The 288,358-nt window shown below is 32.9% G+C and overlaps 1 pseudogene; it reads right to left on the bottom strand.

Annotated features, from left to right (window-relative positions):
- Nucleotides 1-77,473: 77,473 nt before the first annotated feature.
- Nucleotides 77,474-227,685, bottom strand: LOC116420541 (annotated as a pseudogene).
- Between the last annotated feature and the right edge of the window lie 60,673 nt (nt 227,686-288,358).

The raw sequence follows: 288,358 nt of genomic DNA, 5'->3' as shown, positions 1-288,358 counted from the left end.
CAATGTAAGAAGGAAATTATATTATGATTAAAGAGTTGTGGATACTTAAGACAGATAAGTGGCACAGTAGATAGAATGCTGGGCTTGGAGTCAGAAATTCTGTCTGAATTCAAATATGGCTTTAGCTACATATCAGCTCTGTGACCTTGGGCAATTCATTTAACTCTTTTTGCCTCAGTTTCTTCATCTTTAAAATTAGTTGGAGAAGGAAATGGCAAATCACTACAGTATATTTGCGGAGAAAACCCTAAATGCAGTCAAGAATTGTATATAGAACAGAAAATAACTGAACTATACAAGCGTAGATACTATATAGTACTATATATACTTCTATTCATGATTAAACAATATTATTATTAGCATATACAAAATGAATTTAGATGTTTTATCAAATTTTCAAAAATAATTATTTCTAATATTATATAAACTCTGCAACATTAAGAAAAGAAGACAACCTTCCCAGATCTTTCTATTATACAAATATTTTCTTCTTATCAAAACAGGAAAAACAAAGCAAAGGAAAGGTTTGTTGGAGACCATATGTGGCCTTCAGATCATGTGTTATGACATATCTGAGTCTGGGAAACTCTTTAACACTACATATTCCAGAAAAGGTGTCCTATTTCATTGATAGAGGTAATTCCCCCTATTATAAGTATAGTTCTTATCACTATTGATACATGGAGGAATTTCCTAAAGATCAAAATTATAGATAGAATGTGGCATGGTAGGTAACATTAGATCTCTTGACATTGAAGTGAGCTGTGAGTGTTGGAAATTGGGATAAGTGAGAGTAAATTAAACATGGGGGCAAGATTATGGAATAGGGAAGAGAAAGCATGTAAAAGTCAAATTTCCCTTATTTAAACATTTTGCTGATATCCAACTTTATTGTTTCTATAATTTGTCTATTCTGTCAGCCAAGTGAAGTTTCTTGACTTACCAGAAATTGTGGCACATCACACATGACTTGTATTTTTAAAAAGGGTGAAAAATGTAACTCTCACCTGAATTTTTGTCCATGCAAGTTATTTTCTGACAGCTCACAATTTAGAATCATTAACCCATTGGTCAAAAGTGTAACCAATTTTCAATACTCCAGATTTTAATTAGACATTGCTGATCCATTGTTCTTCTTTTTTCTTCTTTTTTTATTTACAGTAAAGTTAGCATTTCCATTCTCCTTACTGACATCAGCATGGCTCACCCAGAGTACTGCTGGGAAATCCCAGATGCTTCCTGGAGCTTCACCCTTTTACCATGCATTATGAATAATTGAATTAATTATTCAAGACAAGATTGATATTTTCACCATGGCAAATGCACTGGAAATTTTGCTAATAGCCAGGACATTGTTGTGAAAGCATCAGATGCTGATCCAGCCAAATGATAAGCTTGGAGAGCTTTTGTGACTTTTCTGTGCCAAGGCAACTTTAGCATGATGAAATAAAAATTGAGTGGAACTTATGTACTTGCTGGAAGGCCTTTGAACTCCCCAAAATTTTATGAGAGGGAATTATTTTAGGCAAACTTGTGATGGGGGACACTGGGCATTGGTTTAGTGGTGTGTATGTGTGTGTTTGTGTGTGTGTGTGTGTGTGTGTGTGTGTTTGTGCATAGATGTGTTTGAGATAAGACTGAGAATGGGAGAGGCCTATTTGCTGCGGAATGCATGTGTAAATATGGGGAAAGGAAGGAAAGGAAATATGGGATGAGTTCATGATAGAAGAGGAAAAGGTAGGACAAAGCTGTTTCTTTATTCTTTGGGTTGTTAAAGTGAGCTTTTTTTTTTTTCTGCTGAATGATTTATCACAATCTCAATTCAATCAAATTCAATCAAATAAGCAATTGGAAATTTTCATTTTATTTATAGGCAAAGCATAATAAATATCTATTTGTATGTGTGTACATGTATTTCAGATATACATTTATATTTATGTAATATGCATACCCCCCCACTTACCCCTCTACACACATGTGTACACACACACACACATGCACACATACACACAGATCACCCTTATATGTATAGATACATATATATTTATATAATGTCTTTAGATATAATATTCATACAGTGTAGCTAGATATATGACATACATAATGAGTAAATGAAAATTATATTTATCTCTAAAATTTCTATGAAATATGCAAAAAATAGTAAATGCAAAATATATCTATGTCTATGGACAGCACACACAAAAATTCAACTATTTTTACTTCAAATATTTTTGAGACTAGGAACTGACAATTAAGGGAATCAGGAAAGAGGAGAGAAGCCATGACTGAACATTTTGGGCAAAGATATAGAGGAAGGAAATAGATTGTTCTATTTGGGAAATAGGACATAGAAGAATTGACTTATACCATGAATTACATGGAGTGTAGTAATATTAAATATCCAGAAAGAGAGGCAGGAGACAGGCTATGAATATTTATATTAAATAATTATATATTTTTCTAATGAAAACAATGTTTTCACTAGTATAATCTAAATCCTCGTTTTTATTCAAGATGATTTGTTGATCTGTTAATTGATTAAAAACATGCAAATCAAAAAAAAAAAAGACAGATATGTTGTATGCCTTATGGATTATCAGCAAGTCTAAAGAGAACTAGCCAATCCGTGGACTAACCTATTTATTCAAAAAACACTGTTCTGTTGAGGAAAATTCTAATCTTTTGAACAAGTCTCTTTTTATTCATAATGGGATCAATGATTTAACCTTGGAAATCAGGTTATATACTAATAACATACATTAAAATATTGAACAAGACTACTAAATATAAATAAGTGATAAAGATTGTGTCTAGATGTCTGGGAAACAGAAAGTGCTGTATCAATTATAAGGGTCTACAGACAGGGAGGGCTACCTTGATCTTTATTGTAGCTGGCAATGCACATGGTGTGTTGGAATGGGAAATCAGAAAGGAATCCTGGCTCCCACATATTAACACACCTATAAGCAATTATTAAAACTAATTAAGAACTTCATTTTTTTTTTATCTTGCATTAAACTATAAACTGAAAGTATTCTGGATACCTATAATTTCTTGAACCTGTAAGTTTACTTGTCAATATCTTCTCATCTTCTCAAATATTACTGGGGAAAGTCTGTAGAATGGGGGTCAGGAGAGAGAGAGAGAGAGAAAAAGAGAGAGAGAGAGACAGAGACAGAGAGAGAGAGAGAGACAGAGGGACACACAGAGAGAAACAAAGACAGAGAGACAGAGAGGGAGAGATTTGTTATAAAATGTGGTCAAGTTCCTCTCCTTAATGATTACCTAAAGAATCTGGAAGGGTAGTGAAGAGGGAGGAAAACTGTTAAGTTGCGTTCCCCTTAAGATTATCACTCTGAGATTGTGTCCCCTTTTCTGATCTTGGAGTTCAGGATCTCCCAGGCACCAAGGAGTGGAGAAAGAGCCCAAACTTTTCAGAATAAGAGAAGCAATACTATTCAGGGGCAAATCCACTCCCATAGAAATTCTAAATTCTCATTCAATTGAGGAATCCTGGTCTGATCAGCTCAGGCTGTCCAAGCCCCCTTCAAGATACCTGATATAACAGCTTCCCCCAAGTAAGGTCTGTGCAGATGCCCCAAAATAGTTTGCTCAGCTGCCAGGACCCTTCTACCCACTGACATTCTCAGTGTCAAAATTCCATTTCCAAATAGAACTCTGCCACTATAGAAGTCAGTCCCTCAGCAAACTGATTTCTATCCAACAATAAACTTTCATTTTTCAACTAATAATTCAGGAATAAGTGAATTCTTTCACTCTAAACCTGTAGCTCTCTTTTGCCACTAATCTCTTGACCACCAGGAATTGAAAGCATTCAAGCCACATCAGTAGGTTATTAGGGAAGAAGGAATAGTGCAAAAATATATTTTCTCTTCACACATTTGAGCTCAATTCTAGGGCATGATATCCAAGATGATCATTTTTGCTCAATAATGTAATCGATTCCATTCAACAAACTACTAGTAAAGGTTTCATTTCAAGGCATGGTGCAAGGAAGTGAATATATAAGCCAAAACCAGTGTTTGCCCTTAAGGAGTTTACATTTAATGGAGAAGAGGGGAAAATGAGGGAGTGGGAGGGAAAGTGGGTGGGGAAAGCTTACTTACACAAGTAATTCAATACAAAGCAATACCAAGGGATAGAAAGCACTAGGTATTGTGCTGCCTTAGATACTTTAGGAAAACATTTTTGGGGTCATTTTCAGTTCTGTTGATTTGTTTTAATTTTAAATTACATACACAAATTACTCTTACTGACTTAGATATTTATTTTCTGAGTTACACTCTGTATGTCCCTTAACTTCTTTAATGACCCTCTACTTTTAGTTTCCTCATTTGTAAAATGGGCAGTATAGTAGCATTTAGTTTAAAGTGCTATGGAGATAAAAATAGGTAACATCAAACTTTGAACATCTCAAAGTTCTTAGAAAATGTTATTATTATATGTTATTATAATTCTATAGTAACTATTGCTATTTTAGTAGACAAAGAAGATCAGAAAAGGCCTCACAGACAGTAATTTCTAGTTTGGGTTTTGAATGAAGCTTAAACTTCCATAAGAACATAAAAACAAAACAAATTCATCTGTAAAAATATAAGAGAAAGATCATAATGTAAGATGAAATATTGTGTACAAGAATAAGTTGATAGGCCATTTTGAGCCAAGCTTAGAATACATGAAAAAATAACGTGAGATAAGACTACACAGATAAAGGGGGGGGGGGGGAGGAGGTTATTGTGAAAACCTTTTAATTCCAGGAAGGCTATATTCTACTTTATCTGAGAGGAAATAGGTAGCCTTTGCAGTTTATTGAGTTAAGGAGCTTAAACTTTTAGAATTGTTTTCATTCTACCAACTATCCATTACATTTTCAATTATACCCTGATTACTGTACTTCTGCTTCAACCCTTTAAATTGCTCAATGACTTAATAACAAGAAACTGTTTACAATAAAATATGAAATGGGTGTGCCTAACTATATACTGTACCTCAAAGAGGAGATATAGTATCCACATATTACTTATGTCCCATTCATTTTCAAAATATCAGTAATAATGATAATGATGAGGACAATACAGCCTCTCCCATACATTATGCACCTTCCCTAGGAAAGACTCTCTTCCTACACATTATGCACCTTTTGGTTGCAAAATCTACATATTCCCTGGGAAAGACTCTTTTCCCACACCCTATCTCAAGTATGTCCTTTCGGATGCAAAACTCAAATTGTTTTTCTGTATATAAGTAAGCTCTGAGAAAATGTCTCTTTGCAATTCTTTGACATTGCCTACTAAGAGAACATCTTAGTTAGAGTCTTTCTCTCTTTAATAAAGTGCCTTTTCTTATCACAGCCTTTTATGTAGCGTTTCTCCCTGAGAACCCACCCTAACTTGGTGTTTTGGAGAACTAGGAGACCAACCCATATTCCTGCCATGATCCATACCTCATCAATAATAATTGTAATTATAAACATTTATATTTTATAGCTTCAGAGTTGTTATGAACTTTGCTGCCATTTGCTTCTAACAATTCATGGAATTGATATTATTATCCATACTTTATGGATAAGGCAACTGAAAGTTAGATATATACTATGATTTACAGAATGTCGGACAGTAAATAAGTGTCACAGCCATATTTAACTGTATTCTTTAGACTTCTACTTCAATACTTTGTCACTAGGGATTTTGTCTCTTGATGTTGTCCTTGATATTTCAGTTCTATAAAAGTGACCTGAAATTGGTAATAGAGTACAAAAATAATAATATTTGGAAACAGATCGATTATATTCAAGTCTTGACTATATTACTTACCTATATGATTGATACAGTGATTGAATCTCTCTATGTTTCAGTTTCCTTGTTTACAAGATGGTGACCTGGATTTATCTGTCCTCTAAGGCATTTCCCAAATTTCATTTGCAATTCCATAAATGGATTAAAGTTAGTATGTAGAATAATTTGGGTTCATAGCTGCTAGGAAATTTATGGACATATTTATTTAGGATAAATAGGATTTAATCAAGATTGGATTTATTTAGGATCTTTTGTAGGATTTATTTATCCTATATAAAATGTTGAGAATGAGAATTCTGAAGGCCCTCTAACATATTACTTGGTGAACCCATTCCTTTTGATAACCCTTTTTTTATCAATTTTGGAGGATATGATCAAATTCATTTTATTTGTTATTTTACATTTTCTTTTTTATTAAAGCTTTTTAATTTTCAAAACATATTCATGGATAATTTTTCAACATTAACTCTTGTAAAAGCTTGTGTTCCAATCTTTCTTCACCTTCTACCACCCTTGCCTCTAGACAGCAATCAATCCAAGATATGTCAAACATGGTAAACTAGATATGTTAAATCCAATATATCCATAAATGTTTATACAATTATCTTGCTGCACAAGCAAAATCAATTCAAAAAGGAAAAAAAAAAAACTGAGAAAGGAAACAAAATGCAAGCAAACAACAAAAAGAGTAAAATGCTATATTGTAATCTATACTCAGATCTTACAGTTTTCTCTCTGGGTGGAGATGGTTCTCTTCATCACAAGAACATTGGTACTGCTCTGAATTGTCTCATTAGTAAAAGGAGCCACATCCATCAGAACTGATCATCATATAATCTTGTGGTTGCCGTGAACAATGATCTTCTGGTTCTGTTCATTTCCATCAACATCAGTTCATATAAGTCTCTCCAGGCCACTCTGAAATCATACTGCTGATTGTTTCTTACAGAACAAGACATTCTATAACACCCTTATACCATAATTTATTCAGCCATTCTCCAACTGATGGGCATCCTCTCAGTTTCCAGTTGTTTTTTTTTTTTTTTTTTTTTTTTTGTCACTACAAAAAGGGTGCCACAAACCTCTTTGCACATGTAGTGCCTCGGCCCGCGAAGCAGAGTGTGTGGGCCCTTGAAGAAAAGAGATAAGGAGCTTGGGACAGAGGACGGCGGAAGAATGGAGGCAAGACAAATACATCTGATCAAGCCTCCTTTTAATGGGTGCAATAGTACAGATATATATATATATAGCAGTAGAAAAGAAGGCAGGGTTGTTCAAACAGTACAGGATGGGGGTCCTAGACAAAGGGTTGGTATCCCGCCCAAGGATGAGTTGCTCAGATGTTTCTGGTGGCAGGAAGCTCTATGATGTGATTAGGGGATGCCTAGATATCTTCCTATTCAAAGTTAGGATGTGATTAGGAGATTCCTATTCAGGAAGTCTTTGGTATAATGTGATTAGGAGATTCAACCTATTCAAGGTTGGCCTTATGTGGCTGTAGATTAGTGCGGGCTCCCCACAATATGGGTCCCTTTTCTTCCTTTAAATTTCTCCAGGATATAAGCCCAGTAAAAACTGCTGGATCAAAGGGTACACACCTTTGATCAAATTGATCAAATTCTTTTTACCATGTGTGATACATGCTTGTCCAGATTATTATGAGGTATAAATGAAAAATATACAAGAATAAACACATTGCAAACTTTAATAAGGTACATAAATATTAGCTATTGTTATTGCAAGCAGGATTAGTATAGTGAAATAAGTTCTGACCTAGCAGTTATAAGATCTGGGTTCTAGGTTTATCATTAACTCATGACATTGAGTAAAATTACTTAGTGACTCAGGTTCTAAGTTCCCTTGACTGTGTAATAGGCACTTTTAATTAAAAAAAAAAAAGTCCTTATGATTTAAACACAAAGGGTGAAATCATGACAAAATTAGAGAAGTGTATCATTGTTTACCTTTCAGTTCTGTAGATGAGGAAAATGTATGATCAAGCGAGAGATAGAAAACTTTATGTGATATAAAATGGATAATTTTGATTGTATTAAATTTTAAAAAATGCATAAGTAGAACAAAGTAACCAATAGGAGAAGAAAAACAGAAATCTGGGTGGGAGGGAGGGAAATTACAAGTATCTCATGGTCTCACTTCTCAAATAGATAGACATCTTTTAAAATTTGAGAAAAATTCACATCATTGCCCAATTGATAGACAAATGGTATGATTAGGAAGTTCTAAGACAAAGAAAGTTAGCTCTCATCATGTAAAAATGTTCTAATTCACTATTGATTACAGATATGAAAATTAAACCATCTATGAGGGAGTACCTTACATCAGTCAGACTGTTTATTTGACAAAAAAAAGAAAAACAATAAATGTTCAAGATTATGCCAAAATATTGAGATCACTAATGAACTGTTATTGGATTTGTGAACTGATCCAACTGTTCTGAAGAGCATTTGGAACTATGCCTAAAGGACTATAAATATCACTACTAGTTGTGTAATGAAAAAAAAAAAAGATTTAAAAACAAAGAAAAGGAAATGTTTCTTTTTTTATTATATTATAGCTTTATACATGGGTATTTTTCAGCACTGACAATTGCAAAACCTTTTGTTCCAACTTTTCCCCTCCTTCCCACCTCCCCTTCCCCCAGATGGCAAGTTGACCAATACATGTTAAATATGTTGAAGTATAAGTTAAATACAATATATGTATACATGTCCAAACAGTTATTTTGCTGTACAAAAAGAATCAGACTTTGAAATAGTGTACAATTAGCCTGTGAAGGAAATCAAAAATGCAGGTGGACAAAAATAGAGGGACTGGGAATTCTATGTAGGGGTTCACAGTCATCTCCCAGAGTTCTTTCCCTCAATGTAACTGGTTCAGTTAATTACTGCTCTGTTGGAACTGATTTGGTTCATCTCATTATTGAAGAGGGCCACGTCCATCAGAATTGATAATCATATAATATTGTTGTTGAAGTATATAATGATCTCCTGGTCCCGCTCATTTCACTCAGCATCAGTTCATGTAATTCTCTCCAGGCCTTTCGGAAATCATCCTGCTGGTCATTTCTTATAGAACAATAGTATTCCAAAATATTCATATACCACAATTTATTCAGCCATTCTCCAATTGATGGGCATACCCTCAGTTTCCAGTTTCTGGCCACTACAAAGAGGGCTGCCACAAACATTCTTGCAAATACAGGTCCCTTTTCAAAATGAAATATTTCTATACAATATTTGTAGCAGCTCTGTTTGTTGTGGCATTACTATAAGAAATGATGAGAAGGAATATTTAAGAAAAAACACTGGAAATTATATAAAATCATGCAATGTGGAGTGAGTAGAAATAGTCAAATACTGCACACAGTAATAGCAATATTGTAAGATTATCAACTGTATGTCAAAGGTTCTGATAAAGGCCTCATTTCCAAAATATGTAGAGAATTAACTCTAATTTATAAAAAATCAAGCCATTCTCCAATTGAAAAATGGTCAAAGGATATGAACAGACAATTCTCAGATGAAGAAATTGAAACTATTTCTAGTCATATGAAAAGATGCTCCAAGTCATTATTAATCAGAGAAATGCAAATTAAGACAACTCTAAGATACCACTACACACCTGTCAGATTGGCTAAGATGACAGGAAAAAATAATGATGATTGTTGGAGGGGATGTGGGAAAACTGGGACATTGATTCATTGTTGGTGGAGTTGTGAACGAATCCAACCATTTTGGAGAGTAGTTTGGAACTATGCTCAAAAAGTTATCAAACTGTGCATACCCTTTGATCCAGCAGTGTTACTACTGGGATTATATCCCAAAGAGATTATAAAGAAGGGAAAGGGACCTGTATGTGCACGAATGTTTGTGGCAGCCCTTTTTGTAGTGGCTAGAAACTGGAAACTGAATGGATGTCCATCAGTTGGAGAATGGCTGAATAAATTGTGGTATATGAATATTATGGAATATTACTGTTCTGTAAGAAATGACCAACAGGATGATTTCAGAAAGGCCTGGAGAGACTTACACGAACTGATGCTGAGTGAAATGAGCAGGACCAGGAGATCATTATATACTTCAACAACAATACTATATGATGACCAGTTCTGATGGACCAGGCCATCCTCAGCAACGAGATCAACCAAATCATTTCTAATGGAGCAGTAATGAACTGAACCAGCTATGCCCAGAAAAAGAACTCTGGGAGATGACTAAAAACCATTACATTGAATTCCCAATCCCTATATTTATGCACACCTGCATTTTTGATTTCCTTCACAAGCTAATTGTACAATATTTCAGAGTCTGATTCTTTTTGTACAGCAAAATAACGTTTTGGTTATGTATACTTATTGTGTATCTAATTTATATTTTAATATATTTAACATCTATGGTCATCCTGCCATCTAGGGGAGGGGGTGGGGGGGTAAGAGGTGAAAAATTGGAACAAGAGGTTTGGCAATTGTTAATGCTGTAAAGTTACCCATGCATATATCCTGTAAATAAAAGGCTATTAAAAAAAATTATCAACTGTATGAATTAGCTTTTTTCAGCAATACAAAGCAATAAAAAAGATGCAAGATAATTCCAATGAGCTCATAGTGAAAAATGCTATCCAATTCTAGAGTCAAAACTGATAGTATCTAAATGCAGATCAAAGCATACTTTTCTTCACTTTATTTTCTTTTTTTGGTTTTTTCTGTTTTGTTTTCTTTTATAATATCAATATGACTAATATGGAAATATTTTTATTATTTAACATATCTAATCTATATAGAATTACTTACAATTTTAGGGAGGGAAAAGAAGAAAGAGAAAGAGAAAAATTTGAAATTCAAATTAAAAAAAAGAATACTAAAATTGCTTTACATCCAACTGGGAAAATTAAAATATTATTAAAAGACAAAAATTGCCTTTTTTTGGGAATCACTTTAATGTCTTATCTATGTTCATTATTTCCTATTTCTCCTGTATATAACTTGCTTTGTAAGTTTTCATGTTTTCCTACCCATTTCAGTGTGCACTTTTTGGGGGCAAGGGTTATCTTTTTCCTCTCTTTGTAGTGTCTGACATATAGTCGTGCTTAAATAATTTTTGCTGATTAATTGCAAAAATAACATTTATCTCAGAATCCTAGTACTTAAGATATTGTCAATCATTGGAAAGGCTCCTCAGTTTCCATTTGTGATTCTGGGCAACTTCATCAAAAGAAGCTAATGGATGGAGAAAGAGAAAGCAAGAAGAATCCTTGAATGGTGGGTGAACAATAAGAGCAAAAATAGAGAGATATGAACCAAATCAGTACAAAGATTTCCACAGTCAAGGTACCAGTGACCCAATTGCTTGGAATAACTGAGACCTGAATGGAGATGTGGGATGAGAGAGTAGGCAGCAGATAAAAGTGTTTTAGCAATAATGGTAAGATAAATTTTACTCTTTTATTCACTGTTTTCATTAGTAGAAATTTTCAGGAATACTAACTATAAATAATATAAGTAACAGAAGTAGCAGCAGCAGTAGCATTAGTAACAGCATTTTTATAGTGCATTAATGTTTACAAAATGTTTAACAAATAGTACTTAATTGTAGCCTCACAACAGACTTGGTAGGTAGGCACTATAATTATTTGGATTTTCAAATTAGGAAAGTGAAGGCAACAGATTTTAATTTGTCATACATTTCATGACACAGGTGAGATTTTTATTCAAGTCTTCTGAATTTCATCTATAGCACTTTCATAAGATCTTGTTTTATATACTTCTGGAGGAAAGGAAAGAAGAGATTATGCTTTCTTGGGAAAGTTGTAACATCTTTTATATATTGCTTTATTATTTTTTTGACTTCCAGTTAAATGTTTTATTGATTCAATGATTTCTTTGTCTGGACATTTCATGTATTGATAATCAAATGGTGTATTGAATTTAAAATTTTCCACTTTTAAATTGTATGAAAAAACAACAAATAATACAAATTAGGCAAATTACCTTTGAAAATATTTCCTTGCTCTGAAGTATAATCCATGCAAATGCAAATATCATATGGATTATAAGTCACAGTTATAAGGGCTGGTAATAAACATTTTTTCAACTATTTCCCACAGTGCTCATATATCTCTCACTCTCTTTATCTCTACTTCTATCTCTATCTCTACATATAAGCATATATGTGTATACATAAACACAAAGACTTGAAAACTGTAAAGCATATGTCTAGAAAGATTTGTCCATATTGTTATTATTTATTATAATTGCTTCATGTATATTTCTTGATCACTCTAGCTAGAATGGAAACTTCAAAATCAGTGACTCTTTTTTTTCCCCTACATATCAATATTGAGCTGATTAATTGGAATATAATAAAGTAAATCATTTAAAAGGCCTGGGAAATATAATAACATACATTCAGAAGAGGGTACAAAATGCAATTTTCTTAAAGTGATGATTTATTTGGAACTAAGTCCTAAGAGATTTGCTACAGTTTGCACACTAATACCTGCAAGTAGATGATCAAAATGAACAAATAAAAATGAAAAAAATTCTGACAACAGTCAATTCAACAAATATTTATTTTGAACTTTCTATGTACCTGTCCCCAAGATAGAATCTAGTTGTGCAAAATTTATGACCCAGATAACAACTTACACTTTAATTAATCTATCTATGATTACCTTACCTATTACCTTCTAAGTATATATATATATATATATATATATATATATATACTGTTCTGTATATATATATATACACATACATGTGATCCAGAATGTCATAAGAGCAATAAGTTGAAATAAATTTTATTTTCACTAATGTTTACTAAATTTCTACTATATTCACAGCTTTTACCAATAATTTTAGCTAAGAAAGAATCCTTTCCTGAGTAGGATTTAGAGAAAAATTGGGATAAATGATATGGAAAACATATATTATAAATATTATAATTTACTCATAGTAATCATTTAAATATCTGTGGGGTTTTGATGAGGGTAACTTTTCAGCTATTTACATATACATAAATAATTTTCAAATTCTGTATGAATAAAAATGTTATTGTTATGTGATTAATCTAGAAATGAGCATCTCTAAAATAGGGGTGGGCCACAGTGTAAGATGTATAGTACAATGGTAGCTCTATAAGTAAAACTTTTCAATGTTAATAGGCTTCAGCAAAGTTTGTCCTTTTTTTTTTTTTTTTTTTTTTTTTTTTTTTTTTTTTTTTTTTTTTTAGTATATATGTTATAAAACAGAATTCTTACTATCTTCCATTATGGAATCAGATTTGGACATCAATGACCAATATAATTAGTACATGAAAATATACATTACAACAAAAAGAGAAATGGAATACGTGATATTTAAAATAAGTTTTAAAGAATGCGTATGAATTGAAGAGAAAAAGAGAGAAGAGGATTATATTCTAAATGGTGGGAATAGTAAGGGCAAAAGCAAAGAGTTGGAAAGATTGGGGATATATGCCAGGTAAAGAGCATAGGTTATAAATAGAAGAGCAGTGTTGAGTTGAGATTACTGGATTACCTATCTCTATCTATCTATCTATTATCTGTCAGTCCATGTATATCTATACTCACATATATCTGATACAAAGTATCTAAGCATTTTATATTAGATGATAAACATATAAGTCTAATTTAAAATATCTAATATAAAATCAGATGTTAGACAGACATGCAAAGACACACTATCTGATTACTAGGAGTTGACTCATACTACTCTTCTCCTTATGCTTTAATAATATTTTACTACAAATAAGCACACACACACACACACACACCTATACACACACACACACACACACACACACACACACACACATTAAAAAATAAAGAGAAAGCAAGATTTTTTAATGAGATGGAGAGTTGACCATCTATAAATATAAGATAAATTAGCCTGAAAATAGTATGAAGAGTTATTATTAGAAAGATTATTAGAAAGATTAGAGTCAGTAGAGCTTTTAGGAGTCTATTATAAATGTCCTTTTCAGTTATGAGGGAATATACGAGGTTAGTGACAATAGTATTTGAAAAGAAAAAAATGCATAGAAAAAATAGCAGACCTGATATACGATAATAAAGGAAGAAAGACTTTGATCTATGAATGAATAATTGAAGATAACTCTTATTATCTCCAGATTCTTTTTTATATTTTTCATCCCTACAAGTAGTTCTGAAACGAGTTTTGGGCAGATAAAAAATGACTGACTAGAATTAAGCCTTCTTTTCTGATTAGATAAATCTTTGCACACCCCGTGGACATTTGAGATATGTTTTGGTGAATTCCCTGATGCTAATGCATACCAACCATGAGGTCCTTACTTATAGAAGAAATTTTCTTACAAGACAGTCTCACAATACTAGAGTAATTATTCCATTTTTATATACCACTTTTCATCTTTTGTTCCCTCCTGATGACCCAATCCTCCAATTTCTCATGTAGAACAAATGGTAGAATAAATTATTTTGATACATTGGTTTTATAGAACTCAGATCATATAGTGAGCCTAATTTATTGACTGCCAGAATGTTTAATCTTCTGTTATAATTTATATGTTCAGTGTACACTGTGATCTCTTTTTTAAATTTTTTTTAATTTTTTTTTTATTTTTTAATAACTTTTTTTGACAGAACCCATGCCAGGGTAATTTTTTTTTTACAACATTATTCCTTGCACTCACTTCTGTTCCGATTTTTCCCTCCCACCCTCCACCCCCTCTCCTAGATGGCAAGCAGTCCTGTATATGTTGAATATGTCGTAGTATATCCTAGATACAATGTATGTGTGCCGAACCAAACAGTTTTCTTGTTGCACAGGGAGAATTGGTTTCAGAAGGTAAAAATTACCCGGGAAGAAAAACAAGAATACAAACAGTTTACATTCATTTCCCAGTGTTTTTTTCTTTGGGTGTAGCTGCTTCTGTCCATCATTGATCAATTGAAGCTGAATTAGGTCTCTTTGTCAAAGAAATCCACTTCCATCAGATTACATCTTCATACAGTATCATTGTTGATGTATATAATGATCTCCTGGTTCTGCTCATTTCACTTAGCATCAGTTCATGTAAGTCTTTCCAAGCCTCTCTGTATTTATCCTGCTGGTCATTTCTTACAGAACAATAATATTCCATAACATTCATATACCACAATTTACCCAACCATTCTCCAATTGATCGGCATCCATTCATTTTCCATTTTCTAGCCACTACAAACAGGGCTGCCACAAACATTTTGACACATACACACTGTGATCTCTTAATGAAACTTTATTCTTTTGTTGAAGTTCTTGAAAACACATATAAACTTCACACTCTTGCTTTGCCAATTGTGTCATTGCCTTCTAAGCTGAGTTATGGTCAACAATACTTTTTAAGCAAATCTTTTAAATGAAAAAATTCTTTGCTTATAAATTCCTTCATCTTTTTTATGTTCTGAGATTTCAAATTTCAATTTGGTTAAAATGTTATTTTTGAAAAGTTCTTTCTAATGAGTCCACTGAGTCATCAAAATGTTCACAAGTATGTTACTTTTCAGCTATGAATGTCTCAGAGGCTAAAAAGATATTGTTATGAATCCTTTAATCTTTGATTAAAGAATTCATACCATCCTTCAATGTTGATAAAATGTTATCAACATTAATGATGTTATAATTAATCATAATTATACCATAATTATATTTTATATAATACAACATATTATATTATAAATATAATGTATTGATAAAAATGGCATTTCCTTAAATAATTTACTTTCAAATTCTCTACACTGATCAGAGAGGATTTGCCTATGAAGCCCGAGGTAAAAAAAAAAATAATATTTCTTCTATTAAACCTTATTAACAGTGTAAGTTTTCTGATTCCTGGGTAGGTATACTTGTGTATATATAATGAAACACTTAATCATCACTATGATACTGTTCATAATTTTCTACTTTCATCAAGAAATTAAAAAAAATTAAAACATCAGCTTCAAGAGTTCACTGGACATTCTGTTTTTTAAATGTGCAAAAAATAATTGATAGGACTTTGCTCTGAATATGTTGAGAGGAAGTCTAAATCATTTTTTTTTAAAAAATCAATCAACAAAATTTTATTGAGATCTTCACTTCACAAAAATCTTTATTTTTAAAGAAATATTTCATTTTCCCAATTACATGTAAAAAACAATTTAAAAATTTCTCTCCCCAAATACTGAGTTTCAACTTCTCTCCCTTCCAACCTTTCAATTGAGAAGGCAAGAAGTAGGTTATACTTGTGTAATCATGCAATTTGCCTGTCCACATGAGTTATGTGGTCAAAGAAAATACAGACAAAAACATAAACAACCAAGAACAAGAACAATAAAGAAAAAGTATCTTGATACTTCATTCATGCTTTCCCATTCTTTCTTTGAAGATAATAAACAACATTTTTCACCATAAATCCTTCAGAATTGTCTTGAATCATTGTATTGCTAAGACTAGTTAAATTATTTACAGGAGGTCATCATACAGTATTGCTGTTATCTCTGTCTCTAATATTTTTCTGGTTCAGCTCATTTCACTTTTCATCAGGTCATGTAATGCTTCTAATTTTTTTTTTCTGAAATCATTCTGCTCTCATTTCTTACAATACAATAATAGTCCAATCCAAATGTATGCCACAATTTGTTTAGACATCCCAAAACTGATATGTATGCCTCAGATTCCAATTCCTTGACACCACAAACTACCTGCTATAAACTTTTCTGTATATATAATTAATTTTATATATGTACATATATAAATATATACATATATATATATATATATATATATATAAATTAGATAGATAGATAAATAGATAGATATTCCCTATCTTTTTCTCTGTCATGAGTGTGGATAATGTATGTTTCTTACTTATCTTGTGACAATGCCATCAAAACATCTCCCTCAGGGGCATCTGAAATTTTCAATTTCTGAGAAAACACTCTTTGTAGATTGCCCTTGGATTAGTTTGAAATCACTGGGTCAATTATACATATAACTCTTTATTCACCCTGCATATCCCAATTGTAATCCCATTTTTTTTCTACTATGACCTTTTTATACAAATAATCCTTCATTTTTCCAAGCACTTGAAGGTCACCAATTCCAACTTCTCTGAATCCATTTTTTCTTAAATATGTGTTGCTTTTATCATGGTCTATGCTATTACAAGTTTGCTTTAAGTTTCTATCTTGGAATCATGAATTGTCTAGTCATACATATTTCAAGTCCCTATTTTCTTCCTGTACTATCCTGATAATTTCCCGTATTCTGCTAATATTTGTGATTGTTATCTAACCAACCCTAATCAATAATGACAGGCTGAGGTTTTTTCCCCTAGGTCTTGACAAATTGGAGGCAGCATACCAGATTTGTTTTGATACGATGATTTCCATCAGATACATAAAGCTCAGGGAGATTCTATCTCTAAATTTTGTTCTTTAATTTCAAACTGAATGTGAAACCAAAGAGTGGTCCCATATGACTTTCAGTCACATTACACTATTTTTCCATAATTCTGCATAATAGTTTAACTATTAAATTATTCTCTGGAATGTCTTTTCCAGAATTTAAGTTCTGAGCAATTGGGTAATGGGCAGCCTTCAGCTTCAAGAACTGCCACAGGCTTCAGGATGCTTAAAAATAGCTCAGGGCAAACAGGCAATCTCCAGCAATCTTCAAGCAATTTATTTGCTTCAGACCAGCCTGGGGAAAAATAGAAAGCCTACAGCAGTCATATCTCTGGGTGCTTTATCACAAGCCTGAGCAAATAGGCAACCACCATTGGTCAGACAGCCATGTTCTTCAATGTAGCTGCAATCACAGCAATACTAGACAGCCTTACTTGGGCACTATCTCAGCACTAGTTAACTCACCAAGCTTCCAAGGTCTTCATTAGCAGAAGTAATTTCCATCCCTTACCATAAGCCAAGAGTAAAGCATCAGATATTAATGTCCCCTGTGAGTCTTAGGACATCATAAGTATAGTAACATGAGTACCCCAGAACAAGAAGTCTGAGCCAATGTCTGTTCTACCCATGGAGCAGAACTCAAATGTATAAGAAAGGGGATCAAAATATTGATAGAGACAATAAAGAATGTAATTAGTTTTCTATACAGTGATAAGAAAGATTAATATACAAAATCAGAAGAGAATGACAATGTCAAATTACCTTTGGATTAAAGCCCCCCCAAAAAATGGAAAGTGGTCTCAAGCCCATAAAGAACTCATGGAAGAGCTCAAAAAGAGCTTAAAAAGATATGAGAGGTAGAATAAAAATTGGGGACACAATACAAGAAAATTTTAAAAGATCAAAAGCTTGGAAAAAAGATAACAACTGCTTAAAAATTAGAATTGGCCAAATGGGGAAAGCAGATACAACAATCAATAGACTGAACAACACCTTAAACTATGATTGGTTGAATGAAAAGTGAAGTGAAAATCTAATTGAGTCAAACAACTACTTAAATGGAAAAATTGGGATAGTGGAAGCTAATAACTGTAAGACCTCAAGAATCCATCAAGTAAATTGAAAAAAAAAAAAGGATAAAAAATAGAAGAAAATGTAAAATACCCTTTAGAAACACAACTGACCTGGAAAATAGCTCCAGAGCAGATTATGTCAAAATCATTGTACTATCTTAAACCATAATTTTGAAACACCTTTCAAGAAGTTTTTAATGAAAATTACCCTTTTATCCTGGAACTAGAGAAAAATAGTCATAGCAAGAATCCACCTATCACCTCAGGAAAAATATCCCCAAATAAAAACTGAAATGATAATTATAGTCAAATTATAAACTATCAGGTCTAAGGAAAACATATTTCAAGTAGCCAGAAAGAAATAATTCTATAAATCAGGACTACACAGAACTTAGTAGCTGAAACAGGAAAGGACAAAGATATCATGAAAATGGAATTCTGTAAGGCAAAGAAGGACTATAAAAATTAACTACCCAATGAAATTAAGCATAATACCTTGAGGAAAAAAATCATGATTTAATGAACACATTACAAGTTACATATTAAAAAAAATACAGACATACTCCTCAAAATGGAACAACCCCTCAAGGAAAATGAAGTCTAGAATTGAAGAAATAATTTGATTTGCAATATTAAGACCCCAGAAAAGACTAAAAAAATAATAAATAGAACCAAATAGTTTAAATTCCTACAAGGAAAGCTGATATTTGTAATTTTAAAAATTATATTAGTAATAATACCACAAGAAGATACATAAATAAATAGAGAGATACAAAAAGAGCATAAGGGTATAAGGTGACTTTGAAGGAATGATATTAAAAAATAACCAAAGGATGAGAAAGAGGAGTATACTGAATGTAGAAAGAAGGAGAAAGTAGAATCAGGTAAATTATTTCACATGGAGAGAAAGAAAAATTCTATTGTTGGAAGGGAAATGGATGGGTAGACAATGGACATCACTTAAACCTGAAATTCTTCAGTATTGGGTCAAAGATGTAATCATATAATAATCAGTTAAATATAGAAATCTTTCTTACCTCAACGGGAAGTTAGAGGGAGAAGACTAAGCATAGTGGGAAGGGACTGATGGAAACAAAACATTGGGGAAAAGAGAAAGTGTAAAAGGAGCTAGAAGACAGAAAATAGGAAAAATAAGACTGAGGGACAGTTACTAATCTTAACTATGAATGTTATTGGAATGAACTCTCTAATAACATATAACCAGATAACAGAGTGAATGAAAAATCATCATACTGCAATATAGTGTTTACAAGAAATACACATTATTTCTCAAAACTTTTTATTTTCCAAACATAAGGATGAATAACTCTCAAAGTTATGAGCCAAACAACAACAAAAAAAGAAAAAAATATTATGGTGTGATCTGCATTCAGTATCCACTGGGTACAGATTACTTTCTTCATCACAGGACCATTGGAATTGATATAATTCATCTCATTGTTGAAGAGAGCCACAATCACCAGAAATGATCATCATATAATCTTGCTATTCTCATGTACAATGATCTCTTATTTCTGGTCATTTCACTTAGCATCAATTCATGAAAGTTTCTCCAGGCCTCTCTGAAATCATCCTGCAGATTATTGATTCCATAAAAATACACTTCCATCATATTCATACACCATAACTTCTTCAGCCATTCTCCAGGTGATAGGCATCTACTCTTTTCAGTTTCTTGGCACTACAAAAAGGGCTGTCACAAATACTTATCTACACATAGATCTTTTCCTTTTTATGATATCTTTGGGATGCAAGCCCATTAGAAACACTGATGGATAAAAAGATATATAAAAAAGTTTGGTAGTCTTTTTGACATAGTTCTAAAATGCTCTCAAGAATGGTTGAATCAGTTCACAACATTACCAATAATGTGTTAGTATCCCAGTTTTCCCAAATCCCTTCCAATATTTCTTCCTGTTACTTTACTCAATCTGAGAGGGAGGTAATTAAACTTCAGAGTTGCCTTAATTTGCATTTCTCTGATCAATAGTGGTTTAAAGCACCTTTTCATGACTAGAAATGGTTTCAATTTCTTCATCTGAAAATTGTCTGTTCATATCCTTTGACCATTTATCAATTGGAGATTGGATTGATTTTTTGATAAATTTGAGTCAATTGTCTATATATTTTAAAAATGATGCCTTCAAACCTTTGAATGTAAAAATTTCCCTTCCAATTTTATTGTATCCTTTCTAATCTTGTTCTGTTTGTATAGAATTTTTTTTAACTTAATATAAACAAATTATCTATTTTGTGTTAAAGAGTTGTCTCTAGTTATGCTTTGGCCGCAAATTCCTTCCTTTCCACAGATCAGAGAGGTAAACAATCCTTTGTTCTTCTAATTTGCTTATAATATCACACTTTATGTCTAAATTATGAATCCATTTCAATCTTATCTTGATATATTGTGTTAGCTGTAAGTCACTGCCTAGTTTCTACCATACTAACTTCCAATGATCCCAGCAGTTTTTGTCAAATTGTGAATATATGCACTAGCATAAATATTTATGTACAGAATCCAAATTCCTACAGAAGTTGAGAGATGCAAGAAGAATTAGAGAGCAAAATGACACTAGTGAGAGAACTCAATCTTCCTCTCGAAGAACTACATGAATCAAATAATGAAATAAATAAGAGAAGTTAAACAAAGTTTGAAAAGTTATGTATGATAGACTTTTGGAGAAAACTGAATGGAGACAGAAAGCAATTTTTTTTTTTCTCAGCAGTTCATTGAACCAATACAAAAACTTACCCTGTTTTAGGGCATAAAACCTCAAAATCAAATGTAGACAGGCAGAAATATTAAATGCATTTTTATCAGATTGTGATGCAATAAAAATCACATATAACAAAAGGTCAGGAGAAAATAGACCAAAAATTAATTGGAAATTAAATAATCTAACCTTTAAAAATGAATGCATGAAACAACAAATCATAGATGCAATCAATAACTTCATTGCAGAGAAATACCATGATGAGGCAACAAACCAAAATCTGTGGGATACAGCCAAAGTGGATTTAGGGCATATTATTTTATATATAATTATAACTTTTTATTGACAGAACCCTTGCCAAGGTAATTTTTTACAACATTATCCCTTGCACTCAATTCTGTTCCAATTTTTCACCTCCCTCCCTCCACCCACTCCCCCAGATGACAAACAGTGCTATACATGTTAAATAGGTAACAGTATATCCTAGATACACTATATGTGTGTAGAGCCGAACAGTCTCTTGTTGCACAGGAAGAATTGGATTCAGAAGGTAAAAATAACCCAGGAAGAAAAACAAAAATGCAAACAGTTTACATTCATTTCCCAGTGTTTTTCTCTGGATGTAGCTACTTCTATCCATCATTGATCAACTGAACTTGAGTTAGATCTTCTCATTGTCAAAGAAATCCACTTCCATCAGAATACATCCTTATACAGTATCGTTGTTGAAGTATATAATGATCTCTTGGTTCTGCTCATTTCACTTAGCATAAGTTCAGGTAAGTCTCTCCAAGCCTCTCTGTATTCATCCTGCTGCTTACTTCTTACAGAACAATAATATTCCATGACATTCATGTACCACAATTCACCCAACCATTCTCCAATTGATGGGTATCCATTCATTTTCCAGTTTCTAGCCACTACAAACAGGTCTGCCACAAACATTTTGGCACATACTGGTCCCTTTCCCTTCTTTAGTATCTCTTTGGGGTATAAGCACAGTAGTAGCACTGCTGGCTCAAAGGGTATGCACGGTTTGATAACTTTTTGGGCATTATTCCATATTGCTCTCCAAAATGGTTGGATTGTTCACAACTCCACCAACAATGCATCAATGTCCTAGTTTTCACATATCCCCTCCAACATTCATAATTATTTTTTCCTGTCATCTTAGCTAATCTGTCAGGTGTGTAGTGGTATCTAAGAGTTGTCTTAATTTGCATTTCTCTGATCAACAGTGATTTAAAACACATTCATATGAGTGGAATAGTTTCAATTTTATCATCTGAAAATTGTCTGTTCACATGCTTTGACCATTTATCAACTGGAGAAAAGCTTGATTTCTTATAAATTAGAGTCAATTCTCTATATATTTTGAAAATGAGGCCTTTACCAGAACCTTTAACTGTGAAGATGTTTTCCCAGTTTGTTGCTTCCCTTCTAATCTTGTTTGCATTAGTTTTGTTTCTACAAAAGCTTTTTAATTTGATGTAATTAAAATTTTCTATTTTGTGATCAATAATGGTCTCTGGTTCATCATTGGTCACAGATTTCTTTCTCCTCCACAAATCAGAGAGATAAACTATCCTATATTCCTCTAATTTATTTATAATCTCGTTCTTTATGACTAATCATTAACCTATTTTGAACTTATCTTGATATATGGTGTTAAGTGTGGGTCCATGACTAATTTGTGCCATACTAATTTCCAGTTATCCCAGCAGTTTTTGTCAAATGATGAATTCTTATCCCAAAAGTTAGAATCTTTGGGTTTGTCAAGCACTAGACTGCTATGGTTGACTATTTTGTGTTGTGAACCTAACCTATTCCTCGGATCAACTAATGTATTTCTTAGCCAGTACCAAATGTTTTTGGTGACTGCGGCTTTATAATACAGTTTTATATCAGGTACAGATAGGCCACCTTCATTTGATATTTTTTCATTAATTCCCTTGGGATTCTCAAACTTTTGTTCTTCCATACGAATTTTGTTGTTATTTTTTCTAGATAATTAAAATGTTTTCTTGGAGTCTGATTGGTATAGCACTAAATATAGCTTAGTTTAGGGAGTATTGTCATCTTTATTATATTCGCTTGGCCTATCCAAGAGCACTTAATATTTTCCCAGTTATTTAAATCTTTATTTGTGTGGAAAATGTTTTGTAATTTTGCTCATATAATTCCTGACTTTCCTTTGGTAGATAGATTCCCAAATATGTTATGCTGTCGACAGTTATTTTGAATGAAATTTCTCTTTGTATCTCTTACTGTTGGATTTTGTTGGTGATGTATAAAAATGCTGAGAATTTATGGGGATTTATTTTGTATCCTTCAACTTTGCTAAAGTTATGAATTATTTCTAATAGCTTTTTAGTAGAATATCTGGTGTTCTCTAAGTATACCATCATGTCATCTGCAAAGAATAATACTTTGGTTTCCTCATTACCTACTCTAATCCCTTTAATCTCTTTCTGGATTCTTATTGTTGAGGCTAGCGTTTCTAATACAATACTGAATAATAATGGTGATAGTGGGCAACCTTGCTTTACTCCAGATCCTACTGGGAAAGGTTCCAGTTTTTCCCCATTACATATGATGCTTACTGATGGTTTTAAATAAATGCTCCTGACTATTTTAAAGAAATGTCCATTTATTCCTATCCTCTCAAGTGTTTTTATTAGGAATAGATGTTGGATTTTCTCAAATGCTTTTTCTGTATCTATTGAGATGATCATATGTTTTTTGTTTAGTTTGGTTATTGATATAAACAATTATGCTAATATTTTTCCTAATATTTAACCAGCACTGCATTCCGGTATAAATCCTTCTTGGTCATAGTGTATTATCCCGGGGATGATTTTCTGTAATGTTTTTGCTAATATTTTATTGAATATTTTAGCAGCAATATTCATTAGTAAGATTGGTCTACAATTTTCTTTCTCTATTTTCAACCTACCTGGTTTAGGTATCAGTACCATGTCTGTGTCGTAAAAGGAATTTGGTAGGACTCCTTCAATCCCTATTTTTTCAAATAGTTTATGTAGCATTGGAGTTAATTGTTCTTTAAATGTTTGGTAGAATTCACATGTAATTCCATCTGGTCCTGGGGATTTTTTCTTGGGGAGTTGGCTAATAGCTTGTTCTATTTTGTTTTCTAAAATGGGACTGTGTAGTCTATTTACTTCTGTATCTGTTAATCTGGGCAAGCTATATTTTTGAAAGTATTCATCCATTGTATTTCAATTGTCGAATTTATTGACATAAAGTTGGGCAAAGTAACTCCTAATTATTGCTCTAATTTCTTCTGAGTTAGTAGCGAGTTCTCCCTTTTCATTTTTAAGACTAACAATTAGATTTTCTTCTCCTTTTTAAAATCAGATTTACTAAGGATTTGTCTATTTTGTTGGTTTTTTCATAGAACCAACTCTTAGGTTTATTAATTAATTCAATAGATTTTTTTTCTTTCAATTTTATTGATCTCTGGTTTTTAATTTGTTCCTTTTCTAACATTTTTAGTTGCAAGCCCAATTCATTGCCCTTCTCTTTCTCTATTTTATAAATAGGCCTCTAGGCCTAAGAGGCAAGTAGGCTTCTAAAGATATGAAATTTCCCCTTATTACTGCTTTGGCTACATCCCACACATTTTGGTATGACATCATATTATTGTCATTTTCTTGGGTGGAGTTATTAATTATATCTATGATTTGCTGTTTCACACAATCATTCTTTAGTATGACATTGTTTAGTTTTCCAATTATTTTTGGTCTATTTTCCCCTGGCTTTTTGTTGAATGTAATTTTCAATGCATTATGGTCTGAAAAGGATGCATTTATTATTTCTGCCTTACTGCATTTGAGTTTGAGGTTTTTATGTCCTAATATATGGTCAGTTTTTGAATAGGTTCCATGAACTGCTGAGAAGAAAGTGTAGTCCTTTCTGTCTCCATTTAGTTTTCTCCAGAGATCCATCATATCTAACTTTTCTAGTATTCTATTTACCTTTTTGACTTCTTTCTTATTTATTTTGTGGTTTGATTTATCTCATTCTGAGAGTACAAGTTTGAGATTGCCCACTACAACAGTTTTGCTGTCTATTTCTTCTTGCTGCTTTCTTAATTCCACTTTTAAGAATTTAGATGCTACACCACTTGGTGCATATATGTTTAATATTGATTATTATTATTTCATTAATATTACTTCATTATCTATGCTACCCTTTAGCAAAATATAACGCCCTTCCTTTTTTTCTTTTAATTAGATCAATTTTTGCTTTTGCTTGATCTGAGATCAGGATAGCTACCCCTGCTTTTTTTACTTCACCTGAAGCATAGTAGATTCTGCTCCAACCTTTTACCTTTACTCTGTATGTATCTCCCTGCTTCAGGTGTATTTCCTGTAAACAATATATTGTAGAATTCTGGCTTTTAATCCATTCTGCTAACCGCTTCCTCTTTATGGGGGAGTTTACTTCATTCACATTTGTGATTAAAATGACCAATTCTTTATTACTCGCCATCTTGTTAACCCCTGTTTATGCTTTTCTCCCTTGTTTCCTCCTTACTCCCCTCCCCAGTATTAAACTTGTGAGGACCACTTGCTTCTCACAGCCCTCCCTTTTTAAGATACCCCCGCCCCTGCCTTACCGTTCCTTTCCCTATCTTACTCCTTTTCCTCACAGATTCTGTATTCCCTTCTGCTTAGCTTATTCCTTCCTTTTTCACTTTGCCCTTCTCACTTTTCTTTTCTTTCTTTTTTCTGTTTTTTTTTTATTTTTATTTTTATTTAATAGCCTTTTATTTACAGGTTATATGCATGGGTAACTTTACAGCATTAACAATTGCCAAACCTCTTGTTCCAATTTTTCCCCTCCTCCCCACCCCCTCCTCCAGATGGCAGGATGACCAGTAGATGTTAAATATATTAAAATATAAATTAGATACACAATAAGTATACATGACCAAACCATTGTTTTGCTGTACAAAAAGAATCAGGCTCTGAAATATTGTACAATTAGCTTGTGAAGGAAATGAAAAATGCAGGTGGGCATAAATATAGGGATTGGGAATTCAATGTAATGGTTTTTAGTACTCACCCAGAGTTCTTTCTCTGGGAGTAGCTGGTTCAGTTCATTACTGCTCCACTGGAAATGATTTAGTTGATTTCCTTGCTGAGGATTGCCAGGCCCATCAGAACTGGTCATCATATAGTATTGTTGTTGAAGTATATAATGATCTCCTGGTCCTGCTCATTTCACTCAGCATCAGTTCGTGTAAGTCTCTCCAGGCCTTTCTGAAATCATCCTGTTGGTCATTTCTTACAGAACAATAATATTCCATAATATTCATATACCACAATTTATTCAGCCATTCTCCAACTGATGGGCATCCATTCAGTTTCCAGTTTCTATCCACTACAAAAAGGGCTGCCACAAACATTCGTGCACATACAGGTCCCTTTCCCTTCTTTATAATCTCTTTGGAATATAAGCCCAGTAGTAACAATCCTGGATAAAAGGGTATGCACAGTTTGATCACTTTTTGAGCATAGTTCCAAACTACTCTCCAGAATGGTTGGATTCGTTCACAACTCCACCAACAATGCATCAATGTCCCAGTTTTCCCGCATCCCCTCCAACAATCATCATTATTTTTTCCTGTCATCTTAGCCAATCTGACAGGTGTGTAGTGGTATCTTAGAGTTGTGTTAATTTGCATTTCTTTGATTAATAATGACTTGGAGCATCTTTTCATATGACTAGAAATAGTTTCAATTTCTTCATCTGAGAATTGTCTGTTCATATCCTTTGACCATTTGTCAATTGGAGAATGGCTTGATTTTTTATAAATTAGAGTTAATTCTCTATATATGTTGGAAATGAGGCCTTTATCAGAACCTTTGACTGTAAAAATATTTTCCCAGTTCATTGCTTCCCTTCTAATCTTGTCTGCATTAGTTTTGTTTGTACAAAAACTTTTCAGTTTGGTATAGTCGAAATTTTATATTTTGTGATCAGTAATTATCTCTAGTTCTTCTTTGGTCATAAATTCCTTCCCCTTCCACAGGTCTGAGAGGTAAACTATCCTGTGTTTCTCTAATTTATTAATAATTTCATTCTTTATGCCTAGGTCTGCCCTTCTCGCTTTTCAATGAGATTGGAGAAGTTTCACCATATGTCAAATCTCTAAAATTTTTCTTTTTAAGCCAATTCTGATGATAATAAGATGCCCACTATATTCATCCTCCTCCATTCTTTTTCTCAAATGTAATAGGTTTCCTTTGCCTCTTCAGGAGATGTAGTACACCCATTTTACCCTCTTTCTGGTACAATGTCCTGTGCACCTCTAGTTTCTAGAACAAGGTATACATGTATTCTTTATACATCTTTATAGCAGAAAGATAGTTCCCAAGATTTTTTTTTCCTTTTTAGCTTTCTCTTGAGTTGTATATCTGTAGATCAAATTTTTTGTTAAGTTCTGGTTTTTTCATCAAAAATAGGTGAAATTCGCTTATTTTGTTGAATGTCCATCTTCTTCCCTGGAAAATTATCCTCATTCTGACTGGGTAAGTTATTTTTCATTGCATACCAAGTTCCTTAGTCTTTTAGAATATTATATTCCAGGCCCTTCGATCCTTTAATGTGGGCGCTGCTAGATCCTGAGTAGTCCTTATTAGGTCTCCTCTATATTTGAATTGGTTGTTTCTAACCGCTTGCAGTATTTTTTCCTTTGTTTGATATTTCTGGCATTTGGCCACTACATTTCTTGGTGTTTTGGTTTTAGGATCCCTTTCAGTAGGTGATCGATGAATTTTTTCAATGTCTATTTTATCTTCTGTTTCCATGATTTCTGGAGAGTTCACTTTGATAATTTCCTGGAAAATAGTTTTCAGGCTCTTTTTTTCATCATATTTTTTTCTGGGAGTCCAATAATTCTCAGATTGTCTCTCCTAGATCTATTTTCCAGGTCTGTTGTTTTCCCAAGAAGTTATTTGACATTTTTTCCATTGTTTCTTTTTTTTGGGTTTTGCTTGACTGATTCTTGTTGTCTCCTCGAGTCATTCAATTCCATTTGTTCAATTCTGATTTTCAATGAAATATTTTGTTCACTCACTTTTTAAATATCTTTTTCTAATCATCCAATTGCATTTTTAAGTGGGTCATTTTGTTCTATGGAATTTTTTTCCATTTCACCAATTTTATTTTTTTAAAGCTATTTTCTGTTTCCAATTCAGTAATTCTATTTTTCAACAATTTGATTTCTTTATCCACTCTGTCTTTAAATGAGTGGGATGACTTCTCCAGACTCTTTTGCCAAGCTGCCCTTTCCTTTTCCCATTTTTCTTCTAGCTCTCTTGTGAGAGCCTTTTTAATTTCTTTAATGAGATTCATCTGTGCTGAGGACCAGATGTTATCCTCCTTTGGGTATTCCCTTGGACAGTCTGTTTTTAGTCTTCTCAGGGTTTAGATCCTGCTCTCTCCCTGTATAGAAGCTATCAATGGTTAAGGTCTGTTTAAATTTTTTGCTCATTTTGTCAGAGAAGAATTAAAGACAAACTACCAAATTAAAAAAAGAAAAAAAAAAAACCAAAAGGAATCTGTTTTCTTTTTTGGTCTCAGTGGTGTTACCGAGCTTGCTGTACCGACTGTGGCAGTGGGGGTGGGGGGGGTAGTGGCGTGGCACTAGCAAGATAGCAATGACTGTGCTGTGCCTGTTCTCTGAGACTCTGAGAGCTTGCTGAGATAATGTGAGGGAGGGATGGCCAGGTCCCCAGAGACTCTAGCTGTTTGGGGTTGTATTCTTCACTTCCTGTGTTTTTAGCTTCTTTGCTTGTCTGCTGGCTTGTTGCCAGGGCAAAGTATCTAATACTGTAGCAAAGTTCTCCCTGCAGCGATGGCTGAGATTACACCCCACCCCCTCCACTCTGCTCAGCTGTGATCTACCTGAAATGCCCTTGCTGTCCTCAGCCTGCACCAGATCTAAAACCATCCCTGCTCTGGAGCAAAAACAGACCTTTCCTGGTGAATTTCAAAGATGTCTTCTCTTGCTAACTATTTGTGGATTTTTTTTTCAGTCAAGCATTAATTCAGAGGCTTGTCATGAAATGAATTCTGAGAGAAAACGCAGAGCTTATGCAGCTGTGTGCCTCCACTCTCCCATCTTGGTGGGAAGTATTTAGGGGACATTTTATATCTCTAGATGCTTCCTTGAAAAAGAGAGAGAAATTAAAGCTGAATAAATGACAACAATGCCTTACAACTAAAACAGCTAGAAAAAGGACAAATTAAATATCAATTAAATATCAAATTTGAAATTCTGAACAGAAAACGGGAGATTAATGAAATTGAAAATAAGAAAAGTATTGAATTAATAAATAAAACTAAAAGTTGGTTTTATGCAAACAGAAACAAATTGATAAATCTTTAGTTAATTTGATTAGATAAAGGAGAGAGGAAAATCAAATCGTTAATCTCAAAAATAAAAGGGACAACTGTCCACTAATGAAAAGGAAATTAGAACAATAAATATGAGTTATTTTATGCAACAATGTGACAATAAATTTGATAATCTAAGTGAAATGGTGAAAATCTTTACAAAACATATAGATTTCCTAAGTTAACAAAAGAGGAAATAAATTATTTAAACAGTCCTATTTTAGAAAAAGAAATAGAAAAAGCTATTGATCAAGTTCCTAACAACAACAACAAAAAATTCCACGGCCAGATGAATTTACATACATACAGAGAGGATTGGTGAGACTTACATGAACTGATGCTGAGTGAAATGAGCAGAACCAGGAGATCATTATATACCTCAACAACGACACTGAATGAGGATGTATTCTGATGGAAGTGCATTTCTCTGACAAAGAGAAGATCTAACTCAGTTTCAATTGATCAAGGATGGATGGAAGCAGCTACACCCAAATTAAGAACACTAGGAAATGATTGTATACTACTTGCATTATTGTTCTTCTTCCTGGGTTATTTATACCTTCTAAATCCTATTCTTCCTGTGCATCAAGAGATCTCTTCAGTTCTCCACAAATATATTGTATCTAGGATATACTGTTATTTATTTAACATGTGTAGGACTGCTTGCCATATGGGGGAGTAGGTAGAGGGAGGGAGGGGAAAAATCGGAACAGAAGTGAGTGCAAGGGATAATGTTGTAAAAAATTACCCAGGCATGTGTTTCATCAATAAAAAGTTATAATTATTTAAAAAAAAGAAAAAAGAAAGAGAGGAGATTTTCAGCCCCAAAGAGACTAATAGCAGACAGTCTCAAGATAATTTTTGGTCCCCAACACAAATGGCTCTCCTAGAAGAGACTATTAAAAAGCTTAAAAGAGAACTCAAAGAAAAATGGGGAACGTAATGAGAAGCTATGCAAAAGAGAAACAACTTCCTGAAATGTGAATGGGAAAACGTAAAAAATTCCCACGAAGTGCAAGGAAACAGAATTTATAAATTGGAAAAGATAAAGAATTCCCAAGAAAGTCAGATTTGTGAATTGGAAAAAGAAAATAACTCACTAAAAAAAATAGTGAAATGGAAATAAATTCCATAGAGCAAAACAACTCATTTAAGAGCTCAAGTGGACATATTGACAAAGCATTAAAAAAAGGCTAATGAAGAAAATAACTCATTACAAATCAGAACTGAACAAATAGAAATGGCTGATTCATTGAGACATCAAGACAAAGCAAAAACAAACAAAAAAAAAATGAAAGATTAGAAAAAAATGTCAAATATTTACTTGGAAAACAACAGACCTGGAAAATAGATCTAGGGGAGATAACCTGAAGATCATTGGACTACCTGAAAATTTTGATGAAAAAAAAAAAAAAAAAGCCTAGATACTATTTTACAAGAAATCACCAAAAAGAACTTCCCAGAAGTAATAGAACTGGAAGATAAAATAGGCACTGAAAGAATTCATTGAACACCTTCTGAAAAAAACCCTAAAATAAAAACTCTGAGGAATATTGTAGCCAAGTTTCAGAACTATCAGACTAATGAAAAAATAATGCAAGCAGTCAGGAAAAGACAATTTAAATACTGAGGTGCCACAATAAGGGTCACTTAAGATCTGGCTGCCGCAACATTAAAGGATCAAAGAGCCTAGAATCTGATATTTTGAAAGGCAAAAGAACTTGGATTGCAGCCAAGAATAAACTACCCAGCTAAGCTGAGCATTTTTTTTCCATGAAAGAAGATGGACATTTTGTCTCCAACACCATTTTATCTCCAAAACATTTTGTCTCCAGACATAAAACTGAAGAGAAGCAGTAGAAGGTAAAAGGAACTCTTGAGAATTGTATTTCTGTTGTGGATATACATAAAAATCACATGTATAATTTTATTTTACTGATGTAACATTAAAAGGGAAGTAAAAATGGAAAGGGGATAGTGTCAGAAAAAGGTTGGAAAACAGAGATAAAAAGAAGGAAACTATATCCAACAGTGAGACAAAGGAAACATATCATATCTGAGGGAACTTACAGATGGGGAGGATTCACATATTGTCAATCTTACTCTCATCAGAGTTGGCTCAAAGAGAAAATAATTGACATTTATTTTACAGAAAATCTTATCTCACCTCATTAAAAAGTAGGAGAGGAAAAAGGAAAAGGAAAAAGAGTAATAAGGGAAGAGTACAAGAAAGGCGAAGGGATTCAAAGGGAGGAGGGAGGCATCGTAAAGAGGGATAACTGCGTGACACAAGTGGGGCCCGTACCTTTAATACTGGGGAAGGGGGGAAGGGGGGCAAGAAAAGAAAAGTACAATTTTGGGATATTATGATGGTAGAAAATACAGAATTAGTAATTTTAACTGTGAATGTGAATAGGATGAACTTTCCCATAAAGCAGAGGTAGATAGCAGACTAGATCAAAAGTAAGAACTCAACAATCTGTTGTTTACAGGAAACACATTTTAAAAAGTGAGATACATACAGAGTAAAGGTAAAAGGCTGGAGTAGATGCTATTATGCTTTAGTTGAAGTCAAAAAAGCAGGGGTAGCCATCCTTATCTCTGATCAAGCAAAAGCAAAAATTGATCTAATTAAAAGAAATAAGGAAGGAAACTATATCTTGCTAAAGGGTACTATAGACAATGAAGCAATATCAATAGTAAACGTATAGGCACCAAGTGGTATAGCATCTAACTTCGTAAAGGAGAAGCTAAGAGAGTTGGAAGAAGAAATAGACAGCAAAAGTATAATAGCAGGAGATCTCAATCTTGAACTCTCAGAATTAAATAAATCAAAGTACAAAACAAATAAAGAAATTAAAGAGGTAAATAGAATATTAGACAAATGAGGTATGATGGATCTTTGAAGAAAACTGAATGGTGACAGAAAGGAGTATACTTTGTTCTCAGCAGTTCATGAAACCTACACAAAAATTGACCATATATTAGTACACAAAACCTCAAAATTAAATGCAGGAAGGCAGAAATAGTAAATGCTTTGTTTTAAGATCATGATGCAATAGAACCTATATTCAACAAAAAGTTGGGGGTAAATAAATGAAAAATAATTGGAAACCAAATGATCTCATCTTAAAGAATGATTGTGTGAAATAGCAAATTATAGACTCAATTAATGATTTAACTCAAGATAATGAAAATGATGAGACGTCATACCAACATTTGTGGAATGCAGCCAAAGTGGTAATAAGGGGAAATTTTATGTCCTTAGAGGCTTACTTGAATAAAATAGAGAAAGAGAAGATCAATGAATTGGGTTTTCAACTTAAAAAGTTAGAAAAAGACCAAATTAAAACCCCCAATCAATTACTAAACTTGAAATTCTAAAATTAAAAGGAGAAGTTAATAATATTGAAAGTAAAAAAAAAAAAAAAAAAACTATTGCACTAGTAAATAAAACTAGGAGTTGGTTTTATAAAAAACCTTTGGTAAATCTGCTTACAACAAGGAGAGAGGAAAATCAAATTAGTAGTCTTGAAAATGTAAAGAGAGAACTTTTCACCAATAAAGAGGAAATTAAAGAAATAATGAGTTACTTGCCCAACTTTATGCCAATAAATTTAATAATCTAAGTGAAATGGATGACTACCTCTAAAAATATAGGCTCCTGAGATTAACAGAGAGGAAGTAAATTGCTTAAATAGTCCCATTTCAGAAAAATAAATAGAACAAGCTATTAATCAACTCTCCCCCCAAAAAAATAAAAATTCCTAGGATCAGATGGATTTACATGTGAATTTTACCAAACATTCAAATAACAATTAGCCCCAATGCTACATAAACTATTTGAAAAAAAAAATAGAGAATGAAGGAGTCCTATCACATTCCTTTTATGAAACAGACATGGTACTGATACCTAAACCAGGCAGGTTGAAAACAGAGAAAGAAAATTATAGACCAATCTCTCTAATGAATATTGATGCTATAATCTTAAAAAATATATTAGCAAAAAGATTACAGAAAACCATCCCCAGAATAATACACCATGATCAAGTAGAATTTATACCAGCAATGCAGGGCTGGTTCAATGTCAGGAAAACTATCAGTATATTTGGCTGCATTAATAACCAAATTAACAAAAATTATATGATCTTCTCAATAGGTGGAGAAAAAGCATTTGATAAAACCCAGCATCCATTCCTATTAAAAAACACTTGAGAGTATAGGAATAAATAGACTTTTCCTTAAAATAATCAGTAGTATCTATTTAAAACCATCAGTAAGCATCATATGTAATGGGAACAAACTGCACCTATTCCCAATAACATCAGAAGTGAAACAAGGTTGCCCCCATCACCATTACTATTTCATATTGTATTAGAAATGCTATCTTTGGCAATAAGAGATAAGAAAGAGATTAAAGGAAGTAGAGTATGAAATGAGGAAACCAAATTATCACTCTTTGCTGATGATATGATGGTATACTTAGAGAACCCCAGCGATTCTACTAAAACATTATTGGAAAATAATCCAATCCTTTAGCAAAGTTACAGGATACAAAATAAATCCACAAAGTCATCAGCATTCTCATATATCACTAAGAAAATCCAACAGTTAGAGTTATAAAGAGAAATTCCATTTAAAATAACTACTGATAATATAAAAGATTTAGGATTCTATCTGCCAAGGGAAAATCAGAAACTATATAAGCAAAACTACAAAAGTCTTTCCACATAAATAAAGTCAGATCTAACCAATTGGAAAAATATTAAATGCTCTTGGATTGGGCAAGCAAATATAATAAAGATGACAATACTACCTCAACTAATCTATTTATTTAGTGCTATAACAATCAGACTCCCAAAAAACTATTTTAATGACCTAGAAAAAAATAACAACAAAGTTCATATGGACAAAGAAAAGGTCAAGAATTTCAAAGTAATTAATGAAAAAAAAAATCAAATGAAGATGGCCTAGCTGTACAAGATCTAAAATTATATTATAAAGCAGCAGTTACCAAAACCATTAGGTATGGGTAAGAAATTGACTCTTTGTTCAATGGAATAGATTAGGTTCAAAGGACAAAACATTCAATAACTTTAGTAATCTAGTGTTTGACAAACCCAAAGACCCCAGCTTTTGGGAGAAGAATTCACTATTTGCCAAAAATTCCTGGGAAAATTCGAAATTAATATGGCAGAAGCTAGACATTGATCCACAATTAGCACCATACACCAAAATAAAGTTGAAATGCATTCATGACCTAGGCATAAAGAATGAGATTATAAATAAATTGGAAGAGCCTAGGATAGTTTGCCTCTGAGACCTGTGGAAGAGGAAGGAAGTTATGACCAAAGAAGAACTATAGATCCTTATTGATCACAAAATATAAAAATTTGATTATATCAAATTGAAAAAAATTTTGTACAAACAAAACTAATGCAGACAAGATTAGAAGGAACGCAATAAACTGGGAAAACAGTTTTTACAGTCAAAGGTCCTGATAAAGGCCTCATCTCCAAAATATATAGGGAATTGACTCTATAAGAAATCAAGCCATTCTCCAATTGATAAATGGTCAAAGGATATGAACAGCCAGTTCTCAGATGAAAAAATTGAAACTAATTCTAGCCATATGAAAAGATGATCCAAGTAATTATTAATCAGAGAAATGAAAATTAAGACAATTCTGAGATACCACTCCACACTTATCAGATTGGCTAGAGTGATAGGGAAAGATAATGTACAATGTTGGAAGGGATGTGAGAAAACAGGGACACTGATACATTATTGGTGGAATTGTGAATACATCCAACCATTCTGGAGAGCAATTTGGAACTATGTTCAAAAAGTTATCAAACTCTGCATATGCTTTGATCCAGCAATCTTTCTACTGGGCTTATATCCTAAAGAAATCTTAAAGAAGGGAAAGAGACCTGTATGTGCAAGAATGTTTGTGGCAGGTTTTATTGTAGTGGCCAGAAACTGGAAACTGAGTGGTTATTGAATATTATTGTTCAGTAAGAAATGACCAACAGAATTATTTCAGAAAGGCCTGGAGAGACTTACATGAACTCATGCTGAGTGAAATGAGCAGGACCAAAAGATCATTATATAGTTCAACAACAATACCCTATGATGATCTATTCTGATGGACGAGGCCCTCTTCCAAAATGAGATGAACCAAATCAGTTCCAATAGAGTAGTAATGAATTGAAACAGCTAACCCCAGTAAAAGAACTTTGGGAGAAGACTATTAACCATTAATTAGAATTCCCAATACCTCTATTTTTGTCCACTTGAATTTTTGATTTCCTTCACAGACTAATCATACACTCTTTCAAAGTCCGATTCTTTTTGTACAGCAAAATAAGTGTTAGGATATGTATCCTTATATTGTATTTAATTTATACTTTAACATATTTAACATGTATTGGTCAACCTGCCATCTGGGGGAGAGAATGGGGGAAGGAGGGGAAAAATTGCAACAAAAGGTTTGGCAATTGTCAATGCTGTAAAATTACCCTGCATATAACTTGTAAATAAAAGGCTATTAAAAAAAGAAAGAAAGAAATGATCAGCAGAATGATTTCAGAAAGGCCTGAAGAGAATTATATAAACTGATGCTGATTGAAATGAGCAGAACCAAGATATCCTTTTATGTAATGTTCTTTGGTTCAGTTTTTTTTTTGGAGTCTCTGGTGGCAGCCTTCTTTTCAGTCAGAGTAATCACCACAAGAGTAGCCTGGGGTTAAAGTCAAAATCCTTTATTATCTCTTTCAAAGTCTTGTTTCCTTTCCTGGGGCTGCACAGCTTTCTGGAGAGCCTTTCAGATTGATTCTTGGTCTCAGTGGAGAAATGCAGGAGAAGAGCCTGCCATCAGGAGCCTGACTGAAGATGGAATTGAATCTCTCTTTTTCTCTGAGAGCTTAAGATCCTGCCTCCAATTCTCTTATCTTCTCTGCCTCTGAATCTGGATGAGTTTGTCTGAGCTTATATGCTCTCTTATCATAGATGTGAATCTTGTTGAACTATATTAAGTACTAAGTACATGTGCTGAACTAGAGAACTATTAAGAACCATGCTAAACTAGATAACCATTGTCTTTATCAATTCCACTGAGAACACCTTGTCAGAATCCTTGTTTTAGAGTTCTGGCACATAACAATTTTACATGCCAACAACAAGATTAGATGATGATCAATTCTGATGATATGACTTTTTTCAACAGTGAAATGATTCAGGTCACTTTTAGTTGACTTGTGATGAAGAGAGACATTTATACCCAGAGAGAGGACTGTGGGAGTGAATTGTGGATCACAACAAAAAATTTTCACTCTTTTTCTTGTTGTTTGCTTGCATTTTGTTTTCTTTCTCATTTTTTTTTCTTTTTGATCTGATTTTTATTTTGTAGCAAGATAATTGTATAAATATGTATACATATATTGGATTTAGTTTATATATTTTAACATGTTTAGCATATATTGTATTACTTGCCATCTAGGAAAGGAAGTGGGAAAAAGGGGGGAAACTATGTAACTAACACAAGATATTTCAAGGATCATGGCTTAAAAATTATCCATGCATATGTTTTGAAAATAAAAATCTTTAATAAAAGTAAAATATTTGAACTTGTGTTAATATGTGAATGTAAAGAATTACTATTGTTCAATAAGAAATAAACAGTCAGATTTTAGGGAAAAGGCCTGTTATGAATGTACAAAATGATAAAAAGAAATTAACAGAAAAATGTGAATATTGTACATTGTATTAGCAACTTTGTATGATGATCCACTATGAATAACTCACTTCTTTCATAAACATAATAATGCAGGAAAAGTTCAAAGAACTCATAAAGTAAAATGTTGACCACATCCAATGAAAGAAGTATGGAATCTTATTGAAGATAAACACATTTTTTTAACCTATTTTATTATTTTTACTCCTTTTGATTTATTTCTTCTTTCACCTCTGTGATTAATATAAAAATAAGTGGTACATGATAGCACTTGTATAATTTATATAAAATTGCCTACATTTTTTGCAGGTGGGAGGCAGGGAGCTCAAAATCTTGTAAAACTGAATACTAAAAATAGCTTGACCTGCAAAATATTCTTACAAAAATAGCTCTAGAAATTAGACAGGCTTCAAGATGTTTTCTAGGATTTAGTAATTACTCCATTGTATTTCATTATATATGGCATCATATAAGATGCTTTCAATGCCCTTGTCTCTGTTATATCACACTTCTTTAATTAATAAACTTGTAGCTTACTGAAGGTACACTTCTCTGCACTAGTGTATAAAGGACTTATCATTCTTTTTCATTTGTTTGTTTTCTTTCCATTATCATGATGGAAATAAAAAATGCAAATAATTAATGGCATGTGGTCTTATGATAAGACAGAATTATTTTAAAACAGTTGCTCTGACCTATAACCATATAATTTATTGGCAAAGTCAATTATGTGTTCACATTCCAAAAATAAAGAAACAATTGCTGAATGTCTATGTAATAATATGATATCCAAAAAAGAAATCATAGTGCTATAATGCAGCACCCATTCAATTTGGGGGTCCCCATAAAACTACTTTAGTTGTTAGACACTTTTGAGATCAGTTCTAAATCACAATTCATGAAAACCCAATTTATTTATTATTCAAGAAGAGAGCACACACTGCAAAATAGCATTTTGCAAAATAGCATAATAACAAACAATGAAAACTTATTTTCATGAAGACTAAGCTTATTTTCCCCAAAACACCCCCCTTCTACCATGTAAGAAGAATAAAGGTAAATAGAGGTCATGCAAAGGAAACATTTGTGGACCCTGTATAAAGAAGTACACACAAATATGAGAAGAGCCTCTGAAATAAATGTTACCAGCTTTACTACAGTTCTATCACCTTATCCAACTTCATCTCCTAAGCATGAATAACAAAGTTTCTGGAGATTACCACAAAAATAGATGTGATTTGTGTAAGGGAAAAAGAGAATCAGTATAAATGTTATTAAGATTATATTTTATAGCTTGGTATTTGGCACATAGTAAGTGCTTGATCAATACTGATTTCATGCATCCTTCTATCTATCCATCTCTCCATTACCAATCCACTTTTTATCTCTCTATGAGTGCATTTTCCCATCTGTCCATCCATCTCACCTAGAAGGGGGGAGATGTAGCAGAAAATTGCATAGTAGTAAAAAAAAAAATTGTGGACCCTTCAGTACCAAGGAAATGAGTTCCTCATTGCATATGTGTTCCCTACAGTGGGATGAATGTAATGGTAACCTACATTAATCTGTTATTCCACCAAGTGCATTTGCTATTTCCATAGTATTATTCATTTACTGGTATAAAAAGTAAATACATCACAAGTTCAATTGCCAAACTATATTTTAGAGACTGTATCTTATCTCCAAAAATATAACATTTGAAGCAATTTTCTGAAGGCATGATTTAGGGCAATGTAGGATGGGGCAGACAATAAAAGTAAATGTTTAAATGTAGGAGACTGGATCAGTATGAATATTATCAATATAACAATTACAATCACACCTAGGCACAAGTTTAGAGGAAATAATTATAATGTCAAGTCTAGATAGAAATTGAGTTTGAGGAAATGGTAATACATTCAAGAGTAAATGTGTTGTAGATAGTTATAAATAAAGGTATAAAGATCAGAAAAGACATAAAATCTCAAGACATAAATTTGAAAATTTGAGTGCAGTTCTAGAAGAGAATGATGATTTAGATCAGCAAACATATTTTGATACAGGTAACAAGTTAATAGGGGTTTTAAGAATTTGTAGTATATTTAGGAATATACACCGACTGTCTTAAAACAATTTCCATGAGCACTGAGATCTCAAGGTACAATATAAAGAATAGAAAATCTCAAAACACAATGAAGTCAGCAGGAAGCAAGTAAAACATGATAGCTATATGAAGGGGAATGCAAAACTCAGAATAAGATGGAAGTAGTTAAGGACAAGGGACTTAGTTATGTTCAGGGCCCTAAGTAGAACTGGATACTTAAAACCAATAAACATGATGGTATTTTACAGGATTCTTATCTGGGTGAAGTCCAGGGACTGAGGAAAGGCAGTTGGTACTCTAGAACTACTGAATAGATCAAAGATTGAGACCTTTGCTAATTAATTTGGCATTAGAGAAACTTTTATATTGGTCATTAGTTAAGATTCATTCTCCTCACCAGTGGAAAAAGGGCAATTTATCATTAGCAAAAGCCTTACTTTTGTTAAAGAGAGCAGGGAGACCATTGTGATCTTTAAACTAAAATGCTATGTTTGTTTAAATAAGAACTTTAATCATTTTGTTCATGAACCTTCAAAATTTTTGCTTTACAAGACTAAAGAGTTATTTTGCTTTTGGTTGTTCATCACTATTCATAGCTAAGTATGAGTTTTTCCCCTTATTTTTTTCTTTCAGTATTCTCCTTACTCTTTTATAAACTTTCTTCATTTCCATTATTTTATCTTTCTTTGTGTATTCAGCACAACAAGGTAATGTAGCTGTAGAGTCAACAATGTCAGTAGATAGATAGGTAGATAGGTAGATAGATAGATAGATTATAGATAGTCATAAGCACAAACACATATATGTATTTATGCATGTATATGTATGCATACATATTTATAGAAAAAGAAATATTTGATCATAAATAATAAGAAGATGTCCTTGAACTGATTGAAAGCATTTCTGTTCTTAAAGACAGATCAAATGTATTTTATGTGTTGTAGAACTGATATCCATCTGAATAGTCCTTGGCAACCTGAAAGTGAAGATTTTACTTGATTGCCATGCTCTGACTAAAGTACCAGGAAGAAGAGACCCAACAGAGTTCTGCCCACCCTCTCCCAGGTGCCACAAGTCACATGCTGACATCTTCTCAGATCCGGTTAAGCAGAAATGCACACAGGAAGGAAAAAATGTCATTTGAGTTTCTATGTTTAGCAGCTTTTGTTCCTCCACATTATTATTCAAAAAAATGAAGAAAAAATCTCTTTCCTAAATGGGGAATTAATAACAAAATAATACATTACATTCCTCCTGTCAGGAAGATGAGCAAAGGGGCTGGCTGAACACCTTCACAGTTTGTCTGAAAACCTTGTTATTTCAGTGATTTTTTTGCACCAATTCTCTTAAGAAATGTTCTCAGCAATTAATTCATGCTTTCTAAATTTAAAGCATACTAATTAGGCATCCGTCAGTGCGAGAAGGAAAAAAAATCCTTCTAAGAAACTAGTCCTTTTAAATATAGTTCACATAATTTAATTTTAAGAATTTAAATAGAAATATTTTGTAAAAAAGAATATTCATATGTTTACATGCTTGTGTGTGTGTGTGTGTTGTGAATGTGTAATTATCTTGATCACAAATATGCAGTGGAATGCTGTCAGGACAAATGAAAGAATATAAACTCAATGTTTGAAGAAATCTAAAGGATCAATTAGTTCATCCTGTCCTTAAAATCAATATATATATATCCCATGCAAAAAAAAAAATAGAAAATTCATTACTTATTCTTTATTTTAAAACTTCCAAGCAGGGGACACAAATTATCTACAAGACAGACCATTCTACTTTATAATCATATTATTTTTCAGGAATTTTTCCTCTTTCTATTGATTTGATATTAAACTTTTTTTATAATTTTTTCCTCACTTCTAACTCTGCTCTCTGGAAGTTAAGAAACACAACTCTATGTATACATATATTGTATTTAACTTATGCTTTAACATGTTTAACATGTATTTAACATGTTTAATATGTCTACCTACCATCTGAGGGAGGGGGTGGGGGAAAGGAAGGGAAAAATTGGAAGAAAGGGTTTTGCGATTGCCAATGCTGAAAAATTACCCATGCATATATCTTGTAAATAAAAAGCTATTAAAAAAAAAAGAAAAGAAATACAACTCTAATGAGGCATTCAGTTGGCATAATGACATGATTGTGGGATTTATAATAAAAATGCCTGAGTTCAAATATGACTTTAGATAGTTGACAGATATGCGCCTTTAAGAATATCGCAACCTCTGCTTATTTTGGGTTGATAATTTATAAAATAAAAATAATATTAGCTTTTACATCTCAGTGTTTTTGTAAAATGAATCTAAAGCACTTTGAAAAATCAAAATGCTTTCTGTATGTGGGCTATTATGTATAGTGATATATCTTCTACATAATAGTTTTTTAATTACTTGAAGAAAGTTATCACACTCCCTTTCTCCCACTCAAGTCTTATTTTCCCAAATTGAAGAATGCCTATTTTCTTCAACTATTTCTTGCTTGAAATTTCTTCATCATCTTGATCATTGTTTAAAGAAGAGGGCAGCAGCAATGACAATGAAAACATTACAAAGAAAAAGAAGAGCAAGAAAAAATGTCTTTATGAAGATATTTTTAAAATAACTGAGGATTATGAGGGATTCATTATGGTCAAACTTTTTATTCTTATATATGAAAATGTGAACGAATTCTTAAAATTGTCATTATCAAGATAGTTTTTTTAAAAAAAATGTTTGGTATTGAATTGTTTACAAAAAATCAAAATTGTCTAGGAAAAGACAAAGGGAGCTTTATAATTATCTCAGGAAAATGGGATGTGAAAGGAAAATTGATAGAGAGGAAATAGATCAGATGGGATGGCTAGAAACATTGAAACCTTGCTTTCATTGAATCCATATTTAAGAGGAAGCAATTTATATATTTGGAAGAGTGTAGAAATCTTCTGGACTTCCTGAGAGGTGAAAGAATTGGGGAACAGGTTAGAAAAGGGATTTTTGATGACTGTTTATATATTTTTTTTAATAGCCTTTTATTTACAGGATATATACATAGGTAACTTTACAGCATTAACAATTGCCAAACCTCTTGTTCCAATTTTTCACCTCTTACCCCCCCACACCCTCCCCTAAATGTCAGGATGACCAGTAGATGTTAAAATATATTAAAATATAACTTAGATACACAATAAGTATACATGACCAAAACATTATTTTGCTGTACCAAAAGAAACAGACTCTGAATTATTGTACAATTAGCTTGTGAAGGAAATCAAAAATGCAGGTGTGCATAACTATAGGGATTGGGAATTCAATGTAATGGTTTTAAGTCATCTCCCAGAGTTCTTTTTCTGGGTATAGCTAGTTCAGTTCATTACTGCTCCATTAGAAATGATTTGGTTGATCTCGTTGCTGAGGATGGCCTGATCCATCAGAACTGGTCATGATCTAGTATTGTTGTAGAAGTATATAATGATCTCCTGGTCCTGCTCATTTCACTCAGCATCAGTTCGTGTAAGTCTCTCCAGGCCTTTCTGAAATCATCCTGTTGGTCATTTCTTACAGAACAGTAATATTCCATAATTTTCATATACCACAGTTTATTCAGCCATTCTCCAACTGATGGACATCCATTCAGTTTCCAGTTTCTAGCCACTACAAAAAGGGCTGCCACAAACATTCGTGCACATACAGGTCCCTTTCCCTTCTTTATAATCTCTTTGGGATATAATCCCAGTAGTAACACTGCTGGATCAAAGGGTATGCACAGTTTGATAACTTTTTGAGCATAGATCCAAACTACTCTCCAAAATGGTTGGATTCGTTCACAACTCCACCAACAATGAATCAATGTCCAAGTTTTCCCACATCCCCTCCAACAATCATCATTATTTTTTCCTTTCATCTTAGCCAATCTGACAGGTGTGTAGTGGTATCTTAGAGTTGTCGTAATTTGCATTTCTCTGATTAATAATGACTTGGAGCATCTTTTCATATGACTAGAAATAGTTTCAATTTCTTCATCTGAGAATTGTCTGTTCATATCCTTTGACCATTTTTCAATTGGAGAATGGCTTGATTTTTATAAATTAGAGTTAATTCTCTATATATTTTGGAAATGAGGCCTTTATCAGAACCTTTGACTGTAAAAATATTTTCCCAGTTTATTGCTTCCCTTCTAATCTTGTCTGCATTAGTTTTGTTTGTACAAAAACTTTTCAGTTTGGTATAATCGAAATTTTCTATTTTGTGATCAGTAATGATCTCTAGTTCTGCTTTGGTCATAAAGACCTTCCCCTTCCACAGGTCTGAGAGGTAAACTATCCTATGTTCCTCTAATTTATTAATAATTTCATTCTTTATGCCTAGGTCATGAACCCATTTTGACCTTATCTTGGTGTACGGTGTTAAGTATGGATCAATGCCTAGTTTCTGCCATATTAGTTTCCAATTTTCCCAGCAATTTTTATCAAAAAGTAAGTTCTTATCCCAAAAGCTGGGATCTTTGGGTTTGTCAAAGACTAGGTTGCTATATTTGTTGACTGTTTTATCCCTTGAACCTAATCTATTCCACTGATCAACTAATCTATTCCTTAGCCAATACCAAATAGTTTTGGTAACTGCTGCTCTATAATATAATTTTAGATCTGGTACAGCTAAGCCACCATCATTTGATTTTTTTTTCATTAATTCCCTTGAAATTCTTGACCTTTTGTTTTCCATATGAACTTTGTTGTTATTTTTTCTAGGTCATTAAAATAGTTTTTTGGGAGTCTGATTGGTATAGCGCTAAATAAATAGATTAGTTTAGGTAATATTGTCATCTTTATTATATTTGCTCACCCTATCCAAGAGCATTTAATATTTTTCCAATTGGTTAGATCAGACTTAATTTGTGAGAAAAGTGGTCTGTAATTTTGCTCATAAAGTTTCTGAATTTCCCTTGGCAGATAGATTCCTAAATATTTTATATTATCAGTAGTTACTTTAAATGGAATTTCTCTTTGTAACTCTGACTGTTGGATTTTGTTAGTGATATATAAGAATGCTGATGACTTATGTGGGTTTATTTTATAACCAGCAACTTTGCTAAAGTTGTGGATTATTTCTAATAACTTTTTAGCAGAATCTCTGGGGTTCTCTAAGTATACCATCATGTCATCGGCAAAAAGTGATAATTTGGCTTCCTCATTGCCTATTCTTATTCCTTTAATCTCTTTCTCAGCTCTTATTGCTATAGCTAGCGTTTCTAATACAATATTAAATAGTAACGGTGATAGTGGGCAACCTTGTTTCACTCCAGATCTTATTGGGAATGGTTGCAGTTTGTCTCCATTACATATGAGGCTTACTGATGGTTTAAAATAGATGCTGCTGATTATTTTAAGGAAAAGTCCATTTATTCCTATACTCTCAAGTGTTTTTAATAGGAATGGATGTTGGATTTTATCAAATGCTTTTTCTGCATCTATTGAGATGATCATATGGTTTTTGTTAATTTGGTTATTAACATGGCCAATTATATTGATAGTTTTCCTAATATTGAACCAACCCTGCATTCCTGGTATAAATCCTAGTTGATCATAGTGTATTATCTTGGAGATGATTTTCTGTAGTCTTTTTGCTAATATCTTATTTAAGATTTTAGCATCAATATTCATTAGGGAGATTGGTCTATAATTTTCTTTCTCTGTTTTCAGCCTACCTGGTTTAGGTATCAGTACCATGTCTGTGTCATAGAAGGAATTTGGTAGGACTCCTTCATTCCCTATTTTATCAAATAATTTATATAGCATTGGGGCAATTGTTCTTTAAATGTTTGGTAAAATTCACATGTAAATCCATCTGGTCCTGGGGATTTTTTCTTAGGGAGTTGTTTAATTGCCTGTTCTATTTCTTTTTCTGAAATGGGACTATTCAAACAATTTACTTCTTCCTCTGTTAGTCTGGGAAGTCTGTATTTTTGGAGGTAGTCATCCATTTCACTTAGGTTATCAAATTTATTGGCATAAAGTTGAGCAAAATAATTCTTATTATTTCTCAATTTCCTCTTCATTGGTGGAAAGTTCTCCTTTTCATTTTTAAGACTAGTAATTTCATTTTCCTCCCTCCTTTTTCTAATCAGATTTACCAAAGGCTTATCTATTTTATTGGCTTTTCATAGAACCAACTCTTAATTTTATTAATTAGTTCAATAGTTTTTTTACTTTCAATATTTTTAATTTCTCCTTTTAATTTTAGAATTTCCAATTTAGTATTTGATTGGGGTTTTTAATTTGGTCTTTTTTAGTTTTTTTAGTTGCAAGCCCAATTCATTAATCTTTTCTTTCTCTGTTTTATTCAAGTAACCCTCTAAGGATATAAAATTCCCTCTTATTACCGCTTTGGCTGCATCCCACAAATTTTGGTATGATGTCTCATCATTGTCATTATCTTGAGTGAAATTATTAATTGTATCTATAATTTGCTGCTTCACCAATCATTTTTAAGATGAGATTGTTTAGTTTCCAATTACTTTTTGGTCTATTTCCCTAACTTTTTGTTGAATGTAGTTTTATTGCATCATGATCTGAAAAGAAAGCATTTACTATTTCTGCTTTCTTGCATTTAATTTTGAGGTCTTTATGTCCTAATATATGGTCAATTTTTGAATAGGTTCCCTGAACTGCTGAGAAGAAAGTATATTCCCTTCTATCTCCATTCAATTTTCTCCAAAGATCCAATATACCTAAATTTTCTAATATTCTTTTTACTTCTTTAATTTCTTTCTTATTTGTTTTCTGGTTTGATTTGTCTAATTCTGCGAGTGCAAGGTTGAGATCTCCTACTATTACAGTTTTGTTGTCTATTTCTTCTTGCAACTCTCTTAACTTCTCCTTTAGGAAGTTGAGTGCCATACCACTTGGTGCATATATGTTTAATATTGATATTGCTTCGTTGTTTATGCTACCCTTTAGCAGGATGTAGTTACCTTCCTTATCTCTTTTAATTAGATCAATTTTACTTTTGCTTGATCTGAGATAAGGATGGCTACCCTGCTTTTGACTTCACCTGAAGCATAATAGATTTTGCTCCAGCCTTTTACCTTTACTCTATATGTATCCCCCTGCTTTAGATGTGTTTCTTGTAAACAACATATTGTAGGGTTCTGACTTTTGATCCAGTCTGCTATCTGCCTCCTCTTTATGGGGGAGTTCATCCCATTTACGTTTATGGTTAGAATTACTAAATCTGTATTTCCTGCCATCCTAATAACCCCAGATTGTGCTTTACTTATTCTTGCCTCCCCAACCCTCTTTCCCCTTTTAAACTTATGTACCCCTCTTGTATCCACGATACTTATCCTCTTTATAATCCCTCCCTCCCCCTTTGACTCTTTCCCCTTCCTTCCCTTATTACTCTTTTCTTTTTCCCTTTTCCTCTCCCCATTTTAATGAGGCGAGAGAGAATTTTCTCTAAAACAAATGTCAATTATTTTTTCTTTGAGCCAACTCTGATGAGAGTAAGATTCACACAATGTTCCTCCCCCTCTCTAAATTCCCTCAGATATGATAAGTTTCCTTAGCCTCTTTGTGGGATGTGGTTTCCCTCTTTTATCCCTCCTTCCCACCTTATTCTGCCATCATCCCTTTTCCATATCTACTTCCCTTTTTTATGTTATATCAGTACAATCAAATTATACATGTATTCTTTTTGTATATCCACAACAGAAATACAATTCTCAAGAGTTATTTTTACCTTTTCTGCATCTCTTGAGTTCTATTCTTGGAGATCAAATTTTTTGTTTAGTTCTGGTTTTTCTTCAGAAACAAATGGAATTCATTTGTTTCATTAAATGTCCATCTTCTTCCCTGGAAGAAAATGCTCAGCTTAGCTGGGTAGTTTATTCTTGGCTGCATCTCAAGTTCTTGTGCCTTTCGGAATATCATATTCCAGGCCCTTCTTTCTTTTAATGTAGAGGCAGCCAGATCTTGGGTGATCCTTATTGTGGCACCTCGGTATTTAAATGGTTTTTTTTTGGCTGCTTGTAAAATTTTTTCCTTAATCTTATAGTTCTGAAATTTTGCCACAATATTCCTTGGGGTTTTATTTTAGGGTTTCGTTCAGAAGGTGTTCGATGAATTCTTTCAATGCCTATTTTACCTTCTGATTCTATTACATCTGGGCAGTTCTCTTTGATGATTTCTTGTAAAATAGTATCTAGGCTCTTTTTTCATCATAGTTTTCAGAAAGTCCAATAATCCTCAGATTATCTCTCCTAGATCTATTTTCCAAGTCTGTCGTTTTGTGAGTAGATAATTTGTGGTTTTTCAGTTTGTCACTTTTTCTTTTGTTGACTGATTCTTGCTGTCTCAATGAATCATTAGTTTCTATTTGTTCAGTTCTAATTTTTAAAGAATTATTTTCTTCAATAGATTTTTTACTTCTTTCTGTATATGTCCAATTGAGTTTTTGAATGTATTGTTTTGGTCTGTGGAATTTTTTCCATTTCACTAATTTTTTTTTAGTGAATTATTTTCTTTTTCCAATTCACAGATCCTACTTTCTTGCGTGTTCTTTGTCTTTTCCAATTCACGGATCCTACTTTCTTGCGAGTTCTTTGTCTTTTCCAATTCACAAATCCTACTTTCTAGTGAATTCTTTATTTTTTCCAATTCACAATTCTTACTTTCCTGAGATTTTTACTTTTTCCAATTCGTATTTCAGGAAGTTGTTGCTCTCTTGTAAGGCTTCTCTTTCCTTTCCCCATTTATCTTCTAACTCTCTTTTGAGACTTTTAATGGTCTCTTCTATGAGAACATTATGTAAAGGAGGACAGTCTGATGCATTTTTGCTGTTTGAGGTCTCTTCAGGTTTGCTGACCTGCTCTTTTTCTGCATAGAAGCTGTCAATTGTTCTTTTCATCTTTTTATTCATGTTTTAAAGCCTTTAGGGTAGGTCTCCTAGGCAAGGGGGTTACCAGCTTCCTCTGCAGAGCAGGGAAAGATGTAAACCGCTTTCTGGCTCGAGGTATGGGAGTGCTCTGGGTGAGAGTTTTCCCTTCCCCCAACAGGAAGTGGATTCAGCACTGGCTGAGCTATTAAACTGCTTAGTAGGGCTGAGTGGATTATCAATTGCCCTAGGCTAGAGACTAAGTGGTGAAAGTGTCACCGCCCCAGGCCCGGAGCCTCTTTTGGGACTGTGAGTATTAGCAGCTGACTGCAGACCGCCACAAACTCTGCCTAGTGTCTCTGCCTGATGCAAATCGGCCCTGGAAAAGCTCTATGGGCCCAAGCCGAGCTCCCACTGCAGCAGATTGAGGCTAACCCGGCTGCGTCGTCCTGCCGTGCAGGATCACAACTGCCCAAGGAGAAGCCCTTACTGCGGGTTGGGGCTGCGCGCTTGTGCTGAGATCTGTGCCTTCACCCTCGGTTTGAGACTCTCCTCGGAACCTAATTTCTCTCCCCGTCTGCGCCGATCTCCCCCCTGGCCCCGGAACCAACCTTTTTTGGTGAGACTGCAGATTTTCTTCGGCCGGTGAGTTGTTCTACTTCTTATCTTTACGAACTGTAGCAGTCAAGACTATTTTTGAGGCTCGATATAATATTGATAAAGAGGGTAAGAGAAGAGCTTAGAAAGTCTCGTGTGACTTCTCCGCCATCTTGGCTCCGCCCCCAATGACTGTTTATATTAAGATATTGGAGGTTGGGAGAGAGGACAAAGGAGGGAGTTTCAGAAGAGTAGGTAAATTAAGAAATAGGAAAGTAATGGGAGAAGACAAGATAATAGGGACAGAGTTACAAAATAGGATACTCAGAAGGAAAATAGTAAGTAAAAACAATATGAAGAGATATTCAAAAATGATTATAATTTTGAATGGAAACGAGATGAACATACCTATAAAACAAAAACTGATAGAAGAATAAATTGAAAAGTATATGTAACATTATGTTGGAAGAAACTATTTAAAAATGAAAGATATGCAAAGAATCAGAGAATTGGGAGAGAAATTACTTTAGTTTCATCTCATGCAAAAAAAAAAAAAAATGTACCAAATACTGGAGCATCTAAAATTTTAAAATAAATAAATAAATAAATTGTAGGTGTAGCTAATGGTACATTCATAATCAAGGATTTTTAATCTTCTCTCAGAACTAGATAAATCTGACTAAAATATAAATACTAAATAAGTCAAGGAAGTAAATATAATTTTAGATAAGATAGATGAGATTAATATCTGGAGAGAACTGAATAAAAATAGTAACAGTCTTTTTCTCAGTTGTTCATGGTACCATTACAAAGACTGACCTTTTTTATTAGGAAACAAAAATTTTAGTGGTAATAGCAGAAAAATTAAAAGTATCCTTTTCAAATCCCAATAAAACTAAATTGTGTTTAATAATGGATTACAGAAACAAAAAATAAAAATTAATAAGAAAATTAAACAATTTGATTTTAAAGAATGAATAGGCTAAAGAAGGAATCATAGAAACAATCAATAATTTTATTAAAAAGAATCACATTAAAGACAGAACATATCAAAACCTATTGGACGCACCAATAGCATAGATGAGAGGAAAATGTATGTCCCTAAATGCTGACATCAGTGAAATAGGAAAAAAAAAAAATAACACCAATGAATTGGTATGTAATTTTAAACACTAGAAAAAGAAACATGCTAATTTGGAAATCCTAAAAATAAGCAAAGGTAAGATTAATAAAATTTAGTATAAAAACTAACAATATTGAATTAATAAATAAAACCAGGAGTTAATTTTGTGATTAAAAAAATAATAACAAAAATAAGTCTTTGATTTGCTTTTAAAAAAAAAAAAAACAGGCAATAAAACCAAATCACTGTTACTGAAAATTAAAATGATGACTATCTAAAGATGTAATGAATGCAATTTTAAGGAGTTATCATTACCTAATTATATTTCAATAAATTTTTACCATTTAAATGATATTAAGGCATATTTATAAGCAATACAAATTACCTAGTTTAGCAGAAAATGAAACAGAATTCAAATAAAATTATTTAGGGAAAAAATGAGCAAGCTATAAATGAGCTTCCAACAGTAAATGCCCATGGAACAGATAGATTTAAGCACTCTAAGACACTTTTGCTAAGGTTGAGACCTGATATGAACATAGTCTGTGACATTAAGTACGTGTTTCCATATCTGCCTTAAAAAATTCCTTCCAGGCGGAGCCAAGATGGCGGAGAAGACATACGCGACTTTCTAAGCTCTTCTCTTACCCTCTTTATCAATATTATATCGAGCCTCAAAAATAGTCTTGACTGCTACAATTCGTAAAGATAAGAAGTAGAACAACTCACCGGCCGAAGAAAATCTGCAGTCTCGCCAAAAAAAGGTGGGTTCCGGGGCCAGGGGGGAGATCAGCGCAGACGGGGAGAGAAATTAGGTTCTGAGGAGAGCCTCAAACCGAAAGTGAAAGCACAGATCTCAGCACAAGAGCGCAGCCCCAACCTGCAGTACAGGGCTTTTCCTTGGGGCAGTTGTGATCCTGCACCGCAGGAGGACGCAGCCCGGGTTAGCCTCCAATCTGCGCAGTGGGGCGCTCGGCTTGGGGCCATAGAGCTTTTCCAGGGCTGATTTACATTGGGTAGAGACACTGGGGCAGAGTTCAGGCGGTCTGCGGTCTGTGGTCTGCGGTCTGTGGTCTGCGGTCTTTGGTCAGCTGCTAATACTCACAGTCCCACAAGAGGCTCCGGGCTGGGGCAGTGACACTTTCACCCCTTAGTCTCTAGCCAAGGGCAATCGCTAACCCACTCAGCCCAACTCAGCACTTTGATAGCTCAGCCAGTGCTGAATCCACTTCCTGTTGGGGGAAGGGAAAACTCTCACTCAGAGCACTCCCATACCTCGGAGCCGGAAATCGGTTTACATCTCTCCCTGCTCTGCAGAGGAAGCTGCTAACCCCCTTGACTAGGAGACCTACACTAGAGGCTTTAAAACATGAATAAAAAAGATGAAAAGAACGATCGAAAGCTTCTATGCAGAAAAAGAACAGGTCAGCAAACCTGAAGAGACCTCAAACAGCAAAAATGCATCAGTCTGTCCTCCTTTACATGATGCTCTCATAGAAGAGACCATTAAAAGTCTCAAAAGAGAATTAGAAGATAAATGGGGAAAGGAAAGAGAAACCTTACAAGAGAGCAACAACTTCCTGAAATACGAATTGGAAAAAGTAAAAAAATCTCAGGAAAGTAAGAATTGTGAATTGGAAAAAATAAAGAATTCGCTAGAAAGTAGGATTTGTGAATTGGAAAAGACAAAGAACACACAAGAAAGTAGGATCTGTGAATTGGAAAAGACAAAGAACACGCAAGAAAGTAGGATCTGTGAATTGGAAAAAGAAAATAATTCACTAAAAAAATTAGTGAAATGGAAAAAAATTCCACAGACCAAAACAATACATTCAAAAACTCAATTGGACATATACAGAAAGAAGTAAAAAAAGCTAATGAAGAAAATAAATCTTTAAAAATTAGAACTGAACAAATAGAAACTAATGATTCATTGAGACAGCAAGAATCAGTCAAGCAAAAAGAAAAAAATGACAAACTGGAAAAACCATGAATTATCTACTTGCAAAACGACAGACTTGGAAAATAGATCTAGGAGAGATAATCTGAGGATTATTGGACTTTCCAAAAACTATGATGAAAAAAAAAGCCTAGATACTATTTTACAAGCAATCATCAAAGAGAACTGCCCATATGTAATAGAATCAGAAGGTAAAATAGGCATTGAAAATTCATGAACATTCAGAAGAAAAAAAAAAACCCAAGGAATATTGTGAAAATTAGAACTACAGATTAAGGAAAAATTTTAAAGCAGAAAAAAAAAAATTAAAAAAATTGTAAATGAAAGATCCACCCAAAATCTCAGCCTTTACATTAAGGAAAGAAGGCCTGGAAATATGATTTCAAAAGGCAACAAAGAACTTGGATGAAGTCAAAGAAAAAACTACCCAGCTAAAGCTGAATTTCTTACGGGAAAAAGACACTTTAAAAGAAACAAATGAATTATTTGTTCGAAAACTCAGAACTAAAAAAAAAAATTTTACAAGCTCCAAAAGAACTCAAAATAGAAAAAGGTAAAAAAATCCCGAGAATTGCATTCTTTGGAAACAAAGAAACATATAATTTGGAAATTATAAATAAAAAGATTAAGGAAAGGATTGGCAAATAAATAAGAAAAAAAAACCAATCCACAAAAGACAAAGAAACTTATCATTAGGAATTAGAAGGGAGGAAATTGTGTAAAACTCTCAAGAGTTGGTCAAAAGAAAAATAATTGACATTTTTTTAGAAGAAAAATTTTGCCTCATTAAATGGGGAGGAAAAGGAAAAAAAAAAGAATAAGGAACTAAGGGGAAAAGTAAAGGGGAAGGAGGGATTGAAAAAAGGATAAGTATTGATGATTTTATAATTAAAAAAGGGGAAGAGGAGTTGGGGGAGGAAGAATAATAAATCTAGGATTGTTAAAAGGAGGGAAATACATTTAGAATTTAACCATAACTAAATGGGTGAACTCCCATAAGAGGAGGAATAGCAGACTGATCAAAGTCAGAACCTACAATATTTGTTTAAAGAAACACATCTAAAGAGGGGAATATAGAGTAAAGGTAAAAGGTTGAGCAAAAATTATATGCTTCAGGTGAAGTCGAGGTATCATCCTTATCTAATCAAGCAAAGTAAAATTAGTCAATAAGAGATAAGGAAGGTAACTACATCCTGTAAATTAACATAAACAACAAGCAATATCAATATTAAACATATAACCAATGGTATGGTCAACTTCTAAAGGAGAAGTTAAAGATTCAAGAAGAAATAGAACAACAAAACTCTAATAGTAGGAGATCTCAACCTTGCACTCTCAGAATTAGACAAGTCAAACACAAAACAAATAAGAAGAAATTAAAAAGTAAATAGAATATTAGAAAAATTAGGTATTTGGATCTTTGGAGAAAATTGAACGGAATATAAAGGAATATATTTTCTCAGCAGTTCATAGGAACTATTCAAAAATTGACCATATATTAAACAAAAGACCTCAAAAATTAAATGCAAAAGAAAACAAGAAATAGTAAAATCTTTCTTTCACATCATGATGCAATAAAACCATTCAACAAAAAGTTAGGAAATAGACCAAAAGTAATTGAAACTAAACAATCTCATCTTAAAGAATGATTGGGTGAAACAGCAAATTATAGATACAATAATAATTTTAAGATAATGACAATGATGAGACATCATACAAAATTTTGGGATAGACAAAGCGGTAATAGAGGGAATTTTATATCCTTAGAAACACTTGAATAAAAGAAAAGAAAAGATTAATGAATTGGGCTTGCAACTAAAAACTAAAAAGACCAAATTAAAACCCCAATCAAATATAAATTGGAAATTTAAATTAAAAGGAGAAATTAAAAATATTGGAAAGTAAAAAAACTATTGAACTAATTAATAAAACTAAGAGTTGGTTCTATGAAAAGCCAATAAAATAGATAAGCCTTTGGTAAATCTGATTAGAAAAAGGAGGGAGGAAAATGAAATTAGTAGTCTTAAAAATGAAAGGGAACTTACCAATGAAGAGAAATTAGAGAAATAATAAGGAGTTATTTGGCCTCAACTTTATGCCAATAAATTGATAACCTAATGAAATAGACTACCTCCAAAAATATAGGCTTCCCAAACTAACAGAGGAGGAAGTCAATTGCTTGAATAGTCCCATTTCAGAAAAAGAAAAGAACAGGCAATTAAACAATTCCCTAAGAAAAAAATCCCAGGACCAGATTGGATTTAATGTAATTTTAGCAACATTTAAGAACATTGGCCCCAATGCTATATAAATTATTTGATAAAATAGGGAATGAAGGAGTCCTACCAAATTCCTTCTATGACACAGACATGGTATTGATACTAAACAGGTAGGCTGAAAACAGAGAAAATTATAGAGCAATCTCCTAATGAATATTGATGCTTCTTAAATAAGAATTGCAAAAGACTACAAAATCATCTCAAGATAATACACTATGATCAAGTAGGATTTACCAGGAATGCAGGGCTGGTTCAATATTAGGAAAACTATCAATATAATTGGCCATGTAATAATAAATTAACAAAAACCATATGATCATCCAATAGATGCAGAAAAAAGCATTTGATAAAATAACATCCATTCCTATAAAACACTTGAATATAGGAATAAATGGACTTTTCCTTAAAATAATCAGCAGCATCTATTTAAAACCATCAGTAAGCATCATATTAATGGGAGACAAACTGCAACCATTCCAAATAAGATCTGAGGAAACAAGGTTGCCACTATCCCATTACTATTTAATATTGTATTAGAAAACGCATTATAGCAATAAGAGCTGAGAAGAGATTAAAGGAATAAGAATAGGCAATGAAAGCCAAATTATGACTCTTTGCCGATGACATGATGGTATACTTAGAGAACCCCAAGATTCTGCTAAAAGTTATTGAAATAATCCACAACTTTAGCAAGTTGCTGGTTATAAAAAACCCATAAGTCTTCAGCATTCTTATATATCACTAACAAAATCCAACAGTCAGAGTTACAAAGAAATTCCATTTAAAGTAACTACTGATAATATAAAATATTTAGGAATCTTCACAAGGGAAAATCAGAAACTTTATGAGCAAAATTACAGACCACTTTTACACAAATTAAGTCTGATCTAACCAATTGGAAAATATTAAATGCTCTTGGATAGGGCGAGCAAAATAATAAAGATGACAATATTACCTAAACTAATCTATTTTTTAGCGCTATACCAATCAGACTCCCAAAAACTATTTTAATGACCTAGAAAAATAAACAACAAAGTTCATATGGCAAAACAAAAAGGTCAAGAATTTCAAGGAAATTAATGAAAAAAATCAAATGAAGGTGGCTTAGCTGTACCAGATCTAAATTATATTATAGAGCAGCAGTTACCAAAACTATTTGGTATTGGCTAGGAATAGATTAGTTGATCAGTGGAATAGATTAGGTTCAAGGGATAAAACAGTCAACAAATATAGCAACCTAGTCTTTGACAAACCCAAAGATCCCAGCTTTTGGGATAAGACCTTACTGTTTGATAAAAATTGCTGGGAAAATTAATTGGAAACTAATATGGCAGAAACTAGTCATTGATCCATACTTGACACCGTACACCAAGATAAGGTCAAAATGGGTTCATGACCTAGGCATTAAGAATGAAATTATTAATAATTTAGAGGAACACAGGGTAGTTTACCTCTCAGACCTGTGGAAGGGAAGGTCTTTATGACAAAGCAAGAATGAGATCATTACTGATCACAAAATAGAAAATTTCCGATTATACCAAATTGAAAAGTTTTTGTACAACAAAACTAATGCAGACAAGATTAGAAGGGAAGCAATAAACTGGGAAAATATTTTACAATCAAGGTTCTGATAAAGGCCTCATTTCCAAAATATATGAGAATTAACCTAATTTATAAAAATCAAGCCATTCTCCAATTGAAAAATGGTCAAAGGATTGAACAGACAATTTAGATGAAGAAATTGAAACTATTTTAGTCATATGAAAAGATGCTCCAAGTCATTATTAATCAGAGAAATGCAAATTAAGACAACTCTAAGATATCACTCACACCTGTCAGATTGGCTAAGATGACAGGAAAAAATAATGATGATTGTTGGAGGGGATGGAAAACTGGGACATTGATGCATTGTTGGTGGAGTTGTGAACGAATCCAACCATTTTGGAGTAGTTTGGAACTATGCTCAAAGTTATCCAAACCTGTGCATACCCTTGATCCAGCAGTGTTACTACTGGGATTATATCCCAAAGAGATTATAAAAGAAGGAAAGGGACCTGTATGTGCACGAATGTTTGTGGCAGCCCTTTTGTAGTGGCTAAACCTGGAAACGAATGGTTGTCCATCAGTTGGAGAATGGCTGAATAAATTGTGATATAGAATATTATGGAATATTACTGTTCTGTAAGAAATGACCAACAGGATAATTTCAGAAAGGCCTGAGAGGCTTACATGAACTGATGCTGAGTGAAATGACGGACCAGGAGATCATTATATCTTCAACAACAATACTGTATGATGACCAGTTCTGATGGACCAGGCCATCCTCAGCAACGGATCAACCAAATCATTTCCAAATGGAGCAGTAATGAACTGAACCAGCTATGCCCAGAAAAGAACTCGGGAGATGACTAAAACCATTACATTGAATTCCCAATCCCTTTTATACACCATTTTGATTTCCTTCATAAGCTAATTATACAATATTTCAGAATCTGATTCTTTTTGTACAGCAAAATAACGTTTTGGTCATATATACTTATTGTGTATCTAATTTATATTTTAATATATTTAACATCTACTGGTCATCCTACCATCTAGGGGAGGGGATGGGGGGGTAAGAGGTAATTGGAACAAGATGTTTGGCAATTGTTAATGCTGTAAAGTTACCCATGTATATATCCTGTAAATAAAAGGCTATTAAATTAAAAAAAAATTAAAAAAATAAAAAAAGAAATTCCTTCCATACATGAATATTACTTTCTATTTTCATTCTTGTCAATTAGTTTGCAAGTTAACGAAATCTCAGAGATTCTTTTGCTTATGTATTTTATTATTGATAATTTATAGTAAGCTCATATAATTTCTAACCATTCATAATTCTTGTTCTGAGTACCAATTGTATCCTTTGACCACTGATATATTAAAGAATAGATTTTCATTAATGACCTATATAAATTAGATATCAAATCCTTAATGGATTTTTGATGCAAATTTTTTCCATGTAATTCTTTCTTTTCTTACCCTATTTTTAATTTTGTTGATGTAAAAACCATTTATGTTTATCTCATCTCTGCCTCCTGTCTTCTGCATTTCTCTTTTTCTTTCCCTTTTCCCCCCTTCTCTGTCACTGTCACTGTGGTGTATGTGTATCGTGGAAGTTTTAATATGCAGATATAGTATTCTTTTAGCCTTTCTTGCAAGGTAGTGTAGGATTTTGAAAATGATACACTATAGTTTAATATACAGAAAACTTCTCCCCGAGTTTAAGATATCTAAGTTCGTCAAAATTGTGATGTATATTAGTTGATTCTCTTGACAAGACAAGGTTAAAAGATTTTCAGTGCTCCAAACAAAACTCTAAAGCTTCAGTTTGCCAAATATGAAATTATATATCAGGAACAGAAAAAAAAAGTATGTAAAATTTTGTTCTGTTTTTCCCAAATATATTTAAATATTTTTTTTTCTAATAGTTCCTATGTAAATAAGGATTGCCAAAATAAATATAAAATTTCCTGAAAGCACTTCAAATAATATCCAATTCTATTTCCATCAAATTCAACTATTCTTATATGAGCAGCACATTCAGTTGTGAACCCAACTCATTGTTGAACCTATAGTGCCTATTCCAAAGAGGTCAATATTATATTAATTTGTTATGTTAAATATTTAATGGCATAGCATATTGGACCAGAGGGGACCCATATAGTTTTCACATTATTGTTTGTCAGGCTAATGTCTTCAGATTTGTCATACATTACAATGTGGTGATCCTTTATTTTCTTTGGCTTGACATGATTATCCATGTTATCCATGAAAATTAGCGGGCAGAAGTCTTCAACACCAAAAAGAAAACTTCCTTTCATTTGGACTTTAGGGAAAAACATCATTAATGCATCTTTTTGTTTTGTGGTTAATTTTATGTACATATCCAGAAGGCAATTAATCAAATTATCTTGTGGATGCAATGGTTTACTAGTATTTTATTTTCCCACATACATGTATAGATAATATTCAACATTCATTTTTGTAACATTTTGAGTTCCAATATTATTTTTTCTTTCTCTCTCATGTACCACCCACTCCCTAAGAAAGCAAGCAATCTGATTACACATATATGATCCTTTTAAACATATTTCTATATTAGTCATTTTGTGAAAGAAAAATCAGGAAAAAAAGGGAAAATCATGAAAAAATAAAAAGTAAGCAAAAAGGGCAAAAATAGCATACTTTGACATTTTCCATTTCCATTTCCATTGTTAGAATTGACTTGGATCAATATATTACTGGAAAGAGCTAGGTCTATTATACTTGATCATCACATAATTTTGCCATTACTATGTATAATGTTCTCCTGGTTATGCTTACTTCATTCAGCATCAATTCATAGTAGTGTTTCCAGGCATTTTTAAAATCAGCCAATGAAAACTTTTTATAGGAAAATAATATTCTATTGCATTTATATACCATAATTTATTCATCCATTCCCTAATTGAATAGCATTCACACCATTTTCAGTACTTTGTCGCAACAAAAATACCTGCTACAAAAACTTTTGCACAGGTAAGGTCCTTTCCCCACTTTTATGATTTCTTTGGGATATAGACCCAGTACTAAATTAAGGGTCATTCAGCCTCCTTAGTTCTTTTTGTGGACACAGGTGGCATTTTCTGTCCAAAGTCTGTTGGGATTGCGTTGGGTCACTTAATTAGTGAGAAGAACCAAGCCTTTCATAGTTGATTATCACAAATACTTGCTGTTATTATATACAATATATTCCTCGCTCTGCTTGTTTTGTTTAGCATCAGTTCATGTAAACATTTACAGGACTTTCTATAATAAGTTTTTTTCATCATTTTTTAATGAACAATAATATTCTAATGCCTTTACAACTTGTTCAGGCATTCCCCAATTGATGGGCATCCACTCCTTCTCCAATTCTTTGCTACCACAAAAAGAGCTACTATAAATAATTTTGCACCTAAGGGTCCTTTCCCCTCCTTTTGATATGCACAGTTTATACCTTTTGGGTGTAGTTTCAAATTGACTTCCAGAATGGCGGTGTCAGTTCACAAGTCCACTTACAATGCATTAGTGTGCCAATTTCCTTACATCCACCATTCATCATCTTCAATTCATTTCATCTTAATCTAATAGGTGTCAGGTGGTATCTCAGAGTTGTTTTAATTTGCATTTCTATAGTGATTTAGAGCTGTGAATGCACTGATTAATGAATATTATATAATCTTATTATATGCAAGAGGATCCCTTTGTTATAGGTAATCTTGTAGGATGGCATTCTTTCTAAGATGTTTTTATTTGTGTAAGCAAAAAAACATAAACAAAGTGGGATGTCTGCTTTTGAGTCAATGTAAGACACTAAAAATGTTGCTATATGAGATCATCCACAAAATTCTACTTTTTCCCCTTATTTTATGCATGATATATAGGTAGATCATTTTCAAAAAAATGATTTTATCATGGTAATTATATACATAAGATAGTGATTATTAGTATTGTATGGGTTTATACTTTCTCCCTGATATCTTGTTAAACATTTCTTCAATCCTGTGAAAATTGTGTTGCCTCTAGCAAAGTTTTCCTCTATGTGTATATATGGATATATATACACATAGAGGAAAACTTATATATAACATATATATATATATATATATATATATAACATATATATGTAAGTTTTCCTCTATGTGTGTATGTATATATATATATATATATATATATATATATATATACACATACATAAGCATATCTTGTCTTACTTTAATTATACAAATTATAATTAACTTTGTTTGATATTTTATAGATATTTTAGAATGTTCAATAGTTTTGATTGGGAAAAAAGAGGAGTCATCTACCTAAAAAACATATGATAGTAGCAAATGAGGAATTTTTTATTATATTTTATAAACATATATATATATACATATATATATATACATATATATATATGTGTATATATATATATATGTATATATATTGCTGAGGCAATTGGGGTTAAGTGATTTTCCTAGGCTGATACAGATAGGAAGTGTTAAGTATCTGAGGTCAGATTTGAACTTCATGTCTTCCTGATTTCAGGGCTGGTGCTCCATCTATTGTGCCACCTAGCTGCCCCAAACACATCATATCTATATCTGTATCTATATATCTATCTATCCATCTATCTATATATCTATCTATATATATTTCTCTGTTTCAGGGGCACTGATGGTTTTTAAAAATAAATATTTATGTATTTTATAATAGTGAAGTCTCAAGTTATCTAATGGGCACATTGAGGATAGAACTTTTAAACCATGCCCAGGGTATGTGAGGATATAACATTTGAAGACATTGGTTATATTTTGTAGTATTATTTAAACAAGTATGAAGATCCTTATTTACTATTGCCAGATATAGTTGTAATATCTTGTGTTAAATCCAGTAATACCAGTGACATTGACAAGTCTATTTGATTTCTCAAAAAACTAATTTTTTAAGACTGTGATGATGTAACATCTAATTTCTAAAGAGGCAAAAAAAAAATCAGAATGATCATCCAACTGCTTATAATACAAGTTATCATTAAGTTGAATTTTAGGAATATAAAGGTAGAAAGGATTTTAGTCATCCAAAATGATCTCATTTTGCATATGGAAAAATTGAGAGCTATCCAGAATGTTCTTGGTGAGGAAGAAATTTAGTGAGTATCAAATTTTATAAAAACAACAAAAAAAAAAAAAAAGAAAGAAAAAAAAATCACTTGTAAAATGTCCTTTTTGCCATTATGTTTAGATTGACTATAAAAGCTTTTCATATGATAAGCAGGCAATCCATCCAATTTATCATTGGGCAGCTAATTCCCACAATCTCATGCAGTTTTGCTGAAGTACAAGTGATCGTTTTGTCACACTCATTTTACTCTGTCTGATTTTTCCTTACTGTATACACTCACATTATTCTCCAGATAGCTTTAATGGAGATTAGATAGATTGTGCCAGTACCAAAATTTTCCATTTGGAAATAATTGTTCTCTTCTTGCTAAGGTTCAGTGAAGAGTTAGTGTTGTGTCAATTAATTTAAAGGGGAAAAAAAAGTTTAAAGAAAGTTGATGAAAATCACTTTAAATAGTAAAATGGGTAGATACTGCTATTGAAAGGCAGACAAGCTTATAGTTTTTCACTGATACTTAGACCTCATAAGCTACCTACTTTAGGAATTATGCATAAAGAAAAAGCAGTTCCAACCTTCTAACCTATTAATATGAATTATTGGTACTTAAGAATAAAATAAGCATTTTTTCTTTTAATTTTCCTACATATGCATTTGAATTTATTTTTACAAGTATATTTTTCAAGTATTTCAAGTATATTATTTTTTTAAAATATACATTGCGTAATGAATCATTTTGGGATAGAAAAATTAAAACAAAAAAGAAAAAGCATGACAAAATTTTAATAACCGGAAAAATAAGTGAACATATCAAATGCTGATTTTCATTAAATCTCTATAATACTTTTTCTGGAAGCAGATGGCATTTTCTATGCAAAAAAAATATTTTTAAATTGCTTTGGATCACTGAACTGCTGAGAAGAACCAAATTACTTAGTTAATCATCAATCAATCTTGCTATTACTGTTCTGGCACTGCTTGTTAAACTCAGCATCAGTTCACATACACATTTCCAGGCCTTTCTAAAATCAGTTTGTTCATCATTTTTTATAGAACAATAAAATTCTATAACTTTCAGATACCAAAACTTATTCAGCCATCCCCCAAGCAATGGGCATCTACTAATTTTCTTATTCTTTGCCAACACACACACACACACACACACACACACACACACACACACACAAAGATATTAAAAACATTTTTGCACTTATGGGTTCTTTTCTCTCCTTTATGATTTTCTTGGGATACAGACACAGTAGGATCATTCATGGGTCAAAAGGTATGCATGGTTTTTATAGCCCCTTGAGCATAGTTCTAAACTGCTCTCCAGAATGATTGGATTATTTTATCCCTCTAGTGGAGTTTTTGGGTTTATCAAATGCTATATTATTACAGTCATTGACTATTGTGTCTTGTGAAACTAACTTATTCAGCTGACTGACTATTTTTATGTCTTAGCCAGCTCCAAATGGTTTTGATGACTGATGCTTTATGATATAGTTTTAGGTATGATACATTTCGGCCACCTTCATTTGCATTGTTTTTCATTAATTCTCTTGAAATTCTTGACATTTTTTCTTCAATATGAACTTTATTATTTTTTCTAGCTCTGTAAAATAATTTCTTTGATTATTATGCCACTGAATAAGTAGATTAATTTCATTGGTATTCTCATTTTTATTATATTATTGCAGCCTACCTATGAGCACTTGATATTTTCCCAATTGATAAGATTTTTTCTTAAGCATTTGATTAATAGCTTGTTCAATTTCTTTCCCTAAAATGAGACCATTTAAGTAATTTATTTCCTCCTCTGTTAATCTTGGTAATCTTTATTTTTGTAAGCATTTATATCACTTAGATTATCAAAAGTATTGGCACATAGCTGGGCATAATAGCTCCAAATTATTGGTCTAATTTCATCTTCATTGATGGAAAGTTCAGCCTTTCCATTTTTGATATTAACAATTATATTTTCTTCTTTCCTTTTTCTAATCAAGTTAATTAAAGGTTTATCTATTTTGTTTTTTTTTCATAAAACCAATTTATAGTTTTGTTTATAAGATCAATATTTTTCTTAGCTTCAGTTTTATTAATCTTCACTTTTATTTTCTCCCCTGTAATTAATTTTGTTCTCTTTCTACCCTGTCTCTCCTTAGTAATGTTCTATTGTTAACCTCATCCTAAACATGCCCTATCTTCTATCACCCCTCCTCCCTTCTCTTATCTCTATTTCTTAGGGTTTTTGTCTTCCCTTTTATCTAGCACCTTCCTTTTCTCTCTCCTTTATCCTCATACTTCTTTATATGGTAAGATAAATTTCTACACCTAACTAAATAATTGAAGTCATTCCATCTTTGAGACAAAATTGATGATATTAAGCTTTAGACAATGCTCACCCTGCTTACATCTTTCCTTCTAGGATAATAAGCATTTTAGATGGTGTAATTTGTCCCATTTCCTCTTTCTTGTCATTTTTTTTACCCCTTAATATACTTTTCTTTGATAACATCATATCAGAGTCCATTCACAACCATACCTGGCATCTATATGTTGCCTTGTCTTACTGACCCGGTAACAAATACCGTTCTCAAAAGTAACAGATATAATTTCCCCATGCAGGGATATAAATAGTCTAACCTTAAATAGCATGTGTTTCTCTCTGTTTATCTTTCTATACTTCTCTTGAACCCTGAGCTTGAAGATCACATTTTCACTTTACTTCTGTTTTTCTTTTCTTTTCAATAAAAGTTGTTTATTTTCAAAAATATACATAAATATTTTTTAACAGTCACCTTTGCAAAACTTTGTTTCCATTTTTTTTCCTTCTTTTCCCCTCCAACTCCTTCCCTGATTAATATGCTATTCAATATTTTAAACATCGGTAATTATTCTATGCCTATTTCTACATTCAGGGTGCACAAAAAAAGCTTTTTTCATCACAAGACCATTGGAACTGTCCTGAAACATCTTGCTGTTGAAAAGAGCAATATCCATCAGAAGTGAATATTGAAATCATTCTGTTAGCTGTTTCTTATGGAAAAATAATATTCCATAACATTGATATACCATAACTTATTCTCCAACAGATAAGAAGCCACTTAGTTTCCACTTTCCTGCCATAAAAAAGGGGCTGCTATAAAAGGGGCTGCGTGCCCTTAAGTCCTTTGCGTAAGTCCTATTCATGTTAAAGAGGTTACAGTATATCTTAGATACAATACATGTGTGCAGAACCAAACAGTTCTCTTCTTGCTCAGGGAGAATTGGATTCAGAAGGTATAAATAACCCAGGAAGAAAAACAAAAATGCAAACAGTTTAGATTCATTTCCTAGTGTTCTTTCTTTGGGTGTAGCTGCTTCTGTCTATCCTTGATCAATTGAAACTGAGTTAGATCTTCTTTTTGTCGAAGAAATCCACTTCCATCAGAATACATCCTCATACAGTATCATAGTTGAGGTATATAATGATCTCCTGGTTCTGCTCATTTCACTTAGCATCAGTTCATGTAAGTCTCGTCAATCCTCCCTGTATTCATCCTGCTGGTCATTTCTTATAGAACAATAATATTCTATAACATTCACATGCCACAATTTACTCAACCATTCTCCAATTGATGGGCATTCATTCATTTTCCAGTTTCTAGCCATTACACAAAGGGCTGCCACAAATATTTTGGCACATGCAGGTCCCTTTCCCTTCTTTAGTATCTACTTGGGGTATAAGCCCAGTAATAGCACTGCTGGGTTTAAGGGTATGCACAGTTTGATAACTCTTTGGGCATAATTCCAGATTGCTCTCCAGAATGGTTGGATTCATTCACAACTCCACCAACAATGTATCAATGTCCCAGTTTTCCCACATGCTCTCCAACAATCATCATTATTTTTTCCTGTCATCTTAGCCAATCTGACAGGTGTGTAGTGGTATCGCAGAATTGTCTTAATTTGCATTTCTCTGATTAATAATGATTTGGAGCATATTTTCATATGGCTAGAAACAGTTTTAATCTTTTCATCTGAGAATTGTCTGTTCACATCTTTTGACCATTTATCAATTGGAGAATGGCTTGATTTCTTATAAATTAGAGTCAATTCTCTATATATGTTGGAAATGAGGCCTTTATCAGAACTTTTCACTGTAAAAATGTTTTCCCAGTTTATTGTTTCCCTTCTAACCTTGCCTGCATTAGTTTTTTTTTTAATAATAACTTTTTATTGACAGAACCCATACCAAGCTAGTTTTTTACAACATTATCCCTTGCACTCACTTCTGTTCTGATTTTTCCCCTCCTCCCTCCACCCACTCCCCTAGATGGCAAGCAGTCCTATATATGTTGAATATGTCCTAGATACAATATATGTGTGCAGAACCAAACAGTTCTCTTATTTCACAGGGAGAATTGGATTCAGAAGGTAAAAATAACCTGGGACAAAAAACAAAAATGCAAACAGTTTACATTCATTTTGTAGCTGCTTCTGTCCATCATTGATCAATTGGAACTGAATTAGGTCTCTTTGTCAAAGAAATCCACTTCCATCAGAATACATCCTCATACAGTATTGTTGTTGAAGTATATAATGATCTGGTTCTGCTCATTTCACTTAGCATCAGTTCATGTAAGTCTTTCCAGGATTCTCTGTATTCATCCTGCTAGTCATTTCTTACAGAACAATAATATTCCATAACATTCATATATCTCAATTTACCCAACCATTCTCCAATTGAAGGGCATCCATTCATTTTCCAGTTTCTGGCCACTACAAACAGGGCTGGCACAAACATTTTGGCACATACAGGTCCATTTCCCTTCTTTAGTATCTACTTGGGGTATAAACCCAGTAATAGCAGTGCTGGGTCAAAGGGTATGCACAGTTTGATAACTTTTTGGGTATAATTCCAGATTGCTCTCTAGAATGGTTGGATTAGTTCACAAACTCCACCAACAATGCATCAGTGTCCCAGTTTTCCTGCATCCCCTCCAACCTTTGTCATTATTTTTTCCTGTCACCTTAGCCAATTTGATAGGTGTGTAGTGGTATCTCAGTGTTGTCTTAATTTGCATTTCTCTGATCAGTCATGATTTGGAACACTTTCATATGAGTGGTAATAGTTTCAATTTCATCATCTGAAAATTGTCTGTTCATATCCTTTGACCATTTATCAATTGGAGAAATGCTTGGTTTCTTATAAACTAGAGTCAGTGCTCTATATATTTTTGAAATGAGGCCTTTATCAGAACCTTTAACTGTGAAGATGTTTTCCCACTTTGTTGCTTCCCTTCTAATCTTGTTTGCATTAGTTTTGTTTGTACAAAAGATTTTTAATTTGATGTAATCAAAATTTTCTATTTTGTTATCAATAATGGTCTCTACTTCATCTTTGGTCACATATTTCTTCCTCCTCCACAGGTCTGAGAGATAAACTATCCTATGTTCCTTTAATTTATTTATAATCTCATTCTGTAAGCCTAAATCATGCACCCATTTTTATCTTGTTTTGGCATACGGTGTTAAGTGTGGGTTCATGCCTAATTTCTGCCATACTAGTTTCTAATTATCATTCTTGGGTAATCTTGATTGGGACTCCTAAATATTTGAATTGTTTCTTTCTGGCTATTTATAATAATTTCCCCTTGATCTGATAATTCTGAAATATAGCTACACGTTTCTTTTAAGTTTTCATTTTGGGATTTCTTTCAGAATTTGATTGGTGAATTCTTTCAATATCTATTTTACCCTCTAGTTCCAAGACATCCGAGCAGTTTTCCTTGATGATTCCCTAAAAGATGTTGCTAGGCTTTTTTTTCCATTATAATTTTCAAGATGTCCAATAATTCTAAGATTGTTCTAGAACTATTTTCCAGGTCAGTTGTTTTTCCAGTGACTAATTTTACATTTTCTTCTTTTTTTTTCAATGATTTAGTTTTTTTTGACTAATTCTTGGTGTGTCATTAAGTCATTCACATCCATTTGTACAATTTAAATTTTTAGTGAATTATTTTCATCAGTTAGTTTTTTTTTTATCTTTTTGTGCATCTGTCCAATTGGACTTATAAATGAGTTATGTTGTTTATTGCTCTTTTCCACAAATTGTCTTTTTCAATGAGTCCATTTATTTTACCATTTTGTCATATCTCTATTGTAAAAAATTATATGCTTTTTCCATTTCATAAAATCAATTTTTCAAAGAGTTATATGCTTTTTTCATTTCTCTATAGCTATTTTTAAGGAAGGGTTTTTCAAACAACTTATTTCTTTCCTTTTTTATACTGTCCTGGACAGTTCTCATTTTCTTTCCCCCTTTTTTTCTAACACTTTTAAAATTCCTTTTCAAATTCTTCCAAGAGAGCCTTGTGAAATGGAGACCAATTCATATCACCCTTTGAGGCTTCACTTGGAGACAGTGTGTCTTCAGGATTTGAGACATGTTCCTCTCTGTCTCCATAAAAGCTATCTATGGTTCTTTTTGCTTTTTTACTCATTTTTAAAGGTTGAAGTCAGCCCTTAGGGCAAAGGGAATATTGACCCAAGCTTCCTCTATAGGAAACAGAACCTTCATATTGCCTTGGGGCTGGTGGGCTGGTGTTGCTGATTTCCTTCCAGTGCTGGGTGGGCATAGCCAATTCCTGCATTATTCTGAGGTTCAGGAACTCATTTGCCATTTGTAGTTGACTTGGATGTCTCACAGCTAGTCTGTGGATCCACATGTGAATATGTGAACAAGGACAAAGTAACCAATGTTGCTGTATTTTGGCTAAGAGCCACCAGTTAGATTCCCCTGGTGTGCTTTACACCACATTGGGTCCCTAAACTGTGACTGTGCTTAGCTGTTTCCCCTCTTGTGCCATTGAAACAGAACTTTTCTGAAGTTCTTCCAAAATATCTTCTGCTGAAAATTTGTTACACTACAAATATTTGTGAGTTTGCTTATTCCAAAGGCAGTTCAGAGGTTTGATCTGATGTTGATCTGAGGAAAGGTTGGAAGAATTCACACAATGAACTTTTTACTCTTCCCTGTCTGGGATCTGCCCATTTTTTTTCCCAATAGAAATGATTGAAAGCCTCTTACTTTTTTGAAGATCCAACTCTTCCTCTGAAAGACAATGCTCAATCTAGTTGGGTAGTTCACTTATGGTTGTAATCCCAGGTATTTTGTCTTTCAGAATATTTTATTCAAGACCTTCTGATCATTTATTGTTGATGGTACAGATCTTGGATAATCCTTATTGTTTCTCCACATGATGCTTAAATTATTTTTGTCTGGCAACTTGCAGTATTTTTCATTGGGATTATAGTTCTGGAGTTTTGCAACAATGTTCCTTGATGTTTTCCTTGTGGGATCTCTTCTCAGGTATATTCAATGGAGTCTTTCAAAGGCTTATTTTCCATTGTGTTTCTAGTATATCAGGGTAATTTTCCTCGATGACCTCTTGAAGAATACTATCCAGCTTCTGTTTTTGGTCATAAACTTCAGTTAGACCAACAACTTTTAATTCAATCTTGTGGGTCTATTTTCCAGGACAACTGTATATCCAATGAGATATTTTGCACTATCTTCCTTTTTTCATTCATATTAGATTGTTTTTCTTATACTTATGTCTCATAGATATTAGTTTCCATTTTGTCCTGTTGCAGTTTTTAATATGTGTTTCTTTTTCAGTTAACCTTTGTATCTCTTTTTTTCCTATGATTAATTATACTTTTCTTTTCCCAAAAAATATGCTTATGTATTTACACAATTATCTTGTTGCATAAGAAAATCAGATCAAAAGGGAAAAATGAGAAAGAAAATAAAATTCAAGGAAGCAACAACAAAAGAAATGAAAATACTATAATGTAATCCACATTCAGTTCCCACAATCCTCTCTCTGGGAAGAAATGACTCATCATCACAAGATCATTGGAATCAGGCTGATTCATCTCATTTTGGAAAAGATCTATATCCTTTGGAATTGATCATCATATAATGTTATTGTTGCCATGTACAATGATCTCCTGGTTCTGCTAATTTCATTGGGCAGAACAAGATAGCAAAGAGGAGACACGTCCTTTTCTGAGCTCTCCCAGGTATCCCTCAAATTAGCAGCAAAACAAGTTTCTGAACTTGTTTTGTAATGAAAGAACACAAATATTTGGAGTGTAATAAATTTCCAGCAGAAGATAATTTAGAAGATCTTCAGAAAAGGTCTGTTTCAATCACATAAGGAGGGAGGCTGGCTGAGTGCAGACAGCCAAGTGGAAAGCCAAGGACAGACACCCAAAAGCAGGCACTCTAGAAACCCAAGGCAGTGTGATATTCTGTGAGCTGAGGATTCTACTAGAAGGAATCTATAATAATGTTGGCTATTCTATCTTGGTTGCAAGCCAGTAAATCAGTAGATTAGCTGTAAGGTAGCCAACACAAATATAAACGTTAAATAGTAAGCCCCTAAACCCTAGAATATCATGCAAAACAACACCACTGACCCATCCCAGACATTGTCACCTTTAAATGAAGCTTGGACAATCTCTCCTTTGTCCTAAAAGCAGATCTTAACTTTAAAAAATAGGTAAAAAAGCAAAAAGAACTCTGACTGTAAAAAGAGAGTAGGTTTCAAATCCTGAGGACACTGAAAATATCATTTCCAGATGAAGCAACAAACAGTGGACTTTTTAAGAGAGTTTGGAAAAGAAAACACAGAAATTATCTGAAGAAAATTACACACAAAGTAGATTAAGTAAAATGGAAAAAGCATATAACTCCTTACAAAATAGACTTAATAAAATAGAAAAATAAAACAATTCCTTAAAAACAGAATTTGTGAAATGGAAAAAGAAAATATTTCTGAAAAGTAGAATTTGTGAAATGAAAAAAAAATCCATAGAACAAAAAAATTAATTTAAAACTTCATTAGCCAAATACAAAAGGAGATCAAAAAGGTCACTAAAGAAAATAATTCACTAAAAATTAGAACTGAAAAAAATGTAAATGAATAACTCAGTGAGATATCAAAATTAACCAAAAAAGCCAAAAATGAAAAAAAATAGAAGTATAAAATATCTCATTGGAAAAACAATTGACCTGGAAAATAGATCTAGGAAAGACAATCTAAGGATTGTAGAATTTCTTGAAAACCATGATGAAAAAAGAAAGAGCTCAGACCTTATCTTTCAAGAAATAATCAAGGAAAATTGTCCTGATGTTCTCGAATCAGAATGTAAAATAGCCATTGAAAGAATTCACAGATAACCTCCTGAAAGAGATCCCAAAATGAAAATTCCAAGGAATATTGTACATAAATTTCAGAATTATCAGACCAAGGAAAAATATTGCAATCAGCCAGAAGGAAATAATTCAAATATCGAGGAGCCATAGTCAGGATTACCCAGTACCAAATAACTTCCACCTTAAAGATCAAAGAGCCTTGAATCCGATAGCCTAAAAGTCAAAAGAACTTCGATTGTAGCAAAGAATCAACTACCCAGCTAAATTAAGCATTATATTTCAGGGAAGAAGATGTGCATTCAAATGATATAGATGTATTTCATTTAATTCTGATGAAAAGACCAAATCTGAACAAAAAACAAATTGACCAAATACAGAACTCAAGAAAAGCAGTAAAAAGATAAAAAAGAAAAAAAAAACTTTTGAGAACTATTTTCTCTGCTATGAGTACACGTAAAGAATGCAGATATAATTTAATTTTACTGTAATAATATAAAAATGAAACTAGAGAAAAGGGGGTTATACTGGAAAAAGGAGGAAATGTAGATATAATGAAAGAAATTGCATCACTTGAAGAGGCAAAGAAAAAAACTAGTGTAATTGAGAGAAAAAATGGATGGGGATGAACATTGTGCTAATCTTACTCATAGATTTGGCTCGAAGGGAGAATATTAGACATATTTTGCTTCACACAAAACCTTCTTTCACCTTATAGGGAAATGGAAGAGGAAAGGGGAAAGGAAAGAGGGTGACTAAGAAAAGGGAAAATAGAAGTAGTAGTGGAAAAGTATAAGAAAGGGAGAGGGGCTTTAAAGGAGAAGGACTGTTTGAGGAGACAGCAGTCAGAAGTAAAATACTGGGGAGGGGAAAAGGGGGGAAAGAAAAAAGAAAAGCCTAACTTGGGGTAAATAAGTTTGCGGGAAATACAGAATTAGTCATTTTAACTGTGAATGTGAATAGGATGGATTCATCCATAAAATGGGAGTGAATTGCAGACTGGATTAAAATCTAGAATTCTACAATACATTGTTGATAAGAAATATATTTAAAGCAGAATGACACATTTAGAATTAAGGTAAAAAGCTGGAGCAGAATCTATTATGCTTTAGGTGAAGTTAAAAAAAAAAAAAAAAGCAGGGGTAGCAATCCTGATCTCACATCAAGCAAAAGTAAAAATAAATCTAATTAAAACAGATAAAGGACAGAACGAAATCTTGCTAAAGGGTACCATAGATAATAGAATAATATCAATACTAAATATATATGTACCAAATGGTATAGCATCCAAATTCCTAGAGGAAAAGTTAAGGGAGCAGCAAGAAGAAATAGCAAAATTTACTGATAGGGGAGCTCAATCTTGTTCTCTCAGAACTAGATAAACTGAACCACAAAAAAAAATGAGAAAGAAGTTAAGGAGGTAAATTGAATATTAGAAAAGTTAGATATATTAGATCTTTGGAGAAAATTGAATGGAGACAGAAAGTAGCATACTTTTTTTTTTTTCTCAGTGCTTCATGGAACCTATGCAAAAATTAATCTATTAGGGCTTAAAGACTTCAAAATCAAATGTGGAAATAGTAAATGCATTTCCCCAATCATGATGCAATACAAATTACATGCAACAAAAAGCCAGAGGAAAATAGACAAAAAAAAATTGGAAACTAAATAATCTATTTCTACTTTTTAATGTGTTGTTTCCTTCAGTGGATTTTTTTGCATTTGGCCTATTGAGTTTTTTAGGGAACTAATTTTTTCCTTGGATTTTTTTTTTTTTTTTTTGCATTTGGCTAATAGTTTTTTTTTTGTTTGTTTTTTTTAAAAGAAATTGCCTACCTTTTTTCCAAGCTGTTGCTGTTTCTTACACAACTATCATTTCTAGTCTCAATTGTTTTCTTCCACCTTTCTTATTTGCTATTTACATTCTTTTATAAGCACTTCTAAGAATTGTATTTGTGCTTGAAAGCAATTCATTTCACCCTTTGAGTCTTCTACCATGGAGCCAAGGAGGTGGAGAGTAGATAGGTTTTTTATCTAAGCAACCCTGACATCTCTCAGATCAATACCAGATCAAGCCTCTGAACTGCTTTTGGAGGGACAGAACCCACAAATATTTGGAGTGTAACAAATTTCCAGCAGAAGATATATTGGAAGTATGTCAGAAAATTCTTCCAATCAGGAATGAGGGAAGGCGGTCAAACAAAAGCACAGTGCAGGGACCCAGGTGTGGCATCCATGAACTGGGGAATCTACCTGGAGGCTCTTAGCCAAAATACAGCAGCATTAGCCACTCTGTCCTGTTTACAAGCCAGTGGATCAGTATACTAGCTGTGCAGCATCCAATGCAAATTTAAAATGAACCTCTGAAGACCAGAATAATTCAGGACTGGGCCATGCCCACCCCACACAAGAAGAAAGTCAGCAACACAGGCCCTGACAACCTCAAACCACTATTATCTGTAGAGGAAGTTATTTATGATAGAACTTTGGAGAAAATTATATGAAGATAGAAAGGAATATACATTTTTCTGCATGCTACATGGAACTTATACAAAAATTGACCATGTATAAGGGCATAAAAACCTCAAATAAAATGCAGAAAGGCAGAAATTGTAAATTATTTTTTTCAGGTCACAATACAATAAAATTTCACGATAGAAAAGAACAAGATAAAATAGACAAAAAAATTGGAAACCAAATAGTCAAATCCTAAGCAAGGAGTGGGTGATACATCGAATAATATACACCATTGACAATGTCATCCAAAAAACAAACAAACAACAAAAAAAAAAAAAACACTGATGAACATACTGAAAAATTTTAACATCCAACCAAAGCAATTCATACTGGAATTTTACTATTTCAAAAAATAAATAAATAAAGGAAAAAGGAGCCTACCAAATTCCTTTTATGACACATTTAAAAAAAGGAATTTGATAGGACTCCTTCAATCCCTATTTTTTTCAAATAGTTTATATAGCATTGGAGTTAATTGTTCTTTGAATGTTTGTAGAATTCACATGTAAATCCATCTGGTCCTGGGGATTTTTTCTTAGAGAGTTGGTTAATAGCTTGTTCTATTTTTTTTTCTAAAATGGGACTGTTTAGTCTATTTACTTCTTCCTCAGTTAATCTGGGCAAGCTATATTTTTGAAGGTATTCTTCCATTTCATATAAGTTGTCAAATTTATTGACATAAAGTTGGTTAAAGTAATTCCTAATTATTGCTCTAATTTTCTCTTCATTAGTGTAGAGTTCTTCCTTTTCATTTTTAAGACTAACAATTTGATTTTTCTCTTTCCTTTTTTAAATCAGATTTATTAAGGGTTTGTCTATTTTGTTGGTTTTTTCATAGAATCAATTCAGTTTCATTAATTAATTCAATAGTTTTTTTTTTTAACTTTCAATTTTATTGATCTCTCCTTTTATTTTTAGAATTTCAAGTTTAGTATTTGACTGGAGGGTTTTAATTTGTTCTTTTTCTAGCATTTAGTTGCAAGCCCAATTCATTGAACTTCTCTTTCTCTATTTTATGCAAGTAGACCTCTAGATATATGAAATTTCCCCTTATTACCACTTTGGCTGCATCCCACACATTTTGATATGATGTCTCATTATTGTAGTTTTCTTGGGTGAAGTTATTAATTATGTCTATGATTTGCTGTTTCACCCAATCATTCTTGAGTATGAGATTATTTAGTTTCCAATTATTTGGAAGTAAATTGCTGAAATAGTCCCATTTCATAAAAAGAAATAGAAAAAAACTATTAATCAACTCCCTAAAAAGAATCGTTTTTTGCTACACAAGAGGCATTCACAGTAGTCCTTCATCAAGAGACAGCGTGATAGAGTGGGTGAACCTCCCAGCACAACCAGAACAAAGCCTTACTCCTTACCCAGTGCTTGTGGCTAGAATTTTATTAAAGGCCATTAAGTGAGCAGTACAATTATCTGGGACAAGACCTGACAAGATATACACCTTTTATACTAATACACAAATTAATATGTTTTGTGGAATTGTCCCAGTGAGGCAAATTTTATTAGCCATGGCTCCAAATTTTACACACAGGTCTCCATTAAAGATAAGCAGGCTATTACATAATTGGCAATGGATTCTTGAAGAAAAGGTTTCTAAAGTTCCTCTTAAAGTACCAACGATTTTTACAGATGCATCCAAAGATAATATTTGCGCTGTATAATCTTGTGACTTAACTATAAAGAGAGTAGTCAGAACTCCTTTTCAGTTCACTCAGCAGAATGAATTGTATGCAATCATTCTAGCTCTTACTTATTATCCAGGAGATATAAATATAATATCTGATTCGACCTATATATTAGGTGTGGTACAAAGAATTGCCACAGCCCAAATAAAATTCGTAGCCTTTAATATATATCAGCTCTTTAAGAAATTTCAAGAGCAAGTGAGAAAGCATCCAGGTGAGATTTATATTTTGCATGTCCACTCTCATAGTGGACTTCCAGGTACTATTTTAATGGTAATTCAAAGGAAGATAGCCTTTTCACTATATTGGTCAATACTCCTTTATTTCAAGAAGCCCAGGAATCTCATTCTAAATCTCATCAGGCTGCTCAAGCTTTATGTTTATAGTTTGGAAAAACAAGAGAGGAAGCTAAGAGCATAGTAAAAGCCTGGACAGCTTGCCTTCTTTTCCACGCTCCTACACTGCCTCCAGAGAAGAACCCTCGTGGTTTGAGACCCAATGAAATTTGGCAAATGGATGTAACCCATTATAAATCTTTTGGTTGCTTGTCTTTTATCCACGTTGTGGTAGATATACTTTTCAGGATTCACTTTTGCAATACCAGCAGCAAAAGAGACAGCTCTAGTGGTCACTGAGTTCCTTATCCAAGCATTTGCAATTATGGATATACCACAAGCCATAAAAACAGATAATGGACTTGTATATACTTCTAAACATTTTGCACACTTTTGTGTACAGTATAAGATTTTACACACCACTGCATACCTTTTAATCCTGAAGGACAGGCAATAGTAGAGAGAAGAAACAGAGACATTAAGATGCTTCTCCAAAAACAAAAGAAAGGGGGAGCCACAGGTAACCCTAGAGAACTTCTAAATCTAACCCTTTATACTATTAACTTCTTAATTTTTGACAAAGATGCACTGGCTCCGGCAGACAGATTTTATAAACCACCAGAAGGGCAGTGTCCAGTGTGAGCAGCTCCACTATCTTTGATAATTATCTGGTGATATGGAGAGACCCAGAAAGTGGTGAATGGAAGGGACCAAATAGGTTAACTGCTTGGGGGAGAGGGTTTGCTTGTATCTCTACAGGTGGAGAAAGAATCAGATGGGTGCCAATGAGCCGTATTTGACTTGTCCATTGGAGAGAGTTGGAGCAGACCCTTGAAACGAAGGAGAAGACCCATGAAACATTGGGTGGTTCTATTGCTGATTGTGCCCACCACTGAAAGAGAATGGCAGTTACGGTGTTTGACTCATGGACATCAAAAATTGTTGGACATCAAAACCTTCAGGAATAATTGGATTCTCTGAGACATGATAAGACTGTTGTGGGACTTGAAAGCCCTCAGGAATCATTGGATTTTCTGAGAAATGATAAGACTGTTGTGAGATTTCAAAATCTGTTGGAATCATTGGATTCCCTTACACATAAAAAGACTGTTGCAGTACTTCAAAAATTTGGGGGGATCATTGGATTCCCTGACACGTGAAACAATGGACAATAGATTGGTTTTGGGCTATCTCTTGGCTGCTGAAAAAGGCGTATGTATGACTGCTGTTTATATACCCTCCTTCTAGGACTTCTGGAAATCTTTTACAACACCATGTTGATTTATATTGTTTGTTATACCACTACTTGCATATACAATTCATGTTTGTTACACCACATCAGGTCTGCACTGACTGTGGGGAGAGTCATCACTAATAGCCTCTGCATTATTGCTATGCGCTTGTGTAATACCTCCCATGCTGATGAATTTGTGCATACTTGTTTCTAATAAGACCCTTCAGCCCAGAAACCCTCTAGCAATACCCACTTCCCTTTGGTGCTTTTCATCTCCCTTCCTGAGATGTCAGGGAGGGTGTGGTTAGGTGGGGGGGGGGGGAGTTTGATCACCTCCTTTTGGGTGTTTTCACCTCCTTTCCTGAGAAGTCAGGGAGGGTGTGATCACCTCCCCTTAGGGCTCTCACCTCCCTGAGAGGTCAAGGATGGGGTGACCACTTTGTGTTCTAAAACAAAAGAAAGTGGGAGATGTAATGGGTTCAAGCTGAGCAGATGCACTGATGTCCAGTCCAAGCCCTTAAGATTAATTAGCAATTGGACAATACTCTGTTAATATATGCTTGGAGAAAGAATGGTCCCACCCACTCTGTGTGCAAGTTTAATGTATTGTATAAGCAATAGAGGATGAGATGGGTGGAAGGTGAGAGCCAGAGGCACTGCTGGCTGGATTCATGTTGCAATAGCTCTCACTTCCTATTGCCATTCCCATTCACCTCCACAAAGAGTAAAGATCAAGGAATTTTGCTAATCCTGACTCCAGCTGATTTTAAAATACCCTGGGTGCTAAATGCAGTCATCACAATTTTTACTAGGCCTTTTAGTGGAATCTTTATTTCTGTCATATACAAGTTATATAATGTTATACAAGTAAATTAACTTTTCATGGCTCTGGTAAACTGAATTTATAATTTGTAAAAACAGACAAACAAGAAAAACAACAATGACAAAACCTCTATTATCTGCTTTTAAGGAGCTTAGTCAAATATATGAAAACTAATAATCTAAGCAGATGATTCTGTATGAGTGTATAAGATACTTGGGGAAATTCATTGACATTTTTGGAAAACCTTTTTGGTCTATGTTATTTACTTTCTTGTTAATATTTATGGAATTCTGTTAAGTTTTTAATAAGATCCTCATCATTTGTTTTAAATTCATACTTCTCTGTTTTAGAAAAGGATTCTAGTAAGATCCAGATTATGTATATGAAAATGTATTTCATAGCTATTGCACAGATCCTTATCTTAGATTCAGTAAACTTAATATTTAAAATGTATCACAAACAAGCTTAAAAGGGAAGTACAAATGTGAGGGGAAATTGCATAACCAGTATTTCTGATAAAGGTCTCATTTCTAAAATATATTAAAAAACTGTCAAATTTATAAGAAACAAGTCATTCCCCAAATGATAAATGGCAAAAATATGTGAACAATTTTCAGATGATGAAATTAAAGCCATTTATATTCAAATGAAAAAGATTCTCTGAATCACTATTGATTAGAGGAATGCAAATTAAAACAACTCTGAGGCATCATCTTTCACCTCCATGATTGGCTAAGATGACAGGAAAATATAATGATAAATGTTGGAGGCGATGTGAGAAAACTGGGAACCTAATGAGCTATTGCTGGAGTAAAATGATCCAACCATTCTGGAGAGCAATTTGAAACTATGTCCAAAAGAATATTAAACTGTGCACAGAAATTAATTCTGCAATGCTACTATTGGATCTGAATCCCAAGAAAGTCATACAGGAGGGAAAGTGGCCCACATATGCAGAAATGTGTTTAGCAAATAGGAAATATCACTCTGGTTTGATGTGGGGTGGTGTGTTTAAAGGGTTGGCAGGTGAAAAGTTATCTGGATCTCCTAATAAGTCTGATGAAAAAAGGGCTAGAAGGAGTAGTATAAGGAGAAGGAGTATGAGGCCTAGAGCGTCTTTAATAGTATAGTAGGGGTGAAATGGGATTTTGTCCAAATCTGGGTTGATTCCTGAGGGGTTGTTAGAGCCTGTTTCATGGAGGAATAGTAGGTGAACAACAGCTAATGCTATGATGATGAAGGGTAGGATGAAGTGAAAGGCAAAGAACTGTGTGAGTGTTGCTTTATCTACTGCGAAACCCCTCAAATTCATTCTGCTAGAGTGGTGCCAATGTAAGGGATAGCAGATAATAGGTTAGTAATTACGGTAGCACCTCAGAATGACATTTGACCTCAAGGAAGAACATACCCAACAAATGCTGTTGCTATCACGGTAAGTAGAAGAATCAAGCCAATGTTTCATGTTTTTTGTAGAGGTAAACTTTTTATGGTGTCAAAGAATTATAAAACAAGTAGATCCTAATCAATTGGGAAATGGCTGAAAAAGCTATAGTATTTGAAAGTCATGAAATATTATTGAAAAAAAAAAGATAAACAGGTTGATTTTAGAAAGACATGGAAAGATTTACATGAACTGATGCTGAGCAAAACAAATAGAACCAGGAATAACATATACATAGCAACAGCAAGGTTATCCAATGATCACCTATGAAAGATTTGATTCTTAGTGATTCAGCAATCCAAGGCAGATCCAATAAACTTTGGATAGAAAATACCATAAGCATCCAGAGAGAGAAATATAGAGAATGAATGTAAGTCAATACATTCCATGTTAACTTTTCTCCTTCATATTTTCCCCTTTTGTTCTGAGTTTTTTCTCCTAATATGATCCATAAGGCATGTTATTTAAAATCATTTAATGTACATATGTAACCAGAAAAAGAAAACAATAAAAAAGAGAAAAATAAAAATAAAATATAACACACATATATACACACATGTTTGTATATATGAATTTATATACACATGTGTATAGATAGATAAATGCATTACAATAAGACTGATGTCTTTTGTAAAGCTCTTTCATTTACTGTATCCATTTTATGATTGTTTTGAAAAAGTTTCATTAGTTTTCCCTAGACTGTTAAAGAGGTCTATGGAACACAAAACATATTAGAATCTTTGCCATAAGGGATGTCATATTATAATGACAATTATTGTTTCAAAAATGAAAGTCACTCAACAAGATGTCTATTGACACAATGTTTCGTATTTTGCACTACATTAAATTTTTTTTCACTGTGAGAAGAACTGTTCAAAACTGATGTCCTTAGAGATAGTGAACCAGTATTTCCTTCTTTATAAATCAAGGATAGTGCATCCATAATAAACTTTATGTTGCACCCAGCTAATTTAAGGTTATATCTACCTGGATTGTATCCACCAAGTTTTTATCCAGACTTGCTAAACATGACTCAAAGGAAACACATTGTGGAGGAACATCTAGACTGACAAATAATCTTGTAACTGATAAAATATCAGCATTAGAGACATGAGGACAGGACATTATAGGATCTAACATGTAATCACATGCATCAGGGTTCCACCAGTGTGAACATATCTATGTCTTGACTTTGACCTCTAGGAAGTATGATAACTTAAACAATGTCAAATCCCATCAATAAGAGAATGCAATAGTATTTTATGTAACTTTGTCATTAGGATTTTTTTTTTTTAGAAGCAAACCTCATACCTATATGACAAAGGAACAATATTAAGTAAACAAAGATTTCTTTAACACACTTATTTTCCCTAGCTCTATATCAACTTTCTTGACAATAACTTTCTATCTTCTCAGGTTTCCATCTCTATTTTACCAGTTTTATTTCACTTTCCAAGGGAATATAAGTTTAACCTGATTCAGTTTCTTTATCCCTAGATCAAACTTATTTTACTTAGCATAGCTTCACTAATAGAACCAACTATCACATAATATACACCATTCTGATACAACATATTTATATATGCATATATAAACACACATACACACATGTATATATATATATATATATATATGTGTGTGTGTGTGTGTGTGTGTGTGTGAATACATAGGCACAAATTTACTTTTAGATACAAATATATTTAGCAAACACACTAATAATTATTTTCTAATAGCAGAGAAGCAAATCATTTAATAAATTGGAACCCCAAATAATCTTTCAGAAGGAAACCTTAGAATTGTTATTTTCCTTAATCTCTTCCTTTTCTTATCATCTAGATACTGACCTTCTCATGTAGGCTTCTAGGAAAAATAGGCTCTTTATGTTTGCTTCTCTAACAATACATCTTTTGCCTTCTAGGTTGATGTGTTCCCTACTTGACCAGCTGTAATGGATTTTTATTCACCTGAAACCAATGACCTATTGAGCTAAGCACACATTACTGTTCACCACAGGGCGCCCCTCCATTGGTAAGAAGACTAATAAGGAAGCAATTCAGTTCTCCTCTACTAATGCTGTCATTGAGATTTTTTTTTTTTTGAAGCAAACCTCAGTCAATAATGTTGAGGCCTTATTGCTACTCATTTTGAACTTTTTGCCTGCTGAGATAATCTAATCTCACTGCAGGACTTCCTGGAAGAGACTAAATGTGACTGATATGATCCAGAAATGTAGGTATGGAGTGTGACTCTTACATGAACCTTTGAGTCATAACTATCTTGAAGGGCACCATTTCCCCTGGCCTAGTTACATAAAGAGACAGGCTTTTAGGGTCTTCTTTTGCTCTGCTCCCTCCCACTCTGCAGCCTGTTTTCTTTTCTTTTTCTTTTTTATTAAAGCTGTGAACAACAATGAAGGATGATTGAAGAGCAAAGACCCCAAGACTCTTCAATTTTCCAAATTGCTTTAATTTGATGAAGAAGGAATGCTACATTTTGTTAAATTATATTATGATAAAGAGGAGCTGGTTGCTTCCCAGCATGAATCTGAAAGCAAATTATTTCCATAGAAAAGGACGATGTATTTAACCAGACAAGTAATTATGTTGTGGTGCTACTATCTCCCCTGCTTCAGATTATAAAAAAGAATTCAATGATCACTCCATTAGATCAAAAAATAATTTTAGTGATACATTCAAATTGGATTCATTTATTACTAAGCATGTTCTAATGCATTTTTGGATTAGCCTTCATGCATTTTGCTGATTACAATCTTTAGTCTATGCTTTTACTTAAAAATCTACTTTAAATTGTCATACTTTTTTCAGTTAACATATTAAACAATATTATTTTTCTTGTTTTATATTATAAATCATTTTTAATTTTATGTTTTTATGTTATTAGATAAATTTTTTTTCTCCTATAATTTAACTCAATTATTTTCTGTCAAAAATCAAACATGACTTATTTCAAGACAATATAGTTGCGTAATATTAATTTTCATATAATTTTTGTTAATTAATAAATATGTCATAGATATTCATATAAATATTCATATATAATTCATATAATTTATATAGCATACATATAATACTATATATGTATATGTATGGTGCTACATTATATATTATAATAATAAGAAATATAATGTATTTATGGGTCTGTATAGATACATGCACACACATATATGGATGTACATATGTACATAGATACATATATGCACACATATATATGCCCCAAACTTCTTAAACAATAATCTAAATATGTTAAAGCATTATGGTGTTATATTTATGGAATAACATGCTATGAAGGATGATTTCCTGAACTTTATCCATTCTGATTATTATTTTCTTAATGAACTTTTCAAATATACTTACTGAAACATCAGTCCTTGATGTGTTTACAATAGTCCAGGGACAAAGAAGAACAGGGTAAGTTCAAAATAATACCATCCCTCAACCACACAAAGCAGTTCAAACAATATTATTTATATGCAGTAAATGTGTTTGCACATGCATCATACATATATATGTTTTAATAAGAGTAGATATGTGTTATACATATGCAATATATGCACAGATGTATTATATATTTTAATACATTTGAGTATTCAGATATATAGTGGATATACATATTTGCATGCATATGTACATGTATATACACATAACCTAAGCTAATGTGTGTATTGTATATATCTGTTTGTGTACCTATGGAAGATATGCAATGCAGATATTTTTATATATGCATGTGTGCATACATAAAATAAAATAAAATAATATATGTATGCATGCAGGCACCTATATATAGTATGTAAACAACATATTATATGTACATATTTTTCTATTTTGGTGGACTAACTTATTTAAGTGTCCATCAGATGATTTCCTGTAACTATGGAAAAATATAATTTTCATTCCATTGATTTGAGGACATGGATTGTTATAAGATGTTGTGTTTCTGGACTCAATATAATTACTGAAATATAGCTATTTTGAATAGAAGTAATTTGACAAATTCACAGTGGATCTTTGTTAACACATCTTTGTCATATTTATTCAATCCCATTAAAATGATGATGGAGCAGAAAGGATGTGACTTATGACAAGAGAAACATGAAATAAATATGACAAATAATCATTTTGCTGATCTCTTTCACCCTGCTTTTAAGTGGATAAAGTCAGTTCAGATTCAATACTGACCCCCTGGCACTAGAAACACCATCATAATCTATGCACTGATAATTTGGCTTGACACCTGGAACATTTTCATGATTTTGACCATATCCTCTTTCCCTTCAAAACTTCTTTCTTTGTCCATTATTAATTTGCATAATCATGAGCACATAGTGCCTGCTCCAGTATGGTGTAGTTTAATGATAAAATTGGATATTGTTTCTTTTAAAATTATTTAATATTTTATTACTTCCCCAGTTACATGTAAAAATAACATTAAAAAAAACTTTGTATTCTCTTCCTTCTTATCAGCAATCCCCCAATGATGACAAGGCAAGAAATTTGAAGAAATTTGATATAGGTTATATATGTATAGTCATACAAACAAACTGCATAAGACATGTTGTTTAGAGAAAAAATGTAAACATTCAAAAATAAAGAAATTTATTTTAAAAATAAAGAAATTAAATTTAAAATTTAGTTGATAAAAATAATGCTTTAATGTGCATTCATACACTATCAGTATTTTCTCTGGAGGTGGATAGCATTTTTTTATTATACTACTATCAGAGTTATCATGCATTGTATTATTGAGCACAGCCAAATGATTCACCAAAAGAACTCCTACAAACATTTTAGCAAATGTGGGTTCTTTCCCCTTTTGAATTCTTATGGATATAGACCCACTTTTATACCCCTTACATATAGTTCCAAATTGTCCTCCAGAATGGTTGGATCAATGTCCAACTCCAGGAACAATGCATTAGCGTACCAGTTTTCTGACAACTATTTTCTTCCATCATCTTAGCCAATCTACTAGGTGTGAGAACGTACCTCAGAGTTGTATTAATCTGCCTTTTTCTAATCAATGTTGATTTAGAGCATTTTTCTTCATATGACTGTAGAAGGCTTTAATTTCCTCATTTGAAAATTACCTGTTAATATGTTTTGATAATTTATCAATCAGTGAATAATTAATTGTTTATAAATTTATAAATTAGAGTCATTTATAATGATTGATAGTTTTATAAATTTGACTCAGTTATCTATATATTTTAGAAATGAAGCCCTTAGAGGGAAAAAGACCCAGATGTGCAAAAATGTTTGTGGCAGTCCTTTTTGTAATGGCAAGAAACTGGAAACTGAGTGGATGCCCATCAATTGGAGACTGGCTGAATAAATTATGGTACATGAATATTATGGAATATTATTGTTCTATAAGAAACAACTCCCAGGATGATTTCAGAGAGGCCCAGAGAGACTTACATGAACTGATGCTGAGTGAAATGAGCAGGACCAGATCATTATACATGGCAACAACAAGATTATACAATGATTAATTCTGATGTGCGTGGCTCTCTTCAACAATGAGATGATTCAAACCAATTCCAATTATTCAGTGATGAAGAGAGCCATTTACAACAGTGACAGGACTATGAAAACTGAGTGTGGACCAAAACATAGCATTCTCACTCTCTCTGTTATTTTTTCATGCATTTTGTTTTCTTTCTCCATTTTTTTTCTTCCTTCTTGATCTGATTGTTCTTGTACAGCAAGATAATTGTATAAATATGTATACATATATTGGCTATTTAACATGTATTGGACTACCTGTCAGATATGGGAGGGGGTGAGGGGAAGGATGGGAAAATTTGGAACAAAGGTATTCAATGTTGAAAAATTATCCGTACATATGTTTTGTAAATAAAAAGATTTAATTAAAAAAAATGAAATGATGCCTTTATCACAAACACTGGCTCTAAAATTATTTCCCATCTTTCTCTCTTCCTTCTAATCTTGGCTTCATTGGTTTTGTTTATGCAAAAACTTTTTAATTTAATGTACTCAAAAATTTCATTTTGCATGTCATACTGTTGTCTATTCCTTCAAAGATGTAACAAATAAACTTTCTATTGCTCTCCTAATTTGTTTATGTTATCTTTTTTTAGTTTCAAAATCATAATTGCATTTTAACTTTTTCTTGTTATAGTATATGAGATGCTGGTCTATGCCTAGGACCTGCCATGCTATCTTCCACTTATTTTCCAGCAATTTTTGTCAACTACGGAGTTATTATCACAAAATCTGGAGCCTTTGGGTTTATCAAGAGATTATTAAAGTCAATGATTACTGTTTGTATACCTAACTTATTCACTAATTACTTAGCATTAACCATGCTAATAAAAGCCAGTACCAAATAGTTTTGATGACTGCATGATCTGAAATGGTTAGACTATCTTCCACTGAATTTTGTTTTATTAATTTTCATTGATTCCTTGGGTAATGTTGAATATTTTTAATGAATTATTTTGATATTATTGACTTATTTTTCTTCCAGATGAAGTTAATTGTTACTCTTTCTAATTCTATGAAATATTTTTGGGAGAGTTTAACTAATATGGCACTGAATAAGTAGATTAGTTTGGGGAGAATTATAATTTTTACTATTTTAGTTTGACATTCATTAGTAATGGATATTGTTCTAATTATTTAGATATGACTTTATTTGTGTGAAAAGCATTTGGTGACTATGTACATTTAGTTACTGGATTTGTCTTGGAAAGTGGATTGCCAAATGTATTATATCATATAATTTAATATGCTATATCATCTATATTATGTTATGATATAGTATAATATAATCCATTATATTGTATTTCCACATATATCATATTGTATAATATAATGTTATATTATATTATATTATACAATTATTTAAAATTGAATTTCTCTTGCTGATGGGCTTTTTTTGATACATATATTATATTATATATACATATATATATTATGTATAATATATTATTTAAAATTATATATAATAGATAATAGATATATGTAATTATTATGTATTATATTATAAATTATGTATGTAATTAATATATTATTTTATATATTCTTGTAATGTTCTTGCTGATTTTCTGAAGGTCTTGGGAGCAGTCAGAGTAATTTCCACATGAACAGCCAGGTGTTAAAGTCCAAATTTTTATTGCTTCCTTGCCTGGGGCTGGGCAGCATTCTGGAGAGCCTTTCAGACAGCCTTGTTGTCAGTGTAGCAAGTGCAAGAGGCCAGCCACCAGGAGCCTGACTGAAGATGGAATGATTTTCTCTCCTTGGCTCCAAGAGCTTGAGCTCCCACCTCCGGTCCTTTGTCTTCTCTGGCTTTTTCTCCACGCCTCTCCTATCCCCCAGGAGAGCCACCAAGAGTCTGACAGAACATGGAATGAATCTTGTCCAGTCCTTGCCGGCTGTTATATACTCCATTATCATAGGTATGAATCTTGTGGAACTATATTAAGTACTAAGTACATGTATTGAACTAGAGAACTATTAAGCACCATGCTAAACTAAATAAACATTGTGTTTATCAATTCCACTGACTTTATACCTTGTAAGAATCTTTGTTTCAAGTCCAGAGTTCATATATATGTATGTATATATGTGTGTATGTATATATACATACATATATATATGTATGTATGTATATATGTGTGTATGTATATATACATACATATATATATGTATGTATGTATATATGTGTGTATGTATATATACATACATATATATACATATATTAAATATATATGCTGATAATATATGTGGGTTTTTTATAACCTGAAAGTTTGCTAAAGTTGTTAAATGCTTCAAGTACTTTTAATTGATTCTTTAGGATTCTCTAAGTAGACTATTATATCATCTCAAAAAAGTGACACTTTTTTTTCCCTCATTGCCTACTTTAATTCCTTCAATTTCTTTTTTTTTTCCTCTTAGTTATAAAACTAACATTTCTGGTATAATAGTAAATAATAGAGGAGATGACAGGCATCTGTGTTTCATCCCTGATATTATTGATAATGCTTCTAAACTTATTCCCATTACAAATAATCCTTGCTGATGATTTTAGATAATTGTGGCTAATGATTTTAAGGAAAACTTCATTTATCCCTATTTTCTCCAGTGTTTTTTTTTTTTTTAATAAAATTGGGTGCTTCATTTTGTCAAAGCTTTTTTCTCCATCTATGGAGATTTCTGTTAGTTTTACCATAGATATGGTCAAATATGCTGATAGTTTTCATAATATTGAACCAGTCCTACATTCTTATTAATAGTTTCACTTTGTCATGATGTACTATTCTGGTGATAAATTGCTGTAATCTCTGATAATATTTTATTTTTACGCATCAATACTCATTAGGGAAATTGGTCTATAATTTTGTTTCTCTGTTTTGTTTCTTCCTAATTTAGGTATCAGCACCATTTGCTTCATAAAAGGAATTTAGTAGGACTCATCTATTTTTCTAAATGGTTCACATAAGATTTGAATTGATTATTCTTTAAACATTTGTAGAATTCACGTGTAAAAATAATCCAGCCATAAAGATTATTTTTATGGGAAGTTCGTTGAAGGTTTGTTCAATTTATTTTTCTTTTTTTAGTATAAAGTTTTTTAGTATAAAGGAGATGGTGTATATGTGAGTAAGGCTGGGTGCGAGGGATTGTCCTAGGAATAGGAAAGTTATGATGGCATTTATAGCATGATATTTGCATATTCTGCTAGGAAAAATATAACAAATGGGCCAGCAGGGTATTTTATGTTGAAACCTGATATTAATTCAGACTCTCCTTTGGTTAGGCCAAATGGTGCTCAATCTTGAGTGTGAAGTTTGTTTCTGCTAGTGCAGAGATATACCATATTATGGCAAGTGGTCATGTTATGATGATGAGTCATCAGTTTTATCGAGTGATTGAAAGTGTTTTTAAGATAAAGGAGCCATTCAGAAACTAGGCATTGATCTATACTTAACGCCGTACACCAAATAAGGTCAAAATGGGTTCATGACCTAGGCATAAAGAATGAAATTATTAATAAATTAGAGGAACACAGGATAGTTTACCTCTCAGACCTGTGGAAGGGGAAGGTCTTTATGACCAAAGCAGAACTAGAGATCATTACTGATCACAAAATAGAAAATTTCGATTATACCAAACTGAAAAGTTTTTGTACAAACAAAACTAATGCAGACAAGATTAGAAGGGAAGCAATAAACTGGGAAAATATTTTTACAGTCAAAGGTTCTGATAAAGGCCTCATTTCCAAAATATATAGAGAATTAACTCTAATTTATAAAAAATCAAGCCATTCTCCAATTGAAAAATGGTCAAAGGATATGAACAGACAATTCTCAGATGAAGAAATTGAAACTATTTCTAGTCATATGAAAAGATGCTCCAAGTCATTATTAATCAGAGAAATGCAAATTAAGACAACTCTAAGATACCACTACACACCTGTCAGATTGGCTAAGATGACAGGAAAAAATAATGATGATTGTTGGAGGGGATGCGGGAAAACTGGGACATTGATGCATTGTTGGTGGAGTTGTGAACGAATCCAACCATTTTGGAGAGTAGTTTGGAACTATGCTCAAAAAGTTATCAAACTGTGCATACCCTTTGATCCAGCAGTGTTACTACTGGGATTATATCCCAAAGAGATTATAAAGAAGGGAAAGGGACCTGTATGTGCACGAATGTTTGTGGCAGCCCTTTTTGTAGTGGCTAGAAACTGGAAACTGAATGGATGTCCATCAGTTGGAGAATGGCTGAATAAATTGTGGTATATGAAAATTATGGAATATTACTGTTCTGTAAGAAATGACCAACAGGATGATTTCAGAAAGGCCTGGAGAGACTTACACGAACTGATGCTGAGTGAAATGAGCAGGACCAGGAGATCATTATATACTTCAACAACAATACTATATGATGACCAGTTCTGATGGACCAGGCCATCCTCAGCAACGAGATCAACCAAATCATTTCTAATGGAGCAGTAATGAACTGAACTAGCTATACCCAGAAAAAGAACTCTGGGAGATGACTAAAAACCATTACATTGAATTCCCAATCCCTATATTTATGCACACCTGCATTTTTGATTTCCTTCACAAGCTAATTGTACAATATTTCAGAGTCTGATTCTTTTTGTACAGCAAAATAACGTTTTGGTCATGTATACTTATTGTGTATCTAATTTATATTTTAATATATTTAACATCTACTGGTCATCCTGCCATCTAGGGGAGGGGGTGGGGGGGTAAGAGGTGAAAAATTGGAACAAGAGGTTTGGCAATTGTTAATGCTGTAAAGTTACCCATGTATATATCCTGTAAATAAAAGGCTATTAAATAAAAAAAAAATAAAAAAAAAAGATAAAGGAGCCATTAATCAGTATGATTGAGAGGAGAATAATAGCTAGTGATACTTCATATGAGATTGTTTGTGCAACTGCTCCTAAGGCTCCAATTAGGGCATATTTTGAGTTGGATGCTCATTCTGATCATAGAATTGAGTATACTGATAGTCCAGACAGTGAAAGAACGAAAATAAGTCCTAGGTTGAAGTCTAGAAATGTGTTGGTCATGGGTAGAGGTGTTCAAATTGTGAGGGCGATGGAGAGGGTTAGAATAGGGACAAGGATAAATATTGAAATGGAGGAGGTTAGGGGACGAAAGGGTTCTTTGGTAAATGGTTTTACTGCATCTGCAAATGGTTGTAGGAGGCCCTAGGGTCCTACGATGTTTGGTCCTTTTCAGAATTGTATGTAGCCTAACACTGTGTTTGATAGGTGTTAGGAAGGCTACTGCTAGAAGAATAGGGATGCTATAGAGTAGAAGGTTTAGTGTGAACATTTGTTAAGAAGAGGGTTTGAACCTCTGGTAGTAAAGGCTTAAGCTTTATACAATTACCCACTCTGCCACCTTAACAGCCCGGTTCTTGGGAGTATTAGAGATTGAGTTAGGATATTGAGAAGGATTCATATGTTGGCTCTAAGGCTCATTAGGGACGTTGCCCCTATTTCTCTTGTCCTTTTGTACTGGGAGAAATTATTTATTTAATTATTTTTCTGATTCTGCTAATGTGGACAGTGTATATATTTCTAACTATCCATCTATTTCAAATGATTATCACATTTTGGGCATACAGATGGACAAAATGCATCCTAATTATTACTTTAATTTCTTCTTCATTGGTCGTGAGATAGTCCATTTTATTCATGATACTGGTAATTTAGTTTACTTTCCATTTTCTAATCAAATTCACCAAATCTTTATTTTTTTCGTAAAACCAACTTTTCATTTTTTTTATTAGTTTAATAGTTTTCTTAGTTTCAATTTCTTAATCTCTCCTTTGATTTTCAGAATTTCAAGTTTGGTATTTAATTGGGGAATTTCCATTTCTAATTTTTCTTGTAAATAACATGTGACAAGGATGCTAGCTTTTAGCTGACCTAATTACTCACTTTCATTTTGTGAGAGAATTCATCACATTCACAGTTATGATTATTAAATGAGTATATCCCTCAATCTTATTTTTCTTGTTTTCTCTCCCCTTTCACCTTATTCTTTCTCAACATTATTTTGTTTTTGACTCCCACATCCCTTAATCTTCTCTTTTTTCTATCAATCCTTGTAAATTTCCCTCCCTTTCTCCTTTCTCCTATTTCTGCCCTCCTTTCTATCAGCTTCCTCTCTTCTCATTTCCTTTCACTTTCAATGCCTAATTCCCTATAGGTTCAGATAAATTTCTGTACCCTATTAAGTGTGTATGATATTCCCTCTTAGACTGAAATACAATGAAAATAAGGTTCACTGAATGGCTCACACCTCTCCTTTCTTTCCCTTTAAAATAATAGGTTTTTTATGCCTCTTTTTGTGGTAAAATTTACCACATTTTATCTTTGTCCCTTTCCTCTCCTCCCAGTATAATTCTTACTACACTATGAAATTTCTTTTTTATATCATCACATCAAGTGAATTAATATCCACATCCTCTGTTCTAAGGGCTCTTACTGTTGGAATCTTTACAAAGCGTTAAGCCATTAGAGTTGATAGAGACAATAATTATCTAATTTAGCATGGTTCAATATGATTGATTTGATCTTAGAAGGAGATATTTTGGGCCAGAACTTGAAACAAGGTACTAAGTACAACTGATAGAAACGATGCTTGTGTTCACACCTTTAGAAAGCTCATAGAAGCAAGAAATATTTAAGTACTCATTGGAGTTCACATGTTTGAGAGATTTCAGGGTTTAGAAAGAGATATCTGAATTCACAGCTCCCATTGAAGCTCTTAGGGCCAGAGAGCATACTGGGAGATATCCCACAATCCCACTCTCGGAGAAGTAGCATAAATACAGCTCCAGTGAGCCACTTGAGAGAGTTATTTGGGAACATTCCCAGGGGTCGGAGAGGAGTACTCTGCAAGGAAGCCCACAAGTCCTATCTTCAAGGCAAAAGAGATTCATTACATCTTCCAACTTGGTGCTGGCTGGAGGCTGAAGAAAGCAGAGGCAGAAGCCAAGGACAAAGCTGCAAGAGCTCTTGGAACCAAGCAGAGAGATAGGCCTGAGCTAACCAAGCTATATTGAAGGACACAATAAAAGATCTGAACTTTTATCACCTGGCAATGTTTTGGAAAAAGAACACCCACATCTGACAAAGACACAGTTCTTAAGAGTTGCAAATAGGGATTCAAGCATGTAAACTTTTAAACAATATTTTTCCTGTTTACTTTTCAATGCTTCTTTTCAATTTTCTGCTTAGTTGTGGTCTTTTTTATGAGAAATGTTTTAAAGTTTCCTATGTGATTTGATGCCCATCTTTTTTTTCCCTCTGAAATATTATATCCAATTTTGCAGGATAGTAGATTCTTGATTGCAGTCCATGCTCCTTTGCCTTCCAGGATATCATATTTTGTACCCTATGATTAATTAATATCGAAGCTTTTTACATCCTGGGTAATTTTGAATATGGCATTTTTGGTAATGTTTCTTTCTGGCTGTTCTCAGTATTTTCTTCTTGACCTGGTAATTCTAGAATTAAGCTACAATATTCCTTAAAGTTTTCATTTGAAATCTCAGTGGATTATTTTTATGACTATTTAATTCTCTGGTTTTAGGACATCAGGACAGTTTTCTTGATGATTTCTTGAAAGATGCTGTCCATGCTTGTTTTTTTTTGTTTTTTTTTTTTTTTTTATCTTGGCTTTCAGGTAGTTCAATTATTTTTAAATTTTCTTTCCTTGATCTATTTTCCACATTTGTTATCTTCAAATGAAGTATTTCATATTTTCTTCTATTGTTTTTTGACTGATTCTTAATATTTCAGAGTTATGGTCCACTTATCCAATTCTAATTTTTAATTATTTTTTTCAATTACTTTTTAGCACCTTTTCAGCACCTTTTCAATTTGGCTGATTTTATTTTTAAGGAGTTTCTTACTTTAGTCAATGTTATACAATTTTGAAATTATTTTCTTTTTCAAGTTGTTGACTATTTTTTGCATAATTTGCATTCTAAATTTTCCTCTACCTCTCTTGCTTGATGTTTAAAATGCTTTCTGAAAATAAAATAAAATAAAATCCTCTCTGAGTTTTTCTAAGAGAATCTTTTGAGTCTGAGACAAATTCATTTTCCTCTTGAAGGCTGATTGTGTAGGCATTTTGATATTGCTATCTACTTCTGTGTTTGTGTTCTGCTCTGTACTTTTTCCATAGTAGCGTTCTTTGATAAGGGTTCTTTTTTGTCTTTTGCTCATTTTTTAAAAGTTGAGCTTTGCTCCTAGGGTACAAGGTCATTGTCCCAAGGTTATTTTGCTGAGGGACAGAACTGGTCCCTGGATTTCTGCACTGGGCAGGAATTGCTAGGAGTTTACCCACATATCCCATGTATTGTGTAGGGTTATAGGAATCATAATTCACTCTCTATGCTGTAGCTAGAAGCCACATAGCAAGCATGCAGAGCTACTGTCCTGCTGAACTAATCCTACGTGCCCTATCTGCTCATTTGTGCTATACTCCACTAGGTTACCTACACACCACTTCCACTGGGACATTCCCCTTCTATTTAAGTAAAACAGACCTTTACTGAAGCCCTTCTAAGTTATCTTAAGTTGGAAAATTATTGCATTCCATCTTTTTGTAAGTTCTGTCACTCTAGATTCTGTTTAGAGACTTCAGTTAGTGCTATTTCCAAGAAAACTGGGGAGATCTCAGGCAAATTCCTGACTTCTTTCTGTCTTCTTCAATCTGTCAGTCTGGCTCCCATTTTGGGATTTCTTTCAGGTGATAGGTCGATTCTTTCAATATTCATTCTGTCCTCTGGTTCAGGTAGTACAATAACTTTAAATTCTTGGATAAAATTTCCATGTTAGTTCTTTATTCATTTGAATATTTTTAGACTGTCTTTTATGTTTTCATTCTTTTGGTCTTGCTTTCGTTCATAATTTCTCATAAAGTCATTAGCTTTTATTTGCTCAATTAAAATTTATAAGGAGTCTTTTTCTTCAGTAAGCTTTTATACCCCCTTTTTTATTTGGTCTATTCTGCTTTTTAAAGCATTCCTCTTTTCACTGACTTTTTGTCAGTGAATTTTTTTGTCTATTCGTCCCAGTCTATTTTCAAGGTATTATTTTCTACAGCATGTTTTGCATCTACTTGTCAAATAGTTGACTTATTGCTCTTGGATAGGCCGAGCAAATATAATAAAGATGACAACACTCCCTAAACTAATCTATTTATTTAGTGCTATATCAATCAGACTCCCAAGAAAATATTTTAATGATCTAGAAAAAATAACAACAAAATTCATATGGAAGACCAAAAGGTCGAGAATCTCAAGGGAATTAATGGAAATAAAAATCAGATGAAGGTGGCCTAGCTGTCTCTGATCTAAAACTATATTATAAAGCAGCAGTCACCAAAACTATTTGGTATTGACTAAGAAATAGAATAGTTGATCAGTGGAATAGGTAAGGTTCACAAGACAAAATAGTCAACTATAGAAATCTAGTGTTTGACAAACCTAAAGATCCTAACTTTTGGGATAAGAATTCATTATTTGACAAAAACTGCTGGGAAAACTGGAAATTAGTATGGCAGAAATTAGGCATGGACCCACACTTAATACTGTATGCCGAGATAAGATCAAAATGGGTCCATGATTTAGGCATAAAGAATGAGATTATAAATAAATTAGAGGAACATAGGATAGTTTACCTCTCAGACTTGTGGAGGAGGAAGAAGTTTGTGACCAAAGATGAACTAGAGAACATTATTGATCACAAAATAGAAAATTTTGATTATATTAAATTAAAAAGCCTTTGTACAAACAAAACTAATGCAAACAATATTAGAAGGGAAGCAACAAACTGGGAAAACATTTTCACAATTAAAGGTTCTGATAAAGGCCTCATTTCCAAATTATATAGAGAATTGACTCTAATTTATAAGAAATCAAGCCATTCTCCAATTAATAAATGGTCAAAGGATATGAACAGACAATTTTCAGATGATGAAATTGAAACTATTTCCACTCATATGAAAGAGTGTTCCAAATCACTATTGATCAGAGAATTGCAAATTAAGACAACTCTTAGATACCACTACACATCTCTCAGATTGGCTAAGATGACAAGAAAAAAATAATGATGAATGTTGGAGGGGATGTGGGAAAAGTGGGACACTGATGCATTGTTGGTGGAGTTGTTAACAAATCCAACCATTCTGGAGACCAATCTGGAATTATGTCCCAACAGTTATCAAACTATGCATATCCTTTGATCCAGCAGTGCTACTACTGGGCTTATAATATAAGAGATACTAAAGAAGAGAAAGGAACCTGTATGTGCCAAAATGTTTGTGACAGCCCTGTTTGTAGTGTCGAGAAACTGGAAAATGATTGGATTCCCATCAATTGGAGAATGGTTGGATAAATTGTGGTATATGAATATTATGGAATATTATTGTTCTGTAAGAAATGACCAGCAGGATGAATACAGAGAAGTTTGGAGAGATTTACATGAACTGATGCTAAGTGAAATGAGCAGAACCAGATCATTATATACTTCAACAACTATAATGTATGAGGATATATTCTGACAGAAGTGGATTTCTTTGACAAAGAGAAGATCTAACTCAGTTTCAGCTGATCAATGATGGACAGAAGCAGCTACACCTAAAGAAAGAACACTAAGAATGAATGTAAACTGTTTGCATTTTTGTTTTTCTTCCTGGGTTATTTTTACGTTCTGAATCCAATTCTTCCTGTGAATAAGAGAAATGTTTGGTTCTGCACACATTGGATTTAGGATATACTGTGACATATTTAACAAGTATAGGACTGCTTCCCAGGGGTAATGGTGTAAAGAATTTTTTTTCAAAATTAAAAAAAATAAAATGAAAAAAAAAATGTTTACTTATTTTTCAAGATTTTCTTGTATCACTCTCAATTCTCTTATCTTTCTTGAGGTCTTCCATGATCTGCAAGCAAATACTGTTTTTCTTGGAGGCTTTGGATCTTTTTGATTATATGTTTTTTTTTTATCTTCCTTGTAATCATAGTAACTTTCTACAATCAAAATTTATTCTATCATTTATTTACTTTTTCCAACTATTACTTGACTTTTAATTCTTGTTTAAAGTAGGGCTCTGTTTTCAGATTATAAGGTTCATTATGAAAAGCCTCAGGGATTTTGGTGAAGCAGTTTTGAGAAATAATTCTAAGGAATTGTAAGTTTTCAGTTATTTCATGGTAGAGTAATCAAAGGAAAAATGTCATTACCATTCTTTTGGTTTCTGATCTGGTCTATGAGTGATTGCACACATACTTTTCTGTCATAAAATTATAAAAAATGGTTCCTCCTTCATTATGGCTTCAAGGTCTAATGTGCTCATGCTTCTCATTTACAGGAGTCTGCCAATCAGGACTGTGACCAGATCTGTATATAGGCAAAGCAACAGAATCCTGCCTCAACTCTAGCAAAAAGATCCTTGTAATATCATTATGATTAGTTGTTCAATCTCTTTATTGTGTGTAGGCAGAGACCTCTGGAAACAGCAACTGCCATTGCTAATTCAGTGGCTCTCTATATCTGCTTATCTGTTTTGCTGGGTCTAGGCTGTGTTAGTAGGATCTAATCCAGTTTCACTCAAGTGTAACAGCTCTTTTCTTATGAAAAGAAGTACTTCTTCTAAGTACTCTTTGCCATCTGTGGGCTAAGAAATTTGAAAACCCCATTATTGCTGCTGCTTTTCCTATCCCAAGATCTGCTTGGTTTGCTTGCTTCTCTTCCAGGCTGGCATGGACTCTGCTCTAGACTTTTATACACTCTTAATCTATTGCAGTAGATCCTTTCTGCTAACCTTCTAGCAGAAGTTGCTTTGTTGCTTTGTCTTCCTTTGGAATATTGTTTCTGTCTGTTTTTTTGCGTGAGGTTTGTGCTTTAGAATTTGTTTAGAATCATTATTTAAATGTATTTTGAGGAATTTCATGGAAATCTCAGGTGAATTCCTACTTTATATCTGCCACCTTTTTTTTTTTTTTTTAATTTAATAGCCTTTTATTTACAGGATATATACATGGGTAACTTTACAGCATTAACAATTGCCAAACCTCTTGTTCCAATTTTTCACCTCTTACCCCCCCACCCCCTCCCCTAAATGGCAGGATGACCAGTAGATGTTAAATATATTAAAATATAACTTAGATACACAATAAGTATACATGACCAAAACATTATTTTGCTGTACAAAAAGAATCAGACTCTGAATTATTGTACAATTAGCTTGTGAAGGAAATCAAAAATGCATGTATGCATAAATATAGGGATTGGGAATTCAATGTAATGGTTTTTAGTCATCTCCCAGAGTTCTTTTTCTGGGCATAGCTAGTTCAGTTCATTACTGCTCCATTAGAAATGATTTGGTTGATCTCGTTGCTGAGGATGGCCTGATCCATCAGAACTGGTCATCATCTAGTATTGTTGTTGAAGTATATAATGATCTCCTGGTCCTGCTCATTTCACTCAGCATCAGTTCGTGTAAGTCTCTCCAGGCCTTTCTGAAATCATCCTGTTGGTCATTTCTTACAGAACAGTAATATTCCATAATTTTCATATACCACAATTTATTCAGCCATTCTCCAACTGATGGACATCCATTCAGTTTCCAGTTTCTAGCCACTACAAAAAGGGCTGCCACAAACATTCGTGCACATACAGGTCCCTTTCCCTTCTTTATAATCTCTTTGGGATATAATCCCAGTAGTAACACTGCTGGATCAAAGGGTATGCACAGTTTGATAACTTTTTGAGCATAGTTCCAAACTACTCTCCAAAATGGTTGGATTCGTTCACAACTCCACCAACAATGCATCAATGTCCCAGTTTTCCCACATCCCCTCCAACAATCATCATTATTTTTTCCTGTCATCTTAGCCAATCTGACAGGTGTGTAGTGGTATCTTAGAGTTGTCTTAATTTGCATTTCTCTGATTAATAATGACTTGGAGCATCTTTTCATATGACTAGAAATAGTTTCAATTTCTTCATCTGAGAATTGTCTGTTCATATCCTTTGACCATTTTTCAATTGGAGAATGGCTTGATTTTTTATAAATTAGAGTTAATTCTCTATATATTAATAATTTCATTCTTTATGCCTAGGTCATGAACCCATTTTGACCTTATCTTGGTGTACGGCGTTAAGTATGGATCAATGCCTAGTTTCTGCCATATTAGTTTCCAATTTTCCCAGCAATTTTTATCAAACAGTAAGTTCTTATCCCAAAAGCTGGGATCTTTGGGTTTGTCAAAGACTAGGTTGCTATATTTGTTGACTGTTTTGTCCCTTGAACCTAATCTATTCCACTGATCAACTAATCTATTCCTTAGCCAATACCAAATAGTTTTGGTAACTGCTGCTCTATAATATAATTTTATATCTGGTACAGCTAAGCCACCATCATTTGATTTTTTTTTTCATTAATTCCCTTGAAATTCTTGACCTTTTGTTTTTTCCATATGAACTTTGTTGTTATTTTTTCTAGGTCATTAAAATAGTTTTTTGGGAGTCTGATTGGTGTAGCGCTAAATAAATAGATTAGTTTAGGTAATATTGTCATCTTTATTATATTTGCTCGCCCTATCCAATTGGTTAGATTGCCATTTGATCTTTTTGGATCTTTTACTTCCCACTTAAAATAGGACTGTTGCTTTGACTTCCCTTTTCGTCTCTCTTATCATATAGTAATACCATCAATTCTACTGATGTCACCCTCAATCTCAGCAACTCAAGGTTCTCTGTGATTAGCCTTTCAAATTTCTTTCCTAAACATGTATTTTTTTCTCGTTTTATCCTGTGACTTTTTTAGATTCCATTTTTCTCACCTTTAACTTTCTCTAAAAAATGAGCTAAACTTTATCTCTACATTGCCCTTCTCATCAGCTCAAAATCTGACTAATGGTCTCTCCATTCTATTGAAAAACCTGAAGGTCATTAGTGACATCTACAACAGGTGGCAACTGGCAACTGATAACTAAAGACTACCTTCCCACAAAATCAAACTTTTTGCCAAAATGCATTCAAGAAGATAGTCTTTGAGCTTTCTTGAAGTACTCTAAAATTTTTTTCAGTATGTTTAACTTTACCATTATTACAGTAACAATCCCCGCTACTTCAGTTCTAGGCATTGATTTCAATTATTTACAAACTATCTTTTTCATTGAAATTGCTTCCATCTGACCCAAAAAGATGGTCCTGTCAAGGTTAAGCATAAAACTTTGGATTTTCAGTTCATTGAATGGAACAGTAAAGACATTTTCATGGCTTCTACTATGTAAGTGATACATAATTGACCCCCATACACTAATAAAAGAAGATGGTTTCTGTCATCTTTGAACATTTATTAAAACACTCATTGGCTGCTTCTCGATTAGTATTTCTTTTAGTTCAAACATCTATCACCCTCCCAGCCAAGCAGAGAGCTTAAAATGCCATAATCCATTTAGAAAGGCTGGATAAAATTGTATCCACTGAGTTCGATTTATTAAAAAAAAATGTATTCATTGAGTTAACCACTTTCTGAAGCAGGCTGTTTCATTTAAATCTAATGCCATTCCACCTTCTCATTCTTTTGTCCTGGCTGAGGCAATTATAAGCACAGATTGCTACATGGGATTGGAGCACCAGGGAAACTGTTAACGCCTAGCCACTCTGGCACAAGATCACACTAAACAGCTTATTAAGATTCAGGCATCAGCTCTGATGACTAACATGAAGCAAAGACCTGGGATTTACTTCCAACTCATTTAATTACAGAAATCAATGAATTCTTGGAGTTGTGCCAAGTGAGAGGGAATGAACCTAGTTTGACCGACATTTCATTTCAGATATCAAAATTATAAAAACAATCCCGGTTAGAGAAACCACTCCAGGATACTCTCCCCTCCCTTTGATAGCCCACATATAAATCCCAGAAAATTTAAATGGCAATAAAGAAATGGGGAAGATTTACTTGGAAATCAGTGAGTGGGGAGGGGGTTTGTAATGTTTTAAAATACACACACATATATACACACATTCATCAATAAATATATAAATTTGTATTTAGCCCTTTCTTTGTATAAGATATTGTGAGAAATACTGAACATTACTTCAAAGAGAGAATATTCAAACTTATGAAGAATGAAGCCCCTCATTTTTCAGTTGAAAAAATTGAGTCCAAAAGATGTTATTGATTTTGTCTCAACATGGTTTATATCTATAAAATGAAATATTTTAAAATTTAAATTGTATACACATGACATATAAGTATATATTATACACACAAATGTATATACATACAAATATAGATGCATAAAAAGACAATAAAAACACTGACCTATAAGCAATAAACTTACTTATAATTTTTTCCTAAATGTTAATATTTCACTTTTGTTTATTGGTGATTCTTATTAACCACTATATAGAAATTCATTTTTCCCTGCTGTCTCTCCACAACACCACTAACACTCCAGAATCATTCCACTCTGATAAAGTTCAAAACAAATACATCAAGGGATTGGAGGTGCTAGGCAGATGCAAGTTGGGAAAAGGATAGATTGCCAATTCTCCCCTCCCTTTGATAGCCCACATATAAAACAGTGGTGAAACAGATGGTACTTTCCTGGCCTCTACATTTCTCCCATTCCTTCTACAGTTTCATAACTTCCTCTTACCGTGCTCTGCCACCTTCATCTCGACATCTCAACCAGACTTGGCAGACATTTCAACAATGGGAACAAGTGTAAACTTCTCTCCTCCCCCAGTCCTCACATATTTCTGCTTCTCCATTCCCCCACATAGAATGAGATCCAGGCTGTCTGGGGAGTCTAAGTAAAGGGTGCCAGTTTTCTTCCACACCAGGATTCAATAAAGCTCTACCACACTACATATTATGGAGACAGAAAGTACTCAGATTCTGAAAATTTGACAAAGTTTTCATGGCTGTGGAACAGGGCAGCAAAGTTAATCTTATCTGTCTTTCCCCATATTTCTACATCATCATACCATGGTATTTCATACCCTTTCTTTATTCTCCTGTTTCCTTTTTCCTAATTTTTGATATGGAACTATTCTGTATTCATATCAGTGTGATAATTTGGAATTAGATCTTTACTTTTATTTCTTAGATGCCTATATCAGGATTTTGGATTCCTATGGAAGGGCATTTTTAGTAGCCCCACTGTGCTTTAATTAAATAGTTTATAATCTATTTTAATTATGTAAATAAAAGTAGTAGAAGTAAGAGAAAGGATATTTTAGATGATATTCTATTCTTATTAACTATTACCTTTATAGTTAAACCAAAAAAAAATCTACAATAGGTTCGTCTACTTTTCTCTCCTTGAAGTCTTTTCTTAAACCATTACAATCTGTCTTCTGTCCTTATCTTTCTAATGCAATTGTTCTCTCCACAGTTATTAATTAATTGGCAGATCTAATGGCCTTTTCTCAATCCTTTCTTCTTGATCTCTTGTAACCTTTGAGACTGTTCATCAGTCTTTCATCCTTGATATTCTCTTCTCTCTAGGTTTTGGGGTCACTTTTCTCTCTTTATTTTCTTCTTACTTACCTGAACACTCTTTTTTTCCTTTCATTGATCCTCTTCTAGATCATTCCCACTAAGAATAAATATATCTTGGAGTTCATTCTTGGTACCTCATCTCTTCTACTTCACTTAGTAATCTCATAAGCTCCTGTAGCATAACATCAGCATGCTGATGATTCTCAAATACACTTATGATTCCCCAGTCTCTTTGATGACTTTCAATCATGCATGTTCAGCCACTTTTCAGATATCACAAACTGGATGGACAGTTGACAACATAAACTAAACATTTCAAAACAATGCATCATCTTTCCCACTTCAACCCAACCCTTCTAACTTTTCTATTACTATAGAAGGTGACACCATCCTACTACAACATCACGCTCATAAACTAGATCTTATTTCTGAATTCCTCAATGTCTCAGAAACCCATATCTAATTTGTTGTGGAAGCCTATAGATTTCATCTCTACAGCATCTATGGAATATACTTTCTCTTCTCCTCTAACCCTGTCATCATTCTAATGCAGCCCTCAAAAACTCACACCTAGAGTGCTACAATAACTTCCGAGTGTGACTGTCTGCTTCATAAGGCTCCCTTCTTCAGTTCATCTTCCTTTTAGATACTAAAGTAATTTTGCTAAAGGACAAGTATGATTACAACATTCCTTTCCTTGAATAAACTCTGGTGGCTGCCCATTGCCTCCAGGAGCAAATTAAAAATAATCTGTTTAGTATTCAACATCCATCATAATCTCTCTCCTACATCCTAGTATTTTTATACTTTACTATTATTCACAAACACTTTGATGCAGTAACATTGCTCCTCTGACTGTTCTTCATTTTAAGATCTGGCAATTCTTCTTATTCTCCATATATAGAATATTCTCCCTCCTCTGCCCTAGACTATGCCCTTCACTCCTTCCTTTTTAATTCCAACTAAAATCCTACCTTCTCCAGAAAACCTTCATTAAACTATTCTTAATCCTAAGACTTTCCTTCTATTAATTATTTCTTTTCCTACATATATGTATATACATACATAAACATATATATACATCAATATATATGCATGCATGTATATGTATATATATATACACATATATATGCATACATTTTTTTTTGCATTTTGCTCTCCATTAGATTATAAGATCATTGAGGGAAGATATTTTTTTCACCTTTTTATATCCCTAGGATTTAGTGTATTGTCTGCCACATAGTAGCTTCTTAATAAATACTATTGATTGATTCACTGATTGATACAAATATATTATCATTACAAAGAATGAAGGATGGGTAATGTTCCAATAAGTAGAAAGGAGGAAGACATAATGAAAGAAGTAGAATTAAAATAAAAAAAGACTTTAATAGTATTCTAATTGGTATTGTTCAGAATTATTTTTTTCTTTCTTGATTGTTCTCTGTATGCATGAATGGGTTTATGTATGTAGGCATATGAATATATTGATCAATTTATACACATATATGTGCATTATCACATAGTACTCATGCATATAATAGTTATACATATTTGTTACATATATTATATATATATAATATACTCACATATAATCACACATTAATCAATTAAACTTGTGCTATATATATATATATATATAAATTTTGCATATTAATATAGAAATACGCCTGTATTATGTATATATGTATGTATTTGTAAATTAATTCATATGTAGATTTTTAAGTGTATATACATACAACTAGACTTGATTTCTGGCAATTACAAAAATAAAGGAAGAGAAAATTAATTCAAGTGATTATGGATTAATAAGGCTTTGATTGACATAGATGAGCAGAAAGGTAATTGGACAATCTTTCCATGAATAGATGACTTTTAGGACTACAAAAACAAATTTATAAAGATTTAATGGAATTAATACTGGAATTGCAGGTGTAGAAATAACACACATGCACACACACACTATTCTTACACAATAGTACAAAGTGAGAATCATTAAAGATAAGAAAAGTTAGAATTACAACAAAAGCTACAAAGTAGATGTCTCTCGATTGAGCAAAATCAAAATCTATCTTGTTGCTTGTTTTTTGAGGGGGAGTGAGGAGGAGTAATGGGGGTGGATGTAAATTACTATATCTATATTGCAGGAAAGAAAGACATTAATTTTAATTGCCAGGGTTGAAATGAACTCCACCCATGTTTTTTCTTCTCATATTGTTAACTGTGTGTTCTTTTACAGAGAAGTGCATCATTAAAATAGATTATCATACCACTGGAAGACCATTTGAATCCAAATAATAACCATTTTCAAGGTTCAGGTGAAACTCACCTGACAAATGAGAGCAGGGGTAAAACAAGACTGCAAATTGTCACAACTATTATTCAAGTTTTACTAAAAATGTAGGCTTTAGTAAAAAAAAAATAAAGTAAAAAAGGAAATTGAAGGAATTAGAATAGACAATGAGGAGATAAAACTATCACACTGTGAAGATGATATGATACACTTAGAGAATTCTAGAAAATTATCCAAAAAGCTATTTGAAATTATCAAATGTTTAGCAAAAGTTGCAGAATATAAAACAAACTTCATTAGCATTTCTATATATTATTGACAAAGCCCAGCAGCAAGAGACAGAAAAAGAAATTTCATTTAAAATATCTATAGACAAAATAAAATATTAGGGCATCTACCTACCAAGACAAACCTAGGAACTATAGGAAAACAATTAAAAAAGACTCCTCACACAAATAAAGTGAGATGAAAACAATTAGAAAAATATAAATTTTTCATGGATAGGCCGAGTTAATATAATAAAAATGAAAATTCAACCTAAATTGGTCTATGTGTTCAGTGCCAAACTAATCAAATTGCCAAAAAATTATTTTAAAGAGCTAAAAAGATAATAACAAAATTAATCTAGACGTACAAAAAATTAAGAATACCAAGGGAATTAATGAAAAAAAATATAAAGAATTGGGTACTAGCAATACCAGATTTATTTTTTTTAATAAAGCAGCAGTCATCAAAACTTTTTGGTACTGGCTAAGAAATAGATGGTGGATCAGTGAAATAAATTAAATATAAATGATACATGCCAAACAAAACATTTCCCTGTTAGTCATGCAAAAGAATATGCAGAGTCTTTGTCCTCACCCATAAAGAAAGCATAAAAACAACATTTTTTTTCTCGGGAGATAAATAGAATTTTCATGATAAATCCTACTGTATAGTCTTGGATCATTTTATTGCTGAGAACAGCTAAGTAATTCAAAGTTGATTGCTGTACAATAATGGCCTTGTTGTGTACATTATTCTCCTATATTTTATCATTTCACTTCACATCAATTCATGTAAGTCTTTTCAAGTGTTTCTTTTCTCTGAGAGCATTGTGTTCATCATTTCTTATACTGCAATAGTATTCTGTCACAATTATATGGCACAACTTACTCAATCATTCCTCAATAGATGGCCATCCACTCAAAGTCAATTTTTTCTTACCACTAAAAAAGCTGCTATAAATATTTGTATACATAGTTCTTTTAAATTAAAAAAAGAAATCTCAGTGGAATACAGAATTAGTAGCATCATTTTTGGTCAAAGATTATACAGTTTGATAGTCCTCTGGGCAGAGTTCCAAATTGTTCCAAAAAATAATTGAATCTGTATATATTCTCCAGACAATGCATGAGTTTTTCAATTTTCTAACACTCCCTCTAATATTTGTTATTTTACTTTTCTTCCATATCAGCCAATCAGATAAATGTTAGATAGTATTTCAGAAGATTTTTAAAATTTGCTTTCTTTTAATAGTGATTCAGAGCATTCTTTTTTTTTTCATATAACTATAGGTACTTTTGATTATGTCATCTAACAATTACCTCTTCACATTTTTGACCATTTGTCAACTGGGAAATGACTTGTATTCTTATACATTTGATTCAATCCTCTTGATTCAAGAAATGATACCTTGCTATAACTTTTCAATTATAATTATTATGTATTTTCCATAATCCTATTTTACCCCTGTTGATTCTACTTTCTTACCTTACTTTCACCCTTTCCATTCTCAAAATTGGCTTCTGACTAATATGTTTTACCAAGTATCCTCTGTCCTCTTTTTCTTACTCACTTTCTTACTTTCCTATAGGGTAAGAGAGATTTTTATACCAAAAGCAATGTTATACCATTTTAAGCCAATTCTGTCGATATTAAGATTTACATGCTTACCCCTTTTCTTTTTATTTAAAAGTTGTTTCATACCTCTTTTACCTAAGATCTAACACTCTTTTCCCCTGCCCAGTACATTACTTTTTGTCATTCGTTAATTTTATTTTTTAGATATCATTGCATCATATTCAACTAACACACTGTCTTCTATGTATAATCTTAACTGTCCTAATAATCAGAAAGTTCTTAAGAGAAATAGTTAACATCTTCCCATGTCTGAATGGAAATAAGTGAACCTTATTGAATCTCTTAATAGTTCTTTCCTGTTTACCTTTCTATAGTTTTCTGGAATCTAATATCTGAAAGTCAAAATTTTATTCAGTTCTAGTCTTTTCATAAAGAATTTTTGAAAGTCTATTGCTTTGAAACAATATTTTTCCTCTTAAAGGATTGTATTCAGTTTTTTTTTTTCTGGGTAAATGATGATTGAATGTAATTTTAGCTCTGCCCTCAATTAATATTATATTGTAAGCCCTTTAATTCATTAATGCAGAAGCTGCTAAATTTTGTATTATCCTGTTGAAAAATTACGTTCTCACTAAATGAAACATTTTTCATTGACCTAGGAGCTCTAAAATTTGGCTATAAAACTGTTGTAAGTTTTCCTTTGGGGATTTCTTTAAGAAACTAATCAGTGAATTCTTTCAATTTTTATTTCACCTTCTGATTGCATGATATCAGGGAAGTTTTCCCTGATGATATCTTGAAATATAATATTCAGGATCTTTGTTATCATGGCTTTTAGGTATTCCAATAATTCTCAAATTAGCTTTCCTAAATTTACTTTTCTGTTCAGTTTTTTTAATTAGATGTTTCATATTTTATTTTTAATTATTTTGAGTAGTTTTACAGTTTCTTGTTGTACCATTAAGTCATTAGCTTCCACTTGCCCAATTCTAATTTTTAAGGAATTATTTTCTTCTTTTCTTCAGTGAATGTTTTTACCTCCTTTTCCATGTGGCCAATTCTACCTGTTAAGGAACTCTTTTTTTAAATTAATATCGTTTACATCTTTTTTCCATTCTCTTCAGTTAATTTTGTATCGTTTTTATGCTTTCTCTTTAGTATATTTTAAAAGCCAATTCCTTTTTATGATTTCCTTTTTAATTAAAGATTTTTTTATTTTCAAAATGTATACAAAGATTATTTTTGACATTCACCCCTACAAAACCCTTTGTTATAATTTTTCCCTTCCTTCTCCCATCCCCTCCCCCCAGTTAGAAAGTCCAATATATGCTGAACATATGGAATTCCTGTATACATATTTCCACAAATAACATGCTGCTCCCAAAAAAATCAGATCAAAAAGGGAAAAAAAATGAAAAAGAAAATAAAATGCAAGGAAACAATAAAAAGAGTGAAAATACTATGTTATGATCCACATTGAGTTCCCACAGTCCTCTCTCTTGGTGAAGATGAGTTTCTTCGTCACAAGATCATTGGAACTGTCTGAATCTCCTCATTGTTGACAAGAGCCACGTTCAGCAGAGTTGATCATCATATAATCTTGCTTTTGCCCTATGTAATAATGATTTCCTCATCGTGCTCATTTCACTTAGCATCAACATCATGCTTACTCTTGTTTTTGGGGGAGGGTGTTGTTTTTGACACAATTGGGGTTAAGTAACTTGCCCAGAGTTATACAGCTATGAATTATTAAATGTCTGAGGCTGGATTTGAGCTCAGATCCTCCTGAATTCAGAGTTGGTGATCTATCCATTGTGCCATCTAGCTGCCCCTATGCTTACTCTTTTTTTAAAGATGACATTTTCCTTAGGTTTGTGTGTATGTGTGTGTGTGTGTGTGTGTGTGTGTGTGTGTGTATTTCCTTTACCCAACTATTGGTTCTTTTTTTCATGGTTTTTTGCATCATTATCATTTTCTTTTTTATTGTTATTATAATAACTTTTTATTGACAGAACCCATGCCAGGGTAATTTTTTTTTTATAACATTATTCCTTGCACTCACTTCTGTTCTGATTTTCCCCTCCCTCCCTCCACCCCCTCCCCTAAATGGCAAAAAGTCCTATATATGTTGAATATGTTGTAGTATATCCTAGATACAATATATGAGTGCAGAACCAAACAGCTTTCTTGTTGTACAGGGAGAATTGGATTTGGAAGGTAAAAATAACCTGGGAAGAAAAACAAAAATGCAAACAGTTTACATTCATTTCCCAGTGTTTTTTTCTTTGGGTGTAGCTGCTTCTGTCCATCATTGAACAATTGAAACTGAATTAGGTCTCTTTGTCAAAGAAATCCACTTCCATCAGAGTACATCTTCATACAGTATTGTTGTTGACATATATAATGATCTCTTGGTTCTGCTCATTTCACTTAGCATCAGTTAATGTAAGTCTCTCCAAGCCTCTCTGTATTCATCCTGCTGGTCATTTCTTACAGAACAATAATATTCCATAACATTCATATACCACAATTTACAAAATCATTCTCCAATTGATGGGCATTCATTCATTTTCCAGTTTCTAGCCACTACAAACAGGGCTGCCACAAACATTTTGGCACATACAGGTCCCATTCCCTTCTTTAGTATCTCCTTGGGGTGTAAGCCCAGTAGTAGCACTGCTGGGTCAAAGGGTATGCACAGTTTGATAACTTTTTGGGCATAATTCCAGATTGCTCTCCAGAATGTTTGGATTTGTTCACAACTCCACCAACAATGTATCAGTGTTCCAGTTTTCCCACATCCCCTCCAACAATCATTATTTTTTCCTGTCATCTTACCCAATCTGACAGGTGTGTAGTGGTATCTCAGAGTTGTCTTAATTTGCATTTCTCTGATTAATAATGATTTGGAACACTCTTTCATGAGTGGTAATAGTTTCGATTTCATCGTCTGAAAATTGTCTGTTCATATCCTTTGATCATTTGTCAATTGGAGAATGGCTTGGTTTCTTATAAATTAGAGCCAATTTTCTATATATTTTGGAAATGAGGTCTTTATCAGAACTTTTATCTGTGAAGATGTTTTCCCAGTTTGTTGCTTCCCTTCTAATCTTGTTTGCATTAGTTTTGTTTGTATAGAAGCTTTTTAATTTGATGTAATCAAAATTTTCTATTTTGTGATCAATAATGGTCTCTAGTTCATCTTTGGTCACAAATTTCTTCCTCCTCCAGAAGTCTGAAAGATAAACTATCCTATGTTCCTCCAATTTATTTATAATCTCATTCTTTATGTCTAAATCATGGACCCATTTTGATCTTAACTTGGTATATGGTGTTAAGTGTGGGTCCATCCCTAATTTTTGCCATACTAATTTCCAGTTATCCCAGCAGTTTTTGTCAAACAATGAATTCTTATCCCAAAAGTTAGGATCTTTGGGTTTGTCAAACACTAGATTGCTGTAGTTCACTATTTTGTCTTGTGAACCTAACCTATTCCACTGATCAACTAATCTATTTCTTAGCCAATACCAAATGGTTTTGGTGACTGCTGCTTTATAATATAGTTTTAGATCAGGTACAGCTAGGCCACCTTCATTTGATTTTTTTCATTAATTCTTTTGAGATTCTTTACCTTTTATTATTCCATATGAATTTTGTTGTTATTTTTTCTAGATCATTAAAATATTTTCTTGGAAGTCTGATTGGTATAGCATTAAATAAATAGATTCGATTAGTTTAGGGAGTATTGTCATCTTTATTATAGTCACTCGGCTTATCCAAGAGCACTTAATTTTTTTTTTCCAATTATTTAAATCTGACTTTATTTGTGTGGAAAGTTTTTTGTAATTTTGCTCAGATAATTCCTGATTTTCCTTTGGTAGATAGATTCCCAAATATTTTATGCTGTCGACAGTTATTTTGAATGGAATTTCTCTTTGTATCTCTTGCTGTTGGATTTTGTTGGTGATGTATAAATATGCTGAGGATTTATGGGGATTTATTTTATAACCTGCAACTTTGCTAAACTTATGAATTATTTCTAATAGCTTTTTAGTAGAATCTCTGGGGTTCTCTAAGTATACCATCATATCATATGCAAAGAGTGATAGTTTGGTTTCCTCATTGCCTATTCTGATTCCTTTAATCTTTTTCTCGACTCTTATTGTTGAGGCTAGTGTTTCTAATACAATATTGAATAATAATGGTGATAGTGGGCAACCTTGCTTCACTCCAGATCTTACTGGGAATGGTTCCAGTTTTTCCCCATTGCATATGATGCTTACTGATGGTTTTAAATATATACTCCTGACTATTTCAAGAAAAAGTCCATTTATTCCTATACTCTCAAGTGTTTTTATTAGGAATGTATGTTGGATTTTGTCAAATGCTTTTTCTGCATCTATTGAGATGATCATATGTTTTTTGTTAGTTTGGTTATTGCACTATCATTTTCTTCCAAAAGTTTTTTCCCCCTATCTCTTGTATTTGATTTTAAATTCTTTTTGAACATTTCTAGGAATTCTTTTTTTTTTTTTTTAGCCTGAAACAAATTTACATTTTTCATTGAGACTTTAGATGTAGCAATTTAAATGTTGTTATCATCTTCTGAGTTTTGCATTTTGACCTTCCCAACCACTGTAGTAACTTTCTCAGGTAAGGTTCTTTTTTATTTGGGCGGGGGGGGGGTCATTTTCTACCCTATTTATTGACATTTAAGTCAATAAGTGGGGTTCTATTTCTAGGGTGGAGAATGCATTGTCTCACTTTCAGGTCTTTCTTGCTATTGCTCTCAGAGCTAGTTTTCAGGTTCTTTGAGTTTTTGTTTCTGTCAGGGTTTATGACTTTGTGAGAGTTGTGGTCACATTTCTCCTGGATTTTTTTAAATGGGTCTGTAAGTAACCACAAACATTCTTTTGTATCCCAAACTGTGACCAGGGTTCCCACTCCCCTACAAGTATAAGCTTTGGTGTGCTCATCCTTGACCTTCTGTTCAAACTATATTTTAGGACTGTTACTCAGATCCATGCAATAGATTTCTGCATTCAGTGGCAATAAAATGAAGCCCCTAATCTCCAACTGACTAATTAATCAGCTCCCACACCATCTATGGGCTAAGAGCTAGGGAAACCATCATTTTCCCTGATTCAGTTAGCCCAAGTTTTGCTGCTGCTTTATTGAGGCGTGATATAACCTGTTGGAGGCTGTAATGGAGAGTTTTCCACTGTCACTTTGTTGTAATAGAACTTTTTGTTAACATTCTATTTTGCCTTTAATTGAAAAATAATTTGACTGTGTCATTTTAGTGGGTCTTATGATTCCAGAATTAATTTTGAGCCATTATTAAAGATATTTGGAGAGAAATTTGGAAGAGCTCAGGAAAGTGATGATAAGTGTTACTTTGTAAGGTGTTCTAGAATGCTAATAATAGCATTATATATGATGTTAGAGATCTCCAAAATGATTAATTATTAATAACCCTTTTCTCTTCTTTAAAATGAAATTTCTGCATCAAATGATATTAAAGTTGTCTTCTAGCTTTAAGCCTTATCATCTAAGAATAAAAGAAAATAAAATAAATAATATCTGAATTTGGAGAAACACCATTGTAGAAATTAAGAAAGGATTAGCACAAAAAAATTATATTTAGGGTGAATGCTATTTGGCCAAAAACTTTTCTTCACTCAACATTGTGCTAAATGTTAAAGAAATAAAGACATATTTTCTCCATAAAGGGTAAGCCTTTATAATAATTATTATAATATAAAAATATTATATTAATTATTATATATAATTATATATATTATTATATATTATATTATATTATTATAATTATACTATAATTAATTTATTATAATTTAATATTAATAATAATTATAATATATAATTATAATATAATAGATTAATTAATTATATATTATATTATTATATCTAATAATACATTATTATATATAATATATAATATAATGATAATGATAATATTATTATATTATTTATTATAATAATTATATATATATTTGTCATTGTGTGTCTGGGTCTTAGTGTAGCCCCGGGCACACAATAATTATTAAAGAAATATTGATGAATTAAACTAAAAGATAAGGTGAGATAAACTTAGTGGAGTGGCTTAAATTCCATATAAAGAAATGTGTTTTAGCCATAGTATGACAAGAGAATTACTAATGTTTGAGTGGAGGAGTGACATGACCATTTCTATGCATAATAAAGATATTCAGACTTAGGAGAATGTTCAAATGCTTATATGCTATTTCATTTAGGACAAGCAGAGGAAAAAAAGTTTGCTGATTCCAGAAACAATTTATTCAAAATAACAAGCAATATGAGAACAAGAACTATAGTTTTGCTAGGGAGGGGTCACATAGATTATATAGGACATACAAAGTTTTTATTTTTTTAATACTTTTTGATTTTATGATGGTGGGTGGCAGAATTGAAGGAATGTCAACTATAAATAAACATTTAATAAATAAGAAAATCTTTAATAAACACTATGTTCTAGGGACTGTGCTAAGCTCAGATAATTTTTTAAAGGCAAAATACAGATCAGACTCTCAAAAACTGCACAATTTTCTAAGGAAAGAAAACATGCTAACAAATATATACAGAATAAGATAAATATAGCATATTGCATAATATAATACTTTACAGAAATATAAATAATTAACAGAAAGCCCTGGAATTAGGTCAGCTTAGAGAAGGCTTCCTGGAAAAGGTAAATTTTATGTGGAATGGGAAGGAAATCAGGGAAGTCAATAGAACAGAAGTTGAAGAACATTCTAAGAATGGGGGATTATCAGAAAAAAATGCCTAAAACTACGAGAAAGAGTGTCATGTTTAAAATAAACAAGAGACCAGTCACTAGATTGAAAAATATGTGTCAGAGAGTAAAATATAAAATGACTGGAAGAGTAAGAATTAGCTACATTATGAAAGGCCTTTGAATAGGAAATTAATTTGTAGTTGATTGTAGAGGCTTCTTGGAGTCACTGGAATTTTCTGACTAAAGAGTAACATGTATGTATCTATGTTTTAGGAAAATCATGTTTGTACTGAATGGAGAATGGATTGGAGCCAGGGGAGACTAGTGGCAGATATATTCACTATTCCATATGTCCTGATTTGCAAAAATGAGGGCTTTGACTAGAGGGGAGGCAATATCAAAAGAGAAAAGTAGCTTATTTGAAAATAAATCAATGTCTGAGCAATCTCTTAGATATGTAGAGCAGAACAAAATAAAAGTTATTGAGGAATCCAGGATGATGGTTATGTTGTGAATGTATATAAGGGACTCCGAGGATGGTAATGCCCTCAATACTAATAGAGAAGTTGAGGAGTGGAGTTTAACAAGAAAAAATACTGAGATATGCCTTGAATATGTTAGTTTAAAATGTCTAGTTTGACTTTGAATTTGAATTATTTGAATGTTTGAATTATCTGAAAGAAGGTTTGGGAGCAGGTAGATAGACTTAAAAATCATTACCAAAGAGAATATAATTAAAGCCATGGGACCTCATGAGATCACAAAGTAAGATAGTATAGTGGGAGAACAGCAGAGGTACCTATGGTTAGAGAGTATAATCTAAAAGAACATCCAGGAAAAGAGAAAGAGAAAGAATAGTCAGAGAGGTGAGAGGAATAGTTTAAGATTGTTTTCCCCAAAACTTAGAGAGAATAAAATATCAAGAACAAAAGATTTTTTTTCCTTAAAGTTGATTAATATTTTTTTTTCTAAAATGGAACTACTTAAGTAATTTATTCCCTCCTCTGTTAATCTGGGTGATCTATATTTTTGTAAATATTCATCCATATCATTTAGATTATCAGATTTATTAACCTACAATTGGCCGAAATCACTGCTAATTATTGCTCGTTGTCTCTTCATTTGGTGAAAAGGTCACTTTACTTTTATATGCTTCTTTTGAGTTCTCTATTTGATAATTAAAATTTCTGTTCATCTCTGGTCTTTTTATCAGAAATAAATGAAAATATCCTATTTCATTGGATGACCATCTTTTCCCCTGAAAGTTAAATCTTAATTTTGCTGTTTACTACATTTATGGCTGCAATCTGAGTTCCTTTGCTATCTACAATGTCATTCATATTCCAAGCCATTCAATCATTCAAAGTGGAAGCTGCTAGTTCCTAGAAAATCCTGATTGTGGTTTCATGATATTGAATCGTTTCTTTCTGGCTGCTTGAAGCATTTTGTCCTTAATCTGATAATTCTGGAATTAACTACAATATTCCTTGGGGTTTTCATTTTGGGGTCTCTTTCAGGAGGTGATTGGTGCACTCCTTCAATGGCTATTTTGCCCTCTGGGTTTAAGACATCAAGGTAGTTTTCCTTGATGATTTCTTGGAAGATGTTTCCTAGGTTAATTTTTTTCATTGTGGTTTTCAGGTAGTAAAATAATTCTTAGATTGTCTCTCTTGCATCTATTTTCCAGGTCAGTTGTTTTTCTGATGAGGTATTTTCATGTTCTTGTATTTTTTTTTCATGTTTTTACTTTTGTTTGGCTGATTCTTGAGGTCTCATTGAGTTATTCACTTCCATTTGTTAAATTCACATTTTTAGTAAATTATTTTCTTCAGTTAGCTTTTTTATTTCCTTTTGTATTTGGCCAATTAAACTTTTAAATGAATTGTTTTATTCATTGATTTTTTTTCCATTTCAGAAATTGGTTTTTTTTTTCTGTCTTTGTTCTGCCAAAATTTTCATTGATCTTATGATGAAGAGAATCATCTACACCCAGAAAGAGGACTATGGGAACTGAATGGGGTTCACAACATAACACTTTCACTCTTTTTGTTGTTGTTTGCTTGTATTTTATTATCTTTCTCATTTTTCTGACTTGATTTAATTTTTTGTGTGTGCAGCAAGATAATTGTATAAATATGTATGCTTATATTCAATTTTACATATATTTCTATCATGTTTAACATATATTGGGCTACTTGCCATCTAGGGGAGAGGGTCAAGGAAGGGAGATAAACTGGAACAAAAGATTTTGCAAAGATTAATGTCAAAGAATCATCCATGAATATGTTTGAAAAATAAAAAGCTTTAATAAAAATAAAATAAAATAACTGTCAATAATATAAAATATTTGAGAAGTCTATCTGCCAAGGCAAAGTCAGGAACTATATGAACAGAACTGAAAAACACTTTCCACACAAAGTCAGATCTGGAATTTGGAAAAATAGCAAGTTCTCATGGGTGAGATGAGTGAATATAATAAAAATGACAAAACTACTTTGCTCTACTTATTTAGTGTCATACCAAACAAACTTCCAAGAAATTATTTTACAAACCTACAAAAAATAATAACAATGTTGATCTTGAAAAACAAAAGTTTAAGAATTTCAATGGTATTAATGAAAAATGCAAATGAAGGTGGCCTAGCTGTTCCAGACCTATGTATTGGCTAAGAAATAGATTAGTTGATCAGTGGAATAGTTCAAGTTCACAGGACAAAATAGTCAATGACTATAATTATCTAGTTTTTGACATAACCACAGACCACAGCTTTTGAGATAAAAACTCACTCTGACAAAAACTGCTGGGAGAACTAGGAAATATTATGTTAAGAAGTAGGCATTGACCTACACTTTACACCATATTCTGAGGTAAGGTCAAAATGGGTCAATGATTTAGACATGAAGAGTGATATTATAAGCAAATTAGATGAGCATAGGTTAGTTTATTTCTTAGATTTGTGTAGGAGGAAGGAATTTGTGAACAAAAAAGAAATAGAGATCATTATTGATTACAAAATAGATAATTTTGATTATATTAAGTTTAAAAGTTTTTGCACCAACAAAATTAATTTAGACAAGATTGGAAGGGAAGCAATAAACTGGGAAAACATTTTTTATATTCAAGGGTCCTGATAAAGGCCTCATTTCTACAATATAGAGAATTGACTCAAGTTTATAAGATTTCAAGTCATTCTGCAATTGATAAATCATCAAAGGATATGAACAAACAATTTTCAGATTAAGAAATTAAAACTTTTTCTAACCATATGAAAAGGTGCTCTAAATCACTGTTGATCAAAGAGATGTAAATTAAGGCAACTCTGAAGGACCAGTATAAACCTCTCAGATTAACGAAGATGACAGGAAAAGACACTGATTAATATTGGAGGGGATGTGGGAAAACTGGTACACTGATACATTGTTGATAAAATTGAGAATTGATCCAACCATTCTGGAGAGCAATTTGGAACTATGCTCAAAAACTTATCAAACTGTGCATACTGTTTGACCCAGCAGTGTTTGTAGTGGACTTATATTTCAAAGAAATCATAAAGGAGGAAAAGGGAACCATATGTGCAAAAATGTTTTTTGTCAGGGCTTCTTCTAGTGGCAAGGAACTAGAAACTAAGTCGATGTCCAAATTGGAGAATGGCTGAATAAGTTATGGTATATGAATGTGATGGAATATTATTATTATTCTGTAAGAAATAATCAGCAGTATGATTTCAGAAAGGCCTGGAGAGACTTACATCAACTGATGCTGAGTGAAATGAACAGAACCAGGAGATCATTGTACATGGCAATAGCAACATTATATTATGATCAATTCTGTACATGCCTCTTCTCAACAATGAGATGAATTCAGTCCAATTCTAATGATCTTGTGGTGAAGAGAGTCATCTATACCCATAGAGAGGACTGTGGGAAATGTGTGGATCACACATTTTCACTTCTTTTGTTGTTGTTTGCTTGAATTTTATTTTCTTTCATATTCTTCCTTTTTTCATCTGATTTTTCTTGTGCAGAAAGATAATTGAGTGTGTATACATATATCTATGCTTATATTGGATTTACATACATGTTTACCATGTTTAACATATATTGGATTACTTGCCATCTAGGAGAGGGGATGGAGGGAAGGGGGGGTTAGAAAACAAGGTTTTGCAAGGGTCAGTATTGAAAAATTATCCTTGCATATGTTTTGAAAATAAAAAGCTTCAATAAAAAGGAAATATCTTTTTTTATTATAATAACTTTTTATTGACACAACCCATGCTAGGGTAACTTTTTTTACAACATTATCCCTTGCATTCACTTCTGTTCTGATTTTTCCCTCTCTCCCTCCACCCACTTCCCCTAGATGGCATGCAGTTCCTATATATGTTAAATATGTCGCAGTATATCCTAGATACAATATTTATGTGTGCAGAACTGAACAGTTCTCTTGTTGTACAAGGAGAGAATTGGATTCAGAAGGTAGAAATAACCCAGGAAGAAAAATAAAAATGCAAACAGTTTACATTCATTAAGGAAATATTTTCTCCTGGAAATTTGTTACACTCCAAATTTTTGTGGAGGTTGTTGCTCCAAAATATGGTCAGAGGGTCGATCTACTAGTAATCTGAGCGAAGCCATAAAGAGTTCAAAGATGTGTCTACTCTCCAACAACTTAGCTCAAGCTCCTTGTCCTAATTCTACTTTTTTTGTTTTTATACCATAATGTTTTGAAAAAAGAGATCAGCTAGACTACCACTCTAATTATTTAACTGCAACAATCTGGGTGGTGCTATGTATATTTGGTGTTGAACTTGGAAGCAGAGAAATATGAGTTTCAATACTGTCTTTGTTTAAGTTTCTTCAACTAAAAAAAAAAAAAAAATGAGCTTGAAAGCTCTAATAGCCCTTCCAAAATGAAGGCAAAACATTAAAATTAATTAACATTAATAGATTTGAGCCGAAGATCCATGTGAACATTTAGCAAGTAAGCATCACTGACCTGTGCGAAGGAAATAAAATATCATATTATAATAAGAAAAAAAATGCTTATGCCTTAGAGTTGGGTTTAGAGAATTCTCTATACCACCAACTCCATAGATAGGTAGAAAGACAGATAGATAGATATCTTGAGGTTAGTGGTTAATGGCATAGGGAATTCTCAATACTCAAGGAGAAAAATATATATATATATATATATATATATATATATATATATATATATATATATATATATATATATGCCCAAGGAGAAAAATACAGGAAAATATTTATCAAACCTCTCCTTCATGAAGTCAAAAAAATAATGCATCCTCAAAAAACAAACAAACAAACAAACAAACAAAACTTCACTATATTTCACTATATGTATAAGGAGAAGGGAACTTTAAGGTTGACTTCCATCATCTTCTTGAGAGCAGGTAAGATCACTACATTCCTTTGCTTATCTTTAGAAAAGGAGACCTAAGCAAGGCATTAAAGAATCAGGATATTGGAAATATTTTTGGCAAAAGGAAGGGAACTGAATAAGAAGTAATTTTTAAAAGTCACAATCAGATAGGAACAAGAAACGGCAGGCAATTACATCCTTGAGAAAATTGAACTGAGGGATGGAAAATAGCCAGCTAAGGACCTTGCTAATGAGTCCGAAAAGGTAGTGCCTGTTTCAGAAATGTCAAAGAATAAAAGTCAGTTAAATTGCATAAAAAAAAAGAGAAAGGAAAAAAAATACCTCAGTGCTAATGATAGCAATGAAGGCTTGAGTCATTTTGATATTGATTTAAAGAGCTTTTTCTTGGCTGAAAAAGGAAAGCAAAAAAGTTCTAAATTCTTGCTTCGAAGGTTAATAGATTTGAGCTAAAAATCCCTATGAAGATTTAGCAAGTTAAATATTACTAATCTCTGAGGTAAAGAATTAAAACATCAGGCTACAGTGAGAAAGAAAAACTCCAGTATGGGGGTGACAGCTGAGAGAGAGTGATTAAATGAAGAATTAAATACCAGGCCTATATTAATTCCCTGTATAAAGATATAAACAGCTAAGACAATGACATTTTGTGCCTTTGAAAGGCAAGGTCTCTCAACTATCAAATGGCTAATAACATGTCTTTAATAGGGATTTTGGGGAGAATTCTCACACTTGTAGAGAAAAGGAGTATGAATTGTATGTAGTTTGGTTTGCTCTGTTAATTCCCTGGCAAGAGAGCATTAACCCTTTCACTGTTTAGGTGATATATTTGATGAGAAAAAAAGCATTATAGAAAAACAAGCAAATTACAAGATTATACTCAAAACTTATGCTAAAAAAACTTAGAAAGTCAGCAAGGATTGTCTATGCTCTGTCATAGACTTTTTTGTTTTTCCTGATATTTTCCCTAGCTCTACAGTGGTACTGCTGTCTCCTACTTATTAAGATATTTGATTCCTTTGTTCTCTCATTTACCCTTCTATCAAAGACTGCTCTTGAGAAATGCTATCCCCATTATAATAGCTAGGTAAAATAGTGGGGTTTTGATTAGACTTGAAGTCAGAAAGACCTGAATTCAAATCTTTCTTCTACTTTTAATGGTTATATAGCATGAAGAAAGTCAATTAGCAATTTTCAGCCTCAGTTTCCTTTTCTAAAAATAATAACAACCCCCAACTTTTCTGACTATTGTGGGGATTAAAAGTAGATAATATATGTAAAATATTTTCCAAAAATTAAAATGCTATAAACACATTATCTATTATTGGAAACATTACCATTCCTAACATCATTCTACATTAGGACAGAGAGAAACCCATTCAAATCTTTAGACCCTTGACATTGTACTCCAGTAAATTCTTCACAAAGTGTTCTGATGAGCTCATTCACTTCAATTTAATACTCAAATATTTGAAATTCTAAGCACACTGAAATAACTCTAGATGAGTTGCCTTCACTAAATTTCAGAAAGTTTAGGTTTTTAGAGCTGGAATGAGCCTGAAAAATGCAGTGCAATTTCACCATATTAATATATAGAAATTAATCTTATAAAGATTAAATGTCTTTTGTAAGGTCACATAGATAATATAAATACTAAGGTCATCAAATTCCAAAAATAACATTCTTCAAATTATTTCTAAAATAGTGAGACACACACATATGTACATAAATATGTATGTATATAATGCAAAAAAAAAAGACACTTTAAGTGCTGAAAAAAAAATTTAAGGACGATTGTTGATAAAATATTACCTTTCTCAGGGGCAATTTGTGTTTCAGATCTCAAGTATAAGAAATTTCCTTAACCATTGTAATAGAGCTAGGAGAAATGTAAAATTTGAACAGGACAGAATCTCTAACTTCTTAGAGACCACAGGATAATAGTGAATAGAGAACACAGACATAACTATAATTCAAGATAAAACACAAGAATCCAATAGGTTCAATAAAAAGGCTCTTTGGGTGAATGACTATGATGGAGAGAAAGGTCACTAAAACCACAGGGATATTAGAGAAGCATCAATGAAAACAATCACGCTTTTCTTGTCAAGTTCCAGGGCAACTAGTGCCAATGGAATGAACATTTATTAGGCACCTTTTATGTGTACAGCACCATGTTTGGTTGTGGATACAGAAAAGCAAAACAATAAAAGTTCCTGCACTTAAAGTTGATATTTCCTTGAAGAGAATATAGCATTCACTATCAATTTGACTAACAATAATAATTAATTGAACCAAAGAAATTATCAAAGAACATGGCCTATAAGATGAGCATAGAAGAAAATAAGGAATTCTAAGAGCTAGAAAAAATAAAGTACATTATAAGCATAGACAAAAAGTTATACAAAAATGTGGAAAAGATGAATTCCAATGTAACAAAATTACAGAGAGGGAAAAGTCTGAGTAGAGTGCTAGAAGTGTAATGGTATATAATAAGTTTAGAAATCAAGGGAATAGCCAGATTTTGAAGGTTTTTCAAGACCAAGCTACAGAAACCATAACCTTTGAGGTATTCCTAATATAGATTCAAGGAATTATAGCTGGAAAGGATTTATGAGGCTCTGCATACCAATTAACCCTCCTTATTTTTATAGATAAGAAAACTAAGACACAGAAAAATTAAATAACTTTACCAGGGTCATGTAGTTATTGAATTTCTGAGGCAGGATGCATGCAATGACCTTTCCCCTTTTGTTTTTTTATTTGTTTCATTAAATATATTTCAACCATTTCTTAAAAAATCATTTTTCAAACAAAAAAATCTGAGTTCCAAATTCTCTCCCACTCTTCCTGAGAAGCTATGCAATTTGATAAAAAGGACATATGTAAAGTCATGCAAAACATATTTCATGTTAGTCATGCTGCAAAAGAATGCACAGACCAAAAATAGGAATATAAAAAGGTATGATTTAATCTACTTTCTTCAGTTATCTCTTGCTGGAGGTAACATTTTTTTTTTTTATCATGGGTCCTTTTTTTGGGGGGAGGGTATCATTTTGATCAGTGTAGTTAAGTTTTTCACTGTTAAGCATTCTTAAAATATCACTATTACTGTGTACAATTTTCCTGATTCTACTCGCTTCACTCCATGCAATGGTCTTTAACTCAAGTATGCTATCCATTAGTGCAACACTACCTCTTCAATTATATTAGAGTTAGTTTTTTCTTCTAGAGAAAATCATAAATAAATGCAGGTTTTTCCAGTGGTGGAGCCAGAGAGTCAGATTTGTTAATTTAGGAAAATCATTTTGGCAGTTATGTACAGGATGATATTGAGAGAAAAAAACAACACAAAAGGACTTTAAATTTAACCTGATAAATTGTTCTGGATGAATTAGTTGAATGACCATGTGAGGGAAGAGAAGGGTAAGGAGGATAAATGTAAAGTAAAAGTAGGTTTGTCAAATGATAGAGAACAATAAATAAGGAAAGAGTTGTCAGTGATATATATCAACATTTTAAACTTGGTTGAATATATTTTATCATGTTTAAGATATATTGGATTACTTGCCATCTAAGATAGGGAGTTGGGAGAAGGGGGAATTGGAACACAAGGTTTTGTAAGGATTAATGTTGAAAAATCATTCATCCATATGTTTTGAAAATAAGAAGTTTTTATAAAAAAAGGAATAAATTTGGTTAAGGAGAAGGATATTGATGTCCACAGTACCTATAGAGAAGTATAGAGCAGGGAAAATAGGGGGAGCTATTTACTAAAATGAAGTTTCAAAATCGTTAAGTCCTACTACTTCTGTGAGCTAAGCAGAATGAGCCATGAATTACTCAATTCTAACATGTTCACCCCTGGTCATTCATAAAATAGCACCCTGAGACAGGTCCTGGAATAGCAGAATTAGCTAAGAAAATGGGAGAAACAATTCTTTAGCCTAGGAAACTTGGAATATTGGCAGGAGGAATCCATCTCACTTTGTAAACACAGAGCACAGTCCAAAACAGGAAGCTTCTCAGTGAGCCAAAAGCAAGCGCCACCTCAGCAAACCAGGAGGAGATCTTGATCCCCAGTGTGTTGGACTGGCTGAAGGCCAACACCAGGATCACTACATATCTTAATTTAGCCAGAAAAATTATAATATGTTTCAGTTTAGCTCTGGGTAAAGGAATATCCTCTATTTGCAATACCTTCATGAATTTCAGCACAGCACAGTACAATTATGGATCCTTGAAAATCCATATCACCATGTCCTTCAGTGCAACCAAAAGCAAACAGTCAGCTTCTTGGGGCAAGAGTGTCACATGTTTAAATGCAAACCTGGGGAAATATGGAAACACTACACTGGGCCTCAGAACAAGCCATACACTTCCACTAAGACCCCATATCATCACAAATTAAGCTGCCAGATCCCTACCAGCATCAATATCCAAACCAACCACCTCAGTGAAGCACCAGACTCAAGAATCCTCCATAGGTCTCAGGGTAACATATGTGCAACATTGGGTAAATAGCCAGGGACTAAAGCCACTGACACAGGAAATCTGAGACAGCAATGCTTCCATCCTGGAACTGATATAAATTGGGGGGGGAAGGAGGAAAGAAAAAAGCCCCCCCAAAAAATAAATAAAGCAACAACAATAAAATATTGATTTTAGAAAGTTAGGGCGAAAGTGAAGACACAAAGTAAGAAATAGACAAAAATCTCAAGGTCAAAATCCTAAAGAAAAATAGGTAGTGGTTTCAAGCCCAGAAAGAATTCATAGATGAGCTCAACAAAGAACTTAAAATCATAGAAGAGAGGCAAAAAATTATTATGTTTTTATTAAAGCTCTTTTATTTTCAAAACATAAGCATAGATAATTTTTCAGCACTGATTTTGCATAGCCTTCTATTTCAGCTTTTCCACCTTCATTCCATCCTCTACTCTAAATGGCAAGCAATCCAATATATGTTATACATGTTAAAATATACGTTAAATCCAATATATGTAAACATATTTATGTAATTCTCTTGCTACACAAGAAAAATCAGATCATAAAGGAAAAAAGTGAATAAGAAAATTAAATGCAAGTGAACACAACAAAAAGAGTGAAAATATTATTTTGTGATCCACATTCAGGTCCCATAGTTCTTTCTATGGGTACAAATGGCTCTATTCATCACAAGATCATGGAAATGGCTTCAATTATCTCATTGTTGAAAAAAGTCACGCCCATCAGAATTGATCATCTTATAATATTGTTGTTGCTTTTTGCAAAGATCTCCTAGTTCTGCTCATTTCATTCATATGTCTCTCCAGAACTCTCTAAAACCATCCTGCTGATAGTGTCTTACAGAACAATAATATTCCATAACATTCATGTACAATAACTCACTCATTCTTCAATTGATGGGTATCCACTCAGTTTTCATTTTCTTGCCACTACAAAAAGGGCTGCCACAAACATTTTTGCACATGTAGATGCCTTTTTCTCCTTTAATATCCCTTTGGGATAATGGATGCAACCATTCTGGAGAACAATTTGGAACTATGCTCAAAAATTATCAAACTGTGCATATCCTTTGATTCAGAAGTGTTACTACTAGGTTTATATACCAAAGAGATATTAAAGAAGGAAAAGGGACCTATATGTGAAAAACTGTTTTTGTTAGCCCTTTTTGTAGTGGCTAGAAACTGGAAATTGAATGGATGCCCATCAATTGGAAAATGGCTGGGTAAATTGTGATATATAAATGTTATGGAATATTATTGTTCTGCAAGAAATGACCATCAGGATGAATACAGAGAGGCTTGGAGAGACTTACATAAACTGATGCTAAGTAAAATGAGCAGAACCAGGAGATCATTATACACTTCAACAATAATACTATATGAGGATATATTGTGATGTAAGTGACTTTCTTCAGCAATGAGAAGATCCAGTTCCAATTGCTCAGTGATGAACAGAACCAGCTAGACCCAGAGAAAGCACACTGGGAAATGAATGTGGACTGCTTGCATTTTTGTTTTTCTTCCCAGGTTATTTTTACCTTTCTAAATCGGATTTTTTTTTTTGTGCAACAGAGAACTATGTAAATATGTACACATACATTGAATTTAAGATATACTTTAATGTGTTAAAAATTTATGAGACTGTCTTTCTTCTAGGGGAGGAAGGAGAGGGAAGAAAGGAAAAAGTTGGAACAATGATTGCAAGAATCAATGTTGAAAAATTACCCATGCATTAGTTCTGTCGATAAAAAGCTATAATAATTTAAAAAAACTCACAAAAATATCTCTTTGGGATATAAACCCTGGAGAAATACTGCTGGATCAAAGTATATGCATAGTTTGATGATTTTTTGAGCATACTTCCAAATTGCTCTTCAGAATGCCTAGATCCATTCACAATTCCACCCACTTTTCCTACATTCCTTCAATATTCATTATTATCTTTTCTTGTCATCTTAGCTAGTCTGAAAGGTGTACAGTGATATCTCAGAGTGAAGCAAGAAAATTATTAAAAAAAAAAAAAAAACTTGGACAGGGATAGAAAGGAATATAATTTTCTCACCAATATATGGCACCCATGCAAAAAAGTGACCAAGTATCAGAGTAAAAAAAAAAAAAAAAAAAAAAAAAAAAAAAAAAAAAAAAAAAAAAAAAAAAAAAAAAAAAAAAAAAAAACAAACTTTAAAATAATTTGAAAAAAGGAAGAATATTAAATGTACATTTTTCAAATAATGATGCAATAAAAATTATATCTAATGAGCATCCAGGTTAAAAAAGATAAATTGGAAATTAAGCAGTCTAGTTCTAAACAATGATTGGATTGACAAACCCAGGAATTATACAAAAATAACTACAAAATACTTGTAACACAAATAAAGTCAAATCTAAACAAATGATAATTTTGAAATATTGCTACAATAGTCCTTGTCATTTTCATTCTGGCATCTCATTCAGGAGGTAATCAGTCAATTCCATGAATGACTATTTTACCATCTAATTCTAGGTTATCAGGATAGTTTTCCTTGATGATTTCTTTAAAGATGCTGTCCAAGATCTTTTTTGTGATCGTGGCTCTCAGTTAGTTTAATAATTTTAATATATCTCTCCTCATATTCATTTTTCAAGTTAATTTATTTTTTTCCTTCCAATGAATAGTTTTATTTTTTTTTGCTATTTCTTTATTCATTTTTTAATTTTTTGACTGATTCTTAATGTCTCATTGAGTCATTAACTTCCATTTATCCCATTCAAATATTTAAAGTATGATATTTGTAAGTAAGCTTTGATACTTCCTTTTCCATTTGTCCAATTCTACTTTTAAAGGAGTTGTTTACATCAGTGGATATATTTTTCTTTTGAATTATTATATTTTAAGGTATTGTTTCCTTCCACTAATTTTTTCCTTGCTTTTCCAAACTGTTGACTGTCTTTTGCATATCTTTCATTTCTTTTCCCATTTTTCCTCTACCTCTCATTTCAATTTTAAATTATTTTGAGATTTTCTTTTTTAAAATTTTAATTCCATCTCTATGAAGATTCTGTCACTCTAGAATTTTTTCAAAGTCTTGTATTAATGTTATTTTTTCTGGAAGCTGGGGAGGGTTCAGGCAACATCCTGGCTTTTCTCTGCTATCTCTTCTCTGCTTGGAAAGCATCTTTCAAGAAATTTCAAGTGATTTTATCCTGGTGTCCTAGAAAGAGAGGATTGAAAGAATCAATTGATCACCTTAAGAAAGAGATCCCAACATGAAACTTCCAAGGAACATAACAGCCAAATTTCAGAACTATCAGGTCTAGGAAAAAAATGTTATAAGTGGTCAATAGGATATCAATGAAGCAAATACCAAATTTTATCAAATGTAGTGAAAGCAGTACTTGTGGTAAAATTCATTTCTCTAAATTCTTCCAACAACAAAATGGGAAAAAATGAATGATTTGGATATTTAGCTAAAAATTAAAAAGAAAAATTAAATTGCCCCAATCAGGCATCAAATTGAAAATTTTGAAATCCTTAAGATGAAGTTAATAAAGTTTAATTATAAGGATTAATGAGGTAGGATTAATAAGATTGAAAGAAAAAAAAACATAAAAATTACTTAACTAATAAATAAATCTAGGAGCTGATTTTATAAAAAAAAAAAATAGTAAAATAGTTAAGTCCTTGGTTTATCTAAGGAAGTGGGAGAGGGAAAGAAGGAGGAGAAGAAGAAGGAAGAATAGGAGGAGGAAGAGAAGCAGAAAAATAGGGAAAAAATGAAGAAGTAGAAGAAAAATAGGAAGAAGAAAAAGAAATATCAATTATAAAAAAATGACCTATCACTAAGAAATTAAAGATATAATCAGGAAATATTTTGCAAAATTTTATGCAAATAAATTTAACAATCTAAGTGAAGTGGATAAATATTTACAAAAATATAAGTCAGTGAGAATAACAGAGGAGAAAATAATATACTTTAATAACTCCATTTTAGGGGAAAAAAAGAAATTGGAGAAGCCATCAATGAAATCCAGGGGAAAAAATCTCCATAATTAGATGGATTTACAAGTTGATTCTACCAAACTTTGAAACAACAATTAATTCAAATACTAGATAAACAATTTGGGAGGAAAAAGTAGACAAGAAAAGAATCCTTACAAATTCCTTTTATAATACAAATATATTGCTAATTCCTAAATAAGGAAGAGCCAAAGCAGAGAAAGAAAATTTTAGGCCAATGTCCCTAATTAATAATTTTAAAAAATTTAAGGAAAATATTAGCAAAAAGATCACAGAATTATCCTCAGCATAATATATCATGAGAAGCTGGGATTTATATCAGGGGTGAAGTACTGATTAAGCATGTTTTCATATTATTTTATTAAAGATTTTTAATGTCCAAAATATTTCCATGGATAATTTTTCAAGATTAATCCTTGCAAATCCTTGTCTTCCAATCCCCAACTCCCCCTTCGTTGGATCCCTTCCTCTAGATGGCAAGTAATCCGATATATATTAAAGACATTGGAATTATTTTAAACATGTTGAAATTATATGTTAAATACAAAACATGCATACATACATACATATATATATATATACACACACACACAATTATCTTGCTGCACACAAAAAAAATCAACTTAAAAAGGGAAAGATAAGAAACAAAATATAATGCAAGAAAACAACAACAAAAACAGTGAAAATTCCATGTTGTGATCCACACTAGTTCTCACAGTTCTCTCTCTGGGTATAGATGGCTCTCTTCATTACAAGATCATCAGAACTGGGCTAAATAATCTCATTTTTGAAAGAGTCACATTCAACAGAATTGTTCATCTATAGCCTTCTTGATGCCATATATAATGATTTCCTGGTTCTCCTCACTTCACTTAGCATCAGTTCATGTAAATTTATCCAGGTGTCTCTAAAATTATCCTGCTGGGCTAGAATTAGTTATCTTTAAGTATATCTTAAAAGAAAAATAACTTGTTAAAGAAGTTCGGTTAACTTGCCTGAAAGGGTCATGTGCCTCTAATTAGGTAAAGTATATAACAAAAAGGATCTGACTTTTCTGAAAGCTTCAACTTTGGCCAAGTTGGAGCTTAGGAGGAGTCCATTGGGAATAATGGCCACATGAGGGCAGAAGGAGAGAAAGAAACTATGCTGTTTCATTATTTGAAATGAGATAGGAAAAGCAGTTTTATATTATTGGGAATTTAAAGCTGTTTGTTACCTATATTATAACATTGTAAATTGTGCCTTAAATCCAGCTCTGCTGGACATGTAGGTTTTATGGAATTCTCCCACCCACCCACCCACTGATTTCTGCTACTTTAAATGTTGGGTGGGGTAGGGATCTTTTGTAAAGATTTAAACTTGCTGCCCCTCCCCCTCCCCCCACTGCTGTTATTTCAGCTATTGGAGCATTTAGTTAGCCTGGAGTGAAGTTTAGTTCCACTCTCTCTAAACTGGTTCCAGACATTTTTTTTAAATCAAGTTGTAGCTATCTAGTTCTTGGCTAAAAGCCGCAAACTGATTTGTATAAATATAAGGTAATGGTAAATATCTGTTTAGGATTTGTTATTGGAGGTAAAATTTCTTGGGTTTGTAGTTAATGTCACTGCATTTTTTTTTTCCTCCTGTAACTGATTTCTATAATCAGAGCAATGGTCAATAAAAAATTGTTAATGCAATTAAAAAAAAAAAAAATCATCCTGCTGACCATATTTTATAGAACAATAATATTCCATAGCATTCATATACCATAATTTATTCAGTCATTCTCCAACTGATTAGCCACTACAAAAAGGGCTGCCACAAACATTTTTGTAGATGTGGGTACTTTTCCCTTCTTTATGATCTCTTTGGGATATAAGCACAGTAGAAAAACAGGCTGGATCAAAAGGTGTGCAAATTTTGATAGGCTTTTGAGCATAGTTCCAAATAGTTGTTCAGAATGGGTTGGATCAGTTCTACCACCAACAATGTATTGGTGTTCCAGTTTTCCAATATTCCCTCCAATATTCATCCTTACTTTTTCCTGTCATCTTAGCCAATCTGAGAGGTGTGTAGTGGTACCTCAGAGTTGTCTTAATTTGCATTTCCCTAAGTAATAGTGATTTAGAGCTCCTTTTCATACAACTAGAAATGGTTTAAATTTGTTCATGAGAAAATTGTCTGTTCATATCCTTTAACCATTTATTAGTTCAAAAATGGCTCTGATTCTCATAATTTGAATCAATTATCTATATATTTTAGGAATGATGCCTTTATCAGAACTTTTGAATGTAAAAATGTTTTTTCCCAGTTTATTGCTTCCATTTTAATGTTTGCATTAGCTTTGTTTGTACAAAATTTATTAACTTAATATAATCAAAATTATTTATTTTGTGTTCAATAGTGAATTCCAGTTTTTCTTTGCCTACAAATTCCTTCCTTCTCCATAAACCTGAGAGGTAAATTATCTTTGCCCTTCTAATTTGCTTGTAATGTCATTTTTTATGTCCAAATCATGAACTCCTTTTAATCTTATTTTGGTATATGGTGTTGAGTGAGGTCAATATCTAGTTTCTGCCGTACTAGTTTCCAATTTTCCCATAAGTTTTTGTCAAATAGTAAATTCTTATCCCAAAAACTGGGGTTTGGCGTTCTGTCAAACACTAGATTATTAGACAATGAAGTTGACTTGGAATACAAGATACAGTAGTCATTGAAAAAAGCAACCCAATAATATAAATTACTTTTTATTAGAGAAACGTACATTAAACAACTCTAAGATGTAATCTCTCATCTGTCTTAAAATATACTAATCCTTTGCTTGGTAGAGTTTGGAAATGATCCAACCATTCCAAAGAGCAAGATGGAACTATGACCCCAAACCAATTAACCTATGTATACTCTTGGAGCAATCAATACCAATGTGGGATCAATATTAGATCCCAAAGAAATTATAAAAATGGAAAGGACCTAAAGTGCAAACATACTTATTAAAACTCTCTTGTGGTAATAAAATATTAGAAAGTGAGGGGATGCCTATCAATTGCAGATTGATTGAATGAACTGTGGATTATTAAGGTAATAGAATCCTACTGGGCAATAAGAAATAATTCAGAGGGAGATTTCAGAAAAACCTGAAAAGCCTTTTGTAAACTAATACAAAGTGAAACGAACAGAATAAAGAAAACATTGTACACAATATCAGCTACATTGTGTGATGATCAACTATGACTGACTCTTCTAAATAATATAATGTCCAAGAGAAGGAAAAAGAGCTCATGAAGAATAAGGCCATCCATATCCAAATAAAGATGTAGAGAAATGGGAAAGCCTCAGAATGCCCTTAATTGCTAGATAAACTCTGGATCCAGATCAAAACATTTTTTTTCATTAGCTTCATTCTTTTTTCTGTTTTATTTTTCCCTTTTATTTCCTTCTATTTTCACAACTTTGACTAATACAAAAACATGTTTTAATATGTCAAAATTCCTACCTTCTTTAGACAAAAGGAGGGAGTAAAGCGGAAAAAAGGAACTAATTATCTTTAAAAATAAATATAATTGGACTTCTGGCCAAGATGGTGGAGAGGAGGCACACAGATGCATAAGCTCTGAGTTTTCTCTCAGAATTCATTTCATGACAAGATCTGAATTAATGCTTAACTGAAAAAAAAAAATCACAAATAGTTACCAAGAGAAGACATCCTTGAAATTTGCCAGGAAAGATCTGTTTTTACTCTAGGGCAGGGACAGTTTTAAATCAGGCAGAGGCTGAGGGCAGGCAGCAGCAGCAAGAGCAAGGCAGGCAACTCACAGCCGAGCAGACCCAAAGGGGGTGGGGTATGATCTCAGCTGTCTCTGCTGGGAGAGCTTTGCTACAGGATTGGATATTTTGCCCTGGTAGCAATTCAGTAGCCCAGCAGAGAAACTAAAAACACCAGGGGTGAAGAATACAAGCCCAAACAACTAGGGTCTCTTGGGACCTGGCCATCCCTCCTCCACAGGGTCTCAGCACTCCCTTAGAGTCTCAGATCACAGGTGCAGCACAGGCATCACTGTCCTGCTAGTGCCTCCCTGCTCCCCCCACCCAGTCTGTAGAGAAAACTCGGTAACACCACCCAGCCCAAAAAAGAAAGCAGATTCCTTTTTTTTTTCTTTTTTTCTTTGCTAGTTTGTCTTTGATTCTTCTCTGACAAAATGAGCAAAAAACTGAAACGGACATAACCATTGACAGCTTCTATACAGATAGAGAGCAGACTCTAAACCCTGAGGAGACTATAAACAGACTGTCTCCAGGTGAATCCCCAAAGGAGGAGATCATCTGTTCCTCAGCACGGATGAATCTCATAGAAGAAATTTAAAAGACTCTCACAAGAGAGCTAGAAGAAAAATGGGAAAAGGAAAGGGAGGTTTGGTAAAACAGTCTGGAGAAGTCATCCCACTCATTTAAACACAGAGTGGATAAAGAAATCAAATCATTGAAAAATAGAATTAGTGAACTATAAACAGAAAATAGCTCTCTAAAAAATAAAATTAGTGAAATGGAAAAAAAAAAATTCCATAGAACAAAACAACTCAATTGGACAATTAGAAAATGATGTAAAAAAAGTGATTGAAGAAAATACTTCATTGAAAATTAGAATAGAACAAATGGCATCGAACAAATGGCTGTCAAGGAGACAGCAAGAATAAGTCAAGCAAAACCAAAAAAATCAAACAATGGAAAAAAAATATGAAATACTTTCTTGGGACAACAACAGACAGGGAAAATAGATCTAGGAGAGACAATCTGAGAATTATTGAACTCCTGGAAAAAATATAATGAAAAAAAGAGGCTGGACAATATTTTCCAGGAAATTATCAAGAAAGCTGCCCAGAAGTCATAGAAACAGAGGGTAAAATAGACATTGAAAGAATTCATGGATCACCTACTGAAAGGGATCCTAAAATCAAAACACCAAGAAATACAGTGGCCAAATGCCAGAACCACAGATGAAGGAAAAAATACTGCAAGAGGCTAGAAAAACCCAATTCAAGTATAGAGGAGCCACAATAAGGATTACCCAGGATCTAGCAATATCCACATTAAAAGATTGAAAGGCCTGGAATATGATATTCTGAAAGGCTAAGGAACTCTGTATGCACCCAAAAATAACTTACCCAGTCAGAATGAGCATCTTTTTCCAGGGAAGAAGATGAACATTAAACAAAATAAGCAAATTTCACCTATTTTTGATGAAAAAACCAGAACTTAACAGAAAGTTTGATTTACAAATATAGAACTCAAGAGGAACCTAAAAAGTTAAAAAGAAATCGTGGGAATTATATTTCTGCTATAAAGATGTATAAAGAATACATATATACCTTGTTCTAGAAATTAAAGGTGGAAAGGACATTGTAACAGAAAAAGGGTAAAGTGGTGTTACTACATCTCACAAAGAGGCAAAGGAAACCTATTATATCTGAGAGAAAGAATGGAGGGGAATGAATATAGTGGTTATCTTACTGCCATCAGAATTGGCTTTAAGAGAAAAAAATTTAAACATCTTCAATTTATGGTGAACTTCTCCCACCTCATTGAAATGTGGGAAGGGAAAAATGAAAAGGGAAGGAATAAGCTAAGCAGAAGGGAATAGAGAAACTGTGAGGGAAAGGAATAAGATGGGGGAGGAACCCTAAGGTGGGAGGAGAGATACTAAAAAGAGAGGGCTGTGAGAAGCAAGTAGTGCTCACAAGTTTAATACTGGGGAGGGGGATAAGGGTAAAAGAAGGGAGACAAGCATAAACAGGGGTTAAATAGATGGCAAGTAATACAGAAGTGGTAATTTTAACCATGAATGGGATAAACTTCCTTCCATAAAGAGGAAGCAGTTAGCAGAATGAATTAAAAGACAGAATTCTACAATATGTTGTTTACAGGAAACACATCTGAAGCAGGGAGATACATACAGAGTAAAGGTTAAAGGTTGGAGCAGAATCTACTATGCTTCAGGTAAAGTCAAAAAAGGAGTGGTAGCCATCCTGATCTCAGATCAAGCAAAAGCAAAAATTGATCTAATTAAAAGAAATAAGGAAGGGCACTATATCTTGTTAAAGGGTAGCATAGATAATGAAGCAATATCAATATTAAACATATATGCACCAAGTGGTGTAGCATCTAAATTCTTAAAAGTGGAATTAAGAAAGCAGCAAGAAGAAATAGACAGCAAAACTGTTGTAGTGGGCGATCTCAAACTTGTACTCTCAGAATTAGATAAATCAAACCACAAAATAAATAAAAAAGAAGTCAAAGAGGTAAGTAGAACACCAGAAAAGTTAGATATGATAGATCTCTGAAGAAAATGAAATGGAGACAGAAAGGAAGGAATACACTTTCTTTTCAGCAGTTCATGGAACCTATACAAAAATTGACCATATATTAGGACATAAAAACCTCAAACTCAAATGCAGTAAAGCAGAAATAGTAAATGCATCCTTTTCAGACCATGATGCAATGAAAATTACATTCAACAAAAAGCCAGGGGAAAATAGACCAAAAAATAATTGGAAACTAAATAATCTCATACTAAAGAATGATTGGGTGAAACAGCAAATCATAGATATAATTAATAACTTCACCCAAAAAAATGACAATAATGAGACGTCATACCAAAATGTGTAGGATTCAGCCAAAACTGTAATAAGCAGAAATTAAATATCTCTAGAGGCCCACTTGCATAAAATAGAGAAAGAGAAGGTCAATGAATTGGGCTCGCAACTAAAAATAATAGAAAAGGAACAAATTAAAAAACCCCAGTCAAACACTAAACTTAAAATTCTAAAAATAAAAGGAGAGATCAATAAAATTGAAAGTAAAAAAAGAAATTATTAAATTGATTAATAAAACTAAGAGTTGGTTCTATGAAAAAAAAAAAACAAAATAGACAAACCCTTATTAAATCTGATTAAAAATAGGAAAGAGGAAAATCAAATTATTAGTCTTAAAAATGAAAAGGGAGAACTTGCCACTACTGAAGAGGAAATTAGAGCAATAATGAAGAGTTACTTTGCCCAACTTTATGCCAATAAATTTGACAACTTAAATGAAATGGAAGAATACCTTCAAAAATATAGCTTGCCCAGATTAACAGAAGAAGTAAATATCCTAAACAGTCCCATTTTAGAAAAAGAAATAGAATAAGCTATTAACCAACTCCCTAAGAAAAATCTCCAGGACCAGATGGATTTACATGTGAATTCTACCAAACATTTAAAGAAAAATTAATTCCAATGCTATATAAATTATTTGAAAAAATAGGGATTGAAGGAGTCCTATGTAAGGAGTCCTTACGACACAGACATGGTACTGATACCTAAACCAGGTAGGCTGAAACCAGAGAAAGAAAATTATAGACCAATCTCCCTAATGAATATTGATGCTAAAATCTTAAATAAAATATTAGCAAAAAGATTACAGAAAATCATCCTCACCATAATACACTATTACCAAGTAGGATTTATACCAGGAATGTAGGGCTGGTTCAATATTAGGGAAATTATTAGCATAATTGACTAGATCAATAATCAAACTAACAAAAACCATATGATCATCATCTCAATAGGTGCAGAAAAAGCATTTGACAAAACCCAACATTCATTCCTAATAAAGACACTTGAGAGGATAGGAATAAATGGACTTTTTCCTTCAAATAGTCAGGAGCATATATTTAAAACCATCAGTAAGCATCATATGAAAAGAGGAAAAACTGTAACCTTTCCCAGTAAGAGCTGGAGTGAAGCAAGGTTGTCCACTATCACCATTATTATTCAATAATGTATTAGAAATGCTATATGATGGTATACTTAGAGAAACCCAGAGATTCTACTAAAAAGCTATTAGAAATAATTCATAACTTTAACAAAGTTGCAGGATATAAAATAAATTCCCATTAATCCTCAGCATTTTTATACATCACCAACAAAATCCAACAGCAAGAGATACAAAGAGAAATTCCATTCAAAATAACTGTCGACAGCATAAAATATTTGGGAATCCATTTGCCAAAGGAAAGTCAGGAATTATATGAGCAAAATTACAAAGAAAATCTTTCCACACAAATAAAGTCAGACTTAAATAATTGGAAAAAATATTAAGTGCTCTTGGATAGGCCGAGCAAATATAATAAAGATGACAATACTCCCTAAACTAATCTATTTATTCGGTGCTATACAAATTAGACTTCCAAGAAAATATTTTAATGATGTAGAAAAAATAACACTGAACAAAAGATCAAGAATCTCAAGGGAATTAATGAAAAAATAATCAAATGAAGGTGGCCTAACTGTACCTGATCTAAAACTATATTATAAAGCAACAGTCACCAAAACCATTTGGTATTGGCTAAGAAATAGAGGAGTTGATCAGTGGAATAGGTTAGGTTCACAAGACAAAATAGTCAAGTCAGCTATAGCAATCTAGTGTTTGACAAACCCAAAGATCCTAACTTTTGGGATAAGAATTCATTATTTGACAAAAACTTCTGGGATAATTGGAAATTAGTATGGCAGAAATTAGGCGCAGACTCACACTTAACACTGTATATCAAGATGAGATCAAAATGGGTACATGATTTAGGCATAACGAATGAGATTATAAATAAATTAGATTAACATAGGATAGTTTATCTCTCAAGATTGGAGGAAGAAATTTGAGGCCAAAGATGAACTAGAGATCATTATTGATCACAAAATAGAAAAATTTGCTTATATCAAATTAAAAATCCTTTGTACAAACAAAACTAATGCAAACAAGATTAGAAGGGAAACAACAAACTGGGAAAACATTTTCACAATTAAAGTTTCTAATAAAGGCCTCATTTCCAGAATATATAGAGAATTGACTCTAATTTATAAGAAACCAAGCCATTCTCCAATTAACAAATGGTCAAAGGATATGAACAGACAATTTTCAGGTGATAAAATTGAAACTATTACCATTCATAGGAAAGAGTGTTCCAAATCACTATTGATCAGAGAATTGCAAATTAAGACAACTCTGAGATACCACTACACACCTGTCAGATTGGCTAAGATGGCAGGAAAAAATAATGATGAATGTTGGAGGGGATGTGGGAAAACTGGGACACTATTGCATTGTTGTTGGAGTTGTGAAGGAATCCAACCATTCTGAAGAGCAATCTGGAATTATGCCCACAAAGTTATCAAACTTTGTTTGGGGTATGCCCAAAAGTTATGCATACCCTTTGATCCAGCAGTGCTAATACTGGGCTTATACCCCAAAAAGATACTAAAGAAAGGAAAGGGACCTGTATGTGCCAAAATGTTCGTGGCAGTCTTGTTTATAGTGGCTAGGAACTGGAAAATGAATGGATTCCCATCAATTGGAGAATGATTGGGTAAATTGTGGTATATCAATGTTATGGAATATTATTGTTCTGTAAGAAATGACCAGCAAGGTGAATACAGAGGGACTTGGAGAGACTTACATGAATTGATACTAAGTGAAATGAGCAGAACCAGGAGATCATTATATACTTCAACAATGATACTGTATGAGGATGTATTCTGATGGAAGTGTTTTTCTTTGACAAAGAGATCTAACTCAGTTTCAGTTGATTCATGAGGACAGAAGCAGCTACACCCAAAGAAAGAACACTGGGAAATGAATGTAAACTGTTTGCATTTTTGTTTTTCTTCCTGGGTTATTTCTATCTTCTGAATCCAATTCTCCCTGTGCAACAAGAGAACTGTTCAGTTCTGCACACATATATTGTATCTAGGATATACTGTGACCTATTTAACATGTATAGGACTGCTTGCCATCTTGGGGAGGGGGTGGAGGGAGGGAGGGGAAAAATCGGAACAGAAGTGAGTGCAAGGGATAATGTTGTAAAAAATTACCCTGGCATGGGTTCTGTCAATAAAAAGTTATTAAAAAATAAATAAATGATAATTTTTGACATGTAGATGAGGAAAAAATAAAATATTTTTAAATAGAAATAATTATGTCCAATTTCTCTATCTTCATAAAATAAAATTAAGCCCATTAAATTAACTGATTTTATCCAAGTTCACATAGTATTCCAACTAAGGTAATTACATCCCAAATTCAGCATTCTTTGCTCTTCTAAAATAGTAGCAAAAACTAAAACACAGTGTTTTACACTATAAATAATGATAGTTGTAATAGCCATTGGTAATAATAATGATAATGCTGTTTCAATAGTAACTGAGGAGGACTTGACATTGGGAAGGAAAAATGATAAAGTATAGTGTCTTAAAGTGCCCTTACTGCTAGAGTAACCATAAGGGAATAGTAGATAGTATCACAATTTTCTTTCAATAGGCAATATATTTTTTTAAAGCAAAATAATCTTTATTACGGTATTTTAGCCATTATCCAGGAGATGAGGCATTCATTGGGAATACAAGTTCTATTTGGTTAATTTTACTATATTAGCTATCAACTAATATTATTGTCTTTCTTCCTTTGTGTATATCTGGGAATGCTACTTTAAATCAACCTGAATGAGATAGCAAAAATCAAATTCAATGCATTCCATTCTACACTTCAAAGAATTTACCCTGGTAATGTCTGATCTTGTACATTGTCCCAAATATCTCTATTATGGCCTAGCCTTGTAAATTTTATTATGGAAAAAGCAAGGCTGCTGGCTAGTTGTTTTTTTTTTTTTTTTTTTTTTCCCCCAGACTGCAGGGTTGAAAAGGAAGGTGAGAATTTGCATAAACTCACACATAGTGCTTGTTTACAACTACAAAAGAGTGAGCAGAAAATGAGGTAAAATAGTAATTAGCAACATATAAACTACCTGTATAGCAAATTACTTTCAGAGTGAGGAATTCCACTTTTGATATTTCATTCTAAAGATTTCCATGCTTCTCTTATATTCTAGAGGCTTAAGGCTCAGTATCAAGGTACAAAAGAATTAGATAGTCAATGTTTTTATTTGAAAGAGACTTTCAGCCTTAGGTGACAGCACCCAAGAAAACATGGAGAGAGATTCAAGATGTAGAAAGGTACAAAGAAATGTACTAGGGCAGCCTTTGTCTCCCAAATGAGACATTGGCTGGCACCTTCAAAGTAGGTCATCTTGATGGATGCACCCCAGTACTAGCATCTGTGAGCAGGAATGTATAAATGTAAGTACAGATTTGCCACAAACACATACACACACAGATACTCACTCACATCCCAGAATAGGATGGAAACTTCGGAAAATATACAACAGTGAAAGGATATAACTTGGAACTCACCAGGAAGCTGCAGGCAAGACCTCCTTCAATTTACTAAGGAATTTAAAATATTCTTAACAAGGTTATTTCTAAGTAGACATTGCATAGCATTAAGTACTCCAGTAGTACTGCAGAGTATACCTTCCCTCCATTTATCAACCTTGCTCAGTGTCAGTGAAGGTCAGAGATCTTTTTTAGGAGAGGTTTTTTTTGTTTGTTTGTTTGTTTTTAGGAAAGTTAGAGGTGCTATGACAGTGTCCTGCATTAAGGTCTAATATGATTTATGAGATCATGGGGAAAAAGTTAATTGTTCATTTTTTTTCCAGTCATGTCCAACTCTTCATACCCCAATTGGGGTTTTCTTGCAAAAATGCTAGCGTGGTTTGTCAATACTTTCTCCAGATTATTTTAAAAATGAGGAAATGTGTTAATGACTTCTCCACAGTCACACAGCTAGTAAGGATTTGAGATAGGATTTAAATTCAGGTCGTCTTCCTCATTCTGGGTCCAGGCTTTTATGCACTGTCCTATCTGCCCTAGGAAGAGAAGTACGACTGTGAGTGAACAAAAGTTTCTAGTGCTGAAATTTTGGGGAATCAAGATTTCAAAACAATTTGGAACAGTCATCTAGAAAAGGAGAAAATGGTTTCCTCCTCCCACCTAAGCCTTCTGAAGGTATTCCCCAGAACATCCATAAGACCTGAAAGAAAAATCCTAGAAATGCAAAGTTAGAAGGGAATTTATATATCACTTAATGATCCATTCCCTCTCAATTTATGGCTGCAATCTGAATTGTTTTTAAATGGTTTCAACTCACTTATTTTCATCAAATGATGGCAGGAGAAAAAGAAAAAAACTTCCTTTATTATTATTTTTTAAAGGACAAGGAACTTCTACATCTGGTTTACATCATCAAATCAACCAAGCTCATAATTTTTAAAAGTCAGTGCCTCCAGGTTAAGGGATTATATTAAAAACAACAATAACAACAACAATGAAAACGAATTACCATCTCAAGCTCAAAATTAAAAGCACTTGTTTGCAAAAAAACAAAACTTAAAAAAAAAGGTTTTAGAAGGTGGGGAGAGGGATATAAAATCTCAAGGAAAAGACTGCTAAATTGTTGCTCAGCAGTGTCTGGCCTGCTTACTTAGCCAAGCATTCTATGGAACAAGACCTCCTACTGCTTTTATTTAAAGAGAATAGTACTTAGACACATTCTCATTGGCTGTTATCATTTCACTTTCAACATGACTGTATTGGTGTAGATTTTAATGCTATCAACACAACAGAATAGGATCCCTTCAGCCCAGATGCATTTCCCTAGATTAGGAAAGGGTTAATCTAGGACGTTAATTTTATGCTTGGTATATACATACATATACATATATATATATATATATGTATATGTATGTGTATATATATATGTATATATATATATATATATATGTATATATATATAGGAACTAACACTAGAATGTTATTACAAGGCTTGAGAGAATACTGACAGTACTCTATGGGAGCCACTTTTCTTCCTCTGCTGAAATTCTAGTGCTATTTTACTTTTCTATCCCCTGCATTAGAGGCTCTAATGGAATCATATGAGGTGCTAAATATTAAATTTGCCATTTTTTCTACAAGATTCTTCTGTTTAAATTTAATCCTTTATATATATCATTACCATTCTTCTATCTCTTACTCTTATGCCACTCATTGATTGCCTAAATCCCCCTCTCTCTTTCTCTTGGTGTATGTGTCTGCCTCTGTCTTTCTGGGTCTATGTTTTCTCTGTGTGTGTCTCTTTCTGTGTCTCTTTGTTTTTATTTTTCTGCCTCTCTGTCTCTGTGTCTCTCTTTGTCTCTGACTCTCTTTCTGTGTCTCTGTGTCTGTCTCTGTGTCTATATCTGTGTCTATGTCTCTCTCTGGCTCTGGCTCTATATCTGTGTCTCTGTCTCTGTCTCTGTCTCAGTCTTTCTCTGTCTCTGTGTCTATATCTGTCTCTGTCTCTCTCTGTCTCTCTCTTTCTGTCTCTGTCTCTCTCTATCTCTCTCACACACACAACTCCCCTATTTACAACAGCCAAGTGACATAGATATTATAATTTTAATGCTCCCACTTTAATGATGAAGGTATTGAGCATCATCAGAAAGGATAAGTGTTTTTTTATTATTATTATTATTGTTCACACAGTAGTAAGCACTGGAGAATTTAGCACTATAATGTTTATGCCTGAAATGGGTCTTAAGGGTCCTTTCTCTCATTTTAGAGATGAAGAAGCCGAGACCCTGAAAGCTGATCTGATTTAAATCAAAATCACAAAGTTAGTACATGGCAGAGCCAGCATTTAAAACTAAGATTCCAGATTCAGGCTTTCTACTATGTCATGTTAAGAAGTTGAAAGGCAGTCAAGCACTGATCATTCCCAAGTAATCATCTATTAGCCATAATAATGATAGTTTATATTTAAATAGAATTTTTATATTTACCAATGCTTTCTATGCATCACCTTTATTTGATTCTTATAACAGTTCTTGAGGTTCTACTTTACACATATGGAAAGTGAGGCTGAGAGAAATTGTAGGAATTGCACAGCTCATACAGCTTGGAAGCATTTGAGGCTGAATTTGAACATAGTTTTTTTTTCTAATTCAAAGTCTACTACTCTATCAATTATGCTATATGGGTACTTCAGTATTCCTGGTTTGCTATGAACTTCGATTCTTAGTAGTCCAGCTTTGTCGGATATGCAGCCCCAGACTGGTTCTTGGACACAAATCATTGTTCAGCATCGCTGATGTTATTACTCATGTCTGAACCCTGGAGCAACACAACACAGTCATAGAATCAACCAATAAAGCCTAAGTATACAAAACCTACTCCTGCTTCTAACCACCTCTCCCAGAGGTTTAATAGCCAGCTGCATACACATAGGGAGACAAAACACCCTGGGTCTCCAGATTACCTTGATTACTTCACTGTGCTATTCTCATAAATTCCACCTGTCTTCTGATCTTGGCAATTTCCCACCACAATGATATCTGCAGGCAAAGACATTGACCAGTGTGAGTGCATCAGCACTCTACAACATATCCACTGTTTAAATACTGTTGCTGTTAGGCTCAGAATGGGATAGCTCTGCTTGTATGGGGAAACATCTGTAGGTTTGGTTTACATATGAACTCTTTACTGTATCCATTTTTCTTTACTAAGAACAATGTATTTGGGAATATAGGTTGAATTGAAGAGAATAATGTAAGCTGAGTTTTCAAATGTAAATTGGAAACTGATTGTAGAAAGCCTTATACTCCATAAATACCCTTTTGTAGTAAGAGTTTTAGTGGATATAATATCATTATAAATTTTGATCTGGCAATTGACATAATCAGAAATATGTTTATGCATGTATTCTCAGTCCTTTTAATGTTCAGAACAACTACCCTTTCTTTTGTCCTTGGCCCAAAGTTTCTCTTCCATTTCATATTGTGAAAGTAAGAATATGAAATATTAAGCTTATGGCAGTACAGTGGTTAAATATATGCTGCCAAAAAAAGAAAAACAGAAAAGGAAAAGGTGCTAAGAAGAATTATATTCTACCCACATCCCAAATGTCATAGAACTGAAGCAATATTTCAGACCCTAATAGGAAGTCCTATTAATAGTCAAGTAGAAAGAAGCCTCAATTCAAATATGAACTACCTATTGGAGGTCACTTGAAGAGGAGAGAGAACTGGCTGTGTTTTGACTTCATGCAATTTTCCTGTTGCAACTCAGTTTTCAGTAGTTTCCTAAAATGTTGAAAGGGTATATTCTGAAAGACTTTCAAAGCAGTTATATATTTTCTGAAAGAAGGAATATGAGCCATCTGACCCCATATGCTCCACAACTCCTTTATAGAAAACCACCATTGAAATTTTCGTTTTGGTGTGGTCCATAAATCTCCATTACAGTGAGATTACTTTTCAGTTCCAACTGGGAAGCAGGCAACATGAACTGACAGCCTTCTCCTTACCTGAATCTTTATTTTCCTTTTTTGTAGAAATTTAGTCTTTTGTAGAAAGATGATTAACAGACACTTTGCCTCTCATACTGGGTTAGAAAACTCAAATGAGATTATGTATAGTAAAATGTAGAGTTATATAATTGTAAGTTGCATTAACTTCTGCATTCTTCTTATTATAACTCTATTGGGAGTAATAGTGAAAAGAGGTTCAAAAAGATAGCTTGGAAACTCCAATAGGTTAAATAAGGGAAAATCTGGTGCAGTTTTTATTCCCACTGAGGCAATGCCCCATATAATATGCCCTGGCTAGGACAAACATGACCTTAATTATTATATTGGAATAGAAAGTTAAAATAGACTAATCACATAAGTACTGTGCCAGGAAAGGTAAAATAAGTATGGCTTTCCTTTAAATACTTGGGAAGTAAATAAATCAATTTGACTTTGTAATAAACATTTACATTTTCAGTTTTGTGTATGTCTCAGAACAAATATATTATTTAAATTAGGATTTTCATCACAATATGTGAAAAAGGCAGAAATTTAATATACCTTTACCTCATGAATAACAAAAGCTGAGCCCAAGAATATTCTAATAGTTTGCCCAAGGTCACAGAGACTTAGTGACAATCTTTCTTAAAACCTAGTCCATTTCTAATGTTCTGTGGCAGTGGGATATAGTTAAGGCAGCATAATGGTAGAAAAATGATCAGGATAAGTAAATAAATACAACCATGAGAACCTTGTTTATAGTAATAGCATTATTGTAATAATCATCCATTGCAAAAGAGTTAGCTAATTTGATAATTGTAATGATCCATAAAAATTTCAAAAAATTTATGGTGAAAAACATTGTCCATCCCCAAAGAGAGAACTGATGGACTTGTAAGTACATATTCAAGCATTTTTGTACTTTATTTTTCTTTGTTTTCTTTTATCTTTTGCAAATTGGCCAATATGAAAAATGTTTTGTATGACTTCACATATTTAATGAATATCAACCTTCTCAAAGGATAATGGAAGTAGAAGGAGGGAGAGAACTTGAAACTCAAAAAAAAGGATGTTAGATTTTTTTTTTTATTACCAAAATAAATAAGTAGTGGACTTGCAAATATGAGGACTTATATTTAAGGTTGGACATTGAAACTAGCTTGTGGCAATGGGGAAATTGTTTAATTTCTCTGAGCGTTCAACTTTATTTATAAAATGGAAACAATAACAAATATATAAACTATACACAGAGTTATTTAAGAAAATCATTTCATCTAAATTAAATATGATGTAAATTTTTTTTCAACATTGTGCCATCTTTCTTTGCACTGAAGTGGACTAAAATTTAATTTAAAATTGCATCAAAGAGAAAGATTCATATTATCAAATTAGTCAGATCATCTCAAAAAAAGGACAACAAAAGTTACTATAGATTACTTATTCCTTAACTGATTCTGACTTTTAACATAAAACCATCACTTGTTTTAACTTGTTCAATTTACTCCATCACTCAATGGACAAAATAAAACTCAGAGAGGTACCAAATAGAGCTGGTGAATAGTTCAGGATAATTTCATCTAAGTGCCTTGTCCATTATTTGGAATCTGCTCTTCAATTTCCATTTTTACATCATCAAAAATAGTTATGCAAAAACAGCATGGAATCCCTGCATGATACCCAGAAATCAAGTGTCCTTTCATAGCCTATTTTCTCACTGACTATGTTTAAATAAAAAATAAACTAAGTTAAAAATTATTGTATTTTCCTTTTAATACATATTTTACTATATTTTTAATTAATTAAATTAATTAATTAATTAATATTTTTGTTGAGTGAGACCTTATAGTGGATAGATATTTTGAAAATTCTTGGTGGTGGCTTATAGCAAAAAACTTAATAGCTTCCTAAGACAGGCATTCCTAATATTTGTCAGCATTTGTGTTTGTGTTTGTGTGTTTGTGTGTATGTGTATGTGTGTACACTTGAGAAAGACAGAGAGAGAGGCAGAGATAGAGACAGAGAAGTAAAAAGGTAAAAAGACAGACAGACAGACAGAAAGAGAGAGAGGTGGGGACAGAAAGTAACAGACACACAGAGAGAGATAAATCGAGAGAGACAGACAGAGAGAAAGAAAGAGAGAGAGAGAGAGAGAGAGAGAGAGAGAGGAGAGAGACGTCATTTAAAAATTTCAAAAAAAAATGTATGATTCCTAATCAGAATGACTTTAAATGTCTAAAATATAATTCATAATATTACAAAGGAAATCAATTATATTGAAATAGTTATCAAAATGAATTGTGTGTGTCTTTGTCTATGGATATATTTATATGGATACCAGAGAAAAAGAGTGAAAAGCAAGTTCACTGAAACTAAGGAAACTGGAATGTTTGTACCATGGCCATTTCTGACACAAGGTTTATAGTATTAAAATGTATCTTATAGGAATTTAAGATATTTATTTTGGTACAATATTCATTTTATGAGAGGCCATGGTCTAACAATGGATCACTCAGCATCCTATAGTGATGTCTGTCTACAATCTGGTCATCAAGCAGAAGATGTCATATTTTTCTGTAACTTAATTCTGAATATACCCAAACGTACAAAATCTTCCAGATTCCCATTTCTTGACATAGCCTTCATGGTTCCAAGGTAACCTGTATATTATTATGAAGCATTGGAGGAAAATCTTTGTGGAAATACAGATTATATGAAGCCATAATAGCATGAAAAATCCTAAATGAAATTTTCAACACCTGAAAGAGTTTGATCCACATTAAAAAAAAATCATTAGGGCAGCTATATAGGTAGTAGATAGAGCACCAATCTTGAAATCAGGAGGACCTGAGACATTTAACACTTCTTAGCTATGTGACCCTGAGTAAATCACTTAACCCCAAATTGCCTCATACACAAAAAGAAAAGAAAAGAGAAAAAAAGAAAAAAAGGAGGTAAAGAATGCCTAGTGTTCAGATCATATAATAGTGAGTTTATAATTAGGTATACTTTAAATGAATTAGGTCATAAAAAGGAAAAAGAGAGATGGATGGCATTTATTGAGAGGTATTTCAGAGAGAATAAGATGCACCTGTAATCTTCTAGGGATCATGCATGGTCTGAATCATACATAGATTACAACAGTCCCTGAAAGCATAAAACATTCAGGTCACCTAAGGACAATAAAAGTCTTTGTATAAACAAAACCAATGCAAACAAGAGTAGAAGAAAGCAGAAAGCTGTTAAATAGTCCTCACAGCATGTGTCTCTGATAAAGGCTTCAGTTCTCAAACACATAGAAAATCTAATCAAATTTATAAGAATACAATCCATTTCCCAACTGAAAATCCCAGGATATGTAGAAACTGAGACACTAATAAACTGATGGTAGAGATGTTAACTGTTCCAACCTTTCTGGAAAACTCTCTGGAATGATGTCCAGAAAGCAAGCAATCTGTTCATATGCTTTGACCCAGCAATACCACTAGATCTCTATCTCAAAAAAGAGAAAAGATTCTATGTGGGTAAAAATATTTATAGCAGCCATTTTGTGTTGAAACTTCACTGAATACTGATAGTATGAATGAATACCAGAGGCTAGGCAGAAAAAAATACTTCACAGTCTTGGTTTATTAATCTGTGTGCCAGTGTTTCTATACCTTTTAGGCTAGTGTTCCAAATATTACTAGCTACCTTCCATTGACATCATATTCCTCCAAGGTTAATGCATATTCTATATTTTGACATTTCCATATCTACCTTAACTATCAATACCAAGATATTCATCAACACAGAATTGTAAAGAGCCTAGTTGTGATGCTCTTTAACATCAACAAAATTGTAAATAGTTGTGATGTTTTATCAATAACAAAGTACTTGTCCAAACAGAGTAGTAAATAGAAGAAATTATCATATTAATGTATTTACCTCAAGTATGTCTTTAATTCATTGTTGAGTGGTAAATAATATAGTTAAAATGCATTCTCCATTAAGATTATCCTAATTTTGCTAAATAAGTCTTACAATTATTAATATCTAGACTGAACTCTAGTTGTTAATGGATTTATTCAATATTGGCTCTCTACAATTTTTCAGTGGCAAAATAACAAAAACTGAAGGGATGTCTGTCAGTTGGGAAAGAATTGAACAAGCATTTCTACAAGAATATAATGGAATACTAATTGTGCAATAAAAAATGAAGAAGTAGCAGCCAGATGGTGCAGTATTTAGCCCATCAACCTGAAGCTAAAGGACCTGGGTTCAAATCTGACTTCAGACACCTAATAGTTATTAACTTGTGACTCTAAGAAAGTCCCTTAACCCCAATTGCCTTGGAAAAAAAAGGAAAAAAAAAAAGAGGGTTGAACAGCACATTTTAGAAAAACCTGGAGACCCATATGAACTGATGCAATATACAATGGATAGAATTAGAAAAGCACTGCAAACAATATCAACAATATTATGTGATGATTAACTATGATCCACTCAACTCTGTAATACAATGATCCAAGAGAAATACAAAGGATTCCCAAAGAAAAATGCTATTGAACAAGATGGAGTGAGAACTCTCAAGACAGCTGTGAAAACTGAGTAAAGCTTCATCTATCCCAGAGTTGGAGTAGGCCTAAAGGTCCTTGGACATTGAGTCAAAGGAATATCTAAATCCTCTTCCTGCTATTCTCCCATGACATCATTTTCTTCCTACCTGAATAAAATATAGGCAGATACATACCTGGATTCTATATACATGGAGTACTTACTGTATATTTAAAAAACCTTTCACTCCACATTAGGGGTAAAAGATAAAAAATTAAGAATAGTATTCCTTTAAGAAAAAAAAAATAATCAGGAGGACTAAAAAAGTTAGACAGAATATTGTCCTCCCTTCTGTAGAGGGCTGAAACTCCAAAAAGGTATGCTTGAATCTGACAACCAAGCACTTAAGGCTAATTACCTATTTGATGAGAGACAATGACTCTATTAGCATATATTTGAATAAATGGCTCTTCTCACCATTGGTTCTTGCTAAATGTTTGGGGTTAAGATAATCATAGGCAAGGATTGCAAGACAGGGGGAGAGAGGCCAGTCACTTGGCCGCAGGACAAGGAGGAGAGAAGTTGGTGACTCCAAACTCCAGAATCAAGGATTCTGCTTGCCTGCCTTCTTCAATTCTCCCCCTAAAGACCAAGGACTTTTACTTAGGCTGATTCTGGTTGACTTCAAGGCCTTCTAGGGAGCTAGCCCATACTTTATATTTGGCACCCAGCATGTAGACCAAGGATCCTAATTTCAGTGAAGAGGTTCCTGTGACCAAGAAATAGGGTGAGTCTTTTAATATAAAATCAGGGAACTTAGTTTGTTAAGAGCTAAACTACTAGCTTTTGTTTTCTAGCTGAAATGAGGCAGATATTAGGGAAAAGATTCTCCCCCACACCCACACCCTCCCGAAACTCCACCCTTGCACCTAGGGAGCTGTATAGAAAGCAAACTCAGACTAATAAAAATGAAAGGTTTTTTTGTAACTTGGGAGCAGATTGGTGGACTCTTGGATACAATAGCATAAATGTACCCTTGTTTCTTCAAGGAAGAAGAAATAGAGGCAGATAACTGGAAACTAGTAGGAGACCAACTATGTGAATATTACAATGATAAAGACATTAAACAATCCTGCAAGGGAGACTTACATGAACTGATGCTAAATGAAATGAGCAAAACTAGGAGATCATTATATACCTCAACAATGATACAACAAGGATGTATTCTGATGGAAGTGGATTTCTTTGACAAAGAGATCTAACTCAGTTTCAATTGATCAAGAATTGACAGAAGCAGCTATACCCAAAGAAAGAACACTGGGAAATTAATGTGAACTGCTTGCATTATTATTTTTCTTCCCAGGCTTACTTTTACCTTCTGAATCCAATTCTCCCTGTGCAATAAGAGAGCTGTTCGGTTCTGCACACATATATTATATCTAGGATATACTGTAACCTATTTAACATGTATAGGACTGCTTGCCATCTGGAGGAGGGGGTAGAGGGAGGAAGGGGAAAAATCAGAACAGGAGTGAGTGCAAGGGATAATGTTGTAAAAAATTACCCTGGCATGGATTCTGTCAATAAAAAGTTATTTAAAAAAAAAAAAAGAATTCTGCAAGGTCTAGAGATAAGAAAAGTTTTAAGAACAGCTAGATGAGGAAGTAAGGAGAAATAGGAGGACAAAGAAGAGTTTAATTAAAATATTGCCAAAAGGCATGGAGAACTTGAAGGGTGTGGGAAATTCTCACTCTTACAGTTCAGCTTCAACTCCACCTACACCTGATCAGGCCCTTAACCTTCCCCCATCAACTTTACCTTTCTGGATGGAGGAAGGAGGAAGAGTGGGAGGAGCAGTGACATCACCATTACTTCTTCCCCCAGCAATCACTTCCTCCTATGACTCAATTACAAAAGGCACCATTTAAAGCCAAAGAGGAAGGACAGAATACAGCTGATTTGAGAATAGAAAAGTATTTTCTGATTGAATAGCTTAACTCTTCAGGTCAAGAAAGAAGAATATAGAAATTATCAAGGATCTGAAAAAGGCTCACACTCTTTATGAGGCTACATCATCTTATGTTAAAATGTTATTACAAAATTTGGCTTATGAAATTTTAACCTCTAGTGACTGGAAATCTGTAGCAAAGACATGCTTAGAACTTGGACAAAACTTGTGGCTTTCTGAATATAGTGAGTTCTATAAAATACAAGCCCAATGAAATAGGCAAACTGGAGTAAATACACCAATCGACTGTGACCAACTAACAGGTGAAGATTCTTATGCAGAAACTTCAGCACTGATTAATTACCCCATAGCAGCATATGACAAAGGAAACCTATCATATCTGAGGGAATTTGGAGAGAGGGAGGAACAATATGTGAATTTTACTCTCATCAGAGTTGGCTCAAAGAGAAAATAATTGACATATTTGGTTAACAGAGAAACTTCTCTCACCTCAATAAAAAGTGGGAGAGAAAAAGGGAAAAGGAAAAGAGTAATAAGGGAAGGGTACAAGAAAGGGGAAGGAATTTAAAGGGGGAGGGAGGGATCCTAAAGAGGGAGAGCTGTGTAATGTAAATGGAGCCCATAAATTTAATACTGGGAAAGATGGGGCAAGAAAAAGAAAGGCATAATCTGAGGATAATAAGATGGCAACAAATACAAAATTAGTAATTTTAACCATAAATGTGAATGGGATGAACTCTCTTATTAAGTGGAAGCAGATAACAGACTTGATCAAAAGTCAGAAGCCTATAACATGTTGTTTACAGGAAACACATTTAAAGCAGGGAGATATATACGGAGTGAAGGTAAAAGGCTAGAGCAGAATCTATTATGCTTCAGGTGAAGTCAAAAAAGCAGGGGTAGCCATCCTTATCTCAGATCAAGCAAAAGCAAAAATTGATCTAATCAAAAGAGATAAGGAAGAAAACAATATCTTGCTAAATGGTAGCATAGACAATGAAGCAATATCAATACTAAATATATATGCACCAAGTGGTATAGCATCTAACTTCCTAAAGGAGAAGTTAAGAGAGTTGCAAGAAGAAATAGACAGCAAAACTATAATAGTGGGAGATCTCAAATTTGCACTCTCAGAATTAGACAAATCAAACCACAAAATAAATAAGAAAGAAGTCAAAGAGGTAAATAGAATACTAGAAAAGTTAGGTATGATAGATCTTTGGAGAAAATTGAATTGTAACGGAAAGGAGTATACTTTCTTCTCAGCAGTTCATGGAACCTATACAAAAATTGACCATATATTAGGACATAAAGAACTCAAACTTAAATGCAGGAAGACAGAAATAATGAATGTTTTTTTTTAGAAGAACACAATTCAATAAAAACTACATTCAACAAAAAATTAGGGGTAAATAGACCAAGAAGTAATTGGAAACTAAATAATCTCATCTTAAAAAATGATTGGATGAAACAGTAAATTATAGACACAATTAATTATTTCACTCAAGATAATTACAATGATGAGACATTATACCAAAATTTGTGGGATGCAGCCAAAGCAGTAATAAGGGTAAATTTTATATCCTTAGAGGCTTACTTGAATAAAATAGAGAAAAAGAAGATCAATGAATTGGGCTTGCAACTTAAAAAGCTAGAAAAAGACCAAATTAAAACCCCCCAATCAATTACTAAACTTGTAATTCTAAAATTAAAAGGAGAAATTAAAAATATTGAAAGTAAAAAAACTATTGAATTAATAAAAAAAAACTGAAAGTTGTTTTATGAAAAAAAAAATAAAAGAGATAAGCCTTTGGTAAATCTGATTACAAAAAGAAGAGAGGAAAATCAAATTAGTAGTCTTAAAAATGAAAAGGGAAAACTTTCCACCAATGAAGAGGAAATTAGAGAGATAATAAGGAATTACTTTGCCCAACTTTATGCCAATAAATTTGATAACCTAAGTGAAATGGATGATTACCTCCAAAAATATAGGCTTCCCAGATTAACAGAGGAGGAAGTAAATTCTTGAATAGTCCCATTTTAGAAAAATAAATAAGCTATTAATCAGCTTCCTAAGAAAAAATCCCCAGGACCAGATGGATTTACATATGAATTCTACCAAATATTTAAAGAACAATTAGCCCCAATGCTATATAAACTATTTGATAAAATAGGGAATAAAGGAGTCCTACCAAATTCCTTTTATGACACAGACATGGTACTGATACCTAAATCAGGTAGGTTGAAAACAGAGAAAGAAAATTATAGACCAATATCTCTAATGAATATTGATGCTAAAATCTCAAATAAGATATTAGCCAAAAGACTACAAAAAATCATCCCCAGGATAATACACCATGATCAAGTAGGATTTATACCAGGAATGCATGACTGATTCAATATTAGGAAAACTATCAGTATAATTGACCATATTAATAAACAAAGTAACAAAAAACCATATGATCATCTCAATAGATGCAGAAAAAAAGCATTTGGTAAAATCCAACATCCATTCCTATTAAACACACTTGAGAGTATAGGAATAAATTGACTTTTCATTAAAATAATCACTAGTATCCATTTAAAACCATCAGTAAGCATCATATGTAATGGGGACAAACTGCAGCCATTCCCAATAAGATCTGGAGTGAAACAAGGTTGCCCACTATCACTGTAACTATTCAAGACTGTATTAGAAATGCTAGCTTTGGTAATAAGAGTTGAGACAGAGATTAAAAGAATTGGAGTAGGCAATGAGGAAACCAAATTATCACTCTTTGCTGATGATATGATGGTATACTTAGAGAACCCCAGAGATTTTACTAAAAAGTTATTAGAAACAATTCCATACCTTTAACAAAGTTGCAGGATACAAAATAAACCCAAATAAGTCATCAGCATTCTTATATATCACTAACAAAATCCAACAATCAGAGTTATAAAGTGAAATTACATTTAAAGTAACTATTGATAGTGTAAAATACTTAGCAATCTATCTGCCAAGAGAAAATCAGAAACATTATGAGCAAAACACTTTCCACACAAATAAAGTCTGATCTAACCAACTGGAAAAATATTAAATGCTCTTGGATAGGGCAAGCAAATATAATAAAGATGACAACCTAAGCTAATCTATTTGTTTAGCACTATATGAATCAGACTCCCAAAAAACTATTTTAATGACCTAGAAGAAATAACAACAATGTTCATGGAAAAACAAAAAGTTAAAATTTTCAAGGGAATTAATGAAAAAAATAATCAAATGAAGGTGGCTTAGTTGTACCAGATCAAAAATTATATTATAAAGCAGTGATTACCAAAGGCATTTGGTATTGGCTAAGAAATAGACTAGTTGATCTGTGGAATAGGTTAGGTTCAAAGAACAAAACAGTCACTAACTTTAATAATCTAGTGTTTGACAAATCCAAAGACCCCAGTTTTGGGGATAAGAACTCACTATTTGACAAAAATTGATGGGAAAATTGGAAATTTGTATGGCAGAAAGTAGGCGTTTACCCACACTTAACACCGTACACTAAGATAAGGTCAAAATGGATTCATGACCTAGGCATAAAAATGAGATTATAAATAAATTAGAGGAACACAGGATATTTTACCTCTCAGACCTGTGGAAGAGGAACTAGAGATCATTACTGATCACAAAATAGAAAATTTTGATTATATCAAATTGAAATGTTTTTGTACAAACAAAACTAATGCAGACAAGATTAGAAGGGAAGCAATAAAGGAAAACATTTTTGCAGTCAAAGGTTCTGATAAAGGACTCATATCCAAAATATATAGAGAATTGACTCTAATTTATAAAAAAAAAATCATGCCATTCTCCAATTGATAAATGGTCAAAGGATATGAACAGACAATTCTCAGACAAAGAAATTAAAAGAAATTAAGAAAAAAAATTAAATCATATTTAGCCATATGAAAAGATGCTCCAAGTCATTATTAATCAGAGAAATGCTAATTAAGACAACTCTGAGATACTACTACACTCCTGTCAGACTGGCTAGAATGACAGGGAAAAAATAATACAGAATGTTGGAGGGGATGTGGGAAAACAGGGATACTAATACATTGTTGGTGGAATTGTGAATACATCCAGCCATTCTGGAGAGTGATTTGGAACTATGCTCAGAAAGTTTTCAAACTGTGCATACCCTTTGACCCAGCAGTGTTACTATTGGGCTTATATCCCAAAGAGATCTTAAAGAAGGGAAAGGGACTTGTATGCACAAGAATGTTTGTGGCAGTCCTCTTTGTAGTGGCCAGAAACTGGAAACTGAGTAGATGCTCATCAATTGGAGAATGGCTGAATAAATTGTGGTATATGAATAATATGGAATATTATTATTGTTCAGTAAGAAATGACCAACAGGATGATATCAGAAATGCCTGGTGAGACACGAACTGATGCTGAGTGAAACAAGCAGGGAGTGGAGATCATTATATAGTTCAACAACAATACCGTATGATGATCAATTCTGATGGACCTGGCTATCTTCATCAATGAGACGAACCAAATCAGTTCTAATGGAACAGGAATGAACTGAACCGCTACACCCAGTGAAAGAAGTCTGGGAGATGACTAAGAACCATTACATCAAATTCCCAATCCCTCTATTTTTGCCCGCCTACATTTTTTATTTCCTTCACAGGCTAACTGTACAATATTTCGGAGTCCGATGCTTTTTGTACAGCAAAATAATGGTTTGGACATGTATACTTATTTTGTATTTAATTTATCCTCTAATATACTTAACATTTATTGGTCATCCTGCCATCTAGGGAAAGGGGTGGGGGGAAGGACAGGAAAAAATGGAACAGAAAGTTTGGCAATTGTCAATGCTGTAAAATTGCCCATGCATATAACTTGTAAATAAAAAGTTATTACAATTTTAAAAAAATAAATAAAGAGCCATTAACTGAGTAATGTTTTGGAAAAATGAACCGAAGAAACTTACTACTGTGACAAAGTCAAAATACATACTAAAAAGAAGATAACAAAGTCAAAGTTTCTACATCCAAAGCCTCCAAGAAAAATAAGAATTGATCTCAGCCTATGGAAAAGGTCAAAAGTAATTATTAACATCAAGTAAAATAAGTAGAGGAAAAATTAGAATGAGAAATGAGAATGATGCAAAAAGAAATACAAAAAGCTCATGAGAAGAATTAAAAAGCAAAATTGAATAAATAGGAAAGGACTAAGAAAATCTCACCAAGGAAAATAATTATTTACAAATTATAATTGAGCAAATATTAATAACTTTATGAGAAACTGAAAAAAAAGCTAAAAGAAGAGGAAATAGAAAATAATGTTAAATATCTCATTGGGAAAACAAATTAACCTGAAAAATAGATCCATGAGAGATGATTTAAAATATTTTGATCTTCCTGAACACCATGATCACACAAAAAAAAAAAAAGAAGAAGAAGAAGAAGAAGAAGAAGTCATCTTTCACGGACTTATCAAGGAAAATTGCCCTGATATTCTAGAGCCCAAGAATCCATCAATCACTTCTGACAGAGACCCCAAGATAAAAACTCCCAGAAATGTTATAGCAATTCCAGAACTCCCAGGTCAAGGAGAAAATATTGAAAGTATCTAGGAAGAAACAACTCAAATATAATGAAGCCACATTCAGAATAACAAAAGATCCTCTCAATTTAAGCATCAGAATTGGAATTGGAATGATATTCTGGCAAGTGATAGAGCTAGAATTACAACTAAGATTCATCTATGCAGCAAAACTAAGGATAATCCTTCTGGGAAAATGGTAGATATTTAATGGAATAGAGACTTTTAAAGCATTTGTGATAAAAAGACCAGAATGGAATAGAAAATATGACTTTCAACAAAGGACTTGGGAAAATCATAAAGAGGTAATCAGGAAAGGCAAATCATAAGGGATTTAATAAGATTAATCTGTTAATGTTCCCATGTTATCCCTGCATAGGAAAATGATACTTGTAATTCATAAGAACTCTGTCATTATTAGACTAGTTAGAAGGAGTATATATAGATACAGGGCACATTTGTGAGTTGAATATAAAGAAATAATATACAAAAAACAAAATTAAGGGGTAAGAGAGAAATATATTGGGAAACAGAAAAGGGAGAGGTTGAATGGCATCCATCATCTGCTGCAAAAGAGTGAAGTAAAAGTTGTTAAAGTGGAGGGGAAAATGCAGAGGGGAGGGAAAATGCATAAAACTTACTCTAATTAAAATTCTTTCAAAGAGGAAATAACACTCACTCTCAATATGTGTTTAGAAATATATCTCACTCTGTAGGAAAGTAGGACAAAAAGGGGTTATAAAGGAGAAGAGGGTGATATAAGGAGAGGGCATATTGAGCAGAAGCAAAACACTTAAGATAAGTGACAGAATGAAAGGAGAGAGTGAATAGAATAAACTAGTAGAAAATGTGATTAACAATAAGAACTGTAAAAAATGTTACATCAAATGTCTCTGACAAAGGCCTCATTTCTCAATTGCACAGGGGACTAAGTCAAATTTATAAAGAAAAAAAAGAGCCATTATTCAATTTTATATATGATCAAAAGATAGAAATGCCCAAAGGACTATAAAATCAGCATACCCTTTGACCTAGTACCACTATTAGTCATGTATCCCAAAAGACATCATTTCTTTATGAATCATGTTGAGAGAGAAAAAAAAAATGGAACAATGGGAAAAATCATGGGGAAGAAAAAAAAACACAGAAAAAATAAGTGAACATAGCAATGTTCATAGTTCTTTTTCTGGATACATATTGTGTTTTGCATTCAGAGTTTATTGAAATTGTCTTGGATCACTGAACCACTAAGAAGAATCAAGTATTTTATAGTTGATCATCAAACAATATTGCTGTTACATTGTACAATATATTCCTGGTTCTGCTTCTCTCTCAGTTATAGGAACTGAAAATCTTTTCATTTCTTTCTAAAATCAGCTTATTCCTTTTATATAATAATAATAATATTCCATTACATTCATATACCACAACTTATTCTGCCATTCCTCTATCAATGGGAATCCACTCATTTTCCAATGCTTTTATACCCCCTCTCCCCCAAAAAAGCTGCTACAAATATTCTTGCACTTGTGGGTCCTTTTTGCCCCTTTATGGGAGTGATTTGGTATAGAGAACCAAGAATGGCACTGCTGATCTAAGGGTATGCAGAGTTTTATAGCCCTTTGGGCACATTTCCAAATTGCTCTCCAGAATAGTTGGATCATTCCACAATTCCACCAACAATGCTTTCGTGTCCCAATTTTTCCATATCCCCTACATTTATCATTATGTTTTCCCTGTCATCTTAACTAATCTGAGAAGTGTGAAGTGGCACCTTAGAGTTGTTTAAATTTACTTTTATAATGACTTAGCAAATTTTTTCATATGACTATAAATGTTTACTTTCTTCATCTAAAAATGGTCTGTTATTATCCTTTGACAAATTTTGAATTAGAGAAAGACTTGCATTCTTATAAATTTGGCACAATTCTTTATATATTATTTATTGGAAACATTGTTTGTAATTTCCCCCCAATTTTGTACTTCCTTTTTAATCATGTTTGCATTGGTTTTGTTTGTTCAAAAACTTTTCAATATAATGTTATAAAAATTGTCCTTTTTGCTTTTCATAATTTTCTCCAGTTCTTCTTTGGTCATAAATTCCTCCCTTCTTCAAAGCTCTAATATGTAAGCTATCCCTTGCTTTTCTAATTACTTATGGTACCTAGTCTTTATGCCCAAATCATGTACTTTGGAGAAAAGTTTAGAGATATATTGGAGACAAATTTAGTTATTCTACATGATGCTATCAGCTGTAATGTCTGCTCTCGCTCTCTGGAGGGCCTCAGGATCAGTCAGAGTCAGGATCAGTCAAAGGCCTTGGTCTTTTGGAGGAGAACAGGAGACAGGTAAGCTGTCACATGGCTCTTCAAAGATGGATCCTGGATTCTGGAGTCTGGACTGAGTGTGCTGTGACAGAAAGAGTCAGACTCTTTTCCTCAGCCCTCCAATCCTTCCCTATGATTACCTCACCACAACACACTCAGCAGGCTCCAATAGTTGAGAAGAGTCAGTCATCATATCACCATATCATCTAAGTATATGTTTGTAGAACCATTATCTCACATTGAGTAGGTACTTAGCCTTAAGTACTCTGCCATTCTGTATTCAAGTACAATCTATATTCAAGTACACTTTTTCAGAGTTCTATCCTCTATAATCAGCCAATGGAAATATTTATGCCTTTCCTTTTTGTTGTTGTTGTTGTTTTGAAAAAAAGTAGTTTAAGTTGCACTGTTCTTTAGGATGACTCTAATTATTTCTTTTTGCTCCTTAGTACAATCACTAATGATTTAGGTTTCATAGGGAAGATTGATTCAGGCACTTATGTACTCATACACCATTATAATACATAATTGTCTCTATTAAAACAATCTGAGAATCACACACCAATGATATTTGGAAAGATTAAATTGCATTGCAGATGTTGCTGTTGACTTTTAAATTCAGTAGGTGGTTCTCTGAATCATCCTTTCCTCCACCCAAATGTCACACAGGAAAGAAAATGAGTTACAAGCTAATGTCTGTTTCCTCAGAGGCTCTCTGATTATTTTCTTTATACCACACTAAAGCCCTTCTAACTCTTGGCTAGTTTGTTATTTAGGTATGAACTAACAAGATTTAAACAACTTTTCTTCTAATAAATGCTATTAGGTGATCCCACATCACCATTATTAGGTCGAATAACGGATTGTGTGGAAATGAGTCGGTATCAAATCAGAAGCACACAAGGACTCACACACAGTTTTCCTTAGAGAAAAGTTTGTTAAATTGACAACAGAAGAGCCAGACTAAGATCCACATTCTATCCTCAATCTTTTGTTAACTTAATGTACTTCTGCAAGGCAAATTATTTAATTGCAATAGGTCTCGTCTCTCCATTTGTAAAGTAAAGAAAATGAGAGTTCCCAAGGTCTTCATTCTGTATTCATATTCCCTACTGGAAGTTTGTAAGACTATAGGGCATGCTCTATTCAAAGTGACATCAAAAAATAGGCAGAAAAATGTCTAAATTAAATCAATTTGATTTTTGGCTTCCATTGCCAAGCAGTTAGGTCAAGTGATTTTTGTGTACAATTAATATAAAGAATATAGAATGTAGAATAAGATGACCCAAGTTCAGATTCCTTGTTCTGTTACCTATTGTATGTCTAAGTCTATAAAATAATTTGATCCTTTAGTTTCCACACTGGTAAAATTCAGAAGTTGAGCAGTTAACCTCAGTCCTTTTACAATTCTAAATCTATAACTCTTTGATGATTCTGTGAAATGATCAATTTAAAAAATTGTCCAGAAATGTGACAAAAAAAAAAAATTCTCTAAATCTGAAGCATCCCTAGCAATATGTCAAAAAGACATAGCAATAAATCTTAGATTTAGAATAATCTGGATTCAATTCCAGTCTCTACCACTTATTAACTGTGAAAATAAGCAAGCCGTTTACTCTCTGTGGGCCTCAATCCATTATCTGTAAACTGAAAAAGTTAGATTGGATGATCACTCATTTTCTTTTCCAATCTAAATTTTGATTCAATGTTCCTATCTCCTACTCTGTCCTTACTTTTCCCTCTTTCTTCCTATAAGTTACATATAAAAAAGATTTTCTTCATTTTTTTTCCCGTGAATTCTGCTAAAAAGTAGATTTATTTTGCAGAGGGATGAATGCAATAGGAAAAAGCTCAAAGATCAAGATCAGATAATTTGGATAAGAGCAGAAGAGAACCAATTCTTTTTACCCTTCTTTATACTTTCCAGGCTGAGTTCCTGACTATGATCAAGTTGAAATAGTCATATATATAAGAAGTCCTGTGAAATCAAGATCTAGGGAAATCTATCAGATCTCATGATCTCCAATCCACACTTTCCTAATATGAAGTTGTTTCCCTAAAGAAAGCAGCTGCTGTTTTATGAAATGGGTTCTAGACTGCCCTCTAATGACAAAATCTCTTCACAAAGAAATCAAAATTATCCTAACACCAGATTAATTTAGATATCACTCATCTAAAGCTGGAAGGAATATTAAAAGTCATCTAATCTAACGCTCTTATTTTATAAATAAGGAAATGAAGGCCCAATGAGGAGAAGTGATTTGTCAAAAATTCCATGGGTTAGAATTTAAGAAGTGAGATTTGAACATAGGTCTTTGTTGTCAGAACCAATGCTTTTTGAACATGCCATTGTCATATTATTTCATGTATAAAAGGGATAGAAAATACCTCTACCCTAGCCTGTTGTCATAACTCTAGTTATTAATATTAAAAACAATTAAAACATTTTATATAGCATGTGCATTGTGTCAGACACCATGATAAGGAATTTTACAAATTTTTGAACCTTGGCAAGTAGATGATATTAATGTCGTTTTACATTCAGAAAAATGAAAAAGACAGTTTAAATAATTTGTCCAAGATCATGCAATTAGTAAGTACCTAAGGCAGGCTTCTAGCTCAGGTCCAGGCCAAGCACAATATTCACTGTATCAGCATATAGCTAGAGGTTTCCTAATGTTAAAGGCAAAAAATCATTCTGTTGGAGTATTTTAATTTACAATGAATAGCTTAAAGCCAAAAATGGAGAAAAATTTGTGGGATTAGGCTACCTCAATATCACAGTCATCAATATGGACACAATGAAATCACCAGAAGGACAAACAGTACACATTTGCAGAGAACGATAGATGAGGCTAGGTTACATGATCTTCAAGTATCAATAGAAGAAGGAACATGATTGAGGATGCAATGAAAAGGACCCTTCTTGACACAATGCCTTGATTATACTATACTTGTAACACCTTCTAGTTCTGGGGGCCCCAGTGAGGATGATTTACTAGTACAGTTATAGGAAAGGATTAACTCACTCCATTTGACTGACTTCTAACTCTCATGGCACAATTAGGGAAATACCAATTATTGAAATTTGAAATTTCAAACATAATTTAAAATACTTGTATGAATGTGTTTGGAAAGTGAAATGGGAGAGGTAATTAGAAGGAATAGGGCATGTGAAAATCTATTGCAATGATGATTAGCTCTTAAAACCAGAAGGGTTTTTTGAGGTTTCAGAGACAATTCTTTTTTAATATTCAAGAAGTGTTTAATTAATGGTCTACTTTGAGTAATACTTTGTGCTAGTTGTAAAGTAAAACCTGTGTTGTGAGATTCATGTTATTAAAAACTAGCTTGACCGGGGTGGTGCAGTCAATAGAGTATGAGCCGAATCAAATCTGGCCTCAGAAACTAGCTGTGTGACCCTGTGGGAGTCATCTATCTCTGTTGCTTCCGTTGTCTCATCTGTCAAATGAAGAGGAAACTGAAATGGCAATCTATTCCATTATCATTGCCAAGAAAATCCCAGTTGGCATCACAAAGTGTTGGACATGACTCAGGACCGAAAAATAATTAAACAACAAAGTTTCACAAGAAACTATTTCAATGGAAGAAAGAAATTTAGATAGGAAGACAATGCAGAGCTCTCTAAACACAAATGTCATTGTTGGACAATAAATATTGAGGTCTATTAAAATAATTTGATCCATATGCATGATATTTGTGAGTTCGTGGGATGACATATGCCATTTCATTGTGATTGTTATGGTGATGTTCTTATCTGCTTTTTATTTTTTAAGGAAGATTGATTTGGGGGTAAAGAAATCCAGATATTTGACTCCATATTTTTAGCTTGCACTCTAAATATCAAAAAGTCACTTAAGATATCTGAGTTTTACTTTCTTTAACTATAAAATATGGACAATAAAATACTACCTAAATATACATATATATGTATTGTATATAAAAAAAAATATATATATATACTGGAATTATTATTCATTATCATTATTTTTCAAGCTCATATTATAGTTACAGTGTTATGCTAGCTACCAGATTGTCAAATAGAAAACATTTTATAGTCTCTATTTTCAAGAAGTTTCCAGTATAACATTATTTGATATGTACATAACAAGGCATCATATATTTTCTGGTCCTCCTCTATTATAAGAGAAGGGCTTTTCTGAATTTTCCCATGTTCTTTACATAGTCTAAGTTCCTTATTTGGTCTGTTAGATGTTGAAATAAAAGAAAAATGACATCCATGGCTTTCTTTCCTGAACCCTACCTTCCAAACAAAATATTATCCAGGTTGAATTTTCCCTTCAGCAGAAACTGAAATCAGAGACCAAATAGATTTGGCTCCGCATGCTTTCATATGTAGTTGTGGTTTCCACGGAAACTATTCCCACAATTTCCAAATGTTCAGGATGGTAGCTGTGCCCCTTACATGATGGTTTTTAGAATATTAAAAATGTTTTACACCATCAAGAAAAGAAAGAGAGACAATCTTTTAAAATGAAAATTCTTCCCCTTGTTTCCCCTCTTGAGATTTTTTTTAAAAATAAGTTTTGAAAGCATCTAGAGTTCCATAGAGGGGAAGGATAGATGGGGGGAAGAGAGCCAGAGAAAGAGATGCAGTCAGAGAAGCACAGAGATAGGGGCAGAGACATACATGGTCAAATTCAGGGACAGAGAAAGAAAGAGAAGTTGGGCTAACCCAGTTTCAGAAAGTACCACTTTGGAGGGAAGAAATGAATTAATTTGTCAAAGGAAAGAAAAAAACATACTCATGCAAACCATGTGTCAATTTTTATTCTAGTAATATCATTACCCCTAATGTAATGATTTGGTAGATCATTACTACCAAACTACAGGAATGATTTGGTAGAAGGAATGATATGTTTAATTCTTAGAATTTTTATGTCTATCAATTCAAGCTTTATGAAAACAAAAATTAACTCCTCAATTTTACAAAACCTTGGTGTGATGAATCATGTTATCACACAGAAATATGGTGATAGTGGCTAATTCTATATTTATACTCATGGTCCCATAGAGCTTTCTCCTACCTTGCCTTCCTTATGTTGTTTCCTTTTAGTGAAATGTCCTCCCTCATCACTTCTACATTTTCATATTCAATGTAATTAAAACCCCAGCTCCCCTAACCCTTCTCTCTCCTGGAGCCTCTTATCTTTGGTCTCCCTTGCTTCCAAACTTTTATAATAATTCAGTTTGGTAGCACAAAATTTTGTACTTAATTTTATGTCCAAAAAAGGAAGGTTGGCTGGATGATTTCAAAGTTCCTTCCTTTTCCAGATTGAACAATCTAGGTGTCTACTGTTTTCTGTGAGCGTGGTGAATATTTTGATCAGGCTCATACTACCACCCCCCTGCAATTTCTGTTTTAATCAGGGTGCTTGTGGTGGTTGTTGTTTGTTTGTTTTGGTTTTTCCCCTAAATACTGACTGTTGTTAATTGTGCATTTTAGGATGGCTGAACACATGAAGATGTAGTCCAAAGGTAAGGGACAAGTTGATGATTAGTTCACTTATGAATTAGTCACTGATTAACAGAAATCTATTATATAAATTGTACAAGATTTTGCACTAGCTTTTTCATGTGTGCAAAGAAATAGTTAAGATATAGGTCATGTCCTCAATAAACTAATAATTTATTTGAAGACTTAATAGCAGCAACAAAAAAAAAATATCTAATGATAATATGAGACTAGTTGTAAGTTCTAAATGTTCAGCAAAGACAATAAAACCATACTGTAAAAAGAAAAATCCCTATCTGGTGTGCACTGCAAGGTATCAATGAGGTTGGGGGATTTGCTTCAGCTTTGAAGAATGGGTAGAATTCTAAAAGATTAAAAAGAGGAGCAAGAACATATCAGGACAGGGAGAATGGTGATGAAAGGCAGAGATATGTGGTAGCATAGAAATACTGGAGGGGCATTTGATCCATTGATCTGTTTGAACAGCCATTCTGCATTACACAGGCCACAAAGTGATATTTTGAATTTGTATTATTTAGCCTAGAAATGTACATGGTTAATTAATCGGATAATGGGAATCCCTTTACTTCATATTGTGGTTTGTAGGTGCTAACTTTTCTTTTTTCTTCTAGCCTATCCTGATGCAAGTTTTCTCTTATTGCACAATCAACAACTGTCATTTTATTGTACCAATATCTAGGAGACAGAATGATTACATCTACATCATAGAGACAAAATCATTGCATTATTGCAAAATAAATGTCTTCTACTTTATAGAGAAGTGTCTGTGATTTGCAAAACATTTATTTTCTGATAATGTGGAAGACAATCATGAGACATCATTCTTTTCTGTCAACTCAGCAGGGGGGAGTGAGCTACTTTTCAAATGTGAAGGTGAGGAAGGTGACTCATGACCCAAGTCTCAGAGTATTACATTATTCTTTTGGAGAACAATTCAAAGCAAGGTTAAGCACAAAAGCAATTTTACTGAAGCACCAAATTGTGCACAATCACTTTTGCACTTTTGATATATGTGCACGAAGTAATTTGACCATTTATTGTCTGACTCAATTTTTAAAATAAGAAAAAAAAAATCAAACTACTGAATTGGCTTATTTTCAAAGGATTTGAAGGGTCAAGCCAGCTATAGTAGTAAAAACTATTTGAATGTGTAGTTACACACCATTTTTTCAACAAAAGCCAAATCTATACAACAAAGGATACACTGATTTGGTATTTTCTATTGTAGTTAAACCAGATCTTCTGCACGAATAACTATCACTTTTGCTTGTAATCAGTTATAAATTAATACTATGAGAGTAGAGTATAATGGAAAATTGAAGAAAATATGGCAATCTATACTTTGGGGTATTTGGCCAAAAACTTAATATCTTTGAGAGTTTTTTTTTTTCCTTTGCAAAATGTGACTGTTGAACTAGATGACCTTGATGTCTTATGTTTCAGACCAAGATCCTATGAGTCCATTATCTGGTATAATGGAAAATGTTATTTTTGGGCTCAGATAATGTAGGCTTTATTTCTGTTTCTGGTGCTTATTATTAGTGTGACTTTCAGCAAAATTTCCTTGTTCTTTAGTCCTAAGTTTCCTCATCAACAAAGATTAGAGAGTGAAGCAAGATAAATTCTAAGGTCATTTTTTCTTCTAAATCCCTGCTTCTGAAGTCAGAAACTGCCTCTGAATCTTACTACCTCTGTGACTTTGATTTAATCTGTTTCAGCCTCATTTTCTTCATCTGTAAATGTTGAGGATTTTTTGTTTGTTTGTTTGTTTTGTTTTTAGATCCACTTTGAGGTTATGTTTTTTTTTCTAGAATTATAATTATTCATTAAAACTCCTTTACAACAGCAAAATAATATTACAAAAATTCATGTATTTTCTTAAGTGATTGAGTTAACTGTCTTGGTGCTCCCTTTGCTTTTGAAAAGTTACTTCAATGACAAAATAAATCTAACAGCATCTGCACTGTCTTCAAACCCAGAAACTATGATAATGTTTATTCAGAATCAGGTACCCTGTTTGCATATTTGACTGCATGTCTTAAATCTCATTGGGTGTGAAGATGATCAATGCAACTGAAATGGACATATTGTAGTCTAATTACCAATGTTATCTGAGTCTCACTTGTAATTACCAAATTGGCTAAAGCATGAGTTCCTTAAGATAGTAGAAAGGAAAGTTCAAAGCATTGATCAATTATTAGAATACTGTGCACAATATAGATAGGCAAAATTGATAATTCAGATCTAAAGACACCCTCACTTCTTTGTAGAAGTGTTTTAGTCATAATTTCTGGAATAAATTATAATTCAGTTATTCATTAAAAAAAAAAAGCAGATCTAAACTAAATCCAATTTCAATTTAAACATTATTGTATATTTTGACCCTTGTTTCATTTACACCAGAGTAACAAGTTGTAACCCACTTAAATGCTATTAACTAATTCTGGGTAAGAACAATTTTAAAGCAATTTCAGAATTCATTATGTTGGGTAATATAATTTCATTTTTCCAAAAGGGATGGAAGAAAAGAGAGATTTACATTAAAAATAGCTAAGTTGACCTGAGCAGATACTTCTTTTTAAGATAAAACCTATGGTATCTGAGTGTTGTTTAAAGTTGTGCTTGGGGCTTCAAGCTGAAATAGATATCAATTATCTGGTGAAAACAATACAATAGTAAAAAAAAAAAAATACAGTATTTGTTCAGATCCTCTTTAAACTTCCACACTTCAATTTTACTATATTTCCAGCAAACCATCATATTCTTTGGTCCACGTGTAATTCTCAAATAGTGACTACATTCTCACAACAAGAAATAAGGTTGTTTCCATGACAGGTACTATTTTGATCATTTTCACAGAATTATTGACTAATTTACTCAAATATTTGGTTTGCCAAAAATTGAGTAATCATTTAGATATGTAGAAGCAAATCATTCTTGACATCTTTAAAATAAATATTTGCTGGTGGTTGATATTTGCTGATTCTGTTGTTGTTTTCAGAGTAGTGGAGGTATTGAATGAGGAGGGAAAAGAAGAGAGAAAGAGGCAACATCAGAGAGAAAGAGACAGAGAGAAACAAAGAGAGACAAAGACAAGATAGAAAAATACTTGTGTTCAGAGTTGATTGAAATAGTTGAACAGCTAGAATTGGAGAGTAGTAATGTAAAGATGAAACATTTTTTAATCCTAAAATATTCAGCCTTTTTATATTTTTCATGTACTGTGATACAGGCCTTAATTCCTACTATTCAAGAGACTGAGAGAGGTACATTATTCAAGATAAGGAGTTATGAAGTGAGCCAAATCCCATCTCATGCCTACACAAACTGACAATAATATGGTGAGTTTATGTAACTAAGAGTTTCCTAGGAGGCCTAAGGAACAGTCAAAGTAGTTCAGGTCTGAACAGAGAGATTATAGCTTCCATGCTAATAATAAGTAGCCTCTTTATTTATAGCCTAGGAGATAGGAACATTTAATTTCCATAAAACTAAATAAATTATAAAAATTGTCCCTGGACAATAATCTTTCTCTCTCCCTCTTTCCTTCCTTCCCTCTCTTTCTCACTTTGTCTATCTCTCTCTTTCTCTCTTCTCATTAGGGGACAATTCAAAAGAAATAATTGTGTTTAGATAAGATAGAATATATGAAAGTTTTACTTCATAAGATGGAAATTATAGGTTGTAGTACTTGAGTTGAATTTTAATGGAAGCCACAGAAACTAACAAGAGCAGGTAAAGAGAGTGCATTCTATATACATCGAATACCCAATGCAAAGGTATGAAGAAACAGACAGCCCTGTGCAAGATACATCAAATAAGCCAGGGTAGTAGAATCAAAAAGTGTATGTAGAAGAGCAAAGTGTAAGAGGATTACAAAACAAAAAGTAGTATGGTTATGAAGAAGTTTAAATGCAGACAGATGACTTTTTGTTTGGATACAACATATAGTAGAGAACAATTGAATATTTTTTAGTAGAAGTGAGATAATATGGTTAAATGTAGACTTCAGAAAAATCACTTTAGCAGTGAAGACAATGAAGGACTTGAGTGAGAACAAACTTGAGACATACAGGCCTTTATTAATCTAGGTTATAGGTTTTTTTTAAGTATTAATTAAAAAGCATAAATGAATATGCAATTGTCAAGAATGAGTTATGACATATTTAACATATATTGGACTGACTACTTGCCAACTATGGAAGGGGGTAGGAGGAAGGAGGAGAAAATTTGGAACAGAAGGTTTTGCAGGGGTCAGTATTGAAAAATTACCCATGCATATGTTTTGCAAATAAAAAGCTATACTCTCAGCCAAGATGGCAGAGAAGGCACATGCAACTTTCTGAGCTCTCTCATACCCTCACTACCAATTATTAAATTCAGCCTCAAAAATAGTGCTTGACTAGTAAAGTTCACAAAGATTGAAAGTGCAGCAACTTACCAGTCAAAGATAATCTGGAAGATCACCAGAAAAGGTTTGTTCTGAATGGCAGGAACAGACAGGACAAACAGGGATAGAGAATTAGAGGCTAGCAAATTGAGTAGACTGGGTAGGGGTGGCCTCGATGGTTAGAAAATTTACAGAGACGACTCTGCCATAGGTTGACTGCTCTGCTCTGCTTGCAAAACAGCAGGCCAGTAGAGAAATTAATGCCAAATGCCAGAACCTAACAAAATGTGGCTATATTCACCCAAAAGCCGAAGTGACTCAGCACAGACCACAGCACAGCTGTGCAGCTGCAATATACAGCATGGGGCTCTAGCAAGCAGTCACTAAAATGCACAGCAGGGAGGCGCAGCCCGGGGCAGCCTCTTATCTGCACAGGGGAGCTCGGTCTGGGGCAATAGAACTTCCACAGTGTGACTGTGCTTCTCTGGGCAGAGCCACTTCCAGTGACTTGCAGGACTATTTGTTGGGCAACTGCTAAAACCCACAGCCCCACAGCTGGCTTTCACTTGGGATAGTGCTGCTCAGCCTGATATAACATAAAAAAGGGAAGTAGAAATGGAAAGAGGATAGTGGCAGAAAAAGGGAAAAGGGGAGGTGAAAAGCAGGAAACTACATCCCACGAAAAGGCAAAGGAAACATATCATATCTGAGGGAATTTAGAAATGGGGAGGAATATTGTGTGAATCTTACTCTCATCAGAGTTGGCTCAAAGAGAAAATAATTGACATATTTGGTCTACAGGAAAACTTCTCTCACCTCATTAAAAAGTGGGAAAGGAAAAGGGAAAAGGAAAAGCCTAATAAGGGATTTCCTTCACAGACTAATTGTACACTATTTCAAAGTCTGATTCTTTTTGAACACTGAAATAACTGTTTGACCATGTATACTTATATTGTATTTGATTTATACTTTATCATATTTAACATGTATTGGTCAAACTGCCACCTGGGGGGGGGAGAAGGAGAGGAAAAATTGGAACAAAAGGTTTGACAATTGTCAATGCTATAAAATTACCCATGCATATAACTTGTAAATTAAAAAAAAAAAAGAAAGAAAATATGCAAACAACGATAGCCAATTTAGTACAAATATTCTTGTATAGCAAGACCTAGTTATCAAGTGCAGAAAATATAAGACTATACCACTTTAAATCTTTAACTTCCATCAAGACAACAATGTGGGATATTCAGAAGGCCAATGCTTTTCCCAGGTTGTAGCTATCCTTATGTTGGTAGCATCCTCCAGCAATTTATTATAGTCTAATCCATTACTCATTGAGCTTGGTGAATGATTAGACTCCTCAAGGGAAAGTTGGATGAAGAAAATCATTCCTTAATATAGTAACATCTTGTATAATATTTAATCCCTCAATTTATGAAATTTGAATCTTTACAGACTCACATATATTGGTTAAAAAAATCCATATCTTCTCTTTTTCTTGAAATGTTCAGCTTTTCTACTTAATGGATGAGGTAAACCTAAAACAGAAAGCTATTATGTTCAGTGATATATAATTATGTGAAGCCTATTTCATTTTACTCTGAGTCTATTATCCATTCCAAACAGTTTTTTTTTTTTGGTATAATGGTAGAAATAAGAATCTAAAGAGAATCATTGAGAACTAATTTTTTGGTCCCTGAAGAGTATGGCAGAGAATAACATTTGAAAATTATTTAGATTTTTTTTATTCTCAACATTTTTATTCCATTCCTACAGCTACTGTTGTTCTCTTTTTATTCTTAAACCATCTTTTCTTTGAGGAAAGTAAAAATGAGATGTGAATATGGCATCATCATTATTTTTATTTTCAAATGTGAAATCTACCTACAAAAAAAAGAAAGAAAGAAAGAAAGAAAGAAAGAAAGAAAGAAAGAAAGAAAGAAAGAAAGAAAAAAGAAAGAAAGAAAACAAGACGTGATCAATCACATTACTTGATTCTAAGCCCTTTATCTGCCAAAGATAATATTCTGCTTCGTTAGTTTTGAGACAAACATGTTCTGGTTGGAGAAACATTGTAAAGTTGTTAATAGTTGTTTTTGTGCTCTCCCAACTCTTGACTTCTACTTTTTGTATCTCTTCTTTTTTAAATATCCTAGGTGATTATTTTCCTCTAGCTGATATTCCCAGCTACTTTCTCAAATCTATATCCTGTTGTGTTCTTCTTTTCTTTTTCTAAAATATGATGGTTCTCTGTAAGCAGGTTTCTTGGGGAGGTTTTCTGAAGGTAGCCTTAGTTTCAATTCCAAATAATAATCACCCCAAATGCAGCCAGCTCTTAAAATGCAAACATTTATTTTCTCCTTCCAAGTCTTATCTCTTTCCTTGGGCCCAGTAGCTTTCTTAGAGGCCTATCTCTCTGCTTGGTTCCAAGAACTCTTGCAGCTTGTCCTTTGTTGCCTCCAGCTGAACTCCAACTCGTGGCTTCTTCTGAACTGACTTCTGGCTCACTGACTGAAGCTCTTTTTAAGCTCGGTGTAAAAGGTTGACTCCTCCGAGAGAGAGTGGAAGTGTGGGTTTCTGACTTGTGAATCTCATACTGAATATTGACTTGTGAATCTCATACTGAATATTGACTTGTGAATCTCCCAAAAGTGTGAACTCCATTGAGTACTTAAATACATTAGTGAGCTAGAGAATTTGATAAATACCATGCTAAAATAGGCAACTGATTTAACATTTTGTAAGGATTCACTCTAATGTGTGAACCAATAAACATTGCATCAATTCCATTGAATTAACACTAGGATTCTAACATCTCCTTTGAGTTATCACCTTGTTTCAAATTCTGGTTCGTAACAATATTCTGATTTCCTTAACTTCATTTCTTTAATAGTTAAAACCCATCTTCTAGAAGAACATTTGCCAATTCCTTAAATTCTTTGTGCTTTCCCTCTTTTTTGAATATGTTTTTGATATACTCAACTTATCTCTTGTTTATACATAGTTATTTACATGCTTTCCCCTCATTAAACCATGAACTTTGCAAGGACAGAAATTGTTTTAGTGCTTAGCAGTAAAAGAGCATATAGGTTTTAAAAATAAATTTCCAGAAGAAGATACTTTGGAATAACTGCAAGAAAGGTCTGGTTTAGCCAGGTAGGAAGAGAGCCTGCTGAACCCAGACCAAAGAGTAGGGATCTCATGGTAAGGAGCTTTTATGAAATCATCAAGGAAAACTACCTTGATGTACTAGAATGAGAATGTAAAGTAGCCATTTAAAGAACTCACTATCACCTCCTGAAAGAGATCCCAAATTGAAAACTAAGGAATATTGTAGCTAAATTTCAGAATTATCAGACTGAGAGATAAAATATTTCAGACAACCAGAAAGAAACAATTCAAATACTGAGGAGACACAATCAGGATTATCCAGAACCAAGAAGCTTCCAGCTTAAAGGATTGAAAGACCTGGAGTCTCATATTCCAGAAGACAAAGGAACTTGGATTCCAGCCAAGAATTAATTATCCAGTTAAAGTTAGCTTTATATTTAAGAAAAGAAGGTGAATATTCAATGATAGGTTTGAATTTCATTGATTTCTATTGAAAAGACAAGAGTTGAACAAACAAGAGAAACATAAAAACTAAAAAGGAAAGAACTCGAGAACTATGCCTCTATTGTGGGTATATTTAAAGAGTAGGGTTATAATTTGATTTTATTGTAATAATATTAAAAAGAATCTAGAGGTGAAAAGGGATTGTAACAGAAAAAGAGGAAAATGGAGGTAAAACGAGGGAAATTATATCTCATGAAGATGCAAAGAAAATATATTATACTTGAGGTAAAGAAGAGAGGGGGATTCATATTGTGTGAATCTTACTGTCATGAGATTTTACTCAAAGATAGAATATTTTAGAGATATTTGGTTTCACAGAGAAACTTGTCTCACCCTATAAGGAAGTAGAAGAGGAACAGAAATAGAAGGAGAAAGGTTTAAGAAAGGGGGAGTAGCAACATAAAAGGTTTTTTTTTTGAGGAAGGGGGGTGATCATTGACAAAATACTGAAGAGGAAGGAAAGGGGGGAAAGGAAAGAAAAAAACATAACTCAAGGTAAATTAAATGACAGAAAATACAGAATTAATTATTTTAATTGTGAATGTGAATGGGATGAATTTCCCATAAAAATGGAAGCAAGACAGCAGACTGGATTAAAAGTCAGAATCTTAAAATATGTTGTTTAAAAAAACACAAAGTAGGGGTACTGAACAGAATCTCAGATCAAGCAAAATCAAAAATAGATCTAATTTTAAAAGATAAGGAAGGAAACTATATCTTGCTAAAGGATACCATAGATAATGAATCAATATCAATAATAAACATATATGCACCAAGTGGTATAGCATCCAAATTCTTAAAGAAGAAGTTAAGAGGGATGCAAAATGAAAAAGACAGCAAAACTATACTAGTGGGAGATTTCAACCTTGCTCTCTAAGAACTAGATAAATCAAAGCACAAAATAAATAAGAAAGAAGTTAAGGAAGTAAATAGAATTTTAGAAATGTTAAGTATGATAGGTCTTTGGAGAAAATTGAATGGAGAGAGAAAGAAGTGTACTTTTTTCTCAGTAGTTCCTGAAACCTATACAAAAATTGAACAAGTATTAGGGTATAAAAAGTTCAAAATCAAATGCAGAAAGGTAGCAATAGTAAGTGCATTTTTTTTCACATTATGATGCAGTAAAAATCACATGCAATAAAAGATCAGGATAAAAGAGGAAAAAAATTGAAACTAAATAATCTACTCCTAAGGAATATATGGATGAAACAGCAAATCATAGACACAATCAATAACTTCATCCAAGAGAATGACAATAATGAGACAACATATCAAAATCAGTGGGATACAGCCAAAACATTTATTAGGGGAAATTTTATATCTCTAGATGATTATTTACATAAAATAGAGAACAAAAATTGGGCTTGCAACAAAAAAAAAAAAAAAAAAAGCTAGAAAACGAGCTTAGACTCAATTAAATACCAAATTTGAAATTCTGAAAATAAAAGGGGAGATTAATAAAACTGAAAATAAAAATGAAAAAAAAAACTATTGAATTAATAAATAAAACTAAGAATTGGTTTCATGGAAAAAAACAAGATAACAGATAAAGATTTAATTAATTTGATTATAAAAAGGCAAGAAAAAAAAAACAGATTATTAGTCTCAAAAATGAAAAGGGAGAACTTTCCAACAATGAAAATCAGGAAATAATTAGGAGTTATTTTACCTAACTATATGTCAATACATTTGAGAATCTAAGTGAAATAGAGAAATATCTACAAAAATATAGATTGCCCCAAATTAACAGAAGAGAAAATAAATTACTTAAATAGTCCCATTTTAAAAAAGGAAATGGAACAAGATATTAATCAATTTCCTAACAAAAAATCTCCTGGGCTAGATGGATTTACATGTGAAATGTACCAAACCTTTAAAGAACAATTAATTCCAATATTATGCAAAGTATATGAAAAAATAGGGAAAGAAGGAGTCCTGCCAAATTTCTTTTATGATACAGACTTGGTACTGCTACTAAACCTGGTAGGATGAAAACAAGGAAAGAAAATAAAAGACAATTTCCTTAATGAATATTGATGCAAAAAATGCAAAATATTAGCAAAAAGATCACAGAAAGTCATTCCCAGTATAATACACCATGACCAAGTAGGATTTATAGCAGGAATGCAAGGCTGGTTCAATATGAAAAAAAAAAAACAAAAAACTAATAATATGATTGAATTTATCAGTAAGCAAACTAACAAAAATATTTCATTATGTTAATAAATGCAGAAAAAGCATTTAATAAAATCCACACTCATTCTTATTAAAATCACTAGACAGTATAGTAATAAATGGAGTTTTCCTTAAAATGATCTGTAGCATCTATTTAAAACCACCAGTAAGCATCATGTAATCAGTACAAACTAGAATAATTCCCACTAAGATTAGGGGTGAAACAAGATTGCCCACTATCTCCATTACTTTTCAATATTGTATTAGAAATGCTAGCTTTGGCAATAAGAGAAGAAAAAGAGATTAAAGTAATCAGAGTCACTAATGAGGACACTAAAGTATCATTTTTGCAGATGATATGATGGTAAACTTAGAGAACCCTAAAGAACAAATTAAAAAAAAAAAAACTACTAGAAACAATTTACAACTTTATCAGTGTTGTAGGATACACAATAAGTTCACATAAATCATCAGCATTTTTTAAAATTACCAACAAATTTCAGCAACAAGAGAGAAGTTCCATTTAAAATAACTGTCAGCAATATAAAATATTTTGGAGTCTATCTCCCAAGGCAAGGTCAGGAACTATATAAAAAGACAACTACAAAACTTTTTCCATACAAATAAAGTCAGATCTGATCAACTGGAAAAATATCAAATGCTTATGTGTGGGCTGAACTTATATAATAAAAATGACAATATTACCTAAATTAATCTACTTATTCATACCAATGAAACTCACAAGAAATTATTTAACAGATCTAGGAAAAATAATAACAAAACTTCATCTGGAATAATAAAAGGTCAAGAATTTCAAGGGAATTATTGAAAAAAAATGCAAATGAAAGTGCCCTACTTGTACCAGACCTAAACTTATAATATAAATCAGTGGTCATCAAAACCATTTGATGCTGGCTAAGAAATAGAGGTGTCAATTTTTGGAATAGGTTAGGTTCACAATACAAAATAGTCAATAACTATAGCATTCTAGTGTTTAATCAATCCAAAGACCCCAGCTTTTGGGATAAGAACTCACTATTTGACAAAAACTACTTGGAAAATTGGAAAGTAGTATGGCAGAAACTAGGCATTGACCCACACCTAACATGCCTATACCAAGATGAAGTTGAAATACATTCATTATTTAGACATAAAAAGTGATGTTATAAGCAAATTAGAAAAGTGTAGGATCTGTGGAGAAGGAATAAATTTGTGATGAAAGAAACTAGAGATCATTGTTGAACACAAAAGAGATAATTTTGGTATTAAATTAAAATTTTTGTCCAAACAAAACTAATGCAGACAAAATTAGAAGGGAAGCAATAATTGGGACAGCATTTTTTACATTCAATAGATCTAATAAAAGCCTCATTTCTAAAATGTATAGAAAATTATTTCAAATTTATAAGAATTCCAGCCCTTCTCCAAGTGATGAATGGTTAAAGGATATGAACAGACAATTTTCAGATGAAGAAATTGAAACCATTTCAAGTCATATGAAAAGGTGCTCTAAATCACTATTGATCAGATAAATGCAAATTAAGACAACACTGAGAAAATACTACATAACCTCTCAGATTGGCCAAGATGGCAGGAAAAGATTATGATGAATGTTGGAGAGCATGTGGGAAAACTGCAATTGTGTAATTGTGGATGACTTCAACCATTCTTGAGAGCAATTTGGAATTATGCTCACAGTGTTATCAAATTGTGCATACCCTTTGATCCAGCAATGTCTCTTCTGGGCTTATATTCCAAAGATACCTTAAAAGAGGAAAAGGGATCTACATGTGCAAAAACTTTGTGGCAGCCCTTTTGTAATGCCAAGGAAATGAAAACTGAATGGTTGCCCATGAGTCGGAGAATGGCTGAATAAGTTATGGTTTATTAATATTATGAAATACTATTATTCTAATAAGAAACGATCAGCAAGATGATTTCAGAAAGGCCTGGAGAGACTTACATGAACTGATGCTACATGAAGTGACCATTACCAGATCATTGTACATACCAATAACAAGATTATATGATGATCAATTCTGATGTACATGGCTCTTTTCAACAATGAGATAATTCAGGCCTGTCCCAATGATCTTGTGATGATGAGAGTCATCTACTTCCAGAGAGAGGACTCACCTAATTGAGGGTGAATAACAGCATATCATTTCACTCTTTTTGTTGTGGTTTGCTTGAATTTTATTTTCTTTTTCATTTTTGATCTGATTTTTCTTGTGCAGCAAGATAATTGTATCAATATATATGTCTATTTTGGATTTAATATAAAATTTTTACCATGTTTGAGATATTGGATTCCATGACATCTAGTGGGAAAGGTAGGGGAAAGGGGGGAATTGGAAGACAAGGTTTTTCAAGAGTCAAAGTTGAAAAAATTATCCTTGCATATATAACTGCATATATAAAACACCTCAATATAACATTATAAATAAATAAATAAATAAATGTTGGCTGAATACCTTTTTATTCTTTGAAATTTAATTTCAGTACTTTTTTCTATCAAATTTTAATTTGTTTCAGGGCAGATTCTCTTGTTTTAATCCCATTGCTCTTTCCATACTATCTCTCATCTACCTCACCTTCTGTATTACCTACATTTTCTAAAGCAAGTACTTTATCCTGAAATGTCCATAATCAAAGTATGCCTATCTCAGTTTTATGTTTAGAGGACAGAGAACTGGCTTAACCAATTTATCCTACTGTTTTAAATGTATAATTTCAATGCCAATGCTCTTTCATCTGTCTATATTATAATAAGGGCCTTTCATTTAGTATTATTTTAGGGGTTCTTAATCTTTTATTTTTTTTTTTGTATTATGGACCACTATGGAATTTGATAAAGTTTATGGACTCTTTGTCCCTTGAGTCCAAAACCTCTCATTTCCCTATCAGTTTTGCTTTTGGTTCTGTAGACTCCGTTGCTATATTTCACCTGCTTTCTCATTCTGAAATTTATCTGTTTTTTCTTATCCTCCAAAACCTATAACCCTTTTAAGTCCCTTTATCTCATTGATTTATTGCACTCAGGGGCTTCCATTTTGGGAAGTGTTCAAAAATATCATTCTTCAATCATCCAGTTTATCTGACTCTCCATATTTTGTTAATATGCCCCTAAACAAGCACATTTTTTTTCCTTTTCTCGTTAATTTTTAGCTCTGTGTGTGAGTGTATTATTCCTTGTAAGAATATAATTTCTTTGTCTGCAAAGACTAGTCTTATAATTTGCATTTATATCCTCATCTTTTAGCACAGAACATAGCAACAATGAATGCTTATTGCTTGGAGTATTGATTAGAGGAAGAAGCAATATTCTGTCATCCTCTTAATTCAAGACTAGCCTTTGAATTTATCTAAATTTAGATGTGTTTCCTTTTTTATTCACATTATTGTGTTCTCTATATAAATTGTTCATCAATTTTCTAATAAAAAGGTTAGGAGTTCATATGAAGAATTTACATATGTTGTTTCTGACATTACTTTTAATGAAAAAGTAGATTGTTCTGAGCCATCTATGTTTTTTTTTTTTTTTTTTTCTGGCTAATCCCTCTTGTTTTTCTTTGCTTGTTTATTTTTTTTTAATAGCCTTTTATTTACAGGATATATGCATGGGTAACTTTACAGCATTAACAATTGCCAAACCTCTTGTTCCAATTTTTCACCTCTTACCTCCCCACCCCCTCCCCTAGATGGCAGGATGACCAGTAGATGTTAAATATATTAAAATATAAATTAGATATACAATAAGTATACATGACCAAAACGTTATTTTGCTGTACAAAAAGAATCAGACTCTGAAATATTGTACAATTAGCTTGTGAAGGAAATCAAAAATGCAGGTGTGCATAAATATAGGGATTGGGAATTCAATGTAATGGTTTTTAGTCATCTCCCAGAGTTCTTTTTCTGGGCATAGCTGGTTCAGTTCATTACTGCTCCTTTGGAAATGATTTGGTTGATCTCGTTGCTGAGGATGGCCTGGTCCATCAGAACTGGTCATCATATAGTATTGTTGTTGAAGTATATAATGATCTCCTGGTCCTGCTCATTTCACTCAGCGTCAGTTCGTGTAAGTCTCTCCAGGCCTTTCTGAAATTATCCTGTTGGTCATTTCTTACAGAACAGTAATATTCCATAATATTCATATACCATAATTTATTCAGCCATTCTCCAACTGATGGACATCCATTCAGTTTCCAGTTTTTAGCCACTACAAAAAGGGCTGCCACAAACATTCGTGCACATACAGGTCCCTTTCCCTTCTTTATAATCTCTTTTGGATATAATCCCAGTAGTAACACTGCTGGATCAAAGGGTATGCACAGTTTGATAACTTTTTGAGCATAGTTCCAAACTACTCTCCAAAATGGTTGGATTCGTTCACAACTCCACCAACAATTCTTTGCTTGTTTATTGTTTGTTTAGTTGCTTTGTTTATGTTATTTGCTTTGTTTTTTGGTGTAGGAGTGCAGTTTGTGGCCATGCTGATCCGAGTTCAAATCTGTGACTTAGAATTTGGTGATCTCTAGGCACCAATGGTATAATATAGTAAAAATATATAATTTCAGATAGAAATGTCTTCATGTCTCTAATCTGCCATTAACTAGCAGGGTGACTTTGGACAAGTCAATTCAAATCTAAATTTTCTACTTACAAAATGAAAACGTTGCCTTCATTAATACCTTTTCAGCACTAAAATTCCATGTGCTCTCAATAACAAGAGATTGCATTTATATGGGATTTTAAATTAATTATCTCACATGTCTCACAACAACCTTATAAGATGGCTACTGCAGATATTTTTCTGTTCATTTTATGAGTAAGGTAATGAAGGCTCATCAATTTGATCTTGGTCACATAGCTTAGCATTGTCTATTTTTTCTAGATTTCTATTATTTCTAGATTATTATTATAAATTTTTGGGTAATTTTCTTATAGTATTTTTTAATTTCTCTGAAAACTCATTCAGTGTTTTATAGGTAGTTCTCTAGGTCTTCTTTCCTTCCATACCTCTCAATGTAGCTGCAACTATCCATCTCTTACTTGTTTCTGGCTAATAAAGCCTATAGTCTTTCCAAGTTTATTGTGTAATACTTTTTATATCATGATATAAAATTCAAACAGATTAAGAGGTCAGTAAATTATTCACAATGGATAAGGATGCCTATGGCACATATTGACTTAGAAAGCCACATATTAACTTTTAAATACTCCTCAATTACATTTTAATCTTGTCTGGGCCTCATTCAAGAATGTTCATGGCAGCAAGGGAGATTTGCATTTGACAATCTCTGTTCCATACCATTTTAGGAGTATAAATAACTACTGACAATTGGCTGCAAACTGGCTGTTTAATAATTTACAGTTTTGATTTGTCATAGGTTGTACCATTCCACTAGTCACAGTCTTAAGGATCTCACATTTAGGGATAGAAGGTACAGGTCATTCTTCTTTAGTAGATGATTATATAGACAAAGGTCTAGAGAAATGACGTGACTTGCTCAGAGACATTCAATTAGCAAATGGAAGAAGATACAATATTTGAAGTTGGATCTTCTAATTCAAAATACACTATTCTTTCTACTGTGTCATGTGGCCCATCATTTAGGATCATCATTAAAAAGTTTGTGTTTTATACATGACATTTGAAAAGCTGTGTGACACTGGACAAGTGACCTGACCCTAAGTGCCTCCTTTCAAATGGGGTATTTTTTAACTCAGATCCTCCTGATTCAAGGATTGCTACTCTATTCACTGTGCTACCTAACTGCCAACACAGAAGTCCTTTCTGCAAAAGCATCTATTTAGTCATACTTGTGAATAAGATCCTCTAATTAGGAACTCAGTCAATAAGCATTTATTAAGCATCTAACAGATGCCAGAAATGATACTAAAAAGTGTACATAAAAAGAAAAATAGAAATATCTTTTTTTTCCTTTAAAAGTTTATACTCTAATGGGAAATATAACATGAAACATAAAAAAGTTTTACATGGAGAAAGGAAATTATTACAGAGAAAAGATACTAAAATTAAGAAGCATTAGGAAAGGCTTCCTGTAGAAAGGAGGATTTAGTTGGAATGTGATGCAAGGAAACGCTGTTGGAAAAAAATAGGAGTGAGATCATCCCTCCATGGGGCAAAGCTCCTTAAAAGTGTTTGAAATAAGGAACTGGAATGTTTTGTTGAGAAACTACAAAAAGGCAAGTCTCAATGGATCATAGAGTACATGGGTGGAGATTGTAAGATGGAAAATTAGAAAGGCAGTGGTGCTAGTGAGGGACCTCTTTCAGAATGATTTTGAACAATAAACACAGAATTTGATATGTAAACTTTGAGTAAAAAGAAGCCACTGAAGTATTTTTGGTAGTGGTGTAAAATGGTAAGATTTCTACTTGATTTCCTTCAAATTGGCAGATTGTAGTGGGAAGAGATTTATGGCTGGAAAGTCAATGAGATTATTACAATTTTCTAGATATGAGGAAATGATAGCTCAAATTAGGATGGTGATAATATAAGTATAGAGAAGGAGGAATGTTACAATGAACATGTTACAATTTTGGAATTGACAAATTCCCTTTGAAACAGATGAAATGTAGGAATTTAGAGAGTATGAAACTGAGACTGACAAGTGGGTTGAAAGCCTGGGAATGGAATAATGATGGTGACCTCACCAATAATAAACAAGTGCAGGATGTGAGGTTTGTAGGAAAAGATAATGTCTAAAAGACGTCTAGTTTTATGTCTAAGGGACAGTTACTGAGATAATAGCTGGAAAAGTAGATTTGAAAAGCATCAGGTACTAATATAGTTTATGGAAGTTGAGAAATTTGACAACAGAAATTGTTTACAAAGAGAAAAATAATTTAAAAGATAGAATCTGATTAGTTATCAACAGTTAATAGACATGACAGCTCTCAAAGGAGACTGAAAACTAATGGTAGAGCTGTTTTGGTTTCTTTTTGTTTTGTATTTTTGTTTGTTTGTTTGTTTTTCTGGTTGGGAAACCATTGCTGAGGGCACCAACCAGGTATACACCACAACAAAGACCTGAAAGTGCAGTGCAAGGAGCTGCTGGTAAATCTGTACCCATTCCTGGTTATTCCTAAAAGGCTATTCATAAACTGGAATAATTGCATCCCCTTCCCAGTGCTGTCCCTGTTTCTAAATGCTCTGGAAGATGAAGCTGCCAAATAGGAAAACAATATAGCTCTCCTTATTGGAACTATAATAGATGGTGTGAGGCCTCAGAATGTCCCCAAGCTGACTTTGTGTGTGTGCTCTTCACTTTATCAGCAATGCCCACAGCTACATCCTCGAGGCTGGTGGGAAGATTCTCATATCTGACCTGCTGGTCATGAGCTCATCAAAATTCTGGTACACTGTCCTGCTATCTACTCCTTGAAAAGGCCGTGGGGTATATAAGCATTTTGAGAAGGCACCTGGTATTTCCCACAGCCTCACAAAACCCTTTGTCCAATCCACAAGCTGAAAGTTTGAGTAGGCCAAAAGTCACTGTCCCAGCCAGCACTACAAAAATTAACTTTTTTCATTCTTATTACATTAAAAGATTTTTTGGACAACAACGACAACAAAATTGGTGGTAGAAAAGTTAGGAGGAGAACCAGGAAAGAAAGAAGAATTTCTCAAAACTTAGAGAGATAAAAAAAATGTTTAAGTAGAGGATGTTAGACAATATTGAGAATACAGAAAGGTTAAGAAGGATGAGTACTGAGAAGAAGTCACTGGATTTATCAGTTACAAAACTTTGCAAGAAAAAAAAAAAAAAAACATCCAGTTGAATGAGAAGTTTGGAAGCCAGATTGTAGACTTAAGAAAAGAGTGAGCTCAGTTTGTGAATTCCAATTCTCTTGTGGTTATAAATATATTATTTCTGTGGTGTAAAAGGCCTTGAGGAATGTGAAAAATTCTTCCTGAGAAATCTGTCTTTGGGTCTGATCATTACCACTGACAGGTTAAAGGTGCCTTATTAGTGCAGCATAAACACAAAACCCAGATTTATTTCTGTGATGGGTACTGACAAAACTAGTGATGCCATATTTAATACATCCCTTCCTATTTTCTTACCAAGTAAATATATAATTAGTTATCTAGAAAGATAATACAAAGATATTAATTTAACTTCCTTTATGGAATTTGAAAATAACATTACATAGAAAAAGTATTATAAAGAAACAAAACTTTAAAGTATATCTTGTTACTAATTTAAATTATAAACTGCTCCTCTTAATAGTAACACATATAAATCTGTAGATGATTTTCAGTATCTCTATCCCATTTCAAATTATTCTCTTTCTGTTTGAAGTTGAAGTGTTAGATGCCTCATTACTAAATGTCTTAAAATAGCTAGGAGGAATTTTCTAATTCTTAAACTAGCATTCACTCTTCTGCCATCTGATCTTAGAATTGACATCTGCCCTAATTTTTTTTTTTAAACTTTGTTGGTGTTGTTTCTGAACTGCTATTTAACGGAGAATCATATAATTTCCCTGAATCTACTTCATTGGGCAGCTATGTCCTATAACATATAAAGTACTATGTTTGGAATCAATTTTATGATCCTATAAAAGTCATTTAATGCTGTTTACCTCAATTTCTCCTTTGTAAAATGAACTGGAGAATGAGATAGGAAATGACTTCAGTATCTTTGTCAAGAAAATCCCAAATGAAATTATAAAATGTCAGATATGACTGAACTGCTTGAGCAAGAACATCTTATCTTACTTTCAAGCCTCATCATCTTAAAAAAAAATCAGACCTTTAAATTATTGCTATCTTGGGGAGGGGGAGTCATGGAGAGAGAGAAAAAATCTGGAACACAAAGTCTTACAAAAATGAATGTTAAAAACTATCTTTACATGTATTTAATCAAGTAAAGGTAAATTTAAACCATTGGGAGACATATTCCTTGCTCATTGATACACTGAATCAAAATTTTAAAATGTAACAATTCTACAGAAGTGAGTTTATTTATTCAGTGCTAAACCAAACTACCAGAGTTATTTTATAGAACTAGAAGAAATATAATAGCAAAACCACCTGGAAAAACAAAAGTTCAAAAATATCAAGGGAATCAATGAAAAAAATATATGAAGGAAGATAACTTAGATGTATTGAGTATCAAATTATATCATCAAAACAATCTAGTATTGATTAAGAAATAGATTAGTATATCAGTGCAACAGATTAGGTACACAATGCATGGGTTTTAAAGCCCATACTACTTTTGATAAACTGAAAGATTGAAGGTTTTGTGGTAAAACCTCAACACTGACAAAAATTGATGGCAAAACTGAAAAGTAATATGGCAGAGAAGAGACACAGAATAATATTTCACAATATATAGTAAGAAAAGTTCAAAAGAGAAAAGAACACAGGATGTAAAATGGATAATTTTGAATACATGAAAGTAAAATTCTTTTGCATACATGCACACACATGCACACACACACACACACAAACAAACAAGCACAGTCAAAATTAGAATGAAAACAGGAAGCTGGCAGCGGAGAAGGGAGGATGATGGCAAATTTCCAGCATATTTCTTTGATAACATCCTTATTTCTAAAATATGTTGGGAATTGTGCCAAATTTATAGAAAAATAATAAATAAGATTTATTGTCTATTTAACAAATGGTCAAATGATATGAAAAGGCAGTTTTCAAATTAAAATTATCAGTAGTAAGAAGATGAAGATTGATCCTATACAATTTTCTTACTAATACTATTTTCAATAAATTGATTTTGTTCTATAATTGCCTTTGTACTGTAGCTGTTTAAGTCACACTTCTTTGTCTCCAAACCCAGCTTAGAATTCAACTGCCCCATAATAAATTAATTTTAGAAATTCACTTCTTCAAATAATCTATAAGATATTCTTGCCTCAAGAATTTTGCTAATCTCGCATGTCTGTGAGCATAAAGGGAGTTGGTCCCGATATTTTTATTTTATCAATCTCTCCTTCAAAGTTGACTGGTTTGCTGTCCAAAAGTCTGAGTCACTGTCTTGCCATTTAGAGAAGAAAAGCTATTATTAGCTCCAATTACCAATATTTCAAACAATCATATTGGTTCCTGTGGCTGAGCTTGTAATTGATTGTATTGTCTCAATCCCATGATGTAATCTTACTCTATTTTGTTCTATGCCCTGTATTCCCTAAAACTTTTATAAAGAGAGCTCTCTTCTTGCTCAGATCTTTAGCATAAATAAAGGTATGTTATCAACACATTTATGGATATGTATGCCCCTAATAATAAATTTTAAACTGCTTGGAGAACTGTCTCAGTTTACTTATTTGTTAAATTCTTAATCTGATAGTAGTCACTTTTTAAAAATGCTCTAAATTACTCATGATTAGAAGAATGCAAATTAAAATAACTCTGAATTATTGTCATATTTATCAGATTAATTAATGTGTCAGAAAAGGAAAATGACAAATGCTGGAGAAAATGTAGAAAAATTGGGAAACAAATGTTTGTTTTTATTAAAACTTTTATTTATAAAACATATGCATGGGTAACTTTTCAACACTGACCCTTGCAAAACCTTCTGCTCCAACTTTTCCCCTCTTTCCCCCCACTCTCTCCCGTAGATGGCAGGTATACTGCCAAAGGTATACTTTTATTTAATTATTTTTTGCTGAGGCAAATATTTTTGCACAGGGTCACACAGCTAGGAAGTGTTAAGTATCTGAGACAAGATTTGAACTCAGGTCCTTCTGACTTCAGTGCTCGTGCTCTATCCACTGTGCCACCTAGTTGCCCCTTAATTTTTTTTCTTTAAAAAAAGATTCATATTTTCAAACTATATGCCTGGCCACCAGTCTTCATTATGGTCACCACAGTCTCAAAAATTCATGGAGTAGAAATATATTTTAATTTGTTAATAGTAATATATAAAATGTGTTAATTAATTTTAATAATAATATTAAATATATTTAAATTTTAAATCAGATAGGGTTTCTAAATAGTAATATTATTTAGGAAGACCAAGTAACTTGAAAAGGAGTCATCATAATTTAAAACTTTAATGTGGAAATGACAATAATTTTGTCTCTTTTAGATATTTCCATATATAAATAGAGTAAAAAATATATAGATAAGGTTAAATATAAAAATAAAATTTTTACTGATGGTAGGAGGGAAAATATTATTGTAATATATGGTTGCAAATGTTTTGAGGCCCAGAACCAAGGAACCAATTCAACACAAATATGATTTTTCTATTCAGGTAAATATGAAAGTGGAATTGCAAATCAATATTTGTCTTCATAGATTTTGAATTAAGGCTGTGTGAGAAAGGTACAGAATTATGTTTGAACTAGAGATTGCCTCATCCCCTCCAACATATATCTTTATCTTTTCTTATCATCTTAGGCAGTCTAAGAAGTGTGAGGTAGTATCTCAGAGTTGAGAAAAAAAACATTTTAATAAATCATTCAACTAATTATTTAAAAGGGTTTTATTTTTAGCATCTACTAAATTGACTATAAGGACTTCAAAATACATCTTGAAAGGCAGCACTAATACCTGAAAAGGAAACAACAACAGCAACAAAAATAATATCCAACATTTATGTAACAATTACTAAGTGTCAGCCACTATGCTAAGTACTTCACAATTATGCTTTTATTTGATCTTCATAGCAGCTCTGAAAGACAGATGCTATTATTAACCCCCCCTTTAACTTATGAAGAAACTGGAACACAAATGCATTGTTGTAATTTTGAAATGAACCAATCATTCTGGAGAGCAATGTGGAACTATATCTAGCGAGCTATAAAGCAGTGCCACTATTAAGTCTGTATCTCAAGGAAATCATAAAAGAGGGAAAGGAGCCTATATGTGCAAAAATGTTTTTAGCAGCTCTTTTTGTGGTAGTAAATTGGAAAATGAACAGATGCCCATCAGTTGAAGAATAGCTGAATAAGCAGTAGTATATGAAGATAATGGAATATTATTGTACTATGAAAATTTATGAATAATATGGTTTTAGAAAGGCCTGGAAGTATTTAGATGGCACGATGCTGAGTGAAACAAACAGAACCAGGAATACACTGTACAAAATAACAGAAACAATGTGTGATGAATAACCCATGAAAGGCTTAGTTCTTTTAAATGGTTCAGTCATCCCAAGCAGTTCCAATAGACTTTGGAAAGAAAATGGCACCTGCATCCAAAAAAAATATTAAGGAGATTGAATATAAATAAACACATGTTATGTTCAATTCATTTTTCTAGTTTTTTTCCTCTATCTTGGTATTTCCCTTTTGTTCTGATTTTTCTCTCCTAACGTAATTCATAAAGCAATGTGTACTTAAATAAATGAATGAATGAATGAAAATAAAATAAAATAAGTTTTATTTTTCTTCAAAAGCTGCTTTGGTTTGTTCCTTTAGCAATAATAGTCTATAGGATGCCATAAACTTTCTATAGTGACTTTTCAACCTTGGTTCCCTTAGACACTGTTTTACAATTCAGTAAACATATATGTGTGTGTGTGTGTGTGTGTGTGTGTGTGTGTGTTATATATAAATATATGTATATATATATTTATATATATATAATTAATGAGTACATCAAGATAAAAGAAAATCACTTAGAAGTGCTATAATGTAGGGCATCTCTTCTGAATTGTAACACATATCTGACAACATTTTCTTAACATTTCATCCATCTTCATTTTCTGAGGCTTATGGCAATACTCTCTGCAGCCAGATACTCATTTTAATTTCATAGGAACCATAAAAAAAGTTCTGTACAAAGTATTGAACTTTAAAAGTACCATGTAGAAGATTGGGTCATTTAGTTGCCATAATAGTAAAGAGAAGCCTAAAGTGAACAAAGCACTGCCATACAGCAGGAAGTGCAAGCCAGAAAAATCCAATTTCTTTTAGTAAATTACTATGTGCAGATAACAGCAAACAGGTCCTTTAAACACACTAGATGAGTCATTTATCCATTGTTCAGAGTTAGCAAAATGCATTGCACTGAAAGAACATCCTGGCTACTAACACAATTAAGTGAGTGCTTCATTTATCAAGAGTTCACTAGTTTGAGAGAATTAGTTTAGAAAATTCCTTCCAAATGAGGCTAGGGAAGGTACTTCTAGTATAGAAGTAGAAGAAATAAGTAACCACCTCATAAGGAAAGTTCTTCAGCATAAATTCAGAATTAATCAGCTTATCAGGATTCCTGGAGTACTTTTTGGCAGTTTGAGAGTAGCAAAAGCCTAATTTCAGGAAGCTTAAAATGTAGATGAAGAGACAATATGAAATAGATAGAGGTGAAAAAAAAGGCATATTGCATATATGCAGTGGGAAAAGGTTGAGAAAAGGGATTGAGTGGAAGCTAGAATATTAAAAGAAAATTTCATAGAAAATATGGAACTGGAACTGAATTCTGAAATAAATAAATAAATCTAAATCTATATGCATATACAATCTCTCTCTCTCTCTCTCTCTCTCTCTCTCTCTCTCTCTCTCTTTCTCTCTCTCTCTCTCTGTTTCTCTCTCTCTCTCTCTCTCTCCCTGTCTCTCTCTTTCTCTCTCTTTCTTTCTCTCTCTTTCACTTTCTCTTTCTCTCCTCATTTATCTAGGTAGAGTTGTATGGTGCTACAGTATATTTGGGCCTGCATTTAAACACTGCTACTTACTACCTGAGTGATTATGGGCAAACTTCACATGTGTGTATATTACTTTCTTTATCTATAAAAATGAATATTGGATTGGATAACCTCTAAAATCTTTTATTATTATAAATTTGTGACACCTTATAATTGAAGAGTGCTTTAAATTTTGCAACATGCTTTTCTTATCACAAAATGTGGGAATGTTCATATGGGCAATCATATTTTGATTTTTTTACAGGAAAAACTGAATCTTTGAGAGGTTGACTGAGCATACAGTTGGTATATAGCTGAGTGAGAATTTAAATATAGGGATCCTGACTCCAAGCATATTACTCCAGCTGAGAAGGACACTCAAAGGAATAATATCTTATAGTCACTTCTAATAAAAATGAATCAACATATTAGTTCTTTTGGAACATACAACATGTCAAGAGAACACAAGTGCCACTTGTGTGAGGACTCCCAAGCCCTTTTCAGGGCTGCTTTCGGCCTATAGTGTCTAACTGTCCAATGAAGCAATATAAGTATTAAACATATATGCACCAAGTAGTATAGCATCTAATTTCCTAAAGGAAAAGTTAAGAGAGTCGCAAGAAGAAATAGCAAAACTGTAATAATGTTAGATATCAACCTTGCACTCTCAGAATTAGATAAATCAAACCACAAAACAAATAAGAAATAAATTAAAGAGGTAAATAGAATATTAGAAAAATTAGGTATGATAAATTTTTGGAGAAAATGGAATGGTGAGAGAAAGGAGTATGCGTTCTTCTCAGCAATTCATGGAACCTATACAAAAATTGACCATATTTTAGGACATAAAGGCCTCAAAATTAAACGCAGGAAGAAATAGTAAATGCTTTCTTTTTAGATCATGATGCAATAAAAACTATTTCCTGGCTGATTGATTGTGTAATCCCTTTCTTCCATCAGATGGTTTCCTGACTGATTTGTTATGTCTGGGTATTGAACTTCTAAAGGCACTCTGGGTGTAGCATCAGCTGCCATCATGCTCCAAGTATTTTTTGCCTTAGGCCCCTCATCCCATTTCCCTGACTCAGTCTACGTTCTGATACCCAAAGAAAGCCTCTGTTGCATTTTGGACCTTGTTCTCCTACTCTGTTTTTTCAGTCTGTCTCTATGCCAGCATTGAGCTTTCAAATGCCCTACCTTACCACATTGAAAGCATTGATGAGTTTCTCTGGAAGTCCCTTGCCAAAAGGGACCCTGTCTTCCCATGTTTGGATTTTGAGGAGTCTGCAACATAGCCTAGCTATAAAAAGTATTTGTGCCCACTGTGGCACAGCATCTTATGATCTCCTCTAAAGAAGCATGGTTGCATAGTACTAGCATAATTCTTCTACAAACCTCATTAGCATTTTCTTTGGCAAGTTGCCTTATCATAATGTCTGTTATTTCATTTTCACCAGTAGTTTGTATGACAGTTGTCTACAAAAGTCCCACAAAATCAGCAAAGGGTTCATTTGGCCCTTGTGCTATTTTTGTGAAGGCTTCACCCTTGTCATTTTTATTGGGAAGACAAGTCTATGCTTTGATAGCAGCAGAAACAATTTGCTCATATGTTGCTGTGGGGTAATTAATCTGTACTGAAATGTCTGCATAAGAACCTAGACCTGTTAGTTGGTCATAGATGATTGGAGTATTAACTCCACTATGACTATTTTGTTGGGCTTATATCCTACAGAGCTCATTATATTCAGAAAGCCACAACAAGTTTTGTCTAGGTTCTATGCACATCCTTGCTATAGATTTCCAGTCCCTAGGGGTTAAGACTTCATAAGCCAAGTTCTATAATAACATCTTAACATAAGCTGATGTAGCCCCATAAAAAGTGCAAGCCTTTTTCAGGTCTTTGTGGATTTCTATATCAAAAGGAGTGTATCTTCTACTTTCTTGACCTGAAGAGTTAAACTGTTGAATGAGGATACATTTCTAGTCTCAAATCACCTATATCCTGCCCTTCTTCTGTGACTTTAAGTAGTCCCTTTTGTAATCTAGTGATAGGAGGGAATGATTGCTGAGGGGAAGGTGCTGTGATATCACTGCCCCTCCCACTACTCCTCTTCCCTCCATCCTGGAAGGTGAAGTTGATAGGGGCATGCCAATGCCTTGTGAGACTGAGAATCACCATGCCCTTCAACATCACTTAAGTTCTCATGGCCTCTGGTGATATTGCCATTAATCTGTCCTTTATCTTCCTCTTTTTCCTCACACTTCCTCATCTAGCTGTTCATAAGCCTTTTATTTTTTCTATAACTTATAGGATTCTTTAAGGCCAATTGTATTATGTTGTATATATAGAATCTTTCCTTGGAAATTAAATTTTATCAACTAATATCTATCAACTATCAACTAATAAATAAACTTTATCATTGTAGTATTCACATAATTGGTCTCCTACTAATTTCAAATTATCTGTCCCTATATCTTCTTCCTTTAAGAACCAAGGGGACATTCATTTTAATGTACCCAAGAGTCCAGCAATCTGTTCCTAAGTTACAATTAAGCCTTGTCCCTTGATCTACTTAAGTATGCCCCCTCAGGGTGGGTGTGGGTGTGTGGGGGGGTGCTGGAGATAGGGGAGAATCTTTTCCTAATATCTGCCCCATTTCAGCTAGAAAAGGTTACTTGTTTAACCCTTAAGAAAGTAAGTTCTCTGTTTGTCTATTAAAATACTCACCCTATTTCCTGATCACCGGAGACTTCTTCAATGAAAGTAGGGTCCTTGATCCACATGTTGGGCACCAAATGTGAAGACCGAGTCAGCACCCTGGATTCCTTAGAATCAGCCAGAGTCAGAATAAGCAAAAGTTCTTCGTGTTTATTCTTGGTCTTCAGGGGTAGAAGTGAAGGGAATGGACACAAGCTCTCCACAATAATGGAATATTAATTTTCTATAAAAAATTATGAACAAGCTGGTTTTTAAAATGGTATGGTATATTATCATATATTATTGTTCTAAAAATGATGAACAAGCTGATTTTAGAAAGACCTGGAAATATTTACATGAACTGATGCTGAGTGAAACAAGAAGAACCAGGAATACCTTGTACAACATAGTAACAGCAATAACATGTGATCATCAACTAGGAAAGACTTGGTTCTTCTCAGGGGTTCAAGGATCTGAGGCAATTCCAATAAATTTTGGATAGAAAACTCCATCTCCAACTAGGAAAAAAGAATTATGGAGTTAGAATGTAAATCAATAATGCTATGTTCACTTATTTTTTTTTCTCTTTTTTTTTCTGTCCCATGGTTTTTATCTTTTGTTCTGATTTTTCTCTCCCAACATTATTAAAAAATATATTCATTCTAAAAAATAAATTAAATTGAAAATCAAAAATCAAAAAGATGGGGGGAAAGCAATAGTAGGCATAACAATATTTCATAAAATTATCTGTACTCTATAAAAGTTATTTAAATTGTAAAGGATCATAAAATATGCTATCATTGTTATTAATATATCTATCATAAAAATAACACAATTGTTATTGAAAAATCTACTGTTTAATAATAATATAATTTATTAATATATGCTTTTATTATATATTATTAATAATATAATTTAATAATAAGCTTCTGGAATAATATTTCAATATTTAACAAAAATTACTGGAAATTAAGGAAGAAACTTATCATAGACTAACATTTTCTGCCTTATAACAAATTAGGATCAAAATGGTTTCATGAGTTAGAAAAAAAAAAAAAGAATGACACCATCAGCAGATTAGGAGCTTAAGGCTTTGTATACCTATTAGATCTTTGGAGAAGGAAGGAATTCATAACCAAATAAGAAATACAGAACATTATAAAATGCAAAATGGAAAATTTTTACTACATTAACTTAATTTTTTTCCCATGAACCAAATTAATGAAACAAAGATAAAAAGGAAAGGATAAAGAAGGGAAACAATTTTTACAGCCAGTTTCTTTTTTTTTTTTTTTTTTTTTTTGTAAAAGCCTCATTTATCAAATATATAAAGGACTTCATCAAATTTATAAGAATAGAAGACATTCCCCATTGATCAGTTGTCCAAGATAAGAACAGACAACTTTCAGATTAAGAAATTAAAGCCTTCTGTTGTCATATAAGCAAATGCTCTAAATCATTATTGGAAATTCAAGAAACTCTGAGGTACCACCTTACACCTATTAGATAGAGTAAGGTGATAGGGGAAAAAAATAAAAGTTTAAGGGAAGATGGGAAAACTGGAACACTAATCCACTAATGTAAACTGATCCAAATATTTGGAAGAGTAGTTTAGAACTATGCCCAAGAAATTAAAAACAAACAAACAAACAAACAAACAATCTGTGCTTACCCTTTGATGCAGAAGTATCACTACAGGGTCTATATCATAAAAAAGATGGTAAAAGAGAGGAAACCCCCACATGTGCAAAATGATCATCTCTTTCTGTGTTGGTCAGGAATTGGAAATTGAGGGGATGTCCATCAATTGGGAAATGGCTGAATAAGTTGTGGTATTTGAATATAATGGTAAACTATTGTTCTATAAGAAATTATGGGCAGGTGGAATGCAGAAAAAGAAAAATCTAGAAAGACTTAAATGAAATAATGCTGAATGAGGCAACCCCTCAGGAAAATACAATAATAGTAATATTGTGCAGTGATCAACTATGATACTTAGGTGTTATCAATTCAATGATCCAAGATAATTTCAAAAGACTTGTGATGGATAATGCCATAAAAATCTAGAAAAAAATAACTACAAAGACTGAACATAGTTCAAAGCATACTATTTTGTGTGTTTTTCTCTCTTTTGTTTTCTCTGACCTCATTTTTCTTGCATGACATGACTAATATGGGGCTATGTTTAATATGATCCTGCATATAATCCACATTTGATTGATTTTTGTCCTGGGGAGGGTGAGGGAAGAGAGGAAGAAAAACTTTGGAACTCAAAACATTACAAAAATGGATCTTTCAAGCTATACTTAACTTGTTAGAAAAAGTAAAATACTATATTAAATGGAAGAAAATAGAAGGAAAGTCAGTATATGACTGTTTTAGAAGACCCCTGAGGTAAATCCTTTTATATGTCAAAGATATGTTTAGCAATAGGAATAAGAAAATTTGTTACTTCCTGCTTGGAAGATCCCATTTATGTTTTTTTCCCCATATTATGAAATGCCACTATTTTGGTAGTTTCTTTTGTGTTAGTTTCAAATGATTCTTTAGTTGTTTATATAGCTTTCTATTATACCTTTTTATATTTTATTTCTTTCATCTTGCAATCCCTTGAGGGCTAAATTATTTTTGCTGATTGTCTCCTGTCTAATATCACACATAATCATATAACAAATATTTCTTATTGTCATAATGATAAAAGTGAAAATAAAACATATAACTGAATTGCTGTCTACCTTTGTCCCAAAGTTAAATATAATACTTAATAACTCTGCTGTTGGAGGAGGAACACCATTAGAAACAGCCAGAAAGTAACAGAAAACAAAAATGCTATAAAGGACCCAACAGTAAGACTCATGTTTTTTGTATCTAAAGTATGGAATACACATGTGTATGTGTTTGTGTGTGTGTGTGTATTTATCAGATAAGGAAAAATAGTGATTATAAGATAAAATGGGAAATCCAGTACTAGGAAAATATTTGGAAAATACAATAATAAGTGTAGGTGTTTGGAAATTACTGGAGAAATATATCAAATTAAGAAAATATAATCATTAAAGAAAATTCAGGAATGACACTGGGGAAACAAAATAGATTACTAAAGATCTATGGAGGCAGAAACTTAAGCTGCATTGCTCTCAGAACAATTATAGAGACAATGTGGATCAAAAGCAAAAATAGATGAGGGGATAGAAAAAACATATCACAAGTTAGGCAAAATGGCATCACATGTGATGATGTGGGATTTCAGTTATGTGAATTTCAGTGAATTCTATTTTTGCAAAAATGGAACAATTAATATTTTTGGCTTTTCTTAATGAACATTTAATCCTTCAAAAGAGCTATAAGGTATAAAAGTGGAATTTTCATTATAGATATGATTTTTTTTCATTACAGAATAAATTGCTTAAGTAAAATGTATAAGTAATTGACCATTCTGCCTTGGAGTTTCTAATAGAACTCAAGAGTAAAGCTAAGTACATATAATAGATTTTAGAAGAATACATTTAAATACCCAAGAGAAAAGATAGATATTATCTCAGAAACTTAATTCCATAGAGAAATTATTCTTGGAGAGTTAGAAATTTCTCATGAATGGAATTTTGAAGACATGATGAGAAACAATAACAATAAGCAAGAAGAGTGAGGGTTATAATGAAGCCCATGTGCATAATGAAAATTTTTAATGAAGGAATTTACAAAAATAAAACAAAACAAAATCAAGCAGTATTAAACTAGATTTTTATTTTAATGGTACAATTTTTTCATAATAGTTTAAAAATAATTATATCCACATGTGATCAGATTAGTGAGGCATGGTGAGGACAAAAAAAAAAAAAAGATTTTTAAAGTATATAAAAGAAAAGAGGAAGCTCAAAAGAGAGTAGAACCAAAATATGGTTCAGGTTGACTGGGATGATGAAAATTAACTACAAAGGAAAGGTAGACTTTCATTCTACTTTTATTTTCTTTACTATAGAGAATGATCTTTGGTTTCTAAAGGATAGAAGAAAAAAATTAAAATGGGTTTGATATCCAAAATTATTAAAGAGATATTAAATGAACTCTTTACTGTTATTGATAATTTAAAGACTCAAGACCCAGGAAAACTACTTCCCAGGTTGTTAAAATAAACAGTTCAAATTCAGTCATCCAGAGTCAGTAATCTTTAAATATCTAAGAGATTGAGGAAGGTGCCAGACCACTGAATACATGAACTGATGCTAATTGAAGCAAGTAGAACTAAGAGAATATTGTACACAGGAACAATGAGATTATGTAATAATAAACTCTGGTGAACATGACTCTTCAACAAAGAGGTTATTCAGGCCAAGTCCAATAGACTTGTGATAGAGAGAGCCATCTGCATCCAGAAGGAGGACTATGAGGATTGAATATAGATTACAATATAGTATTTTCACTTTTTTGTTTTTTTTTCTTTCTTATTTCTCCTGATCTGATTTTTCTTCTGGAGTATGCTAATGCTGAAATATATATAGAAGAATTGAACATTTTTAACATGCATTGGATTGCTTGCTATCTAGGGTGAGGGAGTGGTGGGAGAGGAGGGAAAAAGATTTTGAGTGTGAAATTTTGCAGGGGTGAATGTTGAGAACTCTCTTTGCATGTATTTTTAAAATAAAAAGCTATTATTTTAAAATGTATAGTAGATACCACCCCCATTTTCAGATAACAATAACAAGAAAAAGATGGTGATGGTGATGATGAAGTGCTATCTGTAATCTGTTTACCTATAATCTTAACTTCAATTTCCACCATGTTTGAAAAATGATAGCGAAGGAATAGTTATTGGATAGCTATAAAAGGAAGTGATAGACATAAATAATTAGCATATATAATCAATAAGGACATGTCAAGCCAGACAAATCTCCCATTTTTGACGTTACTAAATATATTTCCCATAGAATGCTACAGATATAGTTTACGAGGAGTCACTAAACTAGCATTTCTTAAGCATTTCTTATGTGCTATTTAACAAAGTCACTCATGCTTTTTTTCTGTGATATTAGAAATATATAGCTTTCATGGAAATAAGATTAAGTGAGATTGAAGTTGTTTCAATGGAAGGACCTAAAAAGTCAACAGTTCAATGTCAACATAAAAAAGAGATCTGCACAAATGCCCCTGGGGTTATGACCTTGGATAATCAAGTAAAATTAGTTGATACAGTGAGGAACCAAAAAAGTTACTGCTAATCAAGTATATGGGGACAAATATAATAAGATGAACTGCATAGGTGTGTGTGTGCGTGTGTGTGTGTGTGTGTGTGTGTGTGTGTGAGAGAGAGAGAGAGAGAGAGACAGAGAGACAGAGACAGACAGAGAGAGAGACAGAGACAGAGAGAAAGAGAGTGAGAGAGAGAGAGAGAGACAGACAGAGAGACAGAGACAGACAGAGAGAGAGACAGAGACAGAGAGAAAGAGAGTGAGAGAGATAGACAGACAGAGAAAGACAGGGAGGGAGGGAGAGAAGGAGAGAGAAAAGGAGGTAGGAAGAGAGGAAGTTACAGGGATGGAGGGAGAGAGGAATAGAGGGAAGAAGGGAGAGAGGGACAAATAGAGGGAGGGAGAGTAGGAGAGAGAGAAAGGGAGAGAGAAACTGAGAGATTAGGAGACTGTAAGCTCATTATCAATCAATCACATGCCATATGTCAGAACAAAAGGGGATAATATAATTCATGATTGCATGATGAGGAATAGAGTTCAATACTTGAAGGGAGAATTGATGTGCCCACTTTTTTCTTCCATTGTCAGACTACATCTGAAAACTTGTATTCACTTCTATAGACCACATTAAAGACTGAAAAGCTGGAGAATATCTAATGGAGGGCAAGCACTATGGAAATGAAACTTTATTATGTCAAAAGAAAATTGGCTAGGAAATGGGGAATACTTTAGTCTTATAAAAATATAGCTTGAGGTGGAGAAAGAAATATAGTAATTGTCTTAGAGTGCATGCTAGGTTATCAGTTAAGGAAGGATTAGACATTGTGATTGACCTCGTAGAATGAAATATAAGAAATGAATGGAAGTAAAAAATGCAAATTTTTGATTCATTGGGAGAAAAATTTCTCTAATACTTAGAAAGTAAAATAAAATAAAACAAAACAAAACAAAAACAAAAACAAACAACCAAACAACAACCAAAAAAAAATTGTTTTGCTCTATGGAATTTTTTTTCCATTTCACTATTTTTTTTTAGTGAGTAATTTTTTTCTCCAATTCACAAATTCTGTTTCCCTGCACTTCTTGGGAGTTTTTTTTACCTTTTCCAATCCACTTTATCCATTTTTTCTTTTACTGAGTTATATGTCTTTTCTGTACTCTCTTGCATAGCTTCTCTTTCCTTTCCCCATTTTTCTTCTAGTTCTTTTTTAAGGGTTTTAATAGTCTCTTCTAGGAGAGCTTTTTGTATTGGGGACCAACAATTGTCTGGAGACTGTCTGCTATTAGTCTCTTCAGGGTTGAAAAGCTGTTCTCTTTCTGAATAGAAACTAGCAATCATCCTTTTGATTTTTTTACTCATTTTGTTAAAGCCTGTAGGGTCTACCTTCAAGGCCAGGAGGTTACCAGCTTCCTCTGCAGAGCAGTGAAAAGTGTATGGACGGGTAGCTGTCCTGCTAGCCGACTGCAAAAAGCACCCAGTTATTGGAGTGCTCTGGGAAAGAGTTCCCCACCTGGAAGTAACTCAGGCCTGCAGGGCAGAGCTGGGAAAGTGCCCCACAAACAACCTGGCTGTGTGAGATAAGGACTGCCTTGGGGCTAGACACTAAGCTGTGAGAGTTTCACTACCCCAAACCAAATCCTGCCCTGGGGCTGTGGGTATTAGCAGTTGAGCAGTGAATGGATTTGCAGGGTCCAGAAATGTCTCTGCCCTGGGAAGCACAGTCCTGTTGGGAATGTTCTATTGCCCCAGGATGAGCCCCCCCCCCCCCCTGTGTCAATTACAGGTTTCCCAGGTTGTGACCCTTGCCATGCAGGGTTTGTAACTGCCCCTGAAAAGCACTGCAGGATGTGGCTATGTTTCAGTCTTCCTGAGTCATTTCCCGGTTTGAGTAGTTACTGCCAGATCTTGTTAGGTTCTGATGTTTTTTAGAGTACCCTCTGTTTTAGGCTTTAATTTATCTGCCAGTTCACTGCTTTGTAATCAAGGCAGAGCAGTTAGCCTATAACAGAGTCGTCTCTATAACTTCTCTAGTCACAGAGATCACCCCCACCCCTGTTCTGCTCAGGGTGCTAGTGTCTTGCTGCCTGTGCTAGTCTGTTCCTGGCCCCTCAGGACAAACCTTTCCTGGTGATCTTCCAGATTGACTTCAGCTGGTAAGTTGTAGTGCTTTTGATCTTCATGAATTTAAGCAGTGAAGAGCTATTTTTGAGGCTGAATTAAATAGTTGTTTATGAGGGGAATGAGAGGAGCTTAGAAAGTCATGTGTGCCTTCTCTGCCATCTTGGCTCTGCCCTCCTTCGATCTCATTGTTTTCCAAGAAACTCTCAAAAGTCTTGTTCAGCAACATAATTTATAAGTCTTGATTCGGGTTTCCTTATACTCTAACCCTTACATCCATACATTGCTCCTGTAAAAAAAAAAAAAATAGGTTTAACTATATGGATCTTTTCTGCCAACTTGATTTCTCTTTGTTTTAGTATCCTGTCCAAATGTTCATAGCATTTTTTTCCAAGAGGTATCTCTTTGTAACTCTTTTTGAAAAGTACATTTTTTCCCATTTACTTGTCAAAATTTTTAGCATTAATTTTAAAGAAATTTTTAGTTACATTTTTTTTGCTTCTCTCCCCTGCCCATTTCTCTTCTGAAATTGTGGACAATTTGATATAGGTTATGCATGTCCTATCATGTAAAACATATTTCCATATTAATCACAGTTGTGAAAGGAGAAGCAGATAAAAAGAGAACAAAAAAACATCAAAAAGAATAAAGTGAAAAAGTATTCTTTGCTTTGCATTCAGAGCTCATCGATTATCCAGATGTGGATAACATTTTCCTTTGTGGGAATTCGTTATATCTGTCTTGGATCATTGAATTGCTTAAAAGAGCTTAGTCATTCTTAAATATTCATCACACACCACTGCCATTATAATGTACAATGTTCTCCTCACTCTTCTCACTTCATTTTTCATTATGTTATACACATCTTTGCAGATTTTTCTGAAATACATCTGCTGATCATTTATTACTGAACAATACTATTCCATTATGTCTGGATACCACAACTTGTTTAGTCATTCCCCACCTGATGGGCATCCCCTCAATTTCTAATATTTTGCCACCATGAAAGAGCTGCTAGCCTTTTTTTCATATTTAGATTCATTTTCTCTTTTTATGATATCTTTGTGATACAGACCTATTAGAAGTATTACTGGATCAAAGAGAATGCAAAGCTAAATTCTTAAAAGAGAAATTAAGAGAGCTGCAAGAAGAAATAGATAGTAAAACTATAATAGTGGGAGATGTCAACCTTGCACTCTCAGAATTAGATAAATCAAATCACAAAATAAATAAGAAAGAAGTCAAAGAGGTAAATAGAATACTAGAAAAGTTAGATATGATAGACCTCTGGAGAAATCGAAATGGAGACAGAAAGGAGTACACATTCTTTTCAGCAGTTCATGGAACCTATACAAAAATAGACCATATATTAGGACATAAAAACCTCAAACTCAAATGCAGTAAGGCAGAAATAGTGAATGCATCCTTTTCAGACCACGATGCAATAAAAATTACACTCAACAAAAAGTCAGGGGAAAGTAGACCAAAAAATAATTGGAAACTAAATAATCTCATACTAAAGAATGATTGGGTGAAACAGCAAATCATAGACATAATTAAGTTATTAGTTAGTTATTTTCTTTCTCCAATTCACAAATTCTGTTTCCCTGCACTTCTTGGGAGTTTTTCACCTTTTCTAATTTATATTTCAGGAAGTTGTTTTCTTTTTCCACTTTATCAAATTTTTCTTTTAATGAGTTATATGTCTTTTCTGTACTTTCTTGCATAGCTTCTCTTTCCTTTCTCCATTTTTCTTCTAGTTCTCTTTTAAGGTTTTTAATAGTCTCTTCTATGAGAGCCTTTTGTATTGGGGACCAACAATTATCTGAAGACTGTCTGCTATTAGTCTTTTCAACGTTGAAAAGCTGTTCTCTTTCTGAATAGAAACTATCGATTGTCCTTTTGATTTTCTTACTCATTTTGTTAAAGCCTGTAGGGTCTGCCTTCGAGGCCAGGAGGTTACCAGCTTCCTCTGCAGAGCACTGAAAGATGTATGGATGGCTAACTGTCCTGCTAGTGGGCTGCAAAAAGCAGCCAGGTACTGGAGTGCTCTGGGAAAGAGTTCCCCACCTGGAAGTAACTCAGGCCTGCAGGGCAGAGCTGGGAAACAGTCCTGCAAAGAACCCCTGCTGTGTGAGATAATGACTGCCCTGGGGCTAGACTCTGAGCAGTGAGAGTTTCACTACCCCAAGCCAAATCCTGCCCTGGGGCTGTGGGTATTAGCAGTTGAGCAGTGAATGGATTTGCAGGGACCAGAAGTCTCTCTGCTTAGGGAAGCACAGTCCTGTTGGGGCTGTTCTATTGCCCCAGGCTGAGCTTCCAACTGTGCCGATTAGGGGCTGCCCAGGCTGTGCCCCCCTACCCTGGGGGGTTTGTAACTGCCCCTGCAAAAGCCCCAAAGTGCAGGATGTAGCTGCAGGGCTATGTTTCAGTCTGCCTGAGTCATTTCCCAGTTTGAGTAGTTACAGCCAGATCTTGTTAGGTTCTGGTGTTTTTTAGAGTACCCTCTGTTTTAGGCTTTAATTTCTCTGCCAGTTTACTGCTTTGTAATCAAGGCAGAGCAGTTAGCCTGTAGCAGAGTTGTCTCTATAACTTCTCTAGCCACAGAGATCACCCCCACCCCTGGTCTGCTCAGGATGCTAGTCTCTCACTGCCTGTCCTAGTCTGTTCCTGGCCTCTCAGGACAAACCTTTCCTGGCGATCTTCCAGATTGACTTTAGCTGGTAAATTGTATGCTTCTGATCTTCATGATTTTAAGCAGTGAAGAGCTATTTCTGAGGCTGGATTAAATAGTTGGCTATGAGGGGAATGAGCGGAGCTTAGAAAGTCACATGTACCTTCTCTGCCATCTTGGCTCCCTATTTCTTCTGCTTTCATTGATTCTGACTCTGTCCCCATATGCATGTATGTTTGTATGTTTGTATGCATATAAAGAGTGAATATGGGTATTTGTATATGAGTGTGCATGCAGTCGTATTTATATATATATATATATATATATATATATATATATATATACACTTGTATATATGTGCATATATGATTAAACTATTAAAATTTCTAGATCTGCTTGAGATAATAAGATAGAAGTGGGGAATTCAATCCCCAAAGAAATTTTAAAAATGCAGTCTGTGTTAGGAGAATGTCCAGAACAAGAAAGGTGATAAATATGTTGGACTCTACTTGGTTATACTACATCTGAAATATCGTTTTGACATCTCAGTGACACACTTCAGGACTGACATTAATAAGAAAAACATTCTTATGATGGTAGACAAAGTGATGAAAATTCTGAGAAATTTATCATTTAAGAACTGGATGAATGTTTTATGCATTTTGGTATGGGTGAGAGAAAATTGCATTAGAGAGGTTAGAAGGATCATAAGGCATGATTGTGATCCTCAAGTGTTTGAAGGCAATCATTGAGAAGAGTAGATAAAGGAGTTTGTGTTTTATTTTATTTTGTTTTCTATTTTGCTCAAAAGACAAAACAACAACAACAACAAAAAAAAAAAAAAAAAAAAAAACAGGATGGAAATCATAGATAAGCAGCTGCATTTAATACCAGAAAACATTTCTTGACAATTTGAAGGATTCAGAAATAGATCAAGCTGTTTCAGGTGTTTGTGGGTTCCTATCAATAGAAAGTATTTGTCCAGATGCTAAATGACTTTACATTAGAAATGTTGTGAAGAATAAAATAGTATAAATTTGAGTTGAACTAGGTAATTTCTTAAATAATGTCAGGAATTAGGTCAAAAATTACTAGTGGATTCCTGTTGCCTCCATAAGCAAATATTATCTTCTATTTGCCATATAAATATCTTTCCCATTTGGATTCTTTGTATCTTTTCAATCTTGTACTATTTTATTCTCCTCCTTGAATAATGCTTTTCATTCATACTGGCCTATTTGATGTTTTGAACACATGACAATCCAGGTTTGGTGGACTGCATAGCTGAAATGCACAATGCACAAGTTCCTCACCCCTATCTCTTAGAATCTTTGCTTTCATTAAAGACTTACTTCAAGCATTAATTTCTTAATAAATCTGTTCCTGGTTCCCAAGATCTTAGAAACCCTGGTGGTTATTATATTTTCTCTCTATTTCTGTCTCTCAGTCTAGTTCTGCCTCCTTGTCTCTATCTGTCTGTCACTCTATCCTGTGAAGGCCTGGAACAGTTCAATACATTATATATTTTCTATTTCTGGATGTAAAAGAAAACAAATGCTTAAATACTGAGTACATATTTGTGCATGTGGGCATATGTATATATGTATATGTGTGTAAGTATATATGTATAGTGCTTCTTAGAAAATAAACTCCTTTAGGGAATAAATTAATTCATTTTTATTTGTATGCTTACATAGTCTACAACACAAATTAAATAAACATTTAATTAGTGCTTATTAGTTGAATGACAGCCCTGTGAATTGTTAGATTATATACTACAGGAACTACAGGAAACTAAGAACAAATAAAAGAAAGAAAATTTTATGATTTATAACCAGAGGTTTTCTACATATAGACTGGGGTTCCGGTGTCTTAAGAGAGATATTTAAATATATATATATATATATATTCTGTTTGATTTGTTTTTGTGGGAAATGTATTTGGAATAAGGAAAAATCATATTTATAAAGTAAATTTTGAAATACTCTGATTTGTCACATAAATACTTGCATGTATTAGTCTTCCCTTGATAAAGATTAACCATCTTTCTGTTTTCTTCATAAAATTAGTTCTTAATCTTAAAAGCACCCAAGATAATACAGGAAAATTTATTCATGAGCTCTGAATGTCCCTTTTCCAAACTTCTAAGTCCTCTACCTTAGATACTTACCCAGATAATATAATCAATTTCCAAGTGAACATTTATATAACAATAACTTCATTATGCTAAGTTACAAGTGTTCACTGTGCAAGATGTTTTAAGTCTGGGAGTTAAATAAATATTATTTAATATTTTAAATCATTTTTAGGATGTTCCTAATATTTAGATATTTAATTATGATATACAACTGAATGAGATGGATGATGAACTTTAGTTATGACTTCTATCTGGATATTTCAGTGACATGGCAGAAAGCCAAAGGGGTACAACTTTGAACAACAAAAAGATCCTAACTTAAGAATTGAAGTTCATGGTTAATAAAAGCAGAAATATAGTATGAGTGGATTCTTGAAATACCTGAGGTGGAGGAGGAATAATTGTGATGTCCAATATATTTTCCTCCAGTGATATCTTAATATTCACAATCCCTGTGTCTTTACAAAATTAGGTAAAACCAACTTTTTCTACCTTCAGGCAACTAATGTCCTCCAAGTGGTTTTTTCTAGCAATATTTATCTGAAAAAAAAAAAGAATCTGAAACTCACTCACACTGAGCAATAATGACTGAGAATCAATAAAAGTCTCACTCTACAAGGTAAATTTTTACTATAACACTAATAAAAAACTTAAAATCAATCTATAAAGCTTAATTGATAAAATCCCAAAACTAATAATATATATAAACATTTAAGCTTCATTCCTTTACTTAATATTATAAATTCACTTTTATACTATGTGTATTTGTCTATATATACATATGCATAAACATATGTACAAATGTATGCATAAAGCACATGTACAAGTGTATATTGTGAATGTATGTGTATATGTATATATTGCATTATGTGTATATATGTTTATACACATGTATGTGTGTGTGTGTGTATGCATATATGTGACACAATGAATAAAACTCCTGGTCTGAATGTCATTTTCCTGTATTCATATCTGCCTCTGACACTCAGCACGTATGTGATCCAGGGTTAGTCACTTAACCCTGTTTGTCTTAGCTTCCTCATGTATAAAATGAATTAGAAAAGGAAATGAGGAAGCATTCTAGTATTTTCACCAAGGAAAGGCTAATTGGGGTCATAAAGAGTCAGAAGTAACTGGAAATGACTGAACAAGCAGAAGATGCTGTATAGTTATATGTATGTGTTATATATATATTATATATATATATATATATATATAATATATATATGCATGTTATGCAAATACATATTTTTTTATATACATAAAATGCCTGAGTGTCATTGATATTCAAAAATTTACTCTAGCAATGCATAAGGCAGACCCTTATTACTAGAATTATTTTATTCTGCATCTTTACATAGATAATTGTAGGAAGCTGTGGAAACTGGAGACAGGTTAAGAAATGATATCTCTAAGGGTTTCTACCTTAATAACTAATGGAATTTTTCTAAAGAGTATTATCTTTATTTTTTAGCAAAGTAATTCCACTCTAGTGGCCTCACCACACCCCAGCACACACACACACACACACACACACACACACGAATGATATAAGAAAATGAGTGCCAAATAATTTCCAATATTACAGTAGGATTCAATGGTGAATTTTTTAGGACTGAGGTCGTTCTTTCCAAATGGCTCTATTGAAGAGAAGCCCCTGAAGAGATAAGAGTAAGTGACAGTTGCACATACAAAATCAAGCACATCCACAGAATCTCAGTCTTTCATCTATGTCTCATTTATCTAATTAAAAGGAAGGCTGATTATTGTTATGTTTTGGATTTAATAATATTGTCTGCTTCTTTCTTTTTTCTTTTTTAATTTTTCCCCAGACAGTAGGATTAGGAAAGTGGAGGAACTTCTCTGGGGCCTCAGGCTCTACTTCCTGAACCCAGGTGTATTTACCACAACAAAAAACATCAGCAACTACTCTTATCATCACCATGGCAACAAGATTGAGGTTACATTGATCAACAAAAGAATCACCTCATAAGGAAAAGTCAGGCATTTAATAAAGAAGAGTGAGGATAATTATATGGTAGCTCAAATAAAAGACGTTCATTTTTCAAACTGAAATACTATTTTTTATGTAAAAATTTCAGTTCATTAGACATAGGGAGTCCATTCTCTAATTTCTATGGAAATTTGGTAAAAACAGCCACAATAGCAAATAATTCTCCATGAATGTCAAATTGCATTGCGAGTCGTACAGCTATTGGGAGATATGTTTACCTCAGTAATGTGAGACCACTCCATTAAAGGGTTCAAATGAATATGGGATTGATTACATCTGTGTGGTATGGCAAATCCAATTTACAAATACTCAGAGATATCTCAAGTGAAGAACAGAAATGTTTATTCTAGAATCTTGCAAGAAGGAAACTTCTCTAAACTGGGGTTCAGCCAGTAGAGTGAGGTTAATTTCCACAGAGATTGAAATGCGTTTTATAGTCTTGACCACAGGAATAATGCTAGGAAGTACTAGGAACTTCTTAAATTTTGACTTGAATTTTAGGATGGTTAGTTTCACAAGGTTTACAGCTATTTGCAGGCATGTTTTATGGTGGTCAGTTTTGCAACTGCTTACAACTGTTTACCCTATTTCATTTCCCCAAATTCTCCAGATAAACTGAATCTAAGTTATAAATTCAATCTACCTTAGTTAATGATTTTATAAGTAACCATATAATCCCTCACAAAGAGGAGATTTGTGTGGAGTTAAGTAGTTCATTAAACTAGAATAACCAAGGAAATTTAATTTGCCTCAGGCTTCCTCAATTTAGGGAGATTAGTCTGTATAGACCTCTTAGAATATCTCCAGGCCATTAAATAGTTACATTCTTAGTTAAGTAAAGGTCCAGGAGATCAGATATTTCTATTAGAAGATCAAGTCTTTTGCTCTCATTCCCAGAGCCTTAATGATTAACAGACCTTTCAAATTGAGTCTGAAATCATCTGAGATGTCCTCAGTTTCTTGTTGAGGTGGAAAAGCACCCCAAATGGGACCATGAGAAACATAATCTTGAATCTTTGCAGTTAGAAGTTTATTACTAGTTCTTCATTCCCTAATGCAGAGGGTATTTTTTTAACAACCCAGATGTATTGTCCTGAGAGTCCTGAGAGCTTGACAACCTGATAAGCTTAAAGAAATATCTCTTGCTGCTGCCTGAGAATAACCCCCTTAGAGTGATAACTTTTTTTTGCCTCCTGTATAGAACAGAAATTCCTTTATTATGACAAATGTATCAAGAAACATTTTGATGTCACTCTCTTTTTTCTATAAATATATGGCCCTGAGGCCACTGATTACTGACCCCTCCAGTCTTGGTGTTGGACTTCAGTCATTGGCTAGCAATAAACACTCTTAAAATTTCATTATTTTGGCTGCCCTGTTTTTCTCTAATCTGGGCACTTCACTGTTACACTCACATGTATTCCCAAAAGTGAAAAGAAAATAAAACTAAAGTTTACCAGAAGAATACTCTTATTTAGAAGAAAAATTACATATAGTCTCTTATCATCTCATTCAAAAAATGGGTATAATCAGGGGTGGGCTAATAGCTAGTATATTTTATCTAAATTACATCAATGACCAAACTATTTATTTTATTTTCAGTTTATTCTAGTTATGAACAAAAATTTGTTTCAGATACTAACAATATCTGAGTAGAATGAAGGGAATACACATAGATATTTAAAAATGAATTCATAAGTTTGGAAATGGGGCAACAAAAGATAATAGAAAGAATGCAAATAATACCAAAAAGGAGTTCCTGGATACCTATCTTATATACAGCTCTTTGTGGAGCATAAAAGATATTGAAGAAGGACAGAATATTTAAGAGGCACATTGACTTCACTTCTTAATAGATCAGTTGACCTGTATTCTGATCCACAGTCTGCATTGATTAGTCATAATTTATTTATTTTGCAGTCAGCCTACAGAATTTGTCTCTGTCTTCATTTAATAGTATACTATTTTCCGATTACATGTAAAGATGGTTTTCAACATTCATATTGTAAGGTTTTGAGTTCCAGTTTTTCTTCCTTTTCTTAACTTTCTCCTCACTAAGAAAGTAGACAATCTGATTTAAATGATAATACATGTACAATCATTTTAATAGATTTCCATATCACCCATGTTGGAAAAAAATTCAGAACAAAATGGGAAAACCATAAGAAAGAAAAGGGTGCAAAACAAAACAAGACAAACATAATATGCTTGAATCCACATTTGGTTTCCATAGTTCTTTCTGAGTATACAAATGATATTTACCATCCAAAGTCTATTGGAATTGTCTTGGATGATTATATTGCTAAGAAAAGGTAACTCTACCATAGTTGATATAAAAAAGTCTGTGATCATGTAAAATTTTTCCTGGTTTTGCACACTTCATTCACCATCATCTCATGTAAGTCTTTCCAGGCTTTTCTGAAATCAGTCTGGAAATCATGTCTTATAGCACAATAGTATTCCATTACATTTAAATAACAGAACTTGAGTCATTTCTCCACCGATGAACATCCTCTCAATTTCTAATTCCTTGCCACTACAAAAAAAGAAATTCTAAAAACATTTCCTTTTTTTTAATGCACCAGTCTTTCCACATCTCCTTCAATATTTGTCATTATCTTTTGCTGTCAACTTAGTCAATCTAATAGATATGAGGAGGTAAGTTGGAGTTGTTTTGATTTGCAATTCTCCAATCAATGATGATTTAGAGCACTTTTTTCAAATGATTACACAGATAGCTTTAATTTCTTCATCTAAAAATTGTCTGTTCATATCTTTTGACCAATTATTAATTGGGGAATAATTTGTATTCTTATAAATTTTACTTACTTCTCTAAATATTTTAGAAATGAAGCTTTTATAAGAAACACTGGCTGCAAAACTTGTGTCTCATTTTTGTTTCCCTTCTAATATTTGCTGCTTTTCTTTTGTTTTTGCAAGCCCTTTTTTAATGTAATCAAAATTCATTTTTTATTTCATAATATTCTTATTTTCTTGTTCTGTCTTCAATTTACCTCTAAAGATCTGGCAGGTAAATAATTCCTTGCTGTCCCAGTTTGCTTATAGCATCACTCTTTGTGTCAAAATCTTGAACCCATTTTGACTTTATTTTGGTCTAGAGTATGGGATGTTTGTCCATGATTAAGTTCAGCCATAGTATATTCCAATTTTCCCAGCATTTTTTTCAGAGTGAGTTTGGAATTTATCTTTCTATCTCTTTATGTAACATCTGATGATTTATGTGGAATTATTTTATATACAAATATTCACTAAAATTGTTAATTGTTTAAAATAGTTTTTAGATGATGTTTTTATGATTCTTTAAGTATACTGTAATATAAACTGCAAAAGGTGATAGTTTTGTTTCTTCATTGCTTGCTCTAATTCATCCAATGAGTTTTTCTTCTCTTATTGATAAAGGTAACATTTCTAGTACAGTATTGAATAATAGTGGTCATAATGGGCATTAATTTCACTCTTGATCTTATTGGTGAAGCTTCTAGTTTCTTGCCATTGATGGGTTTAGATAGATGCTGCTTTTCATTTTAAGAAAAGCTCCCTTTATTTCTAGCCTTTCTAATGTTTTTAACCGGAATGAATGCTGGGAATTATCAAAAGCTTATCTACATCTTTTTAGATAATAATCTAACATCCCTTAGTTTTGTTATTGATATCAAGATTAGAGCCAGAGAGGTGGAAGTTAGGGGGAGAACAACTAACTTAATACAATTGGTTAAAATTGGTTTTAAGGAATCCCACAAGTTTTAAAACTAGGAGACATTTTAACTTGGGCAGCTAGACAAGGAAGTATGAGGAGAAAAGCAAGCAGAGAATTAGTTCCCAAAGCCCCAGAGAGTGCAGCACCTGGGGCAGAGCTAAAGAAGTGTTTTTTTTTTTTGTTGTTGTTGTTGTTGTTGTTTTGTTTTGTTGTTGTTGTTGTTGTTGTTTGTTTGGTTTTTGGTTTTTGGTTTTGTTTTTTTGTTTTGTTTTATTTTTTATTTTATTTTCTAAGTATTTTACTCATTTATTTTGCTTGTTACTACTCTAGGAGATCTGCAGTATTTAGCCATTTGGTAGAGAAAAGAGTTAAATATCTTGAGTACTATGGTGAGTTGGACAGAAAAGGAATTAAGTGGGTTAAGTACCTTGCTTAGGAATAAGGAGAAGGGGTTTGGAGTCACCCTTTATGTATAAATCATGAATCCATTTTGACCTTATCTAGGTCAAGGGTATTAAGTGTGGGTCAATGTCTAGTTTCTAACATACTAGTTTCCAATATCCCCAGAAGTTTTCGTCAAATACTGAGTTCTTATCATACAATCCGGGTCTTTTTGTTTCTCAAAACACTAGATTGGTAGAGTTTATGGAGTATTTTGTCCTGTGAACCTAAACTATTCCACTTATTGATTACTCTATTTTTAGTCAGTACCAAATGGTTTTGGTGACTGCTGCTTTGTTTTTTGTTTTTTGTTTTTGTTTTTTTTGGTTGTTTGTTTTTGTTGTTGTTGTTGTTTTGTTTTGTTTTTAGTTTATTTTTTTATTATAATAACTTTTTATTGACAGAATCCATGCCAGGGTAATTTTTTTTTTTACAACATTATCCTTTGCACTCACTTCTGTTCTGATTTTTCCCTCCCAACCTCCAACCATTCCCCTAGATGGCAAGCAGTCCTTTGAATATGTCGTAGTATATCCTAGAAACAATATATGTGTGCAGAACCAAATAGTTTTCTTGTTGCACAGGGAGAATTGGATTCAGAAGGTAAAAATAACCCGGGAAGAGAAACAAAAATGCAGTTTACATTCATTTCCCAGTGTTTTTTTCTTTGGGTGTAGTTGTTTCTGTCCATCATTGATCAATTGAAACTGAATTAGGTCTCTTTGTCAAAGAAATCCACTTCCATCAGAGTACATGTTCATACACTGTCATTGTTAACATATATAACGATCTCTTGATTCTGTTCATTTCACGTAGCATCAGTTCATGTAAGTCTCTCCAAGCCTCTCTGTATTCACCATGCTGGTCATTTCTTACAGAACAATAATATTCCATAACATTCATATACTACAATTTACCTAACCATTCTCCATTTGATGGGCATCCATTCATTTTCCAGTTTCTAGCCACTAAAAACAGGGCTACCACAAACATGTTGGCACATACAGGACCTTTTCCGTTCTTTAGTATCTCCTTGGGATATAAGTCTAGTAGTAGCACTGCTGGGTCAAAGGCTATGCACAGTTTGATAACTTTTGGGGCATAATTCCAGATTGTTCTCCAGAATGGTTGGATTCGTTCACAACTCCACCAACAATGAATCATTGTCCCAGTTTTCCCACATCCCCTCCAACAATCATCATTATTTTTTCCTGTTATCTTAGCCAATCTGACAGATGTGTAGTGGTATCTCAGAGTTGTCTTAATTTGCATTTCTCTAATTAATAATGATTTGGAATACTCTTTCATATGAATGGTAATAGTTTCAATTTCATCATCTGAAAATTGTGTTCCTATCCTTTGACCAATTGTCAATTGGAAAATGGCTTGGTTTCTTATAAATTAGAGTCAGGTCTCTATATATTTTGGAAATAAGGCCTTTATCAGAACTTTAACTATGAAGATGTTTTTCCAGTTTGTTGCTTCCCTTCTAATCTTGTTTGCATTAGTTTTATTTGTACAGAAGCTTTTTTAATTTGATGTAATAAAAATTTTCTATTTTGTGATCAATAATGGTCTCTAGGTTGTCTTTGGTCACAAATTTCTTCCTCCTCCACAAGTCTGAGAGATAAACTATCCTATGTTCCTCCAATTTATTTATAATCTCGTTCTTTATGTCTAAATCATGGACCCATTTTGATCTTATCTTGTTATACAGTGTTAAGTGTGGGTCCATCCCTAATTTCTGCCATACTAATTTCCAGTTATCCCAGCAGTTTTTGTCAAATAATGAATTCTTATCACAAAAGTTAGGATCTTTGGGTTTGCCAAATGCTAGATTGCTATAGTTGACTATTCTGTCTTGTGAACCTAACCTGTTCCACTGATCAACTAATCCATTTCTTAGCCAATACCAAATGGTTTTGCTGATTGCTACTTTATATTGTAGTTTTAGATCAGGTACAACTAGGCCACCTTCATTTGATTTTTTTTTATTTTCATTAATTCTTTTGAGATTTTTTACCTTTTACTATTCCATATGAATTTTGTTGTTATTTTTTTTCTAGATAATTAAAATAATTTCTTGGAAGTCTGAGTGGTATAGCATTAAATAAATAGATTAGTTTAGGGAGTATTGTCATCTCTATTATATTCGCTTGGTCTATACAAGAGCACTTAATATTTTTCCAATTATTTAAGCCTGACTTTATTTGTGTGGAAAGTTTTTTTGTAATTTTGCTCATATAATTCCTGACTTTCCTTTGGTAGATAGATTTCCAAATATTTTATGCTGTCGACAGTTATTTTGAATGGAATTTTTCTTTGTATCTCTTGCTGTTGGATTTTGTTGGTGATGTATAAAAATGCTGAGGATTTATGGGGATTTATTTTATAACCTGCAACTTTGCTAAAGTTATGAATTATTTCTAATAGCTTTTTAGTAGAATCTCTGGGGTTCTCTAAGTATACCATCATATCATCTGCAAAGAGTGATAGTTTGGTTTCCTCATTACCTGTTCTATTCCTTTAATCTCTTTCTTGACTCTTATTGCCAAGGTTAGTGTTTCTAATACAATATTGAATAATAATGGTAATAGTGGGCAACCTTGCTTCACTCCAAATCTCACTGGGAAAGTTCTAGTTTTTCCCCATTGCATATGATGCGTACTGGTGGTTTTAAATATATGCTCCTAAGTATTTTAAGAAAAAGTCCATGTATTCCTATATTCTCAAGTATTTTTTTAGGTATGGATGTTGGATTTTATCAAATGCTTTTTCTGTATCTATTGAGATGATCATATGGTTTTTGTTACTTTGGTTGTGGATATAGTCAATTATACTAATAGTTTTCCTAATATTGAACAAGCCCTGCATTCCTGGTATAAATCCTACTTGGTCATAGTGTATTATGCTGGGCATGATTTTCTGTAATCTTTTTGCTAATATTTTATTTAAGATTTTAGCATCAATATTCATTATGGAGATTGGTCTATCATTTTCTTTCTCTGTTTTCAGCCTGTCTCGTTTAGGTATCAGTACCATGTCTGTGTCGTAAAAGGAATTTGGTAGGACTCCTTCAATCCCTATTTTTTCAAATAGTTTATATAGCATTGGAGTTAATTGTTCTTTAAATGTTTGGTAGAATTCACATGTAAATCCATCTGGGCCTGGGGATTTTTTCTTAGGGAATTGGTTAATAGCTTGTGCTATTTCTTTTTCTAAGATGGGACTGTTTAGGATATTTACTTCTTCCTCTGTTAATCTGGGCAAGCTATATTTTTGAAGGTATTCTTCCATTTCATTTAAGTTGTTGAATTTATTGGTATAAAGTTGGGCAAAGTAATTCTTAATTATTGCTCTAATTTCCTCTTCATTAGTGGCAAGTTCTCCCTTTTCATTTTTAAGACTAACAATTTGATTTTCCTCTTTCCTTTTTTAATCAGATTTGCAAAGGGTTTGTCTATTTTGTTGTTTTTTTCATAGAACCAGCTCTTCGTTTTATTAATTAATTCAATAATTTTTTTACTTTCAATTTTATTGATCTCTCCTTTTATTTTTAGAATTTCAAGGTTAGTGTTTGACTGGGGGTTTTTAATTTGTTCCTTTTCTAGCATTTTTAGTTGCAAGACCAATTCGTTGACCTTCTCTTTCTCTATTTTATGCAAGCAGGCCTCTAGAGATATGAAATTTCCTCTTATTACCACTTTGGCTGCATCCCACACATTTTGGTATGATGTCTCATTATTGTTGTTTTCTTGCATGAAGTTATTAATTATGTCTATGATTTGCTGTTTCACCCAATCACTCTTTAGTATGAGATTATTTAGTTTCCAATTATTTTTTGGTCTACTTTCCCCTGGCTTTTTGTTGAATGTAATTTTTATTGCATCGTGGTCTCAAAAGGATGCTTTTTCTATTTCTGCCTTACTGCATTTGAGTTTGAGGTTTTTAGGTCCTAATATATGGTCTATTTTTGTATGGGTTCCATGAACTGCTGAAAAGAAAGTGTACTCCTTTCTGTCTCTATTTCGTTTTCTCCAGAGATCTATCATATCTAACTTTCCTAGTATTGTATTTACCTCTTTGACTTCTTTCTTATTTATTTTGTGGTTTGATTTATCTAATTCTGAGAGTGCAAGGTTGAGATCTCCCACTATTATAGTTTTGCTATCTATTTCTTCTTGCAGCTCTCTTAATTTCTCTTTTAAGAATTTAGATGCTACACCACTTGGTGCATACATGTTTAATATTGATATTGCTTCATTATCTATGCTACCCTTTAGCAAAATATAGTGCCCTTTCTTATCTCTTTTAATTAGATCTATTTTTGTTTTTGCTTGATCTGAGATCAGGATGGCTATCCCTCCTTTTTTGACTTCACCTGAAGCATAGTAGATTTTGCTCCAACCTTTTACTTTTACTCTCCATGTATCTCCCTACTTCAGGTGTGTTTTCTGTAAACAACATATTGTAGGATTCTGGCTTTTAATCCATTCTGCTAACCGCTTCCTCTTTATGGGGGAGTTTACTTTGTTCACATTTATGGTTAAAGTTACCAATTCTGTATCACTTGACATCTTGTTAACCTCTGTTTATGCTTTTCTCCCTTCTTTTCCCCTTACCCTCCTTCCCAGTATTAAACTTGTGAGCACCACTTGCTTCTCACAGCCCTCCCTTTTTAGCATCCCTCCACCCACCTTAGAGTTCCTCCCCCTATCTTACTCCTTTCCCTCACAGTTTCTGTATTCCCTTCTGCTTAGTTTATTCCTTCCTTTTTCACTTTTCCCTTCTCACTTTTCAATGAGATGGGAGAAGTTTCACCATAAATTAAATATGTCTAAAATTTTTCTCTTAATGTCAATTCTGATGTCAGTAAGACATGCACTATATTCATCCCCCTCTGTTCTTTCTCTCAGATATAATAGGTTTACTTTGCCTCTTTGTGAGATATAGTACCCCCACTTTACCCTTTTTCTGATACAATGTCCTTTCCACCTCTAATATCTAGAACAAGGTTTACATTTATTTTTTATACATCTTTACAGCAGAAATACAGTTCTCAAGATTTCTTTTTACCTTTTTAGGTTTCTCTTGAGTTCTATATTTGCAGATCAAACTTCTTGTTAAGTTCTGGTTTTTTCATCAAAAATAGGTGAAAATTACTTATTTTGTTGAATGACCATCTTCTTCCCTGGAAAAAGATGTTCATTCTGGCTGGATAAGTTATTTTTGGTTGCATACCGAGTTCTTTAGCTTTTCGGAATATCATATTCCAGGCCCTTCAATCTTTTAATGTGGATGCTGCTAGATCCTGGGTGATCCTTATTGTGGCTCCTCTATATTTGAATTGGGTTTTTCTAGCTGCTTGGAGTATTTTTTCCTTCGTTTGAGGGTTCTGTCATTTGGCCACTATATTTCTTGGTGTTTTGATTTTAGGATCTCTTTCAGTAGGTGTATCGATGATTCCTTTCAATGTCTATTTTACCCTTTCTTTCTATGACATCTGGGCAGTTCTCTTTGGTAATTTCCTGGAATATAGTGTCCAGGTTCTTTTTTCCATCATATTTTTCTGGGAGTCCAATAATTCTCAGATTGTCTCTCCTAGACCTATTTTCCAGGTCTGTTGTTTTCCCAAGAAGGTATTTCACATTTTTCTCCATTGTTTGATTTTTTTGGTTTTGTGTGACTGATTCTTCTTGTCTTTTTGAGTCATGCAATTCCATTTGCTCGATTCTGATTTTCAATGAAGTATTTTCTTCATTCACTTTTTTATATCTTTTTTCTAATTGTCCAATTGTGTTGTTTTGTTCTATGGATTTTTTTTTTCCATTTCACCAATTTTGTTTTTTAGAGAGCCATTTTCTGTTTCCAGTTCACTAATCCTATTTTTCAAGGATTTGTTTTCTTTATCCATTCTGTCTTTAAGTGAGTGGGACGATTTCTCCAGACTCTTGCCAGACCTCCCTCTACTTTTCCAATCTTTCTTCTAGCTCTCTTGTGAGAGCCATTTTAATTTTTTCTATCAGAGTCATCTGTGCTGAGGAACAAATGATCTCCTTCTGTGGGGATTCACCTGGAGATAGTCTGCTTTTATTCTCCTCAGGGTTTAGAGTCTGCTCTCTGTCCGTATAAAAGCTGTCGATCATTAAGGTCCTTTTCAATTTTTTGCTCATTTTGTCAGAGAAGAATCAGAGACAAACTAGCAAAGAAAAAAAGAAAAAAACCCAAATGGAATCTGTTTCTTGGGGGTAGGGGCTGGGTGGTATTACCAATCTTCCTCTACAGATTGCAGGGGCAGCAGTGAAGCACTAGCCAGGCTGTGCTGCGCCTGTGCTTTGAGACTCTGAGAGAGTGCTGAGATGCTATGGGGGAGGGGTGGCCAGGTCCTGAGAGACTCCAGATGTTTGGGGTTGTATTCTTCACCTCTGGTGATTTTAGCTTCTCTGTTGGGCTACTGACTTGCTGCCAGACAAAGTATCCAATCCTGTAGCGAAACTTTCCCCGCAGAGATGGCTGAGATCACACCCCAACCCCCTCCGGTCTGCTCATCTGTGAGCTGCCTGCCAAGCTCTCACTACTGCTGCCTGCCCTCTGCCTCTGCCCGATCTAAAATCGTCCTGCCCTCCAGCAAAAACAGACCTTTCCTGTCAAATCTCAAGGATGTCTTATCTTGGTAAGTATTTGTGGGGTATTTTTCAGTCAGGCATTAATTCACAGGCTTGTAATGAGATGGATTCTGAGAGAAAATGAGGAGCTTACACAGCTGTGTGCCTCCTCGCTGCCATCTTGGCCAGAAAGTGACTGCTGCTTTGTAATCCAGTTTTAGGCCTGGCATAGTTAAACCACCTTCATTTGCATTTCTTTTTTTCATTAATTCTCTTGAAATCATTGACCTTTTGTTCTTCTGGATGAAATCTGTTATTATTTTTTCTAGGTATGTAAAATAATGTCTTGGAAGCTTGATTGGTATGAAACTGAATAAGTAGATTAATTCAAGTAGTATTGCCATATTTTTTATTCCCTCTGTCTATCCATGAACACTTGATATTTTTCCATATGAATTAGATCTGGTTTTATTTGTGTGTAGTATTTTGCACTTGTGTTCATATAGTTCCAGAATTTGTTTTGGCAGATAAACTCCAAAATATTTTATCAACAACTATTTTATTTTATTTTTTTATTATAGTTTTGTTTTTATTTACAAGATATATGCATGGGTAATTTTTCAATATTGATAATTACAAAACCATTTGTTCTAATTTTCCCTCTCCTTTCTCCCACTCCCTCCCCCAGATGGTGGTAGACCAATACATGTTAAATATGTTAAAGTATATGATCAAAAGTTATTTTAAATGGAATTTTTCTCTTTATCACTTGCTATTAGAAGTTGTTATTAATATATAAAAGTGCTGATGATTTATGTGGATTCATTATGTATCCTAATGTTGTGAATTGTTCCTAGCAATTTTTCATTTGATTCTCTAGGGTTTTCAAAGTATATCATCATAACACCTGCAAAGAATAATATTGAACCAGCCCTGCATTCCTGGTATAAATCCTATTTGTTCATGATATATTATTCTGGGAAGGACTTTCTGTAATCTCCTTGCTAAATATTTTATTTAAAATTTTTGCATCAATATTCATTAAAGAAATTTGTCTATAATTTCCTTTCTCTGTTTCTAGCTTACCTGGTATAGATATCAACACCATATCTGTATCATAAAAGGAATTTGGTAGGACTTCTTCTTGCCTATTTTTTCATATAGTTTTCATAGTATTGGAATAATTATTCTTTAAATGTTTGGTAGAATTTCCATGTAAATCCATCTGGCTCTGTAGATTTTTTTTTCTTAAAGAGTTGATTAATAGCTTGTTCAATTTCTTTTTTCAAAAAATGAGACAATTTATGTAATTTATTTCCTCTTTGGTTAATCTGGGAAATCTATATTTTTGAATGTATTCATCAATTTCACTTAGATTATCAAACTTACTGACATATGCTTGGGTAAAATAACCTCCTAAATAATGTTCTAATTTCCTCTTCATTGATGAAAAGTTCTCTATTTTCATTTTTGAGACTAACAATTTAATTTTCTTGTTTTCTTTGTCTAATCAAATTAACTAAAGTTTTATGTATTTTGTTGGTTTTTTCATAAAACCAACTCAGTTTTATTTATTAATTCAATAGTTTTCTTACTTTTAAGTTTATTAATTTCCCCTTTTATTTGCAGAATTTTAAATTTGGTATTTATTTTGGAAGGGTTATAATTTGTTCTTTTTCTACTTTTTTTAGTTGCAAGCCCAATTCATCGATCTTTTCTTTCTCTATTTTATTCAAGTAAGCATCTAGAGATATAAAATTTCCCCTAATAACCACTTTCACTGCATCCCACAAAATGTGGTATGTTGTTTTATTTTTGTTATTCCCTTGGATGAAATTATTGATTGTATCTACAATTTGTTGTTTCACTCACTCATTCTTGAGGATTACGTTATTTAGTTTCCAATTAATTTTTGGTCTATTTTCCCCTGGTCCTTTATTACATGTGATTTACATTGTGATCTGAAAAAATTGCATTCACTATTTTTGCCTTTCTGCATTTGACTTTGAGATTGTATGCCCTAATATATTGTCAATTGTTTATAGGTTCCATGTACTGCAAAGAAAAACAAAAAAGAATATTTCTTTCTTTCTCCATTCAATTTTCTTCCAAGTTCTACCATCCCTAACTTTTCGAGTATTTTATTTACCTCCTTAACATTTTGCTTATTTATTTTGTGGTTTGATTTATCTAGTTCCGAGAGCAAGTTTGAGATCCCCCATTAGTATAGTTCTGGGGTCTAATTCTTCTTGTGGTCTATTAATTTCGCCTCTAGAAATATGGATGCTATACCATGTGGTGCAAACACCTTTAGTATAAAGTAATATGAACTTCATTATTTATGGTATCTTTAAGTAGGATGTACTTTCCTTCTTTATCTTTTTTTAATTGTATCTATTTTTGCTTTTGTTTGATCGGAGATCAAATTTCAGCTGAGGCATAATATATCATGCTCTGCTCTCTTGTCTTTACTCTCACTGTATCACACTGTTTAAATGAGTTTCTTGTAAACAACAAATTGTAGAATTCTGCTTTTTAATCCAATCTGCTATTTGTTTCTATTTTAGGGGAGATTTCATTCCATTTATATTCATAGATAAAATTATTATCTTTGTATTTCCTGCCATCTTGTTTACCCCCAGTTATATTTTCTCTTCCTTTTCCTTCTTTCCTTCTTTCTCTCCTCTCTAGTATTTTGTCACTGATCACCCCCTATCTCAAATAGCTCTCCCCTTTTACATCCCAAATTCTTCTTTCTTATACCATTCCCTTTCTACTTCTGTTCTCCTTTCTATTAGCCTCCCTTTTTCTTTTTAATCTTCCCTTCATATATAGATATAGATATAGATAGATAAGACAAGCTTCTTTGTGAAGCTAAATGTGTTTGATGTTTTGGTTTTTTTTGAGACATACCTGATAAGAATAAGATTCGTACACTGTTCATCCTTCTCCCTTCTTTTCCTCAATTGCAATAGGTCTTTTTTCCCTACTCATGAGATGTAATTTATCCCATTTTATCTGTTTTCCTCTTCTTCCAGTAGAATCACTTTCCCCATCTAATTTCTTTTTATATCATCACAATAAAATCAAATTATAGCTGCATTCTCTATCCATAACAGACATACAAATCTAAATAGTTAAACATATCATCTTCCCATATAGGAACATAAATGTTTTTTAAGTTTTAAAAGAAAAAAAAATTTTTTTTCTTTTCTTTTTACCTTTTCATGCTTCTCTTGAGTTGAGTACTTGAAGACCAAATTTTCTATTCACTTTTGGTCTTTTCATCAGAAAAAGAAGAAATTCACCTGTTGTATTGAATGTCCATTTTTTCTTTCTCAGAAAGATGATCAGTGTTGCTGGATAGTTGATTTGTGACTGCAGTCCAAGTTCCTTTGCCTTTTGCAATATCAGATTTCATTACTTTTGATCTTTTAAAGTGGAAGTGGCTAGGTCCTGGGTAATCCTGATTGTGGTTCCTTGGAATTTGAATTGTTTCCTTCTGTCAGTTTTCAATATTTTCTCCTGGATTTAATAATTCTGAAATTTAGCTATGATGTTCCTTGAAGTTTTTATTTTGGGGGCTCTTTCAGGAGGTGATCAGTGAATTTTTTCAATGGCTATTTTACCCTCCAGTTCTAGGACATCTGGAAAGTTTTCCTTGATGGTTTCCTGAAAAATGATGTCTAAGTAAATGTTTTCATCATGGTTTTCAGGAAGTCAAATAATTCTTAGCTTGTCGTTCCTAGATCTGTTTTCCGGGCCAGTTGCTTTTCCAATGACATATTTTTTAATTTCTTCTATTTTTTTTGTTTGTTTCACTTGACTGATGCTTGAAGTTAAGTCATTAATTTCTATTTGTTGACTTTTAATTTTTAGTGTATTATTTTCTTCACTTAGCTTTTTTATTCTCCTTTTGCATTTGGCCTATTACATTTTTAAATGAGGTGTTTTGTTCATTGCATTTCCCCCCGTATTTCACAAATTCTGTTTTTCAACAAATAGGTTTCTTTTTCATAAATGTTTTGTAAAGAATTATATGCTTTTTTTATATTTCATCAGATCTATTTTTATGGAGTTTCCTTCAGATGATTTCTGCTTTTCCTTTTCCATATTCTTTTGTAAAGATTTCATGTCCTTTCCCCATTTTTCTTCTAACAATCTTTTAAGATACTTTTTTGAAATCTTCCAAGAGAGACTTCGTAAATGGGTACCAACTCCATATCAACCTTTGGGGCTTCATCTGTGGCCAATTTTCCTTTAGGACCTTCAGGATTTGAGGTTTGTTTTTCTCTTTTTCCACAAAAACTATCTATGGTCAGAGTTCTTTTTATTTTTTTGCTTATTTGTTTTAAAAGTTGAGGTCTATTCTTAAGGCAAAGGGGAGACAGCCACTTTAGTTTCCTCTAGGGCTAGTGATGCTGATTGACTTCTGGTTCTGGGTAGGCATGACCAGGTCCTGAATTCTGGGATTCTGGGGCTCACAATTTTCTATTTACTTTGGATGTCTTAAAGCAAATCTTTGAACCACTTTCTAGGAACCAGAAAAGAATAGCCTAAGAGCCTCCCAGTAGGTTCCCTGGTGTGTGTGTGCTGTAATCCCCTGGCTTCCCACCCCAGCTTCCTGTCCCAGGCTTTCTATGGTCTGCTCTTGGCAGCCTCTCCCCTGTCCCATTGAAACACACCTTTTCTAAAGTTGTTCCAAAATACCTTCATCTGGAAATTTGTTGTACTTCAGACATTTATGGATTCTGTCACTCCAAAATCAGTCCAGAGGCTTAATCTGCTATTAATCTGAGGGATGATCAGATGAGGTGCGATACAGATTTGTCTTGGTTTCAATACCTCAGTGTTTACTCTTATAGATCCTTGTGGTCCAAATATTTTTCTTCCTTTCTTCCCCTCACCCCTTCCCTTAGAGGGTAAGTCATCCAATATATAAACATATGCAATTCTTCTATACATATTTCAACAATTATAATGCTACACAAGAAAAATCAGATCAAAAAGAAAAAAAAAAGTGAGAAATACAAAAAGCATGCAAACAACAAAAAAAGGTGAAAATACGATGTTATGATTCACACTCAGTCTCCACAGCCCTCTCTCTAGGTGCAAATGGCTCTCTCCATCACAAATCCATTAGAGCTGGCCTGAAATAACTTCCTGTTTAAAAGAGCCAAATCTATCAGAAATGATTGTATAACCTTGTTGTTGCTATGTACAATGTTCTCTTGGTTCTACTAATTTCATTAAGCATTAGTTTATATAAGTTTTTCCAGGCATTTCTGAAATCAACCTGCTGATCATATAAAACTAGTTTAGTTTTATTTATTCAATAGTTTAATTAGTTTCAGTTTTTCTTAATACCTCCTTTGAGTTTCAGAAGTTCTAATTTGGAATTTAGTTCGGAGTTTTCAAGCTGTTTTTTTATCTAGCTTTTTTAGTTGCATGCTTAATTCATTGATCTCTGCTTTTCTATTTTATTCACATTGCTATTTAGAGATATAAAATTTCCCATATGAAAACCCATAGGTTTAGGTATTTTGTCTCATTGTTGTCATTCTCTAGGATGAAATTATGTTTTTTTCCTATGATTTGTTGCTTGATCCACTCATTCTTTAGAATTAGATTATTAAATTTCCAAATAATTAATATACCCATGTATTTTCCATAATTAGCATATCTTTGCCTGGCAGCTTATTGAATAAAAATTTTATTGGACCATAGTCTGGAAAAAAAGCATTTACTATTTCTTCTTTTTGGCATTTCATTGTAGGATCATTTATATCCTAATACATAGTCAATTTTTTGTGTAGGTACCATGTTTTGCTGAGAAAAAGGTATATTTCTTTTGTCTCTATTCAATTTTCTCCAGAGGTCTATCATATCTATGTTTCTAGAATTATATATAAAGTATATAGGATCCTTTATACTTTTGTGGCTAGATTTTCTGTTTGTGAGAGGTGAAGTTTGAAGTACCCCCCAATATAGTTTTGCTATCCATTTCTTCCTATGATTGGCTTAATATCTTCTACAAGAATTTGTATGCTTCACTACTTGGTGCACATCATTTAATATCATTACTACTTCATTATTTACTGTGAACTTTATCAAGATATGGTTTCTTTCCTTGTCTCTTTTAATTAGATCTATTTTTTTTTTTACTTTTGTTTTATCTGAGATCCGAATTTCTTCCCTTGATTTCTTTTTTCTTTTTTACTTCAGCTACAGCATAATGAATTCTGTTCCAACTCTTTACCTTTACTCTTTTTGTGTTTCTATTTAAGGTTCATGCCATTCAAGTTCATAGTTATGATTATGCATTCTCTATTTCCCTAAATCTTCTTTTCTCCCTTTTATGTCCCTTTGTTCTCTCTTTTAAACCTGTCCTTAGTAGTGCTTCATATTTTTGTATCCACCCCACCCACTTCCTTGTCTTCTATGACCCCTTACTTGTTCTCTTACCTTTTTCCCCTAATGTTGCTGCCCTCCCTTCTATCCAGCCCCTCTCTTTTCTTTCCCTTTTCTCCTCCTGTTTCTTTATTGGTTTAGATAAATTTCTATACGCAACTGAATGATTAAGTTATTCTCTCTTTGATGCTAAACCAGAGATTAAACTTCAGACAATGTTTATCTCCTTTTTTTTTTTTTTTTTTTTTTTTTTTTTTTTTTTTTTTTTTTTTTACTCTATTGTAATAGATCTTTTGTACCCTTTCATGGGACCTAGTTTATCCCATTATACACCCTCTTTCCTCTTCTCCCAGAACAATTCTTTATTCACCATTCAATGTGCTTTTTTATTTTTTAATATCATCACATCAATCCATTCACAACCACACCCTTTGTCCATATGATGCCCCCTCTGTCTGTACCAGTAACAGATACAGTTCTCAAGAGTCACACATAAAATTTTCCCATTTAGGGATGTAAACACTTTAATCTTTAAATTATATATATGAAGCTCACATTTGCTGAATAGATAATTCTTGCTTGTAACCCCTACTTCTAGTCCTTTTTCTTTCCAAATATGTATTCAAGGTCCTCTGATCCTTTAATGTAGAATCAGCCAGATTCTGAGCAATCCTTACTGTCCCTCCTTGATATTTGAATTGTTTTTTGTCTGGCAGATCGCAGTCTTATTTCCTTGATGTTGTAGTTATGGCATTTTGCAGCATTGTTCCTTGGGATTTTTCTATTGGAATCTCTTTCCAAAGGTGATTGATCAGTTCTTTCAATGTGTATTTCCCATTTTTATAGAATATTTGGGCAGTTTTTGTTGATAATCTCTTGAAGGCTCTTTTTTTTTTTTTTTTTTTTTTTTTTTTTTTTTTTTTTTGTTCATAGCCTTCAGGTAGACCAATAATTTGAACTTTTATCTTTCTTGGATTTATGTCCAATGAGGTATTTTCAAACATTTTTTCATTATTTTTGTTTTGTTTGGCTGATTCTTGATGACTCATAAAGTCATTAGCTTCAATTTGCCCAATTCTAGTTCCTAATATTTGATTTTCTTCAATTAGCTTTTGTATCTTTTTTTTCTATTTAGTTAATTCTACTTTTAGTCACTTCTTTTATTTTTAGAATTTCAAGTTTAGTTTTTGAATGAGGATTTTTAATTTGCTCTTTTTTGAGCTTTTTTTAGTTGCAAGCCAAATTCATTGATTTTCTCTTTCACTATTTTATGCAAGTAGGCCTCTAGAGATATAAAATTTCCCCCTTATTACCACTTTGGCTTCATCCCACACATTTTGGTATGATGTCTCATTATTTTCATTCTCTTGGGTGAAATTATGAATTGTGTCTATGATTTGCTGTTTCATACAATAATTCCTTAGGATGAGATTATTTAGGTTCCAATTATTTTTTGTCTATTTTCCCCTGGATTTTTATTGAATGTAATTTTTATTGCATTGTGATCCAAAAAGGATGCATTTGCTATTTATGTCTTTCTGCATTTGAATCTGAGGTCTTTATGTTCTAATATACGGTCAATTTTTGTAAAGGTTCCATGAACTGCTAAAAAGAAAGTGTATTCCTTTCTGTCTCCATTCAGTTTTTTTCCTAAAGAGCTATCATACCTAACTTTTCTAGTATTCTTTTTACCTCTTTAACTTCTTTCTTATTTATTCCGTAGTTTGATTTATCTAGTTATGAGAGTGCAAGATTGAGATCTCCCACTATTATAGTTTTGTTGTCTCTTTCTTCTTGCAGGTCTATTAACTTCTCCTTTAAGAATTTAGATGTTACACCACTTGGTGCATATATGTTTGATATTGATATTGCTTCATTATCTATGCTACCCTTTAGCAAGATATAGTGGCCTTCCTTATCTCTTTTAATTAGATCAATTTTTGCTTTTGCTTGATCTGAGATCAGAATAGCTACTGTTTTTTTGACTTCACCTGAAGCATAGTAGATTCTGCTCCAGCCTTTTATCTTTACTTAGTATGTATCACCTGCTTCAAGTGTGTTTCCTGTAAACAGCATATTGTAGGATTCTGGCTTTTAATCTAGTCTGCTATCCACCTCTGCTTTATGGGGAGTTTACCTCATTCACATTTATGGTTAAAATTACTAATTCTGTATTTCCTGCCATCTTGTTTATCCCAGATTATACTTTTCTTTCCTTTCCCCCTTTACTCCTTCCCCAGCATTAAATCTGAGCACTACTTGCCTCATGCAGCCCTCTCTTTTTAGGATCCTTCTCCCTCGTAAGAGTCCCTTCCCTTTTCTTAAACCTTTCCCTTAATTTCTGTGTTCACTTCTATTTAGCTTACTCCTTCCCTTTTCACTTTTCCCCTCCCACTTTTCAATGAGGTGGGAGAAGTTTCTCTATAAATCAAATATGTCTAATTTTTTTTGTCTTTGAGTCAATTCTGATGACAGTAAGAGTTACACTACATTCATCCCCCTCCCGTCTTTCCCTCAGATATAATAAGTTTCCTTTGCTTTTTTGTGAGATGTACTACTTCCACTTTTCCCTTTTTCTGGTACAATTTCCTTAATATCTCTAGCTTCTTTTATATAACATTAAAATCAAATTATACATGTATTCTTTATGTATACTCATAAAAAATATAGTTCCCAAGATTTCTTTTTATCCTTTTAATGTTTCTCTTGAGTCCTGTATTTGGAGTTCAAACTTTTTGTTTAGTTCTGTTTTTTTTTTTATTTTTTATTTTTTTGTCAAAAATAGATGGAATTCAACTATTTCATTGAATGTTCATCTTCTTCCCTGAAAGAAAATGCTCATTTTGGCTGGGTAAGTTATTCTTGGCTGCATACCAAGTCTTTCAGAATATCAGATTTCAGGCCCTTCAATCCTTTAATGTATCTACATTAAATGCTCAATCCTGAGTAATCAAATCTCTATATTTGAATTTTTTTCCTAGCTGCTTATAGTATTTTTTCCTTGATTTGACAGATCTGGAATTTAGCTACAATATTTCTTAGAGTTTTGATTTTGGGATCTCTTTCAGTAGGTGATTGATGAATTCTTTCAATTTTTATTTTACTTTCTGTTTCTATAACTTTTGGGCAGTTCTCTTTGATGATTTCCTGAAAAATAAGGCCTAGGCTCTTTTTTTATCATGATTTTCAGGAAATCCTGAAAAAAAAAAAATCTTTAGAGTTTTTCTTCTAGATCTGTTTTCCAGGACTGTTGTTTTCCCAAGTAGGTATTTAACATTTTTTCTATATTTTTATTTATTTATTTTATTATTTTATTATTTTGCTTGACTGATTTTTGGTGTCTCCTCGAGTCATTCATTTGTATTTGTTCAATTCTGATTTTTAATGAATTATTTTCTTCATTTACTTTTTTTCTTTCTTTTTGTAATTGAGTTTTTAAATGAAATGTTTTGTTCTATGAGATTTTTTTTCCATTTCACCAATTGTATTTTTTAAGCTATTTTCTTTTTCCAATTTACTAATTCTGTTTTTCAGATAATTGATTTCTTTATCCATTCTATCTTTTAATGAGTAACTTGACCTATCCATGCTCTCTTGCAAAGCTTCCCTTTCCTTTCCCCATTTTTCTTATAGATCTTTTTAAAGAGCCTTTTTGATTTCTTCTATGAGAGCTTTGTGCGATGGGGACTAGGTTATATCACTATTTGGGGCTTTATCTAGAGACTGCTTTTAGTCTCCTCAAAGTTTGAAGTCTGCTCTCTTTCGGTATAAAAGCTATTTATAGTTAGAGCCCGCTTTGCCTTTTTAATCATTGTGACAAACAAACACATAAAACCGACTGCAGTCTGCTTTTGGGGCAGTATGGTGTTAGCAAGCTTCCTCAACAGACAACAGGAAGTAGCAGTGAAGCAGCAATGGGAGAGCAATGGCTGTGCTGGGGTCAGTGTCTGCACTGGGATTAGCATCTACTCTGTGGTCAGTGTCTGTACTATAATCAGTGGTTGTGCACTGAGATGATGCCAAATCCCTCTTGGTGCTGGGTGGGTGTGGCCAGGTTCAAAGAAACTCTAGCATTTTGGGGATTATAATCTTTACCCCCTGTATTGATAGCTTCTCTGCTGATCTACTGGCTTGCTGCCAGAGCAGATTAACTGACACTGTGGTAAAGTTCTCTGCACAAATTTTCCATTGGCTAAGACCACACCCTGGCCCTCTCTGGTCTGCTCAGCATGAACTGTTTTCCGTGCTCTCACTGCCTACTTGCCTGATTTTTGCACTTGGCCTAGCTGTCCCCACTCACAAGCAAAAACAGACCTTTTCTGGAGAATTTTGAGATTATTCTGTTGGTCAAGGACTAATTCCAAAGTAGTTTTGTAAAAAAAAAAAACAAAAACAAACAAACAAACAAAAAAAAACAAGTAGTCTAAGCATAAAAGAGAGCTTATATAGATGCATGTATCCTCTCTGCCATCTTAGTTCCATACCTAATTCTACTTTTGAAGGTGTTTTCTTCAGTGGGTTGTTTTGGCATTTGGCCAATTGTATTTTTAAGGAATTGCTTTCCTTTTCCAAGCTATTAACTCTCCCTTGCATACCATTAAGATCTTTTTCCTTTTATTTTTTCTACCTTTCTTATTTTTTTTAAAGTATTTAGGTTTGAGACCACTTCATATCACTCTTTGATAGTTTTCTGGATATTTTGTCCTTATCTGAATTGGTGTTTTGGTCTTCCCTATCATCATCATAGCTTTCTATGATCAAGGTTCATTTCTGTTTCTTGCTCATTTTCTTTTCTTTTAGTATTTCCTCTTTTTTACTTTTATAGTTGAACTCTGCTCCTGTGTTAAAGAGGCCCTGTTCCAAGGAAATTTGGACTGCCCTACTGTTTTGTTCTGCTACTGAACCAATAACAAGGATCTCATTTGATGATCTGCTGTGATCAAGACCATCTCACTGGCTTTCTCTGACTGTATATGAACACTCCTTTCACTTCCTTTCCTTGAAGTTTTCCAATCTATCTTGAACTGGGGAGTGGTTTCATTCTGTCAGACTCTTTTCAGAGGTTTAGTTTCATGTCATTTTTGAGTGAAACTGGAAGAGCTCAGGCAGCTTCCTGGCTTCATGTCTTATACAAACTGATGCTGAGAAAAACAAGAAGAATCAGGAATACCAAACATAACAAGTACTGTTAACTCTACCAAAAACAAAACAAAACAAAACAAAAAAACAGCAACAATGTGCAATGATCAACTATGGAATACTTTATTGTTCTCAGTGGTTTGGTGATCCCAGGCAATCCCAATAGACTTTGGCTACAGAATTCCATCTGCATCCTGAAAAATATCTATGGAGACTGAATGTAAATTAATACATACTATGTTCACTTATTTTTTCTGTTTTTTTTTTTTCTCTCCCATGATTTTTCTCTTTTGTTCTGATTTTTCTCTCCCAGTATGATTCCTAAAGCAATGTGTATTGAAAATAAGAAAGATTTTTTTTAAAAAAGTTAATGCAATCTTAAGCTCAACTAAAGAGAGATAGTTCCTATTGTTCATTTGTTTCAGGCATGCCCAGATAATTATATATCTCTATTTGGGATTTTCTTGGCAAAGCTACTGGATAGCTGTCATATCCCTTTCAAGTTCATTTTGCAGATGGAACTGAGGCAAACAAAGATCTCAGGTCTTCCTGAGTCTAGGCCTAGTATTCCCTCCACTGCACAACCTAGATGCCTATGGTATCTAGGAATATATAATGATTGTTTTATTGTACTATAATCTTATTAGAGCTCAAATTACATATTTTGTTGTGTTCTTGTAATGTGATACCAAAAAAAAAGGTGTCAGTAAGCCAAAGAATATATAGAAAAAGGCAAATGAGATGTTGAAGTTCATGTCATATGAAGTTTAGTTGAAAAAAAATGAGGAACTTAATTGGGAGAAGAGTAAATACAAGAAGAGATATCTTTAAATATATTAATTGTTGTCATATGGAACACTTTAGGCTTCTCCCATTTAGTTCCAGAGGGCCAAACTGAGTACAATATATGAAAATTGCAAAGAAGCTTATTTAAGCTTGATTTGAAGAAAGTCTTTAGAACAATTACTACTGGCCCAAAGTTGAATATGACATTTAAAAACCTTCTTTAAGATCTTCAACCAGTATAATAATAATTTGTCTAATATGTTTGATTCATGGATTGCATTAAATGACTGCTGAAATTCCTTCTGATTCTCAAATTCAATGTGTATGTGGCAAAGAACATTACTCAACATAATTCCCTTATCATCTTTAAATTTTAGGGCAGTTGAGGCTTAGAGACAAGTGGGTTAACCAGAGTCAATTATAAAGTAAATGTCAGAGCTAAGACTCAAACATATGTGAGACAAATTAGTCTTTCTCTCTTGTACTAATAACTAATTATTGAATCAGAAGTGAGGATGTTTTTAGTATTTTTTGTTTTTGCTTTCCTATTTTCTTCTTCTTTATGCAGAAATCTACTAGGTAGGTAATCTTTCTTAAACATTTACTCAGGCCAAAATTTAATAAGACAGTAAAAAAAATAGGTTGGGCTAATAGGAGCATATATGCTTATTGTGTTTACTCAAAAAAGTCTGGGAAAATGTTGATTATCTCTTGTCAGATAAGCGATATAGAAATTGATATTTCTTTGAGCAAGACTTGGTTTATCCAAGTAATATAACCACAAGACCTTCATTGCAATATAGTTCAGCCTTTCATTACAATATTCATTCTCTTACTAGAGTTAATTATCATCTTTAGGGGTACACACTCTTTCAAATTCATATAAACTATGAGTCCACTGCCATGAGAGATCTTTGGCATTTGAGCAGACCACTGGCCTCCTTTTATTAAAATGCTGGCATCATTCATAAAATAACTAATAATTCAGAAATTATGCCTCTTTTTGAACATCACATAAACCCAATTCCGAATTCAATATTCTAGTCTCTACATTATGTTTTCTTATATTTGGGAAAGCAATTTGATCAACAAGTACTGGTAACTCTTTAAATTTTCTCAATATTATTTTAACATTGGATTATAGTATATTAAATTTAATAATGGAAGAAGACTTAGAGAACTTCTAATCCAATGCCCTCATATTAAAGAAAAGGAAAATGTTGCCTAGAGAAGTTAAATGATTGTCCAATGACACATAGGTAAAAATTGACAGATGAAATAGTTAATCATAAGACCATGACTGAAAAGAAGCAGTTAGGCAGCACTGTAGAAAAAGTACTAGGCTTGGAATCAGGGAGTTCTGAGTTTATTATCCATTTTCAGATACCTACAAACTGTAAAACCCAGAAGTCACTTGCCTTCCTCAGTTTTCTCAACTGTAAAATGAGGATAATGATAACACATAGTTCCCATTGTTCCTGTAAGGTTCAAATGAGTTATTTGTAAATTACTTAGCATAATGCTTGAGACATAGTGCATTAAAATGCTTGTGGTGTTTTTCATCATAAAAAGTTTTTTTTTTTTTAATCATTTACTACATAATTTAACTTTATTATTCTCAACCATGATATTTTAGTCTTACTATGAATTTTTGAGTTTGAAAACCAAAGAAATAAATAAAAATATCATAATATTGATATTAAAATCAATACATTGAGTTTTGGTAAAGAATAGAATTAGTATGAAAATTTAGAAATCTATTTTAATGATTAATTTGTTAGAAAGTATTATCTATGGGGTTATTTTCTAATATTGTCAGAGATCAAGTTTTCTCAGGACCAGAGCTGTCTCTGGAAAAATTATGTATCAAAATGTTTCATTATTAGCACCTCATATAGAAATCTATGCTTTTTTCCCCTTTCTGGTGACTCCTCTTTTCATCCATTACCAGTGCTTGCAATAACACCCCTTCTCTCCTTAAAAATAACATAATCTGTACTTGCTTGTCACTAAATATAATGACACTGAAAAAAAAAGACTTTTAAAATAGAATATTTAGGAAGGAAATTAGTTAATCTTTTCAGTTATTTGACATTCCAATGGATCTATCTCTATTTATATATACATCTCATTCATGAAAGTAATACTTCCATCATTATAAATAGTAATTTATCCACTTATAACTTACGCATTGTATTTTTTGTCCTTGTTGTCCCATAAATTTTACTTTGAAAATCTTCTCAATGTGCTATGGGGTTTTAATATCTCAAAGGTACTAGTTCAACTTTAGGCATATCTAAGCATTATCAAATAATCTTGTCACAATATGATCCTATCTACTCTTTTTTTGCCCATTTAGATATTCCCTAGATAATTATTTTACAAAATTTCATGTGGTTATACATAATTTTGAATATGTTTCAGATTACTTACAACCATCATGGTCTTTGTATTTACTCAGAATTTTGATTTTGTTGAGATTATAATGCTTCTTAATGTATAGGCAGAATTATTTGGGGGGGGGGTAGGACCATTGAAAATTTTATATCATTTTCAACTGGCTTCTGTGTTCCTCCTATTCAATTCTGAATTCATCATCAATGCTTGTCCAATATGCACACACTGTTTTTCTAATTCCATGGACTGCCAATTCAACCTGACGTTATAGAAAATAGGAATTTTTCATTCATATCAATTTTAATTTATGCATTATTAAGTTACTTTTAAAAAGTAATAGATCTTATTAAGGAGTGCATATTTTAGGGCGTAATATAACTAATACTTTGCGATCATCAAACAAATATCTGGACTACTTCAACAAGTATAAGAATGACAACAACAAAACTTTAGCAAGTTTACATCTTTCTGTTTTTTTGCTCAATTGATATGATGAATCAGATACTGAATCAAGTTATGTCTTTGGTTGCTTTTAACAAAAAAAAATCATGTATGATTTAAATATATACATAAAAGACACTTCATTATATATGGATCTTTAAGTTTTTTTTTTTTTTTTTTTTCTAATGAAACAAACCTTTTGGTAGCTGTATAAGCCATAAACAAAGCAGGATCATATTATAGTCTCTATAATTTTCATCAATAACTTAACTATGCTTGCATTCTATTAGAAAAAATAGCTAAAAATAATCTATTTTTATAGTTTCATCAAAGATATATGATACACATGTAGATCATTTATAAAAACTTTATAGAAATGTTAAAAAGTGTACATAAAATATTTTTATCTAATTATCTAATTTTCAAAGAATCATTTGCATCTTTGAAATACTGTACTGCATTTTCTAGTTGGTTAATTTTTTTTATACTTTTCTTATTTTCTTAGAGTTTTAACTTTTCTTTTTAGCTTTTCCTCAGTGTCTCTCATTTGAGTTTTAAATTCTGTTTTGTTTTTTTGTTTTATTTCTTCTATAAATTCTTTCTAAGCAGGAAGTCATTTCACATTACTCTTTGGGATAGAAATGGTTTTGTTTGTTTGTTTGTTTTTTACTGAAGAGTCCTCCTCTGAGGATGAACCCTCATCTTCCCTATTCCCATAATACTTTCATTGGTGGGATTCTGTCTTCTATGCCAATTCATTTTGTAAAAATAAGCAGTATTAGTGTAAGCACCTTTAGTTGTGGAGTTAGAGGATGGTACCTCAGCTTCTCTTTCATTCTCCACTCTGACCAAGAATCCCAAACCAAGAGCTTTGCTCTGTTGCAAGTGCTCACAGCCATCAGCGTCCCTGTTTCACTGTCTCTGCACTCACCACCTACTGTTTCTGCTAGCCCAGTGAGAAGTGTCAGCAGCACAGCTGTACTTGGCATTCCCAATCACCCAGGTTGATTGAGTGCAGTTTTCCTAGATTCAAACCCAGGCTCCACAAAGAGATTGGGAGATGCAAATCTCTTTGGGTCCTGATAAAGCTCCAGCCATACCCAGTTAGCATTAGGATCCCCACTAGATGTTTCTAAGGAGCTAACACAGAGGCATTTGGATTCCAAACAAGTTAATCCCCATACTAGGGTTTTTCTTCAGATTTTCTCAGATTGTATTAGGACAACCCAAGCCTTCTTGGTTTTTTACCAGTCTATGTTCACTTTGAGGTACAAATTTCTTCTATTTGTGGGGAAATTTTGAGAGCTTGAAATTTACCAACCTAATCCACCATCTTCCCAGAATCCTCCCCCAGACAAAAGCTAAATGAGGAATTTTGAAAATCTTCTGAGTTGACCTCTCTTATTGAATGAAGGCTTTGTTTTATGCATCCATTGTTTAACCATAGCTTAATAGTTTGGAGGATTAAGGCTAATGAGAATCTCATAGTATGATTATCCTACTAATGAGCTTTTTTGGGTGTGGTGAAGAGTGCAGCTAGATAAGAAATGATAAATATCACAAACTTGATTGTTAAGGTTCAAGTTATTGTAGCTAAATTCACATGTTTATTCTCTTTGGGCTTCCTTTTAATTTCCATGTGGTTCAAAACAGTTCATAGTCTGAGTAAACATTTACAATACATTTACAAATCTTGATTTGTAAATTGACTTTTTTATTAGCAAGTTGATAATTGTATGTTGAACCATAATGTTTATTCATTTTTAAATTTTTTTGTTTAGAGCTTACTATATCTAGGCCACTCAACTGTCTTTGGAAGTATTATTGATATTTAAATTACTGACTTTAACTAGTTTACAACTCTTCAATTTCTTTAATTTTTTTAACTAACTTTTCTCCCACAGTGCTTATAATAACCTTGAAGTAAGTCAGCCTATCAATCAATAATTTTTAAGAATTTAATTTATGCTATACATTTTCACATGTGCTGAATATTTATAAAGAGACAAAGGACAATATCTGTCTTCAATGAGGTCAGAGTCTCACAGGAGAAATAAACAAATCACAAAATATATAAATCATACATAGTAAAGAAAAGGGGGGGGGGGGTAGGAAAAGCTTCCTGTAGAAAATAGGAGTTTAGTGTGGCTTAAAGAAAAACAGGGAAGTAAAAAAGAGAGAAATGAGGTTGGAGAACATTTGAGATACTAGAAAGAACTAGAGACTATTTTCAAATCTAAGAAATAGAATACATTTTTGTGGAACAATTAATACACCAGTGACCCTGGAATTAATTTTAAATAGCAGAGAGTTAGGAAAATTTTGTATTTGATCCTGGAGGAGACAGGGAGCCTATTGAAGTTACTGAGTATAATTGTTGGTGGAATTGTGAATACATCCAGCCATTCTGGAGAGCAATTTGGAGCTATGCTCAAAAAGTTATCAAACTGTGCATACCCTTTAATCCAGCAGTGTTACTACTGGGCTTATATCCCAAAGAGATTTTTAAAAAAGGGACCTGTATGTGCAAGAATGTTTGTATCAGCTCTCTTTGTAGTGGCCAGAAACTGGAAACTGAGTGGATGCCCATCAATCGGAGAATGGCTGAATAAATTGTGCTATAAGAATATTATGGAATATTATTGTTCTATAAGAAATGACCAGCAGGATGATTTCAGAAAGGCCTGGAGTGACTTATATGAACTGATGCTGAGTGAAATGAACAGGACCAAGAGATCATTATATAGTTCAACAACAATACTATATGATGATGTGTGGTCCTCTTCAACAATGAGATAAAGCAAATCAGTTCCAATAGAGCAGTAATGAATTGAACCAGCTACACATAGTGAAAGAACTCTGGGAGATGACTCTGAACCACTACATAGAATTCCCAATCCCTCTATTTTTGTCCGCCTGCATTTTTTATTTCTTTTACAGGCTAATTGTGTACCATTTCCAAGTCCGATTCATTTTGCACAGCAAAATAACTGTATGGACATGTGTACATATATTGTATTTGACTTATACTTTAAAATATTTAATATGTATTGATCAACCTGCCATCTGGGGGAGGGGATGGGGGAAGGAGGAGAAAAGTTGGAACAAAAGATTTTGCAACTGTCAATGCTGAAAAATTACCCATGCATGTATCTTGTAAATTAAAAAAAAAAAATATATATATATATATATATATATATATATATATGAAGTTGTTGAGTATAGAAATGACATAGTCATATAATATTTTAGCAAAATAACTTCACTGACTAAATGGAGAATAATTGAATAAAGGAATGATGTGAGGGAAAACAAACCCCAATACCATATTGCAATAGTTTAGCTGTGAGGTGATAGAGAGTTGCACCAAAGTTTTAGCAATTTCAGCAGTGAAAAGGGATTATTCCAGAAGTACTATAATTGGTCTTGACAATAGATTAGATATGAATGAAGGAGGAAGAGAAGTGGTGAGTAATTGTGAGGATGGCAGGTAGGTTTTGAATATAAGGGACTGGGAAAACTGAATTGTTCTCTATGGTAATAGAAAAAGTAGAATTTGGGAAGGAGTTGTGAGAGATAATGAGTTCCATGTTGTGTTTAAAGTATCTACTCAGAATCCAGTTTGAGAAGTCTGAAAGACAATTGAAAATATCAGGTCGAAAGAAAGGAGAGTTTGGGGCAGGATAGACAGATTTGAGAAAGATAAGCATAGAGATGAGCAGATGAGATTACTAAGTGAAGAAATATAAAGGAAAAAGAGAAAAAGGTACTGAATGGTATCTATGAGACTATTAGAAAAGATAGTTTGAAGTTTTGATCTTGATTATGATCCAGGAAAAGTAGATATGAGGAGAACCCTGAGAGTGTGATACCCCCACAACCTTGAAAGAAGAGAATTTCGAGGAGAAATTGGTCAACATTGTTAAAGACTGCAGAAAGGTCAAGAAGAATGAGGATTGAAAAAATTCCATTGGTTTTGGCAAGTAAGTTATGACTGGCAACTTTAGTGAGAATACTTTTACTGGAATTATAATGTTGGAAGCTGAAATGTAAGGGATCAAGAAAAGAGTGAGAGGCAAGAAAGTTGAGATATCTTTTGTAGATGGTCTTTTCATAAAGTTTAGACCCAAAGGACAAGAGTTATGGAACAATAATGAAGGTGGATAGATTAAATAAGGATGTTTTGAAGATGTTTATATGAAATAAGGAATGAGCAAGTAGATGGAAAGACTAAAGATAAATGCTCTTTTGATTTATTTAACAATTTCCATGTTTCTTTACATTTTATTTCTAAAGATGTCAATAATGATATGGTTCAATGTCTTCAACAGAAAGTCAACTCAGCTGAAGGACTGGACTATTATTGGGAGAATATGGAGGAAAATTTTATATTTTGGACATTATAAAAATGTGACTCAGTCTCTTTTATTTGTCATTCCATTTTACCAAAATCATGAAATACAATAAAGCTTCAAGTAGAAGAGATGCAGCTTAAATGTCAGAGAAATAACTTGATCCAAGGTCTTCCTGACTCCCAGGCCAATTTTCCATCCATTAAAACAAGAGTTCTTATACTCCTTTTTGTCATAGAAATTTGGTAAAGCTTATTCCCTTCTCAGGAATATATACACACACATACGTGTTTATATATGTGTGTAATTTTAGTAAGAAGGAAGAAGACCAGATTGTTTCTTTCAGTTTTAATCTTCTAGCTGAAGAAAAGAATGAGATTCTCTAGCATCACTTTGTCTGAGAATATCAGTGACAATCAAAACAAATCATCTCACTGATTGTGAAACATAAAGTCATTTATCTGGAATTGTTGAGGAAATAGTAAATCCAATTTTGCATTTGCAAGGTAACTTACCATGAGTTCAGCTGAAGTAGCAAAGGATTTAAAGTCATATTTGGCCAAGTTAGGCTCTATTTGGTCTCTCTTAGTTGTAGCATTTCTAAAGGAATTTGAAACTTCAGGGAATACAGTTCATTCACTCTTGGCAGAATACCACTTCCTGTTTCAATGAAAAAAGTCCCAAAATTCTTCTTGGATGATTTCTCTCTCCTAACATGATTCATAAAGCAATGTCTATTAAAATAAATAAATTAAATTAAGAAAAATTTTAAAAAGATAAATTATACCTAATCTACTTCCATAACCCTCTCCCATTTTTTCCCTACTTATATATGGTACAAATGAACTGGTCTTCACATTCTCTTCCAAACATAGTAGTTGGTTTTCTATCTTATTTCTTTGTCTGATTCCATTGTTTCTATTTTAAACACCATCTATCTTCTTTGATTACTAAAATCCAACATATTTTCAAAGTCTATCTCTAAAGCTGCTTCCTCAATAAGCTATTCCTTATTATTCCAGACAATATCTCTCCTTTCTGAGATTCCACAGATTTACTTTGCATTACCAATATTTTAATACTCTATATGCCTCTCCACTATTATAATGGAGTTATGTGTTTCACCTCCCCAGTAGATGATAATTATTTTGAAGACAACATCTATGTCAAAAATTTATTCTTCCTATACAAAAAAAAGATCATAGAGCTGGAACTGGGAGGAATCTTAGAAACTATAAAGTTGAACCCTCTCTTTTATAATTGTAGAAACTTAGGTCCCAAGAGTTTATGTGATTTTTCTAAGATCACAATGATAGCAAATATTAGAAGAATATTTTAAACCCAAAATCTTTAAACTTTTCCATTGTATAATGCTGATATCAATGCTTTATTTAAAGATAAATCTATGTATTTTTCTTTTAACATCTTTAAATTTTGAGTTTGGAACTATTTTCTTCTCCAAAGTTCTTCACCTACTGAGAAGATAAGCAATGTGATACCAAGTATACATATAAAATTATGCAAAAAAAGATTTTCATGTTAGGCATATTACAAAAATAAAAGCAAGAAAATTTAAAAAGTGAAAAAAAAAACTATGCTTCAGTCTTCACTAAGATTTTGTCAATTCTTTCTGGTGATGGAAAGCATTTTTCATAACATATCTTTAGGAATTATTTTTTAATATCTTTTAAAAATTATTTTGATATTCCTAATATACATGTTGTCTCTTCATAGAGTTGGAAGTACTCTTAAATGGAATCTGATATAATTACTGAAATTCTAAAACCTAGAATTTAAACCAAATCATAAGAATGAGCCTGTTACTATTCAACCTTTTTTCCTCCAACTATAACCTTATGAAATAATGGGACAGGTATTATCATCCCTGTTTTATAGATAAAAAAATGAGGACTTAAAAAGTTTGTCCTAGACAACCTAGGTATAATCATTTACAGCATCAACCCATGATAAAAGTAAAGACTGTGACTGCTAAATAAGTAGTCTCTCAACCATCCCTCCCTATGCTGTATCCTACACAATTTTTTTTTTTTAAAACAGGCAATAGATTTGTCATAAATGTTATTTCCATAAACATTTTATTGTATTCATTGCCTCTGAATTGTATCTAGAAAGTAAGAAAGATGATTTTCTACAAAAAGAAAAGATCAAGGAAAAGTTGATTATATATATATATATGTATATATATATATATATATATATATACATATATATATATATATATATATATGTTGATATAACCATAAAATAAGAAATAAAACAAACAGAAACATGTCCCATGATGGAAGAAAAGGACAGAAAAAAGTAACTTTTCCCCTTCATTTTTAAATGACAACTCCTAATTATAAACTTTTATGGGTTTCTACAAAAATATGATAGGTAAAAAAGAACATTTGTCTCTCCTTTTACTACAGGCATGGAGTCAGAAGTATGTTCTTGTAAAAATAGCACCTTCTTGCTTAACATGAGCAATTTCTCTAATTTTTGGCAAAGACCAGCATAGCCAAAGAAGTGCCATGCTAATGAGCTATAGATGCTTAAAACTGAAAGGAAACTTAGAACTTATTTCACTTATACATGAAAAAATTGAAGTCCAGATAGGAGAAACTATTTTCTCAAAGTCACAAGCTAATTAATGAGCCAAAGTGGTTAACTTCTCTAAAAGATCATAGTTTTCTATTATCCTCAACTTAAATCAGACTTGTAGGATGATGATAACTGAGAGATAAGAGGTAGTTTAAAAACCTTTTAGAAATTCATGAAACTGAATAAAGCCCAACACAAACAAATTCTCATGGCATAAGATAACTAAATACACCATATTTGTATTTAGCACTTACCCTTTGTTTTTTCCTGCTCTGAATTCATTTTTCTGTCTCAGCACCTTTTGAGTTTCCAGTATTCTCTCAGGACCCAAATATGAAAAATAACTTTAGGGATAATAGTGTTCAATGCACATGCTATTAAAATGAAGACACATAGTTGAGAGGTTATATGGTTTGTGCAAATTGGAAAAGACAACATTTAATGATAGACATTTTTCTTACAAATCTGATGTAAGCACTGCTATTTGGTATTGCCCTGATTTCCCTTTTCATTGAAGAACAATATTTGATATCCATTCACTCAAAAATTATTTTTGATTGAATATATTATCTCTCCCAGAATATAAAGTCAAAGAAAGGAATTGCTACCCATAAAATTTCAGGCATCAGTTAAGAAAACTTTCACTCAGCTTAATACAAATGTGACTATTCAACCTATCCATCAAACAATCTAGAGGAAATAATCACACATGTGTGGTGTCCTATCTAGATTTGCTCTATAAACTCTACTCATATTTTCATGTTGATTTTTCAAAATTATAGCTACCTACCTCAAATTTTAGGGTTTAACTTTTATATCTGCACTAAAGCTGTAACTCACAAGCATCATTGTGCTTTTCATTACCAATATATTAGAAGTCAAAATTCACACTTAACAAAGGCATTTGTTAAGATATCACAACACAAATAAAAAAACCATTAGCCAAAATATATTCCTTCTGCTTTACAACAAAAGGAAATCTGGAAATTATTTTTTCTGTACATTATCCTTATACATGGACACACACACATTCTTATTTTTAGATAAGGTACTTATATAAGGTATAACATACTTCTGATAAATCAAAGTGCAGATGTTCTTTATCTTTTCTTAAAGTCCTCATGTGGCTATTCTTGAAGGTAATGTTCTTTCTATATATTCAGCTATTTCCTATGGTTCTTCTCCATAGTCAACTCTATTCTCTGTTATGAGAATCCTACTTTTTATTCTTTGTTATTTTTTTTTTCTTTTGAGGAATTCAGGGTTAAGTGACTTTACAGCTGGTATGTATATAAGATCAGATTTCAACTTGAATTCCCCTGACTCCAGGGATTGCTCTGTCCACTGCACCACCTAGCTGCCCCAATCACACTTTTTATTTTATTTTATTATTTTTTTTATTAAATAACTTTTTATTGACAGAACCCATGCCAGGGTAATTTTTTACAACATTATCCTTTGCACTCACTTCTGTTCTGATTTTTCCCTTCCCTCACTCCATCCTCTCCCCAAGATGGCAAGCAGTCCTATACAAGTTAAATAGATTACAGTAGATCTTGGATAAAATATATGTGTGCAGAACTGAACAGTTTTCTTTTGCTCAGGGAGAATTGGATTTAGAAGGTATAAATAACCTGGGAAGAAGAACAAAATACAAGCAGTTTACATTCATTTCCTAGTGTTCTTTCTTTGGGTGTAGCTACTTCTGTCCATCCTTGATCAATTGAAACTAAGTTAGATCTTGTCTTTGTTGAAGAAATCCACTTCCATCAGAATACATCCTCATACAGTATCATTGTTGAGGTATTTAATGATTTCCTGGTTCTGCTCCATTTGTCAGCATCAGTTCATGTAAGTCTCCCAACCTCTTATATTCTCCTGCTGGTCATTTCACAGAACAATTTTCCAAACCATTCATATACCCAATTTCTCCCATTCTCCAATTGATGGGCATCCATTCATTTTCCAGCTTCTGGCCACTACAAACAGGGTTGCCACAAACATTTTGTTTTGGTCCTTTCCCTTTTTTAGTATCTCTTTGGTGTATAAGCCCAGTAGAGACATTGCTGGATCAAAGGGTATGCACAGTTTGATAACTTTTTGGGCATAGTTCCAAATTGCTCTCCAGAATGGCTGGATGTATTCACAATTCCACCAACAATTTATCAGTGTCCCTGTTTTTCCATATCCCCTCCAACATTCTGCATTATCTTTCTCTGTCATTCTGGCCAATATGACAGGTGTATAGTGGTATATCAGAGTTGTCTTAATTTGCATTTCTCTGATCAATAGTGATTTGGAACACTCTATCATATGAGTAGTAATAGTTTTAATTTCATCATCTGAAAATTGTCTGTTCATATCCTTTGACCATTTATCAATTGGAGAATGGCTTCCAATCACACTTTTTAAAGTTGATTCTTTCTTTAGTTGACTTTCTCCATTTCTGTTTGGAATATATCTCTAATCTCTCAATTTGGCTTGACCTCTTTTGATTGACAGTCTTGCAAATGCTAAAGAAGATGTCTCTCCCTGAGCAAGTTCCTCTATACTAGATGCCATGAGTGATAGGCGAAGATGATAAGAAAAAAAAAAACATTCTTTTCTTCCTATCACCCCATACAAGAGTTTCCTCCAAAATAAGTTCCCTACTTATAATCTTTTTCAACTATCCAATTACATTTTCTTAGAATATGATTTTTCTGAATTCTGAATATGCTACTTAATCAAGGATAAATATTTGTGAATATATAATTTAAGGAAAAGAGGGCTGAATCACATCCTCTCCTTTCTATATCCATATCCATATTTTGCATGTGTAATTTACCTCACCTTGCCAAGTCTTTAGGTTGTTAAACCAACTTCTTTCTCAAAGCTTTTCAGTTATTTTTTAATTATTAAATCTATTATCACTTTCCTGTCCTTTGTGTGGCTTTTGATATTTTTAAGGATAATATACATTCTCTCCTACATATTCTCATTTCTCTGCTTCTATGACACTATTCTCTTATTTTTCCTTCTATCTTTCTTCTTAACTTGATTTGTTAAATACTATCTATTGCCTGTTTTACTTTATGTATGGATTTTCCAAAGATTTGTCTAAATGTCCTTTTGCCTCACTATCTCTCTTTGTGACTTCATTAGCCTCTATATTATGCAAATGATTGTGAAATCTCCATATCTGTATCTGACTTTCATCTCTCTGCTAAGCAATTTCTCCACTTACATATTATACTTCTCCAAACTGATATCCTGCAAATATCTTATACTCAAAATATCAAAAAATGAAATCATTATTTTTGCCTCCTAATCCAATTTTCATCTAACTCCAGTATTACTGTTACAAATATTCTCCTTCAAGATATTGTAGTTGCATAAACTATACTTTGAATTCTGTGGTATTAGGACCTTTCAGGAACCATTTTTTTCACCATGAGGTTTCTAAATATTAGCACCCAAAGATAAATGGAAGTCTATGTAGTTGTCATTTTATAAGACAGAATGACATAACCACTTATTCACTCAATTGTGAATTCTGTTACTAGTAATATAATCTGTAATCCAATAAAGATAAGTATCACATACGTCTGTCTTATTTATTGATCAACAATTCTTGCCTTTTCTTCTTGCATATCATTTCTCATATTTGTTCCTTTCTTCATTGTTCTCCACATACATTTCCTACCACTCCCTGCCCCCGAGCTTGAATTATTGCAATTTCCCCAATATATCTCCCATACAAAGATTCCAGATTAAAATAGCCCAAACATTTGATGTAGTGCAAATGTTTACTTTACTATGTGGTATTAAATGGATACCACATTTTTGCCCCAGAGATGGTGACTCTGAAAAACACAGGAGCTTTGGGATGCTCAGGGATCCAGAAATCATATTAGCAGTATCATTAACAAAAAACAACCAATTAGTTATGTACTTCAAGAAGAGAAACAAGATGTGGATAACACTAGTGATAATAATGTAAATAAGGCAATCATTTGAATTTTGTAAAAGAAAAAGAAAAAAAAAAACAGGGAGAAAACAAGGTGATACTGAATTTAATTCCAAAGGACTGGTGGTCTAAAGGTAACCTCAGTAATCAGATTTTGCAGTTTTGTCATTAAATATTTGTTAATAAGAATGCATTATCACAACTCTCTTATCTTTCTAAGATTTTTTGCAAGATGAAGCTGAAAAAAACAATAAAAAGGGCTTATGTCACTGAAATCTCAGGTACTTCCCCCCAAAAAATCTATCATAGTAACAAGAAAAAATAATAGATCATAGAGACAATGCAAAACATGGTTTAGATATGACCTACTATATCAAACTATTATTATTCTCTCCATGAATTTACTTTGTATTATTTTTATTTATTTATTTAGTATAGCTTTTTATTTACAAGATATATGCATGGCTAATTTTTCTGCATTGACAAATGCAAAACTTTTTGTTGCAACTTTTCCCCTCCTTCCCTCCACCCCTTCCCCCAGATGGCAGGTTGACCAATTCATGTTAAATATGTTGAGGTATAAGTTAAACAATATATGTATACATGTCCAAACAGTTATTTTGCTGTGCAAAAAGAATCAAATTTTGAACCAGTGTACAATTAGCTTGTGAAGGAAATCAAAAATGCAGGTGGACAAAAACAGAGGGATTGGGAATTCTACGTAGTGGTTCATAGTCATCTCCCTGAGTTCTTTCACTGTGTGTAGCTGGTTCAGTTCATTACTGCTCTATTGGTACTGATTTGGTTCATCTCACTGTTGAAGAGGGCCACATTCATCAGAATTTATCATCATATAGTATTATTGTTGAAGTATATAATGATCTCCTGGTCCTGCTCATTTCACTCAGCATCAGTTCATGTAAGTCTCTCCAGGCCTTCTTAAATCATCTTGCCAGTCATTTCTTAGAGAACAATAATATTCCATAATATTCATATGCCACAATTTATTCAGCCATTCTCCAATTGAGGGGCATTTGCTCATTATCTAGTTTCTGAACACTACAAAGAGGGCTGCCACAAACATTCTTTCACATTTGTAGTATTTTTAAAATAAATACTGGGTACTTACAGGTTTACAAGTTGTATCTCATGTTAGAATATAATTTCCTTGGAATCAAGAATAATTTCAGGGTTTTCTGTCCCCATAAAACATAATATAGTGCTTTATACATAAAAGATGCATGAAATGACCATTGAATTAATAGATAATAGTTCTACTGATCCTTTATTTTAGTTGCATAAATTATATTTTGAATTCTCTGGTGTTAGGACCTTTCAGAAACCTTTTTTTTTTCACCAGGAAGTTTCTAAATATTAGCACCCAGAGACAAATGGATGTCTAAGTCGTTTCATGAGGCAGAATGATGTAAACATTTATTCATTCAATTCAGAATTCTGCCACTAGCAATATAACCTGTAACCCAATGAAGATAAGTATCATATAAGTCTACCTTAGTTATCAGGATGATTTAGTTGTTTTGATTTTAGTTTTGATTTTAGTTACAATTGGTTATTTGACTTTGAGCAAGATTCTATTATTTACTAAATACATAATACTGAGTAACTTACTTCTCTAGACTTTGGTTAATTTAACTGTAAAAGTAGAGGGTTGGACTACATTTTCTCTATGATCTATTATTTTTTCTTGTTACTACGATAGATTTTTGGGGGGAAGTACCTAAGATTTCAGTGACATAAACAAGCCCTTTTTATTGTTTTTTTCAGCTTCATCTTGCAAAAAAAAAACTTAGAAAGATAGGAGAGCTGTGATGATGCAGTCTCATTAACAAATATTTAATAACAAAACTGCAAGAATCTGATTACTGAGGTTACCTTTAGAACACCAGTCCCTTGGAAATAATTTCAGTATCACCTTGTTTTCTCCCTGTTTTTTTTTCTTTTTATTTTACAAAATTCAAATGATAACCTTATTTACATTATTATCACTGGTGTTACCCATATCTTGCTCCTCTTCTTGAAGTAAACAATTAATTGGTTGGTTTTTGTTAATGATACTGTTACTATGATTTCTGGATCCCTGAGCATTCCAAAGCTCCCATGTTTTGCAGAGTAACCATCTCTGGGGCAAAATGTGGCATCTGTTTAATACCACATAGTAATGTAACCCAACTGCTGAGGAAAAGAAGGGGAAACACACACACTCACATACACCATAGCCAGTTGAAACTGCAGGAGGGAATTTAAGCTGGCAGAATGCAATTACACATGTTGGATTTTAGCCAGGACACCCTGCAAAATAGCTCAGCAGTTATCTGTATATCTTACTTTGCATAGGGTGGGAAAAGGATTTATACATTGTTTTCAACACACATGAGAGGTTTTCTGAAGGCAATTTGCACTGGGACCTTAAGGAACCCACAAAAATAAAACTTAAGCTTTGAATACTTGCAAGTTCAAAAATGTCAGTTAGTTCTTAGAAATCATCTATTATAAGTTTTATCATATTTTTATTTTTAATGTATTATATCTACTTGCCAGACTAAAGAAAGCAGTTATGTATGTATTTTTATATATTTATTTACATATTCTGTATATTTATATACACACATGGATTTACAAATGTACTCATGAATACAGATATGTATAAACATATGTGTGTGTACCTGTGTGTACTTATGGACCTCAAGTTAATAATGCCTTATCAAGTCCAAGCTTCATATTTCAGTTGGAGAAATAAAAACTCAGAGAATTGAGTTGTTCATAGTCATACAACTAGGACATTGGTCTTCCTTCTTTTCTCTTTCTTAACATCAGTTTTAATGTTTGGGACCTGCTACACTCCTCCCCTATCAGCCATTTTATACAAAATTTCACTTGCTGACATCTCTTTCTTGCCATTCCTATCAGCACTCTTGGTTAAGCCTGTTTTTTACCCAACAGCTAAACCAAAAATTTGTGAAGTGGTCCTCCTGTCTCTTGTAGCACAAGTCCTTTACCCAAATCTTTCTTTTTTTGACTATTTTTTATTATAACTTTTTATTGACAGAACCAATACCAGGGTAATTTTTTACAACATTATCCCTTGCACTTCCTGTTTGCCCCTTTTCACCACTTCGGGCAACAGATATATTTAAATATGTAAGATATCCGGTAAAATAAGGGAAAACATTCTTTTTTATGGGATTTGACAAAGAAAACCGGAAGAAAAAGAAAAAAACGTTTTTTTGAAATTTTTTCTTTGGGTATATTTTCCATCAATGATCAATTGAAACTGGAGTTAGGTCTTTTTTCAAAGAAATCTACTTCCATCAGAAAAATCTTCATACAGTATCATTTTGAAATATTAAAATCTCTTGGTTCTCTATTTCATTAATAATCAAAGTCTCTCCAACCTCTCCATCCCTGGTCATTTCTTACAAAACAATAATATTCCATAAATTCTATACCATAATTTACCCAATCCCCCAGTTATGGACATCCATTCATTTTCCAGTTTCTGTACTAAAAATAGGCTGCCACAAAATTTTTTTTACAGTCTCCTTCTTTAGTATCTCTTTGGGGTATCCCAGTAGTAGCATTCTGGGCAAAGGGATGACAGTTTGTGCTTTTGGTCAATTCCCGTTCTTTCTCCGGAATGGCTGGATTCGTTCACAACTCCACCAACAATGTATCAGTGTCCCAGTTTTCCCACATCCCCCCAACATTCATCATTATTTTTTCCTCTCATCTTAGAATCTGACTGATGTGTAGGGTATCTCAAGTTGTTTTAATTTGATTTTCATCAATGTGATTTGGAAACTTTCAAATAGTGGTAATAGTTTAATTTCATCATTTGAAAATTGTCTGTTCTATCCTTTGACCATTTATAATTGGAGAATGACGATTTCTTTATAAATTGAGTCAATTTCTATATATTTAAATAGGCTTTATCAGAACCTTTAATGTAAATGTTTTCCCAGTTTTTTGCTTCCTTCTAATCTTTGTTTATTGTTTTGTTTATAAAAGGCTTTTAATTTGATGTAATCAATATTTTTATTTTGGATCAGTTTGGTCTTGTTCATCTTTGGTCCAAAATTTCTTCCTACTCCAAGTCTGAGAGATAAATATCCTATGTTCCTCAATTTTTTAATTTTCTTTATCCTAAATATGGACCCATTTTGATTTATTTGGTATATGGTGTTAAGTGTGGGTCCATGCCTAATTCCAAATTAATTTCGTTATCCAGTTTTTTGTTAAATAATGAATCTTATCCCAAAGTTAGGATTTTGGGTTTGCAAAACAAAGATTGCTATAGTTGATCTTCTGTCTTGTGAAACTAACCTGGTCCACTGATCAACTAATCTATTTTTTTTACCAAATGGTTTTGGTGACTTCTCTTTATAATTATTTTAGATCAGGTACACTAGGCCATTCATTTGATTTTTTTTCCACTAATTCCCTTGAATTTCGACTTTTTTATTATTCCATCTGAATTTTGTTGTCATTTTTCTAATCATTAAAATATTTTCTTAGAAATTGATTGGGTATAGATTAAAAAATAGATTAGTTTAGGAGTATTGTCATCTTTATTATATTTCTCACTATCCAAGAGCATTAATATTTTCAATTATTTAAAGTATGACTTTATTTGGTGGAAAGTTTTTTTTTATTTATTTAATGTTTTTTTTTACGATTTATGTATGGTAATTTACAGTTTAAATTCCAAACCTCGCAATTTTTACCTTCCCCCCTCCCTCCCAGATGGCAGGATGACCAGTAGATGTTAAATATATTAATATATAAATTAGATAACAATAAGTATACATGACTGTTATTTTGCTGTACAAAAGTAGACTTGAAATATTTGACAATTGCTTGTGAAGGAAATCAAAAAATGGATGGGCAGAATTAGGGATTGGGAATTAATGTAATGGTTTTAGTCATCTCAGAGTTTTTCTCGGGATAGCTGTTTTAGTTATTCTGCTCCATTGGAAATGATTTGGTTGATTCGTTGTGAGGATGGCCAGGCCATTAGAACTGGTCATCATATAGTATTTTTAAGTAAATACTGATCTCCCCTGCTATTTCCCATCAGTTCATGAAGTCTTCCAGGTCTTTCTAAATCATCCTTTTGGTTTTCTTAAGAACAAAATATTCCATAATATTCATATACCTCAATTTATTCAGCCATTTCCAACTGATGGGATCACTCAGTTTCCAGTTTCTACCACTAAAAAGGGCTGCCCAAAATTTTGCACATCAGGTCCTTTCCTTCTTTATGATCTCTTTTTGGGATATAATCCAGTAGTAACACTGCTGGATGAAGGGTATGCAGTTTGATAACTTCTTAATAGTTCCAAACTACTTCCAGAATGGTTGTTCTTTACAACCCACCAACAATGCATCAATGTCCCCAGTTTTCCCACATCCCCTCCAACAATATCATTATTTTTTCCTGTCATCTTAGCCAATTGACGGGTGTGGTATCTTAGGTTGCTTAATTGGCATTTCTCTGATTAATAATGACTTGGGATCTTTTAATATGACTAGAAATAGTTTCAATTTCTTCATCTGAGAATTGTCTGTTCATATCCTTTGACCATTTTTCAATTGGAGAACTTGGTTTTGTAAATTAGGTTAATTCTCTATATATTTTGGAAATGAGGCCTTTATCAGAACCTTTGACGAAAAAATATTTTCCCAGTTTATTCTTCCCTTCTAATCTTGTCTGATTAGTTTTGTTTGTACAAAAACTTTTCAGTTTGGTATAGTCGAAATTTTCTATTTTTTGATCACCAATGAACTCTAGTTCTTCTTTGGTCATAAAATCCTTCCCCTTCCACAGGTCTGAGAGGTAAATTATCCTGTGTTCCTCTAATTTATTAATAATTTCATTCTTTATGCCTAGGTTATGAACCCATTTTGACCTTATCTTGGTGTATGGTGTTAAGTGTGGATCAATGCCTAGTTTCTGCCTTATTAGTTTCCAATTTTCTCAGCAATTTTTGTCAAACAGTAAGTTCTTATCCCAAAAGCTGGGGTCTTTGGGTTTGTCAAAGACTAGGTTGCTATAGTTGTTGACTGTTTTGTCCCTTTAACCTAACCTATTCCACTGATCAACTAATCTATTCCTTAGCCAATACCAAATGGTTTTGGTAACTGCTGCTCTATAATATAATTTTAGATCTGGTACAGCTAAGGTGTGGAAAGTTTTTTGTAATTTTGCTCATATAATTTCTGACTTTCTTTTGGTAGATGGATTCCCAAATATTTTATGCTGTCAACAGTTATTTTGAATAGAAATTCTCTTTGTATCTCTTGCTGTTGGATTTTGTTAGTCATGTATAAAAATGCTGAGTATTTATGGGGATTTATTTTATATCCTGCAACTTTGCTAAAGTTATGAATTATTTCTAATAACTTTTTAGTAGAATCTCTGGGGTTCTCTAAGTATACCATCATATCATCTGCAAAGAGTGATAGTTTGGTTTCCTCATTGCCTATTCTGATTCCTTTGATCTCTTTCTTGACTCTTATTGCCAAGGCTAGTGTTTCTAATACAATATTGAATAATAATGGTGATAGTGGGCAACCTTGCTTCACTCCAGATCTCACTGGGAAAGTTCTAGTTTTTCCCCATTGCATATGATGCGTACTGGTGGTTTTAAATATATGCTCCTAAGTATTTTAAGAAAAAGTCCAGGTATTCCTATATTCTCAAGTATTTTTATTAGGAATGGATGTTGGATTTTATCAAATGCTTTTTCTGCATCTATTGAGATGATCATATGGTTTTTGTTAGTTTGGTTGTTGATATTGTCAATTATGCTAATAGTTTTCCTAATATTGAACCAGCCCTGCATTCCTGGTATAAATCCTACTTGGTTATAGTGTATTATCCTGGGGATGATTTTATGTAATCTTTTTATTAATATTTTATTTAAGATTTTAGCATCAATATTCATTAGGGAGATTGGTCTATAATTTTCTTTCTGTTTTCAGCCTACCTGGTTTAGGCATCAGGACCCTGTCTGTGTCATAAAAGGAGTTTGATAGAAATCCTTCAATCTCTATTTTTTCAAATAGTTTCTATAGAATTGGAATTAATTGTTCTTTAAATGTTTGGTAGAATTCACATGTAAATCCATCTGGTCCTGGGGATTTTTTCTTATGGAGTTGGTTAATAGCTTGTTCTATTTCTTTTTCTAAGATGGGACTGTTTAGGATATTTGTTTCTTCCTCTGCAAATCTGGGCAAGTTATATTTTTGAAGGTATTCTTCCATTTCATTTAAGTTGTCGAATTTATTGGCAGAAAGTTGGGCAAATTAATTCCTAATTATTGCTCTAATTTCCTCTTCGTTAGTGAGGAGTTCTCCCTTTTCATTTTTAACACTAACAATTTGAGTTTCCTCTTTCCTTTTTTAAATCACATTTACTAAGGGTTTGTCTATTTTGTTGTTTTTTTCCTAGAACCAACTCTTAGTTTTATTGATTTATTGAATAGTTTTTTTACTTTCAGTTTGATTGATCTGTCCTTTTATTTTTAGAATTTCAAGTTTAGTGTTTGACTGGGGGTTTTTAATTTGTTCCTTTTACAGCATTTTTAATTGCAAGCCCAATTCATTGATCTTCTCTTTCTCTATTTTATGCAAGTAGGCCTCTACAGATATGAAATTTCCCCTTATTACCACTTTGGCTGCATTCCACACATTTTGGTGTGATATCTCATTATTATCATTTTCTTGGGTGAAGTTATTAATTATGTCTGTGATTTGCTGTTTCATCCAATCATTCTTTAGTATGAGATTTAGTTTCCAATTATTTTGTTGGTATATTTTCCCTGGCTTGCTATTGAATGCAATTTTCATTGCATCATGATCTGAAGAGGATCATTTACTATTTCTGCCTTACTGCATTTGAGTTTGAGGTTTTTATTTCCTAATATATGGTGAATTTTTGTATAGGTTCCATGAACCACTGAAAAGAAAGTGTACTCCTTTCTTTCTCCATTTCGTTTTCTCCTGAGATCTATCTTATCTAACTTTTCTAGTATTCTATTTGCCTCTTTGACTTCTTTCTTATTTAGTTTGTGGTTTGATTTATCTCATTCTGAGAGTGCAAGGTTGATATCTCCCACTATTATAGTTTTGTTGTCTATTTCTTCTTGCAGTTCTCTTAATTTCTTCTTTCTATTCTATTCCTGTACTCTTGGGTCATTAAAAAAGGCAGCATGTTCTTTGAATAATGGATGTGGAGTTGGAAGAAATTGCCAAACACATAGGGCAGAGCAAGAGAATAAAGTTTCAACCTTTCTTACTGATCAGCTACATCAGAAGATCTTTCAGGGACATCTTCCCTGGATTTTTTCAGTCTGTACATTGTTCCACCCTATAAAGGGAAAAAGGAGTCAGCAGCTGGAGAGGCACTTTCCAAAGTTACTTCTTTTCTGACTCTAGGCTATTACAAGATAAAATTACAGAGTTGGCTAGGGGAAAAAACTGTTAAGGGTACAACATTTGCTCTTTCTACTGCCAGTCTTCTTTTTCAGTCACCCTCTGCTCCAGCTGATGGCTTTCTTTCTGGTGTTGTCTGTATCAAATTCTGTTCCGTGTCCCCTTCCAATTGGCGCTTATTCAGAACTCTGTCCCAATAAGGTAATAGAAAAGATGGATTTAAGGGAACTTTGTATGCTACTCCTACTAGGAATTTTTAAATTTAAGAATCTGTTCTTAAATATTGAATAGAATGAAGCCTCAATAATAGAATAACTTATAGGGATATAGATATATGTATATACACACACACACTCACACATACACACACACATACATATATATATATATATTACCTAACAAAACTGATGAGAGCTTATATAAATAGATAGCCACACTATTAATATTAACAAGACTCCATCACTATACATTACCATGTGAAAACTGTTGCATCTCAATCTAAAAAAGTTGTACTTAGGAAGTGTCTCCTCACCTTCAGAAGGTGAGAAATAGCTAATTATTCAGAACTATATCTCATACAGAAGAGCACAGGGGTGATGAAAATTTGCCCCTATGATAGATTCAAGAACTATATGTAAAACTTGATCACTCACCAAGACAAATTAGAAGGCAATATTTACTTGAGCTTAGGATCTTCCTTTGACTTTCCCATTAGATGGCTAAATTGACTTTAAAATGTCCATTTCAATTTGTGATGGAGCGAGCTATCTGTATCAAGGAAAAAAAAAAAACAACTATGGAGTATTTACACCTTTTTGTTGTTGTTTGCTTGCTTTTTTCTTCATTTCTCATTTTTCCCTTTTAATCTTTTTTTTTTGTTGTTGTTTATAATAACACACTTTTTTTTTTTTATTTAATAGCCTTTTATTTACAGGATATATACAGGGGTAACTTTACAGCATTAACAATTGCCAAACCTCTTGTTCCAATTTTTCACCTCTTACCCCGCCACCCCCTCCCCTAAATGGCAGGATGACCAGTAGATGTTAAACATATTAAAATATAACTTAGATACACAATAAGTATACATGACCAAAACATTATTTTGCTGTACAAAAAGAATCAGACTCTGAATTATTGTACAATTAGCTTGTGAAGGAAATCAAAAATGCAGGTGTGCATAAATATAGGGATTGGGAATTCAATGTAATGGTTTTTAGTCATCTCCCAGAGTTCTTTTTCTGGGTATAGCTAGTTCAGTTCATTACTGCTCCATTAGAAATGATTTGGTTGATCTCGTTGCTGAGGATGGCCTGATCCATCAGAACTGGTCATCATCTAGTATTGTTGTTGAAGTATATAATGATCTCCTGGTCCTGCTCATTTCACTCAGCATCAGTTCGTGTAAGTCTCTCCAGGCCTTTCTGAAATCATCCTGTTGGTCATTTCTTACAGAACAGTAATATTCCATAATTTTCATATACCACAATTTATTCAGCCATTCTCCAACTGATGGACATCCATTCAGTTTCCAGTTTCTAGCCACTACAAAAAGGGCTGCCACAAACATTCATGCACATACAGGTCCCTTTCCCTTCTTTATAATCTCTTTGGGATATAATCCCAGTAGTAACACTGCTGGATCAAAGGGTATGCACAGTTTGATAACTTTTTGAGCATAGTTCCAAACTACTCTCCAAAATGGTTGGATTCGTTCACAACTCCACCAACAATGAATCAATGTCCCAGTTTTCCCACATCCCCTCCAACAATCATCATTATTTTTTCCTGTCATCTTAGCCAATCTGACAGGTGTGTAGTGGTATCTTAGAGTTGTCTTAATTTGCATTTCTCTGATTAATAATGACTTGGAGCATCTTTCATATGACTAGAAATAGTTTCAATTTCTTCATCTGAGAATTGTCTGTTCATACCCTTTGACCATTTTTCAATTGGAGAATGGCTTGATTTTTTATAAATTAGAGTTAATTCTCTATATATTTTGGAAATGAGGCCTTTATCAGAACCTTTGACTGTAAAAATATTTTCCCAGTTTATTGCTTCCCTTCTAATCTTATCTGCATTAGTTTTGTTTGTACAAAACTTTTCAGTTTGGTATAATCAAAATTTTCTATTTTGTGATCAGTAATGATCTCTAGTTTTGCTTTGGTCATAAAGACCTTCCCCTTCCACAGGTCTGAGAGGTAAACTATCCTATGTTCCTCTAATTTATTAATGATTTAATTCTTTATGCCTAGGTCATGAACCCATTTTGACCTTATCTTGGTGTACGGCGTTAAGTATGGATCAATGCCTAGTTTCTGCCATATTAGTTTCCAATTTTCCCAGCAATTTTTATCAAACAGTAAGTTCTTATCCCAAAAGCTGGGATCTTTGGGTTTGTCAAAGACTAGGTTGCTATATTTGTTGACTGTTTTATCCCTTGAACCTAATCTATTTCACTGATCAACTAATCTATTCCTTAGCCAATACCAAATAGTTTTGGTAACTGCTGCTCTATAATATAATTTTAGATCTGGTACAGCTAAGCCACCATCATTTGATATTTTTTTCATTAATTCCCTTGAAATTCTTGACCTTTTGTTTTTCCATATGAACTTTGTTGTTATTTTTCTAGGTCATTAAAATAGTTTTTGGAGTCTGATTGGTATAGCGCTAAATAAATAGATTAGTTTAGGTAATATTGTCATCTTTATTATATTTGTCTCGCCCTATCCAAGAGCATTTAATATTTTTCAAATGTTAGATCAGACTTAATTTGTGTGAAAAGTGGTCTGTAATTTTGCTCATAAAGTTTCTGATTTTCCCTTGGCAGATAGATTCCTAAATATTTTATATTATCAGTAGTTACTTTAAATGGAATTTCTCTTTGTAACTCTGACTGTTGGATTTTGTTAGTGATATATAAGAATGCTGATGACTTATGTGGGTTTATTTTATAACCTGCAACTTTGCTAAAGTTGTGGATTATTTCTAATAACTTTTTAGCAGAATCTCTGGGATTCTCTAAGTATACCATCATGTCATCGGCAAAGAGTGATAATTTGGCTTCCTCATTGCCTATTCTTATTCCTTTAATCTCTTTCTCAGCTCTTATTGCTATAGCTAGTGTTTCTAATACAATATTAAATAGTAACGGTGATAGTGGGCAACCTTGTTTCACTCCAGAACTTATTGGGAATGGTTGCAGTTTGTCTCCATTACATATGATGCTTACTGATGGTTTTAAAAGATGCTGCTGATTATTTTAAGGAAAAGTCCATTTATTCCTATACTCTCAAGTGTTTTTAATAGGAATGGATGTTGGATTTTATCAAATGCTTTTTCTGCATCTATTGAGATGATCATATGGTTTTTGTTAATTTGGTTATTAACATGGCCAATTATATTGATAGTTTTCCTAATATTGAACCAGCCCTGCATTCCTGGTATAAATCCTACTTGATCATAGTGTATTATCTTGGAGATGATTTTCTGTAGTCTTTTTCCTAGTATCTTATTTAAGATTTTAGCATCAATATTCATTAGGGAGATTGGTCTATAATTTTCTTTCTCTGTTTTCAGCCTACCTGGTTTAGGTATCAGTACCATGTCTGTGTCATAGAAGGAATTTGGTAGGACTCCTTCATTCCCTATTTTATCAGATAATTTATATAGCATTGGGGCCAATTGTTCTTTAAATGTTTGGTAAAATTCACATGTAAATCCATCTGGTCCTGGGGATTTTTTCTTAGGGAGTTGTTTAATTGCCTGTTCTATTTCTTTTTCTGAAATGATTTCCCTTTTAATCTAATTTTTATGGTGTGGCATGATAAATATGGAAATATATTTAGAAGAATTGTGCATGTTTAACATATATCGGATTGCTTTTTGTCTATGGAAGGGGGTAGGGGGAAGGAATTTTAGAAAAGCATACAAACACCTATTGGAAACAATTAATATCATTAGCAAAGTTGCAGAATATAAAATAAATCCACACAATTCATCAGCATTTCTATGTTTTACTGACAAGGCCCTGCAGCAAGAGAAAAAAGAAAAATTCTGTTTAAAATTACTATAGAAAAAAATAAAATACTTGGAGATACCTGTCAGAACAAACTCAAGAACTATATTAACATAATCACAAAATATTTTTCACACAAATAAAATGAGATCTAAATAATTGGGAAAATATCAATTGGTCATGGCTAAGCAGAGCTAATATAATAAACATGACAATTCTGCCTAAGTTGGTCTACTTGTTCAGTTTTATACTAATCAAACTGCCAAAACATTATTTTATAGAACCAAAAAAAAGTAATAACCAAATTCATCTGGAGGAGCAAAAGGTCAAGAATATCAAGGTAATTAATTAAAAAAAAAAAAAAGATTGTGGCTAGTCATCAAAGGAGTAGTCATCAAAACCATTTGATACTGGCTAAGAAATAGAATAGCGGATCAGTGGGCTAGATTAGATACACATGACCCAATAGTCAAGGCCTATAACATTCTAATATTTAATTAAGCCCCAAACTCTAGCTTCTGGAATAATAACTCATTATTTGACAAAAATTGCTGGGAAAACTGGAAAATAGTGTGTCACAAAATCAGTATAGACCCTCATACCATACCCCATGCCAAAATAAGGTCAAAATGGATACATGATTTGGGCATAAAGGATGATTCCATAAACAAATTAGGGGAACAAGGGATATTTAACAATAAATCTTTAGATAAGGGAGGAATTTATAACCAAAGAAGATCTACAGAACATTATGAAAGGCAAAGTGGACAACTTTGATTACATTAAATTGAAAAGTTTTTTTGCACAAAAAACCTTAACAGAAACAAAATTAAAAGGGAAGTAAAAATGGGAAAAAAATCCTTACAGCCAATGTATCTGTGAAAGGTCTGATTTCTAATGTAATTTCATATGAAGAACTGTGTCAAATTTATAAGAATACAATATAAGAATATGTCATTCCCCAATTTATAAATGGTCAAAAGATATAAACAGACAATTTCCAGATGACAAAATTAAAGCCATTTATAGTTTATGAAAAATGCTCTAAATCACTATTGATTAAATAAAAATAAAAATAAAAAACTTTGGGATATCACCTCCAACCTCCCAGCTTTGTTAAGATGACAGGAAAAGATAACGATAAATGTTGAAGGGGATGTGGGAAAATTGGGACATAATGCATAGTTGGTGGAGTTGTGAAATGATACAACCATTTTGGAGAGCAATTTGGAATTCTATGCCCAAAGGACTATAGAACTCTGCATATTATTTGACCTAGTAATGCCATTACTGAGTCTATATTTGAAGGAAATCATAAAAGAGGGAAAAGGACCCATATATGCAAAAATGTTTATAGCAGTTCTTTTTGTCCAAGCAAATAATTGGAAAAAGAGAAGATGGCCATCAGTTGGAGAATGGCTAAACAAGTTGTGGTACATAAAGATAATAAAACATTATTTTTCTATAAAAATGATGAATAGGCTGATTATAGAAAGACCTGGAAACATGTATATGAACTGATCCTGAATGAAACAAGGAGAACCGGGAATACATTGTGTGCAATAACAGCAAGAATGTGTGATGATTAACTATGAAACTTGGTTTTTCTTAGTAGTTCAGTGATCCAAAACACACCTAATAGACTTTGCACAGAAAATGCCATCTGCTTTCTGAACTAGAACTATTTCTTAGCCAGTACTGTAATGCCGGAGAAACTGAGGCAGGAGAGAGATTAGAGAGTTTTCAATAGTTTATTAATTGGAGAGTATAATTGACTGGACAGGACTCTTGTCTCAAATTATCCAGTCAGATAGAGATATACTGGGACCAAGGAATCCATGTTGGTCCCAGGGCTGTCATCTCAAAGAATGAAGCAGCCCCAAATAAGAGCGGCCTCTTCCTTTAAATAACCCTTGAGACAAAGTACGCCCCCCAAAAAAGTGGGAAGTCTTCTGTCAGGTTGGGGGGAGACCATAACTCCTAAAAGCCCAGAGACAGGATGTCTGAATACCCAGAGATAAAGATGTCAGTGAGGTATCTTGGAATATTTTAGAGGGATATTGTAAATTCTTGAGGACAGGGGAGGGTCAGGAGTTCTGCTCTCTTGTTTATCTTGCTAGCAATATATAAGCTTAGAGTAAACGGTCCCAACCTTAATGGACTAGAGTGGGTTTTTACAACTAAGGGAATTTAACAGAACAGTTAAGGAAACTGAGACAAAGGAAACTAGTTCAGGGGAAACCAAGTCAGAACAGTTAAAAAGAACTGAGGCATAACAGTACCAAATGGCTTTGATGACTGCTCCTTTATAATATAGTTTTAGATCTGTCAATGCTAAGCCACCAACTTTTTTTTTTTCTTCTTTTATTAATTTCCTTGATATTCTTGACCTTTTGCTCTTCCAGATGAATTTTGTTATTACTTTTTCTCACTCTATAAAATGATGTTTTGCTAGTTTGATTGGACTTAAAGGGCAGGTCAATTCTCCAAGAGCCTCCACAGCTGTGGATCATAGCATCTGAAGGAGTTGCAGAGAAGCCTTTGCTGACACAGGTGTTGAGGACCAGGAATGAAATAAATAGGAGGCAGAGGGAAGAGGAGAGAGATCAGATAACGCAATGGCCTCTCAGTCAGAGAGGTCAGAAAAGAGTAACTGCCTCTCAGTCTCTTTGTAACATCCTCTCCCATGAGGAGATTCATTCTGCAGGTCTCAATTGGATCTCCAGCAGCCACTGTCAGGTGGCATCTGTATGCCAACATATATAGGGTTAAATCTCTTTCATAGCTTTTCCCTTTTACTCTGATTTTTGTCTCCCAACATGATTCATAAAGAAATGTGTGTTAAAAATAAATAGCACAATAAAAAATGAAATATCAAGGCAATTCTAATTTTCAATAAACCTTTGTGTTCCTTACATTTCAGATCTTCTTTTCCAAGGAGTTGATTTTCTTTTTATAATCTTGCTTTTCTTTGATTGTTATTATTATTATTTTTAAATTTTCTCTCAATTTCTTTCATTTTGTTTATAAAACAGTTCCTGAGTTCTATGAATTGTTTTGGGCCAGGTGACAATTTTATATTACTCTTTAGGGTAAGAGAGTTTTTTTTTTTCCAATATCCTCCTCTGAAGATGGACCCTCTTCTTCTCTTTTCCCATAATAATTTTCTCTTTTTAGATTCTTTTCCCTTTGCCTGCTCATTTTCTTCCTTCAATTTATTACATCTTTGTTATTGACCCCTCTGGCCTGGAAGTGAAACCAAGAACTCCCATGCAACCAGTTCTTCTCCCATAGCTTCTATACTCTCTTGGAAGATAGGTGCTTCTTCCTTCTTGCTCAGAGCTATGTCTTAGTGGGTACAACTGAGTTTAGCATCTTTTATCAGCAGTTTTTTTTTTTTTTTTTAATCTTCCCCTGCTTAGATATCCAACTCCTTACACTGGTCCTACAGACTCCCAATACCACCCAAGAGGTGAAAATTTCTTTGGCTGGAGCTGAGGCTATCTCCCATCCCAAATAGCCCCAGGGTTTACCACTTACTGTTTCAGTGGAACAAAACTTGAGGTGTTTATAATTCCCTTGGGCCAAACCTCCATCCTCCTACCTTTCTTTAGCTCTCTAGTTTTCTCAATAGCAACACTGTTCTGCCTAAAATATTGTTTATTTTTATCATTCTACATTTATCCTTAAGTGCTCTTTTGTCTTTTCTATGTGAGAGATCTGAAGAGCTTAGAATTTTCTGATCTACCCCACCATCTTCCAAGAATTCTTAAACTATTTTGAGATTTTCCAAAAGTTTTATTTGAATTTAAGATAAATTCACATTTTTCTTTGAAGCTGTGAATGTCAACATTTTGACATCCTTGCCCTCTTCTCAGTTTGTGTTTTGATCCTCCCTTTCACCATGAGAACTTTATGTGGAGAGCTTTTGTTGTTGTTTGTTTTGTTTTTTCCTTTTTGCTGCCATACAATTTAGCATACTAGCTTATAATTATAACTACTACTTTAATTTCTTTTTCAATGGTGGTAAGTTCATCCTTTTCTTTTTCGATGGTGGTGATTTTTTCCTTTCCTTTTTTCAAACCAAATTAACCATAGGTTTATCTATTTCGCTGATTTTTCATTAAACAACTCAGTTTTATTAATTAGTTAAATAGTTTTTTTTTATTTCAATCTTTTTAATTTCTCCTTTTAATTTTAAATTTAATTTGTATTTATTGGGGGGTTTTTTTTTTTTTTTTTTAGTTTTTATTTAAGCCCAATTTTAATCTTTTTTTTTCTGTTTTTTTAAAATCCCTTAAAATTCCCTCTTAACCTTTGGCTGATCCCACAAATTTTGGATGATTTAAATTTTTTTTCTTGAAAAAATTTAAAAGTTTATTTTCTTTTCTTTTTTAAATTTTTTATTTTTATTTTTTTTTTTTTTTGAATTATTTTTTAAATCTTGTCTAAAAAACTTTATTTTTCCCTTTTCTTCTTTAATTTTAGGGTTTATGTTTAATATATTAATTTTAATAGGTTCCAAATCGGGAAAAAATATTTTCTTCCCAAATTTTCTCCAAAATAACATACCTAAAAATTTTTAAATTCATTTTTCTTTAATTTTTTTATTTTTTTGGTTTTTTTTCCCGAGGTTTTTTGGATTCCCTACTTTCAGTTTTTTTCTTCTTGAATTTTCTTCTTTTAGGAAGTTGATCCATAAACCCGGGGCCCATTTTTTTTTTGATATTTGTTTTTTCTCCCTTTTAAGGATTGTTTTCCCCTTTTGAAATCAATTTTCTTTTGTTTCGAAAAATTTCCCCCTTTTTTTACCATAAGCATTAATTTTGCCACCTTTTATTTTTTTCTTATTCCCCTCTTTAAATTTTTCTTGAAAAACATTTTTTCCTTTTATCCTTGATTCCCTTCCTTTTTGGGGGTTATTACATTTGTTAATTTAAATTTTTTTAAAAATTTCTTTACTTACTTGTCCCCCCTTTTTCCCCTTTTAAACATTCCCCTTTGTTCACTACTTATCCTTTTATAATTTCCCCCTTTAGTTTCCCTTTTTTTTATTATCTTTTTTTCCTTTCCCCCCTTTTTTTTCAGGGAATTTCTAAAACTGAATTTTTTTTTGAGAATCATTAAAATTAAAATTTTTTCCCCTTTAAATTCCCTGATTGTAACCCCTTTTATTTTTCCCTTTTATCCCTCCTTCCCACCTTGTTCTGCCATATTTTTTCCAAACTTTTTTTTGTATATCAAAATCAAATTTACATTATTCTTTTGTTTCAAAAAATTTTCCCAATTTTATTTTCATCCTTGGTTCTATTTTAATAAATTTTTTTTTTAGTTCTGGTTTTCTTGAAACAAATGAATTATTTTTTCATTAAATTATCCTTTTCCCTGGAAAAAATTCCACTTCGGGTTTTTATTCTTGGTCATCCAACTTGTCCTTTGGGAAACAAACAGGCCCTTTTTTTTAATTGAAGGGAAATTTTGACCTTTTTCACCTCTATTTTTTTTTTTTAAAATTTTTTTTAATCTTATTTAAATTTTTGCCACAAATTCCTTGGGTTTTTTTTGGTTTTCTTTTCGGGTTTCATAAACTTTAATGTATTTTTCCTTCTTTTTAATTAAGTTCTTTTGATACCCAAATAGTATTAGGTTTTTTTTCATCTTTTTTGGGTCCTAATCCCAGATTTTTGCTTTTTAAGTTGTGTTTTGAAGGAAACGTGGTTTTTGGATTTTTTGTTTTGTTGATACGCTTTAATGAATCAAGTTTAATTTGTTCGTTTAATTTTTTTATTTCTTCAATGTTTTTTTTTTTTATATGTAATTTTTTGATTGTTTTGGTTTGGAATTTTTTCCTTTTTTTTTTTTTTTTTAAATTTTTTTTTTAATTTTGGGCCCCGGGGGGTTTTTTTTTTTCCATTTTTAAAATTTTTTTTTTTCCCTTTTTTTTCCGAGATTTTTATTTTCCGTTTTTTTTTGACCCTTTGGGAATTTTTAATTTTTAATTGTTTTCCAGGGTTGTTGTTTTGAAAACCCCCCCCTTTTTTTCTTTTTTTTTGGAATTTTTTCTTTTTGGGATTATGAAGGGGAATTGGTTTTGTGTTTGGGGTTCTTAGGTTTTATTTTTTTTTTTGCTAAAGTTTGGTGGTTTTTTTTTTTTTATGTTTTTTAAATTGGGTTTTAAAAAGGGGTTAAGCTTTTAAGGGAAAATTAAAGTTTCCGGTTTGGGAGTGTTGGGTGGGTTTTCTTGGAATGGATTTTTGCTGGCCCTGTTGTGGTGTGGGATTTCATTGTAAAAGGAAAAATTTAAAAAGGGGGCCCCTTTGTTGGGATTCCTGCCCGGGAAAACCTCTTTTCTCTTCCGATGCAAATGGTGGTTATAAAATTTTTTTTGCGTTTTTTAAGGGCTTCCTTGGATGCGGTTTAGTTTTTTGGGGTTTTTTTTTGAAAGAGTTGTCCTTACCCGGTTTTTTTTTTTTTCCCCTGTTAGTTTTGGCCCGGCCAACCTTTTTGGCGAGACTGCAGATTTTCTTCGGCCGGTGAGTTGTTCTACTTCTTATCTTTACGAATTGTAGCAGTCAAGACTATTTTTGAGGCTCGATATAATATTGATAAAGAGGATAAGAGAAGAGCTTAGAAAGTCGCGTGTGTCTTCTCCGCCATCTTGGCTCCGCCCCCAAAGCTTTTTTATTTTCAAAACATATGCATAAATAGTTGTCAAAATTCACCATTGCAAAACCTTGGGTTTCATATTTTTCTCCCTTTTTCCCCATCACCACTCCTAGACAATGAGTAATCCAATATGTTAAACATGCACAATTCTTCCTTACACATTTCCTCAATTATAATGATGCACAAGAAAAAGCAGACCAAAAAGAAAAAAAAAAAATAAGAAAGAAAACAAAATGCAAGTAAAAACAACAACAACAAGAAAATTGAAAATACTATTTTGTGATCCATATGTAGTCCCCACAGTCCTCTCTCTGTGTGGAGATGACTCTCTCTATCACAAAACCACAGGAAATTGCCTGAATGGTTTCATTGTTGAAAAGAGTCATGTCCAACAAAATTGATCATCATATACTCTTGTTGTTATTGGGAACAATGTTCTCCTGGTCTATTTATTTCACTTAGCATCAATTCATGCAAGTCTCTACAATCCTTTCTGAAATCTTCCTGATGATCATTTCTTACAGAACATTAAAATGCCACAACATTTATATACCATAACTTATTCAGCTATTCTGCAACTAAGGATCATCCACTCAGTTTCCAGGTCTCTGCAAATACCAAAAGAGGAGCTACAAACATTTTTCAAATGTGGTTCCTTTTCATTTTTTATGATCTCATTGGGCACAGAGACAACATAGACACTGCTGGATCAAAGGGCATGCACAATTTGATAGTCCTTTAGACAGAGCTCCAAGTTGCTCTTCAGAATGGTTTTTATCAGTTCATAGATCCACCAACAATGTATTAGTACCACAGTTTTTTCTGCATCCCCATCAACATTTATCATTATCTTTTCCTATCATTTTAGCCGGTCTAAGAGGTGTGTAGTGAGAGTACTTCAGAGTTGTCTCAATTTGCATTTCTCTAATCAGTGGTGATTTAGATCACCTTTTCATATGGCTAGAAATAGTTCCAATTTCTTCATCTTAAAATCATCTGTTCATATCCTTTGACCTTTTATCAATTGAAGAATGGTTAGTATTCTCATAAATTGGAGTCAATTGTCTACATATTTAAAAATGAGACTTTTTCAGAGTTATTTGGATGTAATTTTACTGCTTCCTTTCTAATCTTGTCTGGATTGCTTTTGTTTCTATGAAAATTTTTGAACATAATATAACCAAAATTATCCATTTTATATTCCATAGTGTACTCTAGTTCTTTTTTGGCAGTAAATTCCTTCCTTCTCCAGAAATCTGACAGGTAGAGTATCCTTTATTATCCTTAAATAATATCCTTAAAGTATCACTCTATGTCTAAATCATGAATCCATTTCTACTATATCTGGGTATAGAGTGTTATGTGTACTTTCTTCCATACTAGGTATTTGGGTTTGTAAAACACTTGATTGCTATAAACATTGACTATTGTGTTTTATGAACCTAATCTATTCCACTGAACAACTACTCTGTTTCTTATTCAGTAGCAAATGGTTTTGAGGACTGCTGCTTTCTATTATAGTTTTAGGTGTGGCTCATTTCCATTTCTTTTATTAATTCCCTTGATTTTTTTTTTTTACCTTTTTTTTTCTTCCTCGTGAAGTTTGTTATTAGTTTTTTCTAGCTCTGTAAAATAATTTCTTGGCAGTTATATTGGTATGGTACTGAATAAGTTGATTAATTTAGGTAGAATTGTCATTTTTATTCTATTAGCTTGGCCTACCCATGAGCACTTGATTTTCTTATAAATTAATTAGAATTGATTTTATTTGCGGTAAAAGTGTTTTGTAATGGTACATCATATAATTCCTGACCTTGTCTTGGCAGTTAGCTTCCAAAATATTTTATATTAACTATAGTAATTTTAACTGGAATTTCTCTCGTTATCTCTTGCTGCTGGACTCTTGCTTTTGGTAACATATTGAAATGCTGAAAATTTATGGGAATTTATTTTTTATCCTGCAACCTTGCTAAAGTTGTGAATTGTTTTTAGTACTTGTTTAGTTTATTCTCTAGGATTCTTTGAGTATAGCATCATATCATATGAAAAGAGAGATAATTTGGTTTCTTCATTACTTCTTCTAAATATTTTAATTTCTTTTTTTCTGTTGCTAAAGCTAATATTAAAGTGGATAATTTTGTTTCATCTCTGATCTTATTTAGAATGGTTCAAATTTATCTCAATTACATATGATGCTTGCTGATAATCTTAATATATACTAGTGATCATTTTAAGAAAAATGCTATTTATTCCTATACTTTCTAGTGTTTTCAACAGGAATGGGTGTTGGATTTTCTCAAATGTTATTCTTGCATATATAATCATATGATCTCTATTAGTTTGGTTACTGGTATAAACAATAATGCTAATAGTTTTCTAAATACTGAACCAGCCCTCTGTTCCTGGCATAAATCTTATTTGTTCTTGACGATTTGATCATAATAGTTATTCTGGTGATAATTTTCATAATCTCTTTGCTAATATTTTATTCAAGAATTTTGCATTAATCTTATTAAGGAAATTGGTCTATAATTTTCTTCCTCTCTTTTGATCCTGCCTGTTTTAGGCGTCTGTAACATAGCTCTGTCATAAAAGAAATTTGGTAGGACTCCTTGCCCTATTTTTCCAAAGGGTTTGAATAATATTGGAATTAATTGTTCTTTAAAGGTTTGGTGAAATTCAGATGTATATCTATCTGGCCCTGGACATTTGTTCTTAGGGAATAGATTAATATATTTTTTTAAATGTGACTATCTAAGTAATTAATTTCCTTGATTATTAATTTGGGTAATATATATTTTTGTAAGTATTCATCCACTTAACTTAGATTATCAGATTTATTGGCCTACAGTAGGGCAAAATAGCTCCTAATTATTGCTTCAATTTCGTGTTCATAGGTGGAAATTTTGATACTAACAATTTGATTTTCTCTTTTCCATTTTCTAATCAAATTAACTAAAGGTCTATCTATATTGTTGCTGTTTTTTTTCATAAAACCAACTCTCAGTTTTGTTTATTCATTCCCTAGTTTTCTTATTTTCAATTTTATTAATTGCCCTTTTTATATCCACAATTTTTTTTGGGGGGGTCAATTTGTTCTTTGACTAATTTTTTTTAGTTGCATGCCTAATCATTCATCTCTTTTTCTATTTTATGCAATTGAAGCATCTAGAGATATAAGATTTCCCCTAATAACTGCTTTGGCTTCATCCTCTAAATTTTCATATGTTGTCTCACTATTGTCATCTTTTAGATAAAATTATTGATTATGCGTATGATTTGTTGTTTCTCCACTCATTCTTTAGGATTAGATTATTTAATTTCAAGTAAGTTTTAGTTTATTTTTTTTCCTGGTCCTTTATTACATGTAATTTTATTGCACCATGATCTGAAATAGCAACTTTTACTATTCCTGTCTTTCTGCATTTAATTTTGAGATTTTTATTCTCTAACACATGCTCAATTTTTGTGTAGGTTCCATGTATGGCCAAGAAAAAAAAATTCCTATTTCCATTCAATTATATCCAAAGGTTTATTATACTTAAATTTTCTAAAATGCTATTTATCTCCTTAACTTCTTCTTTATATATTTTGTTGTTGAATTTATCTAATTCTTACAGAGCAAGATTGAGATGCCCCACTAGGATAATTTTTCTGTCTAATTCTTTTTGTACCTATCAACTTCTCTTGTAGGGAGTTGGATGCTATACCACTTGGTGAATATGTGCTGATAGTACATCATTGTCTATGATGCACTTTAGCAAGATGTGCTTTCCTTTCTTATCTCTTTTAATTACATCTACTTTTGCTTTTGCTTGATTTGAGATCAGAATCATTACCCCTGCTTTTTATTTTATTTTTTACTTCAGCTGAAGTATAATAGATTATTCTCCAGCATTTTACCTTTGTTCTGTATATATCATTCTACTATACATGTATTCCTTGTAAACAATATGCAGAATTCTGAATTTTAATTCAGTCTGCTACCCACTTATGTTTTATGGGAGAGTTTGACCCATTTACCTTCACAAATAAAATCACTGACTCTTTATTTCCCATCTTATTTTCCGCAAGCTATATATTTTTTTCCTTCCCTCCTTTCCCTTCTCAAGTGTTTGCTTCTGACCACCACCTCCCCCAATCTGTTCTGCCCTTTTATAGTCCCTCCCTAATTTTTATTCCTTTCCCCTTCTACTTCTATTCTCCCCTCTATTACCTCCCACTTTCCTTTACTCTTTCTCCTCTTACTTCCCTATATGATGAGACAAATTTCTATATTAAACTTAATATGTCTTCTATTCTCTCTTTGATCCAAACCAGATGACATTAATGTTCACACAATTCTCACCCCGTTCCTTCTTTCCATCAATCATAATAGTTCATTTTTGCCTCTTTATAAGATGTACTTAACTCCATTTTACTTTCCCTTCCCTTTTCTTCCAGTATAATCCCTATTGTACCTGTAGCTTATTTTATATATCATCACAGTAAAATCAAATTATACCTATGCCCTCTAAGTATATCCATAACAAAGATACAATTCTCAAGAGCTCAGAATTAGATAAATCAAACCAAAAACAAATGAGAAAGAAATTAAAGAGGTAAATAGAATGTTAGAAAAATTAGTTATGATAGATCGTTGGAGAAAACTGAATGGTGACAGAAAGGAATATACTTTCTTCTCAGCAGTTCATGGAACCTACACAAAAATTGACCATATATTAGGACATAAAGACCTCAAAATTAAATGCAGGAAGGCAGAAATGGTAAATGCTTTCTTTTCAGATCATGATGCAATAAAAACTACATTCAGCAAAAAGTTAGGGATAAATAGACCAAAAAGTAATTGGAAACTAAATAATCTCATCTTAAGGAATGATTGGGTAAAACAGCAAATTATAGACACAATAATTTCACTCAAGATAATGACAATGATGAGACATTATACCAAAATTTGTGGGATTCAGCCAAAGCAGTAATAAGGAGGAATTTTATATCTTGAGAGGCTTACTTGAATAAAAGTAAGAGAAAGAGAGATCAGTTAATTGGACTTGCAACTTAAAAACTAGAAAAAGACCAAATTAAAAAAAAAACTCAATCAAATACTAAACTTGAAATTCTAAAATTAAAAGGAGAAATTAATAATATTGAAAGTAAAAAAAAAACTATTGAACTAATAAATAAAAGTAGGAGTTGGTTTTATGGAAAAACCAATAAAATTAATAAACATTTGTTAAATCTAATTAGAAAAAGGAGAGGAAAATCAAATTACTAGTCTTAAAAATGAAAAGGGAAAACTTTTCTTTTTTTAAATTTTTAATAGCTTTTTATTTACAAGTTATATGCATGGGTAATTTTACAGCATTGACAACTACCAACCTTTTGTTCCAATTTTTCCCCTCCTTCTTCCCACCCCCTCCATTAGATGGCAGGATGACCAATACATGTTAAATATATTGAAGTATAAATTAAATACAAAATAAATATACACGTCCAAAATGTTATTTTGCTGTACAAAAAGAATCAGACTCTGAAATATTATACAATTAGCCTGTGAAGGAAATAAAAAAATGCAGGTGGGCAAAACTATAGGGATTGGGAATTCAATGTAATGGCTCTTAGTCATCTTCCAGAGTTCTTTCTCTGGGTGTAGCTGGTTCAGTTCATTACTGGTCCATTGGAACTTATTTGGCTCATCTCATTGCTGAAGATGGCCAGGTCCATCAGAACTGATCATCATATAGTATTGTTGTTGAAGTATATAATGATGTCCTGGTCCTGCTCATTTCACTCAGCATCAGTTCATGTAAGTCTCTTTACATGTAAATTCTATGAAACATTCAAAGAACAATTAGACCCAATGCTATATAAACTATTTGAAAAAATAGAGAATGAAGGAGTCCTACCAAACTCACAGATATAGTACTGATACCTAAATAAGGTAGGTTGAAAACAGAGAAAGAAAATTATAGACAAATCTCCCTAATGAATATTGATGCTACGAATGTTTGTGGCAGCCCTTTTTGTAGTGGCTAGAAAATGGAAACTGAATGGATGTCCATCAATTGGAGAATGGCTGAATAAACTGTGGTATATGAATATTATGGAATATTATTGTTCTGTAAGAAATGACCAACAGGATAATTTCAGAAAGGCCTAGAGAGACTTACACGAACTGATGCTGAGTGAAATGAGCAGGACCAGGAGATCATTATATACTTCAACAACAATACTATATGATGACCAGTTCTGATGGATCTGGCCATCCTCAGCAACGAGATCAACCAAATCATTTCCAATGGAGCAGTAATGAACTGAATCAACTATGCCCAGAGAAAGAACTTTGGGAGATACCTAAAAACCATTACATTGCATTCCCAATCCCTATATTTATGCCCACCTGCATTTTTGATTTCCTTCACAAGCTAATTGTACAAATCCCCAGGACCAGATGGATTTACATGTGAATTTTACCAAACATTTAAAGAACAATTGGCCCCAATGCTATATAAATTATTTGATAAAATAGGGAATGAAGGAGTCCTACCAAATTCCTTCTATGACACAGACATGGTACTGATACCTAAACCAGGTAGGCTGAAAACAGAGAAAGAAAATTATAAACCAATCTCCCTAATGAATATTGATGCTAAAATCTTAAATAAGATATTAGCAAAAAGACTACAGAAAATCATCTCCAAGATAATACACTATGATCAAGTAGGATTTATACCAGGAATGCAGGGCTGGTTCAATATTAGGAAAACTATCAATATAATTGGCCATGTTAATAACCAAATTAACAAAAACCATATGATCATCTCAATAGATGCAGAAAAAGCATTTGATAAAATCCAACATCCATTCCTATTAAAACACTTGAGAGTATAGGAATAAATGGACTTTTCCTTAAAATAATCAGCAGCATCTATTTAAAACCATCAGTAAGCATCATATGTAATGGAGACAAACTGCAATCATTCCCAATAAGATCTGGAGTGAAACAAGGTTGCCCACTATCACCGTTACTATTTAATATTGTATTAGAAACGCTAGCTATAGCAATAAGAGCTGAGAAAGAGATTAAAGGAATAAGAATAGGCAATGAGGAAGCCAAATTATCACTCTTTGCCGATGACATGATGGTATACTTAGAGAATCCCAGAGATTCTGCTAAAAAGTTATAGAAATAATCCACAACTTTAGCAAAGTTGCTGGTTATAAAATAAACCCACATAAGTCATCAGCATTCTTATATATCACTAACAAAATCCAACAGTCAGAGTTACAAGAGAAATTCCATTTAAAGTAACTACTGATAATATAAAATATTTAGGAATCTATCTGCCAAGGGAAAATCAGAAACTTTATGAGCAAAATTACAGACCACTTTTCACACAAATTAAGTCTGATCTAACCAATTGAAAAATATTAAATGCTCTTGGATAGGGCGAGCAAATATAATAAAGATGACAATATTACCTAAACTAATCTATTTATTTAGCGCTATACCAATCAGAGTCCCAAAAACTATTTTAATGACCTAGAAAAATAACAAACAAAGTTCATATGGAAAAACAAAAGGTCAAGAATTTCAAGGGAATTAATGAAAAAAAAATCAAATGATGGTGGCTTAGCTGTACCAGATCTAAAATTATATTATAGAGCAGCAGTTACCAAAACTATTTGGTATTGGCTAAGGAATAGATTAGTTGATCAGTGGAATAGATTAGGTTCAAGGGACAAAACAGTCAACAAATATAGCAACCTAGTCTTTGACAAACCCAAAGATCCCAGCTTTTGGGATAAGAACTTACTGTTTGATAAAAATTGCTGGGAAAATTGGAAACTAATATGGCAGAAGCTAGGCATTTATCCATACTTAACGCCGTACACCAAGATAAGGTCAAAATGGGTTCATGACCTAGGCATAAAGAATGAGATTATAAATAAATTGGAAGAGCATAGGTTAGTTTACTTCTCAGACCTATGGAAGAGGAAGGAATTTATGACCAAAGAAGAACTAGAAATCATTATTGATTACAAAATAGAAAATTTTGATTATATCAAATTTAAAAGTTTTTGTACAAACAAAACTAATGCAGACAAGATTAGAAGGGAAGCAATAAACTGGGAAAACATTTTTCCAGTTAAAGGTTCTGATAAAGGCCTCATTTCCAAAATATATAAAGAATTGACTCTAATTTACAAGAAATCAAGCCATTCTCCAAATGATAAATGATCTAAGGATATGAACAGACAATTCTCAGATGAAGAAATTAAAACTATTTCTAGCCATATGAAAAGATGCTCCAAGTCATTTTTAATCAGAGAAATGCAAATTAAGACAACGTTGAGATACCATACACACCTTTCAGATTGGCTAGATTACAGGGAAAGATAACACGGAATGTTGGAGGGGATGTGGGAAAACAGGGACACTGATACATTGTTGGTGGGATTGTGAACACATCCAGCCATCCTGGAGAGCAATTTTGAATTATGCTCAAAAAGATATCAAACTGCATACCCTTTGATCCAGCAATGCTACTACTGGGTTTATACCCCAAAGAGATACTCAAGAAGGGAAAGAAACCTGCATGTGCCAAGATGTTTGTGGCAGCCCTGTTTGTAGTGGCTGGAAACTTGAAAATGAATGAATGCCCATCAATTGGAGAATGACTGGGTAAATTGTGGTATATGAACGTTATGATATATTATTGATAATATTCTGTAAGAATGACCAGCAGGATGAATACAGAGAGGATTGGAGAGAATTATTTGGACTGATGCTAAGTGAAATGAGCAGAACAAGGTGATCATTATACACTTTAACAACAATACTGTATGAGCATGTAGTCTGATGGAAGTGGATTTTTTCTACAAAAAGATCTAACTCAGTTTTAATTGATAAGTTATGGACAGAAGCATCTATACCCAAAGAAAGAACACTGGGAAATGAATGGATGGACAGAAGCATCTATACCCAAAGAAAGAACACTGGGAAATGAATGTAAACTGTTTGCATTTTTGTTTTTCTTCCTGGATTATTTTTACTTTCTGAATCCAATTCTTCCTGTTCAACAAGAGAACTGTTTAGTTCTGCACACATATATTGTATCTAGGATATACTATGACATATCTCACATGTATAGGACTGCTTGCCATCTGGGGGAGGGGGTGGAAGGAGAGAGGGGAAAAGTCGGAACAGAAGTGAGTGCAAGGGACAATGTTGTAAAAAAAAATATCCAGATATGGGTTCTGTCAATAAAATGTTATAATTATGAAAAAAAAAAAGAAAAATACCTTGACAAAATGGAACATATGTAGAGGAAGGGAGATAGGACAGTCAGATTATATATATATATATATATATATATATATATATATATATATAGTATGTTTACTTGCAGCGTATTTAGCCAGAAGAGAAAAAATGGTGGAGAGGAGGGAGGAATAGCGTGACTACTGGTTTCATTGTATAGAATAGAGATTCATTTTTTTTTCTGCTTGAACCCACAGAAAATAACTAGAAACAATGGCTAAGAGTTGCATAGAAATAGATTTAAGTTTACAATTTCAAGCTTCCCTTAAAGAGTTGGCCAAATGGGGAATGCTGCAGGAGGCAATGGATTCATCATCTCTGGGCACTTTTAAAACAAGATTGGGTGTGTAAGGTATTCTGTAAAGCTAATTTCTGTTTACATTTGGATGTGACAATCTGTCTTAGCTTAGTCAAACTCTGATATTTTCTTATTCTATTTCACAAGAAAAAATACCCTTTCAGAGGAAATATTTGAGTTGCCTTATCTCTATGTCTCTCAAGAGCATCTCTAACTTTATGAAAATCCTTAATTTTACATATTTAATCAAAGATCTTAAATAGTGAGCTTAAGAATCACGGTACTTATGTTCTGATTCAGATTTTGCCAACTAAACGAATTTTGGATAGAAAATCACAAGATCTAAGATTTGGAATCTAAAAGGAACTCAGACATTTTCTAGTACAGTCCTCTTTCATATTGTGGTTGAAGAAACTGAGGCTCAGAAAGATTAAATGAGTTTACCAAGATCAGTCAGATAATATCAGAATTATAATTTGAGCAATGGTTGTCTGACTTAACAGACAGTATTTTTTTTTTATCTACCATGCTTCCCTGGAATCAGGATGATATAATTCTTAATTTCTCTTTATACTTACTGTATGACCTGAATCAAGTAACATAAACTTTTGCAAGCTCAGCTTTCTCATCTAGAAAAATAGGAACTATAATAGTACTTCTCATCATCATCATCATCATCATCATCATCATAGTATTGGATTATAATTCAGGTCAAGTGAGAATGAAAAAAATAAATATTTGTGAACATTAAAATGGCACAGAAGTGCAAATGTTCATTAGTAAGAGCCTTAATACTGTTAATTATTATATTTGTGACTTTAACAATTGACACAATTTCTTCTACCTTCATTTTCCTATTCTATACAATATGATGTCCAGAATAAATCAGGCTTAGAACTCATTTGAAGCTTCTAACATTCTATAATCCTGTGATTTTTTTTTATCATTTTGGAGAATATTAGGAAAATAGCAATAATACAAAATTTTCAATACTGAAAGTTAGATCTCTGTCTAGTTTTGGTCCTAAGGGTGAAGTGTTCCAGGAGATTTTAAGGTGATTAATAAAAAAATATGATTAAAGGTGTACCTAATTTACATAATATTTTATATACATGTATAAGTATATATATATATATATATATGTGTGTGTGTGTGTGTGTGTGTGTTTGTGTGTATAGTATGCATACACAAATATTACACACATACAAATACACATATGTGCATATTGACTCTCCTGATACTACTTTGAACTATTGAGGGAAGGGGGTTGTTTTTATTTTCTCTTTCTTAGCACAGTACCTAATGAATCAGTGACGATTGGCCTATTGAGCCTCGAAAGAGTAGTTAGGGGGAGAAAGGGAGTAGGATACTTTGGTTCTACTTCTCTGTCATTTCTCTTTCTATTTATTTGTTCATTTGTTTGTTTATTTTACTGTTAGGAGCTCCCAGGGCAAAAATTTTCTCCATAAATGTAAATTGTCTTTTTCTGTTATTTAAAGTCACAGAAAAATTTTGAAGGGTCTTGGAGATTGATAACTTTTTTATGAGAAGATAAGTAGCTTTTTTGTCAAAGCTAGGATATGAACATGAGAAGTTTCCTGTGTGAATGCTGGCTTTCTCTCCATTATTGTGATGCTTTTCACTAATAATAGGTTAATAAAAATTTTATATGTCCAGAATTGATAATACTATAACTATACATTTTCCCTCTACCAATATCAATTATAAATTGTCTTGGAGGAAAGAATACTACTGCAGGATTCAAAAGACCTGGGTTTAGATCTCATCTCTAAAAGTCATACTTTTAGCACCTCACCTTATATTCCCAGAAATATTTTGTTACAACTATAAAAAAAATCAGATCCTCTATTTTAAATGGATTTATTTCTACTTTTATGTATATCTATATATATATGTATATATTTCCCATTTCAAAGTCATTTGAAAGTTTACAAAATTATTTCTGGGAAATGAATTTGTGAGATCAGTAATATAAGTATGAATATATCTGTTTGAAAAACAGAGAAATTGGGGCTCTGAGAGGCAAAGTGACTCACTAAAGTCAATGCTTTGCTTCTCTAATCTCCCAAAACAGAGAGTTAGAACTCACCAAAACAGGTTTACTTTGAGCCATACCTTGGTGTGAATACCTTTAAATTGAACTGGAGAAATGGAAGGGTTTCACTTCTAATCCCTTCTCTTCCCAAGGATCTCCCATACTGAACCCAGATCTATGAGATTAGCTGACTACATGCTGGATAGACATTATTATCATTCAGCTCAAAATGATTCAACATATGGACACCATCAAAACCCAACTGATTTTATGAACCACATTTCTAGCAAACAATTAGAGAAATCTAATTGAGCCACATCACTATGTCAAGGCCTAGGAAATTTGGCACTAAATGTTCTGTAGTGTTGTGCATAGAGCTAGAAAACAATGTACTGCAAACTCATTTTAATGTTATAGAGACAAATTGAAAGACGCAACCATTTTCCTTAGTGTGCAGCAGTCATAAAATAAGCAAATAAAGAAGGAAGGAAAGAACAATCAAAGTCCTAATAGAAAACAAAAGTGGCATCATCAAATCACACCCATATTGACATCTCACAACTGTAGCCTGATGGTTTTGTTAATTAATTCTTGAGATGCACAATAAGCCAACAGGACAATTTGGAAAGAGCACTTGTCACTTAATTAGTAAATTAACTTTTTACTTCAAATGTTTCTCCATTAAATTAGCACATACTCTAGGCCAAGATCACACACCAGCTGGATTATTATTATTTTTTTAGGATAAATGACTTTTTTTTATTTATTAAATTAGTAACTTTGGGGAATGGAGCTGAGGGTGAGGTAAGGACATGGGTGCAGGCAAGGGATACAGATTTCATGGCAAGATTAGAGGGTATATAAAGACAGAGCTTTTGGGGTTACCAAAGTATATATAGGTTGATAGGGTTATGCCTATTTTGGGGGGCTGTTCAGGGATAGGTATTCAATTAATAAAGCTAGGGTTTATAAAACTGAAAAGATATTGAGGATAATTCAGTGATGGATTATACACTTCTTCCAAAGTTTAGTCTAGATTTCTTCGGAAAGATTAAAAAATAACTGGACCACAGAAGGCTGAATTTTCTGGCTACATTTCACAAAGAGAATTTACAAATTGATGACATGTATATCACATTTTAAGATTTGTAAAGTATTACACATGATGTTTATCTTTCCCTCAAAATATCCTTATGAGATAGGTGCCATTGTCATGTCATTTTAATGCAGAAAAGATCATAGAGAGCTATAAGTGGAAAAGTCTAAGAAACCATCTAGCCATATCTTTCTACTTTGCAAATGAGTATACTGAAGTTCAAACAAATTAAACAACAGGAATAGGTTTAAAATTTAGGTATTATGACTTGAAAATTATGGGTCATTCCATTGTACAATGCTGACTTGTTTAGTGCTAAATATTTAGAATTAAACAAAGGAATTAATTAATAAGCATTTTAATTTTATTTTTTTCTAGTAATTTTTTTTAATATTAAGATGCAATATTTTATGAATCATGTTGGGAGAGAAAATCAAAGCAAAAAGAAAAAAGGGGAAGATAAAAAAGAAAAAAAGAAATTTATTTACATTAATTCACTTTAGTTTTATTTATTTATTCATTTATTTATTTATTCCTGGATGCAGAAAAGTTTATCAGGATGGCTGTGGATCACTGAGCCATTGAGAAGAACCAAGTCTTTCATTTTTGATCATTACACATCTTTGCTATTACTGTGTGCAATTTATTCCTGGTTCTGCTTGTTTCACTCAGGATTGGTTCATGTAAATCTGTCCTAGCATTTTAAAATCAGCTTGTTCCTCATTTTTTATAAAACATAAAATACCATTATCTTCATAAACCACAATCGGTCATTGACTGATTGATGAGTATCAACTCATTTTCCAATTTTTTTGATACCACAAAGAGTGGCAAAACATTTTTGCAATGTGCTTCCTTTATCCTCCTTTATGATTACCTTGGAATACAGACCCCCTAGTGACACTGCTGGTTCAAAAAGTATGCACAGTTTTATGGCTCTTTGGGCATAGTTCCATAGTGCTCTCCAAAATGGTTGGATAATTTCACAACTCCACCAACAACACATAAGTGTTGCAGTTTTTTTTTTTTTTTTCACATCCCCTTCAACATTTGTCATTATCTTTTCCTGTCATCTCAGCCAGTCTGAGTTGTGAGATGGTACCTCAGAGATGTTTGAATTTGGATTGCCTAATCAATAGTGATTTAGAGCATTTTTTGTATAACTATAGATAGCTTTTATTTTGTCATCTGAAAATTTTCTGCTCATATCATTTGAACATTTATCAAGTGGGCAATGACTTGAATTCTTATAAATTTAACACACTTCTTTACATATTTTGGAAATGAGACCTTTATTATAAACACTAGCTGTAAAGATTTTTGCCAGCTTTGTACTTCCCTTTTAATCTTGCTTCTGGTGGTTTTGTTTGTGCATTTTTTTAAATTTAATGTATTCAAAGTTGTTCATTTTGCCTTTCATAATGTTCTCTAGTTCTTCTTTGATTATAAATTCCTACCTTCTCCAAAAATTTGATAAGCAAGTTATTCCTTGCTCTCTAGTGTCATCTTTTATGCACAAATCATGTACCCATTTTGAACTTATTTTGGTATGGGATGTGAGATGAAGGTCTATGTTGAGTCTCTGAAATATTATTTTCCAGTTTTCCCAGACATTTTTGCCAAATACTGAATTCTTATTTCAAAAAATGAAGTTTGGGAGTTTATCAAATACTAGGTTACTATAGGTTTTAATTATTGTGTTATGTGCATCTAATCTATTCCACTGATCCACCACTCTATATCTTAGCCAGTACCAAATGGTTTTCAAGACTGCTGCTTTAAAATATAGTTTAAGGTTTGTTACTGTTAAGCCATCTTGCTCTGTATTTTCTTCCAGATAAATTTTGTTATTATTTTTATAATTATGTAAAATAATTCATGTCAATTTGATTGGTATGGCACTGAACAAGTAGATCAATTTAGGCAGAATTGTTATTTTATTATATTAGCTCAGCCTACTCATGAGCAAATAATATTTTTCCAACTGTTTAGATCTGAATTTATGTGAGAGCTCTTTTGTAAGTATGTTCATCTGCAAAGAGTTGAATTTTTATTTCCTCATTTTCTATTCTAATTTCTTTAATTTATTTTTATTCTTCTTGCTAAAATTAATATTTTTAGTATAGTGTTGAACAATAGTGGTAATAACGGGCCTCCTTGTTTTGCTCCTGACTTATTAAGAATAAATTCAGCTTCTCTCTATTAGAAATAATGCTTGCTTTTGTAATTAGATATACTGCTTATTATTTTAAGGAAAGTTCCCTTTATCCATATACTTTCTAGTGTTTTTTTAATAGGAATGGATGCTGAAGTCTGTCAAAAAATTTTCTGAGGGGAGCCAAGATGGCAGAAATCAGACATGACTTTCTGTGATCTCTTCTGACATTTCTCTCAAACCAACAGCATATTAAGCCCTTGAAGGGACAGAACCGATACATATTTGGAGTACAACACATTTCTAGAAGAAGATACCTTGAAAAAAACTTCAGAACAAGTCTGTTTCAATTGGGCAGGAGTACAGTCTGCCAAGCCAGACTGCAGCACAGGAAGTCTGGTGCAAGGAGCTGAGTCAGGGAACCAGAGTGTTGCTGACTCCCTGGACTGAGTAATCTTCTTTGTGTCTCTTAGGATACTCTGCCCTGGTTACAAGTGAGTGGCTTATTAAATTTGCAACAAGACACCTGAAAGCCAGTACAAAAGGTGAATTGTAAGCTGCTGAACCCTGGAAGAACTTGGCACATAGCTGTGATTACCCAGCACCAGAAGTTAGTCAGAAACACTGGTGCCAATGCAAACTAAACCAGCTATTGCTTTTTCACCTTAAGACCAGAACTCAACCCTTAAAAATGAGCAGAAAAGTTGGGTGGAGCCAAGATAGCTGAAAAAACACACATTTATCTCTGACATTCTTTACAACCCTCACAATAATTATGAAATCCAGCCTCTGAATTAGCTCTGGAAGGCAAAACCCACAAATATTGAGAGTGCCACAAATTATCAGCAGAAAATAATTTCAAAGATGGTCAAAAAAGGTCTGTTTCAATTGGAAATGGGAGGGTGGCATTCAGTGCAAGCAGCTGAGCACAAGCTCCTGTGCAGATAGCTCAGTGATCAAAGGCAGAGAATTTGCTTGAGGAAACACATTTGTTTCAATCAGAAATGGGAGAGAGGAAACGAAGCACAAACAGCTGACCACAATGCCAGTGCAGACAGAGCAAGGCCCCAGGGCAGAACAGTTTCAGTGTGGTGGTGTGACTTCCACAGGGCAGAGAGTTTGCAGGAGGAAGCGAACCAGAGAGGGTCTGCTTCAAATGGGAAAGAGACACATGGCCTGGGAAGCTGACCACAAACACCAGCTCAAAAAGCTCAGAATCTGGGAGCAATGCAGTCTTAGGCTGCCTGAGCAGACTCCGACCACCATGATAGACAGCACAGAGCCCCATGGCAGAGCCAGCACCAAGAGTGACCTAGCACAGCTGCCCACATTTGGAAAATCTCACTTAAAAATGAGTAAAAAAGTAAAGAGGATTCTAATAATTGACAGCTTTTATAGAGAAATAGAAGAACAGATTTCAAACCCTGAGAAGAACAAAGGTAGATTGTCTCCCAATGAAGCTCCAAATGGGTAAAATAACCTGGTTGGGATCACACAAGGCTCTCCTATAAGAACTTAGAAAGTATCTTAAAAGACAGCTAGAGGAAAAATGGGGAAAGGAAATGAAAGACTTGCAAGAGAGTCTGGAAAAGGCAACACAGAATAGACATAGTGATATGGAAAAGCATATAACTCATTAAAAATAGATTTAATAAACTAGAAAAAGAAAACAACTCCAAGAAAAACAGAATTTGCGAAACAGAAAAAGAAAATAACTTCTTAAAAAACAAAATTTGTGAAATGGAAAGAGAAAATAACTCTCTAAAAAACAGAATTTATGAAATGGAAAAAAATTCCATAGACTCATTCAAAAATTCAATTGAACAAATACAAAAAGAGGCAAAAAAAGTAAATGAAGAAAATAACACACTAAAATTCAGAACTGAACAAAGAAATGAATGACTCAATGAGGCAAGAAGAATCAGTCAAGCAAAACCAAAAAATAAAAAGGAAAAAATGTAAAATACCTAACTGGGAAAACAACCAACCTGGAAAATAAATCTATGAGAGACAATCTAAGGATTATTGGAATCCCTGAAATACATGATGAAAAAAAGAGCCTAGGCACTATTTTTCAGGCAATCATCAAAGAGAACTGCCCAGATGTCATAGAAACAGAAGATAAAAATAGACATTGAAAGAATTCATCTGTCACTTACAGAAATTAAATTAAATTAAAACTCCAAGACATATTGTGGTTAAATTCCAGAGCTATCAGATCAAGGAAAAGAAAATACTATAAGCAGCCAGAAACAAACAAACAAACAAACAAACAAAAAACCCTCAAATAACAAGGATCACTCAGGATCTAGCAGCTTCCACATTGAAGCACAGAAGGGCCTGGAATCTGACATTCAGAAAGGCAAAGGAACTTGATATACAGTCAAGAATAAATTATCCTTCTAAACTGAGCATTTTCGTACAGGGAAGAAGATGGACATTCAATGAAATAGGTGCATTCCTGTAATGTTCTTAGTTTGGTATTCCTGGGGAATACCTTCTTTTCAGTTCAATAATCACGACAAGAGTAGTCAGGGATTAAAGTACAAATTATTTATTATCTCCTTCCTTGTTCTAAGCAGCTTTCTGCAGAACCTTTCAGACCAGCCTTGGTCTCAGTGGAGAAATGTAGGTGAAGAGACTGCCGCCAGGCGCCTGACCAAAGGTGGAAATGAATTCCTCTCTCCTTCATTCTGAGAGCTTAAATTCCTGCCTCCAGTTCTCTTGTCTTGTCTGCCTCTGTGAGCCTCTCTGTCCCCCAGGAGCCTGACTGAAGATCTAATGAATCTCTCTGTATGGTTCTGAGACTTCTAGTGCACTTGTCTTCTGTGGCTCTCAGTCCCTGCTTATATGCTCCACACTGAGTATAAACCAATCATTATATCTCTAGGAAAGCATTACTTGTTATAAGATTAAATCAATCATACTGAACTTAGAGAACTATTAAGCACCATGGTAAACTAGAAAACCATTGTATTATGAATTCCACTTAGTACCTTTTAAGAATCGTTATTTCAAATTCCAAGTTCTGACTGATAACAAATTCCATATATTTCTGATGAAAAAACCAGAGCTAAACAAAAACAAAAAGTATGACCTCCAAATATAGGACACAAGAGAAGCATGAAAAGGTAAAAAGAACTATTGAGAACTATATTTCTGTTATGGATATAAATAAAGAGTAAATATAATTTTGTTTACTGTTATAAAAAAAGGATCTAGAGATGGAAAGGTAATTGTACCAGAAAAAGGGAAAAGTGGAGTAAAAACAGGGAAACTACATCTCACAAAGAGGCAAAGGAAGCCTATTATATCTGAGGGGGAAAAAAAGGAGGGGGATGATCATAGTGTAAATCTCACTCTCATCAGAATTGGCTCAAAGAGAAATTATTAGACATATTCTGTTTACAGAGAAACTTCTCCCACCTCACTGAAAAGTGGGAGGGGAGGAGATGTAGCCAAGATGGCAGAGAAGAAACACACTTTATTCTAAGCTCTCTTATACCCTCACTACTAATTACTAAATTCAGCCTCTGAAATAGCGCCTGACTAGTAAAATACACAAATATTGATAGTACAATTAATTACAAGCCGAAGATAATCTGGGAAGATCACCAGAAAATATCTGTCCTGATCAGCAGGAGGAGGTCAGCGTAGGTATGGAGGCAAAAACAGAGGCTAGCATGCTGAGCAGACTAGGAATGGGAGTAGTCTCCACGGGTGGAGAATTTGTAGTGAGAACTCTTCCAAATGTTGCCTGCTCTGCTTTGGTTGCAAAGCAGTAGATCAGCAGAGAAGTTACACAAACACCAAAAGTAGAGTGTACCCTACAACTCCAGAGCTTAACAAGACTTAGCTACACACACCCAGCACAAGAAGTGACTCAGCATGAACCACAGCACAGCTGTGGAGCCACGTTCTGCAGTGAAGGGTTTTTGGTCAGTGCAGCCACACTTCTGCAGGGGGAGGAGGGTCTGCCTGGGGCAGTGGACTGCTCTTCCCAGGGCAGTGACACTTCCACTGCAGGGCTCTTCACAGGGCCCTTCAACAGCTGGGCTGCATTTTGCAGCCCATTTGCAGGACAGCTACTGTCCATCTATATATCCTTCTTCTGTAGAGGAAGCTGGTAAGCTCCTTGCCCTGAAGTCAGACCTTAAGGGCTTTTTAAAAAATGAGTAAAAACGCCAAGAGAACTCTAAACATTGATGGCTTCTATACAGAGAGCAAGTTTTCAACCCCAAGAAGACTAATAGCAGACGGTCTCAAGAAAAACCCGTAAAGGGGGATGTAACCTGGTCCCCATCACAAAAAGATCTCCTAGAAGAAATTATAAAATCTTAAAAGAGAGCTAGAAGATAAAGGGGGGAAGGAAAGAGAAGCTATGAAAGAAAGTACAGAAAAGGCATATAGCTCTCTAAAAGAAAAAAATTGATAAAGTGGAAAAAGAAAACAACTTCCTGAAATATGAATTGGAAAAGATAAAGAACTCCCAGGAAAATAGGATTTGTGAATTGAAAAAAGAAAATAACTTATGAAAAAAAAAATTCCATAGAGCAAAACAACTGATTTAAAAACTCAATTGGACATATAGAAAAAGAAGTTTAAAAGCTAATTAAGAAAACAACTCATTAAAAATCAAAACTGAACAAAGAAATGAAAGATGCATTGAGACATCAAGAATTAGTCAAGGAAAAACAACAACAAAAAAGAACTGAAAAAAATAGAAAAAATGTTAAATATCGACTTGAAAAACAACAGACCTGGAAAATAGATCTAGGAGAGATAATCTGAGGATTATTAGACTTTCTGAAAATTATGATGAAAAAAAGAGCCTAGACACTATTTTACTGGAAATCATCAAAGAGAACTGCCCAGATGTAATAGAATCAGAAGGTACAATAGGCATAGAAAGAATTAATCAAACATTTTCTGAAAGAGATCCCAAAATAAAAACTCCAAGGCATATTGTGGCTAAATTTCAGAACTATCAGACTAAGGAAAAAATATTAGAAGCAGCCAAAAAATAAAATAAAATACCAAGATGCCACAATAAGGATCACTCAAGACTTAGCTGCTTCCACATTAAATGATTGAAGATCCTGGAATCTGATATTCTGAAAGGCAAAAGAAGTTGGAATGCAGCCAAGAATAAACTACCCAGCTAAGCTGAGCATTTTTTCCCAGCGAAGACAATGTTCATTTAATGAAACAAGTGAATTCCATTTGTTTCTAATGAAAAAACCAGAGCTAAACAAAAAACGTGACCTCCAAATATGACTCAAGATAAGCAGAAAAAGGTAAAAAGAACTCCTAAGAACTGTATTTCAATTATGGACATACATAAAGAGTGCATGTATAATTTAATTTTATTGATATAATATAAAAAAGGGAAGAAGTATAAAGGTGACAGTATCAGAAAACATGGAAAAGAAGAGATAAAAAGAGGAAAATTACATCTCACAAAAAGGCAAAGGAAACCTATCATGTCTGAAGGAAATTGGGGAGTGGGAGGAACATTGTGTGAATCTTACTCTTATCAGATTTGGATCAAATAGAAAATAATAGACATAATAATTAGTTTATAGAGAAATTTCTATTACATCATTAAAAAGTGAGAGAGGAAAAGGGAGAAAGAAAATAGTAATAAGGGAAAGGTATAAGAAAGGGGAGGGATTCAAAGAGGGTGGGAAAGATCCTAAAAGGGAGAGCTGCATGAGGCAACTGGTGCCCATAAATTTAATATTGGGGAGAAGGATAAGGGGGGAAAGAAAAAGAAAAGCATAATCTGGGGATAATAAGATGGCAGGAAATACAGAATTAGTAGTTTTAAAAATAAATGTGAATGGGATGAATTCTCCCCTAAAGCAGAGGCAGATAGCATATTGGATCAAAAGCCAAAATCCTACAACATATTATTTATAGGAAACACATTTAAAGCACAGTGATACATACAGAGTAAAGGTAAAAGGCTGGAGCAAAATGTATTATGCTTCAGGTGGAGTAAAAAATTCAGGGGTAGCCATTCTTATCTCAGATCAAGCAAAAGAAAAAATTGATCTAATTAAAAGAGATAAGGAAGGAAACTATAGCTTGCTAAAGGGTTGTATAGACAATGAAGCAATATCAATACTAAACATATATACACCAAATGGTAGAGGATCTAATTGACTTAAAGAGAAGTTAAGAGAGTTGCAAGAAGAAGTAGACAGCAAAATATAATAGTGGGAGATCTCAACTTTACACTCTCAGAATTAGATAAATCAAATGACAAAACAAATAAGAAAGAAGTTAATGCAGTAAATAGAATATTAGAAAAAGTTACGTATGATAGATCTTTGGAGAAAACTGTATGTAGACAGAAAGGAATATACTTTTTTCTTAGTAGTTCATGAAAACTATACACAAATTGATCACATATCAGGACATAAAGACCTCAAAATCAAATGCAGAGGGCAGAAATAGTAAATGCATCATTTTCTGATTACAATGCAAAAAAAAAAAAAAAAAACTACATTCAATAGAAAGCTAGGGGTAAATAGACCAAAAAGTAATTAGAAACTAAATAATCTCATCCTAAAGAATGATTGGGTGAATCAGCAAATCATAGACACAATTAATAATTTCAACTAAGAGAATGACACAATAAGACAACATACCAAAATTTGTGGGATGCAGCCAAAGTGGTAATAAGTGGAAATTTATATCTTTAAAAGCTTACTTGAATAAAATAGAGAAATAGAAGATCAATGAATTGGGCTTGCAACTTAAAAAGCTAGAAAAGGAGCAAATTGAAAACCCCCAATCAAATACTAAACTTGATATTCTGAAATTAAAAGGAGAAATTGAGAGAACTGAAAGTAAAAAAAAAAAAAAAACTAATGAAATTAAGAGTTGGTTTTATGAAAAAAAAAACAAAATAGATAAATCCTTAGTAAATTTGATTTAAAAAAGGAAAGAGGAAAATCAAATTGTTAGTCTTAAAAATGAAAAGCAAGAACTTTCCACCAATGAAGAGGAAATTAGAATAATAGTTATGAGTTATTTTGCCCAACTTTATGCCAATAAATTTGATAACCTAAGTGAAATGGCTGACTACCTGCAAAAACATAGACTTCCCAGATTAACAGAGGAGGAAGTAAATTGCTTAAATAATCCTGTTTTATAAAAAGAAAAAGAACAAGCTATTAATCAACTCTCTAAGAAAAAATCCCCAGGAAGAGATGGATTTACATGTGAATTCAACCAAACATTTAAAGAACAATTAATTCCAGTATTATATAAACTATTTTTATTTATTTTTTAAAATTTATTTATTTATTTTTTTATTTAATAGCCTTTTATTTACAGGATATATGCATGGGTAACTTTACAGCATTAACAATTGCCAAACCTCTTGTTCCAATTTTTCACCTCTTCTCCCCCCACCCTCTCCCCCAGATGGCAGGATGACCAGTAAATGTTAAGTACATTAAAATATAAATTAGATACACAATGAGTATACATGACCAAAATGTTATTTTGCTGTACAAAAAGAATCAGACTCTGAAATATTGTACAATTAGCTTGTGAAGGAAATCAAAAATGCATGTGGGCATAAATATAGGGATTGGGAATTCAATGTAATGGTTTTTAGTCATCTCCCAGAGTTCTTTCTCTGGGCATAGCTGGTTCAGTTCATTACTGCTCCATTGGAAATGATTTGGTTGATCTAGTTGCTGAGGATGGCCAGGTCCATCAGAACTGGTCATCATATAGTATTGTTGTTGAAGTATATAATGATCTCCTGGTCCTGCTCATTTCACTCAGCATCAGTTCGTGTAAGTCTCTCCAGGCCTTTCTGAAATCATCCTGTTGGTCATTTCTTACAGAACAGTAATATTCCATAATATTCATATACCACAGTTTATTCAGCCATTCTCCAATTGATGGACATATATTCAGTTTCCAGTTTCTAGCCACTACAGAAAGGGCTGCCACAAACATGTGTGCACATACAGGTCCCTTTCCCTTCTTTATAATCTCTTTGGGATACTATCCCAGTAGTAACACTGCTGGATCAAAGGGTATGCACAGTTTGATAACTTTTTGATCATAGTTCCAAACTACTCTCCAAAATGGTTGGATTCGTTCACAACTCCACCAACAATGCATCAATGTCCTAGTTTTCCCGCATCCCCTCCAACAATCATCATTATTTTTTCCTGTCATTTTAGCCAATCTGACAGGTGTAAACTATTTTTAAAAAATAGAAAATGAAGGAGTTTTACCAAATTCCTTTTATGACACAGATATAGTACTGATACCTAAACCAGGTAGGCTGAAACAGAGAAAGAAAATTATAGACCAGTCTCCCTAATGAACATTGATGCTAAAATCTTAAATAAAATATTAGCAAATAGATTACAGAAAATCATCCCGAGGATACTATATCATGACCAAGTCATATTTATACCAGGAATGCAGGGCTGGTTCAATATTAGGAAAACTATTAGCATAATTGACTATATCAATAATCAAATTAACAAAAAAACTGTATGATCATCTCAATAGATGCAGAAAAAGCATTTGACAAAATCCAACATCCATTCCTTATTAAAAACACTAGAGAGCAAAGGAATAAATGAACTTTTCCTTAAAATACTCAGCAGCATCTATTTAAAACCATCAGTAAGTATCATATGTAATGGTGATAATCTGGAACCATTCCCAATAAGATCAGCAGTGAAACAAGATTGCCCACTATCACCATTACTATTCAATATTGTGTTAGAAATGCTAGCTTTGGCAATGAGATGAAAAAAGACTAAAGGAATTCAAATAGGAAATGAGGAAAACAAATTATCACTGTTTTCAAGAGATATGATGGTATACTTAGAGAACCCCAGAGATTCTACTAAAAAGTTATTAGAAATAATCCACAAGTTTAGCAAGGTTGCAGGATACAAAATAAAGCCACATAAATCATCAGCATTTTTACACATCACTAACAAAATCCAACAGCAAGAGATACAAAGAGAAATTCCATTTAAAATAGCTGTCGATAGTATAAAATATTTGGGACTTTATCTGCCAAGGGAAAATCAAGACCAACACTACAAAACACTTTCTATAAAAATAAATTCAGATCTAAACAATTTGAAAAATATTAAGTGCTCTAGGTTATGTTGAGGTAATACAACAAAGATGACAGTACTCTTTAAACTAATCTATTTATTTTGGTTATACCAATCAGACTCCCAAGAAACTATTTTAATGAACTAGAAAAAATAACAACAAAATTCATCTGGGAAGAACAAAAGGTCAAGAATTTCAAGGGAACTTATGAAAAAAAGTAAATGAACGTGGCCTACCTGTACATGATATAAAACTATATTATAAAGCAGTGGTCATCAAAACCATTTGGAATTGCCTAAGAAATAGATGAGTTGATCAGTGTAACAGGTGAGGTTCACAGCACAAAACGGTCAAGAAATATAGCAATCTATTGTTTGACAAATCTAAAGACCCCAACTTTTGGGATAAGAATGCACTATTTGACAAAAATTTCTAGGAAAATTGGAAATTGGTATAGCAGAAACTAGGTATTGATCCACAATCATGTTGTTATTTCATACAACAAGATAAGATCAAAATGAGTTCCTGATCGAGGCATAAAGAATGAGATTATAAATAAATTAGATGAACATAGGATCATTTACTCTCAGACTTGTGGAGGAGGAAATAATTTGTGACCAAAGAAGTACTAGAGATCATTATTGATCACAAAATAGAAAATTTTGATTATATCAAATTAAAAAGCTTTTCTACAAACAAACTAATGCAGACAAGATTAGAAGGGAAAAAACAAACTTGGAAAACATCTTTATAGTTAAAGATTCTGATAAAGACTTCATTTCCAAAATATATAGAAAATTGACTCAAATGTATAAGAAATGAAGCCATTTTCCAATTGATAAATGGTCAAAGGATATGAATGGACAATTTTTAGAAGATGGAATTTAAACTCTTTCTACCTATATGAAAAGGTGTTCCAAATCATTATTCATCAAAGAAATGTGAAATTATGACAACTCTGAGATACCACTACACACCTTTCATATTGGCTAAGATTACAGGAAAAGAGAATGAGGAGTGTTGGAGGGGATTTGGGAAAACTGGGACACTAATACATTCTTGATGGACTTGTGAATGCATCTAACCATTCTGGAGAGCAATTTGGAACTATGGTCAAGAAATTTTCAAACTGTGCATACCCTTTGAACCAGCAGTGCTACTACTGGGCTTATATCCCAAAGAGATATTAAAGAAGGGAAAGGGACCTGTATGTGCAAACATGCTTGCAGCAACCCTTTTTGTAGTGGCTAGAAATTGGAAATTGAATGGATGCCCACCAATTGGAGAATGGCTGGGTGAATTGTGTGATATGAATGTTATGGAATATTATTTTTCTGTCAGAAATGACCAGCAGGATGAATACAGAGAGGCCTGGAGAGACTTACATGAACTGATGCCAAGTGAAAGGAATAGAACAAGGGGATCATTATACACTTAACAACAATATATAAATGTATCAGTTCTGATGGACATGGCTCTCTTCAACAATGAGAGGTTCCAAATCAGTTTCAATTGATCAGTATTGAACAGAACAAGCTACACCCACAAAAACATCACTGGGAAATGGGTGTGAACCACAACATAGCATCTACACTCTTTCTGTTATGGTTTGCTTGCATTTTTCATTTTCTTCCCAGTTTATTTTAACTTCTTTGTAAATCTGATTTTTCTTGTACAGCAAGACAACTGTATAAATATGTATACATATATTGTATTTAACATATTCTTTAATATATTTAACATGTATGGAACTACCTTCCATCTAGGGGAGGGAGTGGGGGGAGGGGAAAGGAGAAAAGTTTAAACAGAAGTTTTTTACAAAGGTCAATGTCAAAAAATTACCCATGCATATGTTTTGTCAATAAAAATGTATAATAAAAAAGTTAAATTTAATTTAAAAAAAGAATGAGCAAAAAAGTAAAAAAAAAAAAAAATAAAGAAAAAAAAGTAAAAAAGAAAAGAAAAGAAAAAAAAAAATAAACCTGATCACAGACAAGCTGTATGGAGATAGAAAAGAGACTTAAAACTCCGAGATTACCAAAGGCACATAAATTCCAGAGGAAGCCCCAAACTGGTATATGAACTGCTCTGCATTTCACAAGGCCTTCTGGGAAGATCTCAAAAAGGGTCTTAAAAGAAAAATGGGGAAAGAAAATAAGATCTTTGCCAGAGGGATGGAATAGGAAAAACATATTATATGAAGAAAACTTCTTAAAAATTGATTTAATGAAATGACAAAAAGAATTTAATGAAATGAGAAAATGAGAAAAAAATAGTTCCTTAATACCTCCCTATAAAATAGATTTCATGAAACAAAAAAATCATTTAACTGCTTACTATATATATATGATACCATTTTGCTGAAAAACAGAATTTGTAAAATGGAAAATAATGCAAGTAACAAAACAATTCAATTTTACAAATATAAAAGAAGGTGAAAAAAGTAACTGAACAAAATAATACACTAAAATTTAGAATTGAAGAGCAGTAATGAATTGAACTAGCTTCACCCAGTGAAAGAGCTCTAGGAAATGAGTATGAATTACTACATAGAATTCCCAATACCTCTATTTTTGTCTGCCTGCATTTTTGATTTCCTTCACAGATTAATTGTACACTGTTTCAAAGTCCAATTCTTTTTTACAGCTAAATAACTTTATGGGCATGTATACATATATTCCATTTAATTTATACTTTAACAGATTTAATATATATTAGTCAACCTGCCATCTTGGGGAGGGAGTGAGGGGAAGGAGGGGAAAAATTGGAACAAAAGATTTTGCAATTGTCAATGCTGAAAAATCACCCATGCATATATATCTTGTAAATAAAAAGCCATAATTAAAAAAATAAAAATTAGAATTGAACAAATGGAAGTGAATGATTCAATAAAACTTCAAGAATCAGTCAAACAGAACCAAAAGAATTTTAAAAAATAGAAGAAAATATAAAATACCAGCTAAAATAATTTTTAGTTTTATTTTTAAATCTTTGATTTTTAAATTCTTTCTTTAACTCCTATTTTAGCCCCCATCCATCATAGGAAAAGCAAGCAATTCAATATATATCATAAATATTTAGTCATGCAAAACATTTTTATGATAGTCTTGGGAAAGCAAATGAACAAAAAGAAATCCTTGAAAATACAGTAATAAATAACAAAGTAAACAAAATAATATATAAATATATAAACTACAATAATAATATTTATTTCTATATAAATAATATATACACATATATATAAATGAATAAATAGATAAATAAATGAGTTTATAAATACAAATTAAAAGTGTGTTTTAATCTCTATTCAGACACCATTGATTCTTTCTCTGAATATAGACAGTAATTTTCATCACATATTCTTCAGAGTTGTCTTCAATCATTGTACTGCTGAGAATAACTATATCATTCACAGATGATAATGTCATAACGCTGCTATTACAACATTTATATTTCACTGTGTATCAGGTCATGGATGTCTTTCTATGTTTTTTCTGAGAGCATCCTGATCATGATTTCTTTTATTGTCAAAATTTGTTTAGCAATTCCTTAGTTGTTGGTGCTCCCCTCAATTCCAATTGTTTGTCCACAGAAAAAGCTGCTAAAATTATTTTTTGTACCTATAGGTCCTTTTTCCATTTTTTTCCTCTTTTAGAGTAAAGACCTGATAGCGGGGTAGCAATAAGTCAAAGGGTATACACAGTTTTGTTTTTGTTTGTTTGTTTGTTTGTTTGTTTGTTTTTTACTCCTTTAGGCATAATTCCAAATTGGTCTATAGAATGGATAAATCAGTTCTCAATTCCACTAATAATGTATCAATGTAATATTTTACTCACATTCTTTCCAACATTTCTCAATTTCTTCATATATCCTATTAGCCAATCTAATGGACATGAATTAATATCTCAGAATTGTTTTTAATTTGTATTTATCTGTAGAGGGCTGAAACTTTTGAGCTCATGCACTGAGGTTGGATAACTGAGCACTTAAGGCTAATTACCACTTGGACAATATTCTATAAGCATATACTTGGAAATGGCCCTTCCCACTATCCTGTGCTGACTCGATATTGGTGTGTACAAAGAATTGTAGTAGGGACTAGGAGGTGAAGTAAGATTAGCCAGGGTCATTCTGGGTGGGAGGCAAAGAAGGAAGGTCATGGAGATTTTGCTTCCATCCAATTCAATCCTACCCCTAAAGACCAAGAATAAAGACTAAGGACTTTTGCTTATCCTGACTCCGGCTGATTCTAAGGTATCCAGGGTGCTAACGTGGTCATCACATTTATCTAATCAATAGTGAGAGCTTTTTTTAAAAAAAAATCTATGAGTAGCTTTGGTTATTTCATCTGAAAACTGTTCACATCTCTTGATCATTTATCAGTTGGGGAATGGTTCCTTTTGTTTTTAAATAAATCTAACTCAGTGCTCTATATGTTTGGGAAATAAATCCTTTATCAGAAAAAAAATTATTTATTTTTCCCACAATTACTATAGTTAACTGTATCCCCTTCCTTTTTATTTTATTCTTCTCCTTTTTCCCTGTGCCTTCTCCAAAAGTGTTTTGCTTCTATTTGCTCCTTCCTCTAATCTGCCGTACTTCTCTAATGCCTTACTTCTCTTATCTCTCTCCTTCCCTCCTACATTTCTATTATGTGTATAATTGAATGTGTATAATCTTGTCTCTTTGGGCTAATTCTGATGATAGTAAACTTCACTTGCTCCCCTTTCTCTCCCCCTCTTCCTCATCTCTATAAAATGTTTGTCTTTGTACTTTTATGTGAGATAAGTTAACCCATTCTACTTCTCCCTTCCCCTTCTCCTAGTATATTTCTCTTTCACCCCTTAATTTTAATTTTTTAAGATATCATCTATTCACATTCAACTCACATCTGTGATCTGTGTCTAGACATACTTCCAAATTATGAGGAAGTTCTTAGGAGTGACAAGTGTCATGTTCCTATTTAGGGATATAAAATTTAACCTTATTAAATACTTTATGATTGCTATTTCCAGTTTACATAAGTCAGTGCCAACAAAGAGAAACCTACAGTCTCCATCTGATTAGTTTTTAGACCTCTTTACTGGCTATGGATTATGAATTTCTATATTTTGCTTTCAATGTTCACCTCCAAGGCCTACTACTGGCTTGGTGTAGTTTGTCCTTTATAGTTCTCCACTTTCAACAGACATTTTTTTTTCTTAATTTCTAAGTTGTTTTGGGTTGAAATATGTTTTCATTCTGTCTTTTTATGGGTTCAGAGAACCCAGAGATTGTTTTGAGACATTATTTTGATTTGCTTAATTGGATATTTGTGTGAGCTAAAACAAGTCAGTATCTTTTCTTTGCCATCATGTCTCTGCTCCCTGCTAATTCTACTTGTTAAAAAAATAAATAATAACTTTTTATTTTCAAAATATATGCAGATAGTCTTCAGCATTCCCCCTTGCAAAACCTTATAATCCAAATTTTTCTCACTCCATTTCCCTCACTCTCTCCCCTAGACAGTAAGAAATCTAGCATATATTAAATATAAGCAATTCTTCTGTACACATTTCCACATTTATCATGCTGTACAAGAAAAATCAAATTAAAAAGAAAAAAAGCAAACAAACAACAACAAAAAAGGTGAAAATGTGTTGTTATCCACATTCAGTCTCCACAGTCTTCTTTCTGGATGCAGAAAACTCCTTCTATCACAAGTCTATTGGAACTGGCCTGAATCATCTTATTGTTGAAAAGAGCCAAGTCCATTATAATTGATCATCCCATAATGTTGTTGCTGTGTATAATATTCTCCTCATTTTACTCATTTCACTTAGTATAAGTTCATGTAAGTCTTTCCAGGCCTTCCTGAAATCATCCTTCTATTCTTCCTTAGACCAATAATATTCAATTACATTCATATAACATAACTTATTCAGCCATTCCCCAACTGATGGCCATCCAATCATTTCTAGTTTTTTGTCACTACAAAAAGTGCTACTACAAACATTTGTCCAAATATGGAGCCTTTTCCCTTTTTTACAATCCTTTTGAAATACAGACCCAGTAGAAACACTGCCAGATCGAAGGGTATGTAGTTTGATAGGTCTTTGGGTATCAAATTGCTCTCTGTAATGTTTGGCCCAGTTTACAACTCCACCAAAAATATATTAATGTCCCAATTTCCCCATATTCCTTCCAATATTTATCATTATCTTTTCTTATCATCTTAGTCAATCTGAGATTTGTATAGTGGTATCCCCGAGTCATCTTAATTTGCATTTCTGTGATCAATAGTGATTTAGAACATTTTTTTCATATAACTAGAAATGATTTTAATTTATTTTTCTGAAAATTCTTTGTATTCTTTGACAATTTATCAACTGGGGTATGCCTTGTATTTTAGAAAAAAAAATTAATTCTCAATATATTTTAGAAATTAGATCTTTATCAGAACCCATACATGTAAAAATTTTCCTCAGTTTTCTGCTTACCTTTTAATCTTAGCCACATTGGTTTTGTTTGTACAAAATCTTTTTAATTTAATATGATCAAAATTATTCATTCTGTATTTACTCTCGTTCTTTGGTGGTAAATTCCTTCTTTCTCCACTGTCTTCCACAGATCTGAATGGTAGACTATTCTTTGTTCTTCTAATTTCCTTATATTATCATTCTTTATATCTAAATCCTGGGTCCCTTTAACCTTATCTTGGTATATGATGTAAGGTGTGGTCAATGCCTAGTTTCTGCCATAATAGTATCCAACTTTCCCAACAGTTTTTGTCAAATGCTGTTATTATCCCCCAAACTAGAGTTTTGGGGTTTGTCAAATACTTGATTATTATAGTTACTGACTACTGTGTCTTGTGAGCTTAGCCTATTCCAATGATTGACTATTGTATTTCTTAGCCAATGCCAAATGCTTTTGATGACTATTGCTTTATGATATAGTTTTGTGTCTGGAACATTGAGACCAGCTTCACTTGTATTTTTTTTTCATTAATTTTCTTGAAATTCTTGACCTTTTGTATGAACTTTGTTATTATTGTTTCTAGCTCTGTAAAATAATTTCTTGGCAGTTTAATTGGCAAAGCACTGAATAGGTAGAAATAATTTAAGCAGAATTGTCATTATTATTTTATTAACTCAGCTTACTCATAAGCATTTGATATTCTTCCATTTGTCTTGATTTAACTTTGTTTGTGTGGAAGGTGTTCTGTAATTGTGTTCATTTAGTTCCCAACTTTATCTTGGCAGGTAGACTCCCAAATATTTTATATTATCTGTAGTTATATTAAATAGGATTTCTCTTTGTATCTCTTGTTGATGCTCTAAATCACTATTGATCAGAGAAAGGAAAATTAAGACAACTCTGCAGTACCACTACATACTTTTTTGGTAACATGTAGAAATAGTCATGATTTATTTAGCTTTACTTTGTATCCTATATTTTGCTAAGGTTACTAATTGTTTCTAGTTGTTTCTCAGGTCATTCTCTAGGATTTTCTAAGTATACTATCTTATCATCTACAAAGAGTGATGATTTTGTTTCCTCATTACCTGCTTTAATTCACTTAATTTC

The sequence above is a fragment of the Sarcophilus harrisii genome, chromosome 1 (assembly GCF_902635505.1).
Source record: "Sarcophilus harrisii chromosome 1, mSarHar1.11, whole genome shotgun sequence".
Taxonomy (NCBI): domain Eukaryota; kingdom Metazoa; phylum Chordata; class Mammalia; order Dasyuromorphia; family Dasyuridae; genus Sarcophilus; species Sarcophilus harrisii.
The sequence above is the reverse complement of the archived record's forward strand: the minus strand, read 5'-3'. Positions and strand labels throughout refer to the sequence as shown.